Genomic DNA, 288,358 nt, shown 5'->3' on the forward strand with positions numbered 1-288,358 from the left:
ATTTAAGCCTATTGCTGCTTGTCCTATCCTCAGAGCTTAAGAAGAACAAATTTTTTCCCTCCTCCTTATAACAACCTTTTATATACTTGAAAATTATCATGCCTTCCATTCCCCAGTCTTCTCTTCTCCAGACTAAATTAATCAATTTTTTTTTCAATTTTCCTTCATAGGTAATGTTTTCTAGACCTTTAATCATGTTTATTGCTCTTCTCTGGACTTTCTCCTATTTGTCCACATTTCCTGAAATGTAGCATCCAGAACTGGACACAATACTCCAGTTGAGGCTGTCATAAATATAAAGGGAAGGGTAAACCCCTTTGAAATCCCTCCTGGCCAGGGGAAAGCTCCTCTCACCTGTAAAGGGTTAAGAAGCTAAAGGTAACCTCGCTGGCACCTGACCAAAATGACCAATGAGGAGACAAGATACTTTCAAAAGCTGGGAGGAGGGAGAGAAACAAAGGGTCTGTGTCTGTCTGTAGTCGTCTTGGCCGGGGATAGACCAGGAATGGAGTCTTAGAACTTTTAGTAAGTAATCTAGCTAGGTATGTGTTAGATTATGATTTCTTTAAATGGCTGAGAAAAGAATTGTGCTGAATAGAATAACTATTTCTGTCTGTGTATCTTTTTTGTAGCTTAAGGTTTTGCCTAGAGGGGTTCTCTATGTTTTTGAATCTAATTACCCTGTAAGATATCTACCATCCTGATTTTACAGGGGGGATTTCTTTATTTCTATTTACTTCTATTTTTTCTTAAAAGTCTTCTTGTAAAAAACTGAATGCTTTTTCATTGTTCTCAGATCCAAGGGTTTGGGTCTGTGGTCACCTATGCAAATTGGTGAGGCTTTTTATCCAACATTTCCCAGGAAAGGGGGGGTGCAAGTGTTGGGAGGATTGTTCATTGTTCTTAAGATCCAAGGGTCTGGGTCTGTAGTCACCTAGGCAAATTGGTGAGGCTTTTTACCAAACCTTGTCCAGGAAGTGGGGTGCAGGGTTTTGGGAAGTATTTTGCGGGGGGAAGACGCGTCCAAACAGCTCTTCCCCAGTAACCAGTATTAGTTTGGTGGTGGTAGCGGCCAGTCCAAGGACAACGGGGGGAATATTTTGTACCTTGGGGAAGTTTTGACCTAAGCTGGTAAAGATAAGCTTAGGAGGTTTTTCATGCAGGTCCCCACAACTGTACCCTAGAGTTCAGAGTGGGGGAGGAACCTTGACAGAGGCCTAATCAGCATAGAGTAGAAGAATTACTACTTGTGTCTTGCTTACAACACTCTGCTAATACATCCCAGAATATCTGTTTGGTGTGTTTTTTTTTTTGTTTTTTTGTTTTTTGGAAACAGTGTTACACTTTTGACTCATGTTTAGCTTGTGATCCTCTATGACCCCCATATCCCTTTCCACACTACTCCTTCTGAGGCAGTCATTTCCCATTTTGTATGTTGCAACTGATTGTTCTTTCCTAAGTAGAGTACTTTGCATTTGTCCTTATTTAATGTAATCCTATTTACTTCAGACCATTTGTCCAGATCATTTTGAATTTTAATCCTTCCCCCAAAGCACTTGCAACCCCTCTCAGCTTTATAAGTGTACTCTCTATGCTATTCTCTAAATCATTGATGAAGATATGGAACAAAACTAGACCCAGAACTGATCCTTGTGGGACCCCACTCGATATGCTCTTCCAGCTTGACTGTGAATCACTGATAATTAGTCTCTAGGAACAGTTTTCCAACCAGTTATTCACCAGCCTTATAGTAGCTCTATCTAGATTGTATTTCTCTAGTTTATGAGAAGGTCACGCAAGACAGTATCAAAAGCCTTACTAATGTCAAGATATACCACATCTACCACATTTCCTTCCCTCCCCCACAGGCTTGGTAACCTGTCAAAGAAAGCTATTTCGTTGGTTTGACATGATTTGCTATTGACAAATCCATGCTGACTGTTAATAAGGTAACAAGTATCTTTTAGGTGTCTGCAAATTGACTGCTTAATTATTTCCTCCATTATCTTTCTGAGTACTGAAGTTAAGATGACTGGTCTATAATTCCTCAGGTTGTCTTTATTCCCCTTTTTATAGATTGACATTATAGTTGCCCTTTTCCTCTCCCATCTTCTATGACTTTTCAAAGATAATCTCCAATGGCTCAGACATCTCCTCAGTCAGCTCGTTGAGTATTCTACAATGTAGAATGCTCTTAGATAGTATACACCAACTGAGCCCCCCCTAATGCCAAGTAAAGCAGGATGATTGACTTTCTTGTTAATACACCCCAGAATATGAGCCTTTCACAGCTGCATCACACTGATGACTCATGTTCAGTTTGTGAACCATTATAACCCCCAGATCTTTTTCAGCAATACTATTACCTAGTCAATTACTCCTCTTCTTGTAGTTGTGTATTTGGCATTTGTCTCTATTGAGTTTAATTGTGTTAATTTCAGACCAGTCCTGAAAGATCCTGAGTAACATTTCAGGGTGGATTGCACAAGAGGAAACTTATTCAGGGGCATTGCCTAGTGTGGGCAGCCCTGAAGTAGATGCAGAGGGGCGTTCTGCACCCTCTGCATGTGACAGATAGTGGGACAAGGATATGCCCATGTTGTCTTTACATGAATATAGTGGGCACTAACTAGTAATAATCATTAAAAGGGCTGTACAATAATGGGCAAGATGCCTGAGGTCCAGTTGCTAAAATAGCAGCCTCAGAAGAACAGAACTGGCCTATTCGTTACATCTGGTTTGGTGGGAGGTTTTCGTCCTGAGAGACTAGCTGTTAAAAATAATGATAAATGCTGAACAGGTACTCAGAAAATATTTTTAGTTTTAGTTATAAAATCTATTGATTTGAAAAATGTAGTCATAGGCAAGTATGGAACTGATTGTATGGTGTTTTAAACTGTAGATGGCCTCTCAGTTTTACTACAGACATCAAACACTGCTGACTCAAGCATCACCATGATACCCAGCGATGCTGTTCGATTTGAAAAATCAAAGCAGTGCAAGAATGAACACTGAAGTGGATAGGGAGTTGCTCTTTAAAATGGTAATTTTTTTTGGTATATTTCTCTATAATACATTAATTGACTTCAATGGGGCCAGGGTTTCACCCGAAGAACTTAGTTCTCCATTCCATTTTGGCAGTTTTACAGTATTGCAACTCTGATTTCTATGAATCTACACCAGTGCCAAATTGGTGCAACAGAATAGGCAATCAGCTCCTCTGTGTCTTTGTTTTCCTTTTGAAATAACATGTTTTATCTGGATATTTCTTATTCTGAATTCACCCCAAACTTAATTTTCATAAACTGTATGAGGTTTAAAGAGACCAAATATTCATCAGAGTGAATAGCAGTGTATATTCAGGTGAATATGTAAACAAACATTCATGTCAACTTGTGTCTGAGGAATTAAAAATAAATTACACCATTTTTTTTAAAATGTAGGGATCAAAATACATAGCTAGATCAAGGTACTAGCATTTAGAATACCTTAACATTAAAGCATTGCAGATCATAAAGGAAGTGGACTTTGTGCTGGTTGGATGGTAGATTACAGCATGCTAGGGAGAGACAAGATTTATGTTTATACTGCATCTTTTAAATGCAAAGTTCAGTGCTTGGTTGTAAACAAAAGCATTCTGCTGAGTTCATAGATCAATTTGTGTCTGAGTATATTTGTAAGGACTTTTCTGTCTCTGGTGTTAAAATGCTCTATGCTATATGAAAGCAATTCATAGTAGCACAATGAGACAAGCAGAGACCTTCTTATAAAGGTATTGCATAGGAATTTAAAATACCTCATCAGACCAGTAGTCCATTCAACCTACCATCCTGTATCTGACAGTGGGCAGTACTAGATGTTTCACAGGAAGCCATAAAACCCCCATAATGGGCAACTGTCCAATAATATGGCCAAAGAGGAAGCTTCTTCCTAACCCCAGGCAGTAGTCAGTTGATGCTCTGAAGTATGAGGATTTATATTCCTTTTGCATTTCTGTTCTAGCTAGTGTAATCATAGCTTATTAACTATGGTTAATATTCTGGTAGTATCAACATTGTGTTCAGTGCTATCCAAAGATGCATTTTCTGCCCCCACAAGCTTACTCTGACTTCTAGTACTCCAGTAAACTCTGCAGGGGCTGGTATGGAGCCCCATTGACATCAGTGGCTCTGAGCAGTTACAGTGGAGTTCGCAGCAGAATCTGGGCCTAAGACAAGCAACACAGTTAGAGTGAAGGAAGAAGATGAAAATCAAAATTATACTATCCTATTTGGCTTCCTACATAATACCCAGCCCTGATCTACCTGAGCACCTGTACACATACTTGTTTTATGAAATAAATATGCATCGCTGTACCCTTGCTTCCATTCCAAAGGCTAGTTTCTTTCAGGTGTCAAAAGTGGGTTTTAAGGAGGGATCAGTGGTGCAAGTGGAATCAATTTCTTACTGGTACAGGGTGGGGCAGCAGCTAATGGGGGGGCACGTAATCTCCTCACATGTCCTTCCATGAAACTCCTCCCCACCCTGCCTCCAGCCCGGGGTCCCCCCGCTCTCCCTGTCCCCTTCCCATTATTCACCCCCCCTTACTTGGGGAGGGGAAGGCTCTGCCCTCCTCCACCGTGTCGGGGACTTGTCAGATCAGATCTCCTGTTCTCACTTAAAGAAAGGCGGATAGCACCACAGTGAAACAGTCAAGCTTCTTAGTTTCCTATCTATTTAACTGGAGAGGATTGTTATTCCCATTTAGGAATGAACTTTCTTTGTTCATGTTTGGCTTTCTTAGAGTAGGTACAATATTATGTTCTTTTGGAATGGACTTATTCCTGATGGATCTCGGTTTGCCTTTTTGATGAGGTCATTGGTAATATTTTCTAGTTAAGCATGGCTGATGTTAGTGTTACTTCATTTGATTATGTAAGAGAAACGTTGGCCTTTTCTATCCAGTTATTAGTGTAGTGCTTTATTTAATTATGTCTTTAATTAAATTTTGCAATGGGATAGGGTGTGGAAGCCTGCTATAAAAGTTTTCAACTTGTCAGCACCCTTTTTTCCAAGTGCAATGTCTAAAGGCCAAATTCTGCTTGCAGCAATGCTATTGTCATCAAAAATGGAGTATAGCCCTTATTGTTGGTACTGATACCTTTAGTAGGATACAATGTGGGAGGAAAACATGACTCCTCTTAATCTGTGAGGAGAGGTAGAAGAAGAGATGAGAGGCTAGATCCTGAACTTGTCAATTGGTGTAGCTCAGCTAAATTTTCGTGGAGCTTTAGTGACTTCTGCCAGCTGAGGATCTGGTCCTAATAAGTTTGAAACTCCTCACCTGAGGATCATCAGGATTTCTTAAATGTTAGCATAACTCAATTGCAATTGGAAGCAAAAAAATTACAGTTGCTCTTTGACTAAAATGGCTTCCTTTAGTCTGTTCTGAATACACAAGACTGAAAATGGCTTACCCTCCCATCAGCAGAACAGACTTCAAACTCAACATGATTGCCTATCCCCTGCTGGGGCATCAGCCTCTCATGCTTGCCTCCAGCTCTGCTTCCCAGTTGGTCTGGGTTCTTCTCACTTAGTTCCTTTTTAGAATCTCACAGTCTTAAAGACCAGCTGCTTTAAACCCAGCCACTGCCTCTCCAGCAGCTATTCATGGGCAGAGAGTTTGTTTTAAATATGAATCTTCTAGTAAAGTATAACTGGGGGATATAGCAAACTTCCTATCTATCCTTTTGAATAGGAACATCATCCTCTGCATTCCTGAGGTTCTTCTGTGCAGGTGAAAGGGATGGGAGAGGAGGTGATGTATAATGGATTCGACCAAATACAGTCTCTCAAGAAAAAGGTCTATTATAAGGTTAATTATAAGTATTATACTTTAGAAAGTATTTCTATAAAACTGGCATTACAAGTTTCTATGTTTACTGTGTCTCAAACCTTTCTATACAAAGTTTGCTCAGTCAACAAATAAGATGGGGCTTTGTCTCTACCTGCCAGCCTTGCAGCCTCTTTGAGACCTGGAGGTCAATCTGGGTTCTTACTGGCTCATGCATCATCAGCAGTCTGTGGTTTAAAAAAAAATAAATAAATAAAAATTACTAAGTCAACTGTTGCTCCTCAGTTATATCTATGCAACCCTTTATCCTTAGCATAGGTACTTGGTCACATTTAAGTAACCCTATTGCCTTCAGAGGGGTAACTCTGAGTGTAATTTAGAGACAAGGGGGGTGAGGTAATATCTTGTATTGGACCAGCTTCTGTTGGTGAGAGAGACAAGCTTTCGAGCTCATACAGAGCTCTTCTAATAAAAGATATTATCTCATCCACCTTGTGTCTGATACCCTGGCACTAACATGATGACAACAACACTGTGCAATTTAAAGACAGTTTCTTCAGTTGGTACTTGGTTAACAATTCTGCTAATGTATAAGCCAGAAGATAACCCAGTTCACTATCCCGGAGTTGTTTTAGGTCTCCAGGACCACAAGGAGGAAAAAAAAAAAAACAGTAAATACCTATCCTGGTTCTCTACTCAGGCCAATTTTGTCATTGATTTCAACAATTACATAGGTATAAAGAGGTGTAATGGGGTGGAAGTATTAGTTCTGAATACACCCAGGAAGAGATGTAGCAAGTTAGAGTCCAGTCATGGGATGGTTTGCACATCTAAGCAATGTTGGAAGGGGGTAAAACAGAGCTGCTACGTCATCCTACCCTAGAGAGATGATAATGAAGTGATGATTTTTCCCTAAAAATGTTCACTTTTATAATGGGAACCATGTTATGATATCTAGCAATCAGCTTGAACATTGTACAATTAAAAAAGTCTGAGCCAAGTAGGGGTGATGGAACATTCTCCATAATCGTCACTTAAAAAAAAATAAAATAAAACCCTGTGGTTCACTAAGAGCTCGTTTCCTAGAGGATGTTATTTTAGGTAGAAGTCATACTATAGCTTTTATAGTGCAGGGAGCTAAATTATTCACTACCTCCTTATCAGTCTTTTACAGCTCAGTGTCAACAAGTGAGTTTGAAACCCCTCCAGGGGAAGGCTGATCAGTCCCTTCTGCTCTGCCATAGATACCACATATTGTTCCTCATTTGCTTAATCTCCTTATAAAAAATGATGAGAAGCCATCGAACTAAATAACTGATGAATCCACTATAGGTTGCAGACAAGCTGATTCATGAGTGCCCACAATCTGGAGTAAATCCACGAGGGTTTTGTTTTGGTTTGTTTTTTGTTTTTTTTACTTAAAGTAGCTTGTGGCTCTTCTGAAGCACTCTTGACAGGCTCCTTTTTTGTCCAGTTGTATGAGCACTAGAATCACACACCATGTACAAACTTTTCGCAACAATCTGGAACACCATAGAGACTTCTAATTCACAGCCCTTCCCTTAATGCATGCTGGCTTTGAAGCACTAACAGATTGTAGGTTCCATGTGATGAAAACGTGTGCTCTCATGATCAAATGCTCTGTGCAATTGCACTGATCTGCTTACCATATGGAGGGGACAGGAAAAAACAAGCCCAACATGGGAAAAGAAAAGTTACTTTTCAAAACTGTAGCGTATTCATGAACATCCTCCATGCCACTGAAGGTTTCTATTTTGTTCCCTGTCAGGATGTTTTGGATCTTGTCAGAGCATGTTTTTCAGTCTGCCATGGCTCAATGTGTGACAAAGACCAAAAAGGAGAAAACGTATATAATACCTTGGGATTCATTTTTTTTAAGTGTCAGGGTCTCTCTATAACCTCCGCTGCATGACTCTGTTACTGAAAAATAATAATATTCACCAGTAAAAGAAACAGAACTCCAAATTAGTGTGAAACACAGATAATATGGGGGATTAAAATGAGGATGCTTCCAAATTGAGGGACCTGTGAGAGCCGAGCCTCAGACTGGAGGGGATAGATTCTTACTAAAGGAGGAATTTTTACAAAGGATAGTGTCAACAAGCTAAAGACAGTTGTATTCCATTCCTGCAGAATCAGTTGTCTAGCAAAGGAAAGACAGGTTGATAACGAAAGCTTCATAGATTGTAAGGCCACAAGGGACCATTGTGATAATCTATTATGGCCTCCTGTGTAACACAGGCCATGGAACTTCCCCAAAATAATTCCTAGAGCAGATCTTTTAGAAAAACATCCACTCCTGTTTTTAAAAATTCAGTGAAGGAGAATTTACTATGACCCTTGGTAAATTGTTTCACTGTATTATTATTTATTTATTAATATTACATAGCACTTCGAGGCCCCAGCTGAGATCAGGACCTATTGTGGTGTTGCACAAACACAATAAAAAGAGACAGTTTGTGTCCTTAAGAGCTTACATAGACAAGACAAAGGTGTGTGTGGGGGAAAGGAAGTATTATTAGCCCCATTTTGCAGGTAGGAAATGGAGGCATAGTAGATAAGGGGGCAGATTTTTGAAGGTATTTAGGCACAAAGATGCAGCTAGGCACCTAGTGGGATTTACAAAAGCAACCCAGGAGAGTTTGGCAACTAACCAGTTTAGGCACTGTCAAGGTTCCTTCCCCAATCTGAACTCTAGGGTACAGATGTGGGGACCTGCATGAAAACCCCTTAAGCTTATTTTTACCAGTTTAGGTTAAAACTTCCCCAAGGTACAAACTATTTTCCTTTTTTCCTTGGACTTTATTGCTGCCACCACCAAGCGTCTAACAGATATATAACTGGAAAAGAGCCCGCTTGGAAACGTCTTTCCCCCCAAAATCCTCCCCAAACCCTACACCCCCTTTCCTGGGGAAGGCTTGATAAAAATCCTCACCAATTTGCATCGGTGAACACAGACCCAAACCCTTGGGTCTTAAGAACAAGGAAAAAGCAATCAGGTTCTTAAAAGAAGAATTTTAATTGAAGAAAAAGTAAAAGAATCACCTCTGTAAAATCAGGATGGTAAATACCTTACAGAGTAATCAGATTCAAAACATAGAGAATCCCTCTAGGCAAAACCTTAACTTACAAAAAGACACAAAAACATGAATATACATTCCATTCAGCACAGCTTATTTTCTCAGCCATTTAAACAAAACAGAATCTAATGCATATCTAGCTAGATTTCTTACTAAGTTCTAAGACTCCATTCCTTTTCTGTTCCCGGCAAAAGCATCACACAGACAGAGAGAACCTTTGTTTCTCCCCGCCCCCTCCAGCTTTGAAAGTATCTTGTCTCCTCATTGATCATTTTGGTCAGGTGCCAGCAAGGTTATCCTAGCTTCTTAACCCTTTATAGGTGAAAGGGTTTTTCCTCTGGTCAGGAGGGATTTTAAAGGTGTTTACCCTTCCCTTTATATTTATGACAGACACTTTTGAAAATACCACTAGACACCTACCTGGACTTTTAGGTGTTCAAAGGAAAGGACAAAGGAAATGCAGTGGATCTAATTTGCCTCGATTTCAGTAAGGCATTTGATACAGTTCCACATGGGGAATTATTAGCTAAATTGGAAAAGATGGGGATCAATTTGAAAATTGAAAGGTGGATAAGAAACTGGTTAAAGGGGAGACTACAATGGGTCACACTGAAAGGTGGACTGTCAGAAGGTTACTAGTTGAGTTCCTCAGGGATCGGTTTTGGTACCACTCTTATTTAATCTTTTTATTACTGACCTCGGCACAAAAAGCGGGAATGTACTAATAAAGGATGAGGATGACATGAAGCTGGGAGGTATTGCCAATACAGAGAAGGACCAGGATATCATACAGGAAGATCTGGATGACCTTGTAAACTGGAGTAATAGAAATAGGATGAAATTTAATAGTGGAAAGTGCAAGGTCATGCATTTAGGGATTAATAAGAATTTCTGTTATAAACTGGAGATGCATCACTTGGAAGTAACAGAGGAGAAGAAGGACCTCGGCGTATTGGTTGATCACAGGATGACTATGAGCTGCCAATGTGATATGGCCGTGAAAAAAGCTAATGAGGTCTTGGGATGCATCAGGCAAGGTATTTCCAGTAGAGATAAGGAGGTGTTAGTACTGTTATACAAGGCACTGATGAGACCTCATCTGGAATATTGTGTGCAGTTCTGGTCTCCCATGTTTAAGAAAGATGAATTCAAACTGGAACAGGTACAGAGAAGGGCTACTAGGATGATCTGAGGAATGGAAAACCTGTCTTATGAAAGGAGACTCCAAGAGCTTGGCTTGTTTAGCCTAATCAAAAGAAGGCTGAGGGGAGATCAGATTGCTCTCTATATAAATATATCAGAGGGATAAATGCCATGGAGGGAGAAGAATTATTTAAGTTCAGTACCAATGTGGACACAAGAACAAATGGATATAAACTGGCCATCAGGAAGTTTAGACTTGAAATTAGACAAAGGTTTCTAACATCAGAGGAGTGAAGTTCTGGAACAGCCTTCCAAGGGAAGCAGTAGGGGCAAAAGATATATCTGGCTTCAAGACTAAGCTTGCTAAGTTTATGAAAGGGATGATCTGATGGGATAGCCTAATTTTGGCAATTAATTGATCTTCAACTATTAGCAGTAGATATGCCCAATGGCCTGTGATGGAAAGTTAGATGGGGTGCGATCTGAGTTACTACAGAGAATTCTTTCCTGGGTGGCTGGCTGGTGAGTCTTGCCCACATGCTCAGGGTTTAGCTGATTGCCATATTTGGGGTCGGGAAGGAATTTTCCTCCAGGGCAGATTGGCAGAGGCCCTGGGGTTTTTCACCTTCCTCTGCAGCGTGGGGCATGGGTCACTTGCTGGAGGATTCTCTGCACCTTGAAGTCTTTAAACCATGATTTGAGGACTTCAATAGCTCAGAGATAGGTTAGAGGTTTGTTACAGGAGTGGGTGGGTGAGATTCTGTGGCCAGCGTTGTGCAGGAGGTCAGACTAGACTATCATAATGGTCCCTTCTGACCTTAAAGTCTATGATTCTAAATGCCTTTGATAATCTGTCCCTAAGTGACATGTCCAAGGTCACCCAGAAAGTCTGTAGCAAAGCCAGAATCTGATCCCAGCTCTCCTGAGTCCCAGACCAGTGTCTTAATCACAACACTATCTTTCATTCCCATGCTAAGGTTGCTCAATTGCCTGTATATATCCTGAGGGGCAAAATCTTTTCATTTTTTTTTTCTCACGATCACATGATGCTATAATATTTCCTGTGAAAATGGTGCTAGATTATTTAATTTCCATGGTCAGTGTATACAATATTTGATTAACCATGATATACTAGTTCATATCAGAATCACAAAAGACATAAACAGTGTAATATGTATCTGCTAGTTGTTTGAGATGTTGATAATAGTATTTTTATACTGCTCGATACATTCCAAAAATTGTACAGACACTAACTAATCTTCAGAACACCAACAGTAGGTATGTTGGTAAGTATTATTATCCCCATTTTAAAGATGGAGAAACTGACAATGAAAGGCGATCTAACTTCCCTAAAGACACAGTGGCAGACCCAGGATTGGTAATCAGCCTTTCTGCCTCCCAGCTCTGTGTGCGTTCCTCCAGACCACACTGATTTTATAATAATAGTAATAATAATAGAGCTACAAAAAACGTTGATCCTCCTGTAAATTGGAAACAGGTGGCAGCCTTAGTTTTGAGTATTAGATCTGTGGGTACAATAACAGGAGAGGTAATTGTTTCCCCTAAATTATAACTGGACCTAATTGTTAGTATATTATTTAGTCAATATTGGGGGAGTTCTTAAATGTAATAGGCAGGACATAGAAGTTTATAACCTGTTTTTCTCTGGCTGTGGTTTTAAGCAAACATTTGTGTATTGGAAGATTTTTCTCAGTGTTATAAATTGACTGAATAAACTAGAGTAATGTAATGCTAGGTTAATGATCTCTCAAATCCTAGGGCAAACCTCTGACAGAGGAAGCCTGGGGCAGATCCTCAGGTGATGGAGCTATGACCATTTACACCAAAGGAGGATCTGCCCTTGTGTATTTTAGATGTCAATATTTGCTAGTTACTTAAACATAGGGTCACCCGGTTTGGGTGGGACACTCTTATGGACTAGATAGTATGCAAAACAAATCATGCTTGTTGCCAATGATTGAGAAACGAAGGTGTTTTAGGGCTAAATTAGTGAGTATAGTTGCATTTAGAGACAAAAATGTGTGTATACACCATGCATAACCTTCTTTAAAGGTCTGTGTATATTTTAGGCTGGAACAGACCCAATATCTCCTTGCTCGCTCTTTTTTTATTTATTTATTTATTAGATATCCGGTTTGTTTGCTCAATGTATAAAATATGCAAATCAACAATTGCTAATGAAACAATAAAAGCCTTGAAACTTCTGCGTAGAATTAATTTCTAAACTGACCATTTTATCTCCGTATCGTTAAAAACAAACAAAAAAACAACCCCCCCACTACCTCACAAATAATTTTGATAGTAGCATAGAAACTCAAGGGAAGTGGATATTATCAGATAATAAAATCTCTGGAGTTTTCAAGCCTGTCAACTCCTAAAATAGCGTTGTCACTTACATCATATCTGAATTGCATCAGGTTAGTGGAATGCAACTTCCTTTTCGATTTTTGTAAAGATTCTTTTTTTTTTTAGCTCTGCTTTATCACAATGACAGAGAACTTACAATATTCTTTAGTCATCCAGTCGAGAGATTTCCTAGAATCTGATAAACTAAGCTTTTTCACATCTATTAAAAAGAAGGAAAAATCATGTAGGGCTTAAGTCATAAAATAGCACATATTCCCACGCATACATATTAACTTCATAGCAAATTGTGCATGGCATGTAAACTGCAATATAAATACATAATGTAAGTACAGAACAACTTCATGAATGGGGAGGCATGAGGTTTAGTCAGCAAAAATTAAATGCAGACATGGGTAGATATACTCTAGATTATAATATGCTGTGATCTTACTGTATGTTCAATTTATGTGGACACGTATTCAGTGGTGAGCTGGAGCCGGTTCCCACCGGTTCGCTAGAACCGGTTGTTAAATTTAGAAGCCCTTTTAGAACCGGTTGTTCCGCAAGGGACAACCGGGTCTAAAAGGACTTTTAAATTTAACTGGCCAAAAGCAGAGCACCCACCGGCATCTCCAAGCCCCACCCCACCCCCAGCCCAGCACCAGTTCACCTCTGCTCCACCTCCGCCTCCTCCCCTGAATGTGCCGCCCCACTCTGCTTCTCTGCTCCCCCACCCCAGGCTTCCCGCGAATCAGCTGTTTGTGCGGGAAGCTGGGGTGGGCTGAGAAGCAGGCCGCGGCTTCCTGCTCAGGCCCAGGGTGGCGGAGGTGAGCTGGGGCGGGGGGGCAAGAGGAGGGCCGCCCGTGCCACAGCAGGTAACCCAGGGGGTGGGGGTGCGCGGGCAGGGGAACCGCTCCCCACCCCAGCTCACCTCCCTCACCCTCGGCCTGAGCGGGAAGCCGCCACTTGCTTCTCAGCCCTCCCAGGCTTCCTGCCAAACAGCTGATTCACGGGAAGCCGGTGGGGTGGAGAAGCAGAGCGGGGCGGTGCGTTCAGGGAAGGAGGTGGAGCGGAGGAGAGGTGAGCTGGGGCCAGGTGCGGGACGGGGAGCTCTGCACCCACCAAATTTTCCCTGTGGGGGCTCCAGTCCCAGAGCACCCAGGAAGTCAGGCACCACTTTTGATCTGATCAGTGGGGGAGTGGCCACTCCCCCCCAGCTATGCTCCCCTGCCCCTAGGAGCCAGAGGGACCTGCCGGATGCTTCTTGGGAGCTGCCCCAGGTAAGCACCTCCGGGACTCCCCACCTCGCCCCCGGCAGATGCCTCTGGCTCTTAGGGGTGGGGTGGGCACCACTACAGTGGCCCACTAGACCCTCCTGCCGGTTCTGGGGGCAGTCAGGAGCCGGGGAGAGGGGTGGATGGGGTTGGGGGGGCATCAAGGAACGAGCGGGGATTGGATGGGGCAGGAGTCCTGGGGGGCAGGGGGTGGGCAACGACCCCCTCGTGGGGTGAGGAGGGTACCCGTTGTTAAGATTATTATGCTCATAACTGCACATATTCAACTAAGTAGGACAGAGCAGAGATTGGCGAGTTTACACCTACCAAAAAAAGAAAGAAAGACGTGTACTGTAACCAGATAACATCAACCTCTCTTCTCTTGATATCTGCTATCAATTTATGAACCTATGTTGTGCTGTGAGTGAAGTTATTAGCACTGTGACTGCACAGGTCTAAACTTGCTGTGGTAATGCATTCCAGACAACTGCTCTTCCAGAGAAAGGACTATTACTGAGAAGCAATCAAGCCTGTGATCTGGGCTCCTTGACCTGGGTTGTCTCTTAACTGCTGGCCCACCCCAGGACCAATGGTTTTTCCACACATGGACTTGTGGGGAGGAAGTGGAGCACATGGTAGAGACACAGAGACTCACCTTAAGAACAAGATTCTGCTGTGCAAGGAACCTGACTATTGGCACACTTAAGAAGGACTTCAGAGAGAGGGGGCAGAAGGGACTCTTCCCAGCCTGAAATAGTGAAGAACCTTGGCCTTACAAGAAGGGGTAAACTCAGACTGGAGAGGATGGCACAGAACCACATAAGACCCAGTGATTGAGTCCACTCACAAGACACTGGTGACTGTACAATGGGATATGGGACTAGGTTGCAACTCATGGCAAGAAAAATGTTAATGAAAAATGTCAGAGCAAAATAATGAATATATTTCCAAGGTAATCTTTATACATTATAAAAGATAGCAAATGAGTGAGATTTTCTTGCACCAAAATTGCTTGCATGGTGGAGATTTAGGAAACAGATTTTTCATGGTATTTCAGCACTTAAAGATTCTGAATGGCACCTATTAGGATTTTCCAAAGCACCTGGGCACCCTCCATTGATTTCAATATGATTTAGATATCTAGGCATTTTTGAAAATCCCATGGTGCACAATTTGAATCTTTAGGCACATAAATACCTTTAAAAGTCTGCCCCCAGAACTCCAATTGGTGGTGTATGTGAGTATATAGAGTATATCCTGTAGGCCGGCTTGACATGAGTAATTAAACAAGGGAAAGGCCTCAGTTCTTGGAAGACAGGATTAGGAAGTTAAATAGATCAGCATGCTGAAAACAGAATGTTTATGCTAACTAAAAGACAGGTAAATGGGTCAGGGAGCTAAGAGACACAATGTCTGAACTAGCTAAGATAAGGGGAGGGAACACCCAGGGAACCATTTACGAAGAACACGATAACAATGGACAAGCTAATTGGGAATGTAATGATAAGGTAAAGAGTAGGTGGAACATAGACACTGCATAGACAGAGCATGCTGTACAGGCATTAGTTCCTACAAAGTAAGGAAGCCAATCCCCAGGTGTGTGATGCAATGTATAGTACATGCAATGAGATGTGTAAATGCAAATAAAGAGAGAGGGTTTCTGTGTAACTTTGGATCGGTGAGGTACCCTGTATCTATCCCCTGGGTTTCAGTCTGTTCAGTGTAGCATTGCTGTATGCCAAATAAAGATACGTGAAGGGCAAAGTCTCTAGTCAAACTGAGTTCTTAGGAAGCAAAGTGGAAAGAGATGTTGGAGGGAATCCCAACATACCCACCTCACTGAGATGGAGACCACATTTGTTTTCCATTTTCCTAGCCATTTCCCCAGGACTAATGTTGGTGATACTGGCCAATCCAGAAGCAGTCAAAATCCAAAGTAAAAATCCCATTCTTAGATGGCTGTAGCACTTTTTCTACTAGAAGAAGCTGCTGTTCCTGACCCACTCTTGTTAGCAGGATCTGCCTCCATCCAGCATAGCTCAAGCCTCCTGTCTTGTGGGAGTTAGGGAGACGCACATGCAGAGGAATGGGAATACTAATGGCACTGGGGCAAAGGTCCTTAGTTCAAGAAGTCAAATAGAGGAGGGTGTAGATGAGGAAATGGCTCCTGGCCCAGGAAGCTGTGGAGAGGAGAGCAGAACTATAGATAAAGATTCTGAACAGAAACCTGGTTGGGAGGGAAGCTGGTGCAGGGAAACTTAGAACAGTATTTCCATTTCCCCCCAACTTGATCCCTGATTAAAACAATAAAATATTAAATTATAGTATCCTGTGTGGTATTATAAACTAAACCACAATGGTCTGAGAAAGGAGCACTTTCTCTTCCTCTTTCTTTCTAAAAGTAGTACTGACCAAAGTAATGGTAAGAAAATATGATATTTAAAGCTGTAACTCCCAACGACAGTTTGCACTTGTTTAAAAGTGCATTTAACGCCTGTACTCAGCTAAATTCAAGGGGCCAAATGCAGAAATGATGTAAATATGTACTACCTTGCAGTCATTCATTGGATTCCCTTGGATTTAATCTCACCTGCTGATTGATATGTAAGGGAGTCTAATGTAGTCTAACATGCATCCCGATGAGCCAGAATAAATTGTAAGAATATGCAAGTTATGGGAATTGTCTGCTTTATTTTACACATTCCTGTGCCTTCCTTGTTTTTGATTTTCTTGATACAGTGGTCACTTCTGGTCACATAGACTGACAAGTACATCAACTCAGACTCTCGCATGCTTGTTTAGATTCTTTTGCATGCGTTCATTCGGAGCTGATGAAAAAGCAGGCAATGGTATAAGTCAGTGAATGTGAAACTAAATAAAGCTAAGGGAGGCTGCAGCTTCCTTCTTCACTTTTAGGAATGTTAGTTAGGTTCCTAGAAGTGGAGAAGGAAGGTGCAGTGCGTATGAACTGTTTTGTAACACTGATATTTAGCAAATAATCATGCAAACCACAACCTAGTACAGTAACTCCTCACTTAACGTTGTAGTTGTGTTCCTGAAAAATGCGACTTTCCCCCCATTTTCATAGGTATAGTATGACCCTATCTCAGATGGGGATACAAGGTAGATTATTTGGAAAGGGGTAGACAGCCTAAAAAAATTGAAAACCCACTGCACTAGGGGAATTTTATTTTTGAGCTACTGCTGCAGTGAGGTTTCACCCTGTGCAGTAGACAAGTGTGATGTTGGTTGTAGATAGCTCAACTACCGGTGTAACAAACCCGTGGCCAACGGTAGCTTTAACACCCAGCAAGCAAGGATCTGCATGTCACAGTGATGCACACCATGTTTGCTAAGGGCGAAACGCAGTTCATGCCGGCACCCTCCCTGGAGCTTCAGGCCAAGCATTAAAGGCTCTTCAGGTTGGTAAAAGGAAACAGTTTCTTGTTTATCAGTTGGGTTATGTGCACACACGACGGTAACATGGGCATGGAGTTGGGGTTTGAAAATACTTCCAGCCACATCATCCGCAGCCCAAGGGCTGCTGGTAAGTGGCAGATGCAGCCTGTAAGGCGTAAGGAGAGGGGGCATCTAAGCGTTAACAGCCTGACTTTTTTTCAGGATGCTGCTGCATTGGAAGCGTCTCAGCACCCAGGCATGCGTGAAGCCACCAGTAATTAGCTGCAGCAGCAGCAAACTTTCACAAAGCAAAAGCTTGTGACTGCAAGTTCGCTTCCTCCTGCAGGCTCGCAAACACGCTGCCAAGCCAGCACGCCCGGAGCACCCGCCCCCACTAGGGCTCTGCGCGTAGGGTTAGTCCCCGGCGCCGGGCCTGGTGGCGGGCTGCCCTCCTGTCCCAGGTGCTGAGCAGCAGGCTCTTCCGGCATGGCCGCTCCCTTCCTCCCCAGGTGCGGCACGCAACGCCTTGCTGGAGTTCCCTGCCCGGGCAGGCGCCCGGTGCCGATCCCCGAGGGGACCCCGCGAGCGCGCCGCCGGCTAGGGCAGATCAGAGGGTAGGGGGTGGCGGAAGGTGAGGGAGGGGGTACAAGGAACAGGAGGACGGGACACGGAAGAGAAAGTAGGATAGACAGAAGGGGAATTTAAAGCGCTACTTCCCTCCTTCTCCCTCCAGCTCCCTCTCTTCCGAAGCACAGAGGTAAGTCAAAGGGGGTGGAAGGGAGCTTGCAAGTTTCACCAGTTGCAAGGATTTGGGGTGATTTTTTTCCCTGGCTGTAACTCCCCGAAGTACAGCGTCTTCGGCTCCGGCCTGCCACCTTTTTGTTCATTTCGTGTTTAGTTTCAAGAGCGTCTGATGCGTGGGCGTCTCGGAAAGGAAACCAGCCCCAGTCCCCCCTGCTTGTTTGGGGATTTTGTTCGTCAGCTGATTTGTTTCTTTAACATCTATCAGATAAGATCGCTCATTAAAGATAACTAATGGACGAGTTATGGAAATCTAGGGAAACTATCACTATTAACTAATTTATATATTTTTTAGTTCTTGTCTGTAATAGAATACACCAGTAGCACTGTAAGGCTTTGATTGACAAATAGGCAGTTAATATTTTGTTAATCAGTTTGTTTACAGTTGATGTTAAATAGAGTCTAATTTAGTGGGCATATCTTAATCATAGAATCAAAGACTATCAGGGTTGGAAAAGACCTCAGGAAGTCATCTAGTCCAACCCCCTGCTCAAAGTAAGACCAATCCCCTACTAAATCATCCCAGCCAGGGCTTTGTCAAGCCTGACTTAAAAACTTCTAAGGAAGGAGATTCCACCACCTCCCTAGGTAACGCATTCCAGTGTTTCACCACCCTTCTAGTGAAAAAGTTTTTCCTAACATCCAACCTAAACCTCCCCCACTGCAACTTGAGGCCATTACTCCTCGTTCTGTCATCTGCTACCACTGAGAACAGTCTAGATCTTTGCAAAAAGAAAAGGAGTACTTGTGGCATCTTAGAGACTAACCAATTTATTTGAGCATGAGCTTTCGTGAGCTCCAGCTCACTTCATCGGATGCATACCGTGGAAACTGCAGTAGACATTGGGCCATTTGGATTTGTGCTGGAAATGGCCCAACTTGATGATCACTTTAGATAAGCTATTACCAGCAGGACAGTGGGGTGGGAGGGGGTATTGTTTCATGGTCTCTGTGTGTATATAATGTCTACTGCAGTTTCCACGGTATGCATCTGATGAAGTGAGCTGTAGCTCACGAAAGCTCGTGCTCAAATAAATTGGTTAGTCTCTAAGGTGCCACAAGTACTCCTTTTCTTTTTGAAAAGACAGACTAACACGGCTGTTACTATGAAGTCTAGATCTTGTAAGGATGAATCTGATTTCCTGTTTCGTAACCTTTTAGAACTATTAGTTTTATATGAGCAGCCAGGTAGGCAGTTGGAATCGGTGTGTATGCTTTTTTGTTTTTCTTTTAAAGATCCGATTACATCTTACAATAATTGTTAGCATTTTTTTCTTTATGTTTTGTTTTCTATTTGCTTCCTTAATGGGGAATTATTTTCAGAGTTTGGACAGATTTATACAGACTTCTTGTAAACAATCCATGCATCTGTGGAAGCATTAGCAGATGGTGAATGAACTTTGGTTTTTGAAAAACCTGTATAGTAATTATGACTCTTTTTAAAGCACTAGGCAGGACACAGTGTGTGTAACTATGCACAAATGCTGTTGCAGCAGCTAGGCAAAGCTCACAGAACTAATTCTACCCTTGAAGTGAATTACTTGGGGCCATAGTCTGCTTATTCAGGCTGAGTAATTGCTTACTTCTCGGAGCCTTACTCCTCAAGTAGTCCTACTGGGATTTCTTGCAGGCTGAGGTACTACTCAAAAGGAGTAAAGGTAGAAGAATTTGACTCTAAAAGATGAGCATTTTGCAATGGAACGAGTAAACGTTGAGCAATATTTTGTCACAAGATACTCTTTTATGAGTATTTCATAATTCTCAAATATATTTTTACTTCTCCTAACTGCCCCTCTGAATCTTGACGCAGAAATAGCTTCTTATTCACAGTTGTTGCTGAGAGTAGAGCAGTTAGAACTTTTAAAAGATCACTTAAGTATTTCTAATACAGAAAAAAGCATTGCGAATGGACTTATTAATTGATCTATATTATTATATATCTTTTCTAGGCCTGTTAGCTTTGGCAATATGTCTTGGATTGTATTCACAATGGAAAATATAGATAATGAAACAATGAAATCTAACAATAGTTAGTAAGTCCTATCTTGGTCAGTTTTTACTCTTGTTTACATGGATCTGAATACAGCACATGCTTCAGCACCGGAACCTACTAATAATTGTGCAACTGATCATTTTTTAGAATGACTAATTTAACGAATGACTCTTTAGCTGTGGACTTTTAAAAAGTCAGAAATTTGTTTCAGTTAATATCACTCTTGGTCTTTCTACTTCTTCCCCCTTAAAATTCCTTACAAAAGTGTCTCCTAGGCTGTTCTAGATTTGATCTTGACAAATAGGGAAGAACTGGTTGAGAATTTGAAAGTGGAAGGCAGCTTAGGTAAAAGTGCTTATGAAATGGTAGAGTTCATGATTCTAAAGAATGGTAGAAGGGAAAAAAGCACAATGCAGATAATGGTTTCAAGATGGCTGATTCAGAGACATTATTAAGCAAACTATCCCACTGCGTAGGAAATATAGGAAGTATGGCAAGAGACCACCCTGGCTTAACTAGGACACTTTCAATTATCTGAAACTCACAAAAGAGTCCTGCAAAAAGTGGATCAAATTATAAAGGATGAATATAAACAATTAACACAAGTATGTCAGAATAAAATTAGAAAGGCCAAGGCACAAAATGAGTTTAAACTATCTAGAGACACAGAGAGTAACAAGAAAACATCCTACCTATATGTTTGAAGCAAGAGGAAGACCAAGGACAGGGTAGGCCCATTACTCGATGGGAGGATGAATAGGGAGAACAATAACCGAATATGTGGAACAGAAATGGCAGAAGTGCTAACTGACTTTTTTGTTTCGGTTCTCACCAACAAAGTTAATAGTGATTGGATGTCTAATATAGTGAATGCCAGTGAAAATGAGGAAGGATCAGAGGCTAAAATAGGGAAAGAACAAGTTACAAATGACTTAGACAAGTTAGATGTGTTTAAATCACCAGATCCTGATGAAATACATCCTAGACTACTGGAGGACTGGGAGATATCTGAGCCATCAGTGATTATCTTTGAAAAGTCATGAAAGATAGGAGAAATTTCAGAGGACTGGAAAAGGGCAAACATAGTGCCCATCTATTAATAGGGAAATAAGCACAACCGGGGGAATTACAGACCAGTGAGCTTAACTTCAGTACCTGGAAAGATAATGGAGCAAATAATTAAGCAATCAATTTACAAACACCTAAAAGATAATAAGGCGATGAGTAACAATCGGCATGAATTTGTCAAGCCTTATGAATAGGGGGGAAGCAGTAGATGTGATATATCTTGACTTTAGTAAGGATTTTGATACTGTCTCAGATGACATTCTCGTAAACAAACTAGGGAAGTACAATGTAGCTCAGAGATTCCCAAACTGTGCGGTGCGCCCCACAAAGGGGGAGGGGGCGCAGAGGAACATTCAGGGGGTCACCATGGGGCCTGGGCCAGCCCCCAGGGGAAGCAGGGAGGGAGTGCCATCCAGCCCCGTCTCTAGCTACGGCCCCAGCTCCCGTCTCCAGCCTTGGCTCTGCACCTAGCTACTGGCTCCCTCTGTTGCCTGACTGTGGCTCCGTTCCTGGCACCCACTCTCAGCTCCAGGCCTGCTCTCAGTCTCGGCTACCTTACCCCTGCTGCATCCCTGCCAATTTTAAAATTTTAAATAATTGTACTCTTCTCATAGATAAATTGCTAAACCACTTTTGCTCAGACTTTAAATAAACAAAACTTGGACAGAGACCAGGGCTGGAAGATTTTATTTCCAAAGATGAAGTTTCAGAAAGCAATGAGCAACTGCAAACAGTATTTTAAATGGAACTGTTATAGCACATTTGTTATAGTGATCTTTGCCAGTTCTGCTACAATGCAAATATGTTCATGCTTTTTTCTTCCAACAGTCTGTGATGTGTTGACTATAAGCAAGCTTATTCATTTTTAAAAACTTTTTATTAAGGCAAAGTTACAATAAAACATTAAGTAATGCACTTAAGAGGTGCGTTCGTGGTCAAATTCATATTCCAAGAACCTGGCTAAAGATTCTGGCTTGCTGGCTGGGGAGCCCCGCACCCCAAGCATGCTAAAAAGGGTGACCAAATTTTCTAAATACGTCTCCTCTTTTTGGCACTTCTCTTGTGTATGTACTTGGTGTGAAAGCTTGTCATGTGACAAGGACAGTCCACATTTTACTAAACCACAGTTTCACAGGAGGAAAACTCACATTTTTTCTGATAATATGCAATACAAAGTCTTTGCTAACAATAAAGCAATTAATTTGCTGTCCTGTTTAAAATGCAGATCCTTCACTGAAGCATTAGGTAAGCAGGTCAGGGGATCTCTGGGAAGCTGGCATTTTGCTATCAGATGAATCTCTGGTAATTTCATCCAAAAACCATCTAGTACCTTGACGCCGCCACCACAGAAACATAGGGTTAGACGGGATGACAGCAGTCATCTAGTCTAAACCCTTGCCAAGATGCAGGAGGAGTTGTATCTAAATTATCCAAGATAGATGGCTATCTAGCTGCCTCTTGAAAATCTCTAGTGAAGAAGCTTCCACAACCTCCTGAAGCAGTCTGTTCCATTGTTCTACTGTTCTTAGAGTTAGGAAGTTTTTCCTGAGATTTAATCTAAATCTGCTATGCTGTGATTTGAACCCATTGCCTCTTGGCCTCCATTCTGTGGCAAGAGAGAACAATTTTTCTCCATCTTTTTTATGGCAGCCTTTCAAGTGTTTGAAGACTATCATGTCCCTCCTTAATCTCCTCTTTTCAAAACTAAACATACCCAGTTCCTTCAGCCTTTGCTCATATGGCATGCATTCCATCCCTTTGATCACCTTTGTTGCTCATGTCTGGATCCTTTCCACTTTCTTCACATCCTTTCTATACATTGGTGACCAAAATTGAACACAGTACTCCAGCTGAGGCCTAACCAGTGCTGAGTAGAGTGGTACTATCCCCTCCTGTGACTTGCATGTTATGCCTCTGTTAATGCAATCTAAAATTGTATTTGTTTTTTTTGCAACAGCATCATATTGCTGCCTCATGTTGAGGTTGTAATCCACCACAGCTCCCAGATTCTTCCCAGCATTGCTGCTGCCAAGCCAGTTTTTCCCCCAATCTGTATTTGTGCATTTGGTTTTTCTTCCGTAAGTGTAGCACCTTACATGTGTCTTCGTTAAATTTCATTTTGTTGTCGATAGCCCAGTTCTCCAGTTTATCGAGATCCCTCTGAATTTTAGCTCTATCCTCCCAAGTATTGGCAACCTCTCCTCCCCAGCTTTCTGTCATCTTGATCACTATGCTCTCTCTATCTACATCCAGATGTTAAACAACACTGGACCCAGAGGAGAGCCCTGTGGAGCTCCACTTGAGATCTTCCTCCAATCTGACATCATTCCATTAATAGTTATTCTTTGTTTGTGATTGCTTAACCAGTTATGTATCCACATAATAGTTGGTCTGTGAAGCCTGCATTTCTCCAGCTTACTTATCAGAATGTCTGGTGGGACTAAGTTAAAAGCCTTGCTGAAGTCCAGGTATATTATGTCCACTGTATTCCCCCTAAACAAATCAGTTACCCCGTCAAAGAAGTTTGGCTTGGTTTGGCATGATTTGTTCTTGGTAAATCCATGCTGGCTGACAGTGATCACCTCTTCATCCTCCAGGTATTCACACATTCAGTGTTTTATGCATTGCTCTAGTAGCTTCCCAGGTATTGAATTCAGGCTGACGGGTCTGTAGTTCCCCGGCTCCTCCTTTTTCCCCTTTTAAAGACGCGTGCTACATTAGGCTTTCTCCTGTCTTTCGGGACTTCTCCTGTCATCCATGAGTTTGTAAATATTATTGCCAGTGGCACTGAGATTTCTTCAGCTAATTCCTTCAATATCCTTGTTTTACTGTTCTTGGGTCCTGCTTTTCATAGGATCTTGAATTCTATCAGATCATGACCACTTCCTCCCAAGTTCCCGACCACATTCATGTTTGCAACTAATCATCCCTGTTGGGAAAAACAAGATCGAAAATGGATGACTTCCTAGTTTCCTCAATTTTTTGAATCTGAAAGCTGTCCCCTACATATGCTAAGAATTTGCAGAACGTATTATGTTTTGCTTCAATAGTCTGATTTTTTGAGGTGTTTCATTTTGAAGACTACAAAACTTTACAAGAAGACTTTTAGTAATTGTTAAAATGCCATCTCAATCACAGTGAAGCTCAAGAATGTAAACAACTCTGTGCCACTCAGTATAAATTTCCTCCCCCCCCCGAACAAAGATCTACTTTGAGCTACTTTAAAACAAAACAAACAACACTACTTTAGAATCCTTTTAGATGAGAGGGCAATACATATACTTAAGACACTTACAAATTCTATACTGTACGTAGGGATCACTTACCTATTACCCAGGTTTTAATCAGGGTGCATCTGTCACGGTTCCTCCCCCACTCTGAACTCTAGGGTACAGATGTGGGGACCTGCATGAAAAACCTCCTAAGCTTATCTTTACCAGCTTAGGTCAAAACTTCCCCAAGGTACAAAATATTACACCTTGGACTGGCCGCTACCACCACCAAACTAATACTGGTTACTGGGGAAGAGCTGTTTGGACGCGTCCTTCCCCCCAAAATACTTCCCAAAACCTTGCACCCCACTTCCTGGACAAGGTTTGGTAAAAAGCCTCACCAATTTGCCTAGGTGACTACAACCCAGACCCTTGGATCTTAAGAACAATGAACAATCCTCCCAACACTTGCACCCCCCCTTTCCTGGGAAATGTTGGATAAAAAGCCTCACCGATTTGCATAGGTGACCACAGACCCAAACCCTTGGATCTGAGAACAATGAAAAAGCATTCAGTGTTTTACAAGAAGACTTTTAATAAAAAATAGAAGTAAATAGAAATAAAGAAATCCCCCCTGTAAAATCAGGATGGTAGATATCTTACAGGGTAATTAGATTCAAAAACATAGAGAACCCCTCTAGGCAAAACCTTAAGTTACAAAAAAGATACACAGACAGAAATAGTTATTCTATTCAGCACAATTCTTTTCTCAGCCATTTAAAGAAATCATAATCTAACACATACCTAGCTAGATTACTTACTAAAAGTTCTAAGACTCCATTCCTGTTCTGTCCCCGGCCAAGACGACTACAGACAGACACAGACCCTTTGTTTCTCTCCCTCCTCCCAGCTTTTGAAAGTATCTTGTCTCCTCATTGGTCATTTTGGTCAGGTGCCAGCGAGGTTACCTTTAGCTTCTTAACCCTTTACAGGTGAGAGGAGCTTTCCCCTGGCCAGGAGGGATTTCAAAGGGGTTTACCCTTCCCTTTATATTTATGACAGCATCATTTCCATTTTTGTCAGATTGGCACATAAATCCTGTGCTGTTCAACCTACATTGTTATTCCTCTTTTAGGCTACTTCAGGCTAGTACCTGCATGCCAGAGCATCTGCTACAGAATAGAAAACATTATCAGGCTTCCCCAAGGCTAGATTGCACTTTATAAAGGAGGAAAGAGAAGGGAAATCTACTGTCCGCAGATGTTAAAACTTTGATAAAGATATACTGCATGAAGCTGCTTTGGAACTGCTTGAAGGCAGTTTCAGATGCTTTCTGTTTTGTGGATCTCCTAAGTACATGGGGTAATGAGTCTTGAGTGATGGGCTAGAAGATGGCCGTGGGCATCCATGATGTGCTGGGTACGTTCCAAACAGGAAAGAGATGGTTTGAATCTTAAAGAGCTAAGCGGTGTGTGTGTGGGGGGGTGTCTAAGGTCCCAATCCTGCAATTAATGGTGTGTGCAGTTTGTTGAAGGCTTGATGTGGGTACAGTAGTTCTCTTCCTTACAGGGAATTTCTGACCTTAATCCTGAAAATTGTTAAAACATCTGAGATGCCCCATCGATCTTGCTCATATGTGTATATGTTAGCTGGATTGGAATCTAAGGGTACATCTACACTGCACACTTGTATCAGAGGGGTAGCCGTGTGAGTCTGGATCTGTAAAAGCGGCAGAGTGTCCTGTGGCACCTTATAGACTAACAGATGTATTGGAGCATAAGCTTTTGTGGGTGAATACCCACTTCGTCAGATGCATGTCTGATTCAGTTTAAGCCCAAGCCCACCCTTCCATCCACACACAAGTGAGTTTGACTTGGTCAGCAAGCATTCAGGACCTGCTGGTGGGATGGGTGAGAGCCCAAGTCCCATTGAAACTCCGTTCCAAGCCCTGTCATTCTGCAGCATGGATGCAGGTCAAGTTACAGACGGCAGTCAGAAGGCCTGTGTAGTGCAGTATGGATGCATTAGCATGGCTGTGAGACCTGGGTCCAGCAATTGTAAACCCACGTTTGCAATTGCATTGTGGATGCCTGAGCCTGTGCGTGGAAACATTTAGTCTACAGACCCGAGTCTAACAGACCTAGGTTCACAGTCCAGTGTAGACAGACCCTAAAAGACAGAGTAGATGAAGTGTGGAAAGTAAAGGTATAAAACAAAGGGGTCTCACTCCTTTCAGAGTGGAGTGTGTGTATTTGTAACCTTGCTTTTTCTTTCTGCTGACTTTCCCATTTTGTTGAAATAAATCATTAGCTAACTTTAAACCTTTTTTTTTTTAACTCCCACATTTTTACTGTAGCTTTGAAGGTAGTTGCAGGAGACGGAGAGTTCTTTGCAATTGGATCCCAAATACAGAAGTGGAAGACCGTCATAAGAGCAAGATAAAGGGTTATATGACTTTCACTAAAGTTGCTGTCAGTACTGTCTGACTGTTCTTGAGAGCGTATAAAGAACAGCGTTACTGTCCAAATTCATGTGGACTATGGGGCAGATTTCCAGCTCATGTGAATACTTGTAGGTTCATTACCTTCAATGGAGCTGTGACCATTTACAGTAGCTATTGGCAACTTGGACAATGAATACAGTAGCTATGGATCTGCCCAGGAGCCTACAGTAACTCACAAGTCTGAGGCCTTGTCTACAGTAAGTCGACCTAAGTTACATGACTCCAGCTATGTGAATAATGTAGCTGGAGTCGATGTAGCTTAGGTTGACTTATTGTGGTGTTTGCACTGCACTGGGTCGACGGGAGAGCGTCTCCCATCAACTTCCATTACGCTTCTCATTCTGGTGGAGTACCGGAGTTGATAGGAGAGTGATCTGTGGTTGATTTAGTGGGTCTTCACTAAACCTGCTAAATTGACATTCCTCTCCAGTCTCTGGTTGACGGTAACCTATATTTATACACTTTAGTTGTTAGAATACTTCCCTTCCCCCATTCCAATAGAAAGTCTTTAAAAAGCATGAAAACTCTTTAGAAAAATTAAATGACTTAAACTTGTTCAGGTAGAGCATTTTTATTTATTTTATTTTATTATTTAGTAGCTCTCAAGAAGGATTCGAAATGTCATTTAGGGCAGAATTTCTAGCATACTCTAAGATTATTTACAGCATACTTTCCGGATCTTAAGTAATTGGCCAAAAACAGTAGCTATACTTTAACCATATACACAGACTGAAGGAATTTGAAATGTTTAGCCACAGTTGATTTGTATATCTGATTCTATAAATGGAATATATTCTTCCTTCCTAAAGGGCTATTATTGGATTAATAAGAGTCTTAAACTATGTTTATCATATCATTTTAGATAGTTTAAACTGAATCTTAAACGTGCATTCTAACTTTTTTTGTTTTGTTTTGTATCCGCTTGGACAACGAATATAGATTAGACAGGTTTTTTGTTTTTGGTTATGGCTAGTGTTGGAAGGATTAGAATTTTATTAATAAATGTTGTTAAATGTTGATTTCACCATGCACATACAAACCCATGAAAAGATATTTCCATAGATAGTCAAAATGTACAAAAGGCAAAGTAAGAAAAATGCTGCTTAAGAACTAATTAGTTTGATTTAAGTATATTTACTTACAATATTTTCATGTGTGATGTTGATAATGTGTTTTAACACTTATAAAAGCTTTAACATTTTGATTCTCATTGTGCACTGTCATTAAAAATTGTCTGACCTCTCCATGACTTCTCACAACTGTAAAAATCAACAGAAATAAATGCTTAAATCCATAATTTTTCACAACTATGAAAATGTAAATAGGTAGATAAAAAAGCTTAGAAATAAACATAAACATTTGTCAACATTATAAAAAATTGAGTTCTGCCAAACCTAGGTATAGTCTATTCCATTTTCTGGTCCTGCTGCATTGTGCTAGTGTATAAAGTTTTTGGGTTGCAAATACTAGAGTGGATTTCTTTTTTAAATCTTTCCAATGGAATTAAAAGAAATAAACCTTAATTTTGGCCCATATTTAATGTCCCTCTAATATTTCTTCATGTAAGCTGTTAGATACCTTGAAGTACTCTTATGTTTGACTTCTGTTTATCTAAAAAAGAAAGTAAAGTTATAGCTTCTTGTAATGTAAAGTTACCGTAATATTCAAGGATTCTTGGGGTATTTTAGACTTCATTCGTTTCAAAACTTATGACTAAAATGCTGTAGTTTCTTCAGCAGTGAAGAATGATGCATATCTGTCAGAGTTCATATACTTTACTGGTCTCCAGAAAAACAGCTTAGGCTGATTAGTTACTTTTCTTCCCCATTGCTTTTCCCCACTGACATATTGTGTGGCTGCCCAAGTTACACCCTTCTTGAGACCAGTCACGTCATTGGAATGACATTGGGTTGTCTGAATCATGAACGGCTTGGCAGTAGTACATCTCTCCCCCCCCACCCTTTATTGTACGCGGTTGACTTTGTACCAATTGACTTTAACTTCTCATCTTCAAATATGTATAACTGATAACCTGAGCATTAGTGGTCATTAAACATCTTGAGACAGTTTTGTCAAGAAGTAATATCTTTTCCCCTGGCTAAATTTGTGGTTTGGATAATTATTTTGCCTACCTAAACTTCCCCTGTTGCTTCAAATGGATTTAGCATCTTTCACTTCTTCCTGTGCGGTCTTGTTGGATATTATTAAACAGGGTGAAGTGATTTCTAGATGCCTATAGGGTAAATCCTGCCTTTTACCTCCAAACAACATAAAGTGAGGGGAAGATATGTTGCTACAAGTAGCTGCTTGTTCATTAGGGATTGTGTTAGAGCAGAGTCTGGGTCCGTGAGTCAGGACAGTTCAATGAACTGGGCAGCTTTTTTGCTGTCTTTCCCTGTTCCTTTCCCAAGGAGACCCAATATGCATCTTTATGTTAGGGCTCATTTGTGTGTGCTAGTAGCAAACCTGTCATGCTCTCTCGGTCCAGAGTGTACTCTTCAGCACATTAGTTAAGGACATTTAGTGCACCTGGAAGACATTCTGTCTAGTCACTCCATAAGAACAGTACATGAGTGTGGGGTTGCCTTTCTAAACCTTGTCCAACACAGAGGAGGGTGTAGACTGTAGAGTATAACAGAACCCTGTTGTGAACCACATTTCCAAAGGAAACAATATAACAGTATTTGTTCTGAATTTTAAAAACTCAAATTTCACTATTCCCCTTAATTAGCCCAAGATTTTAGATTGTTTATCTGTTTGAGATTTTCATGTTTTAAGTAAATTCCAAAATGGATGGAGAGTGAGGCTTCAACATTTTGGCTTAGATTGTGAATGCAAGCACTACATTCACTGGGGAAAAATACTATTTCTTAACTTTTTTTTTTTTTTTCTTCCCTCTTCTGGGTTTACAGTTTACATCCTTGGCCTATGCAGAATTGCTCCTTTTGGAAGAAATTTCATTCTCTAGAGTGACTGAAGAAGAGTTTACTTCTGGAGTTTACTTACTTACCTTACCCTGGAGAATAAGCGCATTTAGTGACTGTGCTGTATTGTTGAGAGCCTACATCAGGAATGACACAGCCATCATGTCATCCAGAGACAGGAATGTTGATATCAAAGAATTCTTGGCCAACATCAACTTGGTGCAGTATCTTCCTTACTTCAAAGAAGCTGGCTATAACACTGTGTTAGACTGCATAGGAATAAATAATAATGTGCTCCAGCAAATTGGAATATCGCTTACTGGACACTGCAAAAGGATTCTTAAGCAATTAGAGATCACATTTTCAAAAATGCAAGAAAAATCTATCTCATCTGAAAATGTGAAACTCAAGGACTTGGAGGAATTAGGAGAAAGTCATTCTTTGTGCTATGCTCAGGTTTCCAAAATATCCAATTTAAGTTCCAGCGGGGTTGCTAAAGCTAGTCCAGTATCTGTAGCATTACCAACAAGACTTTTTAGTAAAGAAAAGAGTGAATTTACTGAACATGAGTTATTGGAAGTGAAAGATGGTAGCTTTTCAGATTTTGAATCTTCTAGTTCATCGTACCAGAAATCAGATTGTTCAGGGTATGCTGTCAGCCTTAGTGGAAACATTGAGAAAAGTGCTAACTTTCAAAAAATACCTAATATGGATGTTGCACTGGAAAAAGCACAGGCACAACAAGGTAACTTGCATCTAGACAGCCATTCTGCATTATATGTTGAAGATCCAACTTCTCGGTCTTCTTTTGCTGACTCATCTGAAACCAAGTCCAGTGAGAATGAGCATGTAGCATTCTCAGAGGTGGAAATCTCACCAAATGTCCTACCAGATTCTCCATTCTTTGAGTTCAAAGGTGAAATGGTGGATAATGACTTGTATGGTCCTTGTAAGCAAAGCTGCACGAAAGTAGTTCCCAGAACAACTCGGTCATTTATGCTAAGACATCGGCCTGTTCCAGAAATCCCAGGTTCATCTAAAATTGCGGCTTCACCCAGGTAATAATTAAAAAAACAAATGGTGAGACTGATACTGTAACATTTAAAATTGGCCAACTTTGTCAGTGGCAGTATGTGTAAGTATTCTTCTTGAAGAGTTCATAGACTTCCGGACTAAAAGCCAGTGTGTGGCGGTGCTTTTTTGTTCTTTGTTTTTTTTTTAACTGCTTTACAGTGGCAGTGTAGCCATGTTGGTCCCAGGATATTAGAGAGACAAGGTGGGTGAAGTAATATCTTCAAGTCTGAAGTAAGCTCTGTGTACACTCGAAAGCTTGTCTCTTTCACCAACAGCAGATGGTCCAATGCAAGATATTATCTCATCCTTCTCATGCAACTCAGTGTAAAAATGGTACATTCTCACTACATCAATCTGAACACAAATATACCAAATTTAACGTAAGCTAATATTTTTTAAGAGTTTACTCTTTTACAAAAAGAAATAAATACACATGAATTACTCATAGTAAGAATTAACATAAGGTATCTATTTTTTAGACTTACTAATTTTTATGGCTTCCTTTTAAAGTATATGATTTTAATAATTGCTTGCAGCTAATAGCATAGCAATCTTGAAACTGGTTCTATATTATAATGTGGTGTTAGGTACATACACCAGCAGATAGTGGAAATATAAACATCACAAAAAAACTTTTTTAAAAAAAAGTCAACTACATTGTTACTACTTCTTGATCATATCACTTTCAAACTCAGGCACTTAGAAGTATATGGCAGGAGGGATTGCTCAGTGGTTTGAGCACTGTCCTGCTAAACCCAGGGTTGTGAGTTCAGTCCTTGAGGGGGCCATTTAGGGATCTGGGGCAAAAATTGGGGATTGGCCCTGCTTTAAGCAGGGGGTTGGACTAAATGACCTTCTGAGGTCCCTTCCAACCCTGGTATTCTATGATTCTAAGCAAAGATCTAATGAATTTATAGGTGAAATTCTGACCCTATTGAAGACAGTGGAAATTTTACCCTTGATTTCAGTATGGCCAAGATTTCATTCGTTGAGTATAAATCCATATTTCACCACAGTTGTAACTCTGACTTATAGGTTGCTAAGTTTTGTTTTAATGTATTACTTTTAGTATCTTGATTTCAGTACTTTAATACTTCAAAGGGATAGTGCTAATGGAAAATATCAGTTACTATATTATGATAGAGAATACATTATGATTCAAAATCGAGGAAATTACACCAACAAGTTACATTGAAAGAACGTTGTATAGATTGCAAAGTTGAGCACTCAAAGGTCAGGAAAGGCCCTCCTGTGCTTTCAATGAGGTAGGAGTCCTGTGTGTGTGTGAGGGATGGGGAAGTATGTGATCATGTAATTAAATGCTGTAGCATAATGCATATGCACCTGGGGGCAAAATTAAGTTGCATGGGCAACTTAAATGTGGGATTTCCTAATTGTATAATGCTTGGATCTGTAACCTAAATAACATTCTGCTAACTTGTTTTGGTATGAAATTTCCTAGGGAATGAGGGGTGTTAAAGGTTAAAAACAAATTTTATTATTGGTGAGGGGTAAATAGGTTGTTGAGGCCATGTGCTGCATCTGAGAAAGTTTGGTTGGGGGAGCCTCACTGAAGTTGCTCTGGTAGACGCCAGCTGTTCTCAGCACAGTAATGGCAGTGGTAGCAGCTGCTTTAGTGTATGGACTCTGCTTTTTTTGAGTATCTGTTTGTTACGATTTTGGCATTCTACCAATTTTTTTCCAGGTGGAAGGCAAGTGAGAGAAGGGGAAGTGACTCTTTTCTAACCGTTTCTCACCAAACCCTGAATGGAATTTCACTGTTCAAAGAAAAGGCACTTTTCTAGCCAGAGGTCTTTCCCACTGCCAAATTTCAAAAGCGTGTTGCAAACAATGGAGGTGTGAGTTTCTCAAAGTCTGCAAGTGTCTTCATAATGCGAAGTGTTAGGCAACCTAAATAAAGATGTTGCTACTGTAACCCACACACATCCTGGGTGTGGTGTTCTGCTCCATCTAGTGGCACCAAGACCACTGAGAGAGAGAGAAAAAAAAAGAATCTGCTCTACAGCCTTACCTAACACAGTTGGCTTTTAACTCATGTACCAAGTTCCAGAGGCCCCAGCTTCTATCCCACACGCTGACAACCGGGGTCTGTCAGCCTTACACTACCAGCTCTCCATATACCATATTCTCAAGAAACAGAATTGTATGTAGTTTAGTAGGAAAAACAACTTCTGATGGTATAAGATAGGGGGACTTGCATTTGAGTCAGTTTATAAATGTGCATAGATAAGTTTCATCTTTCAAAATGGCTCTGTTGGTAAAAGAGTTGTATTTAGTTTCATTTGATAAAAAGTATTATTGTTTTGCTAAAAGGCAATAGCAAATTGAAGATCAAACCTAGGCCCAGAACCTTAATCCCTTGAGGTTTGTCTACATTATGAAACTATGATTTAAACACTCTCTTTTTAATGATACGTTTACCAGTAGGCTGTTGACCCCAGCTTTATGGCCTGTGTAAACAAGGACAAGGCTGACTACAGTTGGGGTTATTTGCTAGAATTGAAGACCACACTGACAGGCTGTCAGAGTTGTGTTATCAGCATGTCAGCTAACTGCATTATTAAAAATAGTGTTTCTACAAATTTGTCCTGATTTCGAAAAGCTGGTGGTTTGATAGTCAAGGCCTAAACTTAGCTAAGGCCATGTTACCTCTCTGCAGTATCCCTGAACCTCTCTGTCTGCTAGTTACCCCATCTGTCAAATGTGCTCAGTGTAATTAGGCACTTATCTAGTGCTTTTGTATTGTATGTCTCAAAGCAGATTACAAAAGTGGGAGAACATTACCTCATTCACAGTTGAGCTGAGTACAGATTTATTTTTTTAAATACTTTAATATTTCTGTTCTTAAACTACATCTGGCTTATTGAGCTAATACTTGTTTTTAAACATATGGTGATGAAAGGTATCCTCAGTGCAAGAGAATAGCATTTCAGAGGGAGGGAACTCCAGTTATTAGGAAGAGACAGGTATTAGTAATGGGCGACTTGATCATTAGAAACATAGGTGAGTTTACGATCACCTGGAGAACCACATGGTGACGTGCCTGCAGGGTGCAAAGGTTGCGGGACTCTCAAGATATCTAGACAGACTTACGTGTAGTGCTGGGGAGGAGCCAGTAGTCGTGGTACATATAGGTACCAATATCATAGGGAAGGATAGGAGAGAGGTCCTGAAAGCCAAATTTAGGCTGCTAGATAAGAGACTGAAGTCCAGGATCTCCTTGGTAGCATTCTCTAAAACGCTTCCAGTTGCACATGCAGAGCCAGTTAGAGAGGCCGAACTGCAGGGTCTCAATGCGTGGATGAGACGATGGTGTAGGTAAGAGGTGTTTAGATTTATTAGAAACTGGGGAACCTTCTGGGAAAGGGGGAGCCTATACAGGAAGGATGATCTCCACCTAAAACAAAATGGAACCGGATTGCTGGCATGTAAAATTAAAAAGGTTGTAGAGCAGTTTTTAAACTAAGGGCTGGGGGAAAGCCGACAGGTGCAGTGGTTTGGACAGAGATCTTAGGGGAGGATCTATTAATGGAGATTCTCTGTATCATAGTAAGGAGGAGAGGATGGAAGATGATAAAATATGGGTAGGAACTGATGAGAAACAGTCAAATGAAAGGTTTCAGAGTGGTAGCCGTGTTAGTCTGTATCACCAAAACCAACGAGGAGTCCTTGTGGCACCTTAGAGACTAACAAATTTATTTTGGCATAAGCTTTTGTGGGCTAAAACCCACTTCATGAGATGCATGGAATGGAAAATACAGTAGAGGTTTAAATACACGGCATATGAAAAGATGGAAGTTGAACCAAGTAGGTTGTGCTGGTACGGAAGTGGCACTATATGTGAAAGAAAGCATAGAGTCAAATGAAGTAAAAATCTTAAATGAATCAAACTGTACCATAGAATCTCTATGAATAGTAATTCCATGCTCTAATAATAAGAATGTAGCAGTAGGGATATACTACTAACCACCTGACCAGGATGGTGATCCTGACTGTGAAACATTCATGGAGATTAGAGAGGCTATAAAAATAAAAAAACCTCAATAATAATGGGGGATTTCAACTATCCCCATATTGACTGGGTACATGCCACCTCAGGATAGGATGCAGAGATCAAGTTTCTTGACACCTTAAATGACTGCTTCTTGGAGCAGCTAGTCCTTGAACCCAGAAGAGGAGAGCCAATTCTTGATTTAGTCCCAAGTGGAACACAGGATCTAATGCAAGAGGTGAATATTGCTGAACTGCTTGGTAATAGTGACCATAATACATCTGTGCGTGTGTGTTGGGGGGCGTGGAGGGGTCACTACAGCATTCTACCACGGTAGCATTTAATTTCAGAAAAGGGAATTACACAAAAATGAGGAAGTTTGTTAAACAGAAATTAAAAGGCACAGTGCCAAAAGTGAAATTCCTATCAGCTGCATGGCAACTTTTTGAAAGCCTCCCCAATAGAGGCTCAAATTAAATGTATACCTCAAATTAAAAAAAACATAAAGGAACAAAAAAGTGCCACTGTGGCTAAACGACAATGTAAAAGAAGCAGTTAGAAGCTAAAAGGCATCCTTTAAAAAGTGGAATTTAAATCCTATTGAAGAAAATAGAAAGGAGCATAAACTCTGGCAAGTGACGTGCAGAAATATAATTAGGAAGGCCAAAAAAGAATTTGAACAGCTAGACCAGGACTCAAAAAGTAATAGCAATTTTTTTTTATGTACATGAGAAGCAGGAAGCCTGCTAAAAACCAGCGGGGCCCCTGGATGATTGAGACGCTAAAGGAGCACTCAAAGGGGATAAGGCCATTGCAGAAAACTAAATTAATTCTTTGCATTGGTCTTCACAGCTGAGGGTGTGAGGGAGATTCCCAAACCTGAGCCATTTTTTGTAGGTGACAAATCTGAGGAACTATCCCAGATTGAGGTGTCATTAGAGGAGGTTTTGGAACAAATGGATTAATTAAACAGTAATAAGTCCCAGGACTGGATGGTATTCACCCAAGAGTTCTGAAGGAACTCGAATGTGAAATTATAGAACTACTAACTGTAGTCTGTAACATATCATTTAAATCAGCTTCTGTACCATATGACTGGAGGATAGCTAATATGACACCAATTTTTTAAAAAGGCTTCAGAGGCAATCTCAACAATTACAGGCCCGTAAGCCTAATTTCTGTACTGGGCAAATTGGTTGAAACTATAGTAAGGAACAGAATTACCAGACGCATAAATGAACACGATTTGTTGAGGAAAAGTCAACATGGTTTTTGTAAAGGGAAATCATGCCTTATCAATCTACTGGAATTCTTCTGAGGCAGTCAATAAGCATGTGGACAAGGGGGATCCAGTGGATATAGTGTTCTTAGATTTTCAGAAAGCCTTTGACAAGGTCCCTCACCAAAGGCTCTTAAGTAAAGTAAGCTGTCATGGGATAAGAGGGAAAGGCCTCTCCTGGATCAGTAACTGATTAAAATATAGGAAAGAAAGGGTAGGAATAAATGGTTAGTTTTCATAATGGAGAGAGGTAAATAGTGGTGTCCCACACGGGTCTGTACTGGGACAAGTACTGTCAACATATTCATAAATGATGTGGAAAACTGGTAAACAGTGGGGTGGCAACATTTGCAGATGATACAAAACTACTTAAGATAGCTAAGTCCAAAGCAGACTGTGAAGAGCTATAAAGGGACCTCACAAAACTGGGTGACTTGGCAACAAAATGGCAGATGAAATTAAGTGTTGATAAATGCAAAGTAATGCACCTTGGAAAACACAATCGCAATTATACATATAAAATGATGGGGTCTAAATTAGCTGTTACCACTCGAGAGAGATCTTGGAGTCACTGTGGATAGTTCTCTGAAAACATCCACTCAATGTGCAGCAGCAGTCAAAAAAGCTAACAGAATGTTGGGAAGTGTTAAGAAAGGGATAGATAAATAAGACAGAAAATATCATATTGCCTCTATATAAATCCATGGTACGCCCACACCTTGAATACTGCATGCAGATGTGGTCACCCCATCTCAAAAAAGATATATTGGAATTAGAAAAGGTACAGAGAGGGGCAACAAAAATGATTAGGGGCATGGAACAGCTTCCATATGAGGAGAAATTAATAAGACAGGGACTTTTCAGCTTGGAAAAAAGACAACTAAGGAGTGATATGATAGAGGTCTATAAAATCATGACTGGTATGGAGAAAGTAAACAAGGAAGTATTCTTTACTCCTCATTACACAAGGACTAGGGGTGAGCACTGGGGTGAGCAAATTAATTTAATAGACAGCAGGCTTAAACGAACAAAAGGAAGTGTTTCTTCACACACCACACAGTCAACCTATTGAACTCTTTGCCAGAGGATGTTGTGAAGGCCAAAACTATAACTGGGTTCAAAAAAGAACTAGATAAGTTCATGGAGGATAGGTCCATCAATGGCTATTAGCCAGGATGGGTAGGGGTGGTGTCCCTAGCCTTTGTTTGCCTGATGCTGGGAATGGGCGACATGGGATGGATCACTTGATTATTACCTGTTCTGTTCATTCCCTCTGAAGCAGCTGGCATTGGCCACTTTGTCGGAAGACAGGCTACTGGGCTAAATGGAGCATTGGTCTGACCCAGTATGGCTGTTTTTATGAAATGTGGTGTCATTGGGCAGATTGAGAGACTCAGAGAAACATTTGGTACTTTGTATCATATTATACCAAAGAGCCACTTGTATGTATTTATTGAAGAAAAGGAACTTTGCCCATATCTTTAAAAAATACTAAAATGTTTTAGGTTGTGGAAATTTTGGATTAAAAAATTTAACACACACTTTTTATAATTTAAAGTGAATCAAATTCAAAATGGGCATGTTTTATGTTAACCTTAACTTTGGAATAGTTGTTCCCACTCCATGATGATAAAACGCTCCTGCGGAGCTGAGATGGGAATCTAGTGTTTCAGCTCCAAAAATGGGGGTATTGAGGAAAAGAGAGAGAACTATTATAAAAATACCCTTGTCCCCTCTCTAAGCTATAACCAGCTCTTGACTCTCAATGATAGAAGGGAACATATTGCACAAGTAGTGCCCCATTGTGCTCACACTGAAGTAGCTCCTCCCTTCCCAAAGCACAACCTTCCACTGATGTAGGATTGAGGCCCAAATTAGACGCTACATTACCAACCATTTTTATTTGCTTAGCCATAGCCTAGTTTCTTCAAATTGATCTCCCTAAAATATCATGTACCAGTTTATAACTGTGTGAAAATCCTGAAGGGGTGGTAGTAAGCTGTTTTGGAGGGAGACAAATGTTAAGTCAGAATTTTAAAACAGATATCAGACTTCACAGAACCATTTTCCTTTGCTCAGCAATTTTTAAAGCCAAAGTAATAGGATGATTAAAATGGCAACTGGATGCCGTCTTAAGTTTAGTGACATTCATATCTCTCCTTGGAATGTTATTAAAAAAGCATTCCCTCCTAATTGCTATTGAACAATATTGGCTTTGTTCTCATTGCATCCTATAGGGTTTTCACACAAGGGTAGAAATCCAGCTTTCCCCTGGGAGACTCAGCACTTGCTTCTAGACCTGGGCAGACTTCAGTCATGACATTTTTATGGACAGAATTGCTATTTTAGCCTCTCTTAAGTGCCTTCCAGCACAAAAAGTTAATACTGTGGCTCTCCTGACACTGAGCAGTAGTGCTGTGACTGTGTCATACCTTGTTGTTACTAATAAAGCACTTACCTCCCTTGCAATTACATGTGCTTCTCTGTGCTCCTGGCTCTCCTCTGCCATAAAATAATGTATCAGTCTTTACCACAACGTGACAAGCTTTAGAAGTTTTAAATGTTTTAGTTTTCCTGTTCCTCAGAAGTACATATGTTAGGACTGTGGTCGTAAGAGAGCCTATATAAATATATAGTGCATGTAGGTTTTTAGATGGTGTTTAGTATAAAGGTTTTATTCCCAGGTATGCAGTGAATCAAACAATTCTGTCAAGTGAGGAGTAGCCATGTTAGTCTGTATCCGCAAAAACAAGGAGGAGTCCGGTGGCACCTTAAAGACTAACAGATTTATTCGGGCATAAGCTTTCGTGAGTAAAAAACCCCCACTTCTTCAGATGCCTGGAATAAAAATAACAGATACAGGCATAAATATATTGGCACATGAAGAGAAGGGAGTTACCTTACAAGTGGAGAACCAGTGATGACAAGGCCAGTTCAGTCAGGGTGGATGTGATCCACCCCCAATAATTGATAAGGAGGTGTCAATACCAAGAGAGGGGAAAATTGCTTTTGTAGTGAGCCAGCCACTCCCAGTCCCTGTTCAAGCCCAAATTAATGATGTTAAGTTTGAAAATGAAGTGTAGCTCTGCAGTTTCTCTTTGAAGTCTGTTTCTGAAGTTTTTTTGTTGAAGGATGGGTACTTTTAAATCAGTTATAGAATGTCCAGGGAGATTGAAGTGTTCTCCTGCTGGCTTTTGTATGTTACCATTCCTGATGTGATTTGTGTCCAAATTTATTCTTCTATGTAGAGACTGTCTGGTTCTGGGGTAGTTACCTTGGGGTACTTAACTTTCCTGCCCAAACAGGCAAATAAACTTAACCCCTGCAAACAGTATGTTGGCCCTCAAAGTTGTAACGTAGAAATTGCCCCATTATGTTGTTTTGACCCAGACAGAAAAGGAAATACAATTTAGTCAATGTAAGTAATGTAAGTCAGCAAATAAATGCCAATATACAAAGATAAGGACTGATCATTTGCTCTAACCCAGTGGTGCCCAAACTTTTCCTGTTGCGCCTCTCCCGCCCCGTTATGGAATGTGTCCGTGTTCTCCCCTCCCCTTGCCCCATTACTACATAGTTGACTCAGCAGAGGAGCTTGGGCTGAAGATGGAGCTGGGGACAGAACTGGGATGGGGTAGGGGCTTCGGCTATAGGCAGAGCTGAGTGAGGGCAGAGTATGGATAGATAGCTTGGATACAGAGGAACATTCAAGGGGGCGCGAAGTGGGGCCTGGCCAGACCCCCTGCGGTGTGGGGACAGAGCACCGCCCCCAGCCCAGCTCCACTGCATCCCCAGCCCAGCTTCGGAGAGGCTGGGTCTGGAGCTGGGCTGGGGATGCAGTGGAGCTGGGCTGGAGGCGGTGCTTTGTCCCCACACCGCAGGGGGTCTGGCCAGGCCCCACTTCGTGCCCCCTTGAATGTTCCTCTGTACCCCCATGTGGGGGCATGCCCCACAGTTTGTGGACCACTGCTCTAATCGCTGTCTCCCAGGGCGAATAGTGTTGCAGGCTGTAGCAGGAGAGACAGAATAGCCCTTTACTCCTCCCTTCGCTTAAGGGGAAGGGCAGCTCTTTCCTATCCAATCAGCAGTAGAGCATTAGAGGGGAAAGAGTCTGAGGAAGAACAGGCACCCCGCATTATGTCTTGTATCTCTCGGTATTGGAAGCTATTGTACCTGATGTGCTACAATGATACACCAATGCAGTGCCAGTTAAACCAGTGTGAAACTGGTGCAACAACATGGATTTGCAATCATCTGTCTGTTAGAAGGTAACTCAAGTAATCTACCAATCAGAAAAAGTACCAGTCTGTCTGGAGAGTCAGTACTGTACCTTAATTATTCAGAGGAAAGATGTGAAGTAGAACTAAATCCTAAAATAAGAGTTCTCAACTTTTTATCTAACCCAAAACAGGCTGCAGTGTTTTGTCTTCCCGGTTCTAGAATGCATTTCATCTAGTAATTATGTATTAGCAAACATCTCGTGTGTCATATCACACCTGTTTCCAAGTTATTTGTCAAACAGGTATTCATTAAGTCAGAGTAAATAAATGTGTGTGTTCTGGCACTAGCTAGACATTCTTGAGCTAATTCTTACTTGATATAAACGGAGATTTTCAAGATTCTGTTTCCAAATCTTATTTCTGATACTTGACTAAAGGCCCATCATTTGCTTACCAGTGGGTGTCCTTATCTGAAACAATCAAAAAAGATTTTGGAGACATTTTGCAGCCATTTCCTGCCATAGAAAGAAATTCAAGTAAAGGAAACTATATTTTGAATATGATAGGGTGCCACTAACAACTAAATGTAGGTAGGAACAATGAGTCATTGCCATTGCTGAGTGTTTACTTACTCATTTCTAAATCTTTCCTCCTTCCCTCTCTCAAGTCAAACCAGTCACTCACTGTTTTAGACATTGTAGAAAAATGACTTTCAGTTCAGAAGAGTGTTTATCTATTTCCATTTAATCATCGTGGTTATCAGTAACACTTAAATTCAGACTATACCATGTACGTTTTGCAGTCTTAAGTTGTGAAGGAAATGTGTTGAAGAGAGGTTCATATCAGAGTTTTTTGAAACCAATCTTCTGTAAGGCTTAAAGATTTTTGTCTGTTACTGTTATGTTCATGGAATAAACAGAGAGAAGTTAGATGAAAGCATAAATAATCTTCCTGGAAGGTAATGCTTATTTCTTAGAATTCAGAACGATAACACACAAGAACCCCAAGACAGAGAGAGACAAAAGCAGGTTGCTCCCTTAAATAGAAAGGCACATCTCACCCCACCTTACTATGAGCTTACTGTTTGCAGACTGACTACACAAGATCCAGACCACATGTTTTCCTACACAGGCCCCTAGATCTAGCAGGACCAGGATCCCTCTTGACCTTTCAAGCGACAGCTTACAACTCTAACATACTTTTCAGTACAACACTGTTACCTTGATGCAGTGTAAACTGTACCAGAACAAATAATTTACCGGAATTTGCCAGAGAAATCTTGTATTTTAGTGGTAAAGGATAGAAGAAATGCACAGATTCTTCTTAGCCTTTTTAAAAAAACTATAAGACCGGGTGACTGACACTTTAAATTGTATACCTGGAAAATACTAAGGTAGGATTGAATGAAGTATTTAACAAGTGTAAAATTGACTTTTGATTTTATTAAACTTTGTTTTTACTAAATATAATTTTTGGGCCTAAATTTTACAAATTTGTTTTCCTTTTTAAATTTTTGTAGGCTTGAGAATATAATTCTTCTAATAAAAATGTTAGCAAGTTAGTCTTAAATATAGATAAGAAACTTCTTATCACAGAAAGCGTAATAGGTACAAAATGTTATGGTAGTCATTAAGGTTAATGGGCAGATTAATTCCCAAAGAAATAAATATTGACATAGAACTGAAGCAAAGTACTGCATGGTATTAGGAGCATTGCTCAGCAGATGGGATAGGTGGACTGAGAAGACCAATAGGTTGTGTCTATACTGCACATTAGTAGTGGCGGTGTATAGGGCATGCGTAGATACATGCCGCAGCGAAAAGTGAACCGCGTCCACACTGTGGAATGTAGCTACGTGTGGCATTGAATGGCTTTGGTGGGGGGAGGTAGTGGGAAAAGGCTTCCGTGGCTCCCTGGTGGCAGAGCCTTTCCCTGTGGCATAGAAAGATTCCAGCATTGGGATGCTAAACTGCTAAAAATAGCAGTGTAGAGAAGGGAGGCACTGCTTGGGTGAATACAGAGCCAAGTGGGTATATACAAAGGCTTCAGGCATTACTTTACTCTATTTGCCTGAACTGTGCCTCACCGTCTACACTGCTATTGATACCCGCTCTGGGGCGGGGAGAGGGGAGGTAGCTGTATATGTACTCTACACATCACTGTAAAAAACATGCAGTGTAAACATGCCATTAGGCTGTGTCCTTACCTTTCCTTACCGTGTTCCTGCCCTGGTCCCTGTTTGATTGTTAGAATTTAAACTGTGAGCCTGGGATTTTGATCTCCATATCTTTCTTTTTCAAAACTATGAAATATAGGGATAATTTTGTAGAACTGTGATATTGTTTGGTCCTTTTCATTTTGTAACTTATGTTCCAGTCTACAACAATTAGCTGCTCTCAGCCATTCATCATAAATCACCTGAGGATGAGGAACTGAGATCAATATATTGAAAATGATTTACTGCACTAGATACAGCTTTTGATAGGAAACCTTATGTTGAAATTAGGTAAATCTGCCCTAAAAAGGAAGAGTCTGTAAAGAACTATAAGGGAGTGTTTTTTAGCAGAGTAAATTAACAACAAAATAACTAACAATTTCCAAGGAATGCCAAGTCTCATTGGATCTTGTGACTGCAGGTGAATGTTTTGACACTTCTGCATGATGGAGCTGCCTTTTCAACATGAAAATCTCTAAGGTCTTGTTTTGAAAATTTAAAAGGGTATAAGAATTTGGGATAGACTATCATTTTGACACATTACTGTCTCAAAGGTGGATGATAGTGTTACATCCTGGTCCAGTATCCCACTGTATGGCAGCTGCAATCTCTTGCAATTACAGGTTTACATATGCTTCTGTATTGCTAGGCAGAGTCTACTCATTGTTCCTAGCTCTGGGCCTGTCAGGCAGACTGCAAGCTCAGACCCCCTTGTTTGTGCCTTTCTTTGCAACTTGAGACTGCCTCCCTAGAAGTTAAACCAGTGCCTCAGACTTTGAGTGCCCAAGAGCTCTGCTGAATCTGTGGGTGCTCTGGGCTTCTAGTTTAATCTTTTCAGGGACAATGTGGCAGAAAAGCAAAGAATTTAGGCTTAGCAAAATAATTTCTTAATCACAGTAACTTTTTATTCTTAAAAGGATTTGAGAGTTACAGCTCTTTTAAAAATAACAAAAGTCCTGAGATGTCCCTTCCCCATGTCTGATCTCATTCCTTTTGTGAGTCGAAGGTTTGTCTGCATTCCACGCTGTACAGAGTCCCTCTTATGTTCTCTCTCCTATGGATCATGTTTACAGCTTAAAGCATCACGTTACTCTTAAGTAGTCTGTTTGCTTGCCATTTGTTCCTCCTGAGATGTTTTGGCCTGCTCCCACTGTCATGTTGGCACCAGCTGCATAGAAAACCATTGTTCCATGAAGGTGGACCAGTAGGTGTGTCATTCACAGTCCATAGTTTCAGATTGCCATCTTGATGGTAGTCCTTCAATAAGGTGTCAAGCACTATTCCTGGGTTAGGCTGTAGCATGGAATGGAATTCAATAGTCTTACCTTAGGCAAGTTTGGACATGTGTTCAACACACAATACAAAATAGAGTTCATAATTTGATACAAATATCATCTGTGTCACAGTTAGCAGTTGGCCCATAAGAGGAAATAATTCAGCTTTGACTTCTTGATGAACCAACGTTGTGGAAGTTACGAATATAGACGGCATAAGTAATCGGACTTTGATAAATGTGGTGGAGAGCTGTAAACCAGAAATTTCCTGTTTTGGCATACTTGGTAAAAATATTGATCTTTATGGCTTTGGGATGAAAGATGCTGGTCTGAGAATGTTCGTGTAATGCTTAAATTTTGTGCATTTTAAAAAGGCTAAATAAGGAACCATATTATCATTTTTACAGATGAGGAAATAAAAGGAAAGAGACACTGATTTTTACAAGGTCACAGAGCAAATTAGTGGTAGAGATTGCAATGCTGATGGAGAGCTTCCTGTCTTCACCAATATGAAAGAACAACCACAGTTTTCTAATACAGGGTTTTTTAGAAACTGCCCCTAAGCAAATTCAAAATCATAGTATTGTGCAAATTATAATGGGGATTAATGGCATTCATACAGATAATTCAGCAATATTAAAAATGCTTGGCTTTAGCAGTACAAAGACGATTATATATCCACATCTAAAAATCTGCATTCAAGTATTCATAGGACAGCACAGTAGTAAATATTACCGTGTACAGTAATGTAGATGCATATGAAACTATAATCTTGTAGGAAATCTGAAATGGCAGTCACAAGCATTTTATTACAGTGGTTACGGATAGCTATTGCTATCTTTTGATTGCAAAACAGTTTAATTTATAACTCTGTCTTCAAATGCAAAACTTCCTGGAAAAGAAAATTACCTTTTGAACTCACGGCATTTGAGCAAAATCCTTTCAGCAGCTCAGAGCATGGGATCCTACTTCCTCTGTATCATGTAGTGTCCATTAATTTTTATGTAAGGCTAAGTTGTTAGTCTTTCTCTGAAAAATACTTGGCTGGAGATGACGCTCTCTTCTTGGGCTTATCCTGTGCTCATTGAAGTCCATGACAAAGCTTCTACAGACTGTAATGGTACAGGATGAGGACCCTAATACATTATTACTTAAATAGTCAATATTTGAAAAAAAGTACAGAATTCTAACTGGACAATTTAATAAGGCCAAACTGAAAAAAGTAAGGCTTATGCTAGGCTCAATAAAGTATTCAGTATGATATATACAGAGAGGGAGTCTGAGTTGTTTTTAATTTTTGTATTGTTCTGGTTATTTTTCCCCCCAAGCCTTAGAATTAGAATTAAGAACACACAAGTGGTTGGCATGGTTTAACCTGCATATTATGTTGCTACATGGAAGTTATGTACACTTTAACAAACATAACTCACCTTCTTTGTTTGTTTCAAGTTCTCTGCAGGAAAGAAGAAATGTGGATGTTTTAAATATTTCTTGTCCTGGGAGTCCAACTGCACAGAAAAGTGAGTTGAATGCTGTGATATTTATATTTTAAATTGAGAGAACAGATCCCATTTAAATAACTTACCAGAAATTGATATTGAATTATTATAGGAAAATCTGGGAAGGAAAGATAAATATAATGCCAAACAAATAACCATATCTATATTTTACCATATGTTTTTATGTAGGACTGTCAATTAATCATCGTTAACTCATGCGATTAATTCAAAAAAATTTACTGCGATTAAAAAAATTAATCACGATTAATAGCACTGTTAAACAATAGAATACCAATTGAAATTTATTAAATATTTTTGGATGTTTTTCTGCATTTTCAAATATATTGATTTCTATTACAACACAGAATACAAAGTGTAAGTGCTCACTTTATATTATTTATTACTAATATTTACACTGTAAAATTGATAAAGGAAATAGTGTATTTCAGTTCACCTCATACAAGTACTGTAGTGCAATCTTTTTCGTGAAAGTGTAACTTACAAATGTAGATTTTTTTGTTACATAACTGCACTCAAAAACAAAAGAATGTAAAACTTTAGAGCCTACAAGTCCACTCAGTCTTACTTCATATTCAGCCAATCTCTAAGACAAACAAGTTTGTTTGCATTTACGGGAGATAATGCTGACTGCTTCTTATTTACAATGTCACCTGAAAGTGAGAACAGGCATTCATATGGCACTTTTGTAGCTGGCGTTGCAAGGTATTTATGTGCCATGTGTATTCTGCCATGTTTCATGATATAGCCATCTTGGATGATGACCTAGCACATGTTTGTTTTAAGAACACTTTCACTGCAGATTTGACAAAACGCAAAGAAGGTACCAATGTGAGATTTCTAAGGATAGATAGGGCACTCAACCCAATAAGAATCTGAAGTGCCTTCCGAAATCTGAGAGGGATGAGGTGTGGAGCATGCTTTCAGAAGTCTTAAAAGAGCAATGCCCCAAAGCGGAAACTACAGAACCCGAACCACCAAAAAAGAAAATGAACCTTCTACTGGTGGAATCTGACTGAGATGATGAAAATGAACACACATTGGTCTGCACTGCTTTCGATCGTTACTGAGCAGAATCTGTCATTAGCATGGACGCATGTCTTCTGGAATGGTGGTTGAAACATGAAGGGACATATGAATTTTCAGCCAGGGGTGAAAATAAGCCAGTACGGGCCGGTACGGCATACCGCTTAAAAAGTGGCTGGCAGTACCAGCCCGTGCTCAGGTGACGTTAAAGTGCTGCTGCGGCAAAGGACCCTGCTTAAAGTGCTGCTGTTGCAGCGCTTCAATGTTGTTGCCCCTTTTCCCCCCCAACCCCCCTGGGGCCGCCGAAGTCAGGGAGGGGAGGAAAAGGAGCAGCTGTCCCAGGGCCACAGTTTAAAACGGCCCTGGGCTCTGGCTGCTGCTGCTACAGCAGTGGCCAGGGCCCCGGGCCCTTTAAACCACCACCGGAGCCCTGGGTGGCGTGGGCCAGGCGGTGCGGATGGGCTGGCTGGGGGATGCTGACCCGCATCTCTGCCCCTTCCACCTGAGGCCCCGCCCCTTCCAAGGGCCGGAGCTGGCCCCCATACCGGTAAGTGTGGAATTTTACTTTCACCCCTGTCTTCAGTGCATCTGGCACATAAATATCTTGCGATGCCAGTTACAACAGTGCTGTGTGAATGCCTGTTCTCACTTTCAGGTGACATTGTAAACAGGACGTGGGCAGCATTATCACCTGTAAATTTTAACCAAACTTGTTTGTCTGAGCAACTGGCTGAAGTAGGACTGAGTTGACTTGTAGCTTCTAAAGATTTACATTGTTTGTTTTCTTTTTGAATGCAGTTATTTTCTGCATATAATTCTACATCTGTAAGTTCAACTTTCATTATAAAGAGATTGCACTACAGTACTTGTATTAGGTGAATTGAAATATACTATTTCTTTTGGGTTTTTACAGTGCAAATATTTGTAATCAAAAATAAATATAAAGTGAGCACTGTACACTTTGTTTTCTGTGTTGTAATTGAAATCAATATATTTGAAAATGTAGAAAACATCCAAAAATATTTAAATAATTGGTATTCTATTATTGTTAACAGTGCGATTAATCGCGATTAATTTTTTTAATCATGTGATTAATAGCAATTTTTTAAACTGCTTGACAGCCCCAGTTTTATGTTGTTTTTTTTTTTTTTTAAATAAACTATTAGCTTTTAAATAAAGGGACGTTAGGAAGGTTTTTTTTTTTCCTTTTTTTTCTTCCTCCATCCACTTTTACTTGCCTAATCCTTGGATTTCTATGTATTTTACTAAACTCTCAAGTGGATATTTGTGAGAAGAAATTATCTTAGATGAAAAATGTATGCAAAGAGTTCATGTCTAACCCAAATAACCTAATACCATTTAATTAGTCATTAAGTTCTATAGGATCTTGAGGAAATAATAAGAAGAAAAATTTCTAGTGTTACACAGGAACAGGTTAGCAATGTTGCTCAGTCGCTTATAAACAAGTTCATTTAACTCACTGAAAACAATTTCTGTGCAAGTTCAGACATATTCATTGCAAGCAAACAGATCACAATGAACTGGAACCTAAACATTGTGCTGAAATGTGCCTTTGCCAGACAATGAGGGAGCAGAAAAAAGGGCTACTGGCTGAAAACTAGAGAGTCTAAACGCAGTTTAACAGATACTTTAAAACTGATATGTCCAAATGTCATTGATAGTGAGACAGTAGAATAAGTCAGAAGAAGATGGTAAAGACAGAAATAACTTGGAGAAAAAAAATTGAGATGCTGGATTTCAACAAGGGGCAGGAAGAATGTTCTCATTCTTTAGAACAATTAACTGATAGTCTGTAGGATAGAACTTCTAAGGAAATGAAGCATCTTCATTCCCTTTTTCTGTAAAGAATAAACTATTACAAATCATGGGTACAACACACAAACTTTTGTATATTTTTTTTGTTTTGTTTCTTAAATGTAGCACAAGTAGAAATTAAGTATCCTAAAAACCATTTCAGTTTTAAGATGCTTAAAATCTTTTAACCTTTTTTCCCCAAGAAACTCCACTATTCAATAGTGGGGCTTGGGTGTGAAGATCAGAAGAGACTGCAGAGCGTAGTGGAACAAACTGAACATTGCCTTCACCCTAATTTTCAGATAAGTTAGTCCAGAATACTACATAAAGCAGATCAACACACGTACCTGCTCTGAAATAACAAAAGGTGCATTTTAAAACAGACTTCATTGTTTGGTGTGAATGAGTGTATGGAAACTCTCTCTCCCCTACTTCAGAATAAAATGACTAAAGTTGACTGGGCTAAAATTAGTAACAAACTAATCGTGGCTAAGTTTACTTTAGCCATTTTTATTATGAAGAGGCGTGAGTGTCCACAGACACACTTGCACTGAAACAACTAAATCGACTTAAAAAACAAATCAGTGCAAGTTTTCATGTAGGACCAATCCATTCAAATAAAAAACAACATTTACTCTTTCTACAGTGTAATCAGAAAACGTATTGAAGGTACAGCACTATCCCGTACAGATTTGAAGTACAGTACTAATTTCTTATTGATACAACTTCCTTTTTTTTCTTTAAAGAAACCTCCAGTGAGGAAAAGCCATCTGTCATCTCGCCGTATGGGGAAACTTTTCTTTTCAACAGCCCTGCAGATGCCAAGGTAAATTGAAAGGTCTCAGTGTAAATACTGTAGTGCATAGTACACACTATGTACTACAGTACATAAATAAACAATGTTATTTGTTGCCCACCCTCCCTACTGTGTGAATGTGCACGCACACACTATTTCATCAATTATTTCTACTACAAATATTTCATGGACTAGTAACTTTGATATAGTGAAGAATGAGATGCACTTTGTCTTTCAGCAGTAGTAGGCCATTGCATGAAGTACATAAGGAAAGTCATACCAGATCAGACTGGTGGTTCGTCTAATCTATTCTCTGTTGCCAGTACCAGATGCTTTAGAGGAAGATGCAAGAAATCTGGCAACAGACATTTATAGAATAACCTGCCCCAGTAGAAGTTTCTAACTCATCACAACCAGTTGGCATACACATTGAAACTTGAAGCTGTCCTAATATCTCATGTAACTATAGGTAGTCTCATTATCAAATGTCTAATCCTTCTTTGGATGCTCTTGTCTTCAGCGAGATATTGTGGGAATGAGGTCCACTGATCAATTATGTCATATAAAAATATTTCCTTGGATCAGTATTAAAACTTGTTGCTTTTTTGATTTTCACTGTCTGTTCTTGTAATATGCAAAAGGATAAATAGTAGCATCTGAATTCCCTTCTCTGAATTAATTTTTCCTTATACTTCTGTCGTCCCCTCTTATTCATCTGCGCCTTTTCATAGGGGAGTCAAATGTTGTTGTCAATGGGTATCCCCATTGAATGGAGGTATTTCAGGTGGGGTTCTGCAGGGTTTAGACTAGGCGCCAATGCTGTTCAATGTTTTCAACAAGGATCTAGAAATATAATATCACTGCTGATAATCTTTGCCTCACTTGCAAATTTTGGTGGAGTGGTAAATAATGATGACGACATTATTCTACATCCGTGCTCTTCGCTGTTTTTGAATTGGGGGCCACTTTGGCAAAAAACCTTCAATGTGAGAGCCACATCAACTACTAAATTAACACATTGCTTACTACTCCTTAATGATGTAACGTTACAGAGCCATTTGTGTAACTAAACCAAAAGTCTACTTGTGCAATAAAATGATACTCCTTTTTATAAAATAATAACCAGGAAAATGTATGGAATTAAAAAGGCAAGTCAACTTTTTAAGAGTAGAATAATGCAAACCTTACTTCAAAAACTGGATGACCGAAAGTGTGCCTCTTCCTCCTTGACTTTGTTCATGCAGTATTTGTAATCGGTCATTGCAATCCTAGTAAGGCAGTCTGAATGTTGGTTGGTCAATTTGTTCCTGTTTTCTTTTCAACCCTCTGGCTGGGGGTGAGGGCTCTTGGGTGGAGCTGGGGATGAGGGGTTTGGCGTGTGGGAGGGGGCTCAGGGCAGGGGCAGAGTGTTGAGATGTGGGGAATGGGTGAGGGCTCTGGCTGGGGGGTGCGGGTTCTGGGTGAGGCTGGGGATGAGGAGTTTAGGGTGCAGGCAGGCTGCCCCGGGGCTGGGGCCAGAGGACTCCCCCCAGCCCTCTCCCTGCTGGCCGCACCTAGCTCCAGGGGAAGGGGCTCTCTCTCCCCCCTTGCCAGCAGGGAGCTCTGGGGCAGGGAGAGAATCCCACAGCAGCCCCAACTTGCTCCCCTCCCCAGTTCTCACCCACCTCCCTCCTCTCGAGGTCTCTGCTGCGTGGCCCTTTAGAGCTGCTGCATGGCTATTTATAGCCTGCTGTATGGCCCCTCAGCTTAGAGGGAATTTAACAAGCTGCACTTAGGGTCGATGGGAGCTGCCACTGGCTCACGGGCCTTGCAATGAAGAACACTGTCCTACAAAGGGCAATGTGGATCTCTTGGTAAACTGGGCGAGTTCAAACAAAATCTGCCTTAGTTCAACCAAATGTAAGGTTATATATCTAAGAACAAGGAATGCAGGCCACACCTACAGAATGGGCACTGTGTCCTGGAAAGTAGTGACTCTGAAAATGATTTAGGGCTCATAGTGGACAAGCAATGGAACATGAGCTTCCAGTGTGATGCTGTGGCACAAAGGGCTAATGTGACCCCTGGATGTACAGATAAGGAGTAGGAACAAGGTAATTATTTTACCTCAGTATATGGCCCTCGTGAGACTGATACTGGAATTATGTGGACAGTTCTGGTGTTAACATTTTAAAAAGGATGTTGAAAAATTGGAGAGGATGCAAGAAAAAGTCACATGATTCAAAGTCTGGAAAAAATGTCTTATGGTTAATAATACCTCTGCAAGTATATAACTATATCTATATTTACATGAACTGAAGATAAGATCATGTGCTATTTGCCCCAAGTGGGAAGGGCAAGAAGTCACACAAATGACTTTTTAAGCTTGTTGCTCTCCCCTTCCACTATGTGTGGGAAAACCATTAAGGAGTTACAGCTGAGAGATGAGTCAACATGAGGGAACTGGGAATTCATGTGGCTGTCTGCCCTGAAGATTGACTGGGGATATTAAGAAAACCTGCCTGAGTTAAACCAGGAGGGAAGGCAGCAGATTGGACTGGAGACGTCTGAGAAGCTGCCTGAGCAAGAAATGGTTTTATGTATTTATTAAACCAGGGGTTGGCAACCTTTGAGAAGTGGTGTGCCAAGTCTTCATTTATTTACTGTAATTTAAGGTTTCGTGTGCCAGGGACCGGCAGCTGGAACCCCAGACTGGCAGTGGGGGGGTGGCAGATGGAACCCCAGACTGGCAGCGGACTGAGCTGCTCAGCTCGCTGCCAGTCTGGGGTCCCGGCCCCTGCCAGCCGGGGTCCCAGCCACCGGCCCTGCTCAGCCCACTGCCTGCCTAGATGGATGGAACCCCAGGCCGGCAGCGAGCTGAGCAGCTCAGTCCGCTGCCAGCCTGGGGTTCCGTCCATCCAGGCAGGCAGTGGGCTGAGCGGGGCCGGCAGCTGGGACCCCGGCTGGCAGCAGAGTGCCACGAAAAATCAGCTCACATGCTGCAGGTTGCCGACCCCTGGATTAAACTATAGTACAATTCAAACAATCTTGTTTTAGAAGCTAGCTTTTAATTGGCATCCAATCTGAGGAGTCAGTTATATGTATGCTGGTGCACTCTGGACTTGCTCAGTTTATGGTTGTCCTGTCTCTTTCTGTTGTCGAGATACAGCCTTCAAATCTATGTTTGATGTAAAGCTTCTCCAAAAGCCCCCAACAACAGTAATGCTGGAAACTAAACCCTTCCTTTCCACCGCCATTTAGCTGGATATGAGTGCACTTCGAAGCTTAAATGGGTTCATTTATATGCTTTCGTCATAAATCAGGAGCATGTTGTGGGGTTTGTTTCTTTGTGTTCCAAAGGGCGTGGGAAACACAAGAAAACTGAATGTTAAAGCTATCCTAATGTAATAAAGGTGTCAGATCAGCTTTTGGAAATGCAAATGTTCCTAGAGCAATGTTAATGCTCATATGTTGTACATCTTGAATGTTTTGCGGTATACATTTCACAACAAACAGTAATAAGCTAAACATTTAGCTAGAAAAATTTAGAGAGAACACACTAGGTATATGTAGTATAGCTGTGTTCAGTATTACTGCAGGAATCTGAAAATAGCAGTGCTTCCCTTTCTTTCTTTAACTGAGCAGCCTCTTCTTGACAGTACACTAATGCAATTTTGCATTTAGAGAACAACTTCTGTCATGAAAGATAGGCCAAAGATACAAAATCATACACGCAGTTAAGCAATACATGACAGTTAAACTTGTGACATTAACCATAGAAAATGTTATTGCAGAAAAGATACTGTTGGTTATATTTCAAGATAATCAATTTTTTTGTCAATTTTTTGGGATTGCATTTTTTCTCTTATGTATGTGGATTAAATGTATTGTCTTTGGAGGCTGCCCAATAAATATTTAGCTGAAGTTTGTTTTTTAAATAGGGAAAAGTGAAAATTTGTGAAATACTTGCTTCCAAATAAAGACCAGATTATTTCAAGTATTTGAGATCAGCTGTGCTTATTTCGATTACTAAGAAGTGCTTAAATGTCATAGTGGCACCTTTACTACTGTGGGGTGTCATGTTCCTGATTTTATAGTTGCAAAAAGGTTGCATGTCATGTAGGTCATGTAGCAATCCAAACCAAATGCATGTCTCTATAATTAATTTTTTCTTTCCAGGAAATCTGTGGAAATGAATTCTTGGCTTTTGAAGAAAAAATGGAAGATAAAGAAGTGACTGAAGAGCATTGTCTTCATGATAAATCACGGTATTACTTATGAATTAAGGACAGGTTTAAACCTATTCTCACACCTGTCATCAACTTTTTTCTTGAAATACAGTAAAAATGGTTGACTTGCACCTCTGGGATCACAATCAGAATGGCATAATATATTTATGGCGATCTGACCCCTCTCTAGCATCAGTCTGAGGTTGTATTCTGTGACAATCTGGGAACATCAGTCCCCAGGTTCCTGAACTTTTGTTCAGACTTGGATTGATGTTGTTTGTATCACCTTGTTCTACTGGTGGTCCCTCCCATCAGACCAGGGAAATTGTGAACTTTATCTTAGATATCTTCTAGGGGGCCGTTGCCTGCATGCTACCTTCATCTCCCCTTCTTACCCAACAACACCAGTACTTACTCTTGGGGAGGGGCTGTGATACTTACCTGGCACTCCAGCCCCAATCTACAACATATGGGAGCTGTCCACTTATGCAAATTTCCCCATTGAGGATTTTAAAGGGTTGACCTGGTCTCACTTGGAAACAGAGACCAGGCCACAACCCCAAAGACAAGAATGGGTCCAGTATGCTGGGGACAATGAATTCCCTTTGAAGTTCTGAAAAAGTCATAGAATTGTAGGAGATTAGAGTTGGAAGAGACCTCAGGAAGTCATTCAGATCTCCTAATGAACCAATAACTGTTGTGTCACTGCTAAATATAGGGCATGGTAGGATTCATTCTTGGTCACAATTACAATAAATGTGGTTTGTTTCAGTGTAAGGTCTCTAACCTCATAGCAATTTAGAATGACTGTTCACGATAATTATTATTACTACAGTTTTATTTATGCAATGTACTTATTTAATAAACCAAGAGTAAAATTCTGTTGTTTTCTTCTAGTGTATTTAATATCCAGAAAGGAAAAGCATCATCTGAGGACCGTGTGAAAAATGAATTGGTATCTCAAGAGGATAAATTTATGTTACCAGAACAGCTTGCTAGTGAATCTGAATATACTACTGTGGAAGAATGTTCTCCATATTTAAGAACAAAAAAACATAAAGCCAAAAAGTATTCTTCATTCCCTAGTACGAACCGAAGCAGAAATCTGGAACACTCTGTTAAACAATCTATTTATTTTCCGTCATTCGGTGATAACCAAACTATCACCTCGAATGATTCAATAACACCCTATGCCTGTTTTTATGGATCATCATTAAAGAAGGTTAAAGCAGGGTGGTTGGATAAACTGTCACCTCAGGGGTATGTAGTATTTTCTATTATTATTTAATACATCTTATATGTTTGCATGTTATGAAAATTAGTTATATTAGTCTATAGTCCAAATAGTGGGTAATTATTTTCTTTTGGGAAAAAGTAGGGTTTATTGGGGAACAGAGGGAACAATAGTAATAAATATGGTATAGGTTTTTTCTTTTGAATTCTTTTCAATTTTCGAAGTAATGTTGCTCATTCCAGAGATTATTTAATAGGTGCACTTAAGGAAAGATAAGTTTTTAATGAAACAGTTAGCAAGCACTTATGAATTACAGGTTGTGAATTCTGCTATAAATTGTTATTGTGTCTTATCCTGAAACTTTTTAGAAAAGTTCTTCTTTGGACCACAATCAGAAATACAATGGACTCTGATGTTGTAGGATTCCATTTACCAGACTTGTTGTAGGTACATATAAACATCGCTTCCTAGACTGGAGGCATTGCTGAGTTTCTCAGGCTTTTTGGTTCCAGTGCTGCCCTATCTTCTGATCTGATTCATAGACTTTTTTTAATTTTTTTTTTTTTTTTAAAGTTCAGGAGGCACAATTTATTTTCTAGTCTAACCTTCTGCGAAGCAGGCACAAAAGAACATCATCCATCACCTGAAGCCCATAACTTCTTTGAGCTACAGCATGTTTTTTAGAAAGACATCTAGTCTTGATTTAAAGACCATAAAGGTTGGAGAATCCACTATATCCTAGTTAAAGTGTTCCAATAGTTAATTATCCTGTAAAAATTTGCAGCTTTTTTAATATGAATTTGACTAGGTTTATTTTTTGAATCCTTGGATCTTTTTCCTTTTTATGCTATATTAAAGAGCCATCTGCTGTCAGCTAGCTTTTTCCCATGTATGTACTTGTAGACTCTAATCAGGTCACTTCTTAACCTTCTCTTCAGTAAGATAAACACATTAAACTTCTTTAGTTATTCACTTTAAGGCAGGTTTTCCAGACCTCTGATCATACTTGTATCTCTCTTCTGAACTTTCTTCCAATTTGTCCACACATTTTTTGAAATGTGGACACCAGAATGGGACACAATGTTCCAGTAATTCATATATTCCAAGGACAGAAGGGACCACTGAGATCATCTAGTCTGCTGGTTCCCAAATTTTAACAACTCACGAACCCCTTTCACTAAAATGTCAAGTCTCGTGAACCCCCTCCTAAAAATGAACATTTCCAGGGATTTTCTCCTTTACCTGAGTATAAATTAGAAAAGCAGTGATCCTGGAAATATAAAATTGTTTTTTATGACATGCTGATTACACATTGTGAATTATTATTATTTATCATGACAGTATCTTTATTACATTATGAAAACAGCAACACTCTTCCGAGATCTCACTTCTGTCGCTTGTATCACTTTGAATAATCCTGTTATACGACAAGGCTCCTATGTTTCATCAAGGAGTATCAGATGTGAACAGAGTAAACAGCATGCAGGGATTTAAAAAGCCGACTCAAATCAAGAATTCCTCCTACACAAGCATTCAGGTCTTGAGCAGTCCAGGCAAACCACACGCGTTACAATGAAGTTTAAACTTGTTTTTCATCATCATTTTTAAAACAATACGAGCTGCCTGTTTCACTTTAAAAACAGCAAAAAATATCCACCTCCCTTTCTTATAAGGGTTCTTGAAGTTTAAATCTCCTCTGTGTGATAGATATGCTGGCTTTGATCTGCTTTGCTCTTGGAAGTCCAGGGGCTCTGGGCTGCTGGCCCCGGCGTCCCTAGGGACAGCTCTGTCCGCCATTAGGGAATTTTTTCACGAGAACCCCCTGTAACATTTCGCAAACCTTAGGGGTTCACGAACCCCAGTTTGGGAACCACTGATCTAATCTGATCTCTTGTATAGCACAGGCCACAGAACTCCCTCCCTCCCCCAAAAGAAATCCCTACAGCAGAATTTATTTATTTATTTATTTTAAGGAAAAAACATCCAATTTTGATTTTAAAATTGTCAGTGATGGAGAATCCACCACAACCCATGGTAAATTGTTCCTATGGTTAATTACCCTCACTGTTTTAAAAACTCATGCCTTATTTCTAGTGTAAATTTGTCTAACTTCAAAGCCCAATCATTGGATCCTGTTATACCTTTCTCTGCTAGACTGAAGAGCTGACTATCAAATATTTGTTCCCATGTAGGTACTTATAGCCTGTAATCAAGTTGCCCCTTTACCTTCTCTTTGATAAGCTGAATTGAGATCCTTGAGTCTATCAAGGATCTATCTGTAAGACATGTTTTCTAATCCTTTAATCATTCTCATGGCTGTCCTCTGAACTTACTATTTGCAAAAGATATCAAACAGGCCATAACATTAAATAGAGCTGCACAGAACACTTACGTTATAATTCATGTACTAGTGAACTGAGTCATTTGCCATATTTAAACTCCCAAGTATGTGTCCCACACTTTAGGAAAAGCTGTGTAACCAGATGCTAAATAGAACTTATACCCAGAGAATTCTATTTTATGTTCATTGCAAATCTGGTACATAAAATTAGAGCACAATTTTGCTCTCTCCAGTTAATTCTGTAAAAAAAATATAAAGCCACTCAGTTTACTTGGTATATAAAACTGAATTTCCTTTTTTCTCTGCACAGCATGTTGAGGTAGTACTTGTAGGATTTATTGACATTTTTAATGGAGACTGGATTTTACACTGGCCTTTTCAGGTTGAGAGCAGTTATGATTTATTGTTGTCATAAAATACAAGTTAGTTAATTAAACCAGAGCTGCTGCTATTTAATTAAAGTTTTGATAAACTCTCACAGTCTACTAATCTTAAAGCAGAGCACTCATTTAGCAGGAAGGGAAATAATGTTTGGGAAAAGAGATGTTAGAGAGGGGTCTCATTCTTGCTTAATTAACTGTTTAATAGGTTTTAGAATTGAAACTCATATACAGATAACTAATGGGCCGTCAACATTTTTAATGAACAGAATGGACTATTTCAGGTTCATGTAATTTTTTTTAAAGTGGTCTTTATATAGAGTTTATTATCTCCGTTTGCTCTTAATAATCAAAAATACACATCATGTTAAATCATTCCAGTTAATGATACATATATTTTTTTTAAATGTAATTTGTTTCATATATTGTACTTGATAGTCCATGGCCTTGAGTAGGTGCAAACTCTGGGAATAGGGGTGTGGGTAGTAAATGGCTTGTTGGTCATGTGAACTGTATCATGAAGTGTCCTTTTTGGGGGGATGGCAATAGGGTGACCAGATGTCCTGATTTTATAGGGACAGTCCTGATATTTGGGGCTTTTTCTTATATATATTTTTCTTATATATGCCTATTACCCCCAACCCCCGTCCTGATATTTCACATTTGGTATTTGGTCACCCTAGATGGTAATGAGCGAGTTGCTATAGGTTCTCAAACTTCTCTCTCGGGGCTCCAAGGCACCTAAAACCTTAACTCTGTCTCCTGGAGGAGCAGCCCATCCTTGATTCCCTGTACCTTATGACTTCTGGGAGCATTGAAGATGGGACAGCAGCAAACCAAATTAGGGTTTTCAGGAACATTCTCACTTTAGCTGAGATGTCTAATGATAGAGGACTGAAGGGACAAGGGTGCAAATAATTGGCATGGACCTGAGTACATGTTTGCCTGAAACTAGTTCCTGAACCCATCTGGACTTCAGAACTTTTTCAGGAGTCCTAGTCTATTATTATTCCAGCTATTTATTCCTGTGGTTCGCATCTGAAAGAGGTTTTCTTTCCACTGTCTTTGTTTACTCTGCAATACTTCTCATGGTGAGCTCCCATTTTTCTTTAGATTAAGAATCTGATTTAGTATTCTTTGGGTGATATCAAACATTTTGATGAGAGATTGAATAAAGGAGTACTGAATGTTTTCAGAGACTTCTGTGGCTTTGGCATGTACATACATAATGTGCATTAATAATTCTGTAAAATGTACAATTGATTTGAGTAATAATGACTGAGGAGTTCATCTCGTGGTGGGTGCTGGAGTGGGGCAGGCTTTTAAAGGGATGCTATCAACATAAAGAAACACACACTAGTCTGAAATTCTTCTATCTGTTGTTACAAACACCTAAGTTTATCTAGAACAGTTTTGGGAGAAATGGTTGTTTCCTCAATTTGCTTATATTTTGCACTTGAACACTATATATTGAATTACATTGTTTGCCCTGTTTAGATGGTCCGTTTCCCCCTGTTTGTGTATGTCTAAACAGCAACATGGATGACAAAAAGATGTAGGGTGAAATCCTGATTCCATTGAAGTTGATGGGTGAAATCCCATTTATTTCAGTGGATCAGGAGTTTCTCATTTTAAAAAGCAGGAAAATGTGGCTGTAAAACTGCAGAGTTTCAGAAGTAGTGTGCAACACTGATTTTAACAGTTTTTTTATATTACTGAAGATAGTTTCTCATGAACCCTTGCAGTCTATTATTGTTTATAAACAACAGAAATTGAATGTACAGACACAGATATTGGTTGTCAGATCCCTCCACTAAAGAATGACTTGCCACCCATTCTCTGAAGTTCACCTGGGGACCGATGACAAAATATTTTAGCTGATCAGAACCATCGTGACTGATCATAAGGAGATAAATAGTGTTAAACATCAATGTTCCAGGCCATTTAAGGCTTTGTAGATGATCAACAACAACGGAACCAGACACTTATCTCAGCCTTTTCCATGTGATTAGTAGGCAATGGCATTTTGCATCAGTCCGAGCTTTTGATGTATCTTAAATGGTAGATTCAGACTGGAAGTTGTTAGGGGGCTTATTCCTTCACCCACTTACTTCCCTGGTCCTTCTCGCATGAACAGAGAGCAACAATACCCGAAGTCCAAAGGTGCAAACAATTCGATGTTTATTGGGGTGAACTTCCAGCAAGCATGATTTCAGTTTCCTTCCTTAGTGTCCTCCTTCCCAGCTCTGACACCACAGAGCATTACACCTGTGTCCCTGTTCCCACTCCTGCCCTTAGCCAAACATGATTCCAATTTCCCAACCCCCACTCTCTGTTCCCATTTCCCCCCCCACACACCCACCCACTTCCTGATTGACTGCAGACTATATAGTAAAACTTGAGTTCTGCTTAGCTATACCTTAACCAATCATTTTCCTGAAAATTTAACTAACCAATGCTAACATATTGTAACATGATTATGTAACCAATTATATCCCACCACCTTAATTAGTGTACACCCAGCAAAATTAATTATACAGCAGACAGGGACAATCACAGAACCAGACAGAGATTATACAGACAAACAATGGGGAAATGGGGACTACATAGATAGAACAAACACAGAAATGAGGATTTCACATCCAGGCTATTGATAAGTGAGTTCTTGCCAGACAGGATGCTATCAAACTAAGTTTCCTTTTACATCTTCTAGGCACTTCCTTTTCTCTGGAGGTGATAGGCACTATCAGGACAGGATTGTATTCCTAACAGCCCAAATAGCACCTTATTTTAATGTGACTAGTTTGGAATGTGAGGAGGTGACTGGTCGCTTCCCAGCTTATGGCTACCTCTGTTGCTTAGCCAAAGGCCTTAGCCTAAGAACAGGGCCTCAGACTGTCACAATAAGAGAAGGACCTTACACTGGCAGACAGTGATTTTGATTCTTTCTTTTATACCTCTAACTAGCCAAGTGATAAGAATACACCTAAATTCTTAGAGTATAGGCCTTTACAGACAGGCCTGAATCTATATCCTAACAGAAGTGATGGAGGCAAAATTTCTTTGGCAGAGTCCATGTTGCAGAGGAAGGATTATAGTCTCTTGGCTTGCTGAAGATGGTGGTAAACACTCTGGGGGTATTTTATCAGCACCTCTGGGCTGTGGTAGAGTGTGGCTTATGCTCTTGAGTGGTGGTTTCTTAGCTTCCTATCCCACTAGTGGAATGTACTGACGTGGAAGTACAAGTAGACTTAGTCTGCAGGGTAGGGAGATGGGATGTGAGAGAAAAGATCTTAGTTCTTCCAGATCCCCTGTGTGTTTAAACTTCATTGCCTACTAAGTTGTAAAAGTAAATTACTAAAAGTGTTTCAGTTTTTATTTGTTAATATTATCAATATAACCAAAAAAGGTGGTCGTGATGGGGAAGATTACGTTGATAAAAATATGAAATATATCATAAATAAATTGGCAACACCGCACCTAAATAATAGCGATCATTCTTTTTTCTTGTATCTGAAACCAATATTTTATAATATTGAAAACATAATGTGGCTGAACTGAAAAATTAAACTTCTAATTTTGTAAATGTTTAGGCCTAAATACTGTTAGGCATGCTTCCACTTTTCCTATTGTTCTCGATTTGAAAAGTTCCCAGTGGTACTAACTTGTTTATATAATCATTTAAAATACTTAATTTTTAATTTACAGAAAACGTATGTTTCAGAAGCGCTGGGTTAAGTTTGATGGAGACAGTATTTCTTATTACAATAATGATAAGGTAAGCACCTCTTTGTGTGTGTGTGTTTTTAAATAAGTATGTTTTGGTGTCCTTCAGTTTAACTGGAAAGGTAAAGTGTAGATGAGCTATGCTGTAACATAAAAGAATTAGTATTTGTTTATAACTTGTTTCTAAATAGTATTTTCACTTGCAAAATATTAGGATGTGACACTATATTAAATGTTGAAGATACTATTGGGATCTTCAGCTAATATTCCTTTTTTTCTTATCTCCTTCCTGACCTTTCCAGAGAGGTATCCTCAGAACTTCTGCTTTTTTTGTAGGAGACATATGTACTGCAGAAAATCTGGAAAACGGAACAAGATCATGTAAACTATGCTGTGGGATCACGCAAGCCATGCTATTTAGCCGATGACAGTGACTTTTGTTTTCACTTGTCATGGCAAGCTGAGCATGATGGAATTACTGATAAGCTTGAAAAAAGGATTGAATTTGGCACACATTCTCTTCATTAGTCAGTGTGGTTTCTGTTCCTGATTTTAACTTTCTTCTGGGAATCACCATATTGGACAAGACTGACTAGCTTTTATCTGAATTGGCTTGTATATAAAGCCAACGGTATTCTACACTGTATAGTGCTATGGAATTGGGGAGTGGAAAGAATTTCTTCCTGACCCCCACTGGCTATTGGCTTATACTTCCAAACCTGAGAATTGATGGCTGCTAAACTTTTGCCACAGTTAGTGTAAATGAAGCAGCTCTTGCTACTCCCTCTACTGTTTTGTGTGTGTGTGTGTGTGTGAGATCTTGTGTTGAAAAATCTTATTAAACTATATGTCTTGGCAACTGTGAATTCCTTAGGTAACTTATCTTTTGATATATGTTGTCCAAAATAAGTTTTTACCCATTTTAAATTAGTTGCATCAGCTTTTCATCAAAAGGCTTCTTGTTCCTTGTTGAAAATTGGTTATATAGGAGTTTTATGTAACGATTCTCTCTACTATTCTTCCAGATCACTGCTAAATATATTGAACACTATCAGTTCCAGGACTCATCCCCTGGATACCTAGATATTTTGTTGCTGAAAATTGGCCATTTATTCCTGCTCTTTGCTTCCTATCTCTCAAGCAGTATTCACCCACAACAGGACTCTACCTCTTGCCCTATGGTTCACAAGATCCTGAGCTTCTTTTAAGTAGAAGAAAATGAACTGAACTAAACTCCAGATCAAGACACGTGTGTGTGTATGTGTGTTGGGGTTGAGAGTGTGTGGATATGAGTTTATTTGAAACATCGAGAGCATTTCCTGGCAAAGAAACAATAGGAGTGCCTGGCTAAAACAAAAGGTGCTAAAACTGACTTTATTATAGATTATTGAGCCATACATCTGAACTAGGTAAAATAATTAAAAAGATCACTGAAGATAAATGCTTGGGATGAGAGCATCCCTGCTACCTCAGCCCCTACTGCATTTGGTGCAGGAATGGGAGAAGCCAGTCACAAGGATGCCTTCTGAGGACCCCTCTCAAACCCCAGCATAGGTGGGAATGTGTTTTGAGGAACAGAGCAATAAGAACCCTATAAAAGCCTGACTTAACATGTTCTTAGCCCCCTCTTCTTCTCACCGTTGGATTAGGAGAGCGTGTTTTTGGTGGATAAATATGTGACTTGGCCACGTGACATAGTAATACTTATGCGGATAATTGCAGAGCCTGCAGATCTCTCCGAACTGCACTAAATATCTTGACAACAAGGAGTCCAGTGGCACCTTACAGACTAACAGATTTATTTGGGCATGAGCTTTCATGGGTAGAAAACCCCACTTCTTCAGATGCATGGAGTGAAAATTACAGATGCAGGCATAAATATACTAACACATGAAGAGAAGGGAGTTTCCTTACAAGTGGAGAACCACTGTTAACAAAGCCAATTCGGTCAGGGTGGATGTGGTCCACTCCCAATAATTGATGAGGAGGTGTCAATACCGAGAGGGAAAATTGCTTTTGTAGTGAGCCAGCCACTCCCAGTCCCTGTTCAAGCACAAATTAATGTGTTAAATTTGCAAATGAATTGTAGCTCTGCAGTTTCTCTTTGAAGTCCGTTCTTAAGAACATAAGAATGACCATACTGGATCACACCAAAGATCCATCCAGCCCAGTATCCTGTCTACCAACAGTGCCCAATGCCAGGTGCCCCAGAGGGAGTGAACTTAACAGATAATCATCAAGTGATCTCTCCTGCCATCCATCTCCACCCTCTGACAAACAGAGGCTAGGGACACCATTCCTTACCCATTCTGGCTAATAGCCATTAATGGACTTAACCTCCATCAATTTATCCAGTTCTCTTTTAAACCCTGTTATAGTCCTAGCCTTCACAACCTCCTCAGGCAAGGAGTTCCACAGGCTGACTGTGCGCTGAGTGAAGAACTTCCTTTTATTTGTTTTAAACCTGCTATCCATTAATTTCATTTGGTGGCCCCTCATTCTTATGTTATGGGAACAAGTAAATAACTTTTTCCTTATTCACTTTCTCCACACCACTCATGATTTTATATACCTCTATCATATCTCCGCTTAGTCTCCTTTTTTCCAGGCTGAAAAGTCCTAGCCTCTTTAATCTCTCCTCATATGGGATCTGTTCCAAACCCCTAATCATTTTAGTTGCCCTTTTCTGAACCTTTTGTAATGCCAGTATATCTTTTTTGAGATGAGGGGTCTACATCTGTACGCAGTATTCAAGGTGTGGGCAATACCATGGTTTTATATAAGGGCAATAAGATATTCTCTGTCTTATTCTCTCTCCCTTTTTTTTAATGATTCCTAACATCCCGTTTGCTTTTTTGACTGCCGCTGCACACTGCGTGGACGTCTTCAGAGAACTATCGACGATGACTCAAGATCTTTTTCCTGATTAGTTGTAGCTAAATTAGCCCCCATCATATTTTGTGTATAGTTGGGATTATTTTTTCCAATGTGTATTACTTTACATTTATCCACATTAAATTTCATTTGCCATTTTGTTGCCCAATCGCTTAGTTTTGTGAGACTTTTTGAAGTTCTTCACAGTCTGCTTTGGTCTTAACTATCTTGAACAGTTTAGTATCATCTGCAAACTTTGCTATCTTACTGTTTACTCCTTTCTCCGGATTGCTTATGAATAAGTTGAATAGGATAGGTCCTAGGACTGACCGTTGGGGAACACCACTAGTTACCCCTCTCCGTTCTGAAAATTTACCATTTATTCCTACCCTTTGTTCCCTGTGTTTTAACCAGTTCTCAATCCATGAAAGGATCTTCCCTCTTACACCATGACAACTTAATTTATGTAAGAGCCTTTGGTGAGGGACCTTGTCAACGGCTTTCTGTAAATCTAAGTACACTATGTCCACTGCATTCCCCCTTGTCCACATGTTTGTTGACCCCCTCAAAGAACTCCAAGAGATTAGTAAGACATGATCTCCCTTTACAGAAGATTTTAAAGTTTTTTTTGTTGAAGGATGGCTACTTTTAAATCTGTTATTGAATGTCCAGGGAGACTGAAGTCTTCTCCTGCTGGTTTTTGTATATTCCCATTTGTGATGTCTGATTTGTGTCCATTTATTCTTTTACATAGAGACTGTCCGGTTTGGCCAATGTACATGGCAGATGGATATTGCTGGCACATGATGTTATATATCACATTAGTACATGTGCCAGTACATTTATGCCTGCATCTGTAATTTTCACTCCATACATCTGAAGAAGTGGAGTTTTTTACCCATGAAAGCTTATGCCCAAATAAATCTATTAGTCTTTAAGGTGCCACCAGACCCCTCGTTGTTTCTGTGGATACAGACTAACACGACTACCACTCTGAGAAATATGTTGAGACATTTGATAATTATAATTCGGGGAAAGCGATTTAGATTTAGGATTTAATAGACAAATCCCTAAATTCTCATGTTGGGGCCACAGAGTTCTAAGTTGGGGCATGTGGGTGGCCTTCCATTCTACTCTATATAGGTTCTTACCCGCGCTAACCACTGAAGTATCCGAATGCCTTCCAGTAGTGTGTTGAGCATTATATTATAAGATCTGCCATGTGTTCCATCGTCTCATCAGGGAGAGAATTATGTGTGTAGGTATCCACTCATTATACTCCACACCTGAGCATAGCCATTATATGAACAACATACCCCCATATCTCAATGTCTGTACTTGGAGATTATGTATTCCTTATGCCACCCATTCCTAAACCGAATTTCACACCCCTTGACAATTTGTACCTTATTCCCTGATAACCAGAAACTTCTATGCTTAAACTCTGTACTGTTTTCTTTTTACTTCAACATCATCTTAATACAATTATTATTTCTGGTAAGGTTTTGTTTTGAGATTTAACTGCAGGCTGAGGATAACAGTGATAAAATGCAGTGTTTTATTGCCTGTAAATCTACAAGTCACTTTTAATAATTATTCCTTTATTTTAAAAATGATCTGAAGAGTCTGTGTATATATAGAGTCTTATCTTCATGGTGGTGTTAACTAGAGTGTGGATAACTCAAACTAACACCTCCCAAGTTAACATAGCTTGGCTGAGAACAATCACACTTCAAAACAACACTCAAGAAACGCAGAATGAATTTTATTAGCTGCACAGAGTAGCTGCATTTCTCGTTCCAGAGGACTTGAGGTTTAATCCATACCCCTGACAAGACAGCTCGCTCAAGTTTAAAGCACCACTTAACTTGAGCTAGAGATTTTTGACAGGTGTTGGGTTTGGGGAAACGCACGAGTTATACCTGGAGCCGACACTGCAGTGAAGACAAGTGTTCAGTGTGCTCCTCTGTGCAACATCTTCAGAAATCAGGTTCTACTCTGACAGAGAATGTTTTCTTTATTTTAAATGTCTAGTTTCGTACTGTTTTTCACAAATACTAACACACATTAATAATAAGTGAATCCATATTGTGAGGTGCCGACTAACCAGTTTTATGTTGCTACTGCTAGTCCTTGGCAGCTTTTAACTACAAGTGGTATTCACAGAGGTGTACTAACACTGGGTAGATGCTGAGAAGTTTAAAAATATTTCTGTATTTTAGCTTGGAAAACTACATATTTTAGTTAATTCAGAACTTGCAGAAAGTGAAGGAGTGAGAAGGAGAAGTTTGCCAAATGGCAAATAAGTTAAAAGAAAAATAAAGGTGGGGGGGAGCAAGGGAGTTGTATGTGTGACACTCCCCCCACACTTATATTCAGTCCTTCTGAGCAGCAGGGTCTTACTGAGTTTTCGGAACCACTTTTCTCTGACCTTGTTCTGCAGTATTAAACCAGTAGAGTGGCTCTCTTTTAATAAAAGGAGTACTTGTGGCACCTTAGAGACTAACCAATTTATTTGAGCATAAGCTTTCGTGAGCTACAGAAGTGAGCTGTAGCTCACGAAAGCTTATGCTCAAATAAATTGGTTAGTCTCTAAGGTGCCACAAGTACTCCTGTTCTTTTTGCGAATACAGACTAACACGGCTGCTACTCTGAAACCTGTCTCTTTTAATAAGTACACATTTTTCTTTCTCTCATACCCGAATATAATATATTAAGAAAAATGTCCAATTTCCTGCAAACAGTCATTGACCTTGATACTGTTCTTCACTGAGCCACTGATGCTATTAATTTCTTATACATACATAGGCTTGAGCAAGCTAGTGTGGTGAGAGCAACATCCTGTGTGGTTACATCTTTAACTGAGTGTGGTTAAGCGGAGAGAGTTTTATAAAAGGAAAATGTAATCTGAGGCTGCTTTTCAACGACCAAATCTGCATGTTTTTTTGTCTCAATGTGCTGTCTGTTTTTTTACATAAGGAACTCCAATTCTACAAAACCTCCTGCTGATAATAGTTCATCTTAACTAATTAGCCTCTCACAGTTTGTATGGTAACTTCCAACTTATCTGTGTGTGTGTGTGTATGTATGTGTCTCTATATATCTATCTCTCTCTCTTACTGTATGTTCCATTTTATGTATCTGATGAACTGAGCCGTAGCCCACGAAAGCTTATGCTCTAATAAATTTGTTAGTCTCTAAGGTGCCGCAAGTACTCCTGTTCTTTTTGCGGATACAGACTAACACGGCTGCTACTCTGAAACCAAAATTATAGTAAAGGAAAAATGTTGGTATGGTAAGGTTATCATTTCAAGTGTGTGAGGAGCTGGGCCATAGTAATTAGAGCTGTATTGAAAACAGTAAATCCATTTCGTGTATGATTTCAGAATCTGATTTCATTTATATTTGGAATGAAAACAAAAAAGGTAGAAATTATATGCAAGACAGAATGCTTATTATTATTATTATTTATTATTATTGAAAAGTCAAAATGGTTTGTTTTGATAATTTTGAAACAAAATTCTGACTACTGGCCTGAAGGAGAGCTGGCAGAACTGGCTCCTGGGGGTCTGGTCTGCTGAAGAGCCAGGAGCCTGGAAGGCAGGGCCCCCAGCAATTCTCCAGGTTGGCTTTTTAGGAAATGGCCAGGCAAGCTGTCAGGCAACCAGTGAAGGTTCTGTCAGAGCTGTGTGTGGGTTCTGTCAGACCTAAATCACAATCAGACCACCTCCACAAAAAGGCTAGATTTTGGTGAATCTGCCCTCTCTGACAGAAAACCATTCTATCTGAGAACTTCTGACCGGTTGTGATATTACTATGGGTACTTCTGGTGGGAAAGGAAATAGCTAAATCTTTCTTGTCTGATTGCTTATCTAGAAAGGTTTGTGAGTGGCTCGGAAATCATCCTGGTCAGAAAGGATTTTTTTTAATACTCAACGTTTATTTCCTGTGCATGAGAGGTAGCTATTGACAAATGATTGATAAACTATTCCAGTTCCATTGTATTTACAATATATGCAGAATGAAGCTGGGTGTTAAGTAGTGTTGGTTTTGCACCATGCTAAAGCTTTACTTTTCACTTTCCTATCGGCTGCTACATGCGCAGAATTTGTCATTGTTCCAGCAAACTTTGTGTTTATCCACCCTCCAACACAGTTTGCATTCCCCTATCTAGAAGCCAGATGAGCAAGCTCAATTCCCTTAGTCCATTGTGGACTTTTAGTCTTTGTGTAGGGGCTTCTCATGCTGTACAAAAGCGTCTCTTCCTCTCAGATGTAAAAGTTCAAGTAATTGCTGTTACATTAACTTCCTTAGAGATTTAAAAATACCCCGTTAGTTTTTGTTAAATGTGTCAATCTTCTAGTGAAAGAATGAAGGTGAGCTTTCAGCTGAGGCAGTCTGTAATAACTTTAGTGTTGGGATATTCTTCCTGTATTGGGTGAGTGTTAAAGTTAGTCATTTGCTCTTTCTGCTCCCTCAAATTCAGGTGAATAGATAAAACCCAAGCATAACAAGTCTAAATTCAATGTCATGACCATGAGTGTGTGCGTGTTTACCTTTCAACTGTGGTAGTCCACTTCAACTCATGAGTGGAAATAGCATAAGGTTGAGGGTGGGGTAAATGCAGCTCAAGTAAGCTGTGTGATATAATCTTGTATCACATCTAAGTCACAGGAGTCATAAGTGTGAGGGGTGTTCTAGGTAACTTGTGGCAGAGAGAAAAGAAGCATCTGTGCGATGTTAGTTTGCTATTGGTTGTGCTGCTCCTGCTCACATTTGTCCATCTTCACCTGCAAACACCTAATAGCTATATTTTCCAAATGTGTTGAGGTGAAAAAGGGGCTGGTTATGCCCACGAGGCATAAAGGCCTGGGGAGATACAATGGTGTGAGACCTATGTAAGTGTGCATAAAAAGAATAGTTTAGTGCATAGGGCACTGGACTGGGATTCTAAAGTTATGGGGTCAATTGCTTGCTCAGTCAAAGACTTCCTGTGAAACCTTGGGCAAGCCGCTTCTTTATCTACTCTGTGTTCAATTCCCCATATTTAAAAGTGGGGATTATATTTCCCAAACTCACAGGGGTTTGTGATGATAAAATCCAATACAGATTGTCAGGTACTCTGAAATTATGGTAGTGAGGTCCATATAAATATCTGGAGTGATAGATTTCAGCAGGATTTGTATATTGTCCAGCATATGTACATTTCTGCTATGCAACTAAATAGATTAACAGTGTTTTGATTTATAAAATTTTACAGTAAGACAACTGCATGGCACTCCAGGGCCTTTGACATAAAATACAAAAAAACAATAAACTGAAAGTAGTAGCTAACCCCACCAGCAGCCCCAACACAACTAGGCCCACACAAGACTCTCTGCTCCCAATGCTGTCCTTTGCAATCCCTTCCTGTGCCCTCCTCCCTAAGGGCATTGTAAACCTGGATCTGTGCATCTGGACTCGGGGTGTTCAATCCCATGCTTTAATGTCCACTCTGCATTGGGTTTACAATTGCTGGGCCTGGGTGTTTCAGCCATGCAAACGCTGCACTAGCCAAACCTTTTGATTTGGTTCTGAGGCTTGAGCTATGCCTTTGCTGTAAAGTGATAGGGCTGGGACCCAAGTCTCAGCAGGCCTTGGACTCAGACCCACCTCCCAGCAGGGGCCTAAGCCCTTAGTCCTGAGTACTTGCTGAGCTGAATCAGACGTGCGGATGGTAGGGGGGTTGGGCTCAAACCTGAATCTGGGTTTACGTTGCAGTGTAGATATACCCTAAAAGTCTGAGTAAATAGACGCTCCTTGTCGTATGCTCCGTCTGTCAAAAGACCTGGACTCTTTTAGATAAAGGAGGGGAAACATTCCAAAGTAGAAGGCTGGTGATGGAGAACATTCTACCACTTCCCTCCTTTGTTTTTTTTTTTTTTTTTTGAGGGGGCTGTAGTATGAGAGCCATTGTTGATTGCAATTCTGGCAGCATGGAACATGGGGGCAGAGAGTCTCCCACGTAGGACGGCTTATAACACGCATCTAAGGTTACCAACAAAATAACTAACGTAAACATAAAGGATGAGATGAATATTTTTATTTTATTTTATGGCTAGTTGGAGGGGATGGTTTTAACTGTGAGCTGCAGTGGTGAGAGGAAATGTAACATTTTAGTAATTTCTACTTTTTTTTTTTTGCAGAACTCTTTCCATCATCAGCCTGTCTTTTCTTGTATTTAGACCAAGTGCAAGAACTTTCAGTCCCCAAGTCAATAGGAATAGATGTCTCTAATCTCTAATCTGCCAGTAAAAAACACATAGTCTTACAGCAGCTGTGTAGCTAGTCATAGCTAAAGCACCAGTTCTGGTAACTAGGGTTACCAAAGTCTTTCCATTTATAAATTCCTGTTCCAAGTTCCTTAGAAGTTCCTAAATGTGACCTTCATTAAAATTTTCCAGGTCTGTTCTCTGCCCTGAAGAGGTGTACATTTTCAATTTTGGCAAAATGCATTTTGTGTTTCTTGGTCCCTATGTCCAAAATGTGTTACCTGTCGGGGAGAGGAGAGAAACAGAGTACAAAGAAAAGAGGTGTATTGTTTTGTTAGTTTAGCAAATACTATGAAATAAGAATAGTTGTTGGTTGTATTAGCAATCTGATAGAGTAATGCTGCAACAGTACCCAACATAGCCAGTAGATGCCTGCAAACACCAGAAGATAATTATATCTGAGTGCCTTTAGAAAGGGTATCTGCTATTGGAATTTGTTACCTTATGGTTCTATTTTGTGAAAGGTAAAAATACCTTTAATGCTGCTCCCAATTTTTTCTGACAAATGAATATCTACTGTGTTAACATCCCTTTTCAAAGAGAATATAGCCTTACTGATATGTTTTTCTTTATTTCATTGTGCTGACACACTAAGATTAAATTACAAAAACAGGCGTTCTTCACATAGTTGTAGAAGTGTTCGCTTGAAATAAAATGCATCATTTTTATTGCATCATTATATTTTCGCTATATTGCAATTGTCCAAACAGCTTTAATTGAATATATATGTATTTAAAAGGGAAAAATGTGAGACATGTAGGATGTCTTTACCTAGATCAGTAATACAGTGATAGGATGTCTTTACCTAGATCAGTAATACAGTGAATAAATAGAAAATCTATTCAGTGGGCGCTCAGCATTTAACCTTAAAAATGATACATTGAGTACAGACATAGAGGATAATTTTATTATAAAAAGATCTAGGTGGAAAATTATTGTAACTAGGATTTTTTGGGGGAAAGTGATTGAACCCTTTCCAGTCAGAAATATGTTGCTTTCTCACTTGCTAAATCCCAGTAGCATATTTGGGTTCTAATCAGAAGGCAGGCTGACCCAAGCATAGTGAGGTTCAAAAAGACCCAAGCTCTGAAGCTAAGCTGGTTTGCAGAAGTCCATTCTAGATCAGGGTGGGCAAACTACGGCCCGCAGGCTGGATGCGGCCTGCCAGCCATTTTAAGCCAGCCTTCAAGCTCCCGCTAGGGAGCAGGGTCTGGGGCTTGCCCCGCTCCAGATGGGGAGCAGGGGCTGTTCCACGTGGCTTGCGGAAGCAGCAGCATGGCCCCGCTCCGGCACTCCATCTAGGGAGCAGGGTTGGAGGCTGCTCCACAAGGCTCCCAGAAGATGCGGCATGGCCCCCCTCTGGGTCCTGTGCACTCCAATGGCCCCCTCCAGCACTCCAACAGGGAAGGGACATGCCACTACTTCCAGGAGCCGCTTGAGATAAGCACCACCCGAAGCCTGCACCCCTGAGCCTCACCCCACACCTCAACACCCTGCCTCAGCTCTGATCCCTCTCCTGCCCTCTGAACCCCTCTTATACCCCAACCCCCTCATCTCCAGTCTGCATCCACCCTCCCCCCGCATCCCACTCCCCCACCTCAGCCCAGAGCCCCCTTCTGCACCCTGAACTCCTCATTTCTGGCCCCACCCCAGAGCCCGCATCCCCAACCAGAGCCTTCACCCTCTCCAACACCCCAACCCCAATTTTGTAAGCATTCATGGCCCACCATACAATTTCTATTCCCAGATGTGTCCCTCGGGCCAGAAAGTTTGCCCATGCCTGTTCTAGATACAACTATCCTATCTGGTTTTCCTGCATTTGCTCTCTCTCTGTGTCTCTCTCTCTCTCACACACACATATTGGAACTTGAATACCTGTGCTCCATGGTCCCATTGGTGTAAGGGATGGCTTGAGCTGTTTGATTAGGGGTTTTTTGTTTTGTTTTAAAGTCATGCTAAACTGTGGTAGGCTTTCTCCCTCCCCCACCTCTATTTTGGGCCGTTTTGGAGCCAGAGACTTCCACCCCCACCAAATCAGAAGTATTAGGAATCCCAGACATTTTGCCATGTTATTGAGAAGAGAATATCTGAGCTTGCAGGGAGATTCCCTGTTCTTCGTTCTTTTGTTACTATTCTGCGGTATGGTGCCTCCTATCTCTGTCTCCATTCCAATCCCAGGCTAAAGGTAAAATCTATGCATCTCCTGTTCTCACTGACCAACTATGTGGAAAATACTTTCCTGGTGTTATGACATCTGGGGAGAAAGCTGACGGCTGCTGAAAAAGTTCCCTGACACTGTTCAGTGAGTCATGTTTATCTGTGTAGCTGATGTTTCCTGAAGTTGCAGGGATAGGCAAGACTGGTAAAACTAGGGTAAATTACAGTTGTCTACTGTCAGGCTGCCAGTGGCATTTTGGAATACAGAGTTTCATGTAATTGGAGTTCATAAAATGTGGTTTTACTGTATATTGGATAATGTACCTGCATGGAGTCAGATTCCTTCTGAGAAGGGGGCAGGTGAGGGTAGCGACCTAAGGGTGAAATTGGTGTTATGTAGCAAATTCTGAGGGGGCAGAAGTTCTTTGGTAATCAATATGACTTATCAATAATGCAGTAGACTGAATTAATATGTGAACTTAACAAGCATAATGGCATACATCTGAGTTGAACTACCTACAATTTTATGAAGTCATAGTAACTATTTCAATTGTTTTTGATATAGGAAATTTACTCTAAGGGAATAATCCTGCTCTCTGCGATCGCTACAGTCAGAATCCATGGGGAAAATAAATTTGAAGTTGTCACAGCTCATAGGACTTTTGTCTTCCGAGTTGAAAAGGAAGGTAAGCAGAGCACATATTTAAATACCAATTGCTAGCAGATAGTATTGGTGGCTATAGGTAAATAACATTCCTAAAATCAGTGTTTTTGTATGCATGTTATCACACTTCCAGCAAGATCACTGGGATCCAGCTATCTTGGGCTCATATGTTGTAGGTTTTTGTGACAGAACTTTATTCCATACCCCATGGATAGGTTACCTCCCAACTACAGTCTTATGATTCCAAAGTTAGTCTAAAGGCCAAGTCTTTGAGTCCTCTGTGCAGTTCAGCCCGAGGACTATTTGACAGAGGTTGTCTTAGCCTGAATTTTTCATTCACTAGAACCAAGTGCCTTTCCCATAGCCCAAACTGTCTGTATTAAAGGCCTACTTTCTTAAAGCAAATTTGTGCTTTAATCACATCTGCTGGAACATGCAGATTGTTTTATATTGTTTGAGGGACTTAATTTATAGAAATCCCAGTTTAAAGTACTGTATTGGTTAGAAAAAAATAAAGGGTATTTTCCAGCAGGTTGTGTGTGTGTGTGTGTGTGTGTATTTTTTTTTTTTTTTGAGATGGCATAAAGCAAAATTTTTCTGGGTATTCTTTAACATTTATTAGAGCTACTTACAATCCCTGTACTCTCAGACATCTGTTCTGAGTGAGTGTTCAGTATAAAAATGACAAAGAGCAAAGTGAAGTTGATGGCTTGGATGTGGAGATCGAAGAAATCTGGCTTGGGTTTTCTGGTAGATTATATTTAATGTCAAATGTGCAGTGTTTCCAATGAGCGTTTTTTGATAGTGAATAAGGTTAAATTTAAACTAGAGGCCATAGTAATTTCTTGTAGATTTTTTTTTTTTATCATCAACCTGTAGAGTATTATGCAAAATCATTACCAAAAAGTGTGTATAGCTTGACAGGTTTCAGAGTAACAGCCGTGTTAGTCTGTATTCGCAAAAAGAAAAGGAGTACTTGTGGCACCTTAGAGACTAATCAATTTATTGAGCATAAGCTTTCGTGAGCTACAGCTCACTTCATCGGATGCATACTGTGGAAACTGCAGAAGACATTATATACACAGAGACCATGAAACAATACCTCCTCCCACCCCACTCTCCTGCTGGTAATAGCTTATCTAAAGTGATCGCTCTCCTTACAATGTGTATGATAATCAAGTTGGGCCATTCCATAAAAATGGAATATTAATTAGAATATATTTATTTATTTATTCACAGCAGTGTACACTGGCACCAGTATAGTTAAAAGCCTGTCAGCATTTCCATTATCAACTCCGATTTTTATGGGGTTATGGCTTGGCTATAAACATTTGCTGTAGGCTATAATTTTGAGTGCAGTATCCCAGCCTGTGGAAAAAAATCCTTACCAGGTTTGGCTCAAATCATTTCAGGCATTTTTACATTGTTGGCTGGCTTAAAAATAGGTCTGCAATTTTTTTAAAAAGATGTTTTTTGGTTTTTTAACTGTTGCTCAAAAATATTTTCATTGTAACATGAAACTTTGTAGGGCCATAATCTGCTTTATGTACCAATGCCTTTGGATAATGAAAAAACAGCATCAACTATTAATTTTTATTTACAAGCTTTTTAAAGTGTTCCTCTGTGTGCCCTATGACAAACCTTTTATATGGGTTACAAATTGTATTTTTCTTAAATGTGCAGTTCTCCCTTGACAGAACAGCCAGCTTAGGCAGCTGTTGATTTACTGTTCTAAGTAGGTTTGGGACAAATAATATGGTACGTACCAATAACTAGAGCCATTTGAAGTATTCAGTAATTTATACACCCAATTTACCTTTCCTGTGTATGCACAAACTGTTCTTGAACCAATCACAACTTGCGTGAATTTGTTCATGGCTGAAAAATATTCAGGGGATATTTCCAAGGGTTCCTGCCATTTGTGGCTTTGCATAAAGCATTCAAGAGCAGGATTTTTCCAATATATTTCAGTCTGAGTCTTGCTTGTTAACTCTTCACTGTAAGAATATCAAAGCATGAATGTGCTTTCTTTTTGGTCACCAAAGTCACATGTTGTTGTTTCTGGATTGGTAGACGATAAAGCTTGATAAACAGAAGGGGGGCCTAAATAAATCACAATTCTCTGATTCTCTTATGGCTTGTCTACACAGGTTTTGCTTCACTTTAGTTAAAGTTAGGTGGGTAGACAAGTCCTCAGGGAGGTTCAGAAAATGCTCCTAAGAGTTACTCTATGAAGACGTAAGTAGGCACAGGGCATTGAGCGTATTTTAAAATATTTTGCTTACCTGTTTTCCACAGAAGTATTATGCTCTGGCAGACATGGATCCCATGCTTTTTGGGGGAAAGAAGAAAACTGGATTTAAAAATGAGGGGAGGAGAGATTAACCGTGAAATAAATTTTGTGAGCTGCGTACAGTAGACTTTGCATTCATTTTTTTTCTTGTCCCAGATGCACAAAGTTTGTATGTGAGCAGTATTAATTGTGAAGACTTAACTGTCTTCGTACTGGGATAGGAGGTTTAAGACAACTGTCTCACATGGCAAATGTACTCTGCAGTGCACTGTTAGACAGATGCACTAGCTTTGCTTGAGCTAGCGTGCTCCAAATAGCTGTGTGGCTGGGTGTAACGTGGGCAGCGGCTTGGGCTTGCTGTCCAAGTATGCCAGAGGTCCAGGCAGGTTGGTACTTGGATGGCAGCTCGACCTGCCACCCATGCTACCTCCAGCTACGCTATGTTAAACGTGCTAGCTCGAGTACAACTAGCGCATATCTGTCTACTTGTGCTGGGACGCGCGCTCCCAGCTGCAATGTAGACGTATCCACAGTTATGTTAATAAACAATGTCCCAATCTATTTTGAAATCTGCATATGATTTGATTAGAATTTAACAATGTTTGTGGAGAACTTTTTTATATTAACTCAGCTCCATCAATGACCTACATGTTGAAATACTTTTTTTATGCACCCATTGATCTTTTGAACCATCCACTCTAAGAGATATGCTTGAAACGCCTTTCCTGAGGTGATCTGTCAAGCTGCTGTTCTCTCTTCTTTAAGATCCCTCATGACACCCCTTTCTAAGATGATGTCCATAAGAATGGAGTTGAACAGACATTCATGCTCTACCTTGCTGTGCACATACCTTTTGCTGAGTAACAACTTTTTGCTTATCTTTTTGCTGTAATCCTTGTTCTTCCTCCAATATCTGCATCCTGTTATTTTGTCACCCTCTCTTTGCATTCTTTGGGATACGGACAATGTCTGTTTGCCTGTAATCTAGACTTACAACACATTTTTAGGTGCTGTAACATATTAGAGTTGGTTAAATAAATTGAAAATTCAACTCTGAATTTTTTTCTGGAAAAAAAAATTAATCAGTTTCCTACTGTTTCATATCTTATTCTCTGAATTAAATCTCCCAAAGCAAGTGGAGTTAAAGCTTTTATCATAGTCCTGCCACAAGTGGGGGCAAGTCTAATAATAACTCTCATAATATTCACCATTAACATATATCTTGATCTTGGTCCTGTGCAATAACTGGACAGAATGGATGAGTAAACGACTGAGTAGAATTTTATTACTTCAAATACTTGCTTTTGCAGCTTTGTAAGCTGTTACCGTAATACTGCATGTAAAGGGTATTCAAACAGGCATTTCCTAAATGCCTTGGATAATGCAGACTTTAATGAGCTATACCTTAATGAAATAGATTGTAAACTGCAAAATATTTTTGCATAGAAACATTTGCTATATTATCAGTATTATATAGGTCTAAATTTTCAGAAATTCCTGCTGATTTTGAATGCCCCAGTTTTTGGGTGTTGAACTTGACCATATTTCCATAGTTTGGATTCTCAGCACTTCCAGGAAATCAGGCCCTTTTAAGTTGTTTCAAGCTGGGCACCCAAAAATCACTAGTCGTGTTTGAGAGATGATGTGGGTGAGATAATATCTTCTATTGGTCCAACCTGTGTTGACATGCAAGACGTGTCAATCTTAGGCAGAGCTTTTCTTCAGGCTTTTCCAGTCAAGAAGAGTTTCTCAAGCTTTTGATACAAGGGACTGGCTTGCTGCCTCCCTGTGTCAGGGAGATCTCAGGGACTGGCACCAGTCCATGGACTGGCTGTTGAGAAACACTGTAGTAAAAGACAGGTTTCAGAGTAGCAGCCATGTTAGTCTGTATTCGCAAAAAGAGAAGGAGTACTTGTGGCACGTTAGAGACTAACACATTTAGTTGAGCATAAGCTTTCGTGAGCTACAGTATCATCCGATGAAGTGAGCTGTAGCTCACGAAAGCTTATGCTCAAATAAATGCGTTAGTCTCTAACGTGCCACAAGTACTCCTTTTCTTTTCGTAGTAAAAGAGATTACCTCATCTGCCTTGTCTTGCTAATATCCAGAGAACAACACAGCTACAACACCACTGTATAGTCACATTTGAAAATTTAGGTGATAAAGTATTGTATTCTTGGAGAAGTTGCATGTTGACAATGGGAGTTACTGAAGTGTAGATTCTGTCTTAAGTCTTTACCTGATATATGTTCATGCTTATTCTTTTTCATTCCCTTCCCTTATGGAAATATCTACAGTTAAAATAGGAAATCTCTCTCCCTCCCCCCCCTAACCCGCCCCCCCCCCAAAAAACCCCCCACCTTCATGCCAATCACTGTCTAATAGGGTTAGAAAAAACTTCCCCTCTGTCCTAGAATTGTCTAGAATAGTGATTCTAGCGCTTATCTCTCAATCGTCTAATATAGACCATTGCCAAAGACAGAATACCAGGTTAGATGGACTGCTGGTCTGATCTGGCATGATATTTTCTGTGCAACACAGTAGCTTAGTCAAAAGTACTGGAGCACCTTCATGGGCATATATGTGAGGACAGTGGGGAAGCTGCAGCGTTCCAGGAACCTGCTGCACTTGTCTAATTTCCTTTTCCTTTTCCTTAGATGAAAGGATTGACTGGATTAATACAATGCTCAGTGCCTTGAAATCACAGTCCAATACCTCTCAAACTCGACCTGCTGTCACTCCTGAGAAAAGTGGATACCTTGAACTAAAAGGATACAAAGCCAAAATCTTTACTTTACTTCTGGGGAACAATGTGTGGCTCTGCAAAAATGAAAAGGTAAATTTTGTCATACATTTTTGTGAAATAATGCTTGTAAAAATGATTAAACTAGTGAGTTAGAAAATTATGCCACTTTTAGATGGTCACATTTTAGCTCTTTGTTATCACGCTTCATTGTTGTCATTATAAAAGGGCTTTTAAAAGCAAAATGTGTGTCACCACCTCCATTGTACAACAGGGAAAAACAAACTAGTGATAAGCTCCAGATATCTTTATAGGTCTGTGGGAGAGATGGGATTAATTTAATATATTGCTTACAAGATACACATGTAGATTAATCATAAAGACTGAGGATGTATTGTATACAATGGCTTAGTTATTCGGACTTTAAAACAGTACAGTATGAATAGTATGTCCTTTTGATTATCTGTAGTATTTAAATAGTATCTCTGCTAAATTTTAAAGAAATGTCTGTATTTTAAGAAGTTTGACTTCATCAATGTTGCTCATGGTGCACTACAAAATATTAAATAAACAATATAAAATAACAGAGTACTAACTTGACACTTTAATTCTGTTCATAAAATCCAGTGATAATCCACAAATATTTCCTAGCATAATATTAGTAAGGAAAAATGGAGTTCCCGTGTCACACAGAGCTCTTGCTAGCTGGAATTGTTAGGAAAGTCCCAAGGGGAAGGGGGAAACACAGACAAACAGGTTTTTGTTGTTGTTGTTGTTTTGGCTTTTTTCCCTTTCTCCCTTCAGCTCCTAATGTCAGGGTGATGCCTTTTGTACTGTCACAGTCTCTTTTGTAATCTTTCAATCCCTCCACCCCCGCCCTTTCACCTTGGGAATGCATGGTAACCCAGATGGTGTCAGAGCAAGCCTCGTATGCAAAGACTTGAGAGTGATTCAATACCTGCTCTTTTACCAGTTAAAATCTGTTTTTCCACTCAAGCTTCCATGTTTCAAATAGGAATTGGGACATTCAATAAGGTTGGCCAGTCTGTAATGTACCCTCATTGCCTTCAATTTGCCTTCTCCTCTGTGAAGCTACCTAGGTTTGTGCTGGGACCTATCACATGTTTGGGATTAGGTCCCACCATTCTTTCCCAGGATATGGCTGCCCACTGAGGGTTGAGAAGGAATTTCCTTCTCTAGACGCATGTGCAGCGCTTGAGGGGGTGTGTATGTAAGGAGGTCTGAGACTCACCAGGTGCATTTTGTGTGGTTGTCTATCAAAACTAATTGATTTGGGCACAAATTGTGGTCCAGTTCATTTGTTTTTACCATTTCCTTACTAGGCTTATCCCAGTGCTAAACCATGTTGTAGCAACCACTCATTATCTCAGCCACATCTTATTTTTAATTTGGTATTTATTTTCACTAGAGGGAAGGTTTGTCCTAAAGGGTGCACTGAAGAGAAAAGAGTCTTGTTAGCTGGCCTGTGGGGCATTTAGGGCCTCGATCATGATTCAGTCATGACCACAGTAGCTAGTTAGGTGCCTGTAACTTGATATGTTTATTTAAAAAAAGGTTAAGGCCAGTGGTCTTTTAAATACAAAAAGTCTACCAAGAAGCAATGGAAATGTATTTCATCTTGATTGTCTTCATTTCACCCAGCAGAAAAGATACTTTTAGGTCCCAATCCTGCAACTTTTTTTATATCCATGATCTTCAGGGTGGTTCCATGTGGGTATGGGATTTGCCTGAATGAAACAAGTTGCAGGACTGGGGTTTCTCATGAGTCTACAAAGGTAATAGTCCAAGCAATGTCTTTAGCTAAAGCTGTAACATCAGCTGTTGAGAAACTATATTTTTTCATACTCCAGTTTTCAGTCAAATACATACACTTTTGTAGCACTTTGCCCACTATACCTACTGTATTGTCCCCAACGTAATATCCTGTTTTGTTATCCAGATAGTGTTGGGGGCACGTCTTTCCGAGTGAGTGGCACTGGTGTTCTATTAGCCTCTTCCCTCAAGCTTTTAAGTGAAAAGTGAGGATAAGCCATCACTACATTGAAATAAGGAACAAATGGAAGTTTAGAGCCATCAGCATGTATACCTCCAGGATAAACTGTTAAGTGGTTTTCAAAATGCTTGTGACTGTAGCTCTGCCTTTTATTTGGAACCGAGATGTTTTTAGTAAAGAAACACAGCCAACTTTTTAAAAAGTATCTAACTTTCAAGCACAAAGCTGCTGATACATTTACAAAGGCAAAGTGTACAAATTTGAGGCTAGACTTTGACAATGGTGCAGCCCCCACAATTTGGGTCAGATTTTTGAAAGTGTTCAGGACTCAGTGGCTCACACTGAGAACAGTGGAAGCTCTTGGTTGCTGAGCTCTTTTGAAAATCTGGTCCAAGGTGTTGTAACCTGTTTGCATCTGCTGTTGATTATGCCAGCAGCATTGGAGTCCTGGTTTGATCCCCCTTCTACAACTTGTTTTTCAGTAGTTTTCTATTAAGGGTAGGAGAATATACAAAGCCCCCAGACTCTCTGTTAAATTTATGTAGAATATTGAGAATGTATTTTCAGAAAACATTTTTCTCCCCATTATTTTTGATTCATGCGCTAGCTCCGTGGTTCTCAAAGCTGGTCCGCCGCTTGTTCAGGGAAAGCCCCTGGTGCGCCAGATCGGTTTGTTTACCTGCTGTGTCTGCAGGTTCGGCCGATTTGTGGCTCCCACTGGCCACGGTTCGCCACTCCAGGCCAATGGGCCGTGCAGGAAGCAGCGCAGGCCAAGGGACATGCTGGCCGCCGCCCTTCCTTCACTTACTTATTCAATCTTTTCTTTTTCTTTTCTTTTTCTTTTCTTTCTTCCCATCAGCCACAAGTCATTTGAAATAGTGTGAAAACAAGTTGTTGTGCTGTTTCTTATATTTGTCAGTGGCAAGACAGTTTCCTCTCTGGCATCACAGGGAAGGAAATTGTTTTAAGGAATGGAGAGAGAGAGAGGGGATTCCATGAATATAGTGCATCATATATAAGAATAAGGAAAATAAACAACTTAACTAGAAGAAGTTTAAATGGTGTGGATGGAACATGGCTATCTTCATCTTGAATTCCTTGGTGTCACAAGCTGACTCAATCCTCCTCTGACAGGACGCCAATCTGCTGAGTTGGATCTAAATGCTGGATTCCATGTGCTTCTAAGCCCCGGAATCTGGGTAGTGATTTGTCACTGTTCCTAGCTCTGGGTCTCTCAGGCATAATCCCAGGTGCAGACCCTGCATTTGACAACCTTGGGCAGTGAACCCCCCCACAGCTTATCCACCTTAGAACCAGTACAACAACTTGCCTTAGTCCCAAGCTGCTTATACAGACTCTGAGTTCCGTATCACTTTGGGTGCTCTGAGCTTTGCAATTAAAGCTTTCAGGGACTCTGGGACAGAAAAGCAAAGAATACTGGCCTAGCAAGGGAACTGCTCAACCCCAGTAACTCTCTCTTAAACAGCACTAAAACATACAGATTGTTGAAAAACAACAAACAGTCCTGTATAGTCTCCCCCTGACCCCTCCTGTGAATCTTGGATTTCATCAGTGTCCATAGTCACTAGGCAGCCATTCCTGCCTTTTTGCTCCTTAGCCTGCTGTGCTTGCATGTGGTGGTGAATGGAAGCTTCTCTCTTTTAAAAACAGTCTCTGTCCCCCTTTTGCCCATGTGCTTCAGCCCAGTGGTTCTGGGCACTTACTCCCTCCCCCAGTTGGCTTCTGGGTAGAGTCATTACAAGTTATTGGCCTTACTGATAGCAAACCTGTTGCTCCAGTAGGAGAGTGTCATTGAACACTGTGGTTGCGTCATAGCTTCTCAGCCATAGTCTTTCTTCCACTAGGCCTCAAGCCCCTGCTGCAAAATGGACGCTCTAATCCACAAAGGAAGCTGCAATATGAAGTAGAGCCCCTGAAACCAAATGGGATTTACAAAACAAAATGACACAGTTTAACACAGAAGCAAATGTCCTCAATCTGTCACGTGCATGCTAGTATTCATGAGTCCAGAATTAGGAAAAAGCTTGGGAAATATGCAGTGCAAAAACAGGATGGGCATATGGCCTATTTCAGTCATTTTAGTTATTAAGAATTTTATGTGAAGGAAGTCTTTTGTAGTTGCTTTGAAAGACTGTCCCTCTACTCTAATTTTTCTTTGCTATTTGGAAATCACGAAGGACGGCTTCCCTTTTTAAACGTACTACTTTTTTTCTTTTTTTGTACTTCTTCCTTTACAGGTAATCCTTCCATTCTGATTCAATTTGAGGTTCAAACCCAAGTGATTCTGATTACTTTTCTTGCAGCATTTAATTGAAGAGGAAAATAAATAATACAGCTTTGAAACCAGTAGAGTGCTCTAGTGTTCTAAAAATCTCTCTCTTTTAAAGAGACCGTATTTTACCCAGTAATTACCAGGCAAATACTCTCAGGGGTGTCCTCGTATCCTAGTCATATTGGAATTCACATCCATACTAGAACTACACCCACAGTGACTTACAGGGGTTTATTATAACTGCAGAGCTAAAAGAAGCTATTTAGACATCTTACTATCTTGAAATGAGAGTAGATCTCATTGATTTATTGATCTCTGTTAAACTTGATAGAGAAAAGTCCAGTGGCACTTTACAGGATTTTTCCTTGTTTTTAAAAGTAGAGAACAGTCTGAGCCAAAATGCCGGATCCTAACATAGCCATCATGAACTTTGTGAACTTCAGACTGAGATCAGAACTTCATTTCTCAGGTCTATTTCTAGTTAAAAAGTGATCGGTTTAGCTGGAGCTTCTGGCAGTGATATACTGCTACTATGAAACCATCAGTTTCTTAGACTGCGTATGTAGTGTGGATTTCTTAAACTTCCTGAGTGGAGCAAAAGTGAAAAATAGAACATACAGAATCAATTTACTCAGCCCATAACTTACTGAAATTTCCATTTCTATTTTAAAACCATTCATGCACAAATTGGTGTTGTGCTTGATGCTTTAGGATGGCTTAAATCCGTGTTTGTAATGTCAGTCTCCTGTAAGTTGTAGTGTTGGTAACCCGATTGCTTGACTAGAATTTTGCTTTTTTACTCAGTTCTGACACATCCATTAGAGACACAAAGTTGGTGAGGTATTATCTTTTATTGGACCAACTTCTGTTGGTGATAGAGACAAGCTTTTGAGCTTACACCAAGCTCTTCATACTCCCATTAATTATCTAGTAACCATTTTTTTAAGATTGGTGGTGCTGTTGTTGAACTGATGGGAAAGCAACAGGGAAAAAAGATGATCCTTTTCCTGAAATGCCTTAAAGACTAGGCCATTTGAGTTTCTATCAGATAAGAGTTAGTCTACTTTGAGGAAGATCTTTGGAATTTTATTTATTTAAACTACTATGAACTGAATCACTGAATGATTTAAGGGATGTGGGATTTAAGGGATTTAATCACTGAATGATTTAAGGGATGTGGTGTTTTTATCTTTTGAACTTCTATACATGATCCTTTGATTGATTGTAACTGCTGGCTTTTTAGTGCCATGTATTTTATATGGTAAGATGCTGTTCCAGTTGATAACTTACCGTATATAATTCTTATGCCTTATTTTCTACAGTGGATGTTTCGTCCAATATCCAAACTTCATGCTAAATAAATAAAGCACTCTCAGGGCTTGTGAAGGGGATAGTTAAGATATACAGCATACTAACAATAAAGGGAGCACCATACTGTGCTTTCTCAGCAATAATCCAGGGCTCTTGCTAGTAAACTGCTACGGCAACGTTCTTGAACTTTATCAGCTCAAACTGAACGATTGCCTCATGAACCACTGCTGTGCTACCACTATTACTTATATTAAATGTCTCTCTTAATATTTTGCTCATAATGTAGTGCTTTCTCTAGCATTCATCACTTGTGTGTTTTATCCTTTAGCTTGCGTAGCCAGTTGTACTTTATAATTCCGGAGAATGTAAAGTAAAAGTGGCTATAGATTTTTTTTGATTTTTTTTTTTATTTTAACCTAAAGAATGCAATGATTAGCTAATTAATTATAGTCATGATGATGCCTTTTTGCCTTTTGATATTTTATCCTATAATCAACCCTTTTAAGGATCAAAGGATCATCCATTATTTAATGCCATTGCGTAATTAGAGCATTACAACTTTAAGCGTAGAGCTCAGGATATTTTAAATAAGGATTGTTCTTCAGTGGCTGTGGCTCAGTACTGATGAGATTGTGGCAAAATAGGTTCTATTGTCTTTAATTTGACCTAAACAGCCATGAGAGGTGCTTCCAAATGGTGAGATGGAAATAGTTGCACCATGGTGGTGAATTCATGATTGAGATAAAAATACACCCTGAGGAAAAAGTCAGGAAAGGGGAGTAGTTGAAAGCTACTCTGGCACATCTTTCCCTGTTCAGTTAGTATAACTGGCAGAAACATATGCAAAGTTTTTAATGCCACTTGAAGCAGCATTACATTTGTGTGAGCGCACACATGAAGAGAGGGAGAAACCAGTGGTAGCCAGCCATACTGCTGGTGCACAGAATAGCACAGACCACAGAGGCATGAGAGTCAGACTACCCAATATTTTTTCACATATTGGTGTCGCTATGCTTCTGTAAGGGAAAAAAAAACCTAGTACCTAGGAGAGGTCACAATTTTAGCTGTGTTTTATTCTCTTCTGCATGTCTTCATATGCAAAGGGATGTTATGGCTCTTAGTAAGGACAGTAACTTACCCTGATGAGAACATAAGAATGGCCTTACTGGGTCAGACCAAAGGTCCATCTAGCCCAGTATCCTGTCTTCCGACAGTGGCCAATGCCAAGTGCCTGTTAGGTAGGTTACATCTGTGGTATACATTTTTAACTCTAATTCTGATAAATTGCTTTTCTGGCTAATCTGTCGTCTTTCCATTGTTTTCCAAACTTCTGATTTCCCCTCTTCCTCTTAAAATTAATTGAGTAAAGGGACAAATATTGTAGTATATGGCCCGCCTACTTGCTTAGTCCATTTTCACTATTGGCATCTATTAATAATGTCCAATACACCAGCCTTTCAAATATTATATCAGGATGATCTTAAAAAGAAATTGTGTGTGTTTATAGCTGGCACTAGCAACCAACCATGAATGGAAAAAACTTACAGAAATAAATTGTATGAAACCTGAATGGCTTCACTGGAGTTCTTGCTGCTAAATGCTAATGTTAAATTAGCACAAACTCTATTGTTGAGTATTCATTATACTATTCATTTTCTTTCTTAGGTCCATACCAAGGTATAGAACATGAGAAATATGTCTTCTCATACATGCAGGGGGAACGCTACTGGAATTTAGAGGGAGAAAAAATAAAAGGTTAATAGGGTACATCTTTGCCACAAAACCAGAAGATGTTATCACAACACAGTTCTGTATAACTCTTTGGTGCTAGCTATTCAAGTGTTTTAGTTGTACAGTTCTGTCATCTGCAGATTTATAGATACTAGTGCATGGAGATTTACTTAAAAATTAACCCTAATAGGCCTTGTGCTGTTTCTGTATTAAATGCTTGCCCTTCTGATTGTGAAGGCTTGAGGCTCTACAAAGTTCGTGTATGCACAATGCAGCCTGAATGGAGTTTTGTAGGATGTGTGTGTGTGGGGGGGGGGGGGGGGGGGTTTGCCACTGACTTCAGTGGGGCCAGGATTTCATGCCTAGATTCTAGGTCAGCTCAGCATTTGCAATGACAAGACCCTGCTGTGCAAAATATATTGCCTGCCCCTTGACTGTGTTTACAGACTGCATCTGTCAAGTCTTCCTGATACTGAAGAATTTCTTTCCAGTTCTCTATCATTGTAACACTTTTTTTTTTTTTGTAAACCTCTCCCTGCCAGTTGCTACAAAATGCTGTTGCTGGGATTCTGAATACCAGTCATATAACTCTAATTCTGGCTCAGCATCTCCACTTGCAAGATAATCTCTTTAAGGTGATCTTTTTGATCTATAAAACCTTCAGTTTTGGTCTAGCTTGTCTGTCTAACATGGTGATCTGTTCTACCCCAAGCCCTAAAAGAGGTCATGATCATAATCTTTTGTATAGTACCTAACTGTGACACGCAGGAGAGTTGTTGCTTTGTTTAACTCATTCTGTTTGGTATCCAGAGATATCAGGGTGATGCCACCATTTGTCTCTAAATCAAAACAGAAGACTTTATCATTTGGCTGTTGCTGACAGCAACTTGGCATTGTAGACTATTAGTTTATTAAATCACTCTGTTGTGTAAAGTACCATGAACTATGTTGGCATAAATACTGAACGGTATATTTTCAAAACAATGTCAAGTGCATTAAAATTGTTTACCTACCCACGTTAATAAATATTAAGGTGTGTGGTACAGGTAGGCCAGGGAGCAGTGGGAGAGTGGTCAAGGGGAGATATATAAGCCCTAGGCTAATTAAGGCATTGTTCCCTGTAGACTAGGGAAGGTTACTACAGCTGAATTGGAGCACCTGTAGCCAATTGAGGCCCTGTCAGGAACCTAATACACCCACCCACCTTCCTTCCTCCCCCAGCATCAAGGACCGAGGGTAACCCTACACAAGGGGGAAGAGGGTAAGAAACCCGCAGGGGTTGAGAGGGGCTGGGGCTTAGAGTGAGGAGCAAACCCAGAACCCTTCCCTGCTTCCCTCCTCCACCACCTTTCCAGGTCCCTACCGGGGCTCTCTATGCCCCAGGGGCAAGGGGTGGCATTCTAGCCCCCTGCCAAGAAAAGTGTGGGACCCACCATACCAACATTGGCCACTTTGTGTCAGGTGGTAAATTTGAAAAGTTGCAAAATGCAAAAGCTACACTTCCATTTACTACATTAAACAGTTAGTATTAATGCTCTTAAAGGAATCTGTGAGATTAAAAAATACCACATACTGTATGCACCGAAGCAGGGTTAACATTGGCAACTTCTCTTGTCTTTTCGAAAATTCAAAGCAAGTTTTTGATTCCCATCCTCCTTTGTGAAAGCAGATTGGGAGAAAGAGTTGAGAAGTGAAAGGAAGTAGGAGACGGGTAGAATGGTTATGCTTTGAAGGGGTCACAGTTCTGTAGCTTATCCTGGGTTCTCCAAATCTTTCCTGTGTCCCTATTCATAAAATGACAAGTCAGAGAGCTCCATGAAATTAGTAGCAGATAAAGGTAGAACCAAAAAAAAAAAAATACTACTTCATTTAATGTTTAATTAGATTGTTCAATTCCAATTACCAACTAGCTTCCCACAGTAGATTTTGGAAAAAATGTCTTGCTAGTTTGATATTTATAAATGTTTTAATATTTAAAAATAAAGGGACTACCATCTCATACTTCAGGAGTAAGCTTATTTATATGTACTGCATATATATATTTTCCGTTGGATATTTTATCTTATTTGTCCTCAGCAGGAAATTAATGAGTTCAATTTTCAATTTCCCCATGTCTGATTTTTTTTTATTTTTAATTGGGTAAACTATTATAGTCATATACCTCATTTGACTTGGGTTGAAATGAGTTGATGATGTGTAATTAATATCCTTTGGCGATTTTAAGGAAAGCAGTCACAAAAATATTGGTCCATCAACTGCAGCACAATTGATTCAGTTCAGTAATGCTGCATTAATTTAAGGTCCAGTCCTGAAGTTTTGAGGTTGGCCTGTTTCAGCATTGGACCCATATTTTATTTTTGGATTTTTTTTTCACTGCAAATTCTTGATATTAGGTGTTCTAATATGGAAGTTATTCATTTCCTTCCACTTTTTGGTCAAACTTGATTGTTAAGACAACAATAACTTCGAAATTTTAAAAATCACTTCCACTATGAGAATATATGTTTATTCTAAGAGCAAATAATTGTGCTTTTATGAACCCATGGAAAATAGAATATATAGGAGGGAAACGGTGACATTTTACTAAAATTATATGAACCCATAATGTGCTGGGTATAAATCAAAACTTTATATTATGTGGTAAAGCAATAAATAGCTTAATGGTAAATCACTTAGATTTGAGAAACTTGCATTATGCTTTACTCTTTTACATGTAATCTCATAAACTATCAGAGAGCAGTTCGGATGAAAAGTGCGAACCAACATATTTTCCAATCTTTTTGAAGAATCACAATATACTTTTAATATAATAATTGGTCTGTTATCTAACTTGATTCTCAGAAGGGCTATCCAGTGTACTTAGATCAAAAATCTTCAGGGTAATGGATTCCCCTTTTAAAATCATTTTGAGTTCAAAGAGGCATCTCTAGAGGTTCAGGAGACTTATGAGGCCATAGAAGTTCTCTGTTTAGTGTGTCTTGGTGCGGCCACTTTACTAGAGCCCTAGTCCCTTCCTGGGCTGGACTGGAGTAGAATATGTAGATAAACTTTGCAAAGCTACCTTTTGGTATTCCCTGCAGTCTTTTATGGTACACGCTATCAGCTATGCATCTGTGGACAGAGCCCGCAGTCACTGAATACTTAAAAGAGGGTTTATTAGACACTGTCTTTTCAGAAATTCCCTTTTCCCCACTCACTCTTCTAGTTCAACCTGGACTGAGCTAAAGAATGCCAATAGCTGCTAATATAGCTGAACCGCTTGCTAATCGTGACCAAAATAAAAAAAATAATATCCCTGTAGGGGAGAAAATACCAAAGAAGCCCAACACTGTAGCCTTTAATTTCAGAAAGGGGAACTACACAAAAATGAGGAAGCTAGTTAAACAGAAATTAAAAGGTACAGTCCCCAAAGTGAAATCCCTGCAAACTGCATAGAAACTGTTAAAAACCACAATAATAGAGGCTCAAATTACACCCCAATTTAACGTACACGCCAATTTAAAACAAACAAACAAAAACATAATAGAGGACCAAGAAAGTGCCACCGTGGCTAACCAACAAAGTAAAAGAACCAGTTAGAGGCAAAAAGACATCCTTTAAAAATTAGAAATTAAATCCTATAGAGGAAAATTAGAAAGGAGAATAAACTCTCACAAGTCAAGTGTAAAAGTATAATTAGACAGGCGAGAAAAGAAATTTGAAGAGCAATTAGTCAAAGACTCAAAAAGAAACAGCAATTTTTTTTTTTTTTTTTTTAAGTACATCAGAAGCGAAGCAGGAAGCCTGCTAAACAGTCACTGGTGCCACTGCTCCAGGAGCACTCAAGGACGATAAGGCCATTGCGGACAAACTAAATGAATTCTTTGCATCAGTCTTCATGGCTGATGATGTGAGAGATTTTCCCAAACCTGAGCCATTCTTTTTAGGTGACAAATCTGAGGAACTGTCCCAGATTGAGAGGTCATTAGAGGTGGTTTTGGAACAAACTGATTAATTAAACAGTAAAAGTCCTTAGGACCAGATGGTATTCACCCAAGAGCTCTGAAGGAACTCTGAAGCACCTGGTATTGGCCGTTCTTGGAAGACAGGATATGGGGCTAGATTGACCATTGGTCTGACCCAGTATGGCCATTCTTATGTTCTTATTAGTTTTCCTAACTCCCTTCCTGTTGTTTTGGCAAAGACTCAGGCTTTAAAGTGTGGATTATAATTTTCCTGTTTTGAAGGTGGTCTTAGTTTTTCAGTATTTCCTCTGTCTATGATGCTGAACTAAAATGTGTGGGAACTTTATCTCTGGTCTGGAGATTAATTTAATGCTGGTGAAGAGTCCCAGCAGCAAGTCTGAAATATTTGAAAGAAATACTTTTTGAAAAGGAAGGAAACTTCTATTATCTCATTTAACTGTCCAGATAGTTGTGTTGATTGTCTAAGCCAGTTTTCATCTTCTCATTGTCTCTGACTTGTTTTTAACTTCTTCATTGTGGCAAAGAATAGCATTTGATTTGTCTTCCACCTTACAGATTATGCAATACCCGAACAGTCTACCTCTCTTTCTGAAGAGGAACTCTGTGCACCACTTCTGCTTGCTACACTACAGGAAATAAAATTGAACTATGAGTTTGCTGACATAGAGAAAACATAAAAATTATTCATGTAAAGCTATTGTTACCCATCAAGTAGGCAAATACACGTAAAAAAGGAAGATAATTTGCCATATTTTATGATTTGATGAGAATATTAAAATGTAGGCAGACATAATTTCCACCATATATTTCAGAGGAGATCAATCATGGTCATTATATCTGAGGCTATTGACTATGGCATAAAAACACAAGGATACAAAAAAGATGTCTCCTCTTCTGCAGCCCGGACATAGGACCCTGAAATCAGCATTGCTAGTTTTGGTTAATAATCCTCTTTGCTGGAAGAGGTCCAGGTGCGTGCATGCACAAAATACGTTCCATTAGTAAATGAGATTTCAAAAGCACCTGCACTTAGCAAGGTTTTCTGAAATCGCATGTGTGATGTGATACGCTAGTGGTTTATGTCTGCTGGAAAGCGTTTTGAAAAAAATGTAAGACTCAAACCACCAACATCTCAGCAATAGTTCCCCCCTGCCCCCAGAGTATTTTTTTGACCTCTGTGGGCATTCCCTACTTTCATCGAACTACATTCAAAAACTCCATCTAAAGTGCAACTTTTCATTTTTTGATTCTTATAACAGGTCTGTGGTTTTTTTTTTTTTTTTTTTTTAATTTGGAGAGGTTTTAAAGCCCTGTCAAATGGGGTATCCTAGACCCAATTCTTACTTAAACAGTCACTAGTGCACTTCTATAATAAGGCTTGTTTGTTGCTGACCTGCACACTTCCATGAAAATATATATACTTTTTATCTTTAATCCTATTTGGATAGTACTTGCCATTAAAAGTAGGTCAATAAAAAGATGTATGTAGATGCGATGTTCGTGAAAAGAAAAGTTCAAACTCAGTACTGTTACTTATTTTTATGCCTACTTTGTAAATATTTGGAATCTCATATACTATTTGGAGATAAATAAAACTTGGGGAAATCCACTCAATTGAGAAGTGTTGCCAGCCCGTTTAATGAAGGAAAAAAATATCCATTTTTTATTTGTGAACTATGAAACTAATACATTTTCTTCTTGCCAAAGCAAAAGAAAAAATGATTTGACTATAGAATTACTTTTATGTGTAGAAAATGGGTACTAAATTTTTTTAAACCTCTCTGCCTTTAAGAAATAAGTAAAAGCACTGTGCTTTCTAAACAAAATTCCAACTCACTGGGGTGACTATTTTTGGTACAAATAGCTTTTGGCTTATTGGTTTAACAATTCAATAATTTATTGTGGAAGCAGGAACTCTACCTTCCTTTGGGCCTATCACTGAGTCTTGCATTACATCCAACAACTACCATGGAAGGAGTTCTAGAGAGGAGGGGCACTAGCTTTGCATGATCCACAGTCTAGATCTGTTAGGGTACGTCTACACAGCACAAAACAAAAAACTGCGGCAGCAAGTAGTCTCAGAGACTGCATCAATTGACTCAGGCTCATGGGACTCGGGCTATGGGGCTAAATATAGGAGGGTAAACATTCTTGCTTGGGCTGGGAGCTGGGCTCTGAAACCCACCCCATCGCTAAGTTTTAGACTTCAGTCTCTAACCCAAGCAGGAATGTCTGGTTTGCTATATTTAGCTCTTCAGCATAAGTCCCGTGAGCCTGAGTCAGTTGACCTAGGCTCTTAGACTAGTTGCTATGGGTGTTTTGTTTTATTTGTTTTTCTCCGTGTAGATGTACCCCAGGCACTTACTCAGTGCTTTCACTGACTTCTCTAGCAGTTTTGCTTGAGCAAGGCAGGCAAAATAAAATCCTTTAAAACTTCAGCAACAAAACATTACTACACACATATCAGAACTTAGAAAATCATGTTAAAGCTTGATAACTTTTAAAAGTGGTCTCAAGAAAACTGGCTTGATAAATATGGATGCAGAATTCTGGGTTCGATCTTAGCTTCTGTTCTCAAGAAGTCCAGATGACTACTTGAAATTTTAATAGTAACAATTATATTTGTAAATTCCCTTGCACGCCAAGGAGTTCAGGATACTGAACACTTCAAGATGGAAACTATATGTGACATAAAAATAATCAAGAAACAGATGGAAGAGCCTTAATACAAGGTAAAACCGAATGGCAGAGATAATAAATGAATTTCCAGATATTAGTTAAGTGTTAGAGTGGTCATAATAAAATCGCTCTTTGGGGGGAAAATATTTAAAGTGGAATGTGAGGAGCTGAGATGGATGTTAAATGGGAGCAAGTTCCCCATCATAAGACCTGTGTTAGCTATCTGTGACCTGATACATGATGACGAGATTTCTTACACAGTGGATGGTGTCAGAGTGAACACCCTTTGGGCTGAGCCAAATGTTGAATGTTTTGAATATATCCTGGGCTTTCTCTGTTAAAGGCTTTTTATATTTTTAAACACAAAAATTTTGTTTAACTTGCTGGATCATCTTAATATCATTTCATGGCTCTACAGGCAGCCAAATGGAAAGAACACAGGACAGGCATAATATGATCACAGTAGCTCATGCCTATTAGCTAATGTGTTGCTGAATTCAGAACATGCCACATGGTGTGAGGAAGCCCGTCTGGAAGGGAATTACAGTAATTGTACAAATTGGAATTGTTCATCTGCGCCAATGTTTCTGTCATGCAGGGTGCCACAAGGATATATGTGGTCGTGTCTCCTCCCCCCCCCCCCGGTTCACCATTTATGTAAAACTGGGTTTGGTCTGCGGTGTCATCAGTCTGCACCCAGATGGTGTTAGGCTGTTTTGCTTTCCTGGTGCCTGGCAGAGAGAGAGAAGTGGTAGAGAGCAAGTATGGCTGGAATGTTTGGGCAGCTACTATTTATAGTTATTAGCAACTACCCCTTCAGTCTAACTCATCACTGAAGTACAAAGCAGGATCGTGTCCCTTGAGGACTTTCCAGAAAAAATCAGTCGATCCCAGGACCACTTTTCTTTAACCCCAAACTTAATATTTTACTAATAGTTTCTGATTGCTTTGAGAGAGAGACTACCACACCACTGCTTATTATATGAGTATTTGCATTTCATACAGTGCTTACTTAAACAGCATATGTACAAAAGAGAAATTAACGGCCATTGTTAAACTACTGTACCATTGTCTCCTCCTCATATTCGCTTTTGTCAAGACTCTTTGCTACCTGTATAAACAGCTTCATGTAATAAATGCATGATTAGTAATTGCTGCATCACAGCTTGAAGGCCTTTCATAGAATATCAGGGTTGGAAGGGACCTCAGGAGGTCATCTAGTCCAACCCCATGCTCAAAGCAGGACCAATCCCCAAATAATTATCCCAGCTAGGGCTTTGTCAAGCCTGACCTTGAAAACCTCTAAAGAAGGAGCCTTCCACCACCTCCCAAGGTAACCCATTCCTCCTAGTGAAAAAGTTTTTCCTAACATCCAACCTAAACCTCCCCCACTGCAACTTGAGATCATTACTTCTTGTTCTGTCATCTGGTACCCTGAGAACAGTCTAAATCCATCCTCTTTGGAACCCCCTTTCAGGTAGTTGAAAGCAGCTATCAAATCCCCCCTCATTCTTCTCTTCTGCAGACTAAACAATCCCAGTTCCCTCAGCCTCTCCTCATAAGTCATGTGCTCCAGCCATCTAATGATTTTTGTTGCCCTCTGCTGGACTCTTTCCAATTTTTCCAACCCTTCTTGTAGTTTGGGGCCCAAAACTGGACACAATACTCCAGATGAGGCCTCACCAATGTCGAATAGAGGGAAATGATCACATCCCTCGATCTGCTGGCAATGCCCCTACTTACACAGCCCAAAATGCTGTTAGCCTTCTTGGCAACAAGGGCACACTATTGACTCATATCCAGCTTCTCTTCCACTGTAACCCCTAGATCCCTTTCTGCAGAACTGCTGCTGAGGCATTCGGTCCCTAGTCTGTAGCAGTACATGGGATCCCAGGACTCTGCAGTTGTCCTTGTTGAACCTCATCAGATTTCTTTTGGCCTCATCAGATTTCTTTCGTTATTATAACACTTCTTAATTTTATCATGCCCAAGTGTGGTGACAGAAACTGAGCAAGGTTGTTGTTCCACCAAAAGCGGTGTGTGTTTGGGTTGCAGGGATAGTAAATTTCTATGGCTCTTAGTAATCATTATTAGACTGGATCTCAAATTTTCTTTTTTACTTCGTAGTATTAGACTACACTGAAACAAGAGCTACACCATCTCATCCCCCAAGAATCAAAACTACAACTATTAAAATGCTTCTCAGAGATAATCATAGATGCGTTTATTTGTTAATGGATCTTATATGCTTTGTCATGTTTTCCCCTGTCCCCACTTTAGAGAAGGTTCCAAGAGAGGCTATCATCTAACTTTCTCCACATTGCTTTATTAAGTTGTCTGTTTCCACAGTGATTCAGGATCTTGTTAAATGTTGGTTTTGATGGGTTACTCTTTTCTAGTAGACAGACTGGGTTGAAGTTAATTGTTGAATATCTTGGGTGTAAGCTAATAAGCTAATGAAATTCACCTGAGTAGCATCTTAAAAATAAAAGGAGTACTTGTGGCACCTTAGAGACTAACCAATTTATTTGAGCATAAGCTTTTGTGAGCTACAGCTCACTTCATCGGATGCATACTGTGGAAACTGCAGAAGACATTATATACACAGAGACCATGAAACAATACCTCCTCCCACCCCACTCTCCTGCTGGTAATAGCTTATCTAAAGTGATCACTCTCCTTACAATGTGTATGATGATCAAGTTGGGCCATTTCCAGCACAAATCCAGGTTTTCTCACCCTTCGCCCCCCCCACACAAACTCACTCTCCTGCTGGTAATAGCTTATCCAAAGTGACCACTCTCCCTACAATGTGCATGATAATCAAGGTGGGCCATTTCCAGCACAAATCCAGGTTTTCTCACCCCCCACCCCCATACACACAGAAACTCACTCTCCTGCTGGTAATAGCTCATCCAAACTGACCACTCTCCTTACAATGTGTATGTTTCATGGTCTCTGTGTATATAATGTCTTCTGCCGTTTCCACAGTATGCATCCGATGAAGTGAGCTGTAGCTCACGAAAGCTTATGCTCAAATAAATTGGTTAGTCTCTAAGGTGCCACAAGTACTCCTTTCCTTTTTGCGAATACAGACTAACACGGCTGTTACTCTGAAACCTATCTTAAAAATAAGTGAGACAAATGACTGTAGTTGTGTACAACATAGTCATGTGTGTTTAGGGTCATTCTTGGAACCCAAGAATCCTGATACTCACTATTCTTCTGTTCTCAGCAAATATTTGTTTGTCTTTGGCACCGTCTCTCATCATCTAGTGCTGGTCTACATAGAGAATTACAACTCCCTATGCCTATCAGTTACTCTGTTAGCTCAAGTTGTGGAGGTCTGTTTGGTGGATGTGAAGGTTCGAACCCTGGTAATGACCCATGTGGGTGTCAATATGATGGAATTTTTTTTTTCTTCCCGTTTGCTTTTTTTAAAACGTAGGAAATCTCTCACACAAACTACATTAAAAGAACATTATTAAGGTTGTAAAACCAAGCATTCAGACGTTAGGAAATGCCTATGCACCCTTAGTTTGATACCTTTATGCGTTTATGATTGTCTTTAATTACATGCTCACATACTATTTTTTCCTACAAGAATCCTGGCCCTTTCAGGACACAGGATGGATGTTGATTACTTAGTGAGCAGCTGTTCAGCATTTTTTTATCCTTATTCTTCAATGTGGAACCCCAGATGTGATTTAGTGTCCACTGTTCAGTCCCTGCTCTGAAGGCAGAATTATTAATTTCATCATTGGCTTTTCTATGGCATCATCCTTATAGTATCTGCTTCACAAACATTAATTTATTTTTCACAGCACCCCTGTGAGATGAGTAGATTTTTTTGTCCCCATTTTGCAGATGATGAATTGAGGCACAGAGACATAAAGATCAAAAGTATCTACTAGTTTTGGGTGCCCAAGGTAAGAACCCAGGACCTGAGGTTGAAGAACGTACTATTCTGTAGCATTTAATATAGTCAGAGCAGAGTTCCCAAGCGTGTAGTTGCAGTTGTGAGTGCTTCGTGCTTCTGCAATTGGCCTCAAGTCCGGCACCCAGAAAAACGTGGCGCAAGTGACTTGCCCAGCAAGCTATGTGAACTGCTGCAGAGAGAGGGATCAAATCCAGTTTCCCAGGGCAGCGTTCACCTGCCTAAACCATCAGTCGATTCTTTCTCTTCCTGCCATCCTCTCTCTCATTCACTGCGCACCTTCCACCTTCTGCAACAAATAAAGCAGGGGTCCCGGAAACAATCATCTCCTTTACTACTCAACCCTGATTTATTCTCAGAGCAGGTCCCTTTTGTCCTTTGAATGTGGGATCCTTTTTGGAGGGGAGTGAGTGTGTGATCAGTTAAAGATGGCATCATAATGCATACATGCTATGGGGGTGATTTAATGTTGCATAGGTAGCCTTTATTCTGGTATTTCCTAACTTTTGAATGCTTGACTTTTAAACCTTGAAAATATTCTTTTAACTTCCTTTTTGTGTGCATAATATGTAAATGTATACCCTATGCTCTGTTTACATTCTAAAACATCAGCAATAAAAAGGTATAAGAAAGTGTGCATATGGGTTCTCTTGGTGCTCACTTGAAATATAGGTCTAAAAGATTTTAGGCTGAAATGTGAATGGGCATAAATCTTAAAGGTTTGGAAAACCTGATGAAAGACAACTGGGGAGACTAAAGCAAAGGATACCTTTTAAAATGAGAAGTCAATATAGCTTTGTGGAGAAGAATTAATATAATCAAAGTGATTCCTAGATTATTGAGCAATTATATTTTTCAAATTCTGGTGATACATATCTTAATTTTCTTTCATTCTATTAATATGGAAACAAATTTCTCAATCTCTTCATGGTGAAAATGCTAAACTGCACCCTACTTAAAATATCAGGGAGTTTTAACTGCCTCATCTGAAGGTACTCCAGCTACTAGCTTTTAATCTATTTGAAATTATTTGGCTGCTAGAAGAGAATCAAATGATGTGGGGCTAGTATGGGGGGGAAGTCTAAATCATGTTAAATTGCTAAGGGACTTTAGTTTTCAGAAGGAAGGGTTGCTGTAAATTCCACAAACCTTGTGACAACTTGCATAAAGTAAACCTCAAATGAGCTACTCCAAAAAGCAAAGGTAAAATCTAAGGGAACATGCAAGATCATACTATTGAAGCATTGAATTGATTAAAAAAGATTAAAGGTCACGCACTCTACTGGGAAAGGAAAATTGGAACTAGAATGGTTTCACAAATCTAGAAGACCATATTTTAGACTGCTTTGCAGGACTGTCAAAAAGGTGAACTGTAATCGCGAGAGTAGTTTTATTTTTACCCTTTGGTGCTCTTTTACAATGTCAAAAGGGCTTTGAGGATTTTTTTTCCCTTTATTTTTTTTTAAATGTATATTTTTACCCGTTTAAATATCAAGTGTTGAATTCCAGGTTTTTACTGGACTTTAGGATTGAACAACTTGATTGGGATAGCAGTATTACAACAGACTGAAACCTGAGCTGCAGCATTCCAGTCTTCTGTTGCAGGTGGAAGGGATTTTGAATCTTATCAGAGAGATTTCAGAGTAACAGCCGTGTTAGTCTGTATTTGCAAAAAGAAAAGGAGTACGTGTGGCACCTTAGAGACTAACCAATTTATTTGAGCATGAGCTTTCGTGAGCTGAAGTGAGCTGTAGCTCACGAAAGCTCATGCTCAAATAAATTGGTTAGTCTCTAAGGTGCCACAAGTACTCCTTTTCTTTTATCAGAGAGACATTCTCCCTCCCTTCCCTCCTGCCGCCCCGTTTTGTCATGACTTTGAGTAAAGCAGGCTAGAACAAAAAGCTGAAAAACATGTCCTTTTATTCTCATTCTGCTGTAACCCTCCAATCTAAACATTCCCGTCTTCTCTCAGTAAAGCTGCTGTTCAGTTTTCAATCTTCTGTGGTGTCCTCATTATCCCTCTTGTCCTTCAGCAAAAAGCAGAGGCATTTAGGACTGATATTTCTAATGCAAAAATTACCAAGTAGAGTTGTTTGATTCTTTTGAATAAACGTTTGAAGTTGTCATCATACATCATAAAGAAGCAATAAAGGGCACATATTCTGGAGATTTTTTGCTGTGCAATTTAACTCTGTTATAAGTCTTTCAACAGACTACACCATGCAGAAATAATATGTTCAGTAAAAAGTAGAGCACACCAGAACACAGCTATTTATAACTTTTAAATAACCTTACAAAACCACTTGCAGAGTTTAAAGAACCACAAATCTGCAGTTTGTGGGCTTGGCCAAAATTTTGTCTGGAAGGGGAACTAAGCTGGTGACCAGAAATACCAAATAAAAGTGAATGAAATGTAAAGTTGTATATGACTGACTGTACTCCCCTTGAGAGGAAGAATGGTTTTGTGGGTAGAACATATATTTTACTTGGAGCCGCAAGACTTTTCCTCTAGTCACAAATATGTTTTAGGTTTCTTGCATGACCTTAGGCCCAAGTACTTGGTTGCCTGTTTTCTGAGAGCTGTGAATGTTCAACACCTCTGAAAATAAGACATCTTAGTTAGATATGGATATAGGGTCCTGACTTTACTAAATTTGTGAATGTGAGCCTTAAACTCTCTTAGTCCATTATTCCCAGTTTACAGATGTAGATAGACATTACAGGGGTGTTGTGAAACTAAACCAATTATGACACACTGTGATTCTTGGTTAGAATGTAAGTGCAAAGAATTTTGGGTGCGCCATCTAGATTTGCAGAATAGTAATTTTCCCCTGTGAAAACGTTGCATACAGGACAGAAAGCAATTTGGCAGACTTAGGAGATATATTTTCTATTTTTTTTATTGTGTATGTTGTACTGGGCTCGATGTGGGGGAAGGATTTTTTTCTAGGTTGTGATTATACAGACGTCTGTAGCAATGACAGTGGGAATCATATGTTCTAATAATTCCTGCTGCAGGAAAATTACCGCTTAGTACGGCAAATATGCTAGGTTCCCTATGTCTTATTTCATGGATAGCTCCCTTTCCCTAGAGACATGAGTGTGTAATTGAGATTTATTTTTTGGTATTTTTGTTCTCCCAGTGTGTCCTATATACAGCTTTAAAAAAAGCTCTTGTCCAGGATCCCCTTTTTTAATTCTCCTCCAGATATATTCCCCAAAATACAAATATATCATATAGACTTTTCCAATTAAGAAACTCCGCTCTCCCTCTATATTTTAAATGTTCTTAAGCTTTTTCTTCCATTGCTCAGAAAGTCTATCGTACTGGTTTAATCTATCCTGAACAATGAGCTTTCAATCTGTAGGGGTAAAACAATTCTTATTCCAGAGAGGAGATACTTGATCTTCTGTGCATTCTGACTGGTGCTTGAATGGCCCTATTGTCCTTTCATGCTCTTAAAACAAATTAATTTATCTTTCTAAGAGGAGCACTCTCTTCCCTCCCTACAACCAGTTAAAACTCCTAGTAGTGAAGAAGAGAACAATACTGCAATCGAGATAGCCTACAATTTCTGAACCTTGATTCTGCTGTGTGTCACTCACAAAACTTGTTTTATACCAGCTGCTGAAGTGTTACCAGATGGGGTGGTGTTTTACAGCAGTAAGGCATAGAGTAACTGGTTGTATAGTGTGTTATGTTATATTTTTCAGATTAGAATAAGAAGGATATTACTGACTCCCCAGTTGCTGCAGCTTTCTAAAGATCCTCTTACCAAAATCCAGTTCTGCGATTTTTTTTTTGACTTGCTAACTTAATGCACAAGCGTAGTTCTACTGTCTTCAGTAGGGCTATTTTGTATGTAAGTGTTTGGAGGATGAGGGCCTGAGTGGGTAAATGTTTGAAACGACTTCTTATATCATATATTTGACTTGTAGATGCCTTGCAGTTTTATATTAAAATAGGGTCTAGAGGCCTCACTCGGACTGTAGTTCCACTTTGCTAGATGCTGTGCAGATAAACAATAAGATAGTCCTTCCTCTGAAGAGCTTGCAATCTTTTTTTTAAGACAAAACTTAACAGGTGGTGAAACAAATAAATGGGAAAGGAGATAAAGATGTTCACACTTATAAGACAGTTTCATGGTATCGAACGTGAAATGAAATACGGTACTGTAAATAAGTCCAAGAGTGTTTTGGTAAGGAACCTTTTGTGATATTCCTCCTAGTGCTGTGAAGTGCCCAACTTTTACAATATCTACTGTTAAAGCAAGAGAGTCTTTTGTGAGGTGGTGAAAGCATAAAAACAAAAAAAGGAATCACTTCACTTTCATATTTATATTTATTTCCCTCTATCTAGTGATCTATAGTACTTATCTGGCCCCTAATTACAAATTATCAGAGCATCACACAGTCTTTAATGTATCTATCCTCACAACGCACCTGTGAGGTTTGGGCAATGCTATTATCCCCATTTTACAGCTGGAGAGCTGAGGCAGAACCAGAAGATAGGTGCCTAAAGTCCTTTGAGGACCTGAGCCTAAGTGACCTGTCCAAGGTTGTATACGAAGTCTGTGGTGGAGAAGGGAATTGTACCCGGTGCCTTTCTGATTCCTTTTGAGTGGCCTCATATTTGAAACTTCTGTTGTTGCCTTTGGTATGATGGTCCATATTAATTACAGTGGCCAAATTTATGGGAAGGGGGAAAAGTAATTAATTATATGCAAAAGGGATGGGGAGGGGATAAATTGATCTCCCCCCCCACTTTTCCACCTTTAATCCTTCCCCATTCTCCTGCCCCTCACTCCCTCTCCCCCCCTCCCCGCCCCATTGGCAGTTGAAAGAAGTGTGGATAAAGCACAGTTGCCTCCAGACAGGACCCCAGGTTATATGCTCTGAGATCCTATTTCTCATACTTCTTCCATTCACTCAATATCCATTCTCTATTTAACAACCAGAATTGTGCACAATTCTTCAGGTGTGGTGCCATTTGTTCATTCAGCTCTGCCTTCTTATGGGTTATTATAAGCAACTAATTGAAGCATCATTCAGTTTGCTTAAAAGTAAAGTAGTGAAGAAAGTAGTGAAGCCTTTAGTTTCTTGTTGGCTATCTTGTTCTTCACATGTGACTTAACCCATCATAGCCAATGTAGCTCAAAACTAAATATTTGCTTTTCTCGGCCACAATGTGGTTTTTTTTTTTTTTTAAATGCATCAGGCTTCTGTTAATTTCACCAGTGAAATTGGACTTTAAGAATACTGTACTTCATTACTACAGAACATGCTGTCAAGTCTATTCTCAGAAGTGATTATACTCCTCATTTTGTGCCCATAGAACTGATCAGAGAGGATGAATTTAGTTCACAGAGAGCTTTTGGTCTTCTCTAGAATAGGTACATCAGGATCAAAGTCATTGAGTTAGGAGAAAACGTAAGAAGTGGCTGAAAGTGAAGAAAAATAAATGCAAACATGTTAGAGGCATAAAATTAAAGGAAAGGGAGGGGGGAAATAGCTAAATCTAAAAGATGAAAAACTTGCATTAGAAAGAGGTTTTTTTTGGGGGGGAGGGTTTAAGGGCATATAGCGAAATTCTTAGTTTGAGTACTAATTGCCACAACAGTTTTTGATAGCTTCAGTTTTGTTGTTGATGTACTTGAAATCTAACTTTAAAAAATTAAACAGAACAACTTTTAGGAGTTGTTTTGGTGTGTCAGTCTTGCAGGAAATCATAAACAGTTTTCCCCCCCTTCAATGAATTAAGCAACTTTAATTGAAATGGAGTCTCAAGGCTCCATATTGTTTTAGGGTCTGCTCTAAAATGAAGATTATAAACTTTCTGGGGTAGGGAATCTGTTACTATATGTGTCTACAGTGCTAAATCCTTTGTTTCCTTCTGTGATACAATTATTACTTAACATTTATGCTACAAACATATGAATTATATGAGTTTTCCTTTTATTGCTCAATTTTGTTATTAAAAATGGAAGCAAGCCCACGTTCAGCATCTGTAACAAGACCACAGATACTACTATTAAGCATTTGTATAGTGTTTTTTCATCCAAAGGCCATTTCAAAGGCAAGCTTTACTGTCCCCAGTTAATAGATTGGGAAACGAAGGCACAGAGAGGTGAAATGACTTGCCCAAATTCAATCAATAGATCAATGACAAAACGAGTCAAATGTTCAAGAACTAGAAATTTTATGAACTTTGTGAAAGCATTCTCTTAGTATTAGAAATGCCCATATTTATATCTATAAGGATATACATAGTTGCACTGTAGAAACCGAGGTTAACAAAAACTGAAGTATGATTTAATCCAGTGAATCATGTTTTAAAACAGAGATTTCTCTTAGACCACTTTACCTCCCATTCAATTGCATAGAACATTTACCCTCTCACTTGTGCTCAAATAATATCCCTCTAGGAACTAGAGGAACTGCTTACATAGAAAAGTAATATTCAGAAAGTAGTTAAGGTATTTTTTGCCCTCTCTCAATGCAATCAAGAAGAGCCTTGTTAACAGCTGATTTAATAATTTTGCATCTTCTTCTGATTACTGAAGAATGAAACCTTAATTTTTTTTCATTTTTTTTCTGTCTAGGATTTTAAGACTGGGTTTGGTATCACTATAATCCCTATGAATGTGGCGAATGTAAAACAAGTGGACAGGACAGCAAAACAGTCTTTTGAAATAATCACTCCCTATAAAAGCTTTAGGTAAGAGCTGTTCACATTTTTATGTATAAAAATTTTCAGTGCTGGTAGTAAATTCTAAAAATGTTTGCTTGACATTAAAATTAACCTTACTCACTTTTGGTAAAAATTGCAGTAATTTAAAATATGTTTATTCAGTGTTTTTATATACAGTACTTGTAAGATTTTATTTAGTTGTAAGATTTTATTACACCCCTTTCTAAGTACAGTGTCTACTAGATGTCCCAGGCCTTAAAAATTCTTATTCTTTATAATGTAAGGATGAATTGAGTGTCAGTGTGTGGTTTCATTCTAAGCAAGGGTAAAGGAAAAGGAGAGATCACTGTAAAGTATTTTTCTTTTAAAGAAATAAATAAAAATGTGAGGTAAAAGAGGTACTGAAAATAGTACTTTGTCCATGTAATTAGTTATCAATTTATCCTAAAAAAGGATCATATGCCAACCCTTTGAAGAACTTCCCATTGAAGCTAGTAGCAAGCTGATTATGTTCCGTGGTGAATGCTATTGTAAACAAAAGCAAGAATACTAATATAGATATACAAACCTTTTATGGACTGTCATAGTAAACTATTCTACTTTAAATGAAACTGTAGTAATATAGGGAAATGATTGCTCCTTTTCCTATCCCTCTCCTTGGATTTCTGGATCTTAACTTTGGGACAGGAGACTAAAAAAGCAAGCATAATTTTTGGTTTCATTGGTGTCCTGTCTGATTCTCATTTCTAACAGCATAGATTGGTCATGATCAATAACTTGAGTCTGTGGCTAACTGGGTCAGATAGTGAATATTCTACTTACACTAAACCAACAACATTAGATAGTCTGTGTAAAGGAATATCCTATTTAGAGCTATTATCTATGAGACAGTCCATCTCTCCTGCTTAGTAAATACTAATCGCTCCTTTGGCTATGTCCTCCTGAGTCATTTGTGATACTGTGGCTTAAACTCAAGTTTTAAATCTGACTTATATGGAGTAAAAAGATTGAAGGCAACTCTGGAATGAAAGTTGAGTGAGCCAAAAACTACTGTTGCATTTAATTAATTTAGCTTTTAAAGAAATAGATATGTTGGAATGTTAAGGGAGTTTTCATTAAGCAACAAAATGAAAGAATATATCTTGTCTTGATATTTAAATCCGTAGGGAAGTCAAATTTTTGAACAGCAATTTCATTCGTAGATTAAATGCAGAAGAGGAACTATAGACCCGGTTTAATTGGGCTTTAAAATAAAGATCAATAATGCAGAAAAGTCAATTGTTTCAGCTTTACAGCAGAGTCGGAAGGAGAGAAACAAGAGTGGATTGAAGCACTGCAACAATCGATAGCAGAAACTCTCTCTGATTATGAAGTAGCTGAGAAGATATGGTTCAATGAGTCAAACAGGAGCTGTGCTGATTGTAAAGCTCCAGATCCCGACTGGGCATCCATCAATCTCTGTGTTGTCATTTGTAAGAAATGTGCAGGTAGAGTAATTAAAAATAGGCCGTGGTGGTTCTCCAGGATGTCATTTGCATACTTGTGCATGTCCTTGCATTGTTTTTGTTTTGCTTTAAGTGCCATTTATACATGTCCTTGCAAAAGTTTTGAGGAACAGAAATTAATGGAAGTTTGTGTTATTTTTAAATCAAAGTATTATTTCATTATTCTAAATCACTTCTATGTATGAATGTGTCCTCTAAGTTGTTCAGTGCCCTATAAATGAGTAATTCATTGCGGTCAGTGGAAGTTGAGGCTCCTTAGAGGCACTGGGTACCTTGTAGCCATATAAATAAGGATGTAAGAGCTGCCATACTGGGTCTGACCATGGTCCATTCTGTCTACTATCCTGTCTCTGCAGTGGTCTGTATTAGAGCTACAGCGGAGTGTACAGAACAGGGCAATTTTGGAGTGATTCACTCTTTTTCACTCGTGGCTTCTGGTAGCCAGAGGTATAGGGTCACCCCGAGCATAATGTTGTGTCCCTCCTGACCATCTTGCCTAATAGCCATTGATGCACCTATCTCTTTTGAACCCAGTTATACTTTTGGCCATCACAATATCCCATGGCAGTGAGTTCCACAGGTTTGTTGTGCATTGTGTGAAAATATACTTCCTCTTGTTTGTATTTAAACCTGCTTCCTGTTAATTTCATTAGGTGACCCCCTAGTTTTTGTATCATGTGAAAGGGTAAATAACATTTCTGTTCATTTTTTTCCATACCATTCATGACTCTACTGAACTCTATTATATCCTCCCTTGATAGTCTCTTTTCTAAGTTGAACAGCCCTAATAATTTTAGTCTCTCCTCGTATGAAAGTTAGATGTAGTGACCAGAACTGGACACAGTATTCATGGTGTGATGCACCAGGGATTTATATAGTGGCATTATATTTTCTGTCTTATTTTCTATCCTTTTCCTAATAGTTCCTAACATACTGTTAACCTTTTTGACTGCTGCTGCTCGTTGAGTAAAAGTTTTCAGAGAGCTATCCACAGTGACCTCAATATCTTTCTTGGGGGAAACAGCTAATTTAGAATCCACCATTGTATACGTGTAGTTGGGATTATTTTTTCCTTTGACCTTGTCAAAGGATTTCTGAAAATCGGCATATATTATATGGACTGGATCACCTTTATCTGCTTGCTTGTTGACTGCCTCAAATAATTCTAAAGAATTACATATTCCAGTTGTCTGGTACAGAGGTTAATTTCAGTATTAGGTTACATACTACAGTTAATAGTTCTGCAATTTCTTATTTGAGTTCTTTCAGAACTCTTGGATGAATACCATAGTCCTGGTGGCTAATTACAGTTTACCTTATCAGTTTGTTCTAAAACCTCTTTTACTGACACATCAAATTGGGACAGAACTTCAGAGTTGTCAGCCAAAAAGAAGAGTTCTGATGTATGTATCTCTATATTCTCTGTAGTGAAGACCAATGCAAAGAATTCATTTAGTTTCTCTACAGTGGCCTTCTCTTGGGTGCTCCTTCAACAAAACCTTACTAGTAGACATTGCAAAATAAACATTTCAGAAATTATCTCCATAACTTCAGTACATATTTTATGGTTACCAAGGAAATATTTTTGAATGTTGGTAGAAACCTACTTTTAAATGACAGGTCAAACAGGATTTTTACATTTGCAGTAAGTGGGGGCAGGAGAGGAAGAGATAAAAATTCCAAGTAGTTTTAAAAAAAAATCTTTAAATGTCCCCTGTATCAGAAAAAAATTGGTGAGATATTAAGTATTTAAAGAACTGCATAAAGGTAAACAGTACAGGTTGAACCCCTCTAGTCTGGCACCCTCGGGACCTGACTGGTGCTGAACTAGAGAATTTGCTGAATCATGGGAGGTCAATGCAGAGTGCCAGTGGGTCTCCGTAGGCGTCTCCTCATCTTCCCCCACCCTCCCGGAGCTTGAATGCCATGAATCAGTTGTTTGTGGCGCTCCGGAAGAACTGGGCGGGAGGAGGAGTAGTTGGTAAATGCAGGGCTGCAGGCGCAAGAGAGGCGCGGGGGGAGAGGGGCAGAACGGGGAGCTTGATGCCAGTGGATGCTCTGTACCCACTAATTTTTCCCCGTGGGTGCGCCAACCCTGGAACACTGACTGAGTCGGCGCCTATGCTGGACCATATATGTTGCGGGACCAGGGTGTGCTGGATTAGAGAGGTTCAACCTGTATTTACATAACATGGAAAATACATCATTCCTATTCCAAAGAATTTACAATCTCTTCATAATTTAGGGTGTTGCTTTTAGTATATTGTGAATTGCACAGTATTGTAATTATCTAAAAATTTCAAACTTCTTGCATATGACCAGTCTTTGTTAAAAACAATCAGCATAATGTCTACTGTCTTTATTAAAGTCGTGTTTTTGTTACTTTTTAACCCAAAGGGTCAGTTGAAATAAATAAATTAAAAATATTATTTAATTTTTATTAAGGGCAGCACAGATCTTTAGGGCCCAGAGATTCAAAGGTCCGGAGCCTAAAAATGGATGCCAGCATTTGGAGCAATGAGCTGATTGAGGTAGGTTATGTGATAACTTTACTTCTTGAGATACTGTGAAAAATATGTTAGACCTGTGTGATTTTTGGTATAAAGGTTGCTTTCTTATTTGTGTTTAAAGGCTCAGCTCATTAAAATAAATTTATAAGCCCTATTCTTGCATAATGTATTTACTCTTTAACAGAATTGCCAACCCAACGTATTCAGAAATCACCTCCCCGCTCCAATTCATGAGATTGGTTTTACAGTCATTTGATTTTAAGAAATAATTCTTATTGGATTACTTTTAGGATGTCGATTAATCTCAGTTAACTCATGCAATTAACTCAACACAATTAATCACGATTTAAAAAATTTAATAATGATTAATCGCAGTTTTAATTACATGTTAAACAATAGAATACCAATTGAAATGTATTAACTATTTTCGGATGTTTTTCTACATTTTCAAATATATTGATTTAAATTACAACACAGAATACAAAGTATACAGTGCTCATTCTATATTATTTTTACTACAAATATTTGCACAAAAATGATAAAAGAAATAGTATTTTTCAATTCACCTCGTACAAGTACCATAATGCAATCTTTTTATTGCGAAAATGCAACTTACAAATGTATATTTTCTTGTTACATAACTGCACTCAAAAACAAAAGAATGTAAAACTTTAGAGCCTACGAGTCCACTCAGTCCTACTTCTTATTCATCCAATCACTAAGACAAACAAGTTTGTTTACATTTACGGGAGATAATACTGACAGCTTCTTGTTTACAATGTCACCTGAAAGCGTTCACATGGCACTTTTGTAGCTGGCGTTGCAAGGTATTTAAGTGCCAGATATACTAAACATTCGTATGCCCCTTCATGCTTCAGCCACCATTCCAGAGGACATGCTTCCATGCTGATGACACTCTTTTTTTTTTTTTTCTTGTAAATGCGTTAATTAAATTTTGACTGAACTCCTTCGGGGAGAATGGTACGTCTCTGCTCTGTTTCACATTATAGCAGTCTCGGATGATGACCCAGCACATGTTGTTCATTTTAAGAACACTTTCACGGCAGATTTGACAAAACACAAAGAAGGTACCAATGTGAGATTTCTAAAGATAGCTACAGCACTCGACCCTAGGTTTAAGAATCTGAAGTGCCTTCCAAAATCTGAGAGGGACGAGGTGTGGAGCCTGCTTTCAGAAGTCTTCAAAGAGCAACGCTCTGATGTGGAAACTACAGAACCCAAACCATCAAAAAAGAAAATCAACCTTCTGCTGGTGGCATCTGACTCAGATGATGAAAATGAACATGCATCAGTCTGCACTGCTTTGGATCATTATTGAGCAGAGCCTGTCAGCAGCATGGACGCATGTCCTCTGGAGTGGTGGTTGAAGATGAAGGGACATATGTCTCTTTAGTCCATGTGGCACGTAAATATCTTTCAGCGCTGGCTACAACAGTGCCATATGAACATCAGTTCTCACTTTCAGGTGACATTTTAAACAAGAAGTGGACAGTATTATCTCCTGCAAATGTAAACAGACTTGTTTGAGCGATTGGCTGAACAAGAAGTAGGACCGAGTGGACTTGTAGGCTCTAAAGTTTTATATTGTTTTATTTTTGAATGCAGTTATTTTTTATGTGGATAATTCTACATGTGTAAGTTCAACTTTCATGATAAAGAGATTGCATTACAGTACTTATATGAGGTGAATTCAAAAGTACAATTTCTTTTGTTTTTTACAGTGCAAATATTTGTAATCAAAAACAAATATAAAGTGAGCACGGTACACTTTGTATTCTGTATTGTAATTGAAATCAATATATTTGAAAACATAGAAAACATACAAAAATATTTAAATAAATGGAATTCTAGTATTAACAGTGCAATTAATCATGATTAATTTTTTAAATCATGTGATTAATCTTGATTAGTTTTTTCAGTTGCTTAACAGCCCTAGTTATTTTTATTTCCTTTCTGTTTTTTCCATCTTCTCTCCAAAACCATGCGGGCTGAAATATTTCCCCCCTCTCCTCCCAATACATTTTTTTTAAAAGAAAGTTGCATGACTCCAGGAGCTGGGGCTTTAAGAAATACATTAAATATTATCCTGAGATTAGCAATACAATCATAAGTGGGCAATATTGCTTCACATACTTCTTAATGTTGCATAAATGATTTTGATAATTTAGATATAATCTAGATACACAAAGCCAGACTGTAGCTGGTCTCTACAGTGGTGTGCAAGGTGGTGTGGGCACTAATAACCTTCCTCTTCCTCCATACTCCTGTATCTCCACACTGAGAATTAGTACAATTGCAGTCCACCCTCCAGAATGCTGTCCATTATCCAGCAGTGGTGGCTACCTGCTAACGTTAACTGAATGCAATCCACTCAGTAAGGGAGCATTGCTTTGCCATGATTTAATTGGAAATGTGCTTAATGGGCCCTTAATCTAACCCTAAGATGGAGTCCTCCCATTACACACTTGTAGGAAAAACTCAGTTCAGTTCAAGAAAAGGTGTGAGTGAAATTTTAAAGCTGCCAAGTTATATCTATTCTCTCTAGAATAATCTTCCTGAGAATCTCCTGCAGTGGTGGTGTTTAAAATATTTTGTTTTGAGAGACATCCAGCAATATTTCCCCCTTTTACTCCCAGGGAATATTTATCCAACAATAAAACCTTTTGAAAATGGAAGACATTTTTTAAGAGTAACCGTGTCTGTTCTCTACAATGAGATCCTTTTTCATCACCTCACATCTTCCTTTTTGCTGTGGGGAAATTAGTTGGTTACTTTGACAGGAAAAAGTTGGTGTTTACTTCAAAGTTTGTAACGGGCACTGGGCTGGTGCACTGTGCTTCTGTACATATTTGCTTATCCTTTGTTGTTAACCTTTCTATAGATCTTGCCCAGTTCCTTTTGAAATACTGTATCTGAGTAGCATTGTTAAGCCTCCATTGTTACTGGAGATTAATCATGAACATAGAACTCTGGACTCTTTCATTATTCATCCACCATTTAACGGGACAGCATAAGCAATGATTCTGTTGAGGCTTCCATTGTCCCCCAGCGTCAACTCCATTTTCTCTAATCATCTTTCAGTTTAGCAGATTAAAAGATTTTATAGTTTACCTCGATATCTTTTGCATTGAATTACCTTTTCTTTTTCTTTGACAGCTTTTTATTGTCATTGGAAATAAAAGGGCAAACAGCTTTTGGGCAGGAAAACTTCAGCCAGAGGAGGAATTGCATATGGACTCCTCTCTAGAAAAAAGGATAACGTTTATTACACAAAAATACAAAGAAGGAAGATTCAGGAAAACTCCTTTGGGCTACAAAACCAAAGAAGAATTAAATAAGGTAATATTATGGTAAACTAAGTCCTGCCCTCATTATTTGTGAGTTTGGGTGTGCAGACAGAAATCCATCCTAATCACTCTATTTAAGTTCTTGTATAACCTTTTTTTAGACTGGTAGCAGACAACCTCCTGGCTAACATTCTGCCACCAATAGTGTTTTTGTCCAAGGCTACATGTGAACTATTAGTCAATAATGACAGATACTTTTTATCCGTACAGTCCACTGCATTAGCAGTATGTAGATCTTTGCTTACTAAAGTAGTAAAATACCTTCATCATAAAAAGACCCCAAATTCTAATTCCACAGTATTTAGCCATTATTTGGGGATAGAAATGATTGAATGATCCGTTGTGATCTGTGGTTGATTTTCTGAAGGGTATGGAGTTAACTGGTAGCACCCAATATATGCTGTCTCTACACACAAGTATCTTGAGAGACATTTAATAAAAACTGCTCAATATGTTGTCTTAAATTAAGCCTGTTCACCTTGCATTTTAGGTGCAGGTGATGTTGTTCGATACTGTTGTTTGGATTATACTCTTGCATGCAACAAATCATATGGCATACAGTACAATTACTCTTAAACGACCTTGATACTTTTTGATCTTCTGAAATATTTTCAATGTGTATAATGTCTGTTAATAGTTCTTAAAAGTATGCCCCATGTTATTTTGTTGCTGCTTTTTCAATCAGTTTCTTTGTGTTTGTAAAAGATGATGGCATCTCCTGTTAATATGTCTATTCACAAACATAAGTTACTTGAAAATTAGAAATTCATGATTTACATACTTGGCAGATTGAAATTCCCACTTCAGTGGTTTGTTTCTTCTACTACAGATGATGTAGTATATAATCTATCTGACATGTAACATCATTTTACTACATTAAATCATAGAGTGTTATCAAGTGTGAAAGTAACTCATGCACTCTCTCTTATATGGTAGATTGTACCCCATTAGAAGAGAAGCAAGCTGGAACAAATAAAATGAGAAATCTAGAGTTCTCAGTATTCCTTTTTACACAAATAGATTGTCATCAATTATTAGATGGCAAATTTAAGATTAACTTTTAATTTTTGTATAACTTTCTTGATATCCAGTATTCTGTCTCATAAAGGAGACCTGTGCTTTTCGTTGATGATTTGAGTGCATAGTCACATGTATTGAAGTCCAGGGATAGGGAAGAAGTGCTATGGTCAGGGTTAAAATACACAGAGATTGGACAGATTGCATATTTGATTAATTCTTAGTCAGAACTTGGAAAATGTGTGTACATACACACTATTCAGTGAAGTGGGGGAGCGGAAAGGGTGGGTTGAGTTTAGCAAATAAGAGTTAGCAAAAAATAATTTTGCTCCCAACTGGAAAGAGAGGAGCCCACTTATTTAAAGGAGAATTTGTCATTGTATTAGAGAAATGGCTCTATTTTGTAGTCCTAAAGCCATGAGAATTTGCAACAAATGCATATTTATTTCATTCAAAGACAGTCAAAGGCATCCAGCCCATCCATAGTGTAACCTTACTGCTTGCCATGGGCTTGACTAAATTCTGTCACAAACCTTCTGACTTCACCACAACAAAAACTGATCCCTTATGCTTCATGTGGAGAGGAGTGAATTTCACCCAAAGCTGCTTAGTAAAGTAGTGCATTCTATTTTCATTGTGTAATAACCATGTAATGAATCACTGGTTATACGATAACTGTGAACAGTAGAGAAAAGTTGTAGTTGGTTATTTCTGTTTTATAAACTTGATTTTTCTAACTACTGAAGTCTATAATTGCTGTGTGTTAATCACTTAACTACTGGATAACTTCAGATGTAATTATCAAGTGCTCTGCAGGGACACGAAATTATTTTGTAATTACTTGGCCAGTGCCAAGTAATTATAGAATCATAGAAGTGTAGGACTGGAAGGAACCTCAATAGACCACTATTGGGTTATACATGCCTTGTAAAATAGAGTGGTAGTATAATCTCTTTTAAAATGATCCCAATCTTTTAATCAGAAAAATACAAAATATCTATGGAGAGAGTGATTTTATTTATAGTTTAGTCATTTTGTGTGTGGGGGAGAGATTCGGTGAAATGTCAGTGAAAAGTTCACTGTATCAGTGTTAAGAAAAAAAATCAGCTAGATAATACTTAGTCCTGCCTCAGTACTGGATACTGGACTAGATGGCCTTTTGCAGTCACTTCCAGTCCCACATTTCTATGGTTCTGTGGGTCATTTTCACTCTTTTATAGTAACATAAAGTCCTTTCATGTATACTAGATAAACACATGTTGACTTATGCAAATGGCATGATAGAATTGCTCAATGCAACAAGAATATTTTGTCTTTCATTTCAGAGAAACCTGTTTGTTAAATAAATCAAATAAATTTATATTAAATGCATACTAAATCATGGAACTTGAATTGGTACAGATTGCAGAAATCATGTAATTTCTCTTGATTTAAAGATGTGGACCAATATTTTCAGAAGTGATTTGATTTGACTAATGATTGATGCCACACAACTTGACACTTGTTAAAGGGCCCTCATTTTCAGGAAGTTCTGAGTATCCACCCTCTGAAAATCCGGCCCTTTTTAAGTTATCTCAAATTGGGTGCCCTAAAATTGAGGCGCCCCAGAATCATTAATCACTTTATCAATCAAAGGCACGATTTTCAAAATGCAATCTGTTACTTTCACTTAACTTTCTAATAGCATAGAGTCTTGGGGCCAAATTCTGTCCTTTCAGTCCACTCCAAATACCAGGGGCTTGACAGCAAGAGCTTTCTTTAGAAATGTGAGATGTGAGAGGGAGAAACTCTCTTAAGGCTATGGAGGGAGAGGGTTAGTGAAGTACTTCCTATATGCTACCTCTACAAGCATATCTATTGACTCAAGCCAGCCAGCCCTGTATAATAATTTCACATAGCCTTTTCTCTGCAGAACATGGAGGATTCAGAACCCCCCGGAAGGGGGTTAGAGGGACCTCTACCTATTACTCCCTCTGCCCCCTATTACTTTCCACTGTATGCAGGCTCTGTGAATGAGGGTGTGCGGGTTTAGTTCAGGGACACCGGAATTTGCACCTATATCAAAAATAATAATACTTGCTCCTATTCATTTTCTGTTTTAAACTGACTTGTCATTTCCCCCCCAACATGATCAGGCCCTGTGTGCTGCAGTAGTTAAACAAGATGTGTTGGAAACAATGACATTGCTGTTTAGTGGAGCTGATGTAATGTGTGCCACTGGAGATCCTGTTTACAGTACTCCTTACTTACTAGCCAAGAAAGCAGGACAAAGACTGCAAATGGAATTCCTCTATCACAATAAATTCTCAGGTATAGAGTTATATTATGTCCTTTTCATGTTTTGAATGTTTTAAACTCTCTTTATGTAATGAGCTAATGGAGAAAAATCTAGAACATCAGTACTGGGTTGAAAAAGTGTAAGTCTTTGACAGATGTGCTTGGCATGGTGAAGGAACATGGGGTGGTGGAATTAATTGTAATTTTAGCAAAAATCAAATTTAACTGTGTATGTGTTTTTGATGCTACTTCCTTTGCTAAAACATCATGCTTAAGATCTCACTTAATCAAGAAAAAGTCATGTGTAACTTCCATGCTTGGTGGTGGAAACCAAGAGCCTTCATATTAATCACAGAGAGAACCTGGAGAGACCATAGGATAATGATTGTGCGACTTTTACTTAAATACCAATTTAATTTGTTCAAAGCACATTTCTGAGGCTGTTGGTGCTTACTACAAGCTTTTAAATCATTAACAGTGTCTGCAACACACAGACATATCCATCTTTCACAAAACCATCGCCCAAAATATAGCTCATCTTTTTAATCAAGTCAGCATAAAATAACAGCATTACCCCACTAAACCATCTTGGTTCCCTCATCTCATGCCTTCTGGTGTAGCTCAGAGAAAAGAGAGAAACCTTAGAGCCTGCCTTGAAAGTCAATAACTCTGGACTGATCAGGGAGAGTAGTGAGTTCAAGGATTCTGGGAAACACTGACATTAACACCCTCTGCCTTAGATCAGGTCAATATTAGCTCATACAGCTCAGAGATGTGGTCTCAGGCAGTGAGTGCCCAAATTATTTAGGGCTTTATATTCCTTATATTCCACTCAGATACTAATCAGAAGCCAGTGCAGACTCTGGTGCGTGGTGTAATGCGCACACTCACTTAAGAAGCAGCCATATTCCATTCGAAGGCAAGTTGTGCAATGATCTTAAGGCCCCAGAAAGAGCAGATTGCAAGACTCCCATCTTGACTATGTTTCTCTTCCCCGCAGTGCTCAAGCCAGTATAGCTATATAGCGTGCCTGGCACAGGGCCCTTCCTTCCTCAGAGTAAGGGGGAACCTGGAAAGCTGATGGTGACTGTCACAATCTCGTTTTGCTCTTTGCTCAGAGTTTGCAGCAAAGGCATGATTGAGACTTCGGGAAACAAAATCTTTGTTCAAGTATATTAAGTAAAGTTTAGTAAAGCAACTATTTTACTTTTTTATATATATATATATAAAAGCATATGGTTATTTACATTTATCCTTGCTGGATTACAGTAACATTGCAACTAATGTAAGTATTTAAGTCACACTTTATTATTTTACTTAATATATGCAAGAAATAACTCAATTAGAGCAATATATAAAAAAGTAGAAACATAATTTAAATCATGCATAGCATGAGGTGAAGAAAACTGTGTACACTATCAGTTATGTATTCAAGAAATGAGACGAAGGAAGTCAAATGGCTGTAAATGTTAATAATGGAAATTCTGTGTGGTGTTTATTGGCTTTGTTCTCTTCATAGATTTCCCAAACTATGATACTGGTTTTGAAAGTGGCTTCACTCAAGATGCTTCACATTCTACTTTTCTTTGTGAATTTTTATACAAAGTTTCTTATAATGCTGCTAAGTTATTTACAGACAGGAAATTGAAAGAAGGTAAATATCTTTTACTTTCTGTACTTGATTGATTCTGTACTATGGATGAGTTTAGTGTCTTAACTTCTAACAATAGATTTTTAAAAGTTCTGTAAAGAAAAACTACATCTCTAAAATAACACCAGTGTTTAAAGAGGCAAAAGAAGTTAGCATTCACTCAAAGAAAATCATAGTAACCACAAATCTCTGTGGTCAGTAGTTGCTGGAGAAGAAAAGGAGGAGGAAAAATAAACTTCTGAAAAGTAAAAAAGTGGGAAGAACATTTAGGTCACCAGAGGGAAAGACTGATGTCCCAGTCCACAACCATTGCATCTTTAATGGACTTCATACAAAGGCTTTGCTAAAAGTTAGTCTTTTAGCTCCATAAAGGGTGGGGGTGGGGGATGGAGGGAAGAGGGAGGGCAGAAATATGGCTGTTGGCTAACAATGTAATTGGCCTTGCATTTCAACAATCACGGAGAAATCCTGAATTTCAGGCTTCTAGTTCTTTGAGTAAAATCACCAGTACATCACGAGCTAAGAAAAGGAATAAAAACGAGCATAGGTCCAAGCCTCAGCATTCAGATTGCATTCAAATGTACCAAGTGTTCAACTGTTTCAAATCCAGTGAGATCCAGCCTATTACAGGAAGTCCAGGAATATTGCTTGAGTTGCTGCAATTTCCCCTCTTGACTCTAGAAAGCCAATGTGCTGCATACAGCCTTAGTGGCTGTCACAGTACCGGGGCATCCCTATGTTCTTTGAGCACCCAGAGCACTGTGCAGTTTCAGCACAGTGGAGTCATCCCCTCTCCAAGTTTTGCAGCAACAGCAGCCTTATCCCAGCCCACCACAGAACAGTGAGGGCGAATAAATAGAGGCAGAAGCTCAAGGGAAATTTGCTATGTAGCTGGCTAGAATTAGAGAGTTGGTGACTGGTGGCTGCTAGAGCCTTCCAGAAATTGGAGGCTGAGAGAGCTGGAGAACTCTCTGAACAGTGGGATGGAAGGGAGTCATGGACCCAGGGGCTGCATTTTTGGTATGAACATTTTATTCAGAGAGACAAGGTGGGTGAGGTAATAGTTTTTTTGGACCAACTTCTGTTGGTGAGAGAGACAAGGTTTGAGCTTACACAGAGCTCTTCTTCAGGTCTGGGAGACTTACTCAGAGTGTCCCAACTAAATACAAGATGGAACAGATTGTTTAGCATAAGTAGTTAACATGTATTTCAAGAGATCTTTCAAGGTGAAGAGGTCCATTGATATCCCTCCAGTGAGAGGGGAGGAAAGAGGGTGGGAAGCATCTGGGGGAGTTGTTAGTGGGATTGTTGTAATGAGCCATAAATCCAGTGTCTCTGTTTAGTCTATGATTTTTGGTGTCTAGCAGAGTAATGAATTTAAGCTGCTAGGCTGGTCTTCTGAAGGTGTTGTGTGGGTTTCCTTTGAGGATGAGGTCTGGTAGGCCAGATACAGAGTGATCGCTTTGTGATAAGGTGATGTGTTGTTTTTGTCTTTTATCATTTTTTCTGAGAGAGTTCGTTTGAGAGCATAGGGTGTTGCAGTTCAAAGACAAGACAGGACAAAGCTTTTTGCAAGCAAGCAAGCTGGTCTGCTAACGGGCTTCTGCCTGTCAGCTTTCCACCTTCCCCTTTATTCTTTCTCTCCCCCCCGCGCATTACATTCTCCAACAGATAAAAGGAATACACTGGCTTTGTTTAACATTCTTATTTACCAATTTCTATCTACCGCATTCCTTGCTCTCGGGCCTTGAGCCCAGTCCTGAGAGGCTTCCCGCAGTTCCTGTCATCTGGGCGAGATTCCAAGGCTCATGTCCTTGAGAGGAGCTGTGTGTGCACGGCTCCTATACAACACTCCGGGTGTGCCCTGAATGTTGCCAAGCACATGAACCTTGTATGAATCCTACACATAGGGTTTGTCTGGGTTCATCCACATAGTTGCTATTGGGGTATTTAGTGCACTGGATGAGGTATACCACATGTTGTGATAGGCATGTGTAGGACCCATGGATCTTGCAAGGTGTTTTGGGGGATGGGAGCTGATCGTTGTAGTAGTGAAGCTATGGCTGCAGGTTTTGCATCTGGTGCCACTTTGAGTTGGTGTGGCCTGGTCTCTGTGGAGCTTGCTTCTGATGGTAAACTTGAAGAGTTTGAGGGGTCGGGGTTGTTTGAAAACTAGAAGAGAAGGTTCAGAATGATTTCTCAGGATAGGTCCCCATTTGAGTATGAGTTGTACTTGTTTGATGATACCCCATATAGGCTGCAGTGTGGGGTGGTATGTGACAGCTAAGGATGTGCGATTATAATGGAATTTATTTCTGCTGATTTTCTCAAGGTATTTGGGTAATCCATTCCAGGATGCGATCTACTTCTCTGGTGGAGTTCCCTTGTGTGGTGAGGGTGATTTTAAGTGTGTTAAGGTGTATATTCTGGATTTTCTCCTTGGAGCATATTCGGTGGTATATGAATGCCTGGCTGTAGATAACTGATTTCTTGGTGTGTTTGGGGTGGTTACTGAATCTATGAAGGTAGGTGTGGTGATCCATGGTTTTCTTATATATCGTTGTCTGTAGGGTTCCATTGCTGAAGCTGATCGTGGTGTCCAGGAAGTTGATGCTAGTGTGGGAATGTTCCAGAGAGAGTTTAATAGACGCTGTGGTTGTGGTGGAAATCTCTGAGGGAGTTTGTCATCTGTCCAGAGGATGGAAATATCATTTATGTATCTCAAATATTGGTTTTGTGGTGCATTTGTCCAGAAATTCTTCTTCAAGTTAGTCCATGAAGAGGTGGGCATATTGAGGAGCCATCCTAGTACCTGTGGCTGTTCCCATGGTTTGGCTGAGCAATCTGTTCCATCTTATATTTAGCTGTGATACTCAGAGAAAGTTTCCCAGGCCTGAAGAAGATCTCTGTGTGAGCTCAAAAGCTTCTCTTTCTCACCAACAGAAGTTGAATTTCGTCACCCACTTTGTCTCTCTAATATCTTGGGTCTGACATGGCTATGACACTTCATACAATATTTTATTTTATTTATTTGTAGTTGCACATTGTGGAGTGTGCAGGAGGAATTAAAAAACCAGAAGACGGACAAAATTCCATCACTGATGCTTTTTAAAAAAAAAAAGAAATTTCTGAATTTTTGGGGTTCTGACTCCTGTTATAAAATTTTGGGGTTGGCAATAAAGCAGTTTGAAAGCTTTTATCAAAGAATTCCAGGTATTTCCGATACTGAATTATATTAAGTATCGCTTTTAATTCCAAAATGCAAATATTTGTGTGATGGATGCTATTTTGGCCAACACACTAGCGATTGAACCAGGGACCTCCATAGCTGAAGAGCCAATTCCCTATAGCAGAATCTGTAACAAACTCTTATCCTCTATGGATTGAGCACAAAGGGGAACCGATAACACACATTCATCTGTGGGTTATACCAGCATTTTCAAGGACCATCTGTGAAATACAGATCTGGATCCAGTCTTGACCAGACCAGACGTGGATTTCTGTATGTGGAATAAGAAAAGGAGTACTTGTGACACCTTAGAGATTAAGGTGCCACAAGTACTACTTTTCTTTTTGCGAATACAGACTAGCACGGCTGTTACTCTGAAACCTGTATGTGGAATAGCACAGTTCTAACAATCTTTTTTTTCATGGCATATATATCCTTCTCACTGGAGAGAAGCAAGGATATCTTTAAAATCTGAGGCACAGGATTTTAAGGAAATGGCTATTTTGTCAAATATGTTAAAATATGCCAATAATGCAATGTATTTTAAAGGGTGGTTGTTCATATATCCATTCTTGGAATTTTACAAAAGTTTTCCAGCTTTAATTCACCTCTTAAAATAAAAGTACTACTTAAGTCCTTTAACAAAATAAATATGTTTACAAAAAGAGAGACTGTGAGCATCACTCCAAAGTGTTCTGTAATGGCATCCACTAACGCAAATGAGAGCTTTATAAAGAGTAACTTTTCAGAGGAAGGTTATGCATTTAAAACCTTTTTGATTTTGTTGCTCAACTACACGAGGTTTTTTTACACCTATTTTTCTGACCAGCATGAAAATTCTGATAGATGGCTCTCTTCTTACTGAAAGTTCTGCTTCACTTTATTTTTACATATTATTTAGTTACTTGATAGAAGAAGGTAAATAGCAGTGTCTTTTTAGTGCTATGTGAGGATATTTTGGATTAGCAAGATTATAGAAATACACTTGAAAATGTATCGAGAGATTCAGGATTTCCCAATAGTAGTAATTACTGAAAGTTCCCAAGTGTTCCTCTCAGTCTTGGAAAAGCCCCAAACACTTCATTAAAATGCTTTCTACTGGCATTTTACTGAAAGAAAAACACCATAATTGGAAAAGAAGCAGATTTTTTTTTTCTAGCTGCCTTTGGCCTCTGAAAAATTCCCTTGTAAATTTATACAGTACATGTTTGGGCTTGATCTTTGATTATTTATTCGTAGTGATTTAAAATTTGTAAGACACACTGTTTTTAAAATGCATTAGTATCTATTTACGCTTAAATTTTGTTTGCCTTCTTTTACTTAAATCACTAATATCAAAGTACTTACCAATGGGAAATAGAGACACAGAGAGGCTAAGCGAATTGCTCAAGTTCACACAGGAATCTGTGGTGGAGAAGAGAATTAAACCCAAGTGTCTCAAGTGCCAGGATAATGCCCTAATGACTGGACTATCTACATTCCATGAAAATAGCAGATTTGTGGATTAAATAAGTATGATTTAGTGGATTTCTACTATGTTTTCAATCCAAGAGAAGACGGTAGGCCTGCTTTTTGTGGACTTCTCATTGTAGCACTAGCAATGACTTCAGCAGGGATGAATAGCATTTGGAGAAGTGTTTGTTAGTTAACAGAAGTGTTTGGAGAAGTGTTTGTTAGTTAACAGGTGTTAATAAGCAATGAGAAAAGCTCTCAAACATTACTACTGTTCTGGTGCAATAGTGTTTATTTTTTTTAGGGGAGAAAGAAAAGCTGGATGATGGATGTCTTCTAAAACATTTAGCATTCTAAAGCCATTCTCAACAAGATTATAATAATTCAGCTAAAATTCTGCTCCTATTAGAGTTGAAAATCTCTTAAACTCTACACTGAAACTTGGAATTTTGCATAGACCGGCGATCATTTAAAAATGAGTGGTCATATTTCTTTTTAAAAACTGATTGTATTCAAGATTATACACCAGGTTGTTAAACTAAGCTCACGCTGCGCTTCAGACTGTTGCAAAATCTTTAGACTTGTCAATAGGCATTTTAAGCCACTGGATGTTTTCCTAGGTCCTGGTTATGAGAACTGATCTGTGTTTTTCACTTTAGCTGAGTGTTAATGTGCAAGAAAGTGAGGATTGGTAGCAGGGGATGGCAAAACCAAACAAACTGTAGGCTAGTGAAGTGATGTTTTTTTTCCAGTTATCTTATACATATGTCAGCTATGCCCTGTAGGAACATTCCTATTCTAGTGCCAATTAAATGGAATAGTTTGTGGTGTGGACATATGTTCATTGCGAAGCACTTAAAACCCAGTCCTATGAAGAGCTAATATGCTCCACTCTCACTTGCAGATGATTTTTATCCTGAGGTTACTTCTGTCTACATTTTAGTGTTTCTCATTGGGTCCTGGGTAGGACCGCTGAGCCTAATAACAAATTATTGCTTTACCTATTCAAACCGCTGTACAAACATTAATTAAAACACAAAGCTATTGTATGGTTCTGATGTCTGTGCCCACTGGAGAAAATTACCTGAACATAAACCCTCATTAGCCAATTGAATCACGGTTGTTGGCAGAGCCAGTTTATGAAATGGAACAATCCAAGAATAGGGTTTTTTTTCCTACAGCCTCCGTGCAAAATTACAAGGCTGAGAAGGTTCTGCAAATCCAGCAATATGGCTTATCATCTTTTAGGACCTGATCCTATGCAATGCTGAGTGCCCTTAACTCTCCTAGTGGAACTTAAGAAGCATTCCTAACCTAAGATGTACCTAGAAATATACAGAGGGACACAAAGTTTATAATGTGTTATCTCTTAAACTGTGTATGTTTTTTAGGTTTCTGAAAGGTAGGAAACATCCAATTTTAATAAATGTTTCAAATAATGCTGTAAGTTGCTTAAATCTGTTTTCACAAATAAATGTATATGGTAGCTTTTCCTATCTATACTTAGATGTGTCTCATTGATAATTAATTCCAGATAAAATCTGGATTAACTCAACCTCTTATAAATGCTATGTATTGTTTGCTACATGTTTATAGCACTGTATGCACATAAATATCATCTAACCTCAGCCAGAAACGGTTCCTAGTACATTTATCCTCAAGACATAAACGTTTGTATGTGACGCTTGAGATGATCTCAATATTGACTTATTAAAGAACTGTTGAACATGAGGTCTTCTAGACACCAGCATAGTTACAGTGTATATATAATATACCCTACTATAAATAACTCCATTGAATTCCATGGAGATTCATTGTTGTGAGCGCATGGAGAATCAGGCTCGTAATAATACAACCCACTCTGGTTCCTGTCCTCCTAAAACACCAGCCAAACTAAAAATTGTATTAGATTAATGAAACAATCCTTTGGATGTTCTCTGATTTGACAGCGTGAGTTGCTAGTCTTCTGGGAGCAATTTTCCCCTCTTTTCTAGATCACTTAAAATAATAAAACTTTTGACACTGTTTTTCCTGTTGTGTTCTGTAGTCTGCAACGCATATAAGTTCTGGACAGTACGACCTTTCATGTTTTTCCTCGAATCTTTGAAAGGTTTAGATTGTTTTCCTTAGCCTTATGACATTGAGTGGGCACTGTAGCATCACCTTACAGTGGAAAATGGATTGACTCTGTTGGCCTCTATTTCCAGTGTTCATGAAAAAAATAGCAGCACATTTTCTCTGTTGTGTGTTATGATTCAGCTGTTCATTTTGCAATCAACTGTTGTCAAGATACATTGTTCCTGCAACTTTCAATGTTTCTAACTTTGGAGGTTTTTTTAATTCTGTATCTTGTGGTTCTGTAACACTGAACAAACCAAATTCAGCACTAAATTTTCTACCTCCCATCAAGCTGTGTAAACCAGCAAAGGGAAACCTGTAAAGCAACTTGGTATCTCTATTTCTAATACTTATAAAATTTAAAATGAGTGTATTATGTTCACAAATATCTGGTTGAAATACTATACGTTAATAATCTATCTTTCTTTAGGATTTAATAGGTATTACTGTAGAAGTGCTACGAGTGAAATCCCAGCCCCATTGAAGTCAGTGGGAGAAGTCCGTTCCCATAGCTGCGTATCTTACATAATACTAATGACTGTAGTATACTGTGACGAACTGAATATCTTTTTACTCACAGACTGCAATAAAAGGTGGTGTACTTTGGAAAGTGGCTTCTTGAGTTACTACGAAAATGATAAAACAACCACTCCTAGTGGTATGATTGACATCAGTGAAGTTATCTGTCTTGTGGTGCATAAAGAAGACTCCTTTTTAAATATAGGGTAGGTTCCAAAATTAGTCATTCAAAATAAACTAAGACATTTTCTAGCCTTTGTCCTAAGAAGTGACTACATGTTCCCTACTGCTTCACATGTTCCTGGACTCTTACAAAAGAGCCGAGCTGTTTTATGTGGGTGACAAGAAATAACTAAGTAGTCTTTGGCAATTTTTTTTATTAGTCAATAAAAATGTAAGGAAGTCCACATTTTCTGTAAAAGGAATTTATCCTTAATATACCAATTGCTAAATTATGATAAATTCGAACATTCATTTTGGATACTGACTTCTCCCCCAGGCCAAAACATTTGGCTTGTGCCTCTCTTCCTGCAAATAAAGGAGACAGTTCAGAGATATCCAACAGTCTCTAGGATTTGATCATGTATCTTCCAACCCAGGGCTCACTTCTTCTGAACTGAACCTCACAGCATGACTATTGAAGAGCTAAGTAATTTCCAAACAGAATGTACTTTCCAGTATAACAGATACTGTCCTAGCCACACACAAGACTTCCACTGTTTTGATTTATGCAAGAGTCTGGACACACATCTTCAGGTGTCAACGCAGATTGACAACAGCCTAGAAAGCCAGACATTCTTGATCTTCTGGATTTCTTACACGGTTAAAACTACATATCGACACATCTCTGTGTCAAATACCATCATGAATGCGGGCTCATCTAAATCTCTGGTATATGTTTCTACGGTATTGGGTTTTCTTAAGGAAACATATATTCAAATGAACAATCAGGCCTAACTTCCCTATTTTGGATCTACTCACAGTGCTACAAGTTGATGTTAGCCATCCATTCAAATCAATGGCATATATAACTCCCTTAATTCCTTTTCCTAAAGCCCTGCTTCCTGGTCACAAATGCATCTGCAAAAAGTGTCTTCAGAATCTCTGTCTTAGAAAATGTGACTTTTATTGGGAGACTCTGTTGTCTAGTGGATAGAGCCGTGGACTTGGACTCGAGAGATGTAGGCTCTATTCCTGGCTCTGCCACTGGTCTGCTGGGTGACCTTAGGCAAGTCACTTCCCTTCCCTGTGCTTCAGTTTCTTCGTCTGTAAAATGAAGCTAATGATGCTGAACTCTGTTATAAAACACTTTGAGATCTACAGATGGAAAGGGCTTGACAAGACCTGTATGTTAGCATAATGGATAGACTAAATGAGCCCTTTGAGGTCCCTTCCACCCCTACATTTTTATGATTCTTATTATTATTTATTATTCATGTTCTGTGAGGACAAGAATGGTCACATGGTTTAGGCTCTAAACTTGGATTTGGGGAATATATATTCACTTCCCAGCTCTATCACAGACATCTTGTGCAATTCGGTTCCCATCCTAGTGAATAAGGATGATATTTCTGCCCTGCCTCTGTTTTTGAGATTTTCAGAAAGCACGGTGATGGATCTAGATTGACATAGAAAGCACATGCATGCATGGATCTAGATTGACATAGAACTGGTTGAAATCATTTGAAAGTGTGGGGAGGGGATAACAACAGTTTGACATTTTTTTTTTCCTGCTTTTTGACTGGCAGAGATAAAAAAGGTAGTCCATTGTACTCCAGAGTCTTTCACAACAGAGGTTTAACTTTTCCTTCCCTAGACTTCAGGAAATCATTCTTCCTTCATTTTGCCCAAAGCCTTAACACACAGGAAAAAAAACCACGTCATGCAATATAGTGAAATCTTGGCTTCATTGAAGTCAATGGCTTAACACCTGTGGATTTCAGTGGTGCTAGAATTTCACCTTAGATGTCTGAAGAGAAGTTAAAGGGTAACTTTACAAAGCAAGAAAAACTCCCTCACAATATCTTTATGTATTTGCATCCAAAACCTCCAGAGGAGATGCCAGTAGTATTGTATTACATGAAGCCACAGAGACACTGATTCCAAAAAGAATAAAAATCCATTCAGCAAGTTTCAGGACAGTATCCTGGGAAGAAAGGACATCAACACCCACAAAGGAAATGTATAAAGCTGACCCATGAACACATTCATGAACTGCTACAGGCTTGGCCTTTGTTTCTTTGCAGAAGCATTTTTTGTCTCTACGGGGCCCGAAATAAATAAATAATATGTCTACTAATCTCTCCCTAATTAATTCTACCTTACTGCTTGCTACATCCCAATTGTATCTGCCTGGGTGAAAGGTCTAGAGTTAAAAACTCCTTGCCTCATTTCCTTTCTGGGAATATTTCCTCCAGTCCAGCCCACGTGAGAAGTTTGTTGGGTGACTATATGATGGCCTCTTGAATTTCATGTCTTTTCTTAATGGAGTAGTATAAGCTGTTACTATTGAGATGCATAGCCTATTAATAATAAGAATTTCCATATAACTTTGGAAGTGCTCGCTTGGAATGAGGGTGAAGGAGCATGAGGAATCCGCAGAGCTTGTAGACAAATCTGAACTGCCTCCGGTATTTGAAGAAGAGTCACAACCCAAATGTGTTGGACTAGGGGGAGAGGTCAAAGAGCGGATATCATAACTCATTAACATTGTACTAATTCATATAGGAAGGATCAAGTCATCATTTGATAAATTTGGCTAGAAATTCAGGCTGATTTTCTTTGATAATGGCAGCATCATTATTTTTATGTTGCAATTAGCAAAATGTGAATTTTGATTCGCCAACCTTTAAAATATTAGGTACGTTTTAATATTATTTATGTATTAATATTTAATCATTTGCAACATCCTTTTAGTGGGTAAATAGTCCATTTATATTCAACAAGCATAATATGTTTTGAATGTATTTCAACAATATTTGTCCTGAAATTACATAGAATTGCAAATTCAAGTAATAGTCTTCCAATGAAATTTTCATTTCAACTTAATGCAAAGCCCAATATGCAGTGCCCTCACAAAACGTATAGACGTCAAAGGTACTGTAACTATCCTGCTATGACTGCATAATATAAGCTGTTTTATGGTAGTAGCTATTTTATATATGTAACATTAGAAGAAAAATGCAGATGGATTTTCCATAGGAATGAGATAAGGAGAGCATGAGAGAGAGAGAGAAAAATTGAGCTCTTGACTATTTCATATTATGAAGCCTAAATACAACTGCCTTTTTTATTCTCTTGCTTGCTTTAGGGCCATTTTTACCTTTGAAATCTACTTACTGTCAGAACGTGTTTTTCTATTTGGAGCGGAAACTGCACATTCACAGAGGAAATGGACCTGGGCAATAGCCAAGGTAATGCTGATAATTATCTGTTCAAGTCAGGCCAAGAGCCTTTACATGGGATATAAAGTGGCATTGTTAGCTTAGAATTGTCTGGGAAACCATTCTTTAATGCAAGTTGACTAATACTGATCTGTCTGGTGTGCAAAGGCTTTTTGTACAGCAGAAGAAAGCATCTGTTGTACTGTACGTGTGTATTGAGGTAATGCAATGAAAGACAAGGAGAATTGGTACGCAACATTCTAACACTGCCCTTAAGAATATGGTTGTAGATGTGCTCGTGTCTCAGTAGGGTTAGTATCAATAGATCCTGATGCACGCAATAGGAGCTTACATCAATTGAGCAGTGTATGGCTACAATTATGCTTTCCGCAAATTTTCTACTGAAATAAAACAAGGTATGTAAGGGTTACATTACTTATAATAAAAATAGATCATTGACTTTGCAAGCTTAAGGAGATCAGAATTGTAAAAATTTACTATTCCTCATTTTACATTTGGTTTTAGGATTTAATTTATGTATTTATTTTTTATCCTTATTAAGGGGTGCAATATCTATCTATATTGTCACCTCATCCCCACTTAATACATAGGCATTATTACTTTATGTACGTATATCTTTGGTATTTGGAGTGGCTTATTTTTTCTCATTTTTCTTGGCAGCATTTTGTCCCCTTTGTGGCTGAATGTTTGTTAAAGAGAGACTATGATCTGATTGGCCAGCTGTACTACAAAGATTGCCATAATCTTGATCAGTGGAGAAAAGGCTGGTTTGCTATAGATAAGTCAAGTCTACATTTTTGTCTTGAAATGGAGAATGCTCAAGCGGATTCAATACATCTAAGGAGACTGCAGGAGCTAAGTAAGATTTCAGAGAATATATGAAATGTATTAGTGTGTGTTCTAAGAAACTTATTCTAATCTCCGCTTTTGGGAATATCTGTATAACATTAAAATCATGAGTGTCAAGGAATTCAGTGCACACATCCCATTGCATGCACCAAATGCCATCCCCATCCACTCTCATACTCTGTATCTACATCTGTTTCTCTTTTTCCATTGGTTGCCCAGTTTAAAGCCACTTTCACAGCATCATAGTTAGTAAACCAAGTCTGGTCTAGTTATAGTAGTATCATTCTTACAAGTGTGCAGGATCATAGAATAATATATGACCTATTGGGTCTGTTGTCTTTTATTCCTGTCAGTGCAGAAACATTCAACAATTATTCTTGAGATGAATGACTGGTCTAGTTTTGAAGTATGCAAATTTACTGGAAAAAAATAATCCTTTTAGAAAACTATTTCGCTATCTAGTGTTTTTCACTCTTCTGTTACTTTTGGTATCAAATTTTCCTTGCTCAATTTCATGATGCGAGGAAGATAGGAGTATATTTATTTAATACATTCTATAGTATGTTACATTGTGCTCCAGAATAGAGTAATTAGATTTTGGAGTCATCTTTAGTTTTATAATATAATTATACAGAGCAGGGTAGTATGGAATATAGAGCAGGGGGAAGAAAAGGTTAGAAATTATGCTCTTCATAAATTTTATTATCTCTTTCTATGTAGTTCTTCATACATGCTGCTATTGTATCTATTTGTAGCTCTATCCAACTGCACAGCTGTTATATCTGAGACTGTTTTGCACTTCAAAGAAACTTAAAAGCCAGCAGATCTCTTGGCCTCCTTTAATTTCCCGCATCAGTACCGTGAAAAGCACCTATTTCTTCATGAATTCACATACGTCTGGCTCACGTTTAATCTTTGGAATACTTTCTGGGCTTGACTTACAGTTGCCAGGTCTGTGGACATCAAAATCTGAAACAATTGCACTGGGGATTAGTTAGTTATGAGAATTCAGAATTTCAGGGTTTTTTGGCTATGCGTTTGTCTGTGCAAGGATGCATGGAGGCCTAATTTTTGAATATTGGTCATTCTGCAAGTAGTATTGCTTTGATTCTGATGATGGAATGGATGTCTTGTAATACTAGTGATATAATTGCTTCTGAATTCCTAGGGTCCCAGACTGTCCATCCTCCTTAGATTCTAACTTTTCAATTGCCAGAAAGTAAGGGTCTTTCCCACTAATGAGGAAATTGAATTATATACTGGTAACTGAAGTTTACAAAATAATAATTCTTCAGAGTCACTTGCTACTTTTTCTCCCATCTTCTATGTGTTCAAGCAACTGTGAATTTAAATAAAAAGAAAAGGAGTACTTGTGGCACCTTAGAGACTAACAAATTTATTTGAGCATAAGCTTTCGTGAGCAATAGCATCCGATGTAGTGAGCTGTAGCTCACGAAAGCTTATGCTCAAATAAATTTGTTAGTCTCTAAGGTACCACAAATACTCCTTTTCTTTTTGCAAATACAGACTATCACGGCTGCTACTCTGAAACCTGTGAATTTAAATGAGGTATTGTGTATATGTGACACAAAAATGGAAGCTACTGGCATTTGATACATGCACCAGGATACGCTTACTGAACTTGATTGAAATTCAAGATTTTGCCGTCTCTTGAGTAGATGGCAACATGAAGATACTCCATAGACTCTTTGAAAGAGATTACCTATTCAAAGAGCCCAGTTTGTAGGTAGGTAAAACTCAGTTGAAGCATTTTTGTGTGTAGCAGACCTTTTACTGATTAGATAATACTGCTTATAAAAATATAGTGGCGTATGTTACATATAATCGATATGTAGACTTTTATATAGGAGGGTAACTATGTATGTATGTGTACTTATGTATACCTATATAGACACACCCAATATAAATCAACATAATCAAGAGCGAAAATGGTCTTCACGCTACGCTAATGAGTTTTCTCCATAATATGACATTGTAAATATTCACAGTCGTTGGAATACAAGCAAGCTGAATCCAGTTTGCTTCTGCGCCTTTACAGTACTGTAACATGCTTTTTTTCCAGGTTAAGGTTAATTTGATACAGCAAAACAGTGAGGTGCACTTTACATTAAAAATCTGCTTATTTTTACTTGGTTATTATCCAAGTTGTTTTTCTTGATATACTTTTGTGATCTATTGTAGTTTATGGTTTTATGCTTTGACAATTTGTCATATAGTCACTTTTTCAAAATGCATGCTAAATTTAAAACATTTTGATGAGCTTCATGTTCCTTTGGTCATTTAAAATCTGTTACATATATTTCCAAGAGGAAAATGTCATTATGTTTTGTTTTCAGCAATCAGCAGTCTGATTCAAAATGGAGAAAAAATAGATGTCCTGCTGCTTGTTGAAAAAGGAAGGTAACGTGTTCATTTGTATATTATCAATTTTAAAACTAGTAGATGTGGTCTGATTTTTAGGCTGATTGGGTTTTAGGATTCTTGTTTATCTGTCATGTTTTCGCAGTTGTGGTTTCTAAGTAAATTGTGGCCTTTCAGAAGAAAAAAATTGCTTTGTTTATTAAGTAAATTTTAAGTTTGTGTCAGAAAATGCTAACAGTTCATTTTAAGTAAGTAAAATTTTCATATTGAGAGATTATTCCATCACTCATATTGAGGCCTCGTCAGAAAGCCCTAGTTTCCTTTCCCAAGTAGACAAAAAGAATGAGAACCCTTCTAAAAATTTCACACTGCTTCTGTTTTTACTTGACTATTATATCCCAGGTTCTTTATTTAAATCAATTTAGAAGTAAGAGTAGGTATGTGTGGTTCATCCTTTTTATTCTTAATTTAATGCATGACTTTAATCAGTAACATACTGGTAGAAAAAGGACTTTTTGATACTAGTTGCAAGGGAATGTTAGTGAAGCAATGTCTATTTCAAAGTAGAATTTTGTAGTTCTGATTTCTAAACTGTGCAGTTTTCCTTGTACAAACAAGGACAAGTTTGCTCAATAACTGGTCAAAGCTACTTCTTGACTGATATGAAACCTTCATAGAATTAAGATGAAAAGCTTGCACATTCCTTAGCTATAGTTTAGTTGGATAAAACTAAGTGAAGGATGGCTTGCCCAAGCCATTAGCAATTTCCTGCCAGCAAGATATCTGAAGGAAAGCAAGTGTGATGAAAACAAAACTGACAAGATAGTGATAAGGGGTGTGAAAATGAAACTGTTTTCTTCATGCAAGGTTCAGACCTTAGGAAAACAGCATTGTGTTGGAAGTCTGATATGGACGCCACTCTAAAGACATTTTCAAATTTAGGGGAAAGAACCCTCATCTGATGATGGGACTGTTGATAATTATATGCTATTGAGGGAGTGAATGATGTGCAGGTAAGTACTGAAGACAATGATATTTGGACTAGTGGCCCCTTTGAACATCTGGTGATGGCAGAAGATGGGTTTGTTTTCTTCTCTTGCTTGCTTGCTTGCTTGCTGCCAGGAAGGGGGAGAGGAGGAGAGAACAGTTGCGAAGTTGCATTTTTGAATGATTTGATTGTCATTTATAGCAAACCTCCAATAGCATAAATACCTGTTACATCTATGTCCCAAGTAAATTATTGTCTTACTCTAGGAAACTCATCTGTGTCTCCAGTATTTTAATTCTCTCACAAGCACTGTTTTAATGTCCTAAAATGTATTGCACATCATAACTGAATATGGCAACACAGATGGAAAACTAACACCTTTCCCGGAGACGTTTTTTGAAAGAAACATATTGAAAGGTTCGGTGATATAAAACACAGCCCAACTAGGGACCCAGTGGGTATGCTATTCAAACCATAGTCCAACAGATTAATGCATACCATACATATAATTTCAGAGATATCAGTGCTTGGAAAAGCTTCTAGCTCTAAATCAGATTTTATTATTGCTTTCATTATAATATTTCTGTCAAGCAGAGACAAGTTTTCCCTGAACTGCTTTGATAGTTTAATGGAAATTCTGAACTATTTGGAAGTAATTCCAGCAGGAGCATCCGCTGATTTTTTATGGTGAGCATTAATATGTTGAATTTTTCTCCACTTAAGTCTGCCACCCTAAATTTAAATGCATAGTGTTCACATTATCTGAACCATTAAAAGCCATATGGATATAAGAGCTTTGGCATAGTAATGGTTTCATAGGATATTACTCCATAAATCTCCAGGTTTTCAGCATGCCTGCCAGATATTTATCTGGTAGCGATAAGCAATTTATTGTGGCATGATTTTGAAGAGTTAAAAATACTACTTTAGTATGGTTTCTATTCAGCTTTGATATATGAAGACAGCAGATTAACCCCTTAGTACATCTATATGTAATTCCTCAATATTAAATTCACAGTTGCTTCAACACACAGAAGATGTTAGAAGTTAGTATTGACCAAATGTGTGGTGGTGGTGAAATAGCAAAGCCTCCAGAATTTCCTACTATGTCCATGAGCTTGTGGTCATGTTTTTGTAGTGTACAATTTGCTAAATTGAGTTCCAGGAGCTTCTAGGCATGATAAATCTATATTTTGATATATTGTCATCTTTGGTATTCCTTCATAAGTCGTTTAGAGAAAAACTGCACAATCCAAAATATCAATAAGCAGCTAACGGGAATGAGACAAGATGAGAATAGTTTGTTACAGAACCATAGAACCTTGAAAGTGAACAAAACACTTAAAAATTCTTTGCATCAGTGAATGAATCAAGGTGGCAGATTCCTGCCTCCTCTTTTAAAAAAAATACAGTTGGGGGAAGTAACAAAAATACCTTGGGCAAAATCTTGGCTCCAGTGAAGTCAATAGGAGTTTTGCCATTGACTTTGGTGGACCAGAATTTCATCACATATGGAAACATAAACCATTCAAATGAACAAGAAATGCTGGCAAAGAAAGGAGAGGGGGTGTGTTTAACCACTTGCATAATTACTTATGAATCTTTGTGCCTTAAATTACACTTAAAATATACTTGTGCTGTCATAGCACAGGAGGTTTAGTACATAAAAGTGATTCATAATGTGACAGTCTAAAAGTTTGCTGACAAATTTAACCATAAAGGCAGAGTTTTATTAATCTTGATATTTCTAGTCATAGTAATAAAGCTGAATGGTGTTAAGTTTTAAATTATGTTACCTGAGCAAACCCTTTGCTTATTTCCGAGGCTTAACTTAGGCTCCAGCCCACAGTGAAAAGGAGGAAGGGACCCCACGTGTATTTGAACTTTGAGAAAGCCTTTGACAAATGCTCTTAAGCAAGCTAAGTAGTCATGGGATAAGAGGGAAGGTCCCCGCATGGATCAGTAACTGGTTAAAAGACAGGAAAGAGGTTAGGAATAAATAGTCAGTTTTCAGAATGAATAAAAGTAAATAGCCGTGTCCTCCAGGGACCTGTTCTGGGACCAGCCCCGTTCAACTTATTCATAAATGATTTAGAAGAAGGGGTAAACAGTGAGGTGGCAAAGTTTGTAGATGTTACAAATTTACTAAAGATAGTTAAGTCCAAAGCAGACTGTGAAGAACTACAAAGAGGTCTTACAAAAGTGGGTAACAAAATAGAAGATGAAATTCAGTGTTAATAAATGCAAAATAATGCACATTGGAAAACATAATCCCAACTATACATACTATGATAGGGTCAGCCTAGATGGCTACAGAAGAGTGATAGAAGGCAGATATATTAGTCCCAGATTAAGTAGATCCCTTTTCCCTGGGTAAGGTAACGGGCAGTTCTAGAACAAGCAGGAACCTGCTGGAACCAGTTCAGGCAGGCAGGCTAATTAGGACACCTGGGGCCAATTAAGAAGAAGCTGCTAGAATCAGTTAGGACAGGCTGGCTAATCGGGGCACCTGGGTTTAAAAAGGACCTCACTTCAGTTAGGGAGAGGCGCGTAAGCAGCTGCAAGTGAGAGGATATGCTGCTGGAGGACTGAGGAGTACAAGCATTATCAGACAGCAGGAGGAAGGTCCTGTGGTGAGGATACAGAAGGTGTTGCGAGGAGGCCATGAGGAAGTAGCCCAGGGAGTTGTAGCTGTCACACAGCTGTTACAGGAGGCACTCTAGACAGCTGCAATCCACAGGGCCCTGGGCTGGAACCCAGAGTAGGGGGCGGGCCCGGGTTCCCCCCAAATCTCCCAACTCCTGATTAGACACAGGAGGAGTTGACCTGGACTGTGGGTTCCACCAGAGGAAATTGAAATTGGCCAAACTGAGGGCTGCCGTGAATCTCTGAGGTGAGCAAATCCGCCAATAAGCATAGGACACACCAAGGTAGAGGAGGAACTTTTGTCACAATACAAAATTATGGGGTCCAAATTAGTTGTTACCACTCAAGAAAGAGATCTTGGAGTCATTGTGGTTATTTCTCTGAAAACATCCACTCAGCCCTGGTCTACACTTGGGGGGAGGGGGGTCGAGGGAGGGGAATCGATCTAAGTTATGCAACTTCAGCTGCGTGAATAACGTAGCTGAAGTCAACGTACTTAGATCGACTTATCGTGGTGTATTCACCATTGTAAATCAATTGCTGCCAGTCCGCCGTCGACTCCGCCTGCGCCTCTCGCAGCGGTGGAGTACAGGAGTCAATGGGAGAGCACTCGGGGGTCGATTTATTGCGTCTAGACTAGACGCGATAAATTGATCCCCGCTGGATCAATCGCTGCCTGCCGATCTCGCAGGTAGTGTAGATATACCCTCAGTGTGTAGCAGCAGTCAAAAAAGTTAACAATATTAGGAGCCATTAGGAAAGGGACAGATAACAAGACAGTAAATATCATTATGCCACAATATAAATTCATGGTCTGCCCATACCTAAAACAGTGCTTGGAGTTCTGGTTGCCCCATCTCAAAAAAGACATATTTGAAATGGAAAAGGTACAGAGAAAGGCAACAAAAATGATTAGGGATATGGAATGGCTTCCATATGAGGAGAGATTAAAATGACTGTTCAGCTTGGAAAAAAGATGACTAGGGAGATATGATAGAGGTCTATAAAGTCATGACTGGTATGGAAAAAGTGAATAAGTGTTGTTCACCGCTTTACATAACACAGGAATTAGGGGTCACCCAATAAAATAAAAGCAGGTTTAAAATAAAGAAAAGGAAGTACTCCTACAAAAAATGCAAGATCAACCTTTGGAACTCATTGCCAGGGGATGTTGTGAAGGCTGAAAGTATAAGGGGTTTGAAAAAATATTTAGATAGGTTCGCAGAGGATAGGTCCATCAATGGCTATTAGTCAACGTGGTCAGGGATGCGACCCCATGCTCTGCGTGTCCCTAAGCCTCCAACTGCCAGATGCTGGGCCTGGACGATGGGATGGATCAGTTGATGATTGCCCTGCTCTGTTCATTCCCTTTGAAGCATTTGACAGCAGCCCCTGTCAGGACCAGCACCTATCTGACTCATTGTGGCCATTCTCATGTTTTTATGTTCTGTTCTTATGTGTGTACCTTTCACAAAAGAAGAACCTCGCCAAGTCTGGCTTGTGATATGATGCTCACTTCAAAATGGAGGAAGACAGTTTTCAGAGCCTCTTTTTATTTTATTTATTTTAGTTTATAACAATTGTGTGTACCCTGTCATGATTCAGGGCAACTGCACATGCATTTTTCCCTTCAGTTGTTCAGCAAGTTTCCAGCTCCTTAGCAGTTGCCTTTCTCGGGTGGAGACCCATGTCTCCCTCCCTCCCTACTAGGATATTCCCAGGTCGAAAAGTTCCCTGCTTTCACTGTTGTTTCCAGCAAAAGAGAGTCTGCCTAAGCAGACCTGCTTCATTTCTTCCCTCAGAGACAGGGCAATTGCCAACAACTGAAGTTCTCACACAGCACTTCCTATGAAGCCTATTTTATTCTTAAGGTAAAAGCACTGCAGAGAAAACATAAACAAACAATAAAAGAACTACATGCATGCTAATAAGCTTATCAGAGAGTACCCCAACTCTCGCTAAGTCCTTCAGATCCTCAAAAAGGGTTTATTTTGTGGTCACAAATTCATAACAGCATTAGCTCAGAAATAGCACCCTCATGAAAAGTTTATCCCCTTCTTTATACAGTATGAAGGTCTTTGAACTGTAGTTTTCAGGAGCAGGTAATCAGAACACAGCCTGTTGCTCTTCTCACTGTGTTGCTTCAAAAGGATGGATTCAAAGTTGGTCTTTTGCATTCTCCTCCCCACAAGTATCTCCTAGGAAATCCACTTCACATTTTTTGTCCCAAAAAAGTCCTTTGCCATTCCTACTGTCTCCCAGATATTGCATCAGTCCGGTCTTCTGGCTAAAGAAGTTTCATACAATCCCACAACAGTACACAAACATTTGCATTTTCAATAAAATGGTCCCCAAAGGTGTTAAATGTAATTCAGTAAGGCTTAACTTAATTCTATAAGGTTTGCTCATGATATTGCAGGATGCTGTCATATCTATTATATTCCCTTCCAAGCTTTGTGTGGTAGGTGGAAGGCATGTTCCAGGGTCATGTGCCTTTCTTGGAAAACATGGTACTTGCTGGTTCCATTCCATTTAAATCAATAGGGATTCAGTTTCAGAACTTTCATTGATCTCAGCTGTGGAAATACTGTATGTGGAGACGGGGAGCTAGCCTAGTCCCAAACTTTGTAGGGATATTCCTCTTTAAGTATTGCTCCTAACTGTAATAGAAGTATGGATGACTGTCAGGTGTCACACTTAAAATGTTTCTACTAATTTGAGACAGATTTCTTGTTCAAGTAACACATCTCAAAGCAATAGAAACTTTAAAGTGTGACCACTGCTGCAATGGTAAAATAATTATAGCTGTAAATGTATGTATTTTTTGTTATTGGCCCCTGAACCAGGAAACTCACTGGTATGTTGTGTATGTGTTTATATGGATATACACTGAATGTTGATTTGAAACTACTGAGATGGAGGGTCAGCTTTACTAAACACCTAAACAGACAGTTGCCTCAGGCAGCAAAATGTTTAGTGACTGTTTACTTTGTGATTGATGGTGGACGGTGTCTATGAGTCTTATTGCCTGGGGCAATAAGACTCCTAGAGGGCTAGTCTACACTGGCAATGCTAAAGCACTGCCGTGGCAGCAGTTTAATGTGGCTTGTGTGGTCACGGCAGAGTGCTTGGAGAGAGCTCTCCCAGCGCTCTAAAAAACCTGCCTCCACAAGGGGCGCAGCTACCAGCACTGGGGGTGTGGCTCCCTGCGCTGATGCACTGTCTACACTGGCGCTTTACAGCACTGAAACTTGCTGCGCTCCGGGAGGTGTTTTTTCACACCCCTGCGCGACAAAGTGGCAATGCTGTACATTGCCTGTGTAGACAAGCCCAGAGTCTTGCTATGGAGAAGCGCACAAGATTTTCATAATTGTTAATGAATGATGAAAGGCTTGTGAGTAGGGGCCAACTTAAAGATTCTCAGTTAGCACAATATCCGCTCCAATTCATTCTTCTACTTGTGCGGTGCCTTCTTCTCGACAGGATTAGACAATAGCAACATGGCGTCTGGACTGTTTCACAAAGGCACCAGCTGCTCAGGTACAAAGCTAATGGTCAGAGCATATAAATTAAGTGCAATAGGCAGTAGAAGATTGCTCTGACAGAGCTAAATCAGAGTCCACTGTTATCAGAGTCTGTAGTATTTCTCTCTCTGAATTTCTAGCTCCTTGAAAAAGATTTGAGTGAGACAGTCCATTAAGGCAAAACTCCAGTGGACTTGCCAAATTTACAAACCTTTAAACCTATAAAACAAAAAACAAACGCTTGAAATTTATTTTGATTTAAAATTAAAAAAATAAATGCTTGGAATACGGAGGTATTTTGGTTTTACCTGGTGACAGGCAGTAAGACAGAGAAACTGGCTCACCCTTTGCTGCAGCTATTAGGAACAGTAAAAGACTCGTAACACTGTTTTTTAAGTAAATTGGAATCTGTATTGAAAAATGTTCCTTCACCTGCTTCCCTGCCAGAACCTCCTGATCCACCTGCAATATGAATGGAACTCCCCATGGCAGCCCTTATTGCTCACAGTATAGCCTCTCGTTACCTGGAGAACTTCACTGCCTCTCTCCTGCTCACAGACTCATTCCACCATCAGAACTGCTTCCTGATCTTCTCCTTGAAGCAGCAATCTTTTTTCCATCTCCCGTATCTGGAGCTTCCCACAGGGTAGCCTTATACCGCAGCTACGCATACATATCATATTTCATCCCTTGTGTTGGTTCCCCCATCCAGTTTGCTCCTTCATGCTATATCCCTAGTTCTCCTCCAGCCCAGGCACTACCCATTTGGCAAATCCATCTCCCATTCGCGCCCTATGTTTCCCTTGCTCTTCCACTACTGGGAGACTGATCAAGTTGGGTTGGAGAGTCTAGTTGGCTTGCTGGTGGACTGTCTAGTGGGGAGAGGAATAGTGTCTGTGAACAACTGTGGATGAGCAATGGAGCATGTATTATAAATTGTAACATAACATGTAACATGTTGTATAGTTATTATTGCTGGGGTACAAAAGATATTGTACTGTAGAAGGTGTTGGTCAGACTCAGCATTCTTAAGAAAAGGAAGTGTTGACCTCTGGAAAGGTTTATGCTAAGTCACTGGAGTTTTCCTTTAAGGAATAACGAGTTGTTATACAGGCTTATTTTTATTAAAGGTGGTTTCTTCAACAGACACTCCCCCCCCCCCCCCCCATCCTGTTAAGTATAGGTGAATACTTTCAGACCAGACCAGGTGATGTGATCCAGATGGTGCTTGTTTCTCTTGCCCTTTTCTTGTACTTAAGGTATTTTTTTTCTTATTTAGACAATAACCGCTTCCTACATCATGGCATAATTTAATTATACTAATGGTTCTTTACTTACATTGCTTTCTTGGTTACCCTTTGATGTCAACAGTAAGACTTCTTATGAAATGCAATCATGAGCATAAAATGAGGTGGAAACTACTGACATCTAGGGGTTAATCTAGACATAAAACACAAAGTTGTACATAGTTGAATGGACCTTGTCAGTGCCACCATCATGATGTTGTGCAGGGGTATAAAGACTTTCAGGTGCCATTTGAAAGATCTCTGAACTTTGCCCTTTGTTGTAATACTTGTCTGATTCTGAGCAGCTTCTCCATTTTTGTCCTGTTTCAGTTATCCCCTTCCAGTTAAATAAATATAACAATCTGCTTGGTAATTTTCCACACATACTAATTACTAAGTGTCAGCGGAAAGAATGTGAATTGCTTAGGCCATGATCCTGCAAGCTGCTCCATGCTGGTGGACCTGCTTCCAAGGGCCCAGTCCTGCATTATACATTTCTTGGGGCAGGGACCATTTCACCTCTGTTCTTACCACATTTGGCTGGCACGTTGTCAATGCTCATCATGTCGTTTCTACTCCTAATTTTATGTCATGTGAACCTTTTCATTTGATCAGTTTTGTTTACTGGTAAAGGGAAAAATAGATTAAGATGCTGTGGTTTACTTGCAGCACAGCTCAGTGCCCTTTATGACAGGTGGACCCTGGCTGAAATCTGATTCGTATTTCAATAATAAGCGTTTACTTAGATAATACAGCATTTGCTTAGTATGTTCCACTCTTACAAACCTTAATTTGTACAAACCACTTACTTTTTTGAGTAAGCTTTTAAAATCCTTATTGTAAATCTGCCATTTTGATAGTACATTTTCTTAATTGTACTTCAAATTGTTTGTATTCAGTATCAGACATTTGGAGAGCATTTCATATCTCAGTTGCTGTGCAAAATAATTGTCAGTTTGTATGATGGGCAGGTATTTATAAATATAGTAGAAAAAGGATTTGTTTTCAAAGATTATTATTTCTTTTATAAATTTCAAAGTCCATCTGAGAGTGTTATTGACAGGTGATTCAATCCTGAGCTGAATGAGACATGAGCCCCTTTTACTGTTTTGTTTTGTCTCAGCCTCTGGCTGGATTTCTCTCTCTCTCTCTCTCTCTCTCTTTAGTAGTGGGTTTTGTTGCTTTTTTGCTACCGTTTGGTGAAAAATGTGTTGGCAAAGAGATAAGTGACATCAATAGATGATGCTAGAGCCGCAAAGCTGTCCCCCCAAATATATATAGTACTACAGAAAATCTTGTAAACTGTATTACACGGCTTCCCACATACCAGGGAATGCTTCAGAAACCCCCCGCCCCGTTTCCTGTTCATACCACCTTGCTGCTGGTTTGTAACATCACATTCGTACAGACATACATACCCAAAATGGCTTAGGGTTAGTAAAATGTTAAATTAAATGTACTTTGAGGGCTTGCTCATGTCGATTCCGTTCTAGATGTGTGCGCGCCCATGTGCACAGTCGTCAGAGATTTTTCCTTAGCGATAGCCATAAGGTTGGCCGTAGTGCCTCCTTGAGTGCTGCACTCATGCATTGGTATACTAGGCGCCCTCTCAGTTCCTTCTCACCGCCTGTGATTGTTGGTCGGAGTGCCTTGTCTTGCATCACAAGAGCATTAGCAGTTCTTACAGTCCATTGTTCTGTCGTCTTTGTTGGTAGTTGATAGGTACTTAGCTAATTAGAGTAGTAGTTTAGGAGTTAGAGTCCCAGCTGGGATTTCGTCTTGGAGTGGGGCATGCCCTGTTCCCCAGGATTTAAGCAATTTTCATCATCCAGCTGACCCATACCCATTAGTGACCCCCATGAGAACTGTTTAAAGTGTTTGGGGGAGTCCCACAGAAAGGATAAGTGCAGAATCTGCAAAAAATTTGGCCTCAAACTCAGAAGGAACAGGGTAGCCACTTGGGGGCCCTCCTCGTGGAGTCTGTGCTTCATCCTACCTTGGAGCCCTCTCGATCAGACTCCATTCCCAGCACGTCTGTATTGGTGCTCAGCACACCGGCACTGGAATCCACCCGGCACCATTTCCTCTCCCCGGTGCCTAACAAGCAGTTGAAGTCGACAGGTCTGCCGGCACCACATAATAAAGGGGCTTTGGGTAAAGGACCTGTGTCAGGCCACGTGCCCTCCCCGGAGCTCCTCAGGGATACTGCTGCAGTCGGACCCCGAGCCCAGCCAGGGAACTGCCTCTGACTCCTAGGAGCGGCAGAGGGTACTGGCCCCTCGTAGGGTCATCTGTGCCTGAAGCGGGCATGGCAGCCAAAGAGCAAGTAGGCCGGCCAGCACAGCAGATGTCAAACCAGGCAAAGGACCTTGCCAGGCCCCAGCATCTACGGGCAAACTGGTGGTGGGACTGCCCCCTAAAGCAGAGAAGTGTTCCTGATTGCAGGCATTGGTCGCCATCACTGTGACCTCAGACCCCGGCACTGCAGCCTCGGTTCCTGGTTAGAAGAGACAGGTCCCAGACATGAAGATCTCCGCCTGAAAAGCATGGGACACCTGAGTCACGACGCCGATCCTTGGACCCATGGTACCGTCGGGGCTCGCACCAGAGTTCACCACAGCGCAGATCACCATTGCCTAGGCGGTCTCCCAGGCATCGATCCACCCTGGTGCGGGATTGTCCCTGGCCATGGCACCAGTCTCCAGCTCCCCAGTACCACTCTTTGGGCAGGCACTGGTTCTTGCCCTCTCCTTACCAGTTGCTGACGAGGGTCAGTCGGCAAACTCAGGAATTTACATCTCCACCTTGGTCACCAATGGCCTGTGATGGGATGTTAGAGGGGGTGGGATCTGAGTTACTAAAGAGAATTCTTTCCTGGGTGGCTGGCTGGTGAGTCTTGCCCACATGCTCAGGGTTCAGCTGATCACCATATTTGGCGTCGGGAAGGAATTTTCCTCCAGGGCAGATTGGAAGAGGCCCTGGGGATTTTTCGCCTTCCTCTGCAGCATGGAGCATGGGTCACTTGCTGGAGAATTCTCTGCACCTTGAAGTCTTTAAACCATGATTTGAGGACTTCAATAGCTCAGACATAGATTAGTTACAGGAGTGGGTGGGTGAGATTCTGTGGCCTGCATTGTGCAGGAGGTCAGACTAGATGATCATAATGGTCCCTTCTGACCTTAATGTCTATGAGCCTATGAAAGGCGGGGCCAGGTTGTCTCTCTTTTGCCAGGAAGCCCTCAGGCTCTGGAACTTCTGTGTACGACACGGCATCCATTTTGTAGCTGCACACCTCCCCAGGGGCAAGAACACTTTGGCAGATCACCTCAGTAGGACCTTCTCATCCTGCCACGAGTGGTCCCTCCATCTGGAAGTGGTCAGCTTTATCTCCCAGAAGTGGGGAACTCCCCAAGTGGACCCGTTCACATCCAGGCAGAACAGGAAACGCCACATTTTCTGCTTGATTCAAGGGATCGACGGAGGCTCCCTGTTAGATGCTTTTCTGCTCCTGTTATCGGGGGCTCTGTTGTACGCCTTCCCTCCAGTGCTGCTGATTCACAGAGTCCTCATGAAAATCAAGCAGGACAGGGCGAAGGTGATCCTCATAGCGCCAGCTTGGCCCCATCAGCACTGGTTTGGCACGCTGCTGGACCTCTCGGTGGCTACTGTTACAGCTGCCACTTGAGGACTTACTGTCCCAAAACCACGGCAGTCTTCTGCATCTGAACCTAACGGTGCTCCAGCTGACCGCTTGGCTATCGCATGGTTAAATGTGGAGGAGCAGGAGTGCTTGGCTGCTGTTCAGCAGGTCCGGTTGGGCAGCAGAAAGCCCTCCACCAGTGCGACTTACCCGGCCCAATGGAAGTGGTTTGATTGTTGAACCTCGGATAAAAGTATTTGGCCCGAGCAGGCCTCGCTGCAGTTGATCCTGGACTACCTTCTGCATCTCAAGCTCCAAGGCCTGTCCTTTTCATCTATCAAGGTTCATTTGGCCACTATTCAGCCTTCTGCCCGCCGCTTGAAGGTAGGTTGGTTTTCACCCAGAACTTGACTGCCAGGTTCCTCAAGGGCCTTGAGCACTTCTACCCGCGCGTCAGGTACTCCGTTCCGTCATGGGACTTAAATCTTGTGCAGTCACGGCTCGCGGGACCCACTTCGAGCCTCTGACTTCCTGTTCTCTCCTCCTCCTGTCCTGGAAGGTCGTGTTCCTAGTTGTGATAACATCCGCCCACCAGGTAACTGAGATTAAGGCGCTTACCTCAGAACTGTCTTCCACAAAGACAAGGTCCAGCTGCGGCTGCACCTGGCTTTCCTGCCCAAGGTGGTCTCAGTTTCATATGGGCCAGGACATTTACTTACCTGTCTTTTTTTCCAAAGCCGCATTAGTCGGAGGAGGAACAACATAGATTGCATTCCCTAGATGTCAGGAGGGCGCTAGCCTTCTACATCGAAAGGACCAAGCCATTCTGCAAATTGACGCAATTGTTCATTGTGATAGCCAACATGATGAAAGGTTGTCCAGTGTCTGTTCAAAGAATTTCTTCTTGGATCACTGCCTGCATTCACTGCTGCTATGATCAGGCAAAGGTGCCACGTCCAGTGATCATAATTGCCCATTCAACCAGGGTGCAAGCCTCTTTGGCAGCTTTCCCAGCCCATGTGCCTATCCAGGACATCTGTAGGGTGGCCACCTGGTTGTCCGTCCACATGTTCACGCCCCATTACACATTTACCTAGCAGGCCCCGGGTGATGCTGGCTTTGGTAGAGCAGTACTGCAAGCCGCTAGGCTATGAACTCCGAGCCCACCTCCAAGGATATTGCTTGAGAGTCACCTAGAATGAAATCCACATGAGCAAGCGCTCGAAGAAGAAAAAATGGTTATCTACCTTTCCGAGGTGTTGCTCAGATCCATTCCATTACCCACCTTCCTACCCCTCTGTTGGAGTTGCCGGCAAGAAGGAACTGAGAGGATGTACGGTTTGCAGCGCCTAATATACCAATGCATGAGCACGGCACTCAAAGGGGGCATTACAGCTGACCCTACAGATACTGCTAAGGCAAAAATCTCTAACGACTGCACCTCGGCACGCACACACCTAGAATGGAATGGGCATGAGCAACACATCTTGAAGGGCAAGAGTTATGAAAAGGTAGGTAACTTTTTTTTTTAAATACATAGCACTGTTAGCTGTACCCACATTTTGACCGTCTCATAAGATTTAGATTAGAGCTTGGCAACAAAAGAGTGTGTAACTCAAGTTAGTAAATTAGTTGAAAAATACATTTTTTTTCAGGGAACCAAAACTATTTGCTAATTTGGCGAATAGTTTTGACTGGGGAAAAAAACCTGAAAAAATAATAATCATAATTTTGTAAACCTCAAAATGTTTCAGTTTCGACATCTCATTTTGAATTGAGATTTTTCTAAACAATCTGTCATTTTGAATTGACGGTTTGGTTCCAAAATGTTGTTCGATCAAAATGAAATGAAAAACTGGGAAGAGGGGGGGGGGGGGGAAATTTTGGTTCACAACAAACTGCATTTTTCTCAGTTCACCAACAGAACTGAAAAATCAATTACATGCTCAGGTCTAATTTAAATGAAACTGTAATATATTTGCTGGGGGAGGAGGATTTGAGTCCAGTGATTTTTTGGGGTGTGAGGACGGGGCAGTAGCCATGGCTGGATCTCATTGCCCCCCTCTCTCCCTGTGCTGTGCTGCTATACATGCTGAAACCGCTTCTCCAGCTACTCCTGCCTGCTTGGCTGTCTCTGCCCTGGAGTTTGGGGTAGGGTCGATGTTATATTTTTGGGAGAAGCTTGAATACCTACTTTCATACACTCAGAGTTTAAGGCCAGATGGCACCTCGTGCATAACATAGCCCAATGCCCTGTCCAGCAATCGCAGCCAAGTTCTGCAGTAGTAGCAGAATTTTCCAGCCATGGAATCCTGGAAACCACAGGGCTGTCATCAAAATATAGCTCTCCTTTTCTTCATTCTTTGTTACAAGGAAGCCAATGCCACATTTGCTCCTTTACTAGAATTAGGATCTATTCTGACAGCTTTCAAATTTTAGAAAACAAAGTGATTATCAAGTTACAGTGTATTTTGGTATGCCACTTAGTGACTCTGAACTGAATGGAATAACCTGACGACGCTGAAGATATTTGTACCTAGAGTATCCTGCTTTCCTATGTGTATTAGAATTCTGTGGGTAGTAGAAAAGAATTTATTGAGGTTTCCATTCACTTCCTTTGAGCGATATTCAATCACAAGATAAATCCTGCTATTTTTCAGCAGCAAAAAGAATGAATAATGCATAAGTGTGACTTTGCAGAGAATGCTCTGCCCATCATATTGGAAAAGAACTGAAAGGATCCTTCCCCTCTTCACTAGCATTCTGAATGGCTGCCAAAAGGTGCTTGGGAGCAATGCATTATCTACTGTCAACCTCTGCCTCAAGAGTCTGAGAGCACGGCCCCGGCAAAGCTCTCCTCTCTTTGTGCCCAGTGTGAAACAAACCAGCCTAATCGTTTGCCAAATGGTACAATGTGTGCTATCAGATAAGGACAGGTGGTGAAGCAGTACTTCCGAACGAGTGGTACTGGGAGCCAAATTCTCAGAGAAGCAGTTCAAAATGGTGACTATAGTGGCTCACCGTTCTGCAGCCCCAGAACGATTTGTATTTTCATAATCCCTATTGGAGCACACAGGGAGATTTAAAATCAGGCCAGATAAGAGCACGTCTATTGTCTGGGTACATATTTGAAAAAGGTCTCCAAAGTGCAGGGCTGCGTCAGTACCTGCTGCGTTTTGCACCTCTGATCCTGCCACAGGACCTGGCAGGCCTGAAAGCAACTGAGGCATCACTTGGCTGGTCTTGGCTATGCTGCAATGTGCTATGAATGAGCTGGGCACAAAATATTGTAAATAAATAAAATGTTACTAATTCATAGCATTCCATGATAAACAATCACAATAAATCTGGTTCATATTCTACTCCTGCTGGAAAAGGAACAAAGCTGGGAAAGGACTTTAGATAACTGAACACTTTTGCCATATGTAGACCATTAAACAAGACTTGGAGCTGCCTCCCAGGAGCCAAAGCTAAGTAAGGGCAAACAGAGTGAGGATTTTTACAGTTTAAATAACAGCCAAACAGAATGGCTCGGAGTAAGGAAACGAATAAAGAAACTGGCTAAGGTACTCTTCCGTGGTGCTCCAAGCGCTTAGAGTTTCTTCTCCCCACCCTGCTTCTCTCCCCCAGTTCTATGAAATTCCCGGACAATCACTGCTCTGTGCACCAGAGAGGATGGGGGAAAGGAATTAGTTCAGGTAGCTCAGCTTTCCCACAGGGACTTCCTCCGTCCACCCCCTTGGCCTGGATTGTCTCCAGTCCTGGATCTTGGGGAGAAAACAGAAAAGAGAAGGAAACAGTTAGTTAATCTTATAAAGTTGAAAGTGAGGCTGTGGTCTCTACTGAACTGTAACTCAGTACTGAGTGTGCACTGCAGGAGTGGGTGCACAAGAGCAAAAAGAATAAATCATTAATAAAGGCCCCATCCCAAATCCTGTGTCAAGGTCCATGGATTCCATTCTGTCTCTACTGTAACATATGCTGGCACCAGTATATAATACTTGTACTACTGTAGATAATATTTTGCTAAAAAATGAAGGCACTAAAAGTAGAATAAGCCATTACAACATCCTCCTGCAGTATATTTAAGTCAGATGCTCTGATGTCTTATTCCAAATATTACCTTGAGCTTCTGAATCTATTTTCAGGTATTCATTTTTCATGAGAACTACTGTGCTGCTTTGGAAAAGTGAGAAGTTTTCTATCTTCTTTCCCTTATTACTGTTTCAAAATATTTTCCAACTTTGCAGAACATTATACATCCATGGTCATACGAAGTTGGATTTCACGGTCTGGCATACTGCAATTGAAAAAGCAGCACGTACAGATGGTAATGCCTTACAAGATCAGCAGCTCGGCAAAAATGACGTTCCTATTACAGTGAACAGCTGTATAGCATTTGTTACACAGTATGGTAAGTGGAGTAGAGATTTTTTTCGACTCACTGAACTCGTAGGATCATTCGTATAATACTTAAGAAGCATCTCTATCCGATTGCATTGCATGACTTTGTGCGACTGTATATAAAACCCATACTCTTTTATTAACCCGGTCACTATTTTCAGCAGGTGCTTTGTGTGGCAGTAGTTTTTGATGTGTTAGAGATATATAATGCAACGTACCTGATTATAAGTGAAACTTTGGGAAATGCCACTTGAACATGGCTGGCAATCCATGCATCCCCTTTATAATTTTATGTTGTGGAGTTTGATTCACTGCATGGTTAAGGCCAAGTTTTAAGCCCCATATGGCAGAAAATCTGCCGCATGCAGTTGTACAAGCTCTCTGCAACCCCACTGCACCTGGGCACCCAGAGCCGGTCAGCTGAGTCCAGGAAGTGAATAAAGTCAACCAGGAAGAAAGAGCAGGCTGAGCACATGTCCTGAGAGATCTCCACAAACTGGGATCCCAGACTGTTTTTAAAGCTACTGCTCCCCTTCTGACCTCTTTCACCTCTTTTGGCAGAACAGCCAAAGGAGGGCAGGGGCATCTATCCTTTACTAAGGTAAATCTCTCTGAGGCACGGTTTCCAGTAGAGGGTGTGTGCAAATTGCCTTCACCCTTTGCACCATTTGATAATTAATCAAGCCTACTGTTCTGAAGTGCTATATACATATTAACCCTATAAAGACATGCTTCCAGAATATTACAGTATCCGTGGCCTCTGTCAGCATGGAATAGGTTTAATGAAGCATGTGCCACACATACATATTTTAACACTGATGGTTTGTCTAGCTGAATAACTTTGTTTTGAATATGGTAACGCTGTCTTATGGTAAACTGTGGTATCCCAAGGTGTGGTGTTCTTGGCTGAAACCAAGAAAGATTGTTTGCCTAATTATTTTTGATTCATTTGCAAACTGAAGAATTTTTATAAATAACATTTTATTCTCCCAGGCGTCATAATTTATTTGTATGTGTTGAACTGTTACTGAAGCAGGGGAAGTGTGATGCTGTAGTTATGAAGGAGAAGGCACGTTTAGGCTAACCCCTTGTTTTCAGACATTTTTAACGTCCCTTTCAAAAATGATCCTCCGGGTTGAAATGCTTGGCTTCAGCTCAGAGGAATATGGTGTCCTTTTTAATGGGATGATTATGATAATAATTAGTATTCTGAGTGTGGGAGAAATAAAGTGTACTCAGCTGAGACACTTATCAGATGCTTATTTCTTGCTAGCATACTGGTTTCTACTTAAAACATGCCTGAAAAGGAACAAATTGCCATAAATGAATTTACGAGGCCCCACAGCCAAGGTTAACAATGCAGAACCACTAACAGATGATATTGCTTTTAGATAACACAGTAAAGGTGAGTTTGAAGGAGAATGTAAGCTGGTGATTTTCACGGATTTTGACAAGAGTTCCCCTCCATACATAAAGGGTCCCATGGAAGAAAGCAGGGATGTGCTTGTCGGAAACATGAACTAGCTGGCAGCAGAGCTGGCATGGTTGGCAGCATTTTTAAGGAGAAGCAAGGGAAAAGCAGCTTCTACAAAGAGAAACAATTAAACTGACTACACACACAGTGCTGGCAAATGCACACAGTTAACAAGCTTAATATAAAAGGCTTTATTTATCTGTAGTAGTCGAAGGTGATGTTCATAACATATTTTCAGGTATGTTCTATTTTAAATTGGCAGTGTCTCTTTAAGCTTCCAATCCACCCATGGGAATAGTGGAATTGCCAGTGGCTCCCTTGTGGTGCCAGTGGCTGGAACTTGTGCACCTGAAAATGAGCGAGAGAATCAGCAGTGCCGTCATTAAGGCCTCGAGAGTCAAAACATCTCAGAACGAACACACACCCACTAAAAGCATACCTTTGGATGAGTCCTGAAGGGTGGCACAATTGGTCCCTGGGGGAGGGACAGAAGTGCAGATATATTAAACTGAAAATATATCCCCCTATATAAAGAGGAAGCACTCTTTCCCTTTATCACGCCTTTTATGATGATTATAAGACGTCCACAAATGATTGTTGGAATTAGTAATTTTAAACTTTTCCTGAAGTAGTGATCATAGAACAGTTTGGCATTGTTAACAATCCATTAGGAAAGAGGCCTATGTTAACTGTAACCGGGTTTGGTGGTGCTGGTCAATGTTGTGTAAGGAATAACGTTTTGATTTTAAGATAGCATTTGACTTTTCCCTTGTGTTCCTGTATTTAAGGTTTAGGTAGCAAACATATCTACTTAAAGAATGGTGATCCTTCCCATGTGAGTGAGCTGCTAGAGAGCTTCAAAAAAGATGCAAGAAGTGTTAAACTGAGAGCTGGAACACATCAGCTGGAAGATGTGACTGATGTACTGAAATGTTTCCTGTCTCAAATAGATGATGCACTTCTCACTAAAGAGCTTTATCCATTTTGGATCTCTGCACTAGGTAATAAATGCAGGGCAAATAAATAACAGTCTTGTTCATAGCTCGAAGTGGTCTTTTAGGAAAAGAACATGTAAATGTGAACTCTTATTAACATTTTTAATACAAAATATTGTATTTTATATTTAATATATATACACACAGAGCAAACATTAGATTATTGAATAATCAATAAAAGGATTCTATATATATATTACAAAAATCACTTTGAGAAATTATGGGTGAAATCTCAGCTCCACTGAAGTCAGTAGCAAGAGCATTAATCTTTACACTCAGACCTGTAAATAATGCTCTTTGCCTGGTCCTCTTTGTCTACTGCTTGCAAATATACAATCTTGTGTTGTGTTCCAGTAAGATCTCCCAAGCTAAGTAAGGTTAGTCAATAACTGGATGTGAGGTTTGCAAGTAATACACATGCTGGAGAAAGTGGCATTGGAGTTCCAATAGAGGCCACGAGTATATACTGAACAGTTCTGGTGGTTAAGGGGCAGGATACTAGAGATGCAATATTGACACACTGACACTCTGAGCCACATACGACAATCTTCAGAAGTTCGAGAGACTATCCTCCTTGCTGGGCAGAAGCCAGAGGCAATGTGTGAGGGGGACACATGGGGTGATGTGCCCTCCCATATTTTTGCCAGGGTTTGCTGGCCCTGCTTGGTCACATGGTGCCACTGGGCCCTCTCCCTGCACGGCAGCTGCAGGAGACAGCAAGCTGGGAGCTGTGCCTTGGGAAGAGGCCTCAGTAAACAGTGGGGAGCTGCAGGAAGAGCTGCTGCTTTTGCTGCTGCCTCTCCCCAAGGAGCTAAAGCAGAAGCCCCTCCCTGCAGCTCCCATCTGTTTGCCGCTGCCTCTCCATGCGGAGCTAACACCTGGGAACTGCAGGGAGGGGGCACTGAGGGTAAGAGGGGAGGCATGCCTAGGGGATATGACTCAAGCTGTTGGGGGAGGGGGGTGAACTTTTAAATTGTACCCTGCCCCCCAGCTCACAGCAGGCACCAGTCTATGGCAGAAGTCCTTAGCTCCACTACCATGCTGCATGGCCGAAACCGTGAGCTCCCCCCGCCCAGTCTGGTAGGCAGAGAATGGGGGCTGTGGGAGGGTCTGGGAGCCGTACTTCAACTGTAAAAGAGTTGCATGCGGCTCAGAAGCTGCAGTTTGGCTACCCTTGCCATATTCTGCATGAGACATAAATCAAGCTCTTGATACGTGCAGTTGTTAAAGATCCTTTGGCTTAATTAGTTCTATATGTGTCTATATATACACATCTATATGGATGGATGTGTGTTACTAAATCTGTACTTGTGCTGTTGAGTAATTTTACTTATATACGCCTCTCTTTAGGAAGTATAAATAAAATAAACCTCAAAATGAAAGAAAACTGAGTGACTTCAACCTAAAGCCAACTTCATCTTATTTTAGAAGCCCAAGGATATGTGTCTCCACGTAGTAGAGATCAGGATCAAGTCCATAGTCACATGTTAACTGGGTTTAAAATTAGAGTGGTTGGTTGAAAGGCTTTTTGGGGTCCTTAAAAGTTAGGAAACATATAAATACACATTGATCTACTCTGTAAACAGTGCTAGCATTATATCTCCTGGTATAATTATAGGAGGTGAAGATTTCACTATTATGACCTTGACTTTTGTTGAGGTCAACATCAGGGTTTCTTGACCTTGGAGATAAATATTGACTGAAGTGAAAATAAGCTATGTTTACCTGAAGGGGCAATAAATCTTTATATTGTTTACAAATAAAAGTGAGTAAATATAATTAAGAATTATGAGAACATAAGTATTGTCACCCTTGTAGTTTAAACTTTTGAGGTTTTTTCCCCAAGTATGGTACTAGAATTGTAGATTACTTTCAGAAGAAGGATGGCCCAAGTGGTTACATTGCTAGCCTGGGACTTGGGAGAGACAGATTCAATTTCTTTATCTGCCATAGTTTTCCTGTGTGACCTTGGTCAAGTAGCTTAGTCTTTCTGTGCTTCAGTGTCCCATCTGTAAAATGGGGACAATAGCACTTTGCTACCTCACAGGGATGTTGTTAGTATAAATACATGAAAGATTGTGAGCTGCCCAGCTACTCTAGTAGTGAAGCACATAAGATTGATACCATTGTAGTTCCCTTACATGGCACAATCTTATTGACTATAAATATGTCCAGTTTGTTTTTAAGAATAAAATATTGAATTAAAATATAGCAGCGTTAATTGCTCTCTAACTTAGCAAAAGATAAAGCTAAATATAGAAGTTAGATGAGTATTGGCCATTTGAGAACTTGGCAAATTCATGGGAAAGATAGCACCAGTAACTTAGAGAGACAAGGTGGGTTAGGTAATAGTGCATATTGTAGGAGACCATTCAAAAAGAAGGAGATACAGGTGAGTCTCATCTTACACTGGGGTTACGTTCAGCAGAAAATCGCGTATAGTCAAAATTACATTGAGTGTAATGGTGGGCGGAATCGCCCGCACTACAGGTACAGTATTTAAATTATTTTTCTTTTGTTTTCGTTTTTGCCGACCGCGCAAAGCTGAATTCGCGGATGTTAAATGCGCGTAAGATGAGACTCACCTGTAGTAGGTTACAGATTTTTGTAATGGGCCATAGATCAACAATCTGTAAACCACTGACCCTCTCTCTTTTTCTCCTATGACTGCAGAGGTGTTAATGGGCCACTCTACCTTGAATGGTCCCTTATACTATGTGGTAACTACTTATGCTGAACTATCTTTTCAACCTTGTATTTTGCTGTGAAGCTGGGATTACCTTTCCCAGACCTGAAGAAGAGCTCTCTGTAGCTTGGAAGGTTGTCTCTCTCACCAAGAGAAGCTGGTCCAATAAAAGATATTACCTCACCCACCTTATGTCTCTGATATCCTGAGACCAACAAGGCTACAACAACATGGCTTAGTACCAGTAACTGGCCTTTGACCTCAACTAAGACGAAGTGTAGGACTGAATTTTGAAACTTAGATTGCTCTCATCAAGTCAGCAGTCAGAAAAAGTTTAATGAGCAACATTTTAAATTAGTTTTTTCAGGGAAGGTCCATAATGAAGTCTCATTGACTAACATCCTGACTAGTGCATAAAGAAAAGGCGTACTTCTGACACCTTAGAGACTAACAAATTTATTTGAGCATAAGCTTTCGTGAGCTACACGAAAGCTTATGGTCAAATAAATTTGTTAGTCTCTAAGGTGCCACAGGTACTCCTTTTCTTTTTGCGAATACAGACTAACACGGCTGCTACTCTGAAACCTGACTAGTGCATGTGACTAGAACTCTGTTACAGCTTTGTAGCAGAGACTCCTGTTGTAGTTAAAGTATTACCAGAAGTACTTGTGTGACCGTTATAAATAACTGTAAGTGGGAGAGGATAGGTACACGAGGTATATGTGGAATAGTAATTTTAATCAGTTTTTTTATATTGTCTAAGTAGTGAAAAACCATATGCAACAGTACATTATATTTTTATGTAGTATTCTTAATACACCATCTTGCTAAATGCTTAATAGAGATGGTTAGTCATTAGCTGGAGAGAACAGAAAATTTGCAAAACAAGATTTGAGGCAGAAATCGAGAAGAGGGGAAGAAAAGCATGATACGAATTAGTGGTTTTATTCCTGGACCTGGCAAGGTAGGCAGCAGGTTCAGTCTTAGGCACAATGTGGAGAGTCAAGGTAGATGCAGGGTAGAGAGCAGAGTAGATCAATGGGTAACACACTGGACTCAGGAGACTGGATTCAATCACTGGCTCTTCCACTGACCTGCTGTGTGATCGTGGGCAAGTAACTTCACCTCTGTGAGCCTCTGCTTCTCATTTCACCATTCATCTCTCTTGTCTGTTTAGTTTGTAAGCTATTCGGAGCACTGTGTGTTTTAATCCCAGTTGGGGCTTCTACATACTACTATAATATAAATAATAATGTGTAAAAATGAAAGTATATATTCTCCCAAATCAAAGCAATTTTCAAACTACAGACACATGCACTCTCTACATATTAAGGCATTCTTTGATGAAAAACAATTTGTTGCTTTCTGGAGAATTCTGCTAAAAATGTTTCTTGAATGCAGATCTTGCAGTATATAGCATCATAATCGATACTGTTTTCCTTCAAGTGCTGTACAATAACAGACTGCACTGATAGCAGAAGGAGGCTGATTAGTTTAATTGTAATTTTAAATGGCTAGATGTTGCCATTGTAGTGGATCGGTATCGTTCTTGTTTTGGAATATGGATTGTGGTGAATGTCCAGTGACTTTTTGTTTCCTCCTCCATTAGATACACAGAATGAAAAGGAACGAGTTAAGAAGTATGGAACTTTTATTCAGAGCCTTCCACCAGTCAATAGGGCAACTTTGGCAGCTTTAATTGAACACCTTTACAGGTCAGTGTGTCAGCAGATCGACTCAGATGTCGCACCATAGTAGAGAATACTCAATAAGCATTTTCTATTTCATTGGCATGACTAAAATGTCATTAACACTTCATATTTCAATAAGTACCGTTCAGAGCTATTCAACTAGTCATGGCTAATTTTACTGATTTCATAAATAGGATTAATAGGATTTGCATTAATTTGTAATCTATAAAATGTATTTTTTATCACATTTTAATTTTAACAGTAGATACCAACACACTTTAAAGAACAGTCTTCCACTGGCAGTAAGCTGCAGATGTATAGTGAATTTTAAATGAGCCTATTAAGACCATCCTACCTGAATCTGTCATCCTCCAAAAGAGATGGGCAGAAGGACCTAGGGAGTTTAAAAGGATTTTTAAAAGCCCTTTCTCATAAGCTCCATCATGCATAGCAGTTCCTGAAAAGAGAAGGCTCCGAGGGAGAGTCTAATATGTATGATGGCTTTAAGAATTAATTTTCCTAGCTATGTTTCAGTACTTTTTAATTTTGCAAGTGTAACAGCCCTGGGGAGTGTTTGACACCATAGACTGAAGCACACAGCAAAACCCATATCTCTTTCTAAGAGAGAGTAAGCTGTGAAGAGTGTATCAGAATTGTACAGCTTGGATGCTCCTGCACAAATCAGGCTGAATTAAATGGATCAGTGTTAATTGTTGTTAAATAGTTTTTTGGTTTTGGGTGGGGGAGGGGGCGTTGGTAGTATCAACTGAACACGTTCCACCAATATTTGTCATAAACTAGCTGAATATCTGAAGTGGGGTTTCTGGAATGCCTGCTTCAGTACAATATGCTGAGTTGAGGAATAAAGCTATAATGGTTGTACTTAAAAAATTGTTGTTTATACTGATAGAATAATTTAACTCTTTAGTGATAATTCTTCATTCTTCTTCAAATGATGGTCCCTATTGTATTACATTGTGGGTTATGCAAACGCACCATGCTCCTGCAGCTGGAGAATTTGAAAGCAGTGTCTGCTGGTCTGTGCATGTGCCCTGGCTCACCTCATGCTCATGACGGAGGGGATAAAGGTTGGGGAAGACCAACTGCCTCTCCAGTTCCTTCTCACTGGCGCCGCATGGTCTGGGTCAGATCTTTTAGTGTCCTCACCTTTGGCTTTGTTCTACAAAATAAAACTGTTTTCAAACTAGATGATTCTTAACAGTTTTAATAGTTTTTAATATTTAGTATTAAATTAGTTTCCCAGGGGGACCTTCCCGCTGCCTTGTTCCCTGTTTGGGATCTAGACTATGCTCCAGGCGTCAAACTCTGTGCCTCCTACCCAAGATGCTTCTCGGTCAGCAATGACCACCAATGCTGTTTGTACTTCCTAGAAGAATCTCTCATTGCGGTGAGGTGCATTATCTGCTGATTGTTCCCCAGCTGTATCCGAGAAAGGAGGGAACTTCATCTCCGCAAATATCTCATGGAGGACCCAAGCAGGGGAACATCCCTGTACGTTGGCCTGATTCAGCAAGAAGTGCACCTCCTGCTGTGAAGTCCGGCGCTGGTGCAGGAGAATCTACCCCGACAGATCCCATGGCAGGGTCTTGTTGGAAAGCTAGGAAGCACTCTCATAAGCAGGAGACGAAATCTTCCTGTAAGTCCGCTTCATAGAAGTCTAACTCAGCTGTAAACAAGCCCACCGGCTTGTCCCATGAGGATTTAATATGTTCTAGGTCCCAGAGGTACGACAAGAAAGCCCATAAGCATTGGACTCCACCAGACTGTGTTCCATCAGTACCATCCTCCATGGCTTCTTCCAAACCCCAGGATCCACCAGGACTGACAAAGTCCTGATCACTGCCAACTATGGATATGACCCTTCTCATAGGCACTGGTGGCCTGGGCAAGGAGAACCCCTCTCACACCAGGGAGATCTGTATCTGTTGCCCACCCCACAGGACATTTTTGCTCTCCCAGATCCGGAATTTCCTTGTCCATTGGGCCCCTCTGTTTCCAGGGAGATATCACCACCTCTGGGAGAATCAACTGCTGGAAGGAGCTTATCACCTAACCCATCTGTAGAGTACATCTCCCCTCCAATGGCACTGACAGTACCACCACTGGCACTGGAATCAGCCTTTTCCTCATCAGGAGATTCTGAGCCATCCAATGAACTGCTCTTCCCTTACCCTGTGTGTCCTCCACCATTCAAAAGACCCTCGCTGGCTTGGGACCAACCTCTACCTCATCTAACTTTGAGCTTCTGCTACCCCATGCCATGGGGGCCCTAGTGACCACCTATCAACCTGGCCTATTCCCCCTACAGAGTCGATCCAATCTGCCAGGGAGACACCCCTTGCCTCCCCACTAAGGGGATGCTCAGATCTGCTCCCAGACATGATAGGGGAGGAGGAACATTTTGCTCCTGATCTCGTGGTTCCACTGGAACCAGCAAGGCTCCCATCCGTCATCCCTGGATGAAGTGGTGACTTCTAGCCCACCCACTCTCCTGATGACTTCAGGCAACTCCAGGACCTTCTCTGCAGAGTTCCTGGAAAGTTTCATATTCCTCTTGAAGAGATCCAAGACTACGAGCACAAACTCTTAGACATCTTGCATGCTTCTGGAACCAACAGAATAGTTCTCTCTGTTAATGAAGCATCCCCCATCTACTCCTGCTGACAAAGAGGGAAAACGCCTGGATCTGCTTGGAAGAAAGGTCTTCTCATCGTCCAGCCTCCAGTTCAGGATAGCCAATTACCAAGCATTACTGGGTTAATACAATTTCCTGAATTACTCCAAGCTTGTGAAGTTTATTAACAGCCTTCCGGATCAAGACAGAGCTCTTTTTCAAGCTCTGATAGACAATGGCAAACTGGTAGCCAGGAGCACCCTCCAATCTTTAGTCGATGCCGCTGATACCTCCTCTAGAGCTATGCCATTGTTGTGCGCAAGGAGTCATGGATCCACGTGTCAGGTTCGCTAGGGAGTTCCAGAATACCATTAAGGAACCCACCCCCGTGACTAATCGCAGCTTCTCAAGCAGAAGACGGATGAGTTTTTCCATACCCTAAAGGATCCCAGGTTTACCCTCTGCTTGCTGTGGATATACATGCCTGTTGCTAAGAAATTTCACCGCCCACAGGTCAGATCTTGATATATGGCTCCATCGGAGCACCTGTGAACCAATACATAAGAGACAGGGTTTAAAAGTCCCACTTTCCTTCACCCTTGGCAACAGTCTTGGCATCTCAATCTCAGTCCCTGGCTCAACGTTATTTTTGATGGGAGCTCAATAGTCATGAAACGCTAAGCCCAACACCTCCCCGCCCCGCCCTGCCCCACACGATTTGCGGGTCGTCTGGAAGTCTTTTTCAAGACCTGGAGTGTGATGACAGTGGACAAGTTGGTGCTGAATGTCATCCACTTTGGCTATTCAATACAGTTTGCAACCCTACCTTCTCCAGAAACCCCCTCCCCGCCCACGGGGAAAACTCTTATGTGACAGTATTCTCAAGAAGTGAACTCCTTATTGCAGCGAGGAGCAACAGAACCATGTCCCCCCTCAAGACCAAAGGAGAGGGTTTTACTCTATCTGCTTCCTGGATATACAAAGAGAAGGGCAGTTGGAGACCAGTCCTTGACCTCTGCCATCTCAACTGTTTGATTCACAAACCAAGATTGAGTCCCAGAGCAGCTGATTGGCCTGCTGGCCCTACTTATGACAGGAACAGGAAGCTGTCTAAAAAACTGGGAACACCTTGTCCCTCCTGCTTGTTCTCCTGCCCATCCTCCCTCCCCCTTACCCCTCTCTCCCATCGCCCCAGGCTTGACTTCCTGGCATCCTGATCCTGGCTTAGCTCCAGAACTCTGACTTGTGGTTCTGATCTACAGTCTGGCTCTGGTTTCTGACCTTCCAGGATCCTGGCCCAGCTGACTCCTGATGGTGGACTCCAGCTCCAACCACTAGGTCTGGCTGTCCATGACCCAGCCCTGACAGCAAGAATGTAACTGCCCACGGGTAGGTTTTAGACCGTGAACAATATTGTGGCTCATGTGTCAAGCAACCCTTGAGTACCAGTCAAAACATCTCTCTCTCTCAGGTCATATGGCCTTATGCACCTACGTCACCCTATTTGCAAGATTCCACCTTCACTGTCTCCAGACTTGGCTGCAATCCAAATGCTCCCCAAGCCATCATTCCATGAACCTTATGGTGACAGTTCCAGCCAAGATAGTGTCTTCCCCTGCTGTGGTAGACAAATCCTCTTCAGATAAGCACTAGTGCCCTTTTCTCCTTTCCTTTCCAGACAGGAACATTGTTACAGACACATCCCTATTTGGTTCGGTGGTCCACATGAACAGCCACCCAGCACAAGGTGCCTGCACATCTCGAGAGTCCAGGATGCACAGCAGTATCCTGGAGCTGGGCGCAATCTGGAAGGCATTCAAGTCCTTTCTTCCATTCATCCACACTCACCATCTCCTTATAATGTCAGACAATGTTACAACTGTCTTCTACATCAACAAGCAGTGGAGATTGGGATCTGCCTCGCTGTCTGTGGAAGCAGTCAGCCTCTGGAACTGGTGTATCAGCAATCAAATCACCCTATTGGCAGCCTACCTTCTGGGGAAACAAAATGTGCTTGCACATTCCCTCAGCAGACATTTTACAGTCAACCAAGAGTAGGAGATCCATGATTTGGTGCTGCTCAGTATTTTCACTCTATGGGAACCCCAACCAGGGATCTGTTCACCGCTTTCCAGCAAACAGGAAGTGCATCATGTATTGCTCCAGAAGAGCCCTAGGATGCCACTCCTAGGGTGACACTCTGCTTCTTCCAGTTCAACTATGCCTTCCCTCCACCACCAATTCAGCCACAAGTTCTATACAAAATTCAGCATGACGGAGTGAGAGTCATCCTGATCACCCCCTTCTGGCCAGACAGTTCTTGTTTCCCAAATTCCTCTTCATGTCATCCTGACCACCAATCATCCTCCCAACAGTCTATGAGCTCCTGACCCAGTGGAATGGCAAGATCAAGCACCTTGATCTGCGTCCTTTCCACCTCAGGACTTGGTATTTGGATGGGCATTATCCTTAGAATGTTCATGCTCCACAGCCATACGAGACATCCTCTCTAAAAGTAGAAAGGATTCTACAAAAAATGTTACCTAGCTAAGTGGAAGAGCTTCTCTTCTTGGGCACACCAAAGAGGCATTCTCCCAGAGACTAAAGATATTGCTTTCATCTTGGACTATATCCTCTCTTTTTGAAGACAACAGGTTTTCCATGAGCTCCTTGCAAGTCCACTTGGCAGTGATCAGCACATACCAACCACATCTCTTTCTCAGGGCTAGTCGGTCGTCACACATCCACTGACCAATAGATTCTGAAAAGGCCTAATAAGAATCTTCCCACCCATTCAGAAGCCTATTCCCCAGTGGGACCTAAACCTTGTTTTCTCAGTACTCACAAGGGTGGTGGTGGATTTTTTGTTTGTTTGTTTTTTGAGCCTTTAGTTATTTAGTCCATGTCCATCCTTTTCATGAAGGTTGCTTTCCTTGTGGCCATCACCTCAGTGGGAAGGGTTGGCCAACTTGGAGAGATGATGGCCAATCCTCCATATGCTACATTCTATAAGAATAAGGTTTCTTTGCATCTACACCCCAAATTCACCCCTAAAGCAGCTTTGGAATTTCACCTTAAACAAAACATTCACTTACCTGTGTTCTCCCCAAAACTGCACACATCAACAGAGAAGTGAAGGCTCCATTTCCTCAGTGTTCAGCGGGCCTTGAATTTTTACCCACAGAGAACAAAACAAATCAGGAAATCCCTAAGACTGTTTGTCGCTATACCGACTGAGTCAGAGGGCACGTCATCTCCACCAAGAGAATCTCCAAATGGTCTCCGGCTGCATTCTACTCTATCAGCTTTCAAGCCTTCCCCCCACTCTCCATGAGTTCAGAACTCATTCCGTCAGAGCACAAGCAACAACTATGGCATCTCTTCAGGAGGTAACCCTCCTCGAAATCTGAAAAGCGGCCACATAGGGCTCCGTTCACACATTTGCAAGACATTATGTCCTGGTGCAGGACTTTTCTGCTGATGCCTCCATTAGTATGGCGGTACTCTGCTTAGCCCTACCATCTACATCCTCCTACTTAGGTATTGCTTATTAGTCACCCACACTGGAATACAACAGGGACATCACTCAAAGAAGAGGAGATTACTTACCAGGTTCTTTGAGATGTGTGGTCCCTATCTGTATTCCATTACCCACTTTCCTTTCCTTCTGCTTCCTTTCCTTCTGCTTATCTGATTCATGGCAGAGAAGGAGCTGGAGAGGTGGTTGGTCCACCTCATCCTTTATTCCCTTGGTTGGAGGCATGAGATGAGCTAGGGCACATGCATGAACCAGTGGACACTGCTTTCAGATTCTTCGGCTCTGGATGCATGGTGAGCATGCATAACCCACATTTGAATACAGATAGGAACCACACATCTCGAAGAACCTCCAGTTACAGGTAAGTAACCTCCTCTTCCAAGTATAGGAAATGCAGGAAATAAGGTTAAAATCAGTAAACTATAAGTTTTTAATGTGCCCATGTAACCCACATACCTTCTGGGTGTGGTGCTCTGCCCCTCTAGTGGCACCAAGACCACTTAGAAATTAATGAGTCTGCTACAGACTTAGCTAAGAGCCATGTGGCTCACGCAGTAGAGATTTATGCATTTGGTTCCAGATTTGATCCTGCTCGCCGACAACCAGGGCCTGCTGGTGTTACACTCACTTTAAGCAGACATAGAAAAAGTTGGCAGCTAGTGCCCTGTTACGGTTGTTTTTTAAAGAATCATGTAGAGCATAATGTGCTTAAGCATGTATATGCACGTATAGCAGTGACTCTGGAAAAGATTTGGCGATTGTGGTGGAAACATAATTAGCTGAACACAAGCTCCCAACGTGATGCAGTGGCCAAAAGGTCGGGATGGGTTCTCCATCACTGACAATTCTTAAATCCAGATTGGATGTTTTTCTAAAAGAGATGCTCTAGGAATTAGTTTGGGGAAGTTCTATGGCCTGTGTTATACAGGAGTGTTCTAAATGGATTTATTCTCCTTCAAACAGGGTGCAGAAATGTTCAGAAATCAATCATATGAACCCTCACAATCTCGCCATGGTGTTTTCATCATGCTTATTTCAAACTAAAGGGCATACCAGCGAAGAAGTGAATGTAATTGAAGATCTAATTAAAAATTACATACAACTCTTTGATGTAAGTATCTTACATAATGGCTGTTTTTAAACATTAATTCTGAACTAGTCTAGACCGAAGAGAAAAAGCTGTATGTTACAGAGTTGCTGTGAATCAGTCTTTTCCAAAAGAGTGCACACAACTATTCTCACTGGCATGAAGATGGCATAGTTTTTAGCGAATTCCAAGATTGTAATCTTTGAAAGTGGTATGTTTGTTCACCTGTTATGCTTCTTGTGTTGCAGCTAAGGTATGATAGTGTGTTCCCAGACTTTTGACTCAGCTAATGATGAGCACTTCAGAGCGATACTGTTTTCTTCCAAAGCTTTTTGCAGAAGCACTGAATCCAACTGAATTTATTCATTACTAGTAACTAATCTTTGTGACCCATTTATGCAGCATTCTTCATTTTTATCTGGGGTCACAGAGGAAATGTGTTGATGATATGAACAGCTCAGTGGTATGATGGATTTTATGGAACAATCCTCTCTTTAGATTTACGTTCTATAAAAATTAGTGCCTCCTGTTTGATACTGGGAAAAATCTCTCCATCAGATAAAAAACACTAAGTGTAATCACTCCTAAGGGTATAATGACCCTACTTGATGTTCTTAGTGTTGTTAACCATCATAAAGAATCCACTAAGGATGATGAAGTGTTATGTTATTTTCTTTCTAACTTACCAAAATATCCATTTTTAACAGATAAATGAAGATCAGGTCAAACAAATGGATACAGAGAACAGCTTTATTACCAAGTGGAAAGACACTCAAGTAAGTGGTGAAAATCAATTGATTTGGGAATGATTTTAACAAAAGAATATTTTGTTATGTAGCAGATTTATATTTCTTTATGCTGATTTGCATAATGTACTATTTTGATAAGAGACAGACATAAAACAGCAAAGTGAAACAACTGTGTCTATGCAGCGTTGTTCCCATGAAATTATGATCTAACACATAATGGGACTATATCTTACCTATATATCTCACTCAGATTTCAACTTTAGATGTATTTAGTTTCATATGTTTTATAAACCGTAGGAAGTAGTGATCGGCATAGTTAGGAAAACATTTTGAGCTCCTGTTTTTAGGATAGAATTCTCTGTATGTATTGGAGTTATAAAACAGGCTTAACAATAGATAATGGTGTGGTATGAGCTTGGGCACCTCTGATGATCTTAGTGTTCAAACAGAACACACAAAAAAGAGGGCATTTTCAATGCAGGGAGGCATCAAACCATAACGTTTATTTTTCAAAAAAATAAACCCACTTTGAATTGCTCTGTGAAGTTATTAGGAAGCTGTTGCATGCTATATTCTCTGCAAGAAGAACTGTTAAGTGAGTAGCTTCATGCTTCATTAACTAAAGCTTGCGTAGTGTTCATTTGTGGTCCCAGTTAGAGCACATGGCAGTGATTCTAAGACAGGAGCTGAACCTTGGGGAGCTGTTGATCAGGTGGGCAGCTGAATTAACCACAACAGAAGGAAACCTATTAAACTTGTGATCTATGTGGGAGATCTGAAATAAGGTTGGGGAGAAGCCCTGGGAAGGTTAGGAATTTAGTAGGGCTACAAAAGTTAACATGAGGGAGAAGCATCAAACTATGATGCTCAATATTAGCGGCTGTCCTTCTCGGTTACGTGTGTGGTATAACACATTGTAAATCTCAAAGTACCTTAATTCATTGGTAAAAGTAAGTTTGTTATGGGGCTCATGGAAGTCACATGTTCCACAATTTTCTGTACTTCTGCTGAGCTGTATTACTTTGTCTCCTCCCCTTCCGCCATGGATGTCAAATTTCATTGCCCTGCGGAAAGGTGCTGTCGTATGGCCCTTTGGTGGATGTCCATGTGTGAAAACTTGAATGCCTCTCCCGTGGGGGCTGGGAGGGTGGGTGGGTGAGGGTGTGTGTGAGTGTGTGTGAGAGAGAGAGAGAGAAAATTCTGCCTTGTTTGAAGATTGTGTTGCCACTGGCCTCATTCATGCAATGTATGCACCTGACTTTCCAGTACAAAGGGCTAAATATAATACCACCACATGCCTCCTGCTGGCAAGGGACTGAAATTTATATTAAAAAAGAAATACAGCAACATCTGATGTCTATTGCTTTTGAGTGGTGAGGCTATTGAGAGAACACTTTTGCTGGGAGGAATGAAGCCTTGATGCCTAAGATCTAGGCACATAGAAAATTGGAGGAAAGATAATTTTTCTACGTTCCAACTGTGTCATTTCCTGGAGACTAGCACCAAGAAATGCCTGCAATGAACAGTCCCTTTCATAAGATCTCATCCCCATAGGAAGTCATGGGGGAAGTTCCAATGGCTATGGTGCTATTTTTAGTTTCTCCTGGTGTCACTACTGGTACAGCCACTGAAGCTAAGAGTGTAAATGAGAGAAGTGCCTGGGGAGTGAAGATTCCACTGGTATCTCTGTGTTTGGAGTTGGTGGAAAAGGGAAATAGAAGGTGTTGGGCACAGGTGACCAATTTGGGAGCTCTGATAGCTGAGTGCATTCAGCCAAAACTACAGTTCTGGACAGAGAGGAATGCTAGGAATAGGCAGACTGTGATGTTCCATGTTTTTGTGGAAAGATCACCATGGCACTCTCCTTAGGAATTGGTTCTTGTTCTGAAGGCTATTTTCAAAAGGAAAGAGGCTAGAGACTTGCTTTCTCATTTTTAAAATTGAAGTTTAAGCTTCCTGCAATCATTTGGGGTCATTTAAAAAAATCCATTATGATATACCTAATTTTTCTACAGTAAAACCAAAGTGGGACAGACCCTCAAGGCTGATTGACCAGTTTAGGTGTGCACTTCAGTAGTTGCCAGGAAGAAGAGTTGTGAGAAGCCTGAATTATGTTTCTGACTATTTGTTTTCACTTTGCTTGCAACAAATTCTGCTCTATTCATAATCAGACTTCATATGTGATTGTTCCACCCACTACATTTTATAGCCCCTGGCTTGAGTTTCATCAACCTATCAATAGCTGAGTTTAAATTCTTCCAACAAAAAGCACTTCCATTTCAACCTTAACACAAACAAACAAACATATTCAATCAGAAATTTCCAGCTCGCAGCTGAAGAGTGATGATTTGTGGTGTAATGTGATATTTAGACTTTTGAAAGTAGTAGCGACAATGCTTCCATTTAATTATGTATTCAACTGTCAAACTCTCTTCCTTTTTATTTATTTTAAATAATATTTGAGTCACTATTCATATTTGCATGACATTTCATAGTTTCTATGTGTGTATGTATGTGTTGAGACTTTGGGAAATAACTTACAGTAACCTATACAAAAACTAGCTGTTTTTAAAGAAAAGCACTTCTAGAATTGTCATATTCTATTTTTAAATTCAAAGACAGTATTCATTTCCACGGTTTTATATAAAAATAAGGGAAGCTACTGCCTAGAGATTATATTTACTTTAGTCTAAGGAAAAAATGATTTTTTTATGCATTATGCGTTTAAATTAATCTGTCCAGATGTCTTTTTTAAAATATGTTTTTCCTTTAATTACTCCTTTTAATGTAAAAAAGAACTCCAAAAAAGTGTTAATGATGAGTAATAAAAACTGTCAAATCTTCATGAGGCCCCACCTGGAATAAAATGTCTGGCTGTTGATTTTTCTGTAGATATTGTCACATTGCTGTTTTATATTCAGTGTAACTGTAGATGTATCCTGTCTCTCAGGAAATGCATGTCATCTTTCTGCAGTACCATCTCAGAGAATTCCTAATGTACTGTACAGCTCCAACACATCTGTGATTTCATCTTTATTCTATCTAGCTCTGCTTTGAACTGTACTTTGTGCAGCATTCTTACTTGAATGTATTTACTTATCCCAAAGAGAAACTGTTGTGGAATGTAGACTTTGTTCTCAGTTCTAAGTAAAAAAAAATAAAAATCTGCTTTTCAGGAAGTAGTTATTTCAGTTTCCCCTTCCACAAATAAATGGAGAAATGTATCAACAATATCTGTGTTTTGGCAAATCTCACTCTGGAAAGAAATAGATTTCTTTTCATGGATAAGTTCTTACAGTAAATTACTCCTCCTCCTCTTCCCTCTCTTCAGAAAGTACTTTATTATGCAAGTCTGAGCAAGTAGAATTTTGAGTCATTTTATTCACTGCTTATGGGTGAAATGGATGACCAATATAAATTGTTTTATGGCTTTATCATTTAATATAGTGTCCTCGGACTATTGTAGTTTTGAATGGCTTAATGGCATATATTGTACAAAATGCGATTCTTTTCTCAGTGATTTGCAAGCAGTACAGATGATCCTAGCTTAAAGCTGTTGTTGCTGTTTTAGTTCTTCTCTCGATTTCTAGGAAAACAAAGTGTAACATTTCATAGAACTACTTTGGCCATTTGGGGAAATAATATTTGGTATGCAGGTTTTCACTATCCAATGTAAAAAATATTAATAGAGCTGCAGTATGTAATTAAGTCACTGTCAACATTATGTACACAAAACTCTAATGTACTGAGTTTGAGTCACAAAAACAACACCATAGGTTGATTTTCTAAGTAGTAATCACTGAGTGGAAAGTCATTTCATACCAGCCAACAGACCTTAACTCAGGTAGTCATTAACAGCTTGGAAGTGCTTGCTGCAGGGATGGCTGTTTTTGTTAACTTTATAAAAATATAAAGGAAAAAATAATTACCTTTTCAACGGTTGAGAAGATAAAGTTGAACTGCATATTGCCATGGATACAGTGTTCTTTTTACTGTACCAGTCTTAGCTGGTAGAGAGGTTCTTAAACAAAGGTGGGGCTAATAGCCCTATTCTCCAGAACAGTCAAACTCATCACCATAGAAATCTCTTTCAAAAATTTCTCCAATCTCATTTATATTTTCTAAAAATAACTATTCATAGAGGAGAAACTACTTAAAATGTAATACATGGTATATTTATTGTTCATAGTTAATGGACACTGAGCTGCTACAACTTTTTTTATTTTGGTTAAAATTATCATACAAAGTAAGGCCTGATCCTACCCGTGACGGGTCTGGCACCGCAGTGCCCCTTTGTGGCAGGGGTGGATGGGGTGTCAGGGCCTCGCCACTCTTAAGTTCCCACGCCTGTCCCTTTAAGGGCGTCCCAATGTGGCCCAATGGCCGGTTTCCCCGTGCTCACCCCTTGGTTGGGGTAGCGGGCCCTAACGGTCAAAGTCCTTGTGTCGCGCCCCAAGTATCAGGGCAGTGTGGCCCAGCGGCCGAAGTCCATAGCTTTCCCCCTCTCAGGCGGGGAAGCATATCCCAATGGCCGGAGTGGTAGGGGGACCCAGGCCTGCCCTCTCTGCCGGGTCCCGACCCAGGGCTCGCCTATTGGCGGGGTTCCCCCTCGCTCTTAGCTCAGTGGGGATCCACCCACAACACACCGAGCATCAGTGCAGCTTTAATGTTGCTTGTCTCTAAAGTTCCCCTGGGTCACTTCCTACCCTCAACGTCGTGTTCTCCACTCTGAGGGTGGTCCTCCGGTCCATCCCCTCCTGTTGAGACCTCCGTCTGGGATGCCGGGTGTGTCCCGGCTTGGCTGGCCCCTGGATCCTGGAGCCTTGGCTGTCCCTCCTCAGGAGCTGGCCGTGTGCCGCCTCCTCTGGTGGTCAGCCCAGACTGAGCAGCTTTGCAGGCTTTTATACTTAGTCTCCAGTTGGAGCATGCCCAGCAGGGCGTCTGGGACGGCGCTTCCTCTGCCAGGAAGGAAGGGTTAACCCCTGCGGTACCAGTGTGGGGTCACTCTGCCCTGTCACACTACCATATTTATGTGGAAGTTTAACTTCAGCAGAGAAGTACACAGTCTCTAATTTTGTTTCTCACCTGCATGAAGTTGAGCATCGCCACTTGAAAATACTCTGTCCTCTCATTCTTTGTAAAACATAGACTGCAAACACTCACTAATGGCTGATTTTACATTTTATTGCTTTATTTTGAAAGCTTGACTGTGAACATTTTTTTTTAAAGATCAGATTAAAAAGTTCTGAAAATGTGTGTGTCCCAGGAGTTAGTTTGTGTTTGAGTTTGGAGTTGTTCTGAGCAGGAAAATCTTCTAAAATAAAGTAATGTATCCCTGCCCCTTCCTCCTTTACCAGTGCTGTCCTTACGTTTGGTTTTAGTAAGGCAGGAAATAACCTGATACCATGTTAAAATGTCAGGAGTGCTCTTATCTCAGTTTCATTTGAAGTCCCTCTGATATTGTTCCCAAGACTTTGATGGCCATATGTGGCAAATGGGTTGCCAAAATTAATCCATTTTCCCTTCTGAATTAGGATTAGTCTCTGTGGCCAAGCAGCAATTGAGTCCTGTGGAACTTCTGTATGTCAGCAACTGAAAACGGTAATTTTTGCTGGATCAGATGCTTCTAATGTATTACTGTGATGTCTCAGCTTTAAAGTGAACCTTTTTGAAACATGATGTATGTATCCCATGCATATGTAAATACTCTCATGTATTGATGCACTCCTCTGAGAGCTGTTTTGTGCATGCATAGAGGACAAGGTATATAGATTTCATCCTCTCCATGGAGTGTTCTGCCTGCCTAAAGCACAGTGGCTCCAGAAACTTTCTCTAGGGTACTGTGCTTCTATCCTACCTGCTAGATATTCTAAGTGGGATTTTCAAAAGCACTCAGCACTGGCCTAACTACTTCTCACAGTCAACCTGTGGAACTCATTGCCAGAGGATGTTGTGAAAGCCAAAACTATTATAATGGGGTTCAAAAAAGAATTAGATAAATTCATGGAGGATAGGTACTTCCATCAATGGCTATAGCCAAGACTGTCAGGGATGCAACACCATGTTCTGGGTGTCCCTAGCCTGACTGCCAGAAGCTAGGAGAGGATGACAGGGGATCACTCAATGATTGCCTGTTCTGTTCATTCCCTCTGAAGCATCTGGCATTGGCCACTGCCAGAAGACAGGATAATGGGCTAGATGGACCATTGGTCTGATCCAGTAAAGTGGTTATGTTGTATTGAAATTAGTGGGTATTACCATGGACTTCAATGTGAATGCAGTTAGGCCAATACTGAGTGCTTTTAAAAAGCCCAACCTTCCTCTTTGGTATTATGAACGTGACTTGCAGCTGGCTGCCAACTGACACACTACATAAGGGCCACGGTCGTCTAGTCCTTTGAAATTGTGGCTACATCTAAACTTTGGGCTGGGGCACGTGTGATTCTCATCTCATGTAGACACACATGCACTGGCTCTCCTAGAGCTAGCATGCTACAAATCGTAATGTAGCCACGGGAGCAGCAAACAGCAGCATGGATTAGCTGCCCTCCATACGTAACCATGGGTAGAACTCTGCTTCGATACAAAAATACGGAGCCGCATCTGATCTGCATCCACAAGAATCAACTTGTATCCGACTCACGATCTGCACTCTGTCTTTTATCTGCATCCACACCACACCTGCAGCAGCAGCATCTGTGTGCATGCGTGTGTACTGTATATAGGATCTCAAAGGCAGGGGAAGCAGCTGTCTGCAGCTCATAGCCTATGAGGCTGCTTCCCTGCCTTTGACACCTTATACACCCTCTTTCTCCCCTGAACCCTCCCCCCATACAGAGAAAGGGGAGGTGATAGATCAAGCCAGGCAGCAAAATCCCTCATGCTCCTATCACCACTATTTAAGCAGCCAAGCAATTTAGGAAAACTCTCTCAACTTCGTTGCTGTATCAGGTCAGTTGCAGAGGGAGGCTTCTGCAAAGTGAGTCAGTAGCTTATGTTTCCACAGCTATGCTACTATTTGTAGTGCATTAGCTCTGTGAGAACTCATATGTCTATGCAAGCTGGGAATCACACTCCAAGTGTGGGTGTAGCCTGAGTGAGAATCTTATTTCAATTAAGGTCTGAGAGTCAAAACACTGCTCTCTGGAAATATAGTTTCTGTTCCATCGTAATACACATATGTAGGAGATAGAGCAGGGGGAGTAAATAATGCAGGCACTTAAAATGAAACAGAACTTCAAGGGGAGGTAAGAACTATAGAGTTTTCTCTGTGCTGCTGTCAAGGTTCCTTCCCCACTCTGGACTCTAGGGTACAGGTGTGGGGACCTCCATTAAAGACCCCCCCCAAGCTTATTCTTACCAGCTTAGGTTAGAAACTTCCCCACAATACAAACTTTGCCTTGTCCTTGAACTGTATGCTGCCACCACCAAGCGTTTTAAACAAAGAACCGGGAAAGAGACCACTTGGAGACGTCTCCCCCCAAAGTATCCCCCAAGCCCTACGCCCCCTTTCCTGGGGAAGGCTTGATAATAATCCTCACCAATTGGTACAGGTGAACACAGACCCAAACCCTTGGATCTTAAGAACAATGAAAAATCAATCAGGTTCTTAAAAGAAAATGTTAATTAAAGAAAAGGTTAAAGGATCACCTCTGTAAAATCAGGATGGTAAATACCTTACAGGATAATCAGATTCAAAACAGAGAATCCCTCTAGGCAAAACCTTAAGTTACAAAAAGACACACAAACAGGAATATACATTCCCTCCAGCACAGCTTATTTTACCAGCCATTAAACAAAAGAAAATCTAACGCATTTTCTAGCTAGATTACTTACTAACTTAACAGGAGTTGGAAGGCTTGCGTTTCTGATCTGTTCCCGGCAAAAGCATCACACAGACAGACCAACGCTTTTTTGTCTCTCTCCCTCCCTCCCCCCCTCCAGATTTGAAAATATCTTGTCCCCTCATTGGTCATTTTGGGTCAGGTGCCTGTGAGGTTACCTTAGCTTCTTAACCCTTTACAGGTGAAAGGGTTTTGCCTCTGGCCAGGAGGGATTTTATAGCACTGTATACAGAAAGGTGGTTACCCTTCCCTTTATATTTATGACAGCTGCTGATATAGAAAACAGTATGGAAAAGCTAACATGCCCAGATTTCTTTTGCAACCCAAGGAAGGTCTCATGTCTGAAATGTCACTTGTTGATGATCTTGTTTTCCATTACAGTTGGCAGTTCATTAACCACTCTTTGTGTTCTGTCTGCCAAACATTTTGCCAGCTATTTTTAATTTGCAGCACATTTCTTTTATGAACAGTTGTTTACATAAGCCCAGTAGAAATCAAATTTCAACTTCATTCTTTCTTGCAACCCTGTTTCGTAATATCTAAAAAGCAAACTTTAGCAGGAAATAAGATTTTCAGAGTCTCTGCCACTGTAATTAAGAAGCTTTCTTCAAAGTAGCTTCATAACGTTTTTCCTCACAAATACTTCCATTCGTTTTCTATTCTCAGAGGCTAAATTAACTTCAAAGTCACAATTTCTCCATTATGTCAATGTTTGTAGAAATTGAGTGATGCAATGTATTTACTTTTCAGCCTCTGTAAACTAATCAAAATATTTTTTCATAGCTTCCCTTGCTACCTCATTATTCTACTCAATATCCTATTATATACACTATGAAGCTTGAATCTGTTCGCCCTGTTCAGCCTCCTCAGGTTTTAAGCCACATATCTGCATGTAAGTGTGTGTTGTATAGCATGTTTGTGTGTCTGTGTCTCAGAATTGTGACCCAAATTATTGTACTTACCATCACTTGGATGCTAGTCTTGATATTGGATCAAATATGAAAGGTCCAGTTTTTTTCAAATTAACTATTAACCTCCCCCTTTCCCCACACACTTTTCATTCTCTTTCATATTATATCTTCCCTGAACCCCTGCTACTGTATACACAATCACTGAATTTCATTTCTCTAGTGCAACAAATTATGCCCCTTTAAATGGGTATGTCACTATCTTCTTAAGAGCATAGGCTCTGCACATAGCCTCAGTATTTAAATCACTTGATATTTTCTCTTTGGAACAATGAAACGTGTCGTCCACTATGTAATTGGCTTTATGGTTATGAATGAACAAGCCAGATTCCAGTGGAAAATTCTCTATCTGTTCATTTAAAAAAAAAGAAGTTTGGAGTTCTTATATATTCCACTTGGTCATCATTAAATTCTGTTTTCACCTTATTTCCATAATCATCAAGTCCTTAGTAAAGGTCTGAGTTACCAAGAATGTTACAATTTGTATTTCTGGACATATGGATTAATATGTAGTCAACATAAATTCAGGTTGTTTAATCTTATAATAAAAAAAAAATCTACATATTAGCACAATATTTTCCAGACCACTGATCCATGAAACCTAGTGTCCTATTTTCAGTGTTGGCCAATATCTGATGTCTAGATGGGAGTGAAAAAAAATAGCCAACTGCCTGAAGCTGTTCATTGGGAGTGTAAATTTGGAGGGAGGGGTAGTGCGTGGAATCCTTGTTTTATTTCTGATCAAAAGCAGAAGGTTTGATTACACTTAGTGTGCATAACTGCAAATGCTCTTAATGATCATAGTTGGGTTTGGTTTTTTTTAAGATCTTAATTTTATCTTAAAACTTTGAGTTTTGGAACAGTGAATTCCACAAAATGATTACACATTGCATGTAGAAATATTTCCTTTTGTTTTTCTGTACATTTACCTGCCATTATTTTCGCTGAGTGACCTTTTGTCCATTTTGTTAACATGACCACTTACTAAAGTCATCCATATTTCTAAAATATATTCCCATACAAGATAACATAAGTACCATTAAAATAGACTTTTACTTAGCACATTACCATTATCAGGAATTTGCAGTATTCACTAGACTTTCCATTGCAAAACAACACAAGCACTTCAGTTAATGTAACTCCTGAAGGTGATAAATATCCTATTTTTATTGGTGTCCACTGTAAATAGAAATTTTTATTATAGTATTCTTTCATGAAATAATTAACAAAGCAAAAAAGTGTGTGCGCGCAGGGCGGATTGAACTTTAAATGTTGGTTTTAAACTATTTTAGTTAGTGATCAATGATCAATTAATTTCTAATTAATTGTTGCCTTGTTTCATATTAAAGTTTGTCCCTCATTTCCCCCATCACCATCCCCAAATCCAAACAATTATCTTTCTCATATAAAGAGCTATATATTCTCCTTCATCCTGTGAGGGGAAGCAAATGAACGATGAACTAAGTTGAAAGGAAAAAAAGAATCACACAGAAGTGTTATAGCAGCATGTATGCTACGTCTTCTCCAAAGCCCATACAAGTTTTTCTTCAGCAGTAATTTGTGATGTAGACTACGATTTTAGTCATGGGTATTTTTAGTAAAAGTCACGGATAGGTCACTGGCAATAAACAAAAATTCATGGCCCGTGACCTGTCCAATATTTATACTATAAATACCCCTGACTAAATCTTGAGGGGGGATTGCTGATGGGGGAGGGGCCGGAGAGACAGTGGCTGCTCTGGCCGCCCCGGGGAACACTGCCTGGGGCCGCCCAAGCAGCGGTCGTGCGGCTGACCCCGGAGCCAGCTGTGTGGACGGACCTGGGGACAGCCATGCTGACCATTGCAGAAGTCACGGAGGTCTTGGAAAGTCCATGTTTTCTGCGACCTCCATGACAGACACGGGGCCCTATCTATGATTGATCAGATGGAGCAGAATGGCTTCTCCTAGAGCCAGTGCCTGCTGCTTTCTGTAGCTTAGAAAATTGAAGGTTTGTGTATTGATAACTCTATTGCATTGTCCCAATTATGAAAAAAGCTATATAAATTTTAATGCATTTTAATTTTTGTAAATTATGTGTTTTGTTTTAGGTTTCCCAAGCTGGAGATTTGTTAATTGAAGTTTATGTGGAAAGAAAAGAGCCAGACTGTAGTACTATAATCCGGGTTAGTATGTAAAAGTGATATAATTTGTTGATAAACTTTTTTTATTAAGTGAAACAAATTTGTTTTCTTTATATGTAGTTTTAGCATGTCTATTGTTACATTTGTGTCTTTTCCCATCTTTATTTATTTTATTTTTTTACAGTCAAGCTGTGGCTTAATTCAGATCTGTAAGTAGTATTGCTCTTGTGCTTTCAAGGAGAAGGCTATGGCATAATTTTAAAGCAGAGACCTCCACTTTCAATTTTATGGCAGGGTACAGCAGTATTGATCCTCACAACAGCACCACTGTCCTCCTGTAGTAAATGGGAACACTTAACAATTGCCTAGTGATTTCTGCAGTTTATTTAGCAGCACAAGGTCATTTAGAAGGCCTTCCTCCTGATGTCTCTTTCTGCCAGAGGCTGTCTGCCTTGCTTAGGTGCTGAGAAGCCTAACCTCACCGCTCACTATAATTGAGATTTCCAGCCTGGGGTCTAATAGCACTCCTGAAAAGTACTGGCCTCTAAGCAATACTGCTCTAATGTTCAAATGTAAAAGAGAACATTAAATTTCTGCAATAATGAAGGGTGGATATGATTAGAAAAGCAATTTTAGTAAGATACCTATTAACCTTGTTAGAGTTGTCTAGTTCCATTTCATTATCATTTTATGCTGCATGGGACATATCAACCAAAAAACCCTGGATTATAATTTCTTTTTTTTTTTAAAGACCAAAAAATTCTGTATCATTGACTGGGATGGGAGACAGGTGGGGAGGGAGAACTGTACCAAAAAAAAATAGTGTTTCTATAGTAATTGTTACATTTCAGATCACAGCATGCTCATCCTTTCTGTTTCACATGGAACTGAGCTGTAGTGCTTTAATTTTGGGGGAGGAAGGGGTGAAGCTAACAGGAAAGGTTTGACGTTCCAGTTTTTAACTGGATAACTTCCAATCTGATGCAACAAAGTTGATGAAAATGTACTGGCCAGCAATTTGAGAAATAATTGTTGGATTCACAAACTTGGAATTTCTGTGATTGTGCTTAAGAAGAAAAAGTTGAACTGTTTTTCCATCACAAAAGTATAAACTGTCTGCACAAGTCAGAAGCCTTTAGTACTTCCGAAACTATTTATTAAATTCTAAAGAGCACAATCTGTATCACAGGTATCGCCTTTGACAGAGGCAGAAGAATTAACTAATGATGTATTAGGAATAAAAAACATCGCTCCCAACAAGGATGAGATCTGGGCTGCTTTTGAAGTGATTGAAAATGGAGAGCTAGGTTTGTGACTTTTTTTCAAAAATATTTGTGTTTTCTCTTACCACATTATTACTGGTTTCTTTTGGAAAGTTAACCAAATCAAAACTCCATAGCTTTCCTTCGAGTGATGGTCCCTGCATGTATTCCACACATGGGTGCGCATGTGCTCCAGGCACCTCAGTCTGAAAGTTTTCCTTAGCAGTGTCCCCTTGTCCTCAGAGATGAGGGTATAATACTTCAGGAATGTCAATGCCTCTCCAGTTCCATGTTACTGCCGTATGGCCTTAGTCAGAACCACTGTTCCTTCACGCTCTTAGCTTTTGCTATGACAGTGACTTCTGTCCATTTGTGTATAGTTATAGATGTAGATAGTAGTTCCTTTTACACATCGCTGAAACTATTTGTAAACATGGCCAAGCCCTCTGCTCCCAATGAATCTCCAAATAGGTCTCCAGGTGCATCTGCAAATGCTACACACAATCCAATGTGGCACCACCTGATGGAGTCACAGTGCACTCTATAAGAGCACAAGCAGCCAGATCAGCCTGCCTCGCAGAGGTTCCATGTCAAGACGTCTGTTGTGCAGCCTGGTGCTCTGTCTCCACATTCACATCGACCAAACTATTGCTGCCGATTCCGCTGTAGGACACGCCATACTGGAGATTGCACTTCCTTTCACATCCCCACACCCACCTCCTTGCTGATCACTACTCACTGGTCACCCACATATGGAATACATATAGGGACCATCACTCGAAGAAGAAGAAGAAGAGGAGGAGGTTTACTTAGCTGTAACTGGAGGTTCTATGAGATGTATGGTCCCTATTTGTAGTCCAATACCCACCCTTCATCCCCTCTGCTGTGGACTGGACTACTCAGTGGTAAGAAGGACACTGGAGAGGCATTGACCTGTATGACCTAGTTTTTGCACTTGGCTGTGAGCACAAGAGGAAGCACGATGCACGTGTGGGTCAATGGACACTGCTAAGGAAAACTTCTGGAATCAGGAGCATGGCACAAATATGCATCCATGTGTGGAATACAAATAAGGACCACACATCTCAAAGAACCTCTAGTTCCAGGTAAGTAAACCTCCTCTTCTAATAGAAACCTAAAACAAAAAGTCAAAAGAAAAAGCCTATAAATATAATAAGGCCCATTCTTTGGGCATGAGAATTTCAAAATGTTCCTTTCTTCCAGTTTGCTTCATTAAAAGCTGATTTAATAAGTTGGCTTGAATGCTCATAAATATGTGGTTGAAAAATGTTGTTGGTTCTTGGTAAACTTATGGCCCATAGTTCCAGAAAAAAATAACAATAGACTCCTATAATAATGTTTCAAACACAAAATGTACTCGGAATGGAAGATCAGCATTTGGTTCATAAGTAATACTGACTTTTTGGAGAAGATGCTCGAAGAAAGTGTGCAGTTCTTTAGAGAGAATGCACTCTTATTAATTTATTTCAGTCAATTTACTTTTAAAAAGCTAGAAAAAAACACAAGCAAAGGTGGTATCATTTTACATTTATCACACTGAGCTGTAAGATACATAATGAGGTCTTGGAACACTGCTGTAAACATCACTGTAAAGCTGACAACACCAAAGACCAAAAGGTCACGATATAGTTCATAAGTTATAAGGAGAAATAAAATAAGTGCTGTAAGTACTGAATCTTTTCTACTAATCCAACACTTGGAGTGCAGTTTTAATGCTGGAATTCATGGTTAAAGAGACAGAGGTTATTAAAATGAAGGTACATTCTGTTATAAATTTAAACATAGTAAGAGAAGGACGGCAGCTATGCCATCACTGACATAATATTGCTAATATTTTGTATCTTGTCACCCACTAATTAACCACAGGGGCCATTTTGAAAGATATACATAGTTTTAGGGAAAAAGCATGTATAGTGTGTATATAGTAAGGTTTATTGAGATTTCACATTACATTTGCCTTTGTGTGGTATAGAATAATGTGGTACATATATAGTCGGGTATTCTTCCTTGCACAGCGTGAAGTAATTTGTTTCTATAACATGGGTCATTCTTTATTAAATTTAAAAACAATAAATTAAATCAGAGGAAAGTTGTGAAAACCGGGCCTGTCAAATTCCCTGGATTGCCATGGATAATCCCAAAATGCCTGATCTGGAACATAATTTTGAAAATCCCTTAACCAGTGGTTCTCAGTGGTTCTCAATCAGGGGTCCGAGGCCCCCTGGGGGGCCGTGATCAGGTTTCAGGGGGGCCAGCATTAGACTCATTGGGACTCAGGACAGGAAGCTCTGCCACATGGGGTTGAAACCCAGGCCCTGAGCCCCGCCACCTGAGACTGAAGCCGAAGCCTGAGCAATGTAGCTTTGCTGGGGCTCCTGTGGCATGAGGCCTTGCTTGCTCCCCCCTAATGCCAGCCCTGGCTTTTATATGCAGAAAACCCGTTATTGTGACACAGGTGGGCCGTGAGTTTTTATAGCATGCGACGGGGCTCGGAAAGAAAAAGGTTGAGAACTCCTGCCTTAAAGAATTACCAGTCTTGCTGCCATACTTAGTGCTGGCCTAGCAGTATCAGCAGACAGGATAGGACTGAATCACCACTTTTAGTGTCCAAACTCTCCTGAACATCTTAGAAGGCATGAGCATTGGTTGGCTCCAAAGTGGTTGTGATGGCATCAAAGACTCTTACCTGTAATGCAGCCAGAGGGATCACAAAACTTGGGGCATTTTATTGACTTACCTATTTTGACGGACTGTAATGACGAATACAAACAGATTATTTATTATTTAGATAGTACCTGAAATGTACTCATTTGCCGAAGTACTGAAATGAAGTGCTTTGGCAAATGAGGATTTAAGGGGATATGAAAGAAGTGGGTGGGGGTAGTTGAAAGAGATAAAAGCAAAGACGCGGGTAAGCTAGGTTGTAAAGTATTTTGGATGCAATGAGAAGAATAGCGTTGGCCTGAAAGGTTGACTGAACTAGTGACATTGGAGGAGGTGTAAAACCAAGTTTAGGGGGAGACCCTACAAGCCCTGTGTATGATAGGGGTCTGATGGAAGCCAATAAAAGCCAGATATTCAGAAAGTTCAGGGAGCTAACAATAAATAGGGGGCAAAATAACTAAACACAGAAGACCTGCTTCAGTGTCTCGGTGCAATCAGCAGAAGCCTGTATGTTTCTATTATTTGAAAGTCTGCCTGAGGGACCTACTGGTACAAGCAGCCTGTAATCCCTACTCCTCAGAATTGAGGGGGGACCTGCGCAACACAGGAAGTGGGTAATTGTTGGAGGTGGGGGATGAGATTAGTAAACCCAGGAGAGGCACTTGCTCAGCGGAGATTCTGTGGAGTCCTGGCTAAATTTAAAAGCAGCTCTTCCCAAGGTTGAAACTAAAAACAAAGACGAATGGAGAAAAGTTATCATGTAAGAAATACTGCCCCTTGTATAGTAAATACAAACATTGTTTTTTTAAAGATGAGCAAAGAGAGAAGGAAAGGGAAAGGAGATCAGAAGGGAAGTGTCACATTTCTTTTGGCTTTAATATAATTTCAGATTAAAGAAAATTAAGGTGCCCAGAAAATTAATATGAGACTTTTCCATTGAGACTTGAAAACAAGGGCAACTTCATATTCATTTATGTGCTACAGAGTACTGCAGTCTTCAGAAGAGGCAAATTTGATATATTGACCATGCAAACTAACATAAAATTGTATGGCATGTGCCAGGAGATACCAGAGAAGTAATGCCAAAATACCTTGATTCTAGATAGATGCAGACATAAACATCCAATCCAAACTAAACATAAGAACATGTACTGAAAAAATAACAATGGGTGTAGAGGGGTGCTTCAGATCAAGGTTGGATGCCTTTCTCACAGATATACTTTAGCTAAACACAGGTCATTTGGCTGAATACAGTGGTAACTGGGTGAAATGTAAAAGCCTATGAGACACAGGAGGTCATATCTAATTATTGCTTCTGGCCTTAAACTCATGAAAGCTAGTCTGCCACAAATTTAACTATGGCCTACTCCTGATATAGGAGTAGGTGGGTATTCAGTGCCTCTCAGGATCAATCCTTGTTTTAGGGAGTTCACAACACAGCTCCAGATAAGGCCTGACCCAACTTCCATTAAAATTAATGGAAAGATTCCCATTGACTCCCATAATGACCTCAAAGGCTCAGATCTCATGGTCTTTACTTCTCTAATTCTTTGCCTGAAATATATATAAAAATTAATTGGGCTAATATATATAATACTATAGCTAAGACACGCTTTACTCCTGGATCCAAACTGGGGAGATAAAAGCCACCAAATATATTTTGTCTCCTTCAAGTTGCCATTGTTCATGTTATTATTTAATAAATTTGTCTGACATGCTGTGGACTATGCAGTCCCTGTCCCAATGAGCTTCGTCTAAAAGACACAAATAAGAGAAGAGACTGGAGATAAGATTTGTTTGTTTTGCTTCAAATCATGCTGATGACCACACTGATCTCAGACACATCAGTACAGAAGATAAACTGTTTTTAACATGTATCATTGTACTTGTCTATTGGCACCTGTCCAGGACATTGGGAGATTCAGTTCATTACAGTCTACTCTGCAGTCTCTGGGGAGCTGCACTTTTTTGTGTATTGTCACACAATTTCTTGGGCACCATGCTGGAAATGAACCCTCACAAGCCAAGAAAATTAACATCTTGTATTATCTGAAATGTAATTTCCTTCTCATAATTGCTATTTCAGACTAAAATAACTTGTTCTGGATGTTTACCAGCAAATGCATAATGACCTTAGTAACAGGGTAATTGAAGTATATGTTGATCATTTGATGTTAGAAATACTGAAATTACAATATTAAAAACCAACTAAATTATTTATTTACAGATAGAACAGTTGAAATAATTGGTAAAATTATCTGGCCCTTTGCAGAGAACTCGTAGTACCATATGCTATTATCAAATAGGATCTATGTTATTTTTTAGTAATATTTGTGAGATGGGTAGCTTGTAAAGGAGGTATGTTGTCAACAAAATAGCTAATGCATTTTAGCATGATGATTTATGTACCATATAATACATTATGTCAGAAGGTCTCAAATGTAGCTATAAATAAAAGAGTAGGTGTTTACTTTAGGAGCATTTATATTCTAGGAAAATGTGGTGATGTGCCAGGTTCATCCTGCCTTTTTGTTTTTGTTTTTATTTTTTAAGTTTTGCTTTAGGGTGGATTTTAACTCTTCTACAAATGCAATTAGTTGGTTTAATGTTATTACATTTAAAGCACCACCCCACTTTTAAATCTCTTCCTTTTTAGCGAGGAAAGTGGAGTTACTTCAATAAAAATTCCTGTACAGGCACAGTTTTAAAGGGGCTATTGAATTACTGACCATAGAAGACTATTGCTCATCGCCCTATAATCATCGTTTCTGAACAATTACAAAAAATATTAATAACTGGGTTAATATGCCTGTAAGTAAGTCCTTTCTTATGCAGAGCTAAGTTATGCTTTCCACGGCACTGTGCTAGTGAATAAAGGAGATGCCATCATACCTCTCTCCCAGGGCACCATTGTGCAAGAAAAAAGGTTCTACTAGTGCAGTTTGCAGTCCTGACCAACCCCAAGGGGGTTACTGCAATGATGTGTCCATATGCATGTCTGGCTGCCTGTGCTTGCATAGAACACTACTGTTCTTTTTTTCAAAGGAGTAGCAAGACCTTCTAGGTGCCATGCTTCTCGCCTCTGCCTCCTAGACGGCGAGGCTTTTGGAGATACAGGGCTGGACTTTCTGGCCCCAATTGTGCGTGCTGCTGAGCACCTGAGTTTCAAAAGAGTTCAGTGCCCAATGTGCGCCCAACCAATTCTTCTGAAAATCCGACCGCTTTTTTTGGTGCCTTAATGGGAGCTGAGCACTTTTTTGAAAATCTGGTTTCAGTTGTGGGCACTGAGCTCTTCAAAATTCTGGCCTTAATGACTCCTGAACAGGTTGTTTAAAGGGTGCCATGTTGTTCTATCCCAGCACAGCTCAGCCTACTTGAGCCTACATTCCACTGAGTCACATTATATTTATTTGTTTAAACTGTCGTGACCATGCAAATGGAAAGCTTGCTGTAATTAGTTTATATAAAGTAGGGTAACATTATACGTTCAGATTAATATTACATTTAAGATGTGTTACTGGGGGAAATGAACAAATGTTTATGATCAAACATTTCTCAGTGCTTCTCAGTGTAAAAATATTTTCCAAAAGATTCCTAAGTCTTCTAGGCATTTTATTAAAAAATTACCTAGATTGTTTAGACACCCATGATCATGTAAACCTATCCATGCTATGGGCCGGATTTCCTGGTTTGATAAACCAGCACTGCATAACTGTTCTGCAAATAAAACAGAGTGGGGCCAAGAATTTGGCACAAAAACTGTTTGTGTCCTTTTTAATGGGTAATTTAATTTATGACAATAAATTACTGCAGATTGTGATGATGGGAAAGAGGGAATTATTTGCCATAACTGAAATTTTATATTTATGGTTTAGATTGCAAACTTTTGGGGGCAGGGAATGTCACTTTCTACAGTGCCTCGCACAATGGGGCCCAACTTGGCTAGCATCGTAGGTGCTGCCATAATATAAATGTTAAATTATGTTTAAATCTAACTTTTGCATAAGATAGTATGTAGTACAGTCACGTATTTTATGTCCTTCCAGAAGCGACCATTAAGAGTTAAATATAATGAGTTCTTTTAAACACTTTGCTGATGTTCAACTAGGTAGGTAGGCATTGCTTGAAATTCAAATTTATTTGGAACATAGCAGCAAAAGTGTTGGGGTAGAGGATCAACAGTTAAATGCTTAATTGTAGCATTCACTTGAATAACAGAAGAGGTAAGGTTCCATGTTTTAAAGAGATCCACATTAATACCTAGACTTATATAACCTACTAGGATCTGTGGTTTTGTTTTTGTTGTTCCTTGTCTGTTATGTTTTCTTTTTTATACACTTTTGACATTTTTCAGAGCGCCCTCTACACTACACAGAGAACGTGTTGGAACAAGTTCTTCATTGGAGTTCATTACCTGAGCCTGGCTCTGCGTATCTTGTAATAAAGAAGTTTCTAACAACAGATACAGTAAAACTCTACAATGGTACGTACAATTATCTTTTGAAAAATTTGAAGTTTTGTGTTAAAGTACTACCGTGGCGTAAACTTGCTAACTGTTTCAGTGATCGTTCTGTGTGTGCAAAGTACCATTGAAATATCTGAGAGTCTCAGGTACTACACAATATAAAAATGAGAACTCTACCAACAGTTCCACTGAATTTCTCTAAACAAGTGGGTTTATGTGTGTTCTTGTTTTCCCCAAGTTATAAAATCCACTGTTCGAGTATATGAAAACATCCAAGGAAAACTCTGTGGCAGCAGTTCAGAAACTGTGGTCTGTATACCACTGTTGGCACACAGAGCTCTGCTAGTTAGTTCATGTGTTGCTTGCTGATAATTGTAGTGCAGTTAAGGTCTATCCAGATTTTTCACAGCCTAGTCAAGGTCTAACTAGATTTTTCTACTGGTATTTTTGACCAATAAAAACAACATAGCGCCTCTCTACCTTGGGTAGTGTACTTTTGGTGTAAAATCATTGACTATGTATCCTGATTACACCAAAATGGAGCAAACATAGGACAACAGAACCAAACTGCAAAAGGGAGTCACAGGTAGCAAGAGAAAATCAGGTGTGACATCCAGGGAGTAAACATAGACCAGATGTAAAATGAGGAGATGTGATCTAGCATTTGCAGCCACAACCATCTCATGTGTCAAGTTATGTTTTTACTATAGTTGTTTCAGGGAAAATGGGGGATTGGAAGGTGGATTCATGAGAGGAGTCTCTATGTTGCATGTTTTACAGTTAAAAAAAAGATTGAAAACCAGTACGTTATCGATTCAAGTTGTGTGAGAGTAGTGTTTGTGGCAATCAAACCGAGTGCGGATTTTTTTCTGATAGACTTGATGAAATATTAAAACTACCTATGAACATATCCATGTAAATATTCTTTTTTTTCCTGTCACTTCCAGTTACACAAATATGTTAATCTTTCATCTGTCTGTCTCAATGGTGGAGATTCCTTCCAAAAAGAATCAAGGATGACAAGAAAAGGTCATATGCATATTGTCCTGAAGGTGGCAAACTTTTCTTGTCCTCCTTGGTTCCTCTTTGGAAGGAGGCTCCACCACTAAGAACACATTGTCCACTACTTTAGCTAGTTTTATTCTTCAGTTCCACCATCCATGAGAGTAGTAATTTATATAGGAGTGGTGAATGGAGAAGTAGTAGTTAGCTGGGCCTAGCCTGTTGAGAGTTTAGAATATCAAGACAAAGACCTTTATCCCCAGTTGGTGTTTCACTGGTGTAGCCAGTGAAGTGAATGAAGCATGAGGAGAAGGTGCTTTCATCTGCCTTTGTTGGTCATCAGGTGAACCACTGTGTTCTTTATCAAATGGAGTTTCTTCAGTGTCTGAGGGTTCATTTCCAAATATAGGTCATTGCAATATTTTAACCTGGAGGTCTGCAATTTGCACTTACTTCAGAAGAACTATCCTTACTTTTTATTTATTTTGACACCTTTTTTTGTGTACTACTGTAACACCAACAAACCCTAGTCGTCGGTGGGCAGGATCGAACCTGGGACTTCTGGAGCTAAATGCATGAGCCTTTACTGCATAAGCAAAAAGCCCTGTGGTTGTTAGCTAAGGCTGTAGCAGACTCATTAATCTCTAACTGGTCTCGGTGCCACTACATGGGACAGAGCACTGCACCCAGGAGGTGTGTGGGTTACGTGACTCCTCTTTGCTCGTCTCTGTATACTCAATTGGAATGGATCTCCATTATCTGATAGGGTAGTTTGCCTCAGAGCTATGCATTTTGACTTGGGCCAGATACATTGGTTTTGTGGCTACAATGCTCATTGGTTCAGGTCTTCATTTCATTTTAATGCTGCATATTGATTTAATGTTTAGATGCTTACAGGCAAGCACCTTATAAATTAATTGGGGCTATCCAAAGTAGTTTAGATGTTAAAGTAATAGAAGTGTATTTAAGAAACAGATTTGGTAAATGCTTTTGCTTGAGTTGGATTCAGAATATTTCTGACATGGTGCTGATTGTAGTCTTAATCATGGCAATATTATCACAGCTAAATAATCTCTTGCATTACTGCTGGATCTGTTCTTCAATTTAGGATTGCCATTTTAAGAAGCTTTTCCATGGTGAATACATTTTAGTGACTAAAGCCCTGAAGTTTTTTTCTTTTCTTTTTTTTTCTCTCCTTAATTGTCTTGCAGCAACCAAGTTGTAAATACTACTTATGTGGGGTGTACTTGCCGATAGATTTGGGGTAGTTAGATATTCAGTTTACTTTGTCTCTGTCTGAGCAAATGTCTTCCAAATCAATCACAATGACTACCAACTCCAGCATTACTGCTCCATTCATTACATCCAATACACCTTAACACTGGGATTTAAAAAGGAAATTTATGAAAGTAAATCAAACGTGATTTAACGTCAATTTGTTACCAGCACAACTGACATCATTTTAGAAATGCTCACTTTTTGCTGTTCATCGTAAAAACTGAAAAATGCTAAGGAATATTTCTATGGATTTCTTGTCTTGTCAAAATAATGAAGCGGAGTCAATGATGCAAGCAAAATCGACTGTAACTAGGTTTTATTGTAATAAAAGTAAAGAAGTTAAGCACTAGGATGTTAAAAAATAAACACTGTGTTAAAGAAGTTTCATTTTGCAAGGGTTTTAATAAGTCTCATTGTAATTCTTAATTTTTACCAGAAACATTAGCAATAGAAGTAGTAGAGAGAAGCTAACATTTCTCTTTAAATGTGTAAATATTAACTGCCATAAAACAAATAATAATTACAATATTGGCAAATAAAAATATATACTTTTAATTAACAATTTGAAGGGGTTTAAACCTTCTTAAATGTGGAATGTGTTGATGTTTATCCACTGTAGCCATTTACACACACAACACTTCTGTTTCTAATCTTATGTGTAAATCCATGTATACATACGGTAAATTACAAAAACAAATGTTGGGAGCCCAGGTACTATCCTTTTGCTGATGGTTCTGATTTCATCCCCCCAATGTCGCTTTGCAGGGAAGGGAGGAATATTTGATTAGACCAGCAAGGGAAAGCCACCCTGTGGAATCCTGAGAGGAGTGCAGAAGGGAGGGGCTGGCTTGGCTTCTCTGAGCCCTTTCTACCCAGAATGTGCAGGGAGATTGTTTCTGAGCAGGGAAGCAGGAGATAACTGGTAGGATCCCATTAGCCTGGAGGAGGAAGGAGAGACCTTATGTCTTTGCACATTAAGGTACCATTCATGTTTACTTTTATTCATGGTTATGGATTAGATCCTAGCAGTTATGCTAAAGGGTGGGGGGCAACCCTATTTGTTGTTTGGCATGAGGGCATTTATTTGGACTGGGCCCCAAAAATGCCAGGTATTTTCAGTGGGCATATATCTTCTGTCCCCCCTCTCCCTTCTTCCTCTCTGCTTACAGTTAATAAAGTTGAAGCCTTCACTTTAACATTATTAATCTGTTTCATTTTCTGGTGTGTCCTGATCAAGCACCCAGTGTTTCATCTTCATCTGGCTCAAATTTCAAGCACTTTGTACTCAAGGAGGGATTCCATTTTTTTTATTTGGAGTTTCTGTACTGTGTGACATATTTTTGGCATTTGTAACAGTGACGTTCCTAACATAGCTCAGACCTTCTAATTGGCTCTGTTAATTGCCCTTAATGCTGTAGCTTGGCCAAACTTCATTTCCATTTCTTTGGCAATTGGTTATAACTGGTCTGATGAAACTTTGATTTACCATCAGCACTAAATGATATAGACATGGGAGTATAAATAATGTTTCTGAAATTATGAGAACTTAAGACAATTCAGTTCCCTTTAAAAAGCCAACAAAAATAGCATACTTATACATCTTCAAAGAGTTTCCCTAACGTGAGGGTGAATCAAAGCAGAGAGGGTTCCCCACTTCTTCTAACAAAGGGTATAGTAATGAAACCTACACTTACAAATTGAAAATTGGTTGGGACTAAAAATAAAGAGGAGGGTGGAAAGCAGCATATAGAGAAATCATGTGAGTGGCCTCTTCACACCTAGGCACCATGAAACAGAGGAACGTATACAGCCACTGGTTCTGTAGAACAAAAATGGAATGGAGAGTGGGCTTAGTATCTTTCCCCAAATAACAAGCCAGGGGAATTTTAGTTATTAACTGAGACAAATCCTTTGGGAGCAGAACTCAGAATTTGGATCCATTGTGCAAAGTTACCACCAAGAAAAAATATACAAAGGGCGTGTCACATTCTGGAGCACAATCCAGACCAGTGAGAGGTTGTCACCTCTGTAACCTTGAGTGCCTCATGAAGCTGGGTCTCTCATAAACAGCCTACCAGCATGCAAGTCACACCCTGAGTGTCTGTATAGTGGCAGCCCTTGTCCAGTAGTTCTGACCCCAGCAGCTTGCCAGCAACACACCAGTCACACTGAGGCTTCCAGAATCCTTGGTTACTATTAACAGATTGACCCAACACACTCCCCGTCCCAAATTTTCCCAAAAAACGTGTGTTCTGCAAAGTCCAGCCCTCTCCTGGACAGTTCAGTTATGAAGATCCCATGCCCGCATAAGCAATCAATATTCAGCAGTTTGTTAATTTAACTGCAGTAACCAAACAGTTCATTTTAAACACTGCACTGGATTGGTTAACATTAAAAATCAAATGTTTATTAACAAACCAAGGTAGGATTTTAAGTGAATTCAAGTATAAGATAAAGTTAGAAATGGTTACAAGCAAATGAAAGTGGAAACACGCATCTAAAAGTCTAAAACTTAATCTAGCAAGGCATCATTTAAATTGGCCTTTCTCAGCTACAGTCTTCCCACAAGATAGTGACTGATCCTTTCCTTGGTCAGAATCTCTCCCAGAGGGCCAGAGGTGCTGACGCTTTCGTTGTCTTAGGTGAAAGAGAGAACTTGGATTTTCTGCTCCTTTCTTTTATATTCCAGTGAACCTTTGAAGTGGATTCTTCTGAGGGTTACTCCTCAAAGCACAGTTTTTCCAAAAAGTGAGGAAGGTGACATGGAATCTGCTGATGAAGGGGGCTCCATGATCTTCCTTTCCCCACTTGTGTTTGCTAAAATATAAATTGTTCTGTTTTCTGCCATCTCCTCCCCCGCGTGTCTCAAGAATCCTGTTTACCACTTCTGTGTAAATTGAGGTAAACACAGTCCTTTGTTTAGGATGGGACTGTTTAACAGCTTTTGCCTAGGAAGGGCAGTCTGCTTTTGAACATGTGCTAATAACTTTACATATTTTCTCTCTCTCTCTCTCTCTCTCTCTCTCTCTCTCTCTCTTTATATATTGTGACAAAGCTCTGTCCTTGTCTTCGTGGGTCCCGCGTTTCCTGGCGGATTTCGCTAGCCTCAGAGGCTCACTGTGACCCTCCACGTAGCCCTTCTTTCTCTAGATGCAAGGGTCACAGCCTACTGAGCCATTTTCATCATAAGCCAGCCAGGGAGGTGAGGAGGAGCAACCTTCCCTCGCACAGTCTCTGTCTCCCAGTCTCAGTGATTAATCGGGGTAGGGAGTGAGGAGCCCTACCTTTGGTCATGAGTTTGGCAACTTTTTTTTAACAGAAAGAAGCAAATATCTGTATAATGTCCTCAGATTTTGATACATGGAACTCACCAGAGATTAATTATGAATATATACTAATGTCCTTGGTGACCATTAGTTTTTCCTTTTCTGTTAGCATGTGTATTAAATTTAGACAACAGAAGGATGAGGTCTGTAACAAGAGACGATCCAGGGCTTTCAGGTAGCAAGGAGGAAAACCAAGTGTGTGCTGTAAGTATTTTTTTTTTTATGAGATCATCAGTAAGGCTCACTTGTATTTCATAAATCTTTATTTCTTCTAAAATGAGAATTTCCCATATTAAAATTTCTTCTGTCAGAAGCGTATGAGTTAATGGACCGATATATAAAGTCCTTGAGAGTTTTCAAATAAAGTATTGGGCCATTTAAGTGGGAAATATTGATCTCCAAGAATAGAGTCTATTATTCCAAATGGGGTAGGGGTTTTTTTGGAACACAGGCTTTAAAAACATAAGTGAATTGAGATTTCATGGTCTCCTATTTGATGAAAAGTTTTTTATCTGTAAAATTAATGAGATTAAGATGAAAACTGAAATTATTTTAGGTTTAATTTCAGCATCAGACACCCAGTTAGTGGCAGCCAAAGAATATAGAAAATAGTCAGTTCAAGGATAAATTTTGTGGTACAGAATTGAAGCAATTTCCCGTAAGAGTTGGATAAAAAGCTCTATATCAGTTGATAGAACTGAAAGAGACATTTTGACGGGTTTGTTATGGTGAGAGGGTTACTGATTTTAGAACAAGTGGTTTTATTAGTTTAAAGACTAACTTCAGAGTAAAGCAATAATCTTGATTATTATCATTTATTGTTTGTATTACTTTTGCACCTAGGAGCTCTAGTCATGGACTAGGATGCCATTGTGTTAGACGCTGTACAAACACAGAACAGAAAGATCGCCCCTGCCCCAAGGAGCTTACAATCTAAGTATAAGACAAGCGATAATAAGTGGATACAGGCAGGAAAGGAGTACAATATTGTCGTATTGTTTCCTTGAATTGGTGATAGGCAGCGGTCACAGCAGACTAGCGACCTAATATCTATTTATTTTTTGCGGTTAAGTTAGTCTGATGCAAATGGTATCGGTAAGAATTTAAATTCCATTACGATCATGAAGCAGTTGTGATAATTTAATTTAAATCCTCTTGGTATGGAGGGAGTTGGGTATCCTCTGTATTCAAAGATTTCGATAATGGCATAGAGAGTACACTTATAAAGTTTGTAGACAATGCCAAGCTGGGAGGGGTTTCAAGTGCTTTGAAGGATAGAATTAAAATTCAAAATGATCTGGACAAACTGGAGAAATGGTCTGAAGTAAATAAGATGAAATTCAATAAGGACAAATGCAAAGTACTCCACTTAAGAAGCAATCAGTTGCACACATACAAAATGGGAAATGACTGCCTAGGGAGGAGTACTGCAGAAAGGGATCTGGGGGGTCATAGTGAATCACAAGCTAAATATGAGTCAACAGTGTAACACTGTTACAAAACAAGCAAACATCATTCTGGGATGTATTAGCAGGAGTGATGTAAGCAAGACATGAGAAGTAATTCTTCCACTCTACTCTGTGCTGATTAGGCCTTAACTGGAGTATTGTGTCCAGTTCTAGCTGCCACATTCAGGAAAGATGTAGAAAGTCCAGAGAAGAGCAACAAAAATTATTAAAGGTCTAGAAAATGTGATCTATGAGGGAAGATTGGGGGGGAAATGGGTTTGTTTAGTCTGGAGAAAAGAAGACTGAAGGGGGACATAAGTTTTCAAGTACATAAAAGGTTGTTACAAGGAGGAGGAAGAAAAATTATTCTTGTTCACCTCTGAGGACAGGACAAGAAGCAATGGGCTTAAATTGCAGCAAGGGTGGTTCAGGTTTGACATTAGGAAAAACTTCATAACTGTCAGGGTGGTTAAGCACTGGAATAAATCGCCAAGGGAGGTTGTGGAATCTCCATCATTGGAGATTTTTAAGAGCAGGTTAGATAGTCACTCCTGCCTTAAGTGCAAGGGACTGGACTAGATGACCTCTTATTATTAATATAATTGTGACTATTTATTTTCTCTCAATTTGAGCTGATGGGTGAGGGGATTTAAGTTACTATTGAATCCCAATGTTATGAATATAATTGTAATAATTTGTCGGTTCCATTTGGATTGGAGAGTGAGGACTGAATTCCCGTTTATTCCTAGGGTTGCCAGGCATCCAGTTTTTGGCCGGAATGCCCGGTTGAAAAGGGACTCTGGCATCTCTGGACGGCACCGCCGACTAGGCCATTAAAAGTCCAGTTGGCAGCCCAGTGTGGGACCAGGAGTAAGGCAGGCTCCCTGCCTGCCCTAGCACCGCTTGGCTCCTGGAAGCAGCTGCCAGGTCCCTGCAGCCCCTAGATACATGAGTGGCCAGGGAGGCTCTGCACACTGCCCCCTCACCGAGGGCTGGCTCCGCAGCTCCCATTGGCCAGGAACTGCGACCAATGGGAGCTATGGGGATGGACCCTGTGAGCGCGAGGGGCGCACACGGAGCCTCCCTGGCCACCCATGCATCTAGGGGGCCGCAGGGACCTGGTGGTGACTTCCCGGGAGCTGCGGTAAGCATTGCTGGGACCCCACATCCCAACCCCATGCCCCAGCCCGCACCCAAACTCCCTCCTGGAGCCCCCCCAACACCCCAACCACTTACCCCAGACTCCTCCGGCACCCCAAACCCCTCTCCCCACCTGGGCCCACCCCAGAGCCCACATCCCCAGATGGAGCCCGCACCCCCTCCCACACTCCAAACCCCTTGGCCTCAGCCTGGAGCCCCCTCCTGCACCCCAAACACATCATCCCCGGCTCCACCCCAGAACCTGTACCCTTCAGCTGGAGTCCTCACTCCCCCTGCACCCCACCTCCCTGCCCCAGCCCAGAGCCCTCTCCCACACCCTGAACCCCTCATTTCTGGCCCCACCAAAGCCCGCACCCCCAGCCATGGTCCAGATCCTGAACCCTTATACTCACACTGAGCCCTAGTGAAGTTAATGGAGATTCACGAAAGCTTGAAGTCCATCCATGTGGTCTCAATTACAGAGTGTGTGTGTGTGTGTGTGTGTGTGTGTGTGTATGTATAATCTAAAACTTTAGCACCTACAAGTCCACTCAGTCTTTCTACTTGTTCAGCCAGTCGCCAGACAAACAAGCATTCAGTGTTGGGGAAGGACAGGGAGGGGGAAAGTAAGTAATGACTTGTGCAGGACTATGTGGGAGATCAGGGGGTGACAATGGGAAGGAGTAAGCAATAACTTGTGCAGGAGGCGCGTGAGGAAGGTGTCTTGCTGTTGCTTCTGGAAGGGTAGTTTCTGGTACTGGGTTCACCAGGCTCGCCTCCTTTTACTGAGCTAGGTGGGCTCCCATCAGCTGAGTGAGCCCTTGTTTAGACAGGAGGGTGGATTTTACCTCAGGAATACTTTGTATTCTGTGTTGTAATTGAAATCAAGATATTTGAAAATATAGAAAACATCTAAAAAATAAATGGTATTCTATTGTTTAACAGCGCGATTAATCACGATTAATTTTTTAATCGCTTGACAGCCCTAGTCTCTGTGTGTGTGTGTGGGTGTGTGTGTGTGTAAAAAATAAATTAGACGGGTAATATTAATTAGTCTGAAGGTTTTACTTACAGAAACAATTTTCCTCATTTATTAATATATGGTATAGATTTTTAAAGGACCCTTAAAAAGAGGGCAAAGAACATAAAGAAGAGAACAGGCATTTAAAACTGTATAGTTACAAGCACTGCTGCAACATATACAGACGAGGCAAAAATGAGGAATTCCATTTCTCTGCGCTCCCCATCACATTCCCCTATATGTATAACAGCACTGATTGTTATATATTCAGATGGTAAATTATTTTCTCTTTATAACAGTCCAACATACTCATTAGCTTCTGTTTTACCAGCAATTCCAGTTTTTTTAGTGTGTTTTAATGTATTGGATTAGGAATGCCACACTTGACTCATTTTAATGTAAAAATAGTCTTATAAGCAGTGAGTATGAGAGAAGAATATACAGAATGAAAGCTCTTCAAATATTAACAAAAAGTAGACATTTCTTTGTCACATGACTGAGTTACTAAAAATATTGCCAAATTAGGTAATTATAATAATTTTGGGATTACTGGGGAATGTTAAAGAAATGTAATGGTGCAGTAATTTCTCTATATTATTAGAAACCATGCATTTTACTGTCTCCTTCAATATTATAAGTAGATTCCTAATTCTGACTTATCAGTTGTAATACCAAATTTTTACATTTTGTGTCATACTCTGATGTCATGATTACTTGTACAAAGGAATTGCATGCATATAGAAGAATCTGATGATTCTGATCATGATATATTGTAGGAATTACTAGTTCGCAAATATAATTAACTGGGTAATTTGCTGTGAGGCGTTGTTCTTTTTAAGTATCACCATCTTTGTAACTAAACGGGACCTACATATGACTTAGTTCTCTTTGCTGTATTCATGATTAACTTTCATGTATGGATAAAATGTGTGATTTGCTTAAGACTTTGTTGCTGTGGCAGCCTGTAGCACCTACAGAATCACGTTCTAGATTCCCACTTCACATCTCTCTTCATCCCACTGACATTTTTTGTAATTGCTTTTTACTTAGAAAATATTAGTACAGATGAAATTTATTTAGCAAAGTTTCATTCAAATTTAGCCTAGACATTAGTGACCAAAAGTCATTGCCAGCTGACATTTGTCCTACCTGAAGTAAGTAGAACAGGTAAAATAAATAAAAGATACTTGCAAAAATGTCAAACATTTAAAGTTGTTTCCCTTGCACAGGTTTTGAGAGATCCTATTTTCCGTTTGTTTTTTTTAAAGCACTTTTTAATCAGTTTTTCAAAAACATAACTGAATTGACTCAACACCCAATTTTTGGCAGTGAAAACTTTTGACAGTGGTTTGGATTTTTAATAAGTCACAAATTTTCACAGAAAAAAAAGAAAGAGAAAAAAGAAATTCCTAAAACCAACATTTGCAAAACTTTTCAGAAAAGGCAGGTTTTTACCCATGCCACATTACTTTAAAAAATGGCTGAACAGCTCTAGAAATAAGTTCACTACCACAATCCAATGCCAACATGACAAAATATGTTAATACTAACTGATACCTTTTGTTGAATACGCTCATTGAAGAAACTAAGGTCTAAATAAGCTTTGGGATATTCTTTCCTAGAAATTTACCTTAGTCTCTCCATGTTCATATTTAAAGTACGTTGACGAGACAGTGTAGACAGCTTACATGGCCTCTGTCTGTGCTATCAATAGGACATTTTTCAACACCAATATATTCATAATAAACTTTTAAATAAGAAAGTTTAGAACAATCAAATTCTGGTATCATTGTGTTGGTACATAATAATACTCAGCACATTAAAATTCAGTACTCAGTGATTTCCAATATTTAAAAATACTGTAACCAAATGTTTTTCATCTTCTTGACAGAGAAAGCAGGCTACCTGAAATACAAAGAAGAACCATCAAAATTACTGTCTGGAAATAAATTTCAAGAGCGTTATTTTGTATTACGGGAAGGAAATCTGCTTCTTTACAAGGATATGAAGGTATAAACAAATACTCTGCACCATTCTAATCATGAGCAGTTGAGCTTAAAACTCCTGTCCTTTACTTATGAAAAAATAAATACAAGTTGACAGGCAAATCAGCAATTGTTATACTTGCCTACGCAATTCAGGGATTAAAATAAGAAGAAATGTTTTGCTTATGTTTGAGTTGTTAAAGTGGAATAAACTGAGAAAATGTAAGAGCTCATTTAGCTATGTTTATATATTATGATAAACTTTGTTTTAATTAAAACAACTTTTAGAAACCAGGGTAGAGCTTGTTTAAAGGCTGGGGTGTTGTAAGTATTATAAAGCTCCAATAAACTGCTTATTTGGTTGCCCTACAAATTTCAAGGCTTTTAGAAAACAAAAGGTACAAGAGTACAATAACTTTTTTAAAAAAATATTTTTGTTAAAAGTGTCATGATAGAAGAGTTTTGGAAAATAACATCTTTCACTCTAGTATTTTCTCTCTTTTCTGTGTACTGTTTTGTGAATGTTATCTTCTTTCCTTTTCTTCCCTATTCCCCTCCTGAAAAAAGTATGAAGTTGTTACTTAACTTTTTAATAATAAAAGCAGAAAAGTAAACCTATATTATTGGCTTAGGCCCAGTCTTGCAAAGATACATGTGCTTAACTTCCTACACATGAGCAATTTCATTGGCTAACAGGGCTAGCCACATGTAGAAAGTTGAGCATGTGTTAAAAGCTTTGCCACATTGGGTCCATAATATATCAGAGGTTTTTAGTACTTTGCAGAATGCTTTTGAATGTGTGCAATTTATACAAAATTATAAAACTAAGTAACTTACCCATTATCATGTATTGTATTTATGATTAGTTTATTTGATTAACTTTAACATTGCCAGCTTCTGGTAAAGAATACCTTTTAAATAAAGTATTGCTTTTTCGGTCTTGATCCTGTTTTTGTTTGTGCAGCAGATTTATACATGTACTGTACTTTCCCTAAAGTACCTTGGGGAAATAGCCTCCTTTTCTTAGAGAAGAGCTTAATGCGTTAATAGCTAATGTAAGATTATGTAGATGAAATACTATGTCTTTGTTTTATGAATCCTTAGATATATTTCTTAAGTAGAATGACCACAGGAGGGGAGGATAGCTCAGTGTCTTGAGCATTGGCCTGCTAAACCCAGGGTTGTGAGTTCAGTCCTTGAGGGGACCATTTAGGGATCGGGGCAAAAATTGGGGATTGATTCTGCTTTGAGTAGGGGGTTGGACTAGATGACCTCCTGAGGTCCCTTCCAACCCTATCATTCTGTGTCAGAAAGTGTCTAATTAATTAGTGCTAAAAGCTGAAATTGGCTCATATGTAAGCATTAATTAATACTCCTAAAACCTTACTTAGCACCTTGGCAAGAGTTTGAGAGGATTAGTATAAATTGCCTTAAACTTTTTGTTTCCAGTTACTAAACTGTTCTGTTTCACAAGTTTTTTGTTTATTTGTTTTTGGTTTTGGTTTTTTAATATATTTCTAAACTCAGGTGACATTTTCTATTAATTGGTAAAATACTGCATGAGCTTTAAATGGCTTTATAGAATTTAAGTTAAAAAAAATGAGTAAATCATGGAAAAATTGTTCTGACAGGATACCTGAAACTATTTGTCTTTGGCTGTCATTTGATAGTTGTCTTTGTACTTGTAATTATTATAACTTAATTTTAAGTGCTATTTAGAAAAGAGTAGTTGAGGGGGTTGGTATTTGCAGGTGGAGAACAAGTACTAATTAGATATAATTAATGAATGCTCATTAACAACAAATTAAGTTTGTTGCTGGAGATGCATTCTTTTCTTTAAGAGGAAATGTTAATTCAAATTGCACTGTAATGGAGCTAGCTTAGAAATATATTTTGTACAGGTACTTATTCATTCAGCTGCCATACTGGAATTCTAGGTTTAGGAAAAATAGGCTCAGGGAATCTGTGTTGATGCAGGCAATAGGTGAAGGTAGGGATGTGTGCTAAGTTGGCTTTGCCTGTATGTAAAGTTTATCACTTTGCCTATTCAGAGAAAAAAATAACAATTTACTCTTAACTTTCTGCATTTTTACAATTTTGAATGGAAGTTCCTTTGTACAAACAACCGTGTTCTTTAAAATCTAACTGTTCTATTTCTATTCCCCCCCAGGGTTGAGAGTGAGAGACTGGAAGCATTTGTCTGGTCATAGAAAAATTAAGACCCTGGTTCAGCAAAGAATACGTATTTAACTTTAAGCACACTTTAACTTATGCTGAATGGAGGTCTAAAAGTGCTGAACCACAAATACTAAATCAGTGTGGCTTTATGCTCCATGTATGAGACACTCAAATGTGCCTCTTTTTTTCTACTGGAGAATTTTTCAACTTCACTTCAATCTCCTAGCCTCGAGCTGGAGCTGTGAAACACATGTACCTTTTACACATATATAATTATACTAGGTCTGTATGAGGTAATTGATTATTTTCCCAAAGGTGATAGGGGGGAGGTAGAAAAATTAGAAATAGTGACCCATAATGAAAAGATAAGAATAGAGAACCGCCAAAGAATTAAAAAGGGGATTGAGCATTTATAAACCATTCTGTTTTGTAAATTTCTAGTGCAGTAATTAGAAACTTATGTTCATTCACAGAGTAGCAAACCTGAAAAAGTGCTGCCCCTCAGTTCTCTGAAACTTTACCTTGGAGTGAAGAAGAAAATGAAGCCACCAACAAAGTAAGATTAGAAAAGCAACTGGATTATGTTCTGTATAGCAAAATACTAGAGTTTTGTGATGGAACAGACACACGCGTGCGCACACACACAAAATCAGGAAGCCAAGTGAAGTCTGTTCCCTATTCTGAATGGAATTGCACTCTATAATATTACTTGTTCTGATGCTGTCTGTTCCTGTGTTCCGTGTTAACTCTTCTGTGTTAGAAAATTACTTTATTGATTGGTTTTCTTAATCTGAAGTGTGTTTTCTGTTGTGGCTGTAACTGTTACTAGCTCAATTTAGTCTTATAGCGTATATCCTGCATTCCAATGGTGGACACATCTTTAGTGTGCCAAAAAAGATTACTTGTCCTGACCTTTGGTGCCAGTCCCTGGGTCCACACTGGAGGATTTTCCTTCTCCAGGTTCCATATTGCTGTGACTTTTTTCTTTCTATGTGAGCCATTCAGTGGCACTTCTTACTGAGTCAGGTTAGTTGCTGCAGACTAGTAGGTCTCCTGTCTTCAGAGGCAGAGCGCGCTGTCCCTTAGGGCACACCCAGGCCTCAGAGTTGAGAGAAGCTGGCATCAAACCAAGGTCTCTCACTGCAGAGTTGCTCATTTTCAAAGAGCCCTATGGTTGTCCTTTCAACTTTTCTGCCATATTGTGTGTGTCAGTGTATGCATGCACTCGCTTGCTCTCGCTGACTTTGTCTTTCCTTCTGTTTTGCTCGTTCTGCCATCTTATTGTCTGGTCCCATAACTCCTTCCTTTTTTTTTTCTCCACTCTGTGATTCATTCTTCTTACCCCAGCCTTCCAGTCCCTTACAAACTCTCAGCTGATCAATCTTGTTTCTCTCACCACTGGAAATGGGGCAGAGCCATATTTTAGATTTTATTGTCTGACTTCATTTTAGAAACCAAGTCTTCACTTGGCTGCCCTCACTACTTGCCCTACCTGCTTCAAATCCATGTCCCTATCACTGCTAGTAGGAATACTAGCACCTTCATCAAAGGATCTCAGTCATTAATTTGTGTTTGTAGAGGACTAAATATCAGTGTTCCTCTTGAAAGTGAACATGTAAAAATGTCTATTGTCTCAGCTGTGTTCCTTGTGTGTATTCAGTCATAGTTTTTCTTACTTTAGTGACAAAAATGCTTATTTTAAACTCTCGGCAGCCTTGCAGAACTTACACAGCTAAGGCTGAATGAGCTGGATGCTATTCCATTTTGTATGTCATCAAAGAATTCCTAATAAGTTCCAACGAATTACACATGTATAACTCCATGAGGTTGCATAGGCGTTACTGAAACTGTAAAATGTATGGGGTAGCACAGAGATAACTGAGAGCATAATTCGATCTATTGAACTTTGTTGCTGTTTTGATGATTCGTGAGGTGAAAGGAGCCTAGCTTGACTGAGTCGGCAGACATGCTACTCAGATAAAAAGGTCCTGTCACAACTTGTAAATAGAGCATAGTTGATATCAAAAGCTTTGAGACAGTAAACATGGAACCCCATAAGGCCATTTTAAATGAGAATGCTTTTCAGATTAGAACCATACATTAAACTTCTTGCAATAGCTTTTGAGGTGTAATCTCTATGTAAAATTAACTTCCCTATGGAATATTCAGCAAGCACCCTGAAGCTAGCATTCAAAGTTATGGCTTTGGTTTCTGGTAAATAAATAAATATTTATTTTTAATGTGGAGTTTTATTTTTTTCAGCTGGGGTCTTACAGTATATTCTGAAAAGCAACACTGGTAAGTAATCAACACCAACAGATGTGTTTTTGCCTGTTCAATGTCAAAATTTTTTAAATAGTGTGCTTGAAACCTAATGTGTGTGTGTTTCTTGTTTTTGTTTCATTTTTACCCTTTACCAAAAAATATTAGTTGATTTGTTGCAATAACTTTTAGTTTAAGCTGTCAGTTTTGTATCCTTGCTAAGATCCCCGTTCAGCGAAGCCCCAAAGCACAGGCTTAAAACTGTGATTTGAAATCCAAGGAACTAAGCACATGCTTAAAGTTAAACAGGTGCATCAGTTTTTGTAGAATAAGGACAGATTCCTGAATTGGATCCTATATACATTGCCCTCAGTCTTTTCATAATATATATTTAATATATATTTTAAAAGTTCTTATGTGTAAAATATAAATAATAAAATACTAACAACATTAAATAATTAAGAGAAATCCAAGCAGGTTTTGAATGTCAAAACAAGAACTGCTTCTGTGGTATGTGACAACTACAGTTAGATACTTCATTAAGCTGTTGTTTATTTTAATGATACCACATATTGTATTGTAGGCACATGTGTTGTGATGGACAGGATACACAGATGGAGTGGATGACCAGTATTTTCAATGCACAGGTAATGCTTTGTTCAGAGGAAATAACTATTTTTAAAAATTCTCTACATTTTCATATTTAGCGGTGAATCACTGAGTTTCACCAGTAATTTGTACTTATCTGAAAAACAATTAAACAAATATATGTATGGATGTTCTGAATGCACCATATATTGTAGCAAAAAGAACAATGCTGTGAAGCCAGTAAGGTACTGAAATGCTTGAGGTATACAACTGCAAGAAGATGTGGACTTAGCCCATGTATGGGCTATAGCTCAAGTGCTTACAAGTGATAGGTAATAACTGGTTCACATTTGAGCTGTAGGTTTTTTTGGAGGAGTTCATAGAGTTCTCCTGGGTTTTCTTTTGTGTTACAGAGAATCTGGACAAAAAGAGGCAACCCACTTGCCTGTCACCAGTAAACATATTGGGTGAAATCCTGGCCCCAGTGGCTTCAGTGGGGCCAGGATTTCACCCATTTCTTAAGTCAAATAGAGAGATACCTGCTACTAAGTTGTAGGGAAGGAGGGGTATGGTTTTGAGTGGTAGCTCAAGAATACATCCATACAAAAGGATTTTAATGTGCTTGGGTAGTGGTGAGAGGGATTAAAAGATGCGGGAACATTTCACCCAGAGTGGAGAGCTGTACACACGACCATGTAATGGGAATTTTGAAAATGGTGATATATTTGCGTCAGAGTTGCTTCTACTTTTTTCCATGAGGATTCAGGATGCTTCTTGGCGAAGTCACTGCAGGTAACAGTTGACAAACGTTGACTGTGTGATTCCTTCATAGGGAAGTATTACATTTTACAGATTAGGTCACTGAAGCTCGGAAATATCAGACAACATTTAAATTTGGGTGCCTGTATCCATATTTAGGCAGCTATGTGTTTTTGATCTCCAGAGGAGCCGAGTATTGGGAGTAGCATGTGTTCAGCACTTCTGAAAATTTAGCTATTTTTCAGAAATAGAAAACTTTAAGTAAGCAGATTTGAAAATGTTGTCCTTAGCCTTTCTCAGCTTTATTCTCCTAATGTAAAATCTTCAAAAGCGCCTAAGTCGCATGCTCAAGAGATATAGGCACTTAGGACTGTAAGTCCAAAGGACGCTAAGTCACTTAGACATGTCTTGCCCCTGCGTACCAAAATGGGATAATACTTACTTGTAGGGAAATATTAAAAATTCAACAGGGCTAAGAGAAAAGTGATATTTTAGATGCCAGAGGTGAGGTGTTTGCAAATGTCATCCTTGTATTGAGTGTGACTGCAGCGTCTTGTCTGCCTGTGGCAGCCAGTGTTTTAAATTCTGTCTGTTTTCAGGTTTCACCAATGCTAAATATCTTTATAACCCCAGTTAACTGATGGGTATAGAACTTGAGACCTCCTGGCTTCCAGTCTGGTGCACTGTCACCATATAGGTTTCAGAGTAGCAGCCGTGTTAGTCTGTATTCGCAAAAAGAAAAGGAGTACTTGTGATACCTTAGAGACTAACCAATTGATTTGAGCATAAGCTTTCGTGAGCTACAGCTCACTTCATCGGATGCATATAGAGGGAGAACATGCTGCCTGTTTTGCTGGGGGCTGTTGTAATGCTAGTTAGAGCAAAATGCACATTTTCTTTTTCAAGAAAGTATTGAAACAGATGCAGCAGTCACATAAGCATCACAGTTAGCATCACACCACATCCATGATTACAGCTAAGACCTCTATAATTTGCATAACATGGTTGCAGCGCAACCAGGAGAGGATTTCAAGTGCATTTTCCCCTATACCACTTTAAGTAAAACTACCCAGTGGCTTACGTCCAGTGCATTTCACCAAGATGTGGCCATGGAGGCCATGCGAAATGCTTAAGAGACACCTTACGTGGAACCATCCCAGAAATCTGGCACCCAACCTGCCAAATCCTCCTCTCCCCTTTCCTTATGTGAAAGATGATGAGGTGCCTCTTTCTGTGTAAGATACAGAAGCTTGCTCTTCCCCTCCCTTAGCTTGCACAGCAATTCCACCAGCCAAATGTAGCCCATCTCCCACTCTGTATTGCAATGGCAGCTCTGGACACTACTGGTCCCACACTGGAAACCTGCCATGCAGTTGTAATAAGCAAAATAAAATTGGACAAAATAAACTCTCTCTCTAGCTAATTTTCCCAAGTTTCTTTGGGTGAAGAGAGGCTAAAAACTCTCACTCTGCTCATCAGCTGGAGGGGCAGAAAAAACCCTTCCTGACTTTTGTAAAAAGGGCACCAACTGAACATAAAGCACTGAAAAGCAGCAGCAGCAAACCCGTGCATAGCCAAGGGATAAATGGGATGTGGACAGGAAGTAGGTACAGAAATGGCCACCTACATCTGGGATATTTTCATACCTGGTTATGTCCTTACACCACTAAGTGGGATTTAGGGTAGGTATTTCCTACTGCCCCAACCCCACATGAGATGGCCCATCCCCTGCCACTACTGACAAACACCCTGTCACTACCTACACCATGGCTGAACAGGAGGAGAGGAGATTTTCACAATGTTCACTCTATTTGATCAAAGGTGATTATTTTTTTAACCTGAAGATGGTCTTTGGGACTCTTTATAACAAGGGTAAAGCTTGTCTGTGCAGAGCTTTCTCAGGAGCTCACCCAAGAATGAAGAATGAACTCTCACAGGAAGTAAGGACCATCACAAACCTCACCACCTTTCCCTCTAAATGCAAGGCACGTTTCTTTGACCTTTCCTTCTCTAACATAAACATATGGCAATGTGTGTGTGTATATAAATTCCAAACCAAAACATTCCACTGCTCCCCTGGGGAGAAGATGAGAAAATAAACATGTGACAAATGTGGAAGTAGATGACGCTGTTAAATTTGGCTTCCTTTTTCTTCATATGGAAGTCATTATACAGCAATATCAAACAATACAATGCGGTATATTCAAGGAGGTACGATTGCAGCGGGAGCCATAAATTGTTTAGAATTTACTGTGTCGTGTGCACTTATAGCAATATTAAGGTTGAGAATGTAATAGTTAGCAGCCCTCGCAGGCTGTCATTCTATTAAAAAAATTATTTCATTGTTAATGTACCTTCTGTCGTAAAAATTAGTATATATGATTATCCTGCTTGTGTTCTGAGTATATAATACAGAATGGACACATGATTATTGCAATACATACTATATAATCATATACTTTGAGGGAGAGTGTGTCTTTGACCTTTGTAAATAGTGGAAGTGGGATGTGTAATGCACATCTCGGAAGCAACAGACTTTTCAAAACCTTGTCTTATTCAGCTCCTCCAGGCGAAGTAACACTTGTGGTTTCCATGGAAACAGCTACCAAATTGGAAATACATCTTATGGGGATAACAAGGGCAGGGTCTCAATGAATAGGTTCACAGGTTATTGACATAGGTTGCTTAAAAACAACTTATCCAAAGCTTAGTAACTCTGTTCAAGTCCTATTGATGCAAGATCACAAGAAAGATAATGTTACAACTCTGACCAGCAAGTATGGAGTGAAACATATTCATTAAATCAATCTGGAATGAAGACTTACAGAAGCAGTTCATATCTTTTGGGGATTGTTTAAATGGAAGAATGCATGGTGCTACATTTTTCCCCCCAACTTCAGCATATTCCTCAATTTTTTATTTTATTTTATTTTTTTTGAAAACTGTCATCTCATTACTCATGATTGAGGCTAAGATTTTGTCACGGATATTTTTAGTAAAAGTCACGGATAGGGCAAATAATGAAAAATCACAGAAGCCTGTGACCTGTCCCTGACTTTTACTAAAAATATCCATGGCAAAGTGGGGAGCCTGGTCAGCTGCGGGGAGGCTGGGAGTTTCAGGGGCCCCCACCACCCATGGGGGCTCGTAGCTCCAGGGTCCCCTCTCTGCTGGCAGTTCCAAGTTGAGGGGTCCCCCCTGCCTCCTGCAGTGTCTGGGAGCTGCGGGGGCTCCCCCTACTGCTCGCGGCTGCTGGGAGCTCCAGGTGTCCCCCCCGCTGCCCGCTCACAGCCTTGGAAGTCACAGATTCCATGACCGCCACGACTAAATCGCAGCCTTACTCATGATATGCAGTATATAAATTAACAATATTAACAGGCTGTATTAAGGGAAGAATTTTATTCAGCATTCTGATCTTTAGCAGATGTAGCAACACCATGAATTATTTGTGCCATTACGTGGTAATGAGACACCACTGATCTATTTTTCCATGGTAAAATATTATTTGCAGTAAAATCAGTACTTGAAGATGTAATAACTCATGTTCCAAAAGATTATCATAAAATCTCAGAATGCTTTGTACATGCAAGTGTTTGTCTCTGGTATGAAGTTAATCCTCATCACCACTATATATTAGAAAAAACATTGTAAGTATGTAAGCTGGATTTGTTATCCTGAATCAGCATTTCAATGATGACCATGTTTAAAATTATTATGCTTTCTGTTCTTATACAAGATGCATTGGCATGATATCTGAACACATTTCTGTGGATAGATTTTTAGACAGTAGGGTTCATTTGTTTGAATAGTGTGATGAACCTAGATTTGAACTTCAAGATGAATGTAAAGAAGGCATATAGGTGTCAAGATATTTGCATTAAATTATCCAAAGGTAGAGTCTTTGCCGTTAGAAGAGGAAGAAGCCTAACTTGGTGATAGACCCATTTTCTCTTACTCCGTAGAAACTTTTGCTCTTTAGCTGAACAGTGTGGTATTCAGGGAAGATATTACTTATTAATCCTTTTCTTTTTCCCTCCTCTGATGAGGTAGGTACCATAGTGTTGTAAAGTTTATCCCACTATAACCTAATTATTCTAGTTTTCTGGCTTCAATTGGAGAAGTTTGGGTTAGTATGGAAATTATTAATTTTGTATTTTGATTGGTAAACAGTAAAAAAAAAAAAAAAAAAAAGCCTAAAATAGGATCATAGTTTTCCTTAAGCGTGTGGCATGGTCATCCCATGGGATATGGCTCAAGTCCAGTCTTGAATTTAATAAAACTAGTCTGGACAAAAGACACTTAACATAGTTATCTAGGAAATAAGGTATTGATGGGAAGATGAGGAAAAAAGATCTTTTCCAATTCTAATTTCTGTGTGCATGTATTCCTCTGAGCACATCATGGGGCTGACAAGTAAAGCCAAAATTAGCACCCTGATGAAGATATACCTTCAAGTACGTAGGCAGTAATTCTGCTTAATACTGCAAATAAGGGAACCTTGTTTCTTTGCTTAGAAAGAAAATTTGTTATTTGGAGTGCAAAACCTCTTTATGAAAGCCAGTTGAATATGTGACCCTTTTAAACTAAACAAATACATGCAGAATTCTTGCAGTATATTCCATGGAGAATTTTTAAAAGTTTAGAAAACTCTTGAAGAATTTCAGAAATCATTGTAAGTTGAGCATCAGAAATTCTCTCTTCAGTTGCTTTGAAATAACATTCTGCATCCATCGGATAAATGCAATGCAAACACTGCCTGTTTCTCTGAGCTCAACCTTCCCAGAGACTTTCCACCTCGTTGAATCCATCAGGGACTAATGGCGTAACTGAGGAATGGTTACAGTTCTTTAATTATAATATGCTGTGGAGGAAGAAACTGCAATATTTGGGCATGCTGAGAAGGAAGAGTGAAAGATGATCTCCAAGTTATAAGCCTGGGTGATAAACATATCTTGTCTGAATTTAGAGGCCATGTACTTATGGCAGCAAACACGTACTCTTTCTCTTATGCCTGCATTTTGTGCTTTGCAAGACCAATCTACAGACTCTTCGCTCTTGAATAATATTTACAAGGTAGACTGGATATATTATATGTTCTCTTCTGAAAAGACAAAGATGTTTTGATATATTTCTGTTGACAAGAGCCACCTAGATGAGTCAGAACTATGAATAAGTAAATTTTAATTTTGCCTAATGAGTTGCAAATATTCATAATTTATTATTTACTGTTCAGTTAAAACTGTTACAGACACACGGGGTGGGATTCACAAGGGGGACTTAAGATCTGAAGTCCCACATTCAGGCTCCACCTGACCACCTTAAAGTCACCAGCTGGGCATGCGCACAGCCATCTAACTCCTGCCACTGCCCAGTGCCTAACTCTCAACCGAATTCACAACATAGGCATTTCCCCCCACACCTATCTTACTTTTGGGGCCCATTCCAGTAGACTGTGCAAAGCATGCCTAAACCCACACTAAGCAGGAGGAAGAGTGGTTTGTCCTTTAGCCCAATGCTTAGAGCATTCAGGGTGTGGGAGACCTGGACTGAAAACTCTGTTGAGCTGATTTGACAAAGGGATTTTAAATGGGGTTTCCCACCTCTTAGGTGTGGTCCCTAACCACTGGGCTATTGGCCACGTTGGGGTGGGTCTCCCTCAATCTCCTATGTTAAAACTGTCTCACTTTGTTTAAATAATTAAATATTCATTGGACACCAAGGAAGTTAGTGTGACTCTATAGCCCAATTGTTAGGGTACACACCTGGGAGGCATGAGACCCAAGTTCAAGTCCTCCTGCCTCAATGATTATTTCCACACAGTAGAAAAGCTTCATCTGAAACCAGGTGAGTGTTCGCAAAAAGAAAAGGAGTACTTGTGGCACCTTAGAGACTAACCAATTTATTTGAGCATAAGCTTTCGTGAGCTACAGCTTACTTATTGCAATGCCTAAGTCTCCCTAGTGAATTCCACCCATAATTCTTTATACTAAAATGTAATTAATCCCTTCACCCAAAGAAATGGTGTTTCTACTTGCTGTCTACCTGTTTTATCGGCAAAGAGTTCAGTGGCACCTTATAGACTAACAGACGTGTTGGAGCATAAGCTTTCGTGGGTGAATACCCACTTCATCGGATGCATGTAGTGGAAATTTCCAGAGGCAGGTATAAATATGCAAGCAAGAATCAGGCTAGGGATAATGAGGTTAGTGCAATCAGGGAGGATGAGGCCCTCTTCTAGCAGTTGAGGTGTGAACACCAAAGGAGGAGAAACTGCTTTTGTAGTTGGCTAGCCAGTCACAGTCTTTGTTTAATCCTGAGCTGATGGTGTCAAATTTGAGGATGAACTGAAGCTCAGCAGTTTCTCTTTGAAGTCTGGTCCTGAAGTTTTTTTTGCTGCACGATGGCTACCTTTAAATCTGCTATTGTGTGTCCAGGGAGGTTGAAGTGTTCTCCTACAGGTCTTTGTATATTGCCATTCCTAATATCTGATTTGTGTCCATTTATCCTTTTACGTAGGGACTGTCCAGTTTGGCCGATGTACATAGCAGAGGGGCATTGCTGGCACATGATGGTGTATATTACATTGGTGGACATGCAGGTGAATGAACCGGTGATGGTGTGGCTGATCTGGTTAGGTCCTGTGATGGTGTCGCTGGTGTAGATATGTCCCAGATATGTCCCACATATCTACACCAGCGACACCATCGCAGGACCTAACCAGATCAGCCACACCATCACTGGTTCATTCACCTGCACGTCCACCAATGTAAGTGGGTATTCACCCGCGAAAGCTAATACTCCAATACGTCTGTTAGTCTATAAGGTGCCACAGGACTCTTTGCCGCTTTTACAGATCCAGACTAACACAGCTCCCCTCTGATACCTGTTTTATGTTTCAGCCATGAGGAGATTACATGTTGTAGGTTAAGATTTTTAAAGATTTTCTACTGAGTACATTTAATCCTTTGGGATGGGCGGGGAAGATGTATGACTAAATCCCCTGAAGTTCCTTGGAAGTCTGAACCATAACTGTTATGACAACTTATAGTAATAGTTATAGTATAGTTATAACTTATAGTAATAAATTAGGGGTATAAATGTTCCCTTACATTTAAACATTTACTTTCATATTGGGTCAGATAATTGTATTTATATATACAATTTATGTAGAATTTTGGAGCTAGAAAGCAAAATAGACACATTTGTTTTCCTAAATGTTGATTTTTTGTTCTATTGCCAATAGATATGTTTTGATATATAGTGTGGAGGGAACACCTCTGGAACATAGTATACTAAGACCTTAAAGCTCTGTTCACTTAGCATCTTGCAGTCCTCCAGCAATACTTCTGATGCATTTGTAGAAGCATCAACATAATTATAAAAAAAACATGCTCCTGTTATCTTAAAAAAAAAAAAGTCATTGTTTTATGTGGAGCGATAGTACAACATAGTATATAGGCTTACTAAGGCAATTTTGTACATAAAAAGCAGTGTATAGAGTAAGGAATGCCAAGAGTAAGGAATTTTTGTTTCAACAGCACAGTGATATATGGCCACCAGCTGGAAAAGCAAGAAAACAGTCTATCACTAAAAATCCAAAGATTGGAGGCTTACCTTTAATTCCCATTCAGCAGGAGAAAAATACTTCTAAAACCAGAGGAAATGCAGAGGTAAGCTGGTGGTTAAAGTTTGTGTTGAACTTTAATTACAATGCTATATTTTGTTGTCCTTTTTAGATAGTCCAGGAGCAATACTCTCTCTGGAGTTGGATAAATGTGAGATGTAGATGTTTCTAATGTTAGTGTCCTTTGTATTGCTTTGCCATTAAAGGAATAGTTACGACAATGTAATTAAATGCATTATGAGCTAGCCCTGTGGCAAGTTGGTAAATTAACACTGGATTTGTTTAGTAAGAGCCACCCATTAGAATTAAATGGGATTTTTACCATGAATGTTACTACAAATTAATAAGGATTTTTTTTAAATAAAGTCCTTGATGATATAGCTTTGTGTGTGTACTGTACCATATATTTTCCTGTCTCCAAAGCAGCCTTGCACTTTTAGGTATCTATCCTAAAATATTAGTAGCAAAGAGCTGCATTTGAAAATTAAGTTAAGATGGAACTAAATGCTGTACATTTCAATTATAACATTATTAGGTTGTGATACAGCATGGTCAGAAGGCAGTAGGAGAGTGTTAGAAGTCTTATTCCCTGCAGAGGGAAGAAAGTATGCTATAGATTAATTAAAGCACAGGAAGCCAGTTAAAGCACCTGAAGCCAGTCACCTGATAAAACTCCCCTGCTTCAGTCAGACAAGGAAAGGAGTTGAAGCAGAGTCAATTGGTGTTGGAGTAGAGAGCAGTTTGGAGGAGTTGAAGCAGAGTGGATTGGTGTTGGAGCAGAGAGCAGTTTGGAGGGAAGCAGAGGAGAGTTTGGAGAAGTGCTGTGGTGGGCTAAGAAGACCAAGACCCTAGGTAAAGGGACACCTGGTTTGTGCAGAGGGAGGGCAGGAAGCCCCACAAGCTGAAGGGCAGGGGAGAGAAGTAGTCCAGGGGAAGGAACTGCTAGTTCAAGCAGTTTACTGCTATCCCTGGGCTGGGACCCGGAGTAGAGGGTGGGCCCAGGTACCTCCCTCTCCACTTCCCTCCTGTAGAACACTAGTAGAGCAGTTAATACCCCAGTCCAGGGGTGAGAAATGGTGCCCTGAACCGTCCCCAAGAAGAGAGAGCGCGAGACCCATCAAAGTAGTGCCAGCAATTTGCCACAAGGCTTACAGAATAAGAAGTCTGGAGCAATGGTAACAGCTGTTTGCAGTGACTTACTCAAGTGCCACTAGACTTCTCAGATGAATGGTGTTTCTCAGTCTTAACATAAGTGATTTATCGGATGAACCATTAGCACCCAAAAAAGGAGCACTGAGGTGGAACATAGGAATGGGGAACATTTTGAGTGTGGAACAGAACAGTTGCTACCATTGACCCTACATAATAGTAATAACAACTAACTGTTGTATGTTTTTCATCAGTAGGCCTCAAAGCACTTAACAAGCGGGTAAGCATCCTTTTCCCCATTTTACAGATCAAGAAACTGAAGTACAAGGAGGTGAAGTGACTTGTTCAAGGCAACCCACTCACAGAACTAAGAATAGACCCCAGGTCTCCAAAGTCAGAGTTTAATGCTTTATCCACTAAGCCATACTGCCTCCCTGAGGCAGATGCATGTGTGATACAGTTAGTCAGTCTCTTCAGGCAATTCTGACATTGCTTCCTAAATGGACACTGAGTTCTGTTAACTCTATTTTTTTTTATTCAATCTCCTTTACTCATTCAAAGACCTCCTTTAAATTTACCTTGTTCTATAGTTATTCAATAACCCCTTTTATTCCTACCATTTAAAATATTTTTTCCTGTAAAAAAGAGAAACTTACCATGCAATTGAAGGAACCCCATAATCTTGTTTTCATACTTTCCTTTTGCTTGATGTCACAAGTACAATGTAATGTTTATTATACTATCTTTAAGCTAGCTGGAGATTGAGCATTTTTTGGAAGTAAAGATTTTACCTTTCTTTCTTGAACTACATAATTTTGAATCTAAACATTACCAGGACCACCTTGATTTTGTTGTGCCCTGTTGGCAAGAACTCCATTATGTCATGACAAACATGTGGCAGTCATATCAGAAAAAGGATTATAATTAGTGCTCATAGTGATGTGAAACCTTAATGTTAATAACTAACTCTGCCATAAAAAAGAATCGAACTTGATATATAAAAATAGAGCTACACAGGTCCTGTTTGAATACCTTAAGAAAATTAGAATAAAACTAAGCATTGGAAAGGGTAAACTAGCATTTTTTGCATATATTGTTGGAATCTAAATTAGTCGTCTTAAAGTATGCAACTGAGATAGTTCAAAAGGAGGAGGAGGAAAAATAACATTTCAGTTTAACCAACAAAGGATTTGATTCCAAACTTATGAAGGTAACCATTTCAGTTGTGGCATGCATTTTCATTCCTTTTGATACAATAGACTGTTAAACACACGATGGTAATGTCCTCAGATCTGTATAAAGAATAGCTACAAACTTTCCCATCTCATTGTTTACCCCCTTTCTAGATCATTTATGAATATGTTGAACAGTGCAAATTGTTGAGGCACCCTGCTATTTACCCTTCCCTTTCGCCCCCCCTTCTGAAAACAGACCATTCCTATCCTTTGTTTTCCATCTTTTAACCAGTTAGTGAACCATGAGAGAATCTTGCCTCTTATCCCATGGCTGCTTACTTTGAGCCTTTGGTGTAGGATCTTCTCAAAGGCTTTCTGAAAGTCCAAGTACACTATATTCACATGCTTGTTGAGACCCTCAAAGAATTCTAATAAATTGGTGAGGCATGATTTCCCTTTGCAAAAGCCATGTTGACTCCTCCCCAACATATCGTGTTCATCTATGTGTCTGATAATTCTGTTCTTTACTATAGTTCCAACCAATTTGCCTGATACTGAAGCTAGACTTACTGACCTATGATTGCCAGGATCACCTCTGGAGCCTTTTTAAAAAATCGACTTTACATTAGCTATCTTCATCATCTGGTACAGAGGCTGATTTAAATGATAGGTTAGATAACCCAGTTAGTAGTTCTAAAGTTTCGTGTCTGAGTTCCTTCAGAACTTCTTGAGTAATGCCATCTGGTCCTGGTGACTTATGAATGTTTTAATTTATCTATTTATTCAAAAACCTCCTCTATTGACACTCCAGTCTGGAATAGTTCCTCAGATTTGCCACCTAAAAAGAATGGCTCCGGTGAAAATATCCCTCACGTCCTTTGCAGTGAAGACCTATGGAAAGAATTCATTTAGCTCCTCTACAGCAGCCTTGTCTTCCTTGAGTTTTCCTTTAGCACCTTGATTGTCCAGTGGCCCCATTGATAGTTTGGCAGGCTTCCTGATACTGAAGCAATTGAAAAAAAAATTAATATAATAGTAGTATAAAGGTAGCAGAAAGCTGATTTGCTAAGAAACCCATAGATCAATTTAAAAAAAAAAAGGCTATATGAGGAAAATGATACCAACAAAGTTCAGGACATACTTTTCTGCACTGATTCGTATTTGAAGGAATTTTGCTGCACATGGACAAATAAAATATGTAGCACAAAATATAAATGTATGAAAAACATTTACCAGTAAAGTTTAAATTAAAAATATGAAAGGTAATGGGTAAATAGAATTAACCAATGTGCAACATCTTTAGCAGTATGTGCTGAAAGCACTAACTTATAATAATGTTTTTAGAAGTTTATTACACTACATCAAATGACTAAAATAAAAATATCCCACTTAGAGTAATTAAGCAATTATTAACCAGCTTCATGTTCCAGCACTGTTGCAAAATAGCTATGATATCAGCATCGGAACAGGATCTGGACAGCTGTGTCGGGGATGACTGCTGTGGGAATGAAAGGGAAAAAATAGGTGAAAATCCTGTCTCCATTTTAGTTGACAGCAAAACTCCCATCAACTTCAGCAGAGCCTGAATTTCACTCTTAATATTTAGTGTACTCGGTATCACATAAATGGTAAAAATTGTACCACCTTCCTCAAAGGATCTGCTCTCTGTATGTATTCTGAATTGTGTCTACTTACTTGGCTGATTAAAGTGAGGTCGGGGGAGATAACGGGGGTTATTGCTTTTTTTCATCTTGTTAGCTTTGAAAAGCCAACACAGGTAAAAGACAGCATGTAAGATAGATTTGTCCATTCTTGTACATCATCATCAGAATTATTACTAAATTAAATTTTACACCTCTGCAATCCCATTGACAGAAATGGTGTTGCACAGATGTAACTGAGGACATAATTTGGTCTGACCAATCTTTGTTACTGGTTATATGCAGAAGGAAAAAGGATCCTAGTTTGACTTCCAGATTATCATTATTATACCCATATTGTTTTTGCAGAGCTGGCAGTTAGAGGAAAATATCATTTTATTGTAAAACAGTTACATTTTGATATGGAAATCACTGGGAGAACAATATGGTAATTCTGAACACAGGTCACCTTAGACTAGTGTTTGAAGCACATTACTAGTATGGGAAATTGCTTAGCTCTGTATCTTCTGTATAGTCTTATGTCCTTCTTTACCTTGTACAGCTGGCTTCATCAATTTCCTGGGTTTTATACAACATGCAAATGATAAATTATACATGTGCTGAGCCTATACCAGTGCCACTGAAAAAGTTCTCTGTGTGAGTGATATGCCCCACTTTAAGTAGAAGGAATATATATGGATCTGGTAGTGTATTTCGAAACAGAAGATACTTTTCAAAAGTGATTATTGTTTTAGGCCTTTTCCAATTTCATGTCAGAGCAACTTTGGGAAAGAACAAGGACAAAGAGAGCTCACTGTACCCAATTTAGCAAGGAGCTATATTGTGTTTTAAGAAATGTAATCACTATTTTGCTTCTTAGAAGATGCAAAATTGAAACATGGTTTTACTAGGGGTTGTAAATAAAATGCATTCTTCCAGATTGAATTTCAAGGCAGTAATTTAATACCATGGCTTGCTGACATTTAGAAAGCCCTCCAGCCATGTTACTGCATCTTCTGATCAAAATCGAACTCCTCATTTAAAGAGCCCCAGGGAATACACCAAAAAGTTATTTTGTATGTATTTATGAAGATTTTTTTTATTCAGGGTCATCATACTTATTAATTGAACTCTATTTTGTTTGTAGAGGTTTGCAGAATTACTGTTCAGACTTTATATTCTTAATATACATGGAAAATGAGACCATCCACCGCTATTAGACAGGATAGAACTACTGCAACAGTGAGGTTTTGGGGCAGCTTCTGAACTCCCTTGCACACTTGTGTAGTGATTCTTGGCCACTGTCAACACGTAAACACATTACAGCCACTAACCGTGCTATCACTCCCTATTTCTGTGCTGGCCTACAGAGAGCCAGGGGTAGAGCCTTAGCTGGTGTAAATTGTCGTAGCTCTGTAGAAGTCAGTAGAGAAATGACAGCTTACACCAGAAAAGGATCTGGCCTATATATATAAGCCAGTTTTAGCACATGCAAGGGTATGAAGTGCCCATGCTTGGTCATTCTAAGGCTGACGTTCCCCCAGGTATCAGAACGCCATAATTCCATTAGCATCCACAGCGAAGTTGCTTCTGGGTGAATTTCACTCATAATGAATGGGAACTATAGTATCAGCAACCTTAACTCTCAATTCTTTCTTAGGAAAAAAATCTATTTTAAAATGTCATTAGTTTATTTTGCCCAAATGCAATGACAAAATATTATTATTCTTTTAAATACTGTGTGAATGTTGATTCAGCTGAAATTTAAGAAGTTGAGTAGAGACTACTTTAGTAGATAAAGAATGCTTGAGCTTTGGAGATGGGAGTTCACTTCCTTACTATGTATTTTGTTCCTTTTCCTTCCCTTTTGCCCAGTTAGGGGACTGGAATACATTTTTTTTTTCCAAGAGTGCTGTCCACTTGACTGCACCAACCAGACAAACAAGTTGTGTACTGTTGACAGTGGCATGCTCAAATCCCCTACGCCGGGGTTCTGAAATTTTTTCCCCCGAGGCCCATGTGTGTAACTACCATAGGCTCTTGTCAACTGCTGGAAATGGCTCACCTTGATTATCACTACAAAAGGTTTTATTTCACACACACACACACACACACACCCCTGCTCTCCTGCTGGTAATAGCTCACCTTAAATGATCACTCTGGTTACAGTGTGTATGGTAACACCCATTGTTTCATGTTCTCTGTGTATATAAATCTCCCCACTGTATTTTCCACAGCGTGCATCCAATGAAGTGAGCTGTAGCCCACGAAAGCTTATGCTCAAATAAATTTGTTAGTCTCTAAGGTGCCAGAAGTACTCCTTTTCTTTTTGCGATAAGCTCTGTAGCTCATTATTAACACTTCTTGAGGAAAATTATTAAATTTAATTATTACATACATATAAACTGCGATATTGTAAATAAACAATGTACATGTTTACTTTTCATTTTAATGTAATAATAGAAATCCCTAGCAATATGCACTCAAAAAAATGCTTGAAGATCTTTGAAATGAAACCGTTTTCGTAAAGCTTTAAAAAAAATGTTGAGAGCGAATTGTGTTGTGGTCAAACAGGAAAACACAATTTTGTATAAAACTGAACAAAAAGCAACACAACAATGTTAACAATTTTGTTAAAAATGCTTATTTCATTTTAAAACAAAATGGTTGTCCAATTTTGAACGTTACATTGTGTTCAGTTTTTTTAGTGTAAAATGTGAGTTTCTCTGCTGTGTAAGTAAAGACCCAATCCTATTCTCAACTAATTAGAAAAGGAACAAATATTGTAATAAAATGTAAAATAACTTACAGACAAGGAGTCTTCTTAATGGGATGGATGTGCCTGCTTTTCCTTGCAGTTTTTCCAGCTGGGGACATACATTAGTGAGGCGCATCCTGATCTCATCTTCACTTTTCAGCCTTTCAGCCTTTCAGCCAACTGAGGGTGCAGGCAGGGGGTAGCTAGGGGCTGTCTGTGTGCAAGAAGGTAGCCCAGGATGCAGACAGGGATACCTCGGGGTTGTGTGGGGGCAGGGGGCAGATGGGGGTAGCTAGGGGTTGTGTGCAGAGGTGGGGGTAACTCAGGGTGCCAGCAGGGGTGTAATTCAGGATGCGGACAGGAGGTAGCTAGGGGCTGTGTGCCAAGAGGGGTCTAGCTCAGGATGCGGGGAGGGGCTGTGCCTGAGAGACTGCTGCTGCTATGGTGCCTGTCCATGCGCTCAGTCCCTAGTTGACACAGTGGGGGCAGCTCCGCTCCTTGGGGCTGTGTGCATGCCGAGTCGGGCCTGGCCATGGCTTCGTACACCATTACTGTGGCCAGAACTATTAGCTATGCTGCCCCAGCTCTTCAGCAAAATTGATTTTTCTTGTAAGCTGTTACGTAAAGTAATGAGCAAAACTCACAATCTCAATATTATTGAATATTGTGTTAATTTGAACCATTGTTTCTGATTTCTTGTCTTTATTCAGCATATTAACGATGGAAAGCTGACATTCAGTGAACAAGATGAAAATGACATCGTGGAAGAAAAAAAGAATTTAAAAGAAAGAGCACATATCGTGGCACAGTGCCTAGACCACAAGGAGGAGAAAGTGAGAAACCATGTAAAAAAACATCGAAGCTTGATCTGTGTTGAGGACACAGGTGCTGACATTGCTGACTTACACCAAAGTCCCTATAAAGAATCAAGGACACTGAAGAAACATGAGAACAAAACAAACAAATCTAATTTGGAATCTGATAAGTTGCCACCAAATGTTATTCAGGAACTAAATACAGTTCTGCAGAAAAACAGAGCCCTCCACGAAGAAACCTAAAGCTGAATTTGTAAGAGACAGATCAAACAGGTCAAAAAACCTGATTATTCCAGGCATAAATAGCTTGTTTGTTAAAGTGTGTGTACAGTTTGTACAGTGTAGAGACGATGAAATGTGTTTATATACAGCTGCTGATTTTTAAATGACAATTATGTATGTGCTGGTAATATGACATAATTTAAGATTAAACAGAGTTTTTAAGTGTAGAAAATTCCTGGTATGAAACCCTGGAATTTAAAGCCAGTGGGAGTTTTGTCATTGACTTCAGTGGGGCCAGGATTTCACCCATCATTTTGAATGCAGACTTTGTTAGTGTTCTAACCAGAGTACTTCAATTGAAAATGACCATTTAAATGTTAAGTACAGTTTGCTTATGCTCTGTATGTCCAGAACCCTTTTCTCAATATGGGCGAAATCTTGTAAAAAGAGACCAAAGTGCACATACATACTGTGGTTGTCTAATAATATATAAGAATAAGTAACATGAGATAATCGGATGACAAATCTTGCAGTATCTTCTCTCCGCTAAACAGGTTGAAATTGATTTAAAGAAAGTGTATCTAGGGGACTGGCTAGCTCATATGATCAGGAATGTGAGGTAAAACTTTCATCTTTAGGTTCCTCTTTTGGATGTGACAAGCTTGGTAGTGACAAAGTTGTTATCTGATGGCTATGCAGTAATCACATGTGAAATGAATTTCCTTGTGAACAGATGGCTCAATCACAAAACCACCCATCAAACTGGCACTAATTCATCCTATCACAGAATGGCCAGGAATGAAATGAGCATGGAGACTAAATTATCCTTTCACCCTTAGAGGTGGTCCCACCAGATCAAGATGGAGCAAGACATTGATTGAGGCTGCAATCTGTGCTATAGCTCTTCTGAGGATAAAGAGAGGGTTCAGGCTCTACCAATCTAGTACCCTTCAGGAGCACTAAATTCATTAATATTGAGGAGGGAAGGGAAACTGCCATATTTCATCAAGCTTTATAAAGTGTAATATTGTCCTTATTTAATTAACAAGCATATTTTCTCATTTTTTTTCCTGTTGCCATATTTCTATGAAAGCAGAAGCAGTGTCCTCTGTGATTAGCTTGTTCCTCTTCCTGATATGAATGGATGTCATAACTGTCGTCGTTATGTCACAGTTATGTCTCATGGTGGTTAGCACTGAACACATCAGTCTGGAGGAAGTTAATTCTGAAAGAGAAAGCTGCCATCTCAATACAAGTGTCTTGGTAATCTGTATTTTCTGAAAGGAAGGACAGAAAAGCTACAATTTTATGGGTTTTTATAATGTTTTATTTTTAATAGTCTGCTGGAATGTAGCAGTAGCAAGGTTTCCTCTATCACTCACTTTGCACTTACTCTGTTCGATCGATTGTAAAATCTAAAAGCAAGTTTGTAATTTTTTCTTTTATTTTCCCCAGTGCACTTTTGATTATTTTGTTGGTCTTAATTTGTAGCATCAGCTTAAATCCCATTTGCTTAAGAGTGCTGAATGTGAAATACATTCTTAAATGTTTTCCTGAATCAGGGCCTATCTTTGTGGGAAGGACGATATTTCAGCAAAGTGCTTATGCTGTCTGTCTGAGGCTGGTCCTGAATTTACTGTTTACAGTTATTCATGTATTTCCACATAATTTTTTTCAGTGTCATCTTAAGATGATTGCATAGTTGATCTTTTATTGTGTCATTAAGACTGTTGTTCATTCTAGTGCAGAGGTCTCATGCACCACTGGATTCCCACATTAATAGATGAAAATGGAGTGGTGGGAGAGTTTTTTGTATTGGGTGGGTGTGCCCATATAAGAGAATAACATGTTCTATTTTAATCTTCACTGAAATACTGCAAAAAAGTCTTCTCCTGGTTTGACCATAGCTTGCACAGTTGCTGCAAAGGGTACTAAAAATGTAAGGAAAAAAGCTGCTTGCTTGAAAAAAAAATTCAAACTGAATATTGTTTACTTTTCAACTGTGGTTAAACTACCTGAATTTATGGCTGTTGGATTATCAGTGAAAATATTTCACCTAAAGTATAAATAATCTTTCAGTGTTTTCTACATGCGTAATACATATTGTTTGAACCATGGCACTGTTTAACTTAAACACAACTTCTGTAATAAAATGGAAGTGTGATTACATTCGTTTAAAATTCATTACTCGTGAGTCTCTGATTTCGATTCAAATTATTACCTGATGTTCAATCAGTATTGCACTAGTCACTGAGACTGGTCCAAGAACTGAAGAATAAATGTATTATCTGTAATAGTGTCGTAATGGCTGCTGTGTTTTGTATGTCATCTATTCTGGAATGGGATGGAAACTAATTTCCAGAGAATAAATATTTTCTTTAAATTGTGTTGTGTAATCTCTTCAGAAAAAAAAAAACATCAAGCCAGTGATAATTGTTGTAGCAATTATTTCTATGCATATCTCCATATCATTGCTACTAATCCTTGCAGTACCTTTGTATGGTAGTAATTAGTTATCCCCACCTTACAGATGAGGAAAGAAAGGCGGCAATTAAAATCTATGGTTTGCACAAATCATAAAGTGTCAGAGTTGGAATTAAAATTTAGGAATTAGTAAATCTCACGTCCTTTATTATATTAGACTCCCTACTTAGAAAAGCCAATAAAGATCCCTACTGTTTATCCACACAATGTCAGTTCTCTGTGCATTTTCAAGCTCTACTGAGAAAAGTTTTTAAAATACTGTTAGCCCAGCCGTTAAAAGAGCCACTGAAGAGTTAGCTAGATGTTGTTTTATCCTAGGAATAATCACCAAACTTACATTTCCAGGAAGTGAAAAAGATGATGATGTTTTGTATGTTGTAATACAGGTATGTTGTAATACAGAGAGTAACCTTCTCAATATACTTAGTGTTGCATATCTTAATTACTTTATAAATCCTTCTGGAATTATTATGGAAATGCACATTTATATTAATAGATTCTGAGGCCAGGAAGAACCACTGTGATCATCTAGTCTGACCTCCTATATAGTACAGGTCATAAAACTTCCCCAAAATAATTCCTAGAGCATAGTTTTTAGGAAAAACATCCTCTCTTGATTTAAAACTTGTCAGTGATGGAGAATCCACCACAACCCTTGGTAAATTGCCCCAATGGTTAGTTACTCTTGCCGTTAAAAACGTACACCATATTCTTCATTGAGATCAGAAAAATGTTCTATGCTGTACAATTTACTTCAGTTCATGGCTGACCTTATAATATGTGCTGTTCCTGGTGCTGCAGAATGCATTTCCTTGCAAATTATACCTTGGTTATATAAACAGTAATCCTTTTTTAAAGAACTCAGTTAGTATTGATTTATCTGGTATTGCAGACTACTTTGGAACTACTAATTTAGAATAAATTTGAGGTTTGCTGTATATATGAATAGTTTAATAACTTGTCATTTTCTTTCCTATCTTCATTACAATACATACTAATTAAAAGCTAATGATGTTGGTGTTCTGATATGTGCATATTTAAATTTTGCAATAGCTTAACAGTCTTCACTTGGGTGTCCTGCACTGAACTTTTTTTTGCTGTTTATTTTCCCTTTGCAGGCTATTTGCATGCTCAGGCTATCCATTTTAATTTTTCAAATTCATTATGAGGTAAGATATCTTGGACTTGCTCAGTCTGTATTTTTAGTGTGGTCTCTCCAGCTTTAAGAAACAATAAATAAATGATTGCGTCTGAAACTTTTTTAATTCATGAAAGATTGAGTGTTCGAGATAAAATAAATATACTACTTTGCACTCAATAAAAGCATCTAAGGACCACATCCTACCAAGTATCTAGTCAGCATTGTGAAACTCGTCTCATATGTTTAATGGTCCCAGTTCAGTAACGTATTTCACCATGTGCATAACTTTAAGCATATTGACAGACCCATTGACCTCCTTGGTAGATAGGGTTTTCAGGTGCTCTCAGGCTGCTTTCATTTAGATGCTTAAATATTCTTAGACTTCAATTCTTATGTGGTAACTAATTGTTTTCCCTCCTCCAACAGTGATATTATTATAATATAGACTTTAACAGGATACTCTATGATAAGTAGATATTTAGCAATTCTTCCAGAAATTAGAGATGACAATTTCAGATCCTTTCAAGACTTAAATGCAGAACGTATTTTAATGTGAAGGTCTTTTAAACAGCCCTACAAATTGTCTCAACCTGGGCAACTTTTCTTACTAGTGCCTTCCCTATGTGGGTTCTGTGGGTAGTTATACACACAGTCACACTTTCACACATTCCAAAAAATAAAATGAAGTAAGGCTGGGATATATAGCCCACCTAATAAAAACAAAAGATGGAATATAGAAAAGGGAAAAATGTGATAACTAAATGATAGGGTGTTTATGAACTCTTCAGCTCTTGTAGTCTTCTAGACTCTTGAGTGCAGGCTCTGGAACTAGAAAGAAGAAACCAGACAGTTATATTCTATTAGCACAACATTTCTTGCTTATGGACGAGCTCTGAGTGCTGGGAAAGACTGGGAAAGTCTGGGAAAGACTGGCTAAGGCTGGCATGGCCTGTTTGTCGATGTCATGATTTAGAGCTGTCGATTAATTGCAGTCAACTCACATGGTTAACTCCAAAAAAAATTAATCATGATTTTAAAAAATTAATTGCACTGTTAAATAATAGAATACCAATTGAAATTTATTAAATATTTTGGATGTTTTTGTACATTTTCAAATATATATTTAAATTACAACAGAGAATACAAAGTGTACAGTGCTCACTTTATATTATTTTTATTACAAATATTTGCACTGTAAAAATGATAAACAAAAGAAATAGTATTTTTCAATTCACCTCATACAAGTACTGTAGTGCAATCTCTTCATCGTGAAAGTGCAACTTACAAATGTAGATTTTTTTTTTGTTACATAACTGCACTCAAAAACAAAACAATGTAAAACTTTAGAGCCTACAAGTCCACTCAGTCCTACTTTTTATTCAGCCAATTGCTAAGGCGCACAGGCTTGTCTACAATTATGGGAGATAATGCTGCCCACTTCTTATTTATTGCAAGGTGTTTACATGCCAGATATGCTAAACATTCATATGCCCCTTCATGCTTCAGCCACCATTTCAGAGCACTTGCTTCCATGCTGATGATGCTCATTAAAAAAATAATGCATTAATTAAATGTGTGACTCAACTCCTTGGGGGAGAATTATGAGTCTCCTGATCTGTTTTACTTGCATTCTGCCATATATTTCATGTTATAGCAGTCTCCGATGATGACCCAGCACATGTTGGTTTTAAGAATACTTTCACTGCAGCTTTCACAAAACGCAAAGAAGGCACCGATGTGAGATTTCTAAAGATAGCTACAGCACTCGACCCAAGGTTTTAAGAATCTGAAGTGCCTTCCAAAAGTGAGATGGGTGAGTTGTGGAGCATGCTTTCAGAAGTCTTAAAAGAGCAACGCTCTGATGCGGAAACTACAGACCCCGACCCATCAAAAAAAAAGAAAAAGTCAACCTTCTGCTGTTGGCATTTGACTCAGATAATGAAAATGAACATATGTCAGTCCGCACTGCTCTGGATCGTTATTGAGCAGAACACATCATCAGCATGGACGCATGTCCTCTGGAATGGCGGTTGAAGCATGAAGGGACATATGACTCTTTAGCGCAACTGGGATGTAAATATCTTGTAATGCCAGCTATAACAGTGCCATGCGACAGCCTATCCTCACTTTCAGGTGACATTGTAAACAACTTGTTTGAGTGATTGGCTGAACAAGAAGTAAGACTGAGTGGACTTGTAAATACCTTGTGACGCCAGCTACAACAGTGCCATGCGAATGACTGTTCTCACTTTAAGGTGACATTGTAAACAAGAAGAGTGAATCATTATCTCCTGCAAATGTAAACAGACTTGTTTGTCTGAGCAATTGGCTGAAGAAGTAGGACTGAGTGGACTTGTAGGCTCTAAAGTTTTATATTGTTTTGTGTTTGAGTGCAGTTATTTTTTGTACATATTCTACATTTGTAAGCTGAACTTTCGTGATAGTGATTACACTACAATACTTTATATTAGGTGAACTGAAAAATACTATTTCTTTTGTTTTTTTACAGTGCAAATATTTGTAATAAAATAAATATAAAGTAAGCACTGTACACTTTGTATTCTGTGGTGTAATTGAAATCAATATATTTGAAAATGTAGAAAACATCCAAAAATATGTAAATAATTGATAGTCTATTATTCTGTAACAGTGTGATTAATTGTGATTAATTTTTTTAATCACATGATTAGTCGCAATTAATTATTTTTAATCATTTGACAGCCCTAGTCATGACTTCTCTGAGGTGGTTAGTCTTGGTGATTCTGGAATGTGGCTTATTGACTGAGCAGGCCAACCTACTCAGCCTTATTTTTGATTCTTAAGTGTTTAAAAAAAAAAAATTCATTCCACCTTGCAGCTTATTCCTCTAGTCTCTTTGGCCAAATCACCTTTTACAGAGATTGGAAGACCTGAAGGGACCACTGTGATCATCTAATCTGATCTCCTGTATAACACAGGCCATAGAAATTTGCTTGTAAGGGACTGGAGTGTAGGCAGTGTGGCCTAGTGGTCACAGCTGGGCTGGGGTCCACATGTCAGGAATGGCAGACAATGAGCAGGGGTTGGAGGAATTGCTAGAGCCGGGCTCAATAAGCAACCATCGGGGACAAAGGCCAATTCGGAGACCAGAGATCAGGAGACAAGGTGAGGAGTGGACTTGCCACAGGCCTGAAGTCTGTTCGGTTGCCCAGACAACTTCCTTGGGCACCTTCCAGAGTTAAATAGGCTGCTTGGCCAATCAGAGGACCGCAGGGTGCCGTCACTCTGGGTTTCCTAGGCAGTACTTGCTGTGGCACCACTCTCCAATGTGCTCCTAGACTACAGGTTTGCAAGGCCTCCTGGTGGCATTATGGGAACATCAGCTGGACCACGTTCGGCACACCTGGGTTCTAGTCCCTGATTCCTTACGTTCCTTTTTAACTAGAGAACATAATTTCAAAATTGCTAGGGATGGAGAACCCACCATGACCCTCAGTAAATTGTTCCAATGATTGATTAGGTTTGAGGCCTACCTTGAAGCCATGCAACTCAGTCCAACCATGTGTGAAGAACTGTCATTGTTTAGTGGGTGTCAACTTGGAAGAGTCTCACTTAAGCTAACAATATTAGGTATTTTCCGTATCACAGACTGTTGGTCTAGTGAATCACCCAAAATATCAAAAATCTGGACACTAAAATGGCTTTTGAGGAAGCTGGCTTGGACTATTCTGGATAAAAGCTCTCAAAAAGACATGATCAGTTTACAGAAAATTAAATATAAAGTGCTAAAAGGAAAAGAAACCCCTATCAGAAGAGTCATTCACTTAAAATCCATTGATCTCCAAAATAAAAACAAATTTTTATTTAGGATAAAATTTATTATCTCCACTTCTTTGCTAGACTAAAAACAGACATGTTTTTATTTTTGTTATTAACAAGTCAATTACGGTTACTTTCCTGTTTTGAAACTGGACTATAGTTCAAGCAGTTTATCTTTGAGTTCTAAATGTTGTGGAAAAGCTACTTTAAATCTCAAAATGGAAGCCATTTGAAATATAGTTTTATATAAGGGCTACATGCCTTCACAAGCTATTCTCATCACATCAGCATTAGTTTCCTTAGTTCTCTTTAAATAGTGGATCTGGGTGAATACATAATTTGTGACTATTATTCAATGTTTTTTTCCTGTCAATCACTAAATAAATTATTAGCCATTGTTTCAGTATTTGACTGGCTTCCTTAACTACACATATGTAACCTTATAGAATCTAGAACTGAGATTTTCAAAGCATTGGCCACAAAGACGCAGATTCTCAAAGGTACCTAAATACTTTTGAGGATCTGGACCAAAAATCCCATTGAAATTCAATGGAAGTTGGATACTTTACTCCTTTGAAAATCCCAACTTAGAATTTGACTGGCCAATAGTAAGATACTACATACTGGCAGCTTAAAGTTTTTGCAGTTAATTTGTTAATCTGTCTCCAGTTGAGCCTCTTGGAATATTTCTGCTTTGTTTTAATAGCTCACATGGATCTATTTTGGGTTGGAATTTCTGCTGACATTTTACTATCCTCAACTTCTGTAGAATACAGCCAGGTCAGCATATAATGATGCAATTAAGAAATTTCATTTTTATTAGCATTACAAAAAAGACTTCATTAACTGGTCAATGGTGTGTTCACATAGGACACTGATATGAGCAAGCAGGAAGGCTGGTTGCCTTGCCTTCTACTGGCATATTGATAAATCAGGGCAGATATGGATTTTAGCTGCCTTGTACTGCACCAAGCACATGATCAGTTTATAAATGTATAATAATGAGCTCAGAGATAAAATTTTGAGCTCAGTTTTCCCATGAAAACATGGTTGGGAAGCACAAAATTTGCTCAACAATAGACTTGCATGGTGAGTGGCAGCATTCATGTCATCTGCTGCTTTTTACCAAGCATCTGAGGTAATGCTTGTTGCATCTCAAGATTGGTGCAGGAAAAAGGTGTCCCCTCATGTTCTAAACATGCAACAAGAAATTACTCCTAAATTTCTAAAATAAAATTCCTCCACTTCGTGGGACTGTCTATCAAGCCTCCGCTTGCACAATATATCTTCTTTGAGTAGATACAGTCGTGTATTCCATGTAAGTGTGTACAAGCTCAGCGCACCGAAGCCAGACAACATTGCCTAGCTAGCAGTACTTGTAGGGGTGGCACTTGCTCCCTCTGGCCTTAGCTCCTCCTCTGGCTCTATAAGGGCAGCGACCCCGCTCAGTTCTTTCTCCCTGCCTGCAGCTAGAGTTGGAGCTCTGTATGGTGTTATCACCTCATGTGTTCAGGTTCAGTTTTCTGAGAGTTTTACCTCTAAGTAATAATTAGTAGTACCTTTGGTTTAGTTTAGTGTAGTGTTAGAGTAGTTGGCAGCCCCTTGTGATGCCCTCACCAGGGTTCAAGCATTGTCCGTAGTGTGTGGGGGTAATTCCCAATAGTGATTCCCACACAAGGTACTCGTGTCTCGGTGAGGGACATATTAAGGAATGGTTCTCCATCTGTAAGTCTTTCAAAAAGAGGACTCCATGAGGTACTTGTGGCTGAAGCAGCACCTTCTGGAGCAGGCCATGAGGTCTACTTTGGTGCCATGAGACCTACTTTGGTACCAAGGCCCCTGTCTGATCAGTAGTCACCTTTGGAACTGGCAAGTGATGCTGCTCCATGTTTGAACTCTGGCATTTCCCCAAGAGGAAGAGGAGTCATGTTCTCTCCTCAAGTGCAGCAAGGAAGAGGGCTTGGGGAGACTCTTTCTCATCTTCTTACTGGCACCATACTCCTTCCAGCATACAGAATGGAGCAGGTCCAACTGCTCCCCGGTAGTGTGCTGAGATCAGTGAAAGCACGTACCAGTGACTTCAGTTGTTGCCATGAGGCATCTGTTGAGACCACTACCAATGACATCAGCACCAACACTGTCTCCAGGTGTATCAGGTGACGTATCAGACCTGCTTTTTCTCTCAATTCCCTGGGGTGCTGTAGCTTCTATCTCCATTGTGCCCTTGGTGGTGTCATAATGCTGCTGGGTTCTTCAGCACCAAGGCTCACACCATGCAGGTCCCAGATTCTGGAATTGAGTCCAATGTTATGCCTGCAAGTAAAAACCTCATTGTTGCTGGTGCACCCTTGGTACCGTCATTGCCCTGGCAGCAGATCCCATCATTGAGTTTGATGCTGCCCTTGGCCTCACTGCTAGTGCCTTTTCCAGTACTGGGTGGGAGTATATTTCACTTGGTACTACCAGTGCTTGTTCCCAATACAGCACTAATGCCACCTCCGTTTTGGGCTTCGGGTGAATCAGTTAATTTGTCCACCCCATTTGGGCTGGCTCCCTGTTGAAACCAGAGAATTTCTGGTACTCCTCAAGATCCAGGTCTGTCAACCTTTCCTTCATTGTCATCTCATAGATGCCAGAGCCCATCCCCAGATTACCTTTGGAACTAAGATCAACATTCCCACAGCTGGGTTGGTGTTCTTGGCCTGGTACTTACTGGCCAGAAATGCCATATCCATTTTCCCAGTTGCCTCCTTGGAATCCTTGGGATACTCCTAATTTTTGAGGTCCCATTCTTTGGCCTGCTGAAGGGTGAGATCACTGATCTAGTTGGTTGTTCCCATTCCCAAATCATCTGTGACGGTGCACCCCATAAGGCTTTATGGAAATATGTTTATGAATGTATATATGACATAACATGAATATGTTTTATGCTACATATGCTATGTAACATATCTATGTAAAGGTTATGGTCTGCTGAACATATTCATTCTATTTGTATGCATGTGTCGTCGTATTTGAAGTTATGAATATTGGTTGTTTAGTTGTTTGATTTTTAAATGGCCTTAGTAAGGTATTTGGTCAGCTTCTTTAGAAAGGAATTTGCAAATTAAGTGCCCAATCAAGAAGCACTTAATGAACAATGGATCTTGGAAGGTCCAATCCACACAAGAAGTCTATATGAGGACATTCAAGGTAGAATGTGGACAATGGCTGCTGCCTGTAAAAACTGAGTTATGCATGGACATGTGACTTGCCCATGTGACTCCAAAACTCCATCTTGGAGCTGGATTTTGCATAGGTGAGAGGAGGGGGTCTCTACCCACAAGAGGGAGTCTATTTAAACCCCTGGGAGACCCCTCCATTTTGTCTTCAGCTGGCTCAAGAGATAGTCTCTCCATCCCCAAGGATACCTGAAAGAAACTAGAACAAAGGACAGTAACTACAGGGGGTGTGAGTGATTGCTGGACCCAGACTAGAAGGAAACTAGTCTGTAAAGGGAAGCTTACTGGAACTCCTTTGAGGGTGAGGTTTTATCTCTATTCAGTTTTCTTACTGTATTAGACATAGACTTGTGTGTTCTATTTTATTTTGCTTGGTAATTCACTTTGTTCTGTCTGCTATTACTTGGAACCACTTAAATCCTATTTTCTGTATTTAATAAAATCACTTTTTAGTTATTAATTAACACAGAGTATGTATTAATACCTGGTGTGGGGGGCAAACAGCTGTGCATATCTCTCTCAGTGTTACAGAGGGTGAACAATGTATGATTTTACCCTGTATAAGCTTTATTCAGGGTAAAACGGATTTATTTGGGGTTTGGACCCCATTGAGAGTTGGACATCTGAGTGTTAAAGACAGGAACACTTCTTAAACTGCTTTCAGTTTAAGCCTACAGCTGTTAAGGGACATGGTTTCAAACGTGGGTGTGGGTTTTCAGCAGGCCAGCAGGTCTGGCTCAAACCAGGCAGGGCACTGGCTCAAACCAAGCTGCCAGGGCAAGAAAGCAGGGGCAGAAGTAGTCTTGGCACATCAGTTGGCAGCCCCCAGGGGGTTTCTATGATCCAACCTGTCATACCATCTCATCTACAAGTGACCACTGAGCCCATTCCCTCTGGACCTCCAAGGTCATCCCAACTGGATCCTGTGATTCGAGAACAGGACACACTTCTTCATCCTCTCTGGAGAATGACTATGTTGGGTTCTTCCTCTCCCTCACTGCCTGAGGACGTTAATTGCCTTGGGCATACAAGTTGAATTTATACAGGAGAATGCACCTAAACTGTTGGATGTTCTCCAATCATCAGTTCTAGGGAGAGTAGCCCTTCTGGTAAATGAGGCTTTCTTGGAGCCGGCAAAGGCCCCCAGGAATACTACTTTGTTGCCTCCCACAACAAATCCTGTGGAGAAGTGGTATTTCATCCCCAGGCAAGGTTTTCAGGGTTTCTACTCCCACGTGGCCCCTAATTCTCTTGTAACTGCAGCAAATTACAGAGTATAAAAGGAAAGATATAAATCTACTCCCAAAGATTCCAAGAGGATGGACTTTATGAGGAGGAAGATTTATACCTCCTCTTCCTTGCAGATATGCATTGTGAACCAGCAGGCATTACTTGCTAAATAGGACTTTAATTGAGCTGCCATGTCTAAGTTTGCTGACAAGTTGCTAGAAGCCTCCAGGGAAGAGGTTAAGGCATTCATTACAGAAGGCTGTATGGTAGCCAAGACTTTGTTACTGTCGGCTCTGAACATGGCATATGCTTCTGCCAGAATTCTGGCATCAACTCTGATCACAAACTGCACAATTCAACTGCAGAATTTGGGCATTGCACCCAGAGTGCTGCAGACCATTGAGGACCTTTTGATGATCAGGTTTTGTTTTGGATGGATGAGCAGACCTTTTGATGGTCAGGTTTTGTTTTTGGAAAAAGACTGACAAGATCCTGCACTCTTAAGGATTCCTGAGGTACTTTGGAAGTTTATACTCCATCTGAAAAGAGATGCCATTATAGCAGGCAGCAGCAATACTGCCTACAATATTTCTTTGGCTAGTCTTCCTTTCATGTAAGACAGCAGGACTAGCCTAGGAAGGATCCCTAAATCCCAGAGATGAAGGCCCTTTGATTCTGGATTTACCTAGCTGGCTTGTCCTACCACAGCATCCAGCAAGTGCCCATTTTGACTTGTGTGTCCTGGGCAGTGATGCACTGATGACCATCTCCATCTCCATTCTCCCTGTTGGAGGATAGGCTGGCTCCTTTTCACAGTGTCAGGGACTTAATTACTGTGGTGAGCTGGGTCCTAAGCATTGTCAGATTGGGTTTTGCTATACAGTTCCTCTCCATTCCTCCTCCCCACCTCCTTACTCTGTCACTCTTCTTGGACCCCTGCCATGATATACTGCTTCTTGAGCAGGTTCAGTCTCTACTGACTTTGGTGGCTATAGAGGAGGTTTCCCCTGCAGCATCAGGGATGAGTTCTACTCCTGGTATTTCCTGGTTCCTAAGCTCAAGGGGGGAGGGATGAGGCCTATCCTTGACCTCCATTATCTCAACAGATATGTCAGATGCATGAGGTTCTGTATAGTCACCCTAGCAACTATTCTCCCTGTGTTAAATCACGACTGGTTTGCTGCACTGGATCTACAGGATGCTTATTTCCACACAGCAATTCTCTGGAGCCACAGGAGGCTTCTCTGGTTTGTCATGGCAGACCAGCCCAATCCATACACTATGCTCCCTTTTAGTCTGTTTTCTGGTCCCTGGATTTTTAACAAATGCATGATTGTGTTGACAGAATACCTCAGGAAGAAGGGAATTTGTTTTTCCATATCTGGATGATTGGTTACTGAGGGACAAGTCCAGAGACAAAGTCCTTGCTGGTGTTCAATTCATGCTAAGCTTCTTTGATCATTCAGGTCTCATCCTAAACAGCGGGAAGTTGACTTTGGTTCCTACTCAAAGAATCAAGTTGGTTGGAAGTCTGCTAGACTCTGAGTTTGAGAGCATTTCTGCTGATTGACTGATTCCATGGGATTTGACATCTATGTCTGGAATTGCAGCCTCAACAATTGCCTAAGTATGCCTTAGGATGCTAGGCCATTTGACCGCATGCACCCAGGTAGTCTAATAAACCAGGTTATGCCTTTGTCTTCTTCAAATGTGACTGAAGTTAGTCAATCATCCAAACTTCCATCCCTTGGGCAGACTGATCTGACTTCCTCCCCTAATCCTGGACTCCTTACAATGGTGGACAGCTCAGTGCAATGTGTTCCAGAGCATTCCTTTTGCCCAGTCCCCACCGATCAGGACTATTGTCACAAATTCCTCATTAATAGGTTGGGGAGCACATCTGGGGTTGCTGAAAGTTTGAGGTCTGTGGTTGGAACAGAAATCTTCTTTGCTTATCAGTGTCCTGGAGCTTAATCCCATCTAAAATGCCTGTCAGGCTTTTCAAGATCACACCAGGGACTCAGCGGTACACATCCTTACCAACAGTACCACCACAAGGCATCACATGAACAGATGGGACAAGCACACTCTAATGTGCTGTGTCAGGAGGCAATCAGGCTCTGGCAGTTTTGCATCAGGTAAAACCTTACCCCTATGGTTGATCACTGACCCTGGGCTCCAGAATCACCTGGAGGATGGCCTCAGTAGAAATTTTTCCCTGAATCACAAGTGGTCTTTGAAGCCCAGCTTCCTGCAGTCCATCTGTATGGTGTGGGGCAACCCAATGATGGACTTATTCTCCATGAGTGACAACAAGAAATGTTCTGCTCTCGAGGTGGTCTCAGTCAGGGCTCCTTGACTGGTGCTTTGCTTTTCACCTGAGCTGGGAACTGACATTTCTGTATGCTTTTCCTCCAATTCCAATCATCCCACAGGTCCATCTCAAGCTGAAATTGGATCATGCCACATTCATTCTCATTGTTCCAGCATGGCCTTAATATTGTCTTAATGGCTCTTATGGGACATCCATTAGAGCCTCTGGCAACTTCTTCTTTTTCCCTTCTATGTCAGAAAACTGCTGTCCTTGTAGAGAAAACATCTGCAAGGAGAATATGTGAGTTGCAGGCTTTGATGGCAGACCCTCCTTAAATGCAATTTTCCAAAGAAAAAATAATCCTGTGGCTGCACCCTAAATTTTTATCTAAAGTGGTTTCTCAATTTCACATGAGCCAAGTTATAAATCTACCAGTGTTCTTCCCTAAGCCATATTCAACCCCAGATGAGCAGTATCTTCAGATGCTGGATGTCTGGCAATATTTACCTTTTTACCTGGATAGGACTAAACCTTTCTTTTCTTCATCTTACCTGTTTGTTTCATATGTGGACAGAATGGAGGGCCAAGCAGTCTCTTCACAGATGATCTCCAGATAGCTAACTTCCTGTATCATGATAGTGCAATCTGAGCTACTTTGTATGCTTTCTCAAAGGGCGCGAGGTCATTCTGTGAGGGCCCTGGTAACATCGATGGCAATTCTAAGTGACATTCCTATATTGAATATTTGCAGGGCTGCCACATAGCCCTCTGTGCATAGGTTTACAAACCACTATGCCATTACTACTGCATCCAGATCAGATGCAAACTTTGGGAAGGCAATCCTGAAATCCTTGTTTGAATAGACTCTGAGCCCTACCTCCTGTGAGTACTGCTTGTGAGTGACCTACAGGAAATACATGGCTGCATCTACTTGAAGAAAAAATGCTTACTTACCTGTACTGTAATTTTGTTCTCCAAGATGTGATGCAGACATGTATTTCACAACCCACCCAACATCCCCTTGCATTAGAGTCTGTACTCTTGATGTTCAGTGTGAAGGAATGTATATAGCCAGGGGAGAGGCTAGGGCAACAAGGTGCAAGCACCGCCCCTATGGTACTGCTAGGCAAAGTTCTCCAGCTTTAGTGCACTGGGGATATGCATACCTACATGGAATACATCTTTACTTCACATCTGAAAGAGCACAGTTACAGACAGGTAAGTACCAATTTTTTTGCAGTTGACCATTCTTCTATATCTAAGATATTGGCTCACCATGCCCAGAAAGGGGAAATGATCAAAGTCAATTTACTTTATAGTTCATGCAAGTGTCAGCAAGTCTCCTTCCTCTCTAAACTAAAAATGACAAAGTCACAGGCAGGGAAGGAACAGAGCTGCAGTATAACAGAGGGTGACATCCAGACTCAAATTCTTTTATACTCGGAACTATTTGCAACATTTGATACCGTTGGTCTTGAGAGAGTCCCCATTTGGAAGTGGGACAGGAGTCCAAGGAAGTACTTTAAAATGTCTTGCATCTTTCTTCTAAATTCAAATGGTAGTGATGAGAAATTGCACCCTTCACTTGTAGAAGACTATGAGGATCAATTCTCTGTCTCCAGCTCCATTAAATACTTGCATTGCAATTGCAAAGAGAAATGATAAGTCCCAAAGGTTCTCAGGCAGGTGGAGTTCAGGAGCCTTCTGCTCTTCCTCCACTCTTGTGGACACTTTAGAAATCTTGCTGCCATGGTCCCAGCTGCACTGGTGGTAAATGCAAGCCCACAAATTACCTGCAAGCTATAGTTAGTATTTTTTCTGGACTCTTTGCTGATGCTTGGCTCTCATCTGTGAGAAACTCTTTACCTAGGAGATACATCTCAACCTGGCTGATAATGTCCTCACAGTGATAATACATGTCTTTACTATGATGCAAGAACCTATTAATGGCAACTGACAAGGGGGTCACAGGAATATCCTGATTCTGGTTCACCAAAGAATGTGATGTGAGGTCTCAAATGAAATCCAGTGTCATACTGATTATTAATTTAATTGTGAATTGTAGTTACAGATACTATGTAAGGAGTCATGTGTATATATACGGGAAATATGTTCTTGGAGTCTGTATTAAAGTATTAATCACCAGCAGAGGTGAAAAACAGTTGTTGTTTTTTTTTTGGTCAGAAGAGATTTTTGTTCACCTAGCTTTCTGTTAGGATGTAAATTAAACATTGTAAATTAACACAATAGATACCTATTGAAATACAAAGTCAAATGTTAATGAAGAGATGTGAATTCAACAGGAAAGGAGCACACAGGAAAAAAACAAGTCATGGGGGATTGTCCTGTTTGAGTAAAGACAATTGAATGTTGGGGGTATTTCAAGAAGGCAAAGATGGCACCCTGGCATCCTGCACCCAGGAAGTAAACAGTGTGTTTGAATTCATGAAAGTGGGGTCTCGGCCAGCTTTGGTTGAAAAGGCTGAAGAGGACTTTGGGTAAGATAAACTTCTTTAAACAGGAAGTTAACCCTGTTAGATAAGTTTAGTCTCTAGAAAGCATGTTATGATTTGGTTGTATATGTGACCAATGTCTTTGCTATCACCTGAATGTCTAGTCTTTGATGATAATTGTCCTTTAGAATTTTCATTCTGTCCTCCAAATTGTTTGCAGTTCCACCCTGCTTCTGCAGTTTTTTAAAGCATATTCTCCACTCCATTATCCAAGTCGTTAATGAAAATTTTGAATAGTACCAGACCCGGGACTGACCCCGAGGGATCCCACTAGAAATGTCCTCCCAATCTGACAGCAAACAATACTCATTGTGCATGGTCTTTTAACTATTTATCCATCTATTGATCATAATGGTCCCTTCTGGGCTAAATATCTATGAATCTATGAATCTTATAGTAATTTCATCTAGACCACATTTCCCTAATTTATGAGAATGTCATATGGGACTGTATCAAAAGCCTTACTAAAATAAGATATATCAAGTCTATAGTTTCCCCCACAACCACTAGACCAGTACCCCATGAAAGAAGCAAATTAGGTTGATTTGCATAATTTATTTTTGACAAATCCATGTTGGCTCTTACTTGTCACCCCATTGTCCTAGGTGCTTACAAATTGATTGTTAACTTGTTCCAGTATCTTTCCAGGTATCAAACTTCAGCTGACTGGTCTGTATTTCCCAGGGTCCTCTTTGTTCCTTTCTGTAAAAATACATACCATGCTTGCTCTTCTCCAGTCATTTAGACCTCACCCATTCTCCATGAGCTCTTGGAAATAACTGCTAATGGTTCAGAGATTGTTTCAGCTAATTCTTTATGTACCCTAGGATGAATTTTGTCAGGCCCTGCTGATTTGAATAATCTAATTTATCTAAATATCCTTTAACCTAGTCTTTCCCTATTCTGACTTCCCCCTTGTTGTTAATATTAGTTGCGTTTAAACATCTGGTCACAATTAAGCTTTTAACTGAAGCAAAATAGGCATTAGACACTTTTTAGTCTTTTTGGTGTTGTGGATTATTAGCTCTCCTGGCATGCTAAATGGTGGGCCCACACTTTCTTTTGTCTTTTTCTTGCTCCTACTGGATTTATAGAACTTCTTATTGTCTTTTGTAGCTCTTCCTAGATGTTACTCAGTTTGTGCCTTAGCCTTTCTGATTTTATCCCTATGTGATTATGCTATTCTTCTGTCCTCATACTTATCAATTTGCCCATGTGTGCAATATTTTTAGGCTTCCTTTTTGGTTTTCATTAAAAAGATCCAGATGCAGCCTTTCGACTTTTTACTATTCTTCCGATCTTTCCTTCACAATGGGATAGTTTGCTTTTGTGTCTTTTGATATGCCAGCTCTCCTGTACTCCTTTTACCCTTAGATTTTTCTTCCCACAGGATTCTAGCTACCAGTTCTCTCCAGTTTCTGAAGTCTGTTTTTAAAGTCCTCTATCCTTATTTTGCTCCGTTCAGAATATGACACTAAATAAAAGGAGTGACACCTTCACAATCTATTAGGAGTGGTGTCTCAAATGGCAGAGTTTCAGCACTTCTTTCCCACTTCTCCCACAATTTGCCCATGGGCAGGGAGAAGTGGGAATAGAATTTATGATCAGTACCCTTGATTTAGTGTTTGAACCCTGGAAGGTACTTGGATACAATAGTGATGGGTACAAAATAAGAACCAGAATAAAATAGAAATCTCCCACTGAAATAAGCACATGCAACCCTATGAAAGTCAATAAAGTTGTACTTGGAGTTTAAATTGGACTTTCAGTGAGAGTTGGACAACTAACTCCTTTAGTGTGATATTGAAAATCCCAACCTTAGACCTGATCTGACCTTATACTTTCTGCAGTTTATGGGTAACATGGGTCGAAAGCTCTTGGCTAAGGAAGGAATGGTAAAAACTAGCTGAAAAACTCAGTCTATGCTTGCAAAGGAAGAGTGAATTCACCTTTGAATCTGTCTTATGGCATTTACCCAGGTATGGACTCCAAAGAGGCATAAAAAAAAAATCACACTTTGACTGTATACTAGTTTTGCCAAAGCATGGGTGGAATACCATTATGGCTGGCTTTTTAGTAGACATTACTGCCCCCTGAAGTCAAAAGATGGTGGTATGAAGCTGATGTCAGTTAGCATTCCTTTGGGTACAGTTTGTTTTGAGTAGACTTACTTTACTTTAATTCTGCCTGTTAAAAGCATAATACAAAATGCAAACTCATTTAACATAAATTGGACCTCTTGAATGGAAAGACTACATTTATCATTTCTCTCCCATCCACTCAGTTTCAACCACCTTCAGCAGGATTTGGGGTTTGCTGCAGCCGGGGGTAGCTTTAATGTGGGGCTTATGGCTTTGCACCCACAGAAATCATGCAATCCAAGGTGCCAAACCTGAGTTGCACTGTGACCCTGTGTGCTGGTTTGCAATGCCTAAAGTAAGGAGGCAGGCCCAGCCCTGTGGGACAGGAGCCACCACAGTGCAGTGAGTGCAGGGCAGGCTTGCTCTGTAGCTCTCACCCCCGGTCCCACCTTGCTGCGTTCTCCATTCACACTGGGCTGGGATTAGGATTGTGGGGCTGGGGCAGAAAGTGCTGCTGTGGGTGGTCAGTGTCCCCCTTGAGTACAACTCAAAATCATGTCCAAGTGGAGTTTAGTATAACACATTTATTGAATCAGAAGGCTACATCCGCCCGTGGCCTTCACTATCAAAGTAATCTAAGTGCAGTTTTGCTTTTAACTGCCACTTGCCTTGTTCTACTTCTGTGATGTTTCACTTAATATCCATGATCTGTCTCTTCTTTGACCCTGTCTGTCCTCTGTCAACTTGCACTTCTGCATTGTTTTTTAAAATTTTTACTGTCATAATAATTAAAGACAGACTAGATGCCCTGTTTGCCTCCAGAGGTACAATAAGTGACCCACTCTCATAAATCTTGTCAGCTTTCTGGATATTGCTGCTCACTTTTCCATTCTCTGATGTATCATTAGTGAAAAGAACACCTAGGAGTAAATCCCACCTACCTGTCCTCACAGGACACTACTGAAAAATGACAAATTCCTTTCTTTGAGGCAGCTCACTTTCAGCTAATTGTTTATGTAGCTCTACAAAACAATGGTAAATAAACATTGTGTGAAGCAAAATCCAAAGGCTGCTCATACTCTACATGTATTTAACAGGAGTTGCATGCATAAGCAATTAAGGGAATGTAACTGGACACTAGAATTTTTTAAATAGCTTAGTAATAATAAAAATCTTCTAGCTGTATCTAAAGGAGGAGAAGGGGTAGTTTAACAGAAACCAAATTATATAGTCCTTATTCAGGAAAAATTCCCATTGAAATCAATGTTGATATATTCCCTTTTTCTGACTATATAAATACTTGAAGATTATATGTAGACTAAAATTTGTGGTCCTCTCTTAACTTGAGTTATTTGGAAAATTAATTATCTGAAATTTAGTTATCTGAAAATGAAAGGGAGTTAACTAGCAACTTTTAAAATGCTATTTTAGGCATTCCAGAAACATTTGATTCAAAATTATTTACCATAGATGTACTGGAACACATGTTGTAAGTATCTAGATTAGCATTTGCAAAGATGTTGGTTAACTCATGTTAACTGGCAGTCAACTAGAACATGAGCAAAAACCTTAGCTTACAGTATAGATACCTCAACAAGGACTTTAAGTTTCTTCGACTTGTCCAGTTTTCTGTACATATGGCAGTATAAGAAAATAGAGATCTAACATTTTAGGTTTTTGTCTATGCTGAACATATGTATTCTCTGATACGTGTGTTACTCTGGGCTTGTCTACATGGTGCAGCAAAGCATTCCAGAAGGGTGTGATTTGTAAAGCACTCTAATGGATCATGCTCTAACTGTCCCCTGTAGACTCTGCTGGTGTGCTTTAAAAGGTACCGTGTTCTTGTTAAAATAGTCATGACTATGTTAACATGGACTTAGTTAACACAAACTAGGTACTACTTAGAGCACTCTAGCAGGGTCCACAAGGGCCAGTTAGAGTGCAGCACATGAGTGTGCTTTACAGATCCTGCTCCTCTGGCACGCTTTGCTGTACCATGTACACAAGCCCTCTGTGTTTTCAGTAGCAAAATCCATTCCAGGATCCTTGAAAGCAGAAAACTTAATTCATCCTGTTGTAAGCAGGGGAATGGTCCCAGTATTGTGGGGAATTTTCCTGCTTTCTAGAGTTCCCTGGTGGAATTGGATGGTCAAAGGATCTTAGTCCTTGACTCCAGTCCCTTTACTTGGATACCTGTCTGACCTCAAGGACTCTTTTCTCTTTACCATGCAATGCAGTGTTTGTAACCCTGGTAAGGCTGGGCCCAGGATTCCCATTGTGGGTTACTCAGCATAGGATAGGGTGTCCCCACTCCGGGGTATTTTCTCCTCATTGGCCACTTCCCTGACCCAGTGATCACTACATTGAGTTTAAACCACATACACTTTATAAAATAGCAACTGCAAACAAGGGAAAAATTTAAAAGGTTAAAGGATCAAGGAACCCCGCGCAATGAATCATAGAATAACAGAATTGGAAGGGACCTCTGGAGGCCATCTAGTCCAACCCCCTGCCCAGAGCAGGACCAATCCCAACTAAATCATCCCAGCCAGGGCTTTGTCAAGCCTGACCTTAAAAACTTCTAAGGAAGGGGATTCCACCACCTCCCTAGGTAACGCATTCCAGTGTTTCACTACCCTCCTAGTGAAAAAGTTTTTCCTAATATCCCACCTAAACCTCCCCCACTGCAACTTGAGACCATTACTCCTTGTCCTGTCATCTGCTATCACTGAGAATAGTCTAGATCCATCCTCTTTGGATCCACCTTTCAGGTAGTTAAAAGCAGCTATCAAATCCCCCCTCATTCTTCTCTTCCGTAGACTATAAACAATCCCAGTTTCCTCAGCCTCTCCTCATAACTCATGTGTTCCAGTCCCCTAATAATTTTTGTTGCCCTTCGCTGGACTCTCTCCAATTTTCCCACATCCTTCTTGTAGTGTGGGGCCCAAAACTGGACACAGTACTCCAGATGAGGCCTCACCAATGTCGAATAGAGGGGAAGAATCACATCCCTCGATCTGCTGGCAATGCCCCTACTTACACACCCCAAAATGCCATTGGCCTTCTTGGCAACAAGGGCACACTGTCGACTCATATCCAGCTTCTCGTCCACTGTCACCCCTAGGTCCTTCTTTGTAGAACTGCTGCCAAGGCATTCGGTCCCTAGTCTGTAGCAGTGCATTGGATTCTTCCGTCCTAAGTGCAGGAATCTGCACTTGTCCTTGTTGAACCTCATCAGATTTCTTTTGGCCCAATCCTCCAATTTGTCTAGGTCCCTCTGTATCCTATCCCTACCCTCCAGCATATCTACCACTCCTCCCAGTTTAGTGTCATCTGCAAACTTGCTGAGGGTGCAATCCACATCATCCTCCAGATCATTTATGAAGATATTGAACAAAACCAGCCCCAGGACCGACCCTTGGGGCACTCCGCTAGATACCGGCTGCCAACTAGACATGAAGCCATTGATCACTACCCGTTGAGCCTGACAATCTAGCCAGCTTTCTATCCACCTTTTTTCTATCCAGCTTTTTTATCCAGCTCATACTTCTTTAACTTGCTGGCAAGAATACTGTGGGAGACAATGTCAAAAGCTTTGCTAAAGTCGAGGAACAACACGTCCACTGCTTTCCCTTCATCCACAGAACAGTTATCTCGTCATAGAAGGCAATTAGATTAGTCAGGTATGACTTTCCCTTGGTGAATCCATGCTGACTCTTCCTGATCACTTTCCTCTCCTCTAAGTGCTTCAGAATTGATTCCTTGAGGACATGCTCCATGATTTTTCCGGGGACTGAGGTGAGGCTGACCGGCCTGTAGTTCCCAGGATCATCCTTCTTCCCTTTTTTAAAGATGGGCACTACATTAGCCTTCTTCCAGTTGTCCAGGACTTCCCCCGATCGCCATGAGTTTTCAAAGATAATGGCCAATGGCTCTGCAATCACATCCGCCAATTCCTTTAGCACTCTCGGATGCAACGCATCTGGCCCCATGGACTTGTGTACGTCCAGCTTTTCTAAATAGTCCTGAACCACTTCTTCCTTCACAGAGGGCTGGCCACCTCCTCCCCATGCTGTGCTGCCCAGTGCAGTAGTCTGGGAGCTGACCTTGTTCGTGAGGACAGAGGCAAAAAAAGCATTGAGTACATTAGCTTTTTCCACATCCTCTGTCACTAGGTTGCCTCCCTCATTTAGTAAGGGGCCCACACTTTCCTTGTCTTTCTTCTTATTGCCAACATACCTGAAGAAACCCTTCTTGTTACTCTTAACATCCCTCGCTAGCTGCAACTCCAGGTGTGATTTAGCCTTCTTGATTCCATTCCTACATGCCTGAGCAATATTTATATACTTATCCCATGTCATTTGTCCAGACTTCCACTTCTTGTAAGCCTCTTTTTTGTGTTTAAGATCAGCAAGGATTTCAGTGTTAAGCCAAGCTGGTCGCCTGCCATATTTACTATTCTTTCTACACATTGGGATGGTTTGTCCCTGTAACCTCAATAAGGATTCTTCAAAATACAGCCAGCTCTCCTGGACTCCTTTCTCCCTCATTTTATTCTCCCAGGGGATCCTGCCCATCAGTTCCCTGAGGGAGTCAAAGTCTGCTTTTCTGAAGACCAGGGTCCGTATTCTGCTGCTTTCCTTTCTTCCTTGTGTCAGGATCCTGAACTTGACCATCTCATGGTCACTGCCTCCCAGGTTCCCATCCACTTTTGCTTCCCCTACTAATTCTTCCCGGTTTGTGAGCAGCAGGTCAAGAAGAGCTCCGCCCCTAATTGGTTCCTCCAGCACTTGCACCAGGAAATTGTCCCCTACAGTTTCCAAAAACTTCCTGGATTGTCTGTGCACCGCTGTGTTGTTCTCCCATGGGCACTGGGAACACCATACACAATATTCTCTCTGAATTTTCTTGAGTTCCAATCTATTCCTCTCTCATCCCAGAGCTTCTTCCCAGACCCTGTATGTGCTGCGATGATACCTGCTCTGGTGATGGCTGCACACCCTCAGGCTCTAGGTGGCAGGACCCTCCTCTCCAGTGTGAAGTTCACATCCCCACCCCTAAGTCCGACCTTCAAGGCCCCCTTCTCTGGTGACATCTCCCTCTTCTCTGCTCAGGATCCCCACCTTGTTCTCCTAACCTCTCACTATGCTCTGCTCCAGTTTACTTGCAGAACAGCAGACTTTCCACTACCTCGGTTCATATCCTGTGACTCTCCTCTGTAGCTGGGTCCTAGCTGACTGTCAACATGGCTGGTCTCTGCTGTTCCAACTCCCTGACTCTGAGTTGCTGCTCTGCCTCTGGGCTGCTGCACTCTCCGGAGCTCAGATCTCAGTTATTCCACTCTCCCTCTCATGACTTATGCTGCCCTGGCAGCCCAACTCACATAAAGGATGGGCCCTGGGCTCTCAGCTCCCTCATTGGCCTGCCTGCCTTGTCAATCTGGCTGACTCTGAGTGCTGGCTTCTCCCCACTGGCCCTGGGGACCCATCACTTCCTTGATCCTGACTCCTTTAGGTCCTTCCCCTTTCTCTGTACTGGAAGAGGGCCAACCAAGAAAACCACTATGTTTCAGTAAGGGGCGAAGTCAGTTTAACAACTTACAAAGAGTGTGTTGGGGCCAAGGTGGATCATTAATAGTCTTGACATCAAATAAAGATCTGAAAATAATTGCTACTGTGTTTTCAAAAAAGTGCAAGGTAATTTTGGCCTGATCTATAAATTTGTTCAGGCCCCCTGAAAGTTAATGTCCAGCACATTAAGCATGTTATAATTGAACTGTTGAGAAACAAATTAAAATTTTAATGCACTCTCTTTCCTTTGGAGGTAAATTTAGGTTTCTTATAACCAGCGCTGCCAGAAATCCTGATATTATTGTCTAATCAGCACTTAATGGCCCACTCTCAGTGCCTCTAATTTCACATAATTAATGTGCATATAAAATGAACATTGTAAATGTTTTCTGTTCATATACTACATGCTGAATAATGTAAACAAGCTATTATATGTTGTTTACTTTTGCCCCTTACAGGTTCTTGTTTTCAGAACTTTGTATTAACACAATGGGATGGAAGTCCCTGAGAGCTAATTCTGTTGGCACATGCACCCACAGAAACACCGCAGAGATTCTAAAAAGCAAATGACTAGATAGGTTTATTTATAAACCAGAATATTCTGATGAATTATAGACATTTTCAAGTAGCACACAGGGAAGTCCATACCCTAGGCTATGCTGAAACCACTTTGTGCTGCCCTGGTGATAAAAAGGGGGCTTAAAGCTGCAATAACTGGAGGATCTTCATTTTGGGAGTAGCCAGGACTGTACCACCATCAGTGCTATTTCTCGATTTCATCCTTTCCCCTCCCTCTGGTGCGATCTTCCTGCAATTTCTGGCTAGCATAACTCCATATACTGCTGTTACAAGCTAGTGTAATTTAGCAGAACCATTCCCCAATTGTATTTACCCTCCCATCTTAAATTGTTCCAGGAAAAGCTGTGGCACAGACTGCTGAAGAGGATCCAGACCCTGATTCAAACAACCACTTAAGCAAATGCTTGTCTTTAACCATTTGAAATTATGCATATACTCAAGTGCTCTACTGAACTGGGGTCCTAGTAAGAACCATACAAAATAGTTAGACAAAGTCTGCATACGAGTCATCTAGGTCAACTAGTTAATAAATAATATAGAATTATTTCATGGGTGCTTTTCAGTGTCTTATCATTTTTTTTTCTTATTTTCAAGTTGCCCATTGCATTGCTTACAATATGATAAAGCCAAGCTTTACTAGGAGCCAGGAGTTTGGTTTTCTGGAGCTGATGAGCTAATGGAAAATTCTGTTGATTTAGTGAAGGAAAAAAATTAGTATTACCCTTTTAAAGGAAATATGGAGGCCCCTGTTTGATTGAACATATGTGGCATCCAAACATAGGTTGTTTAAAAGCGGGCTTGTCAGGTAGTGGATTCATTCTCTTTCCTTCATTATACAAGTTTTAACACTGACAGGGTAAAGTGCTCCAAGCATCTGAGCTCTTGGTGTATTTTGGCTCAGAAAAATTTGCTACTCGTTAACTTTCTCTCTCTCTCACTCACATGGTCCCACTTACACTTGTGCACATACACTCATGCTTAAACACACTTATTGCACTTACATGAAATATTAGGCTAGCACTGAATTTATTTAGATGCTAGTGAACAGCTTACTTTACCATACATCTGCTGTATTAACTTTTGAGACAAAGTTCCTCCTCTACCTTGGTGGGTCTTGCGCTTATTGGTGGATTTGCTCGCCTTGGAGCTTCACAGCAGCCCTCAGTTTGGCCATTTTCATGAACCCACAATCCAGGACAACTCCCCCTGTGTCTGAGCAGGAGTTGGGAGGTTTGGGGGGAACCCGGGCCTGCCCTCTACTCCAGGTTCCAGCCCAGGGCCCTGTGGTATGCAGCTGTCTAGAGTGCCTCCTGGAATAGCTGTGTGACAGCTACAACTCCCTGGGCTACTTTCCCAGGGCCTCCTCCCAACACCTTCTTTATCCTCACCATAGGACCTTCCTCCTGGTGTCTGATGATGCTTGTGCTCCTCAGTCCTCCAGCAGTATGTGTTCTCACTCTCAGCTCCTAGCGCCTCTTGCTCCCAACTCCTTACACGCACACCACAAACTGAAGTGAGCTCCTTTTTAAACCCAGGTGCCCTGATTAGCCTGCCTTAATTGATTCTAGCAGCTTCTTGATTGGCTGCAGGTGTTCTAATCAGCCTGTCTTAATTGTCTCCAGAAGGTTCCTGATTGTTTTGGAACCTTCCCTGTTGGGAAACGAAACGTCCTTTGCTTGCTCCTCAGCTATCTGCTTTCTATTCTTTCCTAAAGCCCCCTGGCCCGGATTTTTCTTACTTTTTGCACCTGCCTTAGTCCCCCCCCGCGACCGAGCCAGACGCTTTTTTTTTTTTTTTTTTAATTTTTTAATTTTTTTTCCCGTCTACGTGCTTCGGCCCTCAGCTTGCCGCCAGCACCCGCCCCCTCCATGCCTGCTTTCGGGCGCAGCTATTTGCCTCAGCTGAGCCCCCGGAGGAGGGGGGGGAAGATTGCTGATTTTTGCTGTCCGGAGGGGGGAGTGGAAACCCCCAGACCCAGCCGTTTGGCTAGCAGCTCGGACTTTACAACATTCTCAGCATGCCGGAAGCCTTGGAACACAGGATTTACTTATCCCGTTTCCATCTTTCACAGGCCCACTCCTCCGCCATTCGGCCGGCCCCATTCTCCGATCATCATTTAGTCACCGTAACGGTCTCCCTCCGTGCAGAGAGACCGGGGCCGGCCTATTGGCACTTTAATAACAGCCTGTTGGAGGACGAGAGCTTTGTGATGTCCTTCCGGGAGTTTTGGCTAGCCTGGCGAGAGCAGTGGCGTGCCTTTCCCTCGGTGCGGCGATGGTGGGATCTCGGGAAGGTGCGCACCAAGCTCTTCTGCCGTGACTACACTCGGGGCACCAGCCGATGGCGAAATGCGGCGATAGAGTAGTTGGAATGGGAGGTCTTAGAGATGGAGAGGCGCTTGGCCGCCGATCCCGAGGACCCGTCCCTCTGCGGAGCGTGCCGGGAGAAGCGGGAGGAGCTTCGGGCCCTTGAGGACCACTGGGCCCGAGGTGCCTTCATTCGGTCCCGCATCCGCCTCCTTCGGGAGATGGACCGCGGCTCCCACTTCTTCTATGCCCTGGAGAAAATGAGGGGGGCCAAGAAACACGTCACCTGCCTTCTTGTGGAAGACGGCACCCCCCTCACGGATCCGGAGGAGATGTGTGGGAGGGCCCGTGACTTCTACACAAGCCTTTTCTCCCCGGACCCGACCGATCCTGGCGCTTGCGGGGTGCTCTGGGAGGAACTCCCCACGGTCAGCGTGGGCGACCGAGACCGACTAGAGCTGCCTCTCACCCTGGCCGAGTTCTCGGAAGCCCTCCGTCGCATGCCCACCAATAAATCTCCGGGCATGGACGGGCTGACCGTAGAGTTTTACCGCGCATTCTGGGACTTTCTCGGCCCAGACCTAGTCACCGTCTGGGCTGAGTCCTTGCAGAGCGGGGTCCTCCCTCTGTCGTGCAGGTGAGCGGTGCTCGCTTTGCTGCCGAAGTAGGGGGACCTCCGCGATCTACGAAACTGGCGTCCCATCTCACTCCTTAGCACGGATTACAAAATCGTAGCGAAAGCAATCTCGCTGCGGCTAGGGTCCGTGATGGCGGATGTGATCCACCCAGACCAGACCTATACTGTCCCGGGTCGCAGCATTTTTGACAACCTCCTTCTAGTCCGAGACCTTTTGGAACTCGGGCGGAGAGATGGTCTGTCGTTCGCCCTCCTGTCTCTTGATCAGGAGAAGGCGTTCGATAGAGTAGACGATGGGTACCTCCTGAGCACTCTGCAGGCGTTTGGATTCGGACCTCAGTTTGTGAGTTTTCTCTGGGTACTGTATGCCTCCGCAGAGTGATTGGTTAGGCTCAACTGGACCCTGACTGAACCGGTCTGCTTCGGGCGAGGAGTGCGGCAGGGGTGCCCCCTCTCGGGCCAGTTGTACGCTCTGGCGATCGAGCCTTTCCTCTGTCTCGTCCGCAGGAGGATGACGGGGTTGGTGCTGCGGGAGCCGGAGCTGCGGCTGGTCCTGTCGGCGTACGCCGATGACGTACTCCTCGTGGTCCATGACCCGGGCGACTTGGCGCGAGTGGAGGCATGCCAGGCCATCTATTCGGCAGCCTCCTCCGTCCGAGTCAACTGGGTCAAGAGCTCTGGCTTGGCGGTGGGGGACTGGCGGCAGGTAGGCTCCCTCCCACCCGCACTTCAGACCATCCGGTGGAGTGCGGGTCCACTGCTCTATCTCGGCGTTTACCTTTCCGCCACGCACCCTTCCCCGCCGGAGAACTGGCAAAATTTAGAGGGCGGGGTGATAGAGCGGCTCCGGAAATGGACGAGGCTACTCCGATGTCTCTCCCTCCGAGGGAGAGTGCTGGTGCTTAATCAACTAGTCCTGTCTATGCTCTGGTACCGGCTCAACACCCTGGTCCCAGCCCCAGGTTTCCTGACCAACCTCCGGACATTGATTCTGGGGTTCTTTTGGTCAGGAATGCACTGGGCCCCTGTAGGGGATCTTCATCTACCCCTGAAGGAAGGAGGGCAGGGCCTGAAGTGTCTGTACACTCAGGTCCGCGTTTTCCGCCTCCAGGCCCTGCAGAGGCTCTTTTATAGTGCACGTAGTTCGGCATGGAGCATACTGGCGCACGCCTTCCTGCGCCGTTTCCAAGGGCTTCGATATGACCGGCAGCTCTTTTATCTTTCTCCGAGGGGTTTTCCGCGAGACCTCTCCGGGCTGCCGGTCTTCTACCAGAACCTCCTCCGGACCTGGAAACTGTTTCTAACAACCAGGTCTGTGGCGGCCACCGTGGGAGCAGATCTCCTCACGGAGCCCCTGCTACACAACCCCCAGCTCCGTGTGCAGGTGGCGGAGTCCCGCTCGGTGCGCCAGAGGTTGGTCCTGGCGGAAGTCACGAGGGTCGGAGACCTCCTGGACTACGACCGGAGAGATTGGCTGGATCCCCTGACGCTCGCTCGGCGCATGGGGCTCTCCAGCCTCCGTACCCCCCGGCGCGTACTTCAGGAGGTGAAGGCCGCCTTGACCCCCGCTGCTCGGGCTTATGTTAGTCGAGCCTTGTGCGAGGGCGCACCCCGCCCATCCCTTACCCCAGGCCCGCCGGACCTTTCCATCGGGCCCCTACCCCGTAGATCCCAACAAACCCCTCACCCTTTCACTGCAAGCCAGCTGCACGAACTGCAGCCGGTTAGCTTTCAAATTGCACCACGGAAATATTTATATACGCTTATGCTTCACACCCTTCACGCCCACACCCTGGTGTCCCGCCCCGATACAAAGTGGCGGGACCTCCTGCCACCTTTGGAGGGTGAGCAACCTCGGTGGGCCAGCCTGTATTCCACCTTGGTCCCAAGGCCCGTCGGGGACATCAGTTGGCGGCTCCTTCACAGAGCTGTGAGCACGGGCGTGTTTCTGACACGGTTTACCCCCATCCCGGACACTTGTCCTTTCTGTAATGTGAGGGAAACCCTGGCGCACGTATATTTAGAGTGTGCCAGATTGCAGCCCCTTTTCCGGCTCCTCACAAATATTCTATTACGCTTCTGGCTTCATTTCTCCCCTCACCTTTTTATCTATACACTTCCCATCCGTGGCCCCACAAAGTCGCGGGATCTTCTGGTCAACCTCCTCCTAGCCTTGGCTAAAACAGCCATTTATAAAACCAGAGAGAGGATGTTGGCCCATGAAACGTCCTGCGATTGTGGGGCCTTTTTCCGATCCTCAGTACATTCACGTATCCGCGTGGAGTTCCTCTGGGCGGCGTCCACCGACTCCCTTGACGCCTTCGAGGAGCGGTGGGCTCTGTCTGGGGTTCTCTGCTCGGTGACCCCATCCGGTTCCCTCCGTCTGACCCTTTGATTGAGGGGAAGAGCGAGAGACGCCAGCCCCAGCCGTTGCCGCTGTGGATATCATCATTCCTGTCATCTAGGAGGGGTCCTATAATACATGGGTGTCTACCCCCCACCCCCACCCCTAAACCGCCCACCTCGCAGCCGTGCCTATCTTACCGGGCACTCTCAGGAGAGGGAGGTTCGGTGACACTGGGCGCGGCACTAGGTAACTCGAGGGGGTGGAAGACCACGAGTGTCGAGGAAGCCCCCCCGCTCTAGGCCACCAGGTAACTCAGGAGGGTGGAAGACCACGAGTGTCGAGGAAGCCCCCCCGCTCTGGGCCCAGGCTAGCCTGAACACTTCTCCCTCCTGAAAGCTGCTGTGTTATACCTTCTGTTAGCGTTGTTTTGTTGCATAGTTGTTTTGTTTCCTTTGGTAATTTTGTAAGTGTTACCAATAAACTTTCTTTCTGTTTCAAAAAAAAAAACCTTCCCTGTTACCCTACTCAGGGAAAAGGGACCTACTTAGCCTGCTCTCCTGCTGCTGCCCTCTGGCCTGGGCTTTCCTTGCTTTTTGCTCCTGCTTTCGGCTTCCCCCCTGACCGGGCCAGACGCTCTCCCCGCTTTCTTTTCTTTTTGTTGTTTTTTTTTCTTTCTGTGCTGTTGCTAGAGTGCTGATCAGCTGCCGGCCGGCTGTTAGCCCCCCCGCCCCTGCCCGCCCTCAGACGCTGCTGCCGCTCCAGCTGAACCCCCCCCGAGGGGGGGGGGGGGCTTCCAGCCCGCTTCCCCAGAGGTGGGGAGTGGAAGGACCAAGCCCCCGGACCCAGATGCTTGCTGTTTGTTTGCGGACCCATCTCCGGTCAAGAGGACTCTTATCACTTGCTCTGGCATTTCTGGAATGCAAAAAAGAAAGCCCGGAACAGACAGAGAAAAAGCCGTCCACCGGAGGAACACCGCCTGGGGAATCTACAAATCACTGTAGAGGGGGCCTAAGACTGAGTAACTTTCGAACTGTGCTCTCGTGTGGGGGGAGGCCTTGACTGTCTCTTAACTGTGTTTGTAGGGACACAGGGGGTGTGGCACAGAGCTGCACCCCCAACCATCTGTGTCCTCCCAACCCCCACACTACAATCTTCACCCCCCCCTACTCCACCATCTTTACTGGCTGTCTAACATCTGCCTCTGGACTCAGCTGCTCGCCCTGATTCCACGGTGTGGGCCAGAAGCACCAGCCAGCCAAACAGGACTCTCTGGACAAGCGTACGGTGGTTCATGTGCCCCCCCCCCCGAATTGTCCACCCCACAGCTTGTCCTTTTCTACCTGACCCCAACTCCTGTTAATCACTTGCCACTGCCCCCGCGGGGGCATCAGCAATGGAGGGCACCGGGGTGATCTCCGCCGCTGCCATGCCCATCGCCTCCCCAGACTCTAAGGAAGCCCCCCCAGCCTGCGGGAAAGGCCAGGGCAAGAAGAAGGGGAAGGTACCCGCTAAAATCACTGGGCCCTCCATGGTGGGGCCACCCCCACTGCTGCAGCTCCACCACCGACCACGGCGTCCTCCCCCGCTGCCCCCTCCACCAGCTCTGCGGATGTCCCTCCCTCAGCCCCCAGGATGTATGCCTGGGCAGCGGCAGCCCCCCCGCCTGCCGCCTCATCATCTCTCCCGCCCACCACCTCCGCCACCATCAATAGTGGCCGGGGCCCCTTTCCCACCATGACAAGGAAGCACGGTGTCCGATGCCTCCTGGTTCCCGCCTCGCCCCACATAGAGACCTATGTGCGGGCGTTGGTGAGGGTGATGGGGCCGTTGGCCATTGTTGCGGCCTCCAAAATGTACGGGAATGTCGTTTTCTTCTTAGCATCAGAGGCTGCTGCCCAGGAAGCAGTGGAGAGGGGCCTGGCAGTGGGGGGGGTGTTTGTCCCCCTAGAGCCGCTAGAGGATCTGGGCATCTGCCTGGTCCTGACCTCTGTCCCTCCTTTTCTCCCCAATGCTGCCCTTTCCACCCTGGGGAAACCTGTTTCTGTTATCAGCCCTCTCCAGTTGGGCTGCAAGGACCCCACCCTCTGTCACATTTTTTCCTTCCACCGGCAAGTGCAACTTTTATTGCTGTCAGCGGCGTGTGACGGAGTGGCGCTCGAAGGGTCCTTCCTAGTCCCCCACCAGGGGGCCCGTTACCAGGTGTAATTTTCCACAGGGGAAGCCTGGTGCTACCTCTGCCGGGTGTCGGGGCATGTCCAGAGAGACTGCCCCTTAGCCCGGCAAGGAGGGGCACCTGGGATCCCCGAGACCCGGCAGGACATCGGCCCCATCATTGCCGACGCCCCTGGCCACCCGGTACCCGAACCCGCCCCCACTCCTCTTCAGACCACCGCTACTCCCACTCAGGCCCAAGGGGCACCTCTCCAACAATGCCCAGATGAGCGGGAGAGCCCTGCCCTGGCTGCTGACAATCTAGCGGGGCCTATGGAGGAGGATGTGGCTGAGATACCACCGGGCATGTGAAAGAGCCTGCCCCAGGGAGAATCCTCCCTCCCTTATGCTGCCCCACCGTTCCCCCCCCCCAAGTCCCTGAGCCATCGCCTTTAACCCCTGACACGACCCCTGCTAACCAGCCCCCAGATGATGCCATGGAGGGCTGGGCCCTAGTCCAGGGGAAGCGAGGCAAGAGGAAGGCTCGAGCTCCGCCTCATCTAATCGAGGCGGAGGCCCCCCGGAAGACCAGGAAAGGGGGCACTGGTGCCGAACCTTCCACTTTGCCCACGAGTGCGTCCCATCCACTGGTGTCAGCCGGGAAAGACGTGGCAGCTCCGGAGGGTAGTGTCTCCCCTCCACGGGAGACCCTCCCCTCTGAGACCCTCGAGGAAGCCCCTTCTGTCCTGACGCTACCCGAAGCCCCCGTGAACCCCGAGGCAACCGTTGTGGCGGGTGCCGGTGGGGAGAACCCTGGGGCGGCGGAAAGTGTCCTCTCATCCATGTTCGAGGAGATTGAGGCCTTAGATCTGACCCCGGTCGCCCAAGAGGAGGACAACCTTTTGCTAGCAAATCTTGATCTGGGTGACCTTACTCCACCCCTCTTTTCCCCATGCTCCCTCCCCTTAATTGCTGCTTCTGCTCCCACCTCCGAAGAGCCCCTGGACTCCTCCACCGACCCAGCCGCTCATGGCACCCCACTGACAACCACCGAGCCTGCTCAGGTGACAGCCGGCGCCACGCGGCTGGGACACAAGTCACCAGGGGCATGCCCCGTTGGTGCAGAGCAATCGACTTCCTTCCTGGGCGGGGGCCCTACAGAAGATAATCCATCTCCTGATGCTGTGGCCGCCCAGTGTCACTGAGAGCTCCCTCCCCCACCCCCTTAACCCTTGAGCCTGATCGGGAGGCCCCACCATCCAGCTGCTTGCCTCCCGAAACCCAGAACCTTGACTCTGCCCCTGCCCCTAACCCTACCCCTATCCAATTTACCTCCTGCAAAGTCATTGCCGCCCCCTGGGGCTGTCTCCTTCCCTTTCCTAACTGATGACCCCCAGGGAGCGGCCTTTGTGTTCTCCTGCCCTGACTCATTAGGAGCTGCTATTTTTCCCTCCACTACCCCCTGTTGCCCCAGAGCTTGAGGCGGGCCTAGAAGCTCCAGCCCATCAGGCACCCTGTCGGGGGTCCGCAACCTGCTTGTCTGTTTTAGTGGACCAAAGGGCTGCACCAAGGGCCCCGCCGGGGAACAACCGGGAAACCGTAACCCCACCCCCCCATGAGCTGTGAGGAGAGCTGCGGAAGTTTTTAGAGGATGTCCGTGGCTCCCGCAACAAGGTACAACTTGCTCTCCAGAGATGGGGAGACTTTTCTCAAATCCTTCGGGCCACAAGGGCCCTCATGGGGGAGGGTAAAGGGACGGGGAAGCAGGATGTCGCGGCCTACTGGCGGGTCCGCGTCTTCCGTGAACAATTACTCACCTACGGGATGGGTCACAGACTGCTGTGCGGCCTGCTGGTAGATGCGAGCGTCCCTGCTAGTGAGGACCCCCCCAACCTTCCCCATGACACCTCTCACCATCGCAACGTTGAACACCCGGGGTTGTAGGATGGCTCTCCGCAGGTCCCAGGTGCTCTCCTTCCTTCAGGAGGGAGGGTACTCTGTGGTTTTCCTGCAGGAGACCCATATGGACCCAACTGCCGAAGACAGTTGATGGCTGGAATGGGGGGACAGGGTCTACTTTAGCCATGCCATGGTTCGACAGGCTGGAGTGGCGACTCTGTTCTCCCCTGACCTATGGCCTGAGGTGCTAGGGGTCGCCGAGGCCGTGCTGGGTCACCTGCTGCATCTCCGGATCCATATGGAGGGGCTCGTGGTTAATCTCGTTAACATCTATGGCCCGACATCGGGCCTGGAGCTGCTGCAATTCTACTAGCGGGCGTCCGCCTTTGTCGGCACCTTAGATTCTCACGAGTGCCTGGTCCTGGGAGGGGACTTTAATACCACCCTCGAGGAACAGAACCGCTCGGGGACTGAGCAGAGCCTGGCCGCTGCGGACACCCTCCGGGAGATAGTCGAACATCACTTCCTAGTGGACATCTGGCACGACCACCACCCGGATGACACTTCCATGTTCACCTTTGTCCGGGTGGAAGCCCATCGGTCGAGCCGCTCCCGGTTGGACCGCATTTGTTTATCACACTTCCATCTCTCATGAGCCCACTCCTCCAGCATTCGGCTGGCCCCATTTTCTGACCATCATCTAGCCACCGTGACAGCCTCCCTCTGTGCAGAGAGGCTGGGGCCGGCCTACTGGCATTTTAACAACAGCCTGTTGGAGGATGAGGGCTTCGTGATGTCCTTCCAGGAATTCTGGCTGGCCTGGCTAGGGCAGCAGCGCGCCTTTCCCTCGGCGCGGCGATCGTGGGACCTGGGGAAGGTGCGCGCCAGGCTTTTCTGCCGCGACTACACCCGGGGCACCAGCCGACGGAGCAATGCGGTGATAGAGCAGTTGGAACTGGAGGTCTTAGAGCTGGAGAGGCATCTGGCCACCAGCCCCGAGGACCCGCTCCTCTGCGGAGCATGCTGGGAGAAGCGGGAAGAGCTCCGGGCCCTCGAGGACCATCGGGCCCGGGGCGCCTTTGTTCAATCCCGCATCCTCCTCCTTCGGGAGATGGATCGCGGCTCCTGCTTCTTCTATGCCCTGGAGAAAATGAGGGGGGCCAAGAAACACATCACCTGCCTCCTGGCAGAAGACGGCACCCCCCTCATGGAACCGGTGGAGATGTACGGGAGGGCCCGAGCCTTCTACGCAAGTCTTTTCTCCCCGTATCCGACGGACCCTGGCGCTTGCAGAGTGCTCTGGGAGGAGCTCCCTACCGTCAGCGCGAGCGACTGAGACCGGCTAGAGTTGCCTCTCACTCTGGCAGAGTTCTCGGAAGCCCTTCATCGTATGCCCACAAATAAGTCTCCAGGCCCATGGACGGGCTGACCGTGGAGTTCTACCACGTGTTTTGGGATGTCCTCGGCCCAGACCTAGTCACCGTCTGGGCCGAGTCTCTGCAGAGCAGGGTCCTACCTCTTTCGTGCAGGTGAGCTGTGCTCGCCTTACTGCTGAAGAAGGGGGACCTCTGCGATTTACGAAATTGGGGTCCCGTTTCGCTCATCAGCACGGACTACAAAATCGTAGCGAAAGCAATCTCGCTGTGGCTAGGGTCTGTGCTGGTGGACGTGATCCACCCAGACCAGACCTACACCATCCCGGACCGCAGTATCTTTGATAACCTATTTCTGGTTCGGGACCTTTTGGAACTCGGGCGTAGAGACGGTCTGTCATTCGCCCTCCTGTCCCTAGATCAGGAGAAGGTTTTTGATAGGGTGGACCACGGGTACCTCCTGAGCACCTTGCGGGCATTTGGTTTTGGACCCCAGTTTGTGGGTTTTCTCCGGGTGCTGTACGCTTCCGCAGAGTGTCTGGTTAAGATCAACTGGACCCTGACTGAACCGGTCAATTTCGGGCGAGGAATACGGCAGCGGTGCCCCCTCTTGGGCCAGCTGTATGCTCTGGCGATCGAGCCCTTCCTCTGTCTCCTCCGCAGGAGGTTGACAGGGTTGGTGCTGCGGGAGCCGGAGCTGCGGCTGGTCCTGTCGGCATACGCTGATGACATGCTCCTCGTGGTCCAGGACCCGGGCAAGACTCGACTTGGGTGGAGGCTTGCCAGGCCATCTATTCGGCAGCCTCCTCCTCCCGGGTCAACTGGATCAAGAGCTCTGGCTTGGCAGTAGGAGACTGGCGGCAGGCAAGCTCCCTCCCACCCGTGCTTCAGACCGTCCGGTGGAGCGTGGGTCCGCTGCTCTACCTCGGCGTTTACCTTTCTGCCACGCATCCCTCTCCGCCAGAGAACTGGGAAAACTTAGAGGGCGGGGTGATAGAGCGGCTCCGGAAATGGACGGGACTATTCTGATGTCTCTCCCTCCGAGGGAGAGCGCTGGTGCTTAATCAACTAGTCCTGTCTATGCTCTGGTACCGGCTCAACACCCTGGTCCCAGCCCCAGGTTTCCTGACCAACCTCCGGACATTGATTCTGGGGTTCTTTTGGTCAGGAATGCACTGGGCCCCTGTAGGGGTTCTTCATCTACCCCTGAAGGAAGGAGGACAGGGCCTGAAGTGTCTGCATACTCAGGTCTGCGTCTTCCGCCTCCAGACCCTACAGAGGCTCCTTTATGGTGCAGGCAGTTTGGCATGGAGCATACTGGCGTGCGCCATCCTGCACCGCATCCGAGGGCTCTGATATGACCGGCAGCTCTTTTATCTTCCGCGAGACCTCTCCGGGCTGCCGGTCTTCTACCAGGACCTCCTCCGGACTTGGAAACTGTTTTTAACGACCAGGTCCATGGCGGCCACTGAGGGGGCAGATCGTCTCACAGAGCCCTGCTACACAACCCCCAGCTCTGTGTGCAGGTGGCGGAGTCCCGCTCTGTGCGCCAGAGCTTGATCCTGGCAGAAGTCACGAGAGTCGGAGACCTCCTGGCCTATGACCGGGGAGACTGGCCGGATCCCCTGACACTCGCTCGGTGCATGGGGCTCTCCAGACCTCATATCCCCCGGCGCATACTGCAGGAGGTGAAGGCCGCTTTGCCGCCCACCGCTAGAGCTTACCTTGATCGGGTCCTGCTCGAGGGCACGCCCCACCCACCCTCTACCCCAGGCCCGCTGGACCTTTTAATTGGACCCCTGCCCCGTAGACCCAATCGACCCCCTCACCCCTTTACGGTGAGCTGGCTGCATGAACTGCAGCCGGTATGCTTCCAAACTGTGTCAAGGAAACATCTATACACGTTCGTGCTCCACACCCTTCACGCTTTTACCCTAGTGTCCTGCCACGACACAAAGTGGTGAGACCTTCTGCCACCTTTGGAGGGTGAGCAGCCCTGGTGGGCCTATATTCCACCTTGGTTCTGAGGCCCGTCGGGGACATCAGTTGGCGGCTCCTTCACGGAGCTGTGAGCACGGGCACGTACTTGGCGTGGTTCAACCCCATCCCAGATACTTGTCCCTTTTGCGGTGTGAGGGAAACCCTGGCGCACGTATATTTGGAGTGCTCCAGGCTGCAGCCCCTGTTCCAGCTCCTCACAAATCTTTTATTATGTTTTTGGTTGCATTTTTCCCCTCACCTTTTTATTTATGCACTCCTTATCCATGGCCTCAGAAAGTCGCGGGATCTCCTAGTTAACCTCCTCCTGGCCCTGGCTAAAATGGCCATTTATAAAACCAGAGAGAGGAGGTTGGCTGATGGAGTTTCCAGTGACTGTGGGGCCGTTTTCCGATCCTCGGTCTGTTCACGTATCTGGGCGGAGTTTCTCTGGGCGGCGTCCACCGACTACCTTGATGCTTTTGAGGAGCGGGGGGCGCTGTCCGAGGCTCTCTGCTTGGTGTCCCCGTCCGGCTCCCTTTGTTTTGACCCTTTGATTGGGGAAAAGAGTAAGGGACCCCAGCCCCAGCCATTGCTGCTGCAGACACCACCACCTTAGAGGGGTCCTTTCACATGTGGATGCACGTACTCCCCTCCCCGGGTTGTCCACCCCACAGCCTGCCCCTTTTGTTGGGTGCTTTCAGAGGAGAGAATTGTTGGTAACACTCGGGTGTGGCACAGGTAACTCGAGGGGGTGGCAGACCTTGAGAGTCGATGAAGTCCCCTCGCTCTGGACCACCAGGTAACTCGGAAGGGTGGAAGACCACGAGAGTCGAGGAAGCCCCCCGCTCTGGACCCAGGCAAGCTTGAACACTTCCCTCCCCTGAAGCTATGAGAAAACTGTTGTGATTGGTTGCTGTGTTACTCATTGCATATGCTGTTGTTTTTGTTTTGTAAGTGTGTTATGCAAATAAAAAAATACCTTTTGCTTCAAAAAAAAAAATTACTCTCCTATAGCCATCTGGCCTGACCCTGTCACACTTTGTTGAAAGAAACTCACATTCCATTGACATTTCAATGTATGTAAATTGTGTGTGGTGTTCTCTCTTTGGCTCTATGTATTGTTTTCTTCTTATAACATTGTGTGGTGTTCCTTATTCATATATCATTCCAATCTAATTGTGATTTTAATGTCTAATGGTGGCTTGCAAGGACAGGACCTTCTTGCCCACTTTCTAAGCAGAACTTTTGCTGCTTGCATTACTTACAACAGTATGTGATGAGAACACAAATAAAATAGACAATTTAATATTAATAATAAGATCATGTATATCAATGTAATTATACTGATGAGCTCATAATACAGCAAACAAGATGTTTTCTATCTATAGGAGTTTGCCTAGGAGTTCGCCTGGGGAGAGCCCACTGAGCCTTACATCTTTCCGAAGTCTCTGAGTAATTACTACAACTCCTGAGGAAGCTCGTAGAAGGAAGGTAATATGGATGGGGGGTGTTCAGCTGTTGTGACCTGCACTGGATGTGCTATGTTTGTCTTTCTTCCACAGGACAGAAGATACTTTGTCTGTAAAAAGCTGGTCGCCATATTGGAAGAGAAGGTTCAAGGTCTGGAGCAACAGGTATCAACTCTGCGTTGCATAAGAGAAACTGAAGATTTCCTGGACAGACATCAGGATATGCTTCTATGGGCACAAGGTTTTGAAGATTCAGAGTAGGCTGCACACTGGGGACAGGAGGATGGTGAAAAAATTTGGCATCATGTGACCTCCAGAAGAAAAAAGAGGAACGTCCATGTACCAGCAATGCAGATACAGGTAAGTAACCGTTTTCATGTTCTCTCCACAGGTACTAATGTGGAGAGTGGACCAGATGATACGTCTGAGGGAAGGGAGCAGGAGACTCCGCCGATTGGAAGGCATGAGATGCACTGTCCTAGGGTTGGGGGTTCCACGACCACCACTCCCAAGAGAAGGAGGAGGGTGGTGGTGGTCGGGAACTCTCTCCTCAGGGGGACTGAAAACCGGGAAAACCAAGAAATCTGCTACTTGCCAGGAGCTAAGATTCATGATGTGACGGAGAGACTGCCGAGACTCATCAAGCCCTCTGATCGCTACCCCTTCCTGTTTCTCCACACGGGCACCAATGATACTGTCAAGAATGACCTTGAGCAGATCACTGCAGACTACGTGGCTCTGGGAAGAAGGATAAAGGAGTTTGAGGCACAAGTGGTGTTCTCGTCCATCCTCCCCATGGAAGGAAAAGGCCTGGGTAGAGACCGTCGAATCGTGGAAGTCAACGAATGGCTAGGCAGGTGGTGTCAGAGAGAAGCCTTTGGATTCTTTGACCATGGGATGGTGTTCCAAGAAGGAGGAGTGCTAGGCAGAGACGGGCTCCACCTAATGAAGAGAGGGAAGAGCATCTTTGCAAGCAGGCTGGCTAACCTAGTGAGGAGGGCTTTAAACTAGGTTCACTGGGGGAAGGAGACCAAAGCCCTGAGGTAAGTGGGGAAGTGGGATACTGGGAGGAAGCACGAGCAGGAGCGCGTGAGAGGGGAGGGCTCCTGCCTCATACTGAGAAAGAGAGGCGATCAGTGAGTTATCTCAAGTGCCTATACACAAATGCACGAAGCCTCGGAAACAAGCAGGGAGAACTGGAAGTCCTGGCACAGTCAAGGAATTTTGATGTGATTGGAATAACAGAGACTTGGTGGGATAATTCAAATGACTGGAGTACTGTCATGGATGGATATAAGCTGTTCAGGAAGGACAGGCAGGGCAGAAAAGGTGGGGGAGTTGCACTGTATGTAAGAGATCAGTATGACTGCTCAGAGCTCAAGTATAAAACTGCAGAAAAACCTGAGAGTCTCTGGATTAAGTTTAGAAGTGTGAGCAACAAGGGTGATGTTGTGGTGGGAGTCTACTATAGACCACCGGACCAGGGGGATGAGGTGGACGAAGCTTTCTTCCGGCAAACCGCAGAAGTTATTAGATCGCATGCCCTGGTTCTCATGGGAGACTTCAATCACCCTGATATCTGCTGGGAGAGCAATACAGCGGTACACAGACAATCTAGGAAGTTTTTGGAAAATGTGGGGGACAATTTCCTGGTGCAAATGCTGGAAGAACTAACTAGGGGCAGAGCTCTTCTTGACCTGCTGCTCACAAACTGGGAAGAATTAGTAGGGGAAGCTAAAGTGGATGGGAACCTGGGAGTCAGTGACCATGAGATGGTCGAGTTCAGGATCCTGACATAAGGGAGAAAGGAAAGCAGCAGAATATGGACCCTGAACTTCAGAAAAGCAGACTTTGACTCCCTCAGGGAACTGATGGGCAAGATCCCCTGGGACAATAACATGAGGGGGAAAGGAGTCCAGGAGAGCTAGCTTTATTTTAAAGAATCCTTACTTAGGTTACAGGGACAAACCATCCCGATGTGTAGAAAGAATAGTAAATATGGCAGGCGACCAGCTTGGCTTAACAGTGAAATCCTTGCTGATCTTAAATACAAAAAAGAGGCTTACAAGAAGTGGAAGATTGGACAAATGACCAGGGAAGAGTATAAAAATATTGCTCGGGCATGCAGGAGTGATATCAGGAAGGCCAAATCATACCTGGAGTTGCAGCTAGCAAGAGATGTTAAAAGTAACAAGAAGGGTTTCTTCAGGTATGTTAGCAACAAGAAGAAAGTCAAGGAAAGTGTGGGCCCCTTACTGAATGAGGGAGGCAACCTAGTGACAGAGGATGTGGCAAAAGCTAATGTACTCAATGCTTTTTTTGCCTCTATCTTCACAAACAAGGTCAGCTCCCAGACTACTGCACTGGGCAGCACAGCATGGGGAGGAGGTGACCAGCCCTCTGTGGAGAAAGAAGTGGTTCAGGACTATTTAGAAAAGCTGGACGTGCACAAGTCCATGGGGCCGGACGCACTGCATCTGAGAGTGCTAAACAAGTTGGCAGATGTGATTGCAGAGCCATTGGCCATTATCTTTGAAAACTCCTGGCGATCGGGGGAAGTCCTAGACAACTGGAAAAAGCCTAATGTAGTGCCCATCTTTAAAAAAGGGAAGAAGGAGGATCCTGGGAACTACAGGCCAGTCAGCCTCACCTCAGTCCCTGGAAAAATCATGGAGCAGGTCCTCAAGGAATCAATTCTGAAGCACTTAGAGGAGAGGAAAGTGATCAGGAACAGTCAGCATGGATTCACCAAGGGCAAGTCATGCCTGACTAATCTAATAGCCTTCTATGACGAGATAACTGGTTCTGTGGATGAAGGGAAAGCAGTGGACGTGTTGTTCCTCGACTTTAGCAAAGCTTTTGACATTGTCTCCCACAGTATTCTTGCCAGCAAGTTAAAGAAGTATGGGCTGGATAAATGGACTATAAGGTGGATAGAAAGCTGGCTAGATTGTCGGTCTCAACGGGTAGTGATCAATGGCTCCATGTCTAGTTGGCAGCCGGTATCAAGTGGAGTGCCCCAAGGGTCGGTCCTGGGACCGGTTTTGTTGAATATCTTCATAAATGATCTGGAGGATGGTGTGGATTGTACCCTCAGTAAGTTTGCAGATGACACTAAACTGGGAGGAGAAGTAGATATGCTTGAGGGTAGGGATAGGATACAGAGGAACCTAGACAAATTGGAGGATTGGGCCAAAAGAAATCTGATGAGGTTCAACAAAGTGCAGAGTCCTGCACTTAGGATGGAAGAATCCCATGCACCGCTACAGATTAGGGACCGAATGGCTTGGTAGCAGTTCTGCAGAAAAGGACCTAAGGGTTACAGTGGACGAGAAGCTGGATATGGGAGGTTTAGGTTGAATATTAGGAAAAACTTTTTCACTAGGAGGGTGGTGAAACACTGGAATGCGTTACCTAGGGAGGTGGTAGAATCTCCTTCCTTAGAAGTTTTTAAGGTCAGGCTTGACAAAGCCCTGGCTGGGATGATTTAATTGGGGATTGGTCCTGCTTTGAGCAGGGGGTTGGACTAGATGACCTCCTGAAGTCTCTTCCAACCCTGATATTCTATGATTCTATGAGTCAACAGCGTGCCCTTGTTGCCAAGAAGGCCAATGGCATTTTGGGATGTATAAGTAGGGACACTGCCAGCAGATCGAGGGACGTGATCATTCCCCTCTATTCGACACTGGTGAGGCCTCATCTGGAGTACTGTGTCCAGTTTTGGGCCCCACACTACAAGAAGGATGTGGAAAAATTGGAAAGAGTCCAGCGGAGGGCAACAAAAATTATAAGGGGACTGGAACACATGAGTTAGGAGGAGAGACTGAGGGAACTGGGGATGTTTAGTCTATGGAAGAGAAGAATGAGGGGGGATTTGATAGCTGCTTTCAACTACCTGAAAGGGGGTTCCAAAGAGGATGGCTCTAGACTGTTCTCAGTGGTAGCAGATGACAGGACAAGGAGTAATGGTCTCAAGTTGCAGTGGGGGAGGTTTAGGTTGGATATTCGGAAAAACTTTTTCACTGGGAGGGTGGTGAAGCACTGGAATGCGTTACCTAGGGAGGTGGTGGAATCCCCTTCCTTAGAAGTTTTTAAGGTCAGGCTTGACAAAGCCCTGGCTGGGATGATTTAATTGGGGATCGGTCCTGCTTTGAGCAGGGGGTTGGACTACATGACCTCCTGAGGTCCCTTCGAACCCTGATATTCTATGATTCTATAAGCAGGGATGAGTTTCCCGATTATGAAACAGTTAATTTACTAACCAGACTTTCATGTTGCATTTGTGAATTGGGAACTTCTCTTTTTGCTTTTTGTGGTCTGTTTGATATGGCATGAATGATGCCTTAACGTTAACATATTTGATGGTCAAGACTGAAGAAATAAAACTGTTTTTGTAGGTAATCAAGCTTATATAAAGAAAAAAGGGTGATTACATTTGAGAAATTGTAATGCTTTTTGATAAAAAGGTTAATGTACCCTAAGCCTTACTCAGATAAAATGCATAGATACCATGATGGTATCTTAACAGTTACCCTTTTAATAATCTTTTTCCCAGGGCTGCTTGTAATATACAATCTGTTTCATGGAAATCAGATACGGTCTTCTTTCATTCTCATGGCTGTTGAATGGTGCCTGTTTATCAGGATTCAGTAACACCTTTCATTTTCAATCTCTTTCTTTACCAGCTGCCACTGGAAATTACATAAAGGTTTAATTTGGGTTCACGGAACACTCTGGCAGCCTGGGTGCCTCATATTTTTTATTATTTATTTTTCAACATAATTAAAACAAAAGAGGGAAATAAAATAGAAGAATATTATTTAAGCCTAAATGCAGTAATTTTGGCCATAATTTAAGCAAGATTGAAGCTATCACTGAGGATATATATTAGAAAGAAGAAAATGACAGGAGCCTGACCATGGCTCCACAATATATCTGAAATGTAATTTTTACTTGGCGTTATAGAATATACATACTCATGCAGATACCTTAATGTCAGTCCAGTGCAGTGTCATTTCCCCCTCCCTAATATACATCCTTAATGGTAGGCACAATCTTATTTAAATTGGGGGTGGGTATGTGCATAATATAATCATAACCTTTTATTTAAAAAAAACTATTTCTGACTAAAGTAGAAATTACATTTTAAATATATTGTGGAGCCATGGTCAGGGCCTCAAGTTTTTCTATCAAAGTGGTATATAAATAAGTTACTGAGAAATGCCAAAAACTGGCTACAGGACACCCTTAGCTGCAGCCTGACCTGGATGCCATTTTGGCCTTTGGAACCATTAAACATCAGTATAACTCAAAGCACACTGCTAGCTATATTCTACTTTACATCTAGGATCAAGGCTTTATACCACCTTTGTACCCCCAACACTGTGTTTCTTAGCCATAACTGAGGAACTGGCCTTAAAGTTTCTTTGGAGTTCTCTTTAACTTAAAAAAAAAATCTTCTTAAGGTACCTTTAAACTTTCCAATTAGTTAAAATCTCCATGAAAACTGGTGCCCAGGAAATATTTGAAGAAAATTGCATTTAAATGTTAAAAAATGGAAATTTGACAGTTAATAATCCCAAAACTGGATTTATGACTGAGACTACATATCAGTAAATGTAAGGGTTAAAAGAGTATAAGAAAACTGAAGTGAATATAAAGAATGGGAGGGGGAAAGGACATTTAGGGTTACATTTTAGTTTATAGAAATACACAGTAAAGTCATCCGACGAAGCTTAACTCTGTCCCTTTGATGACATCAGCCTGCCATCTTCCTTTCTTTGACCTTTTCATATCAAGGGCCTGATGTTGAAAATCCTTACTCATGTGAATATGGGTTGATAAAATAAGGCCCATCGAGCTTTAAGAAGTTCACAGACTTCAACTCTGGACATCTTACATTTGGAAAAGCCACTGTATTGATACACCAGTGACCATAACTCTGCCATCCTCTTTTCATCCTCTTTTCTCATAAAGAATTGAAAAAGGTGAATGCAGAAATATTAAACTAGAGAAGAGGCTGTACTTTTACAACTTGTACAGACATGTATGTGTGAGTATAGTTTAAAGAGTGATGCTTTGTCAACACAGTAACTGTTACTTTTTCATGTAAGTTTTACGATCTTGTACATAGGAAATTTACATCTATTTTCTCTCTCTCTCTCTCTCCCTCTCCCTATATATATATATATAGGGAGAGGGAGAGAGAGAGAAAAGAGACGTAAATTTCCATATATATAAATAGACATTAGCACTTTATTCAAGCTGCCTTTTTGTTCTGTGTTTTTACAGTGCCTAGTAAAAGAAGTTCTGGTCCATGACTTGGCTTGCAGGCACTATGGAAATCCAAATAGTAAATAATAATACTTACTGACATTTGTATAACTGATGGGACATCAGTTATATTGGCATTTAGATGTAGATAGGCACATTAGGGGGAAAAATTTAAGGCCAGCCTTAAAATCTAATGAATAATTGTAAGTTGCTTATTTAATGAACATTTTATAGAAGTCTGTGTCCCTTCTGTGGCCTATATATAGTCATGAAGAAGGCAGCATTTACTTACCATTATTCAATTAAGATGAAATAATTCTAGTGTTCTTGGTCACTCCCAAATATCAACTGGTTTATTATTAATAGAAAATATTGTTTGAGTTGACTTATTTCTCAAGTCAGTGCTATAGGGGCAGAGTGAAAGTTAGCTGGGTGCTGTTACTGTGCACTTCTATACTTTCAAATATTTGAGTTTCTTTTAAACTGAAATTCTTGGGCATCTATTGCTTTGGGTTTGGTTTTGTTTAACATCAATACTCTTGTCGGGTATTTGAACTTAAAGTTACTGATCATGTGGTCTCAATTTTAACTCCAGTCTAATGAAAATTATTTAGGCCTGTGACACAGCCCATCTACTCCTGCAGAGCAGAGGGGGAACTTGTGCTATGAGGTGTGCTCTGAAAATAAACACCCTTGCCCTGTACCACTTAATTTACCTGTCCTGAAAGGGTGAATGGACAAGATAACCGTGCCAAGATTTGAACCTGTTAGTTCAGGGGAACTCAATTAAGCATTCCAAAGTCATGTAATGTTTAAACTTCTCAAAGGAAGATGTTCATTGTTTTTTCTCTTAAATGCTTTTCCACCAGTGCAAATATAGTTAAAAAAAATCACAGTGCAATGTGCTTCAAATATTTCACCAAAAACTATAGTTGGACAAGATGGAAGTTGCAAAGATCTTACAAATACAACTAGGCTTGTTCTACAGTAACACCACGTAGCTTCATCATGTGACAGGGCATGGCCAGATGGCTATAGTAAAGTAATGGGAGACAGATATATTAGCCACAGGCTAAACAAATCCCTGTTACCAGGATAAGGAAATGGCAGCTGCTCCAGGTCGATTAAGACACCTGGGGCCAATTAAGATCTTTCCAGAAGGCAGGGAGGACAAGTAGGTTGATTGGGACACCTGAAGCCAATCAGGGGCTTGCTGAAACTAGTTAAAAAGCCTCCCAGTCATCAGGTGAATGCCGGTAGTAGGAGCTGTAGGAGGAAGCTGCACTGTTGGAGAGACTGAGCAGTACAAACCATATCAGGCACAAGGAGGGAGGCCCTGAGGTAAGGGTGAAGTGGATCTTGAGGGAGGTCTGGGGGGCAGGCTCCCCACTTAGACCCTCCAATTAATCACTGAGACTGGGAGACAATAGAGACTGTGCAAGGGAGGGTAGCTTCTCCTCACCTTCCTTGCTGGCTTATGATAAAAATAGCTCAGTAGGCTGTGACCCTTGCCTCTAGAGAGAGAAGGGCTACATGGAAGGTCACAGTGAGCCTCGGAGGCTCGCGAAATCTGCCAGGAAACATGGGACCCATGGAGACAAGGACAGAGCTTTGTCACAGTAGATAAACCCTTTGTTCCTTATATAGATGCTTTGTGAAATGTGAAATAGTGAAATGTTCCTTAAGCTTGGGAAGAATCTGTAAGCCTTTAGAAATGATATAGGCAGATAATATATTAAGATATATAATTGTAGCACAGCTGCTTGTAAATTTTCAGTTATAGCTGTTCTAATGTGCATTTATGCTATGATCATATTTAATACAACACATGCATGAATGCTGTTGTTTGCTAAGCTTAATATGTTAAGAGACTTGATCTACTTTTACTTTATAGGTAACAAACCAAAGGGGGATTGTGATGTCCTGCCATAATTAGGTATGCTGATAAGAGAGGCGCATCAATCCTGCCTTTGACCCACAGAAAATAGCAACTTGAATAATTTCATGGTCAAAGGAAATTGTTATACTGTGAGTTAGTGTCTGAGTGCTCTTCCATTTTGGAAAACTCTTCAGATTTGCTGTTTCTTTGAATATAAATTAAAAGCAAAGAAATTATTTGGCAAATGAGCAGTTTTGACTTATTAATGCTGAGTGGGGCGGAGAGGAAAAACAGCTATTGACAAGTGAAGATAAGTGTCCCACCATATGGATTCTAACATTTTAATTATTTTGTTCTCTTTCTTTTTACAGCAACTTTTAGTGGTAATAATTTTTCAACTAATTAAAGACCAGCTGCTACTTAGCAAGCTAGACACCCAATTAGGAATCCAGAACCTGGTAAACAACCTTTACTGCCAGCCAGCTAGTTGAATCACCTCCTGTCATTGGCATGGAAGTCATTATTTTTTGTTTTGAAAAGGCATGTTGTTGTCATACTGACTGGCTCTGTTGAATGCTTTTCTTTGTGACTAGCTGAACAATCTGACATCATGTTCATGTATTATTATTTTGAAGCCTGAGATCTCTAGTGGCTTTTTATATTTTTTAAGATTATTGTCAATTATAAGACTTTTGGGGGAAAAGTTTTACTGAGTACAAATATATATTTCCTGAACACAGAGAGCAACTGCCTGCAGTAACTAGCTGTTACTTAATGATCTTGAAAGGATTTGTTACTGCTTCAGATTGCAGATTCCATTTTTTCTATGCTATTTTAAGTGTGAATACTGCATGTTTATTATATTTTGAGCTCTATACTGGATGAATAATATACTTGTATCTTGAGTTTATAAGAGATAATCATTAAAGACTATTCTAGGAGTAGCAGACATCTGAAAGCTCTATGTATCAGTGAGCTAGAGTAAAGAGAAGTCCACTGTGCAACCTGTCTTGGCTTATCTCTCCAAGATTCATTTGAAAATAGACACCCCCTTAATTTTTTTAAATGTAGTTATTAATGACCTGAGAAATAGGGTGAAGACTCGGGTGGCAAAAATTGCAGATGATGATGAATTATTTAAGTTAATCAATACTTGTAAAGACCTTGTGGAATTTTGGAGTGACTTAATAAAGTAATGAAATTGCAGATGAAATTTAAGGTTAATAAATGCAAGGTGATTCATATTGATATGAATAATTTGAATCACTCATACGTGTTCCTGGGTTTTATTTCTTAATTAATTGTAACCACTCAGAAAATAGACTTGGTATAGGTGGAGTCAGCTTTGTTCAATGGATGGCAATGGTCAAAAAACAAACAAAAGGTTAGTATGTGTAAAGAATGGAATAGAAAATAATATGGAAAATATTACATTGCTGTTATACAAATTGATGGTTCTCCCTCACTTGGATATGGTGTTCAATTATGGTACCCCATCTCCAAAAAAGACCTAGCAGAAATAGTGTTCAGAGAGGAGTGGCAAAAGTGTTAGAGATATGGAGAAGATTGAAAAGATTGGGACTGTTTAGCTTAGAGAGGAGATGAAGAAAAATAATAATGAAGGAACAAGAAAATAATGAATAGCATGAAGAAATTAGATCAGATTCTCCTATTTGCTCATTCTCAAACTATCAAAAAAGGCCATTCAGTGGAACTGAAATGCAGCAAATATAAAACTGATTAAAAGAAATAATTTTTTTTGCCTGATTGATATTGGAAATCACTGCCACAAGACGTCATAGAGGCCAGGATTTTAGAATCAGAAACATTTTATCTACTAAGAGAACATCCATATTTACATTATTTGTAAAAGAAAAACAGAAGAAAAAAGCTTAAACAGAAACCCTTAAGCATAGTAGCATTCACTTTTTCTTTTACCCAGAGAGAGTTGGATCTTGGAGGTAAGCTTGAGAAATCCCACAAAACTATGAATTTCAGGTCAAATGTGTGACATCAGATAAGTATGTACCACACCACACCTAGGATCAGACTCTCCTAAATGCCCTCTGTACCACCCAGTGTGCAGCTCCCTCACTACCATCTGTACATTCATTTTCCCATCCTGTAGCTGATGCAGGGGATGAGGGAGGAGCCACCATAACCATTTTGGCCTCCCTTCTGCTGTGTGTGCAGGCTGGAGCTGGCAGATCTCCTTCTCTGCTGGTCTGGAGGAGAGATGGGGAGCATCACAGACTACTCTAGAGCTCCGCTTACTGGCTACATGCAGTTCCATCTGTTGTACCCACTCTTTCCCCATCATCTTAACAGGACTCCCAGAAGAGGTAACTGTTGAGCCTCTTCCAATGACAGCAGGAATGAGTATAGGAAACAGTGGCAGTGTTGTTCCACCCAGCTAAAAAGTGGCATGGGAGAAGTCCTGGCTATCCCTACATCCATGACTCTGGGATATTAGAGATGTGATACTATACTTTTCTGTGCTAGGGTGATGGTTGAGTTACACAAATTGACCAAGTCATATGAACATATACAGTCTGGTGAGAAGTTGTTTTTGGTGGGCAGTCTTAGACCAAGGTATTAACAGAGAAAATAGTCAAATCGAATTTCAGTGGTCACCCAAACATGCCACAGGTTGGTGCATCTTCTCAGCTGATTTTAGACTGCACACATTCCTATTTAAGTAAATGGGATAGTGGGGGATTGTTTTTTTACACAAAAGTATAATATTTATACATTTGAAACATATAAATATTATAGACCATTTTGAATACTAAGCAAGTATTTTTCAAAGTTCCCTCTCTCTCTCCCCTCATCTACAGGGATTACCACAAAACCATCTGAAAATGGGGACAGATAATTTTTTTTTTTTGCCTAGAAGACCCAGCCCAATTGTTCTAGGCAATGTGCCCACATACAAGTATTCATGTAAAATGTACATCAGAAGTAGAGTATATGGAGAGAATAACTAAGCACTACAGTGGTGCTACAAGCACCAATATAACAACTGAGTTAATATCAATTTACTAATATTTTAAACACTTTGGGCCAAATTCTGACACTGTTTGGCTTTGTGCAGACAACAGGCATGTCCTAATTATGCAAAAGTAAACGTGATTGTGAGCCCCTATTTAGGCTGGTCCCAGTTCCCCACCAGCTTCCTTTTGAAAATTAGAGAGGCAGCAGAGTATAGTGGTCAGAACCATGAGAGTGAGTGAGACCTGATTTTTCTAATCCTGGCTTTAACACGGAATCTCTGTGTGGCCTTGGACAAGTCACAGAAACTCTCTGTACCTTGTGTATAAATGGCAACAGTCATACTCCTGAGGTAATGCTTGCCCAGATGCAAGGTTTACTTCTTTTCTCTTTCTCCATGCCTCTCTTGTCTATTTAGATTGAATGTTTTTGATAGCTGGGATGGTCTCTAACTATATGCTTGTACAGTGTCTTGCACAATGGGGCCTCTAGGCACTACTGTCATGCCGACATTAATAATAACTTTCAGTGAATGTTTGCGTCTGGCTGAGGGGAGCTGGAGTCTGGGTGGAATATTTCTACAGCATGCTCCTCTCTTAGGCTCTGGCATCTTGGGTGGGATTGACCTAATTCTGCTCCTATTGAAGTAAATGGCAGTTTTACCATTCACTTCAATAGGAGCAAAATTAGGCCAAGGCTGAGCGTATCTGAAAGGACCAGCCTTTATGTGCATGCATTACACTTCCCAGAGCCAGGCACCAAGATGAGTTTAAAACAGGATGAGACTAGACATGCAAATCCTAATGTATTGCTAGACATACGAAAGTTATTGGAAACCTTATCTGTAATTTTATAGGAAGAGCGTCTAATACTTTTATAAATGTATACTATTTGATATATTTTTATTACCTGACAACTGCAGATAAAGAGTGTAATATTTGTTTTCCTTGTGATCACAGTCATGATTAATCTATTCGCACTGAATTTTGTAATCATAAACTCTAATATTTCTTTCTCAGTTCCAATAAACTTCACTTCTCTGAATGCCAAGTAACTGGCAAAATAAAACAAACATAATCTACAAAGAAAATTACTCCTTTTATTAAGTGTGTCCATCCCAAAGGAATTTAGGAGAAAGAGCTGATAGCTATTATTAGGTGGAAGGTCAAAATTTGCATTTTGATAGGAATATTTTGGCAAGTATTCTGCCATTATGAGACCATAAACTTTTAGCATTTTGTTATAAAGACTAAATGAATGCAAAAAAAAGAACCATGGCTCTTTTGCATTCATAAATACATGATAGTTCTTCCGCTGTATACCGCTCATGCTGTGGGTTTTTATTGGGTATAAAGCAAACAAATCAGTAATTTGCTTGGGCACATTTGTTTGAAGAAAAAGTACTTTCCTGCTTTGATAGGTATTAGTCAGAAGAAATTATCTCTTTTTAGTCTTTGCTCTTGTAGCACACACAAGTGACAAGCATTTGGTACATGTGTTCAGCTGACAATAGAGCTTTGTCATTCTGATGAGAAATGAAAAAGAAGAATTGGATTAATTTAGTTATAAAGAGATTTACATTTTATTTTTTCTAACACGTCTTGGTGAGAGTGATGAATAAGAAATGAGATAAGTAATTCCTTCTGAAGCCACCATTTCTGAAAGAGAAAAATTCCACTCACTGAAATATGGAACATATCTCTGGCAGGTAAACCCAAAGAAAGTTCTCCTCTGTTATTAACTAAACTCACAAGAGAGAATAGAGTCTGCAAGATGTATGGTCTTATTTCTCTGCTGGAGCACAGGGACTTTTAGTGTGCAGTGGTGTACAAAATCTCTTGTACCCCTGTGGCACAGTTAGGGTTCAAGAAGTTGATAATGTGATCACTTGAAAATCTTTGGTACTTTAATATCATCTGGAATGGTTCTGAGGGACATCGTTTGGATTTTTACAGGGTGCGATAAACAGTTCGGAGGCAAATTACTTCACATAATTTCTTACCCATCACTTTTCATTTCCTATCCCTTGACTACTTTTATCGTCTGTTTTTTGTGTAGTAACATGGATCAGCAAAATTCAGTGGTGCTTTGGTTAATGGCTACCTAGAGATATGAGGGATCATTCCCCAAATATACAGGTAACATTAAAAAAATCAGCACATCAGCAGAAAAATGTATTATTGGACAGGGGGACTGGGGAGAAAGAGGGGAAAAAACTATATTTCAGAAGAATAAGACTTCACTGAAACAAAATGATAAACAAAGGCATGCAAAAAAAATGGCAGTTAGCAATTACACTAATAACTGTGAAAGCTGTTGTTGTGCCTCCCAATGGGTGGTCCGACATGACAGAGCAATTAAGTAATTACCAGAGTCCTCCATCTGCTGGCTTCATTCACTGGGTCAAAATCTGCCCACTGATACACACACACACTCTGCCAAACCTTACAATACCCTAAGAAGCCAAAATGTGATGCACTGTATAGGAAAACAAGTCCAAGGTGAAAGATGCAACTCTCAAAATGATGCTTTTTGAAAGTTATAAAATAACTGGGTTAATTTAAATTTGCTATGTCTCTTCTTTGGGGTCTTGCTGCCCTACCTGTATGCACGTTCTGTTTATTTTTGTCTAACTGCAGCCTTAGAATCTCTCTCTTGTTATAGGTTTGTTTTATCTTTTGCTCTTTACAAAACACTAACTGTGTGCACTAATCACACAGGCACACTGGAGCCCAAATAACCTTGTTCACTAAATATACACATTGTTTGGCTCTGCTGAAGGAAGGACCGGAGACATTTGACATGGGTGTAATCAGGCTGCAACTTTATTTTTAGATGTCTGGGACTACCCAGCAGATAAAAGTGTACAGTGCAGGTAACCCCATGTTTATTCCATAATTACCTGGGGGGGGGGCTTTTACCAGTTCCCCCTCTTTTTCCATCCAGGTCCCTCCAGCAAATCCATTGCCAGGACTTTATCATCCACCACCCCCCAATCCACATAGGAGAGTTAAGGTGGGCTATAAGAATGGGGGGTTGGCTCCCTGCCGTACCAATCATAGGAGTCTCCAACGGTCTCCCCCCGTTCGTTCCTTTAATGAAATCTCTTTTTAAGTCCTTTTCCAAGCCATTTATCCAGTCACTGTATGGACTACCTCCACTGGACATCCACCCTACACTTAAATAATGAAGTGTGACATATGGCCTACCTCCCATCGTGCCATGCATGAATAGAGCTTTTCCTGAAACCCGCTGTGGGGAAGGCGAAAAAAAACCCAACTGCATCCAAGCCAATATGATGGTAAGGAAAAAAATCCTTCCCAGCCCCCCTAAAAAAGGGGCAGGTAGCGAAATGCCCACAGCAGATGTTGACCAAACCTGATATTTTACCAAACCTGATATTTTACCATCTAAAAGGGAGGGAGGATGGGGTCCTGCTTCAGCCTTGGTCCATGCAGAAGGGGAGGCTTCAGGCACTGAGCTGCCCCTTTTAAACTCTGCATTCCCAGGGGATGAGTCAGCGACCACCCTCTCCTTTTTGTTTTTGCAGCAGTTTATCTCCCCTCCTTCCCGCCCCCAGCAGCCATAAAGCACTGTTCCCTTCATTCAGATAACCCGCCCTGCCCCTGCTTAAAGGAGCAGGGCGGGCAAACATGTCAGACCTAGATACATACATGCTTCTGCTCTGACTGGTTTCTGGCTACTTCTAAAGCATAGAACACAGTGAGCACCACTAGAGGCTTCACAAACTATTTTAAGGTCAGAGATACTACCTTATTCCAAGGGCTCAATATGTAAAAGGAGTTCAGCATATAAGTCTCTATTTTAGGCTCCAAATTCCCAGGTTTGGTTCCACTGTGATGCACAGAACTACTGCCCTAACCTTCGTAGGTGCCTAAACTCACTCAGTGCCTAAATTTTCAGGGTAAAATTCATAGGCATCTATGCTTCTGCCTCTGAGCATGCACACTACTGCTTCCCTATTGGCATCTGGACTAGAGTGGCCACTCTCGCATTCCTAGATTGCTGGGTATTTAGGTACTTCCAGGAATGGCGTAGGCCCACCTTCCCATGAGGTCATGCCGCATGGGGGATGCAATTTTGAAGGGCATGCTGCTCCGCTCAGCCCCTGCCATTGTGATTTCTCATGGTGTGTGTGCAATGTCTCACCAGTGTGGACAGAATAGTGCATTCTTCAAAAATGGAATCTGCTGTTTGATATGGGAGAAAACCACATCTGGTTTTGTCTCTATACCAGACAGGGAACAAACCACCCAAAAAGAGAACTGTCTAGCTTGTAACCGAATGACCTGCCTAGTCTGGACATCTATCTCCTGCCTAAGCCCTAGAGCTATTCACAAACTGGGGAAGATGTGTGTGTTTGACCTGGCACAATCCAGTAGGTGTGGTCAGAAGGCAGCTACTGGATAGGTCATAGGCAAAACCATCCAGGTGGTGTCCATCTTAAACCTTTTAGCATGGTGATGCCCCCAATATAACATTTAGCCAGTGGTTAGGACCCTCAACTTTGGATGTGGGAGAATCAGGTTCAATTCCCCTCTCAGGTACAGGCTGAGAGAGGATTTGAACAGGGGTCTCCCACATCTCTCAGGAGCATGCTCTAACTTCTGACCTATGAGCTAGTGTGATGTGAGAATCCCCCCTCTCTCCTTTTGAAGCTGTTCCACTGTGGATAACATAAGCGTGATTGGAGCAGGGGGGTCTTCCAGGCAGATGCACTAACTCCTTGGTTACAGAGTCATTCTCACTCTCTCTTTCTGGCCAACTGACTGTTTCACTGTGGATAAAAACTTAAATATGAGACCTGATGTTTTAAAAGGGCAGAAGCAGTTCTGCTAAGGGGCCATTTTCCTTAAGTCCTTGAAAGCGGAGCAACCCAGCATTTGGCAACCCATGAGCCATGTACTGAAGCAGAAGGACTCTTGACAACCCAAGGGATTCTGACCACAGCCCAAAGATTGTCCTGGGGTGGTAAGAAAACTAAGGCAGGGGCATGAGTGTAGTGTTTATTGTATATGATTGATTAAGTAAAGGAACAAAGATGTTGGACTCTGTGCAAAGAGTGTGAGCAAGTAGGACCAGCTTAGCCTTGGTTGCCCTGCTTTCCTGGGGACCAGGTTACAGTCTATCGCAACTTGCATGGAATGTGGAGGGAGGAGCACAGGTTGGAGGAGGCACCAGCAACTCCGTCTGTAGGCACATGACTGGAAAGCTAGTTGCAGTTGCAGCGTCTCTGTAAATAGCCAGTTTTCTTTGTCAAGCTTGGTGTCCTTCATGTTAACACCCAGAATGCGGGTGTTAACAACCAAACAAGAGGAGCAAAAGATTACTATATCATATTCTCAAAGCTGAGTTGAAGGGAAGTAAACACATCTTAGGCAAAAATACACACACACACACACACACGAAAATATAAATATTTGTTTTCCCCTGATGGTTGTTCATGTCCATGTTCTTTTTTGAGCCTATAAGGGACAGTGGGGTTGGCTTACAAACAACTGAGAATAATGAAAAAAATAACCAACTATAAGTATGGCTTGGCAGTAGAGCTGCATGCATAACTTATAGTAAGTAATGTATTTGATGAAGATAATTTTTTTTGCTTTGTGATTTGTCTGTGTACAGTGTACACTTTTCTCCATCTTATCACTTATTTGAAATTATGCACTGCATTATTTATTCAAATCTTTCTTTGCCTGTAATTTGTTCGTGAGCAGTTCATTGGTATTCAAGATTTTAGCTGTTTTGGTTGGTTTTTATCTTTGCTGCATAAGTCACATGGTATTGTTTATATGTTCTGATTACAGTAGGTTAACCCCTCGGATCAGGTTTCCAGTGAGAATATTCATGCCACTTCAACATTTGCTTTCCTCAAACTTTCCCTAATATTTGCATAAAATTCACTTTGTCCTTGAACGTTCCTGCCATCAAACTTGTTCACGAGACAATTTGGGGAAAGTGAACGCAAAATGGTCAAGGACACGGCTCAGGTGAATTCTGTATTATCTTTTCCTTCCTATAAAGTAAGTTTTCTGCCCAAAGTCCAGCCTGTTGAAGAGCTGGCTGGCTACTGAGGAACCAGGATCCAATCTTTCATGAAACACCTGTGCTCAACAAGGTGTCTCTTCAGTGAATGGATACATAGTGTCTTTCTCCACCCTGCATTATAGTGAATCTCTCTTTTGTCTTTATACACAGACAGCTAATCCCCTGTCTGTTACAATTTAGCTTAACAAAGAGAAGGTTAAGGGGTTATTTGATTAGTCTATAAGTACCTACATGGGAGACAAATATTCAAAACTAGACTCTTCAGCATAGCAGAGAAAGGTATAACATGATCCAATGGCTGGAAGTTAAAGCTAGACAAATTCCATGGCTGGGGGGTATAATACGCAAGTAAGGCATTGCCTCCCCTAGCACAGCTATATCTGCTGCCTGACACCTGGGCCGTGGTGCCCCCGCCTCTTCCCTTCCCTGCTCTGACCCTTTTCCGAGACTCCCACAGCTTGCTGCTGCTGCATGGGATGAGTCTTCCTCCTCTCCTCCACGCCATCCCATTCCTCCCTCAGAGGTCCCCGCAGCTCTCCCTGTGGGGCGGGGTGTGTGTGTGTGTGTGTGTGTGAATGCAAGTGGGGAGTCAGTGTCAGATGGGGGGAGTGAGGAGGTGAGCGGAGGGGATCCCTGAGTAACTTTTCACAGTGAAAAAACCTTCCAGAGACCTAAAAAGAAAAGGAGTACTTGTGGCACCTTAGAGACTAACCAATTTATTTGAGCATGAGCTTTCGTGAGCTACAGCTCACTTCATCAGATGTTTACCGTGGAAACTGCTGCAGTTTCCACGGTAAACATCTGATGAAGTGAGCTGTAGCTCACGAAAGCTCATGCTCAAATAAATTGGTTAGTCTCTAAGGTGCCACAAGTACTCCTTTTCTTTTTGCGAATACAGACTAACACGGCTGTTCCTCTGAAACCTTCCAGAGACCTAGTAGCAGAGATCACTGAAACTGTTAAAGAGCCATTAAAGTGGTAATGAAGCCATTTAACAGGCATTTGCCAATGCCCAGGAACCCTTTGGCCACATACAGCTGTCTTTATTATTGTAGGAAAATGTGTTATTGGGATTAAAAGCAGTTTCCAAATAATGAACCTTCAGTTACTGCTTCTGGGTACAGAGAATAACTGCTAACCTGGCTCAAGGAGGAGCTGACATAGCCAGTGAGTTTATTTCTTGATCTAGTTGTTTTATTAAACCCAGTTTAAGTAAACGAGTCTGGCAGGGAATTCTGTGTAAGAAAGGTAATTAAACTACTGACTTAATGCAGGCTGTCAATGACCAGCACTTTTTCAAAAGAAGAGATTAGACTTCAGGTTGGCGCAGGTAGCCTGGCTTTTCATCTCTCTCTATACAGCATACACCGAACTCCCTGCCATGCAGAGGAGAATCTATCTGGCAATTAAGCTACACCTGTTGTCTGTTCAGTTCCCTTGGGGAATGTTGTTAGTGCTTTAAGGTGAAAAGGGGAGAGGGTGTCACGAGGTGAGGCGTCAGCAGGGTGAGTGACTATAACAGGGTTCAAAAAAGAACTAGATAAATTCATGGAGGATAGGTCCACCAGTGGTTATTAGCCAGGATGGGCAGGGATGGGGTCCTTAGCCTCTGTTTGTCAGAAGCTGGGAATGGGCAACAGGGGATGGATCACTTGATGATTACCTGTTCTGTTCATGCCCTCTGGGGCACCAGGCATTGGCCACTGTTGGAAGACAGGATACTGGGCTAGATGGACCTTTGGTCTGACCCAGTATGGCCATTCTTATGTAAGGAGGTGAGTGGCAAGCCAGCTGCACAGCAGGTGGTGGTGGGGGTCCTGTGGCAGGCAGGGAAAGGATCTGGTGGGCGGGGGGTGAGGAGGTGAGCAGCAAGTGGGCGAGTGGCAGGCAGGGGAGGAGGGGAACTAGGGGGAGTGAAGAGGTGAGTGGCGAGTCAGGGTGGGTGGGGGCGGGGCTGGGGGCAGAGCAGGGGTGGAGTGTGGGCGGGGCTGTGGGTGGAAGAGGCAGGACAAGGAGGTCGCCTCTCCCAGAGGAAGTTTCACCCACCACCCATGACAAATTCAGAATAGAACTAAGGTGTAAATTTTTCAGCAGCGACAGTAATTAACTACCACAGCCCCCACATCTTTTTCAGAGTCACTGTTTCCCAGGATAGAGTCCTCCATTCTGTAAGTACAGCATACATTCTTTTGTTCCTAGATGTATACATTTACATTTAGCCAAATTAAAGCTTATATTGTTTGCTTAAGCCCAGCTTACCAAGTGATTCAGATGACTCTAAAGCAGTGACTTGTCTTCTTCATTATTTACCACTTCCCCAATTTTGTGTCATCTGTAAACGTTATCAGTGATGATATATTTTTTTTTTGGGTTATTAATAAAAATGTTAATTGGCGTAGGGCCAAGAACTGATTCCTGCATTATCCTAACTGAAACACATCTATTCAATGATGACTTCCTAGTTACAATTCCATTGAGACCTATCAGTTAGTCATCTTTTCATCCATGTAATTTGTTAATTTTATATCTTTTAAATTTTTTATCAAAATGTCATGTGGCACCAAGTTAAATACCTTTCAGAAGTCAAGATATATTATATCAACACTATTACCTTTATCAACCAAACTGTATCCCATTTTGAAAGAAAAAGATATCGAGTTAGCTGACAGGATCTATTTTTCCATAAACCCATATGGCATTAATTATATTACTCTCTTTAATTCTTCATCCTATCATATCCATAAAAGACTGTCAAAATAAATTTTAAAGGATTATAGTGGTGACAGAAGCAATTAATTTAAACAGAATTATATTTATATCTGTTTAACTAAGTATTTATATCACATTTATCACCACCTCTGAGGGCTTGCAAATAGATTTGCCAGGCACCTAACATCAGAAATGATGGATGATACACCTTTAAGACCTAACATGTCTTTAGTGATCCCCATGATGAAATTAAAAATCAGATACTACAATATTAAGGATCAGATAAGTACCCGAGTGATGACTAGATTATAATTAGTCTGCCTTTCTCCTATTATGGAAGAAAAGATGACTCTTTCAGGGACTAGATCCTAGCTTTGAAAAACTACTAACTGTGGCCATGATCTGCTTGTTTATGATATCAAAACAGCAAGCAAATACAATAACATTATCATAAGAAGTAATCCATTTGTTGGTTGCAAAAATGTGTAATAACTTGTCAGAGTACCTTTCCAGGTACTGAAGATAGGCTCACTGATCTCTAATTCCCTGGATCCTCCTAGACTATAAAAACCTTTTCAGGATGACTGAACATACAGTACTTTTTGATTGAGGCTAAGTTATTAAAAAGTTAAAAATATCATGAATCATTTGCTGTACCTATGACAAATGTAGTTATTGTCTGTCTAGAGACATTTTAAGTTAAATTCATTCCTAGCATTTCTGGCTTCAATGGGACTATTTGTGTTTAAAGTTAAGGATGTGTGTGTGAATCTTTTCAGGATTGGGGGTCTTAATTTTTTTGTATGTTACCCAGCATTATACTGTCTAAGCGTTGGTACCAAAGAGGTGAATGCCAATCGATCCACAGAACAGTTATGTTTTTTCTACCATGCATCCTTGCTAACATACTTCATCTTTGAACTCAAGGGTCGGTTGGTCATTCTCTGTGAAAATCTTGGCTAGATGCTAAAACTTTGTTGCTCCCAATCTGGGCTGGATTCAGATTGGCTGCCTAGAAATGAAAGACTATATAGTCTATTACCAGTACCTTGATTTATCCAGTCCCCATTGAATCAGGGTTATAATTACTACTCTTTCATTATAATTTTATACTGAATATTCTATATTGCACTGTATACTAATACGCACCTAAACTATGTGTTTCTAATACATAATTAGAGAAGGATGTGGACCACAGTAAAAGATTTAAATAAATTATTTGGAAAGATGGCATTGCAATGTCTGTGAAATCAGTTTTGAGCTCTTTGAATGCACCTCTTTTCTGAATTTCCATTTATATTTCATGCAAACCGTGATCATTTATCTACAAACTAATCCTAATGAGGAGCTTTCCAGGTTTTCTGATGTGCAAAATTATTTTTGCAGAAACTGAAGCCCCTAACACATAAATTTTTACTTATCTGATATCAGTGGTGGGTCCTATGATACTAAAAATGAATTTTTCACCTCTGATTCTTCAAAGCACTTGCTAGCTTAGTAATAATGTTTCCAGCACCTGCAAATGGTTTAATAGAAACACTTTTATGACTTTTTTTTTTTTTTTTTTTGCCCCAGAAGACTCACTTGCTCAAAAATCTTTCGGATTTTCTCTGCAGTCAATTTTACACTCAGTAACCCAATCTATCCATAATATTCCCATTTGTATAACACTGAAGTTCTAGACTTCCCTCAAGTATTAGAGAATCTATAAGTATGAAAATAAAATTATGACTATTGTTACAGTAGGAAATATTATTCCCTGATATGTCAGCCCATTGGCACATTTTCTTCCAGTAGAAATTAATGTATTTGTTTTGACTGGTATTGCATTTATAACCATTTTTGCATTTGTGAAAAGATTGCCCATGTTTTGTTTTAATAGTTTTTTGCCAATATAAGAACCTTAAAGAATGGGTAGATTGACATGCCCGTAATTTGTAAAATTGTAATCAGCACTATAAATTCAGTGTTTATTCTTCATGTTAAAACTTATTTCTAAATTTTATTGTCCAGACTGTTTGTATGTTCCTGGTTGTATTATTTCACATGCTCAGTGCCATCATGACAAATATTGTTTGATTCTCGTTAAATGCAAGAAAATCAAATTCCAATAATTTCCATCAAAAAAAGGAAACAAAATGAGCAAATGAAAGGAATACTCAGATTGCTAAATATCATGGCTGTCAACTGCAGAAACTTGCCATCTCTGTAAGTGGTTAAACACTGCAGTAGAAAGCCTGGTATAAACAGATAAAGTTGTTAGGGAAACTCATGTTTGGGTGAGTTTCACAAAATAAATCAAGTGCTTTCCTGGAAATAAATCTGCATGACCTATAGACCACACTATTTTATCACCTGTTGACTAGTTTGAAAGGACATAACCACTTTTGAAACCTACACATCATGAATGTTTGATTTGTGTTTGGTGTGCCATTCGGGATGTTTAAGTAAGAAAGAAAAAATAGTTTTCTAATGTATGCAAAGGCAAGGAAGAATTTTATAAAAAGAATTAATTAACCTTTTGGATAGACTCCTGATTTTCACAAAGATAGAGAAACTTACCTTGCAAAGAATAAATAGTATGCATATTATATTGCTCCTTTAGAAATATTTTTATTTAAACCTTGTATAATATGTATGCACCAAAACCAGAAAATCTATTGTCTTTTGACCTCTATTAACAACTTCTGTTTTGTTATAATTCTTGTTTTTTTCTATAAGTAAATACTTTTTGTACATTAATATCTTTGTATTGTAGGCTTTTTATCTCTATTTGAATTTATTTCTTCATTATTGTTGTTGATTTATTATTATTACTTAATATTTGTAAGACCAGAGCCCATTGTGCTAGGCACTATATAAATACATAATAGGAGACACTTCTTGACCCAAAGAAGTTACAAGTCAGAAAGTAAAGTATTATTATCCCCATTTTACAGGTGAGAAACTGATTCATGAAGAGATTAAGGGCTCAATACTGCATCACTGAAGTCCATGCGAGTTTTGCTATTGGATTGTATGGGAGCAGGATCAGAACCTAAGAGTATGTCTACCCTAGATTATAAAGCCAGGTTTGTGGAACCTGGGCTAGTGCACTTGGTGTTTCCAAGCCCGTGTTTGAGCATCCACTCTGCATTGTAAACCTGGGTCTCTCGGCCATGCTAATGCATCTGTAGTGGGATGATTTGGTCGGTCAGCATGCCTAGACACTTTCTAACATGCTCAGTGTCTCAGTTTGGAGTGTAGCCACAACTGAATAACTCTCCTTGCCTCCAGCCCTCACAGTCTAGGGCCAATGCCTGAGACCTCTGAACCTTGACCCTGGTTCTTCCTCTCCCTCTAGAGTCGTGTCACAAAAGGGGAACGGGGATAGAAGCAACAAATCCTGCATCTTGGCAGAGTGTTAGACTAGATGACCCTTGTGGTTCCTTCTAACTCTATGATTCTATGACCTACAGCCAGAACCCCTCAGCAGTGGTTTCTTTGCTGCTGAAGAGTAGTCTTCCTCTAGGAAATCTCTTCTCTCTTTTCTTTTCCCTCCCTGGGGTTGCTGGAGCTTCCTTTTACTGGTCCTTTCCCCAGGAGTATGCTTGGCAGTGCCATAGAGACAGGGTCTTCTAGGCCCAGTAATGTTACAGACCTTTCCTTGCCTCAGCCTTATTGTGGGGTCTATAAACTCCACAACAGCATCTGTACTGCACTTTGCAGACCTCCTGACTCTGTCCCGTGGCTTGACTTGCATCCACACTGAAAAATTACAGGGCTTGGACCCAAATCCCAACAGGACTTGGGCTCTGACCCACCCTTCTAGAACCCGAGTCCTGAGTGCTTACTGACAGGAGTCAGACTGATTTGTGTGTGGGTGGAAGGGGGGTTTGGGTTCAAACCTGAGTCGGGCACTATGCTTAATGTGTAATGTAGACATACCATTCATGACTTACCCAAGGTCATATCCAAGTCTGTGGCAGAGCCAGGATTTGAACCCAGATTTCCCAGTCTAATACCTTTATCACAAAACCATCCATCCTCTCTATGTATTTTGATACTTGTGGCTGGTTAGCATTTGTTGGTTGCTTTTGCCTCCTTTTCCTCAAAAAACTGTTTTAGTAGTGAAGGATCTCTGAGCCTCTTGTTTTGTTAGGCTACTGCTGATTATTAATACCTCTACTTGGGGAAGGGATGGAAGCAGAAATTCTCTCGACCACAAACACCTGCTTATTCAAAGAGTGTGATGAACGAGCGGTGCTGGAGGGGACAGCCAACATGCCACTACAATCTCATACCATGTCTGCTGAATCTTTGCAGGAAAAGTAGCGACATTTCAAGTTACTATTGAAATTGTCACTATTAAAAAAATGCTGTTTTGGTTTGTAGAAGGGAAAAATACATATCCAGTTAGGACAAAACACTAAGAATTGGTAACTTTATGTCCTGTAACAAAAGTAGTTCAGGTGGTGAGGTAGTCAAATGATTTCCAAATTGATGAATCCTATCAATTTTAATGAAACTGAAATAATAAAGGACACAATCAACTGTGGGAAGTCATTTTAGCGCACAGATTCTACAGCTATCGTAGCACGTTTGTAATGTATTCATAGTTCTGATAGGATAGTTACTGAATATAATCAGCAGATTTAAATATTGTATCTGATCTGTCATGTGGCTGAGGAATGTATCGCACATTGAGCCAAAGCTGAACTTTCAGTCCTTCCCATGCAACTTCACATGACTTTTTTTCTGACTAGATAATGCGGGAAGAGGGAGGCAATTACCATGACGGAACGTTAGCATGTTCAATTCAGCAGCAGCTAAACTGCATACTTGGCAGTTACCTGTGTGTTTAACCTCTTAAGCAATGGGGTCCTCTGTGCTCAGAATGTAGTCCCATGGCAGATTTTGTAAGAGCTGGTGTCAGCAAAGGAAAAGAGAAATCAAGCCAGCATTGTAATTTTTACTTGTGGGAGCACTGGCTTTGTGTACTAGTATGATGCAGGAAATATCGGTTCCTGGACTGGTAGGGTTTTTACTCTTATGTTCTTCATAGAATTAAAATGTTCTCTCCTGTCCTTCCAGGTCTAGGTGTTGCATGCTGATTATCTGACTGGCTGCCCAAAACGCCAGAAGTGGCTTCATTTCAGCAGTGCTGCATCTATATAGTTTGTGTTTTGGGCTCAAAGATGTTGTCTAAATATACTTTATTTTACAATACCCCTTCAATGTAACTAATCTGGGTGCATTGCAAATAACAGAGGGGAAATGAGATTAGTGAAAGAACTCTGCAAGTTTTACATGTTGTTAAAGTCTTGCTCTTTTCCTCATTACCCTATGGGATATTTATTGTTATTATTTAATATTTATACTGGGGAAGCTGATGAACTGATCCAGTGTATCACAGCCTTAGCTCTGCTCCTCTTCCAGCCTTTTGCACACATACCTTTAATAGATTAGTTTCCCCCCAATATTGGTAACTGAAGAAATTTGGTGGAGTAGTTGTGCTTGAAACAGGTAGTTTGGTAAATGGACATGTGCAGAAGGGCAGAGTTAAATTTGCAGTGTGTCATCTATATGTTAGCTGTTTGTAATGATACAGTATGTGGAGGAAGAGCACATATATACTGATAGGTGGCTGTAGTTTTCATTTTCCTGCTTTTACTGTTCTGTGTCAGGTATGCTGTGGGTGTGACAATCCTAACTGCTTCAGAACAACACATTTTGCATATTAATTTTCTGGGTTTTTTTAATGTTAAATTTGGGGGTGGATTTGTCAAGGCAGGTGGGTCGGACCTGTGGGATGTAGAAGGGCAGCAGCTGATAGTGTTTTATCCATCAACAGTTGTGAATGAACTTTCTCTGTTGTGGATAACATCTGATAGAAAAGTGTAGGTCCTGACATGGACAGTTTTATGAGTCTGAACCAGGAGTACTTTCAGCTTTGCATGCAATTGTCCCCCATCAATCAGGCTGGGGTGCACAGCCGATACACCTTCAGTGAAAACTTGAATAAAGGCTTAAAATTACTCTAAATCCATTACCAAAAAAAAAAAATAAAAATCCACCCTACCTGTTGCACTAGGATCTACTCAGGATCCACCTCCCTACCAGATGCTATGTAGATAGATAGTGATTTTTAAATGCAATTAGTGAACAATGACAAGAGAGACTGCGAAGGAAAACTTTCAGCCACAGATCAATTTTAAAGTCTTCCGGTTTAAATTTTATGAAAAGAAACCAAACAACAACTACATAGACAATTCAAAGGGCATAAAAAGTAACTCTGTGAAATTCTACACCAATAGGCCACTTACTTTTTAGAGAAAGATGGGACTGCAGGCATGTGCCATTAGGGTCTTTAACCATGAGTAAAGCAAATAGCATCTGGCTGGTGATAAAGGGAACCAGAAGATAACATAATAGTTGTTAACAAATTCAACCCTAGTTTTATTTTGTTCCTTCAAGTGTCATTTTATCCTCCACTTTTTTGTATGTGTTGAGGGCTAGGGGAATACAAATTAGCAAGAATATAATATTCATTTTTTATGTTTTCAGTAATAGGCGATACTAGCAATTTCAAAATTTGCTGCAGTGTGTCTGTGTGTGAATGTGCACACACACATCAGAAAGTTCATTTCCCAATACCAACTTGACTTTGAAATAACAAATAAATATAAATAATAACACAATCGTGTTTTTATCTTGTAGAAAACTGTTCATAACTGATAAATAATGTATTATTCTTAATTATTCAATATTATTTAGTGAAATTTTTATGCCTACTGGAATATGAATGTGATATAAAGAAGTGTAAACACTCCCATTTTAATTAAAATAATTTAGCAAAAGTTAAAAGAGAAAGTTTTGATACATACACAATATTGACAAGGAAAAACAATCAGTTAAATTACAAAATAAAGAGAAGGAAATATCAGACTGATTTGAAATTACAGGATAATTATCCATATAAATCACATAGTATTCTCTGCTTTCTAATATAATTATAAATAGAAATCATATAACAAAAGCAATTCTGAAAATACATCTCTTTTCTATTTATTTTTCATGTGCTATTTACATATTTTTTTATTTGGGGGACACTAGGCTATTAAAAATAGAACAGACTCCTAGTCAGTGCTATAGAATGCTGATCAAGTCACTAGGGAAATTAGATTTCATTTTAAATTGAAAATGTATACTCCAAAGTAAACTTTTCAAATTAAGTGTTCCCATCAGAATCCATGAAAATATTTACTGTTTTCAATAAATATTTTACAAAAGTATTACCATCTAATGAGTGGATAGTTCATGTAGTTCATGACATCATGGAGAAAAATAGCTAATTTTCCATGGAATTATCATGAGTCACATATTAGTAAAACTGAAGGTCACTAATCAAAGAGCAAGTTTCGTGATTGTTTTTCTTACGCCTTTGTACTTGTTTTGTAACAGTATATGATGAATTTACTGTTCGCCTTCCTTCACTCAGAATACAAATGGATCATTTCTATTTCTGCCTGTTTGTTTAGTTTATCTGGGATTCCAAAAACACCTTATCAGTGGTCACAGAATCATAGAAGATTAGGGTTGGAAGAGACCTCAGGAAGTCATCTAGTGCAACCTCCTGCTCAAAGCCCAACTAAATCATTCCAACCAGGGCTTTGTCAAGCCTGACCTTAAAAACTTCTAAGGAAGGAGATTCCACCACCTCTCGAGGTAACCCATTCCAGTGCTTTACCACCCTCCTAGTGAAATAGTATTTCCTAATATCCAATCTAAACCTCCCCCACTGCAACTTGAGACCATTGCTCTTTGTTCTGTTATCTGCCACCACTGAGAACAACCTAGCTCCATCCTTTTTGGAACCCCCCCTTCAGGTAGTTGAAGGCTGCTACCAAATCCCCCCTCACTCTTCTCTTCTGCAGACTAAATAAGCTCAGTTCCCTCAGCCTCTCCTCATAAGTCATGTACCCCAGTACATTTTCATTGCCCTCCACTGGACTCTCTCCAATTTGTCCACATCCTTTCTGTAGTGCGGAGCCCAAAACTGGATGCAATGCTCTAGATGTGGCCTCACCAGTGCCGAATAGAGGGGAATAATCACTTCCCTCGATTTACTGGCAATGTTCCTACTAACACAGCCCAATATGCCATTAGCCTTCTTGGCAACAAGGGCACACTGTTGACTCTTATCCAGCTTCTCGTCCACTATAATCCCCAGGTCCTTTTCTACAGAACTGCTGCTTAGCTAGCTAGTCCAGCTATTTCTCTGAACCCTGAAAAGCTAAATAGCTAGGTAGGACGTCAGAGTTGCTTATGGGGAAAATGCTTTCTTGGGGCAGAATAGAAAATGAAGGGAGGTCTCATGCTATCTTTTAAGGTTCTTCTTGATGTTCTGGAGGTTCTCTTGAAAATCACTGGTGGCATGGTTCTATGGGTGAAATCCTGGTCCCACAGAAGTCAATGGCAAAACTCCCATTAATGTCAACAGGGTCAGGATTTCACTCTATGGCTGAATTCTGCCTCTTAGCAGATGAGAATTGCACTAAATTCCTTTCTAGGGCTGACCACATCTGGGATATCTGGACACACATATGTGAAAAAGGGAAAAGGATGTATGATAACCATGAAGTAGCCAGGAAGGTATCTACAGAACTTTTTCTTTCACATCATGGTAATACTGCTATGTACTGGCATGGCAAAAATATATGAAAAACGCAGCATGCAAAGTAAGGCAAGGCTGTGAAGTGAAGAAATCAACGATATTTTATAAATACCTTTCAATATATATACTAGTACAGGCATCACACAATTTGGAAATTGGTCTTTGAATAAATTCATAATTTGTCTTGTCAGGTGATGTTAACAAAAAAAATATGGGGCTATATATGGAAAATGGTAAATATATTTTTGTGAAAAAAATTGTTTTTTGTTGCTTCAATTTATCACTTTCCCCCATTTTCTCTTTTTTTTCTCAGTGGAAAACAGTGGAAAAAGGAAACAAAGTGAGAGATGGGGAGTGGGGAGAGAGAGGGAATAGAAAGAGAAAGAAAGAATGAGAAAACCAAAACCTGGTTTTGAAAAAAAAAATCCAGTTTCTCAGTTTGGGGGAGGGGGTTAATCAAGAAATAGAGAGAGAAAGAAAACTGCTATTTTCAGAAATTTCCACTAAAAAAATTATTGACCAGTTCTTATAAGTCTGGAATTATTGACAGGGTGAAGGGAAAATAGGAGAAAAACCGTTTATCCTTTTGGTTGCAATATTTTTGTGGGATTTTGTAGCTTATGGACGTCTTCATTGTATGTGGCTGGGTTTCTATTCATGCTATGCCTATAACTAGTGCTTGTTATGGAGTATACTAACCCATAAAAAGGGGGCAGTTAGCCAATATGGTGGCAGCTATTGGAGAGTAGTGTAGCTGAGGAGAAAGACTGCTTGCATAACCATGGTCAGCGTGAGCATCCTGTGTAGAAGGTGGGCCTGAACATTTGCATTAGAAATGTTGTGGGTGACTTGCCTGAACTGTATTACTGATTGCAAGGGGCCCCTTGCCAGATGGAAAGTTAATTCCTAGCTTCCATTAATTAATTTGTTTTGTTTTCTTTGCATTTTGGGGGAACTATGACAGCCCTGAAAGGGGTAGACTTCTGTGAAATCTCCCATGCCTAGGCCTGTCCTAATGACTGCCTGGACCCAGAAAACAAGGACTGAGTGAGTACAGGACCCTCTCAGACCCCCAAGGGAGGGCAGTGGAGGGACTAAGTCCCAAACAGTGCAGTTTTACCATATTTATGTATAATTTTAAATCAGTGACATATTTAAGCTTAATGAGGTTCAGTTATTTTTAACAATGTGTGTTCTACTAGACCAATGGTGGGTGCTGGTTGTGCCACTTCCCACAGGTTCCATTGGTTGGGAACGGCGAACCGTGGCCACTGGGAGCTGCAGGCGGCCATGCCTGTGGATAGTGAATGGAAACAAACTGTCTCGCAGCCTGCCTGCGGATTACCCTGACAGGCTGCGTCCGCAGTCCGCAGGTTGCCCTCCACTGTACTAGACCAACAAAATTCTTCAGCATTACAATGGAAGGAGAAGGAAGATAAGCATTCATAAGACAGTGACTGGCATAATGTTTAAGATTTAAATTTTCTTTTGGTCTGGACTTCTCTTGCTGAGATCTCTTGCTGCCCCTAAGGCTGCCCCTTGCTGGTCCAGATCAGTAAGGCTCTTAGGCCAGATGCAAGTTCAGTGCTGCAATGCCTGAAGTTCAGGTGCTTGCTGTCTTGTGGCTTCCGACTTACATGTGCAGGTTTCTTATACGGTGTTTGGGAACAGTTAGGCATCCAAGAATGGGATCCACAGAGGCCACCATGCTGATCAGGGAGCTGCCTAAACTAGCCAACTGGAACTGCCAAGGAAAGGGGTGTGGCCTAATCCCCACCTCTTAAAGGGATTTAGGTGCCTACCTCTGGGCTAGAGGAAGGTGTCTCCCTCTTTTTGGGATTCACATCCATGAATTCTTGCACAAAATGCTGCTTAGTCTCCCAAGTCCCAGGTGAGTGCCCTAACCACTGGGCTATAGAGTCATTCTCACTCTTTTCCTTGTCTAGTGTCTCTTAAGTATGGCATATGAAGTAGAACAGCTGCAACAGGAGAACTTGAGAGAGACCCACTCCAGGATATCCCGTAGCCCAGTGGTGAGGTCATACATCTGAGAGGTGGGAGACCTGGATTCAAATCCCTGCTCCACAGCAGCAGAGGGGAGCTCTAATCTGCACCCCACATCCTGAGTGAGTGCTGTAACTACTGGGCCAAAGGTTATTCTCCTGCATTGTCTTGTTTGAGGCTTGATCTGGTTGGGCCCCACAGGTGAAACAGGCAAGGGAATGCCTAGCTTGAGGATCCTGCTGGGGTTCAGGTGAGAGCTATGTCTGGGTATCAGGAATTAGGTACCTGTGTATATCCAACAGAAATGTAGGGGCTCAGGGAACTTTATCAGCAGAAAAGCAGGTGCCTAGGGAATTTAGATGCCTACAGGATTAGGCAGCAGCTGGGCAGGGTTCTGAGGATCTAAAGCTTGGATTTAGGCACTAAAGTGGCAATTAGGCAACTAAATCCCTTTGCGGATCTAGTTGTTAGACACCAGTCCAACTTTAAGCACATGAGCAGTCCTATTGACTTCAATGGGACTACTCATGGGCTTAAACGTAAACATCTGCATAATGCTTGCTGAAAGGTGCCTAAATGCAGGTTAATGACAGAAGAGGGAGAGAAAACAAAACCACTTGGAGTGAAAGGGCGTGACAAAGGTCGAGAGTAACCCAAGTGAAAACAAATGGTATCTGGCATTCCTTTCTATTCTGACCTGAGAAAACAGTGCTGCTCAAATATGTCATTGTTTTATTGCTGAGTGAGAGATCCCTTTTCTTCACACAGTAGCTTAGGCTATGTCTACATTTACGGCAGCATGTAGAGTACAGTGTGTAGCTACATGCCACAGTGAAAAGCTCCAGCAGCAGGGAGTTGCATTATATTGGTTTCCTCATTGTCAGTGGTTGGGATTTCAACCTGACAAAACCGATTAGGCTTTGCCTATACTAAGCAGTTGCCATTGGGTGGCCTGGAATTAGAGAGAGACATTAAGATGGCTCAAGAGAACTGCCATTTGGAGAAAAAAAGCCAGCAGGTTGAAACAACAGATGTTATGTACAATGTTGGAAGAATGATCAATCCTTCCCTATTAATATTGACTGTGCTATCCAGAATATAGTGTACACTGCACCAGATCAACTATTGTCATAGTATGCATGCGACACAGTTAGGCAGGAGTTGCTTTAGTGACCCATGTGTATTTTGTATTTGTTACATGATCTCTTGCAATTTTTTTAATTTCTTTTTTTGAAAATATTTTATTATGCTTTGAGCCAAATCTTATCACAGATGGTTCAAGGTACCAAGAAAAACAGATGAGAAAAGAACTAGTCGTGTGGGTCACCAGTTGCACAAAATTTACAGAAGCAGTGAACAATAACTGATAAATATAATAGTTTAAAAACAAAATGCTTTTAAAAGCCAGTCAGTCAAGCAAACCAGATGAGAATTGATAATGTGTCTCCTGCAATTTCCATCCAGATTTTGTGATGGGATTTGTTACCACAGGCTACTTCGTGATCCTCCAGCAAAGTTGAAGGATTTCTGGGCTTTGCAGTAATGCCTTCAAGTCTGGCTGAGAATGACTCTCCAGTCTCTGTGATCGCACACAAATCTGAATCCTGCCCCCTCACCCTCACTTCCCCCATTCTGTCCTAATGCTCATCTATTTTTGAATAAGATATTTATAGAAAAATGAAAGTGACATTTGTTGCACAATGCAGCAGAGCTGCTGTGTTTTCTGTCATTAAGGTTTAAATTCATAAATACTGTAATTATAGCTAGCAGTAAGCAACATGATCAGGAAGCAGATCTCCTCATTCAAATCCTGCAGTTTGCCTATGTGGAATATGCTGAGAATTCTAATTTAAGGCTTTGAGTCACCTCTAAGATAGGGAAGCAGACTAGTTTGTTATTAAAGGAGGCACAACACTGTAATTGCATTTTTATGCCAATGTCAGCATTTTTAATAAGTATCTATATTGTGCTCAGCATGGGTATTAAGCTTGATGCAATTCAGACAGCATGAAGTAAAATGACACTTCTATTTGTCCAGCTCTGGCCTTCGGTTAAAACTCAATAGCTAAAAATTTTATCTTCTAAGGGTGGAGGGGAAAATATACACCTGCCACTTATTTGTATCATTATTATTTTCAAGATACGAGAGCCAGGCAAGCATGTCTGTATAATTCCTAACATTCTCTTTTTTCCTCGGTCACTTATATGTGGAGTCATGCATAGTGAGTGAAATTGTCACTTGGGAGGGGAGATGACATAAGGTCTGTGCACCAATGAAGCCTTCAAAATAAGACTTAGGTGGTTCTTCAGTGGTGCACAGGAGTGCATGACATCTGTTGTGCAAAGTAAAATTTACATAAAAGATGTGGAAGGAAAATTTTGCTAAGGCAACTGGAAATAATTATTATTATCATTAAACAATATGGGGGTGGGGTTGGTTCTGGTCTTTCTTAGTAATCCAAATAACCTAGGGTCTAACTGTGCCCTGGAGATTTGTGGTGTGGAGGGTACCCATTCTGGACCTTTGTGTGGACGGGGCCACTCATCTTTGTGGCACTGTCACTCATTCTCTGTTGTGGCAGAGATCCATGAATACAGAGGGAGTAGGCAAAGGATGGAAGTGAGTCCTGCTTGTGAGGATGACGCTCAATGGCCTTCCCAAGCCCGGCTGCAGATCCAGGAAAATGTTGCTGCAGCCTTGTGGCTCTTCTTTGCACTGTAGAACCTCCCTTTGTGGGGAGTCCTGGGACAGCCACTAGCAGGGGAAATCCTGGCAGTGGAGTTCCAAGGGATTGGGTAAAGGTACAGGGACTTTCAGTAAAGGCAGTTAAAACAGAACAACACTTCTTCACGTAATGCACACCTGTGGAACTTGTTGCCAGAGGATGTTGTGAAGGGTTCAAAATGATAACAGGGTTCAAAAAAGAATGAGATAAGTTCATGGAGGATAGGTTCATTAATGGCTTTTAGCCAAGATGGTCAGGAATGCAACCCCATGTTCTGGGTATCCCTAGCCTCTGACTGTTAGAACCTGAGATTGGATGACAGGGAATGGATCATTTGATGATTATCTGTTCTGTTCATTCCCTCTGAAGCACTGGCACCGGCCACTGTCAGAAGACAGGATACTAGGCTACATGGAACATTGGTCTGACCCTGATGACCGTTCTTATATTCTTAATTAATGCACCAGAAAAATTAGATCTGTTGAAATGTTCCCCAAAACAGGGATCAGAGACAGATGTGGCCGTACCCTTCACACTCCACAATTAGGGTGTGTTAATTACTATAATGCATTATGATGGATTATCAAAAACACCAGCAGTAAATTACTTAATTTAACTGGTTCTTGTTCTTCAGCATAAGTTCCATTCACCTTAAATAGAATAGGTAAACAGCTGGGAGTGGGGGTGGAAGGTTGGAGCCTGGTTCTGCTTTTCTCCTATTGTAGTCATTTACACTGGTATAAAGTCTCAGTGTACAACATTACAATGAGGGTATGTGGTGGAGAATTCTGATCTGGTAGCAATTTACTTCTTCTTTGTGCTCACTTTGAAAAAGTGTACATGACTGCATAAGGTCCAAAAGCAGTGGAGAATCAGGCCCATGAAAGTTATTAGTTTAGATGCTGGGAAACATTCATTCAAATTCTGAACAGATGTTCACTTTGACTATATTCCTGCCTCCTTTTTACTTGCTATTTACAAATATTCATGTGAATGTATTGTTCCTATTGACAATAAGTGTTCTTCAGATGGAGACCTGTATGTGCATGCAAATAAGTGCACTTCTATCCCCAAATGATTATTCATTATTTGTTGTTTTCAGATTTTAAAAGCTTGAATCATCCAATCAGGAAATAGAAACTATCCTTTGCTACTTAGGTGACCAATGACACTATGTATAATAAGTAGCATATGACTGAAATATAGTTAATGAACCCATGGAATGACTTTTATTTACATAAGCTGTTTGTCAAACAAGTCTAAATAATCAATACATTGATACAAATCAAACTCTATCGACAGGGGCAAAACTTATCACAGAAATTGTTTGCTCTGAATGATTTATCCAGCTCTTCGAGACTCTGTTTCCTCCTATGCAGTTTGTGAATATCTTTGGCTTTTGATGCACAATGAATACTATTAACAAGCAGAGATTAGTCTTTACTAGATATAACTAGAATTATATCTTTCACATTTTGGTTCTTGTGCTCTGTGTTCCTGCAGTATGCAATCTCACCTCTTCAAATCATCACACTCATTCACTGAAGTGCTGGAAGTAGTTCAGATAATAGTGTCTGGATAGATAAAAAGGTTCTCAATGGCGCCATTAAAATATTAGTGACACTGCTGGACAAGAATGTTCAGATTTGTTCGGTAGTTCTCAGATCACAGATGAAAGCACAAACTATCTGATCCTATACACATGGTGAGATCTTTGATGAGTACAATAAAGTCTTTCTGCTCTGCTTGTGAGTGTATGCAGGAGTACAACTCTAGGCCAATGACTGATTTTGCCAATGTTTGTATTTCCCTTTGCAGCATGAAAAGTAGCATTATGTTTGTTGTAGCTGTAAGTCAGAAAAGTAGGTAAACATTTATTTTTCCTTTTGAGTGGCACCAAAGACATTAGAAGATGTTACTTTTACTTGAATTGGAGAGAGATCAAGACTGCACTTAATTAGTTTTTCATTAAATTAACATGATCTCATTCTTTGTGAAGTGGATTCCTTTTATGGCTGTAAAAAGCTGGAATTAAAAAACTCTCTATTTTGCCTTCTAGCACTTCATTTGTTTTTGGGAATCTATTTTTCATGGCATGGAAGTTTTATACATTTCTCAGATCTTTGACAGATTTGAAAGTCCCCCTTGTCTTTACCTTAGAGCATTTGGATTTTATACTCTAAAAACAGATCTGGTAATGAGAAAATGTGCTTTGTACACTCCTGGTGCTGCCAGTAACAGCTTTAAACTATAAATTCATTTTTAAGCACCAGGCTTCTGTGACCAGAGCACTGTTATTAAACTCTTTCTGGCACAATCTCTAATTTTTTTTTTTTAAACCAAGCTGTATTTATGGTACATGTTATCTTTTCTCCACAAATTAATATTTAACACAAAGTATATTAGAAAATAAAGAAGGAGCATATTCAAACTAAATAATCTTGGACAAGTTAGTGTTTGTAAACCTATAACCGGAACATAGAGGTTTAGCTTGGCTCAGCCCATTTACACCCCTGAGAGCTAACACAGGGCTCTCAATTCTCAGGTCCCTTACAATTCTGTTCTGTTGCTCTGCTGCTGAAAAAGGCCATAAAGTTACCCTGAAACTGTGATAGCTAGATCTGCTAACTGCACCTGTATTTCCCCTCCATAGTCTACTCCAAGAATGCAGAGAAAGGTCTCGGGTTTCCACCCATCACCTGTCTCTGGGTAGGGACCCTTCTCCCACTCCCTTCTGTTTGAAGGCTGCCTTTCCTCTTGCCATTGTGATATCCCCAGCAAGCCAGTCTGCCTAAAGGCCAGCACCTAAGGTGCTCAGGGAACCCGCCCAGTCGACTTGCCACTGCTGGGGGAGGGGCGCACCATAGATGCCGACTTCCCCTCTAGCTGGGGGATGCTCGAGCCCCCGCACCTCCACCCCAGGCCTCGTCCCCACTCCATCCCTTCCCCCAAGTCCTCATCCCCGCCCCGCCTCTTCCTGCTCCTGCTCTGCCACTGAGCAGCATCCACTAATTTTTCTCTGTGGGTGCTCCACCCCTGGAGCACCCATGGAGTCGGCACCTATTGGGGCGCCCCTCTCCCAACCCCAACTCAGTCCCGGACCTGCCACGGCCAGGGGAGGAGCAGCCCAAACCAGCCAAGGCCCGGACAGCCGTGTCCAGGGGATGGGCACCTACCTTGCGGCCCCAGCCCCGGAGCTGTCGCAATGGGAAGAGGCACCTCTCCCCCCCCACAGCCCCGGTGCTCCTTCAGGGGGAGAGAGCTGGGGGGAGTCCTCTCTCCTTGCCATAACCCCAGAGCACTCTCCTTCACTCCAAACCCCTCATCCCCAGCCCCACCCCAGAGCCCTCACCCACCCACATCCCAACCCTCTGCTCCAGCCCTGAGCCCTTCATCCTTGGCCCCACCTCAGAGCCCACACTCCCAGCTGGAGCCCTCCCCCCCAACCCCCCCCCAAAGCACCGAAACCCTCTGCCCCAGCCCTGAGCCCCTCATCACCACCCCACCCCAGATCCCACACCCCCATCCAGAGCCCTCATACCCCAAACCTCTGCCCCAGGTCTGAGCCCACCCCCCCACACTCCGAACCCCTCAGCCTGTCCCCCACCACATGAATTTTGTTATGTGCACCAATATGAAAGTGATGTGTATCACACTACCTACATGCTTACTAGCAGCTTACCAGAGATCATCCACCATCTCCAATATAGGGCTCTGGTAGGTATCACTCTTAACAACCCTTCAGCTAGGGTTGTGGGTCCCTCTGGGACCAAAGGCCATCTCAGGTTTTTTTTTTTAATCAACAGGAAGACCACCTGTCTGTTTAAACTCCTTCTTTTATAGCAAAACCCTTTCTTTGTCTGTTCTCTGAATAAATTTATGCAAACCACTCCAGGATGTGGTACCTCTCTGGAGTTGTTATTTACACTCTGTGCAATTCATTTTAATCACCCTCTGCTGTTTTCAGTTCCTAGAGGAGCTGTGGTAACCCCCCGCCAGAGAGCAATACACAATTGTACATAAACCACCCGTAAATATAATATAACGTTCCCCAAAAGATAACTACAGAGGGTTGCAATATCTGTCACAATGGCTACCTTACAGCAGAGCATGAATTATACTCCAGTAGGCCCTGGAACTTGGAAGCCATGAAGGTGACCTAAAATTCACCCAATCTCTCTCTCCAAGTCCAGTGCTGAGCAAAGCTCAGCCATGC

General features: G+C 40.9%; 1 protein-coding gene across 4 annotated transcripts; it reads left to right on the forward strand.

Annotated features, from left to right (window-relative positions):
- The first annotated feature begins 17,480 nt into the window (after nt 1–17,480).
- Nucleotides 17,481–214,096, forward strand: ARAP2 (ArfGAP with RhoGAP domain, ankyrin repeat and PH domain 2). Of its 4 annotated transcripts, XM_073342319.1 has the most exons (33): nt 17,481–17,874; nt 29,607–30,676; nt 45,142–45,212; nt 48,797–48,876; nt 53,005–53,093; nt 53,952–54,314; nt 60,718–60,787; nt 72,643–72,763; nt 77,692–77,870; nt 102,310–102,425; nt 103,686–103,885; nt 106,349–106,434; nt 109,591–109,773; nt 112,934–113,108; nt 114,595–114,729; nt 122,106–122,250; nt 125,355–125,457; nt 126,109–126,307; nt 128,655–128,718; nt 145,014–145,177; nt 147,430–147,642; nt 151,932–152,037; nt 159,150–159,297; nt 159,981–160,049; nt 170,925–170,999; nt 172,147–172,264; nt 179,259–179,387; nt 190,476–190,594; nt 193,221–193,303; nt 195,010–195,045; nt 195,593–195,656; nt 203,895–204,026; nt 211,413–214,096. In XM_073342319.1, the coding sequence occupies exons 2-33, from the start codon at nt 29,781–29,783 to the stop codon at nt 211,758–211,760; spliced, it is 5,079 nt and encodes a 1,692-aa protein (XP_073198420.1). In that variant the 5' UTR covers nt 17,481–17,874; nt 29,607–29,780; the 3' UTR covers nt 211,761–214,096. The 4 variants fall into 4 exon arrangements, with proteins under 4 accessions (XP_073198420.1, XP_073198421.1, XP_073198423.1 ...); XM_073342320.1 differs by lacking the exon at nt 203,895–204,026; XM_073342322.1 differs by lacking the exons at nt 190,476–190,594; nt 193,221–193,303; nt 203,895–204,026 and having other exon boundaries at nt 211,413–211,466.
- Nucleotides 214,097–288,358: the final 74,262 nt, after the last annotated feature.

Source organism: Lepidochelys kempii, chromosome 4, assembly GCF_965140265.1.
Source record: "Lepidochelys kempii isolate rLepKem1 chromosome 4, rLepKem1.hap2, whole genome shotgun sequence".
In the NCBI taxonomy this organism is placed as follows: domain Eukaryota; kingdom Metazoa; phylum Chordata; order Testudines; family Cheloniidae; genus Lepidochelys; species Lepidochelys kempii.

Bases quoted from the DNA above. Each gene is read 5' to 3' on its own strand.
- ARAP2 (XM_073342319.1), top strand. From the start codon at position 29,781: ATGTCATCCAGAGACAGGAATGTTGATATCAAAGAATTCTTGGCCAAC. The intron at 113,109-114,594 runs GTATAGAGTTAT...TTCTCTTCATAG, and splicing joins CTATCACAATAAATTCTCAG to ATTTCCCAAACTATGATACT. The intron at 159,298-159,980 runs GTAAGTATCTTA...CATTTTTAACAG, and splicing joins ATTACATACAACTCTTTGAT to ATAAATGAAGATCAGGTCAA.